Source organism: Sus scrofa, chromosome 1 (genome assembly GCF_054392235.1).
Source record: "Sus scrofa isolate SSC_HxYL_T2T_F1_AM1 chromosome 1, Sscrofa_HxYL_maternal_Yorkshire_Landrace_v2.0, whole genome shotgun sequence".
Taxonomy (NCBI): domain Eukaryota; kingdom Metazoa; phylum Chordata; class Mammalia; order Artiodactyla; family Suidae; genus Sus; species Sus scrofa.
This window is the reverse complement of record NC_139383.1, coordinates 117,017,170-117,305,527: the sequence shown is the minus strand read 5'-3', so window position 1 is coordinate 117,305,527 and position 288,358 is coordinate 117,017,170. Positions and strand designations below refer to the sequence as shown.

At 41.9% G+C, this 288,358-nt stretch overlaps 5 protein-coding genes and 1 long non-coding RNA gene across 26 annotated transcripts; 3 read left to right on the top strand and 3 right to left on the bottom strand.

Moving 5' to 3' along the window:
• Window positions 1-7,242: 7,242 nt before the first annotated feature.
• On the bottom strand, window positions 7,243-24,472 carry CIAO2A (cytosolic iron-sulfur assembly component 2A). Of its 3 annotated transcripts, XM_021093917.2 has the most exons (5): window positions 24,319-24,472; window positions 18,941-19,105; window positions 11,927-11,976; window positions 8,991-9,036; window positions 7,243-7,707 (listed from the first exon to the last, which is right to left on the bottom strand). In XM_021093917.2, the coding sequence occupies exons 1-5, from the start codon at window positions 24,440-24,442 to the stop codon at window positions 7,610-7,612; spliced, it is 483 nt and encodes a 160-aa protein (XP_020949576.1). In that variant the 5' UTR covers window positions 24,443-24,472; the 3' UTR covers window positions 7,243-7,609. The 3 variants fall into 3 exon arrangements, with proteins under 3 accessions (XP_020949576.1, XP_020949582.1, XP_084823899.1); XM_021093923.2 differs by lacking the exon at window positions 11,927-11,976; XM_084967773.1 differs by lacking the exon at window positions 18,941-19,105.
• Window positions 24,473-26,703: 2,231 nt separating this feature from the next.
• SNX1 (sorting nexin 1) lies at window positions 26,704-66,759 on the top strand. The gene is made up of 15 exons (XM_021093910.2): window positions 26,704-26,883; window positions 45,401-45,512; window positions 49,556-49,683; window positions 50,729-50,795; window positions 55,036-55,079; window positions 56,988-57,129; window positions 57,766-57,844; window positions 58,262-58,337; window positions 60,397-60,510; window positions 60,722-60,815; window positions 61,864-62,069; window positions 64,432-64,575; window positions 65,114-65,194; window positions 65,676-65,747; window positions 66,325-66,759. Exons 1-15 carry the CDS (start codon window positions 26,725-26,727, stop codon window positions 66,373-66,375), a joined length of 1,569 nt encoding a protein of 522 aa, XP_020949569.1. The 5' UTR covers window positions 26,704-26,724; the 3' UTR covers window positions 66,376-66,759.
• A 36-nt stretch (window positions 66,760-66,795) lies between these two features.
• Window positions 66,796-72,814, top strand: LOC146406318 (uncharacterized). The gene is made up of 2 exons (XR_014809914.1): window positions 66,796-66,863; window positions 69,925-72,814. It is a non-coding gene; the product is annotated as an uncharacterized LOC146406318 (long non-coding RNA).
• A 1,275-nt stretch (window positions 72,815-74,089) lies between these two features.
• SNX22 (sorting nexin 22) lies at window positions 74,090-84,379 on the top strand. 7 transcript variants are annotated; one of them, XM_021093895.2, is made up of 6 exons: window positions 79,036-79,126; window positions 79,499-79,582; window positions 79,988-80,092; window positions 81,143-81,237; window positions 81,900-81,967; window positions 82,399-84,379. In XM_021093895.2, exons 1-6 carry the CDS (start codon window positions 79,052-79,054, stop codon window positions 82,518-82,520), a joined length of 549 nt encoding a protein of 182 aa, XP_020949554.1. In that variant the 5' UTR covers window positions 79,036-79,051; the 3' UTR covers window positions 82,521-84,379. The 7 variants fall into 7 exon arrangements, with proteins under 7 accessions (XP_084823879.1, XP_084823890.1, XP_020949554.1 ...); XM_084967753.1 differs by lacking the exons at window positions 79,036-79,126; window positions 79,499-79,582 and adding an exon at window positions 74,090-74,240; XM_084967752.1 differs by lacking the exon at window positions 79,499-79,582.
• PPIB (peptidylprolyl isomerase B) lies at window positions 82,911-89,277 on the bottom strand. Its single transcript, XM_021093880.2, has 5 exons — window positions 89,138-89,277; window positions 88,318-88,431; window positions 86,852-86,945; window positions 83,724-83,908; window positions 82,911-83,256 (listed from the first exon to the last, which is right to left on the bottom strand). Exons 1-5 carry the CDS (start codon window positions 89,270-89,272, stop codon window positions 83,134-83,136), a joined length of 651 nt encoding a protein of 216 aa, XP_020949539.1. The 5' UTR covers window positions 89,273-89,277; the 3' UTR covers window positions 82,911-83,133.
• Window positions 89,278-92,029: 2,752 nt separating this feature from the next.
• On the bottom strand, window positions 92,030-286,025 carry CSNK1G1 (casein kinase 1 gamma 1). Of its 13 annotated transcripts, XR_014809746.1 has the most exons (15): window positions 285,902-286,025; window positions 212,223-212,623; window positions 177,792-177,832; window positions 172,555-172,624; window positions 139,353-139,504; window positions 137,343-137,577; window positions 132,387-132,472; window positions 130,491-130,575; window positions 129,811-129,959; window positions 129,073-129,177; window positions 115,854-115,995; window positions 114,896-115,006; window positions 106,677-106,783; window positions 96,781-98,192; window positions 92,030-93,177 (listed from the first exon to the last, which is right to left on the bottom strand). XR_014809746.1 is itself a non-coding variant. In XM_021093859.2 (13 exons), the coding sequence occupies exons 2-13, from the start codon at window positions 212,401-212,403 to the stop codon at window positions 98,138-98,140; spliced, it is 1,377 nt and encodes a 458-aa protein (XP_020949518.1). In that variant the 5' UTR covers window positions 212,404-212,623; window positions 285,902-286,025; the 3' UTR covers window positions 95,048-98,137. The 13 variants fall into 13 exon arrangements, 6 of the variants coding, with proteins under 6 accessions (XP_020949518.1, XP_005659563.2, XP_084823713.1 ...); XR_002344535.2 differs by lacking the exon at window positions 115,854-115,995; XR_014809745.1 differs by lacking the exon at window positions 92,030-93,177 and having other exon boundaries at window positions 95,048-98,192.
• Window positions 286,026-288,358: the final 2,333 nt, after the last annotated feature.

The following is a 288,358-nucleotide window of genomic DNA, read 5'->3' as shown; positions in this document are numbered from 1 at the left end:
CTATGCCACAGCCACACCAGATCCTTAACCCACTGAGTGAGGCCAGGGATCAAACCCGCAACCTCATGGTTCCTAGTCAGATTCATTAACCACTGCACCACCAAGGGAACTCCGCAAAGATTTTTTTGAAATAACAATACCCAATATCAATTAGCACAGGACAGAGACACAAATCCCCATTCTTGGTAGGATATCAATTCGTACAATTTCTTCAAAAGGCAATACAGCAATCAATATGTGTCAAAAGCCTAAAAATTATAGTCATAACCTCTGGCAAAGTAATTCCACACCCTAGAAAGACTTCTGTGACAATCACCCCAGTGAAAACAACAGTGCAAGCTGCAATGTGCCCAGTCTGGTGCAGCTTGGTCAGAATAGTGGTGAGTATGCCCTGAGGGGGTCCCTAAGCAGGTCCCTGGCTGGTGTGGAGAATACTCAGAGCAGCTGATCTCAGGGTTCTTCAACAAGTATTGTTCGTGGAGGACAGACTAGAAACCTGGAAGCCCATGCTTTGCCGCCATCTAGTGGTTCCCAGGTACCTGCACCCAGCCCAGGAGGAAGATTGTCGCCTCCATCAAGCAGCTTAGCACCAAGGGGCCCTCTCCTCCATTTTTATTTAATAAACACTAATAAAACATTTTCTATTCCACATCATGCTTGCCACTTACAAGCATTCCCTCAATTCTTTTATTTTTGTCTTTTTAGGGCCGCACTCACGGCACATGGAGGTTCCCAGGCTAGGGATCACATCAGAACTACAGCTGCCAGCCTACACCACAGCCACAGCAATGCCAGATTTGAGCCGCGTCTTCAACCTCCACCACAGCTCACAGAACGCCGGCTCCTTACCCACTGAGCGAGGCCAAGGATCAAACCTGCGTCCTCATGGATACTAGTCAGATTCATTTCCGCTAAGCCATGACAGGAACTCCTCCCTCTCAATTCTTTTTTTTTTTTTTTTTTTTTTTTGGTCTGTCTTTTCTAGGGCCGCATCTGTGGCATAAGGAGGTCCAATCAGAGCTGTAGCTGCTGGTCTATGCCAGAGCCACAGCAACGCGGGATCTGAGCCGCGTCTTCAACCTACACCACAGCTTACGGCAACGCTGGATCCTTAACCCACTGAGCAAGGCCAGGGATTGAACTCGCACCTCATGGTTCCTAGTCGGATTTGTTAACCACTGAGTCACAATGGGAACTCCGTCCCTCTCAATTCTTATATCAGTTCTATGAAACAGGTACTTTCCCGTTTTTGGCCATAACCTTGGCATATGGAAGTTCCCGGGCCAGGGATCAAATCCAAGCCACAGCTGCAGATTCTTAACCCATTGTGTAGGGCTGAAGATCGAACTGGTACATTCACAGAGACAAACCAGATCATTAACACACCATGCCACAGCGGGAACTCTGAAATAAGTACTTTTAACATCCTCATTTTATAGATGAGGTAACTAAAGTACAGAGTGGTTAGGTAACAACAAGGGTTATGTAACCAAGGTCACACATCTAAGTGGCTAAGTTCGGGATCAGAAAAAGGTGGCATGTTAGCACCAGGGTCTGTGCTCTGTGCTCTGAACTGCCTTCTTCGTGAGGGTCACAGGTCTGTGACCCTCAGAGAACCTCAAAGCCCCAACAGCAACTGTTACCTTCCCCAGCCCCTAGCTCATCGCTCCCAAACAAGTTCAAATAGGGACTGAGTTCACTTCCGCCCTACAGTCTAACCTGAGTCGAAGACAACCACTGGCCCAGGTGAGATCCAGTAGGATTTTAAACATTTGAAAAGTATTTTATATATTTAAAAAAGACATAAAAAATAACATAACAGATACCTGCAGCTTCAAAAGCAGTGTTTCCAGTAGTGCTGTGTCACTGATGAGGTGCATCCCTCACAGTTCACTGGCCTGTGTGAGAGACACCTATGGGCTATGAATGCAGTGCCACTGTTAGAACAATTCTTCTCCTTTCTAACAAATAATCCTTCCCTAGTTACAGTTAATTGTATCCTGCTGGAGACGTCTGTGGTTTGGGTCCCATAGCAGTTGCTTCACAGTGGAGTTGAGAAAGCTTCTGATTATTTGTTATGGTCTGTAGATAGCTGCTTCCAGTCAAGGTTGTGACCTCCTGGATTCTGAAAAGTTCATGATGGAACAGGAAGCTCAAGGGCTCAGCTAGCATAATTTAGACACCAGAGTTATTGACTCTTCAGCAGATCCATGAACATTCCAGAGTCAATTTTGGAGCACCTTTTTCCTCTAAAGAGAGGGTCCATTCCATACCTTTCAAAAGATTTTTGAAGAGGTCTGACTGACCTTCCAAAAAGGTTAACAATCATCCTTACAGATCAGGAGTTGGCAAATGACCCACAGGCCAAATCTAGCCCATTGCTTGCTTTTGCGCAACCCACAAGCTAAGGATGATTTGTATATTTTTTAATAGTTGAAAAAAAAATCAAAAGAACAATATTTCATGACACATGAAAATTACAAGAAATTCACATTTGTGTCCACAAATAAAGTTTTATTGGAACACAGCCACACTCATTCATTTACATATTATCATGGCTACTGTTTTGTTACGAAAACAATAGTCACAGCAGAGATGCAATGAGTGAAAATTTACTATCTGGCCCCACTCTCAAAAACTTTGCTGACCCTGCCACAGACAGAACTAGATTAACACACCTCGTGAATACAAGTATTTCTATTTTCATTTATATGTAGATGCTCTTGTGATTGATAAAGTACAACTTCATTTAAATATAGTACTTATGTAGTGGACATTAGTCAATGGACTACATTAGTCCTCTCGATGTTTTGGGGTAATTGCTACCATGAGTCTTGCTGGGAGAGAGTCAGTCTCCTCATACAGGAGATACAGAAGTATCTCCTCTGATAGATACTTTCTCCCACCTCCCCGGGAGCCAGGGCATGGACATGGGACTTGGGATCACCCCCATCTAGGACTCTGAAGCTGGAGTGAGTTGCCCAAAGCAGCAGTAAGAGAGGAAAGGTCGTTCTGGCAATAGCGGAGACCATAGTTAGAGCTAACTTTCGACAGCTGCAGCAAGGCCAGCAGGATGGGGGCGCCAGCAGCAGTGACCCATTTCTGGTTGCACCATCCGTGGTCTCCTCACCAGACAGTCCCTAAAGGATAGTTGCATCTTTGGTTCTGGTCGCCTAGCCTCCATGTCTACCTGGCCAGGACAAGCTCAGACACTGGATGAAACAGCCCCCATCACTCACTGCCTGAAGGAGAGAGGGGCTGAAGGCAGAGACTGGGAAGTATGAAGCCTGGGGGAAGGAGGGAGGGTAGACAGTGGCTGATCCATCTTGGTATCCTCGGCACCTTAGACAGTGCCTAATACTTTATTTTAAAGTGCTCTCTACACATATTGGTAAGAGCACCAGTGAGTAAGTGTATGAGTTAGTGACAGTATACACTAGGGATCTCTGACTGTAATCGGGTCCAGCCACCTGAAACTGACAGTGAGTTTCATGCATCAGGGTCTCATGAGAAGAGAAAATAAAGACAGCCCTACTCTTTAAGCCCTAGATAAGGCCCTTGGTGTCCCAGACCACCAACGCTCCAGTTGAGAAATGGTCAGAACTTGGGGGTCAATGTGTATTTGACCTTGGTCTATGTGTCCCAGAATCCCCTCAGATGATGCTTGTCATATCTTTTAGAAGCAGCTTGTCAAAAGGCAGGTGTGTGTGCACCTGTGCACTGGGTTGGAGAAAATGGAACTCGGTGTACCAGGTACTCTTAGCTCTTGCCCTGAATTGCAGACTTCCATGAAGTAGAAACTAAGTGTTGGTTCTAAGGATCTTGCCTGGTGGATTTGCAATTTAGAAAGAAATGATTACAATGCTGACTAAAAATCAGCCACCTTTTATTTCTTCTAGATCTATTTATATGTGCTGGATGACAGATTGTTAAAGATCTACAAGAAAGGAGCCAATGAAAACTTCCATAGCAAAGGATCGACAGCAACATTTTCTACAAAGCTGGGGCTCCAATGCAGCAATGTCAGTGGAGTCTCTGACAGCAGCATTTTTAAATCATCTTAAGAGTTGGGGAACACAAGGATGAAGCTGTGCTGCAACATTCCCACAGTGCAGAGCCTTAGCAGAAGTCAAGATGTTTTGTTTTGTTTTTAGAACCGCACCCACAGCATACGGAAGTTCCTAGGCTGAAGGTCAAATCAGAGCTGCAGCTGCCAGCCACAGCCACAGCAACTCAGGATCCAAGCCACATCTGCAACCTAAACCACAGTTCATGGCAACACCAGAGCTTTAACTCACTGAGTGAGGCCAGGGATTGAATGTGCATTCTCATGGATACTAGTCTGGTTTGTAACCCTCTGAGCCCCAACAGGAACTCCCTACAGTCAGATTCTTAACCCAAAGTGCCACAGCAGGAACTCTGAAGCCAAGATGTTTTGTCTTTTTTTTTTTTTTTTTTTTGGTCTTTTTTTGTCTTTTCAGGGCCACAACTGTGGCATATGGAGGTTCCCAGGCTGGGGGTCTAATCGGAGTGTAGACACCGGCCTATGCCACAGCCACAGCAACACAGGATCCAAACAGCGTCTGCAGCCTACACCACAGCTCACACAACGCCGGATCCTTAACCCATTGAGCAAGGCTAGGGACCCAACCCGCAACCTCATGGTTCCTAGTCGGATTCAATTCCCATGCACCATCATGGGAACTCCTGAAGCCAAATGGTTTTAACAAGACTTCTATAACCTGTATGTTGTTATAAGAATTAGTTTTATTTATTTTGTTGTTGTTGTTGTTGTTGTTGCTATTAGAATTAGTTTTATTTTTATCCCCCACTATCCTTTGAAACTTTGTTAAGAAGGCATGATCTTTCTTTGCCTATGGATGAAGATTTGGGCAGACACATGATTTTCTGACAGATTAAGTCTTCCTGTCACTTTTAATCATAGAATCCCAGAGCACTGAAGTATCCAGTCACACCTACTATTCAAAACTACAACCTTTGTATCAACTCTTTGCAAACCTGAGCTTTCTTCAGGCTTGAAACCTCCAGAGGAGCCATGGGATGGATTCTCTGCTCTTTCTTCCCCCTCAACTCCCCCACTACAGGAGCTGAGGGAGGGAGGAGCAGCAGAGATGGGATAGTTCTTACTGAGCTGGCTGGCTTTGTGCCCTCTGGCCTGCCTGATGATTAGAGCTGGCTCTTTAGACTGGCACTTGTGTAAGCTTACCAGACATTCCTGCTGCCCCCTTTGACCCTGGCGGATGCACCTTCATACTGTCTGCTCATTTGTTGTCCTCCCTCCTCAGGCCCTGGACACCAGGCAATACAGGTCCTGACCCTTTCTGCGAGGTTTCCTTGGCCCTGCTGATGACCTGTTGGACAATGTCAAACATGACTCCAGAGCATGGTCCATGAGAAACATTCATGCATCCCTTGCCCCCAGGGCTGTCATCAAAGTGGACAGCATTGGCTTTTTCTCACCTTTTAGATTTCCTGGGCAGGATCAGGCCCAAGCCTTCAGCCCACTTTACTTGCTTTCTCAGGCCTGAGTTGGGTCCTACTTTCCTAGGTCTCGCCACTGCAGAGGATCCATTTCCAAATTCTCTTGAGTTGTCCCCTTGAAATTCCCCTCAGCAGATGGAGGTAGGTGTCACATCCTCATCCTTCCACCAAAACGGGGGTTGAACTCAGCATAGCAACAGATTTATTCAAAGCAATCTCTTCATCAATCTTCTGAATCCTCTCTGCTCTCTAAATTTATATTCTTGAAGTAGATAAAGGGTTTCAAGAGCCATGGCTCAAGTTCTCATGTTTTTACCTTAGCATCCTCAATTAAATTTGAGGTAGAAAAATTCCATTCTGGGAGTTCCCATTGTGGTGCAGTGGAAGTGAACCTGACTAGTATCCATGAGAATGCAGATTCAATCCCTGGCCTCGCTCAGTGAGTTGAGGATCTGGCATTGCAATGAGCCATAGTATAGGCCGAAGACACAGCGTAGATCCAACATTGCTGTGGCTGTGGTGTAGGCCAGCAGCTGCAGCTCCAATGGGACCCCTAGTCTGGGAACTTCCATATGCTATGGGTGTGGGCCTAAAAAGAAAAAAAAAAAAAAAAAAGAGTTCCATTCTAATAACTTGTGTATTAGTTACTTATTGCTGCATAGCAAATTACACTAAAACACAGGGGTGTAAACAATAAACACGTATAACTCACAGCTTCTCTGGGTCAGGAATTCAGGAATGGCTTGGCTAGATAGTTCCAGCTGAGGGTCTAGTGAGGTTCCAGTCAAGAGGTCAGCCTGACTAAGGCTGGAAGATGGCTTCCAACATGGTTCCCTCACATGGTTTGCAAGTTGGTGCTTGTCTTTGGTGGCAAGCCCCAATACCTCACCGTGTGGAGAGGCTGCTTAAGTGTTCTCATAACATGGCAGCTGGATTCCTGCAGAATGAGCAACACAAGTGACCAAGGTGAAAGCAGCAACATCTTTTACAATTTAGCCTTAGAAGCCACGCACCATCACCTCTGATTCTTTATTAGTCGTAGCAGTCAGCTCTGGTTCAATATGAAACTATGCAAGGGCGTGAATTATCAGGAATCAAGGATGACTGGGGGGCCTCTTGGAGCCTCCCTGTGACACTCTGTTATACATCAAATGCCCATTAGCCTCTAAAACAAACTGAACAAAGTACAAGTAAAGACAAGACCATAAATTTAGATTGGCTTAATCAAAATTTCTTTGGGAACTTCTTCATCTTCTAAATTACATCCTCTGGTGCTTTCACATTTGTTCCTTATCTATAAATGGGTTCCAGGGCTTTTCTTGAAGGAAGGTAGAGCCTAGGCCTGATCTTAAGGGTTCTTTTTGTTCTCTCTCTTTTTTTTTTTTTTTTTTGCCTTTTCTAGGGCCACACCTGCAGCATGTGGAGGTTCCCAGGCTAAGAGTCTAATCAGAGCTGTAGCCACAGCCTACGCCAGAGCCACAGCAATGCCAGATCCAAGCCGTGTCTTTGACCTACACCATGGCTCACGGCAATGCCGGATCCTTAATCCACTGAGCAAGGCCAGGGATCCAACCTACCACCTCATGGTCGCTAGTCAGATTAGTTAACCACTGAGCCACAACGGGGAACTCCTGTTCTCCTATCTCCGATTCTACATAGTAATCAGAAAATAAAGCTTTGGAGATTTTTTACTGTTGATATTTACAATGAAATTTACAATTCAATAGAAATATTCTAAGATATGTACAAGAATCATCTTTATTTATTTTACAGAGTAATGATTTAAATCGAATACATATGGGCAGTAAATATTTGACATGAAAAGCAGTTGTATCAGAATGGGCATCAGAAAAATAGCAACTTATCTTACACATAATTAACTAGAAAATATTTTCTGTCTGATCATTTAAGTGTTACAAATCCTGAGAATGTTAGACACTGAACAAACTAGGTACTACCTTATAATTAAGTCCTGCTTGGAAATCATCCTTTTAAAAAATACTGAGGTACAAATCACCTATGTAATAAACATGAGACTTTTACATTTTACAAAGAGTTTAAACAAATATATCAAATGACTGCAGTTCAATGGCTCTTAAGACACCTATTAGTCAGGTTCAAGGACACACTGTTCCACGATTTCCCTTAAGTTGGGGTTCTCCATTGCAGCTGCCACTCGCTCTTTGTCATTTATCTGCTTGTTGACTGCAAAACAGACAGGCAAAAGTTAGCAGAACTTTTTTTCATAGAATATATAGCAACAGACACTATTTTTATTAGCCTGTCAACACAATTTAACTCCTTCAGAACTTAAAACTGGTATTGACTAATTACTCAAAAATTCTGAAAGGATGACTTAAAGAGAAAAAAAAACCCTATAATCCCACTTTTGCTTTCTTGAACTCCACTTCTGTTATTTTTAAGTGGTTGCCACTTTATTTCTCTCTGTAGGCCAGATATTCTTTATTTAAAAAAAAAAAAAAGGCTCCTTACTCTCATTTAATTTTTTTTTTTTTGTCTTTTTTTGTTGTTGTTGTTGTTGTTATTGTTGTTGCTATTTCTTGGGCCGCTCCCACAGCATATGGAGGTTCCCAGGCTAGGGGTCGAATCGGAGCTGTAGCCACGGGCCTACGCCAGAGCCACAGCAACGCGGGATCCGAGCCGTGTCTGCAACCTACACCACAGCTCACGGCAACGCCGGATCGTTAACCCAGTGAGCAAGGGCAGGGACCGAACCCGCAACCTCATGGTTCCTAGTCGGATTCGTTAACCACTGCGCCACGACGGGAACTCCCCTACTCTCATTTAAATGCATTAACCCAGAAAGACAGCACCTCTCCCAAGGTTCCTTAAAGCTTTACTTGCTACAACTTTGATTTCAGTTTCAAGTACACAATTCTCTCTCCTGCCACCTAAGAGAAGAATCAAGCTTCCTTTAGAGCTTGTAAGTCAGGAGTTCCCGTCGTGGCGCAGTGGTTAACGAATCAGACTAGGAACCATGAGGTTGCGGGTTCCATCCCTGGCCTTGCTCAGTGGGTTAACGATCCGGCGTTGCCGTGAGCTGTGGTGTAGGTTGCAGACTCGTCTCGGATCCTGCGTTGCTGTGGCTCTGGCGTAGGCTGGCAGCTACAGCTCCAATTAGACCCCTAGCCTGGGAACCTCCATATGCTGTGGGAGCGGCCCAAGAAATGGCAAAAAAAAAAAAAAAAAAAAAGAGAGCTTGTAAGTCAAGGTTCCTAGAGCTGGACATCCTTATACATGTGTAGCCAGTGGCCTAAACCAGTTAATATCCACTTTGCCCAGAGTCCCACTGGAAAAATTACTTCCCAGATATGCCTGAGTTTCTCCACCTCAAAGAAGAGCTAATAACTGATTTTGTACTTTCCTGCGAATGACCCCAGTAGAGACTTGGCTGGGACAATAATCTGATAACCAAGACCAAGTACTGTCTGAAGTTGTTTTCTAATAATGGTTCAAAATTCACTTACTGTCTTCCTCTGTTGAGTGGGTTCCCTCAGATATGTAGATTTCCAACTAGGAAAAAATACATTAAAAGTAAAACATTTAGAGCATTCTAAGATGAGTGAGAAGGAATGTGCAACGGACTCAAGAGTCTAGGGATGAAATCCCAAATTCTGTTTCCAGTATCAAAGACTTAGGGACAAATCTTCACATTCTTCTCTAAAACAATGAAGACGGTTGTTTTAAATCCTCTACACATTCTCTAAAACATTCTCTAAAATAATGAAATTAGGATTTTTTATTTTGATCTTCTGGGGGGTATTTCCATCAATTTTTTTTTTATGAATACAATCATACAATTTTACACAAACTCATTAAAACATCTCATGTGTGTTTTACTCCTGGATATCTCTTCCCTGCACCCTGCCTCTCCTCCCCAAACAGTTATCTAAACTTCCTCCCTGTCCCACCACAAGAAAGCCACATTAATAATCTAGTATAGTTTTGTTTCTCCTATAATTTCCTCTATACCCACATAATCTAACAGATTTCTCTCTCTCTCTCTCTCTCTCTCTCACACACACACACACACCCCCACACCCAAGGTTGGAAGTTTCTTTTTATTGCTTACTTCACAAAAATGGGATCACAATATATACTTTTCACTATCCTCCTTTTCCTTCTACTATTATCTTGATGATTTTTTTTTTTTTTTAGCCACAACCACAACATGTGGAAATTCTGGGGCCCAGGATGGAACCCATGCCCCAGCAATGACAATACCAGATCCTTAATCTGCTGCACCACCAGGGAACTTCCTATCTTGATAAACTTATTATCAAGCACAATACTGGTTAAGCTATCCCTCCTGGTCCTGCCACACTCACTCCCTCCAATTAGCCAACCTACCTCCAAGAACCAGAGCTTTTGAGACAAACCCACAAAATTTATTGCCAATCTTAAGGTAAATAAATCATGCTATCATGATAAAGACATGTCTACTCTCCAGAGAACACTGGAGCATGTAATCTAATTCTCATTTACTTACTTCCTTCTGAGATAAATGTTTTTATGAGGGAAAACAATCAGCCTATCATAGCTAAATGATACCTTAAAGATCATCTAGTCCTGTTTTCTTTAAAAGACAAAACACCATGTAAATTCCCTAATGGCGTAACACTAACTCTTATTCTAAACAACAAAATAATAGGTATAAAATCATTCCATACTCATTCACTTTGGTTTAAAATTACACATGACTCGCTATGCTGGAAAATGGTAAATAAAGGAGAGTTAAGCATTTCCCCTGCTATTTCTATGCAAAATATACCTCAAGGTAACCAAATAGTTGGTTTGGTGCATTGAAGACTCTAAATTTAAGAGGCTTCCTATGGCCCTTTTTAAGTGGCTCTTACCTGCTTTTAAGTTTTGCCTGGAAAAACATTAAACATTATTAGCCATCAGGGAAAAGCAAATCAAAACAGTGGAATATCACTTCACACATCCTACTGATAGCTATAATACAATATAAGACAAAATCTTAGTAAGTAGAAAGGATGTGGAAAAATCAGAACCCTCACAGAATGCTAGCAGAAATGTAAAATGGTAGAATGGCCAAAAAAACAACCTGGCAGTTCTTCAAAAGGTTAAATATAGAGTCATCACAGGATCCAGCAAACCCACTCCTAGGCGGAAGAGAAATTAAAACATATGCCCCCACAAACGCTTGCTCACAAATGTTTACAGCAACATTATTCATTATTCATTTTTCTATTCAAAAAACAGAAACAATCCAAATGTTCACCAGCTAATAAAACAAACAAATAAAATGTGATACATTCACACAGTGGAACAGTAAAAAGCAAAAAAAAAAGAATGAACTACTGGGAGTTCCTGTTGTGGCTCAGCGGAAACCAACCCCACCAGTATCCATGAGGATGCAGGCTCAATCTCTGGCCTCGCTCAATGGGTTAAGGATCTGAGGTTGCTGTGAGCTGTGGTGTAGGTGAAAGACATGGCTCAGATCCTAGGTTGCTGTGACTGTGGCATAGGCTGGCAGCTGCAGCTCTGATTCAACCCTTAGCTTGGGAACTTCCACATGCTGCAGGTGCAGCCCTAAAAAGACAAAAAGACACACACATACACACACAATGAACTACTGATACATGTTACAACATGGAGTCTGAAAATACTATGTAAGTAAAATAAGCCAGTCTTAAAAGACCACAAATTGTATAATTCCTTTTTTTTTTTTTTTTTTTTTTTTTTTGTCATTTTAGGGCTGTACCTGCAGCATATGGAGGTTCCCAGGCTAGGGGTCCAATTGGAGCTACAGCTGCCGGCCTACATCACAGCCACAGCCACGCCAGATCCAAGCCACAACTGTGACCTACACCAGAGCTAATGGCAACACCAGATCCTTAAGCCACTGAATGAGGCCAGGGATCAAACCTGCATCCTCATGGATGCTAGTCAGATTCGTTTCCACTGAGCCATGACAGGAACTCTTCCCTCCTGCTTTTTTTTAAAATGTATGATTCCATTTAAATGAAACATCCAGAATAGGCAAATCTATAGAAACAAAAGTACATCGGTGGTTGCCTAGAAATGGGAGAGGGTTGGGAGAAATAGTGTGTGACTCCCAGGATTTTTACTGGGATGATGAAAATGCTCCAAAATTAATAGTAGTAATGACTGCACAATTCTGTGAAATATACTGAGAACCATTCAATTCCATACTTTAAATTGGTGATTGCAGGAGTTCCCTTATAACTCAGCAGGTTGAGGATCCGGTGTTGTCACTGCTGTGGCTTGGGGTCACTGCTGTGGTGCGGGCTTAATCCTTTGCCCAGGAACTTCCACATTCCATATGTATAGCCAAATAAATAAATAGATGACTGTATGATATATTAATCAAAACTCAACAAAGCTGTTATAAAACAACAAAAATAGTCTTCCTTACCTTATGTTTAAATGGTAAACACCGCTGAAGTTTTACCCTTAAACACAGCCCTGTGGAGGGATAAAAAAAAAATGCCCCAATAAGAATAAGCCTCTTCTTACTGGTTCTTAAAAAGCATACAGTTCTATCTAGGTGTCTCATACAAAACAGAGGCTGAAAACAGCTCAGGCTCAATACAATGTACACCTCCACTGAGACTAGCACTTTTAATACATAGGTACAATCTTAACAAATTCTTAGTAATAATCCAGTGAGCCAGGTACTGCCAACCCCATTCTACAAATTATGAAACCCAAAGTCACAATGTAACTTGTCCGAGATCAATGACCTAGTTAAGTGACAGAGTAGGGACTGGTATCCCAAACCACTGCAAAATCCAAATCCTTTCTGCTACATCAATTTGCCTTCCATCCAAGGTCAATTCACTCAATAAAATGTGTTGAATGTCTACAAGAGGCCAGGCCATGGAAAAACTTTAAGCAAGAGCCACTTAAAAAGGACCACAAGCAATCTTTCAAATTTGGAATCCTCTATACCTACGAGGCACAAATAGAGTTGTTTCCCTAAAACAAGCTCCTCTGAAGTTCAGTTTACCACCCCAATGCCAAGTCATAGTTCAATAATATTTTTTTTTCCAGTTGAAACTCCCATGAAAAATTAAGTCAGCTTGGAACAGAGCCTTAGTACCAATTTTCTACTTTTCCCACACAACAAAATAAGGAATACAATTTCAACTAAACCTACACTCAGACGCAGAAGAGAAATCAAATTTCTCTTATTATGAAAAGACTATTTCAGCAAGAAGTTTTTGAAAAACATAATCAAAATGAATCTCTAGTTCCCTGACTTTGCAGCCTTTTATTTGGAGCAATTAACTTCCTTTCCCAAGTAATAAATAAGGGCTTGTCATACTACAGCACACTGTTATGCTACAGAACATTTTCTTAGTATTTTGTTTAATTAAAAATAAACAATAGGAGTTCCCATCGTGGTGCAGTGAAAACAAATCTGACTAGGAACCATGAGGTTGTGGGTTTGGTCCCTGGCCTTGCTCAGTGGGTTAAGGAACCTGCATTGCTGTGGCTATGGCATAGGCCTGCAGCTGCAGCTCTGATTCGACCCCTAACCTGGGAACTTCCATATGTCCCAGATGCAGACCTTAAAAACAAAGCCGTGAACTGTGGTGTGGGTCGCAGACTCGGCCCAGATCTGACGTGGTTGTGGCTGTGGCGTAGGCAGGCAGCTGTAGCTCCGAATTGACCCCTAGCCTGGGAACTTCCATATGCCATGTGTGCACCCCTGAAAAGACAAAAGACAATAACAACAAAAAAACAATAATTAAAAATAAAATTTAAATAAAGCAATAACAGGAGTTCCCGTCGTGGCTCAGTGGTTAATGAATCCGACTAGGAACCATGAGGTTGCGGTTCGGTCCCTGCCCTTGCTCAGTGGGTTAAGGATCCGGCATTGCCGTGAGCTGTGGTGTAGGTCACAGATGCGGCTTGGATCCTGCGTTGCTGTGGCTCTGGCGTAGGCTGGCAGCTACAGCTCCAATTAGACCCCTAGCCTGGGAACCTCCAGATGCAGCGGGAGTGGCCCAAGAAACGGCAAAAAGACAAAAAATAAATAAATCAAAAAATAATAAATCTCCAAATCATCTCAACACAGCAAAACATAATTACTAGACTACCTATCTCTAGGGAAGTTATGAAATTCATTTGCTTTGGTTTTCTAAGTACCATTACCATTAGGTTTTTTAACAGAATCACTTGAAAAATTTCAGAAAAGGAGAAAGGAATAGATAAGTTACAATGAGACAGGACCTATCTTAAAGTCTAGAACACAGTAATTCCATAAAAAAAATTAGAGAACTCTAAAGAAAATATATAATCTACCTTAAAGCTTATCTGGACTGTTTTCCTTCTCTGCTCCCATATTGTCTCCCTAATTTGTTACCTGTGTTCCACCTGAGCATGCTGATTTGTTCTAGTCACTTTTGGTAGGTATTTTACCCATAAAGTAAATAATAACTGTTCTGCAGTTCACAAAGTGTTTCCTTGAGTATCAGCATCCTCAAGATAGGCAGTATAGCATAACTGAGTCAGATATTTGGGTTCAAAAGTGGCTCCAGGAGTTCCCGTCGTGGCGCAGTGGTTAACGAATCCGACTAGGAACCATAAGGTTGCGGGTTCGGTCCCTGACCCTGCTCAGTGGGTTAAGGATCTGGCGTTGCTGTGAGCTGTGGAGTAGGTTGCAGATGCAGCTCGGATCCCACGTTGCTGTGGCTCTGGCATAGGCCGGTGGCTACAGCTCCGATTCGACCCCTAGCCTGGGAACCTCCATATGCCACAGGAGCTGCCCAAGAAATAGCAAAAAAGACAAAAGGAAAAAAAAAAAAAAAAGTGGCTCCACTACATAGTAGCTGTGTGACCTTGGGCAAGTTACTTAATCTCTCAGAGTTTCAGTTACCTCATCTGTAAAACACATTATAATAGTACACTATACATAAAAGTTGTTATAAGGAGTCAATGAATTGTTATATAGAATGCTTAAAACAGTAGTTAACACATAATAAGTACCCAATACATGTTAACTACTACTATTTTATCATTTTTTTTTTTCAGCCAGGAACCAAGATAAGTGATTTGTTCAACGTCATAAAGCTGATCACATCACATGGCAGAACTGGAAGCTAAATTTATGGCCTTTACAAGGACCACATTTGCCTTCAGCCAGTCTTGCCTAAGTCAGCACAAAAGATTATCAACTGGTAATCACCCACCCCGTTTGAGTCTTTTTAGTCTTTGTAATGAGTCACCAGGGTCCTTAAGAGGTGACAACCCAAGCAATCAGGGTGGACCTCCTCCTCTGGTGCTTTCCCCTGCTTAGTACTACCTACTCAAAGGACATGCCTCCTAATACATCAGCCAAAAGAGGTCTCTATTCATTGAGCTTTTCCAGTCAGGCTGATTAAACACCATTACTATGATACACTACTATACTACCTTCTAAAAAGCCAAGTCTTAACTGAGACCCATATCAAAACGGCCAAGAAAGGTGACAAAACTATTCAAGTATACAAATCTGAAATGTCAACCATAATCTAATCTTGACACCTTTGGATACAGTTCATTTTACTCCATGTGCTCTCTCAAGCTTTGTTCACATAGTTTTTTATAATTGCAATCATAATACAAATTCAACTTATCATTCAAGCCTTGCCATACATTTCTCACAGATATATCACAAATGTTTCTCTCAAATGTATCATAAATGCTTTGTGCATGCTATTATTTTCTTCTAGGGAATTATTTCCTTAATTCCTAGGTCAAAGAACATAAACTTTATTTTATTTTTATTATAGTTGATTTACAGTGTTGGTCAATTTCTGTTGTACAGCATAGTGACCCAGTCATACATATGTATACATTCTTTTTCTCATACTATCTTCCATCATGCTCTATCCCAAGAGACTGGATATAGTTCCCTGTGCTATACAGTAGGACCTCACTGCTTATCAATTCTAAATGTCATAGTTTGCATCTACTAAAGTCAAACTTCCCATCCATCCCACTTCCTCCCCCTTCCCCCTTAGACTTTTTAATAAGGATTCACTAACACACATCCAGAGACTTAAAAATATTTATACCATATGACACAATAATTCCACTTACAGGAATTTATCCTGAAGCAACAACTAGAGATAAACAAAAATATTTATGTATAAAGTTGTTCAGCATATTATTTACAACTGTGGAAGGCTAGAAGCAGTCTAAATGGTTATAAAAATGATGACGTATCAATATGATTAGCACATAACCTGTATGTCCATACAATTAAAGAATAATATTTAAGGAGAAATTTAAAAATATACCTCACTTATTTCATGCTTTCTATTACTTAACTCTTATAACTCAGTACTTACCCTTGTTATCACTATTTTACAGATAAGGAAACAGGCTCAGAAATGTTAAGTAATTTGCCCAAGGCCACAAAGTGACAGAGCTAAAAGAGCTAGACTTTTAACCTGCAACACACATTCCTAAGGCAACTTTAAAAATTTTTCTTCTTCATACTTTAGAGGAGTTTCAAAATTATTGCCAACCAACATGTTACTTTTATAATTTAAAAAACTAAATCCATTTCTTGAAAAATCAATTTGCTTTAGATTCTTTGAGTAGGGTAATGGTTTATTCAAGGAATTACGCACAAAAATATTTTAAAACATCAGAATAGCAGCGGTACATTGAGTATCTGTTGATTTAGAAATTGTCCAAAGACCAAAAATAAACATGCATTCAAAAATACATATAGGGAGTTCCTGTCGTGGCGGGTTAACGAATCCGACTAGGAACCATGAGGTTGCGGGTTCGGTCCCTGCCCTTGCTCAGTGGTTCAAGGTTCCGGTGTTGCCTGAGCTGTGGTGTAGGTCGAAGACGCGGCTCAGATCCTGTGTTGCTGTGGCTCTGGCGTAGGCTGGCAGCTACAGCTCCAATTTGACCCCTAGCCCGGGAACCTCCATATGCCGCAGGAGCGGCCCAAGAAATGGCAAAAAGACAAAACAAAAACAAAAACAAAAAAACATATATATGTATAAAGTACCCCTCTCACTCCATCCCCCACCTGACCAGTTCCCACCATCAGTAATGCCCACACACTTTCACAGCTATTCATTTCTTATATTTTCTTTATGCATATGCAATAAAATATAAATGAACATTTTTGCTTTTTACACAAATGTAGCAATATTATACTTGCTTTTATTTTCTAACAGTATCTTAGTGATCTTTCCATATTAGTAGAGAACTTCTTCATTCTTTTTATAGCTTCATAGTATTCCACTGTTAATATACATCACCACTGAATTATTTAATTGATTCCCTATTGATGAACATTTGGTTTGAAATAAACTTCCTTTACTTTCTTTTTAGTAAAGTATATGTTCAAAAATACCTATTGTGGAGTTCCTGTTGTGGTGTAGGAGAAAAATGTCCTGATAAAAAGGTAGAAAGGAGAGACTCCAGCCATGATGACTAAGCAAAGTCCAGACAACTGCCCCTAACCACCCCTCCCCCATGCATCTGCCTCTGTAAACTTGCTTCCACATCTACTACCTTGCCTGACCTCACTCCAGTCCACCAAGCACAGACCTGGAAGAGCTAGCCCATAAAAGCCTTGTGAAACCCTTCTTCGGGGCTCAGAATCCGGAGAGCGATCTCTGAGCCTGCCAGCATGATAAACCTGAGTTTTCCAACTCTCACTGAGTGCTCGCTTCATTTCTCACCAGGTAAAAGAGCTGATAAACTGCAGCCACAGAGCTGCTGGAGCTAGTACACTACAACCACAGAGCTGTTGCTAGAGCTGATATGCTGCGGCACAGGGCTGCTGGGCAGCTTCCCTAACAGTGGCTCGGCAGAAACAAATCTGATTAGTATGCATGAGGATGCAGGTTTATCCCTGGCCTCACTCAGTGGGTTGAGGATCTGGCATTGCCGTAGCTGTGGTGTAGGTCGAAGATGCGGCTCAAATCTGGCATTGCCATGGCTGTGGCATAGGCCCACAGCTACAGCTCCCATTCAACCCCTATTCTAGGAACATTCACATGCCTGTGGTGCAGCCCTAGAAAAATAAAAAATTAAAAAAAAAATCTCCCGTATATCTTACTGATAACTAATCCAAAATATTGGGAATGCAGCCTCTCAAAAAGAAAACAAGCTAAAAAAATACCCTCCCACTGACAGGGATGACGTAGGCACAGGTTGTTTTAGAGATCCCAATAAAGGACCACAGATAATGAGGGAAACTTAGGGGGACATTGGGAGATAACTGTAAGTTAATAAACTGCTCAAAAAATCCATCAGCATAAGCCAGCTCTGCTTCATTAGTGGAGCCTTGAGAATTGCCCCAGAACTTTGGGTGGGGGATGGGATGAGGCCCGCATTCAAATTCAGACCAAGGGCAGGAGTTTGAGGACTACCTTTCTGCGGATTTGAATACACACCTTAGCGGATACCAAGGAGACAGTACTCCCAGAAAGGAAGAGGCAGTCTTTTCTAACCCCCACTCCCCCTGGATGATAAAAACTGTAGCCCATCGGCTCCTCAGGGCAGAGCTTCCGTGCCTGCCTGCTTGCATCTCCCACAAGTGTCCTATCTTAATAAATCTATTTCTTGCCTATCACTTTGTCTCTTGCTTAATTCCTTCTCCGTGGAAACATGAAGAACCTGAACCTCAGTGCGTCCAGACACAGGGTGATTGATTCTAATTTAAAACCGTGGGTTCAGGTCTCAATTTGGGTTTAGGCCGGGTTCGAGTCCCGGCACGTGGGTTCAAGTCCCAATCTGTGTTCTGGCTAGGTTCAGGCCATTAATTCTGTCAGTTTCACCACCAGGATTTCTGCCCATACTACATAGAAGCCAACAGAACAGCTAAAAGGAAAAGTTGGAGGAGCTCTCCTGGGGAGAGAGGGTTAAGGATCTGGCACTGGCACTACAGTGGCTTGGGTCACTGCTCTGGCGTGGGTTTGATCCCTGGCCTGGGAATGTCCACATGCTGGGGGAGGGGGCCCTCCGATTTTTTAAAAAATAATTAAAAGGAGAAGATAGAAAGGGCAGCAGTGTTAGTCTGACAACACCCATTCCAAGCTCTAGAACTAAGGAGAGAAGCTGGCCCACACGCAGCCTCCACTAATTGCAGACACAGCTCCATTAATTGTGTACATCTTAGAGAAGCAACATGGTGTAACTAAAGGAGAACACACTTCAAGTCAGGGCACCAAAGTTTGAGCCTCAGTTTCATCATTTCCTGGTATAAGAATCACTTAAAGTCTCTGAGCCTCAGGTTTGTCATCCATAAAATAAAGATAATACTAACTCTTTCATATGCTTATGTGAGAACTACAGAAAATATTCTGTAAACCATAAAGTGTGACACATGATGCTAACTGTTACTATGGGACAATATCAACTAGAATAATTCAGAATTTTATAACATATATATAAAAAGAACCCTTACCAATAAGAGTCGCCAAAGAGCAATGAGGTACTGTTGGCGTGAACCTGATGATAACCAGATAGTCTTCTTCATTTATCTCCTGAACCTCCACACAACTTTCTGATACCACTTCCAGTTCTTCTAAAGTATTGGGCTTCTCTGGGTCCCGGATAGTTCGAATCAAATCTAAAGAATCATTAAAGACAAGGTTTTATTCTAAAACATGGATAGTTTTGTTTTTTGGGTTTTTTTTTTTAGGTCTGCACCTGCAGCAAATGAAGTTCCCCAGCTAGGGGTCAAATGGGAGCTTCAGCTACCGGCCTACACCACAGCCACACAGCAATGCCAGATCCTTAACCCACTAAGCAAGGCCAGGGATCGAACTCACATCCTCATGGATATAAGTTGGGTTCATTACCACTGAGCTACAACAGGAACTCCCCAAATATGGATATTTTTTTAAATACAAATAATTTTGCCAGTCCTAATCCAAATACTGACTTCTTTTTGTTTGAGCAAATACTACACCCACTCCCCAATTTCTGACAGACCACTGACTACTGGTGTCTTTCTGAGAAAACCATTTTCTTAGATTATTATTAGCTCATGTCCAGTTCTTTGGACCCAACCTTGCAGAGAGATTATGAGACCAGGGAAAGTGCCATAGAATCTCAAGAGAAAGAAATTATTTTTTATTTTGGGATAAGAAGGTAGTATTGGGATTTTTGGAGGTGGAACCTCAAGACCGTAAAAATGAGTAACATTCCAATATTTGATTTTTTTTTTTTTTTTTTATCTTTTGTCTTTTTAGGACCGCACCCACGGCATATGTTGGTTCCCAGGCTAGGGGTCGAATTGGAGCTACAGCTGCCAGCCTACACCACAGCCACGGCAACGCTGGATCTGAGCCGCATCTGTGAACTACACCACACCTCATGGCAACGCCAGATCCTTAACCCACTGAGCAAGGCCAGGGATTGAACCTGCAACCTCATGGTTCCTAGTCAGATTCATTTCTGCTGCACCACAACAAGAACTAAGAATATTTGACTTTTAAGGTGAAGGAAAGTAAAGAACAAGTTTAGTTTGCTTGGAACTCAGCATAAGTGACGAAGTTATAAGAGTTTGGGCCTTTTAGAGTCAGCTTCAAGCAAAAGGACATCCTCAAGAGGTTTTGAACAAGGGAGTGACATGGACACATTACACTGTCAGCTGGAAACTCATCCACCAGCTGGGAGACTCAGAACTAAAAAGCAGAGCTAGGGATACCAGCTAAAAAACCTGGGTCTAAAACAGGGACATGACCACAGTAATACAGAGGAGGGGGACAGATGGAGTAGTCACTTCAGAGCCACAATCAACAGAAACTGAGAACTGTTTGGAAGGAGAAATCAAGGAAAGGGAGAAAAGGTTATTAAGTCTAAGTGACTGGGAGGACAAAGAATAGAAAAAAAAAAAAGGAACAGAGATACAGGAAGAAATCTGGGTGAGGGCTGAGGCAAATGGATTAAATTTTATATGTTATAATTCTGTGATGCTTAAGCGCCAAACCATTGGCACATTCCAGCAAACACTGAACTGTGACATAAGGTTTAAGAGAACCAAGGCTACAGTGGCTGTTGAATCCATGGGATTCACAAAGAACAAAGAGTAGAACGGGAGTTTTCATCTTTGGCTGAACAATGGAATCACTAGGAATGCTTCCAAACAACATCAAAAGCTGGTGTTTGAGTCCTACCCCAGGGATTCTGATTTAATTGATTCAAAGCATGACCTGGGCAGTGAGACTTTAAAAAAAAAAAAATCCTCAGGCTATTCTTATGTGCAGCTCAGGTAGAGAATGACTAATGTAAAAAGAAAGAAATCCAAGGACAGACCCATGGGAAGCACCTAATTTAGGGAATAGAAGGAGGAAGAAAAGCAAAAAGAAGCAGAAAAGGGAAGAGGGGATGGTTAACATCAAGTGATGCAGAAAATTCAGGTTAAGGTAAGATAAAGGAGGTCTCTGATTTGTTACTCGGGAGGTCACCTGTAAGAAAGCACTTTTATTTATTTATTTATTTGTTGGTCCTTTTGCCCTTTTTGGGGCCGCTCCTGAGGTATATGGAGGTTCCCAGGCTAGGGGTCTAATTGGACCTGTAGCCGCCGGCCTGGGCCACAGCCATAGCAACGCAGGATCCTAGGGGTGTCTGCGACCTACACCACACCTCACGGCAACAGCAGATCCTTAACCCACTGAGCAAGGCCAGGGATGGAACCCGCAACCTCATGCTTCCTAGTGGGATTCGTTAACCACTGAGGCACGACGGGAAAGCACTTTAGTAGAGAGGTGAAAGCAGAAGCCAGTTTACAAAAGGGGAGAGGAAAAGGAACTGAAAATGTACTCCTAGGGGTGAGGCAGGGCAGGAGGGAAGGGCAAACAAAGGACAGTGGGTTTAGAAAAAGCCAGAACAATGATAAGGATAAGGGAAACTCGAGTATGTTTTATAGCCCAAAGGAAAGGATTGAATAAAGAGACTGAAAATTTAAGGAGGAAAGGGGAGGAAGCTGGTGAAATAAGCAGAAAGGAATGAGACCAAAGATGTGAGAGCCTGGGTCAGCCTTAGAGAGGAAAAGATTTCCTTCTTACTCTGAGGTTGTAGAAAAAGATGGAAAAGAAGAAAGGCAAAGAGAAATGGTGAGACAAAAAAAAAAAAAAAAAAAGCAGAGGGAGTTCATATAGGAGGGACTTGATGTTCTCAGGCCTAAGGTTTTGTTCTATTATTTACAGCACCCCTGTAATCAGAAATCCAGTTGGGAAAAACAAATGAATCAAACTCTTAACCTTCTCCCCAGCAACTCCTGGGCTTATCACTTGACTAGAAACAGAATTTGAAATTTAGGCAGAAAAAGAGGCTTCACAGCCAAGGCTGTGAAACGTGGGCTCAGGGAAACCATTTTCTGAAAGGGAATTTGCTCCCCCTTATCTTAGGCGTTTTTTCTGTAAGGCTCGTGCATACAAGCTGAACTATATTGTTTATATGCTACGTAATCCTGAAATTAAATTTCACCCCTTTAAAATTCTCTACTTTTCTATTGATCTGGATTTATTTCTTTAGAAAGAAAGCAATGTTGCTCTCCTAATATTACTTACTCCTTTTTGACTAAAATTCTTCTATGGCTTTGAACTAATATTAAATTCTTCAGGGAGTTTCCGTCCTAGCTCAGGGGTAACAAACCTGACTAGGATCCTTGAGGATGTGGTTCGATCCCTGGCCTGGTTCGGTGGGTTAGGGATCTGGCATTGCTGTGAGCTGTGGTGTAGGTCGCAGACACCGCTAGGATCCTGTGTTGCTATGGCTGTGGTGTAGGCCAGCAGCTGTAGCTCCAGTGAAACCCCTAGCCTTGGAATTTCCATATGCCTCGGGTGTGGCCCCCAAAAAAGCCAAAAAAAAAAAAAAAAAAATTTTAGTTTATATTTAAACTTTCAGCACCCAATTCCAATCTGCTATGCATAAGTTTTGACCAGACCTTGACTTTTAACCACAAACCCTGCCTGTCATTCGCTAAACAAGTTATTGTCTCACTTCCATAATTTTGCTCCAGTTTCCTCTGCTTAGCATGGCCTCCACTTTTTCTTCTCTCTTTTTTTTTGGGGGGCCGCACCCACGGCATATGGAGGTTCCTACACAGCCACAGCAATGTTGGATCCGAGCCACGTCTGCAACCTACACCACATCTCACAGCAACATCGAATGCTTCACCCACTATGCACGGCCAGGGATTGAACCCACAACCTCCCGGTTCCTAATGGGATTCATTTCCCCTCTGCCATGACAGGAACTCCATATACTCTTTATATGTCCAGATCCTACCAATCCTTCAAGGCCCAATTCAAGTGACTCCTTTTTTTTTTTTTTTTTTTTTGTCTTTTTTTTTTTTTTTTTTTAGGGCTGCACCCTCGGCATATGGAGGTTCCCAGGCTAGGGGTCAAATCGGAGCTGTAGCCACTGGTCTACGCCACAGCCACAGCAAGGCCAGATCCGAACCTCGTCTGTGACCTACACCACAGCTCGACAATCCTGGATCTTTAACCCACTGAGCAACGCCAGGGCTGGAACCTGCATCCTCATGAATAGTAGTCAGGTTCTTTTCCACTGTGCCACAACTGAAACTACCAAGTGTCTCCTTAAAGTCTCTCCTTCCTCTGAATTTCTGTATCTCTCGTACAGTCTTTGGCCTTCTTTTGCATATGATTTTTAAGTTACATTTTTGCATTTATAAAGGCTCCCCTCAACAAAAGTGTGAGGACAAAAACTCTCTTTCAAAGTTGTATCACCAGTGCCCTGTTGTCCCTAGATGCTGGAGATAGAGATCTGACAGGACAGGAATGTGTCCATCTGCCTTGTGGAGATCATTCCATTCATAATTATCTCCTCATTGGGGTTAAGTCCTGCCTCTAGCAATAGGTAAACTAGATTAGCTCCAAATGTCTTTAACATCCCTGGCTTCTTTCTACTGGTCTATAATCCTTACCTGCATATTTGCATTCTTGCAGTTTTACCCTGGTTACCAGGAATTGCCGAAAGTTAGACCAGTCTTTTTAGTTTTCAAACACAATACTAGAAAATCCCCAAAAAAGGTAAGTCATAAAGCAAAAGTGCACTAAGTTTGGAATCAGAAGATTCCAAACTTAGTGATTGGTTTTTGGTGTTTCCTTAACCAAAACTTTGGTTTTGGTGTTTCCATGGAGTCAATGTGGCCTCCAAGTAGTTGCTTAACCACTCTAAACCTTTGTTTCCTCATCTGTACAGTGAAGACGGTTCCAGGGTTTGAAAAGAGTCTACCTGCATCTACATCTAAAACTCTGTGTGTGGTTTGCTTTTTTGTTCTTCTTTTGTTTTTGCATTCCAGGCTTAGCTGTGTGGAAAAAAAACAAAAACAACAACAACAAAACTTAAAGTTCAAGGCTAGGCTCTCAGGAACCTCTGGCTATTGCCTATGCAGAAAAGAGTAGCTGTGACCTTGAGCTAGTCCTCAACTCCACCCAGCAATGCCCTCGGCGGTGGCAGGATTGTGTGTCCAGGGGCTGGAGATAGGAAGCTCAAGTCATGCAATCAGGCCAGCTTTGCTTCCTAACCAAGCATCCTAGACTCCTGCTCTGCCCAGATGTCTTGAGATGGCCACTAGAACGTGAGGCAGACAAGAAAATTGAAGCATTTGAGACTCAGGGTTCGACTTGCCCTAGGTTTAGGAAGAACCTTATAAAGACCACATGCCCGAAAAACTTGGGACCCGGGAGAAAAAGCTTTCCATGCTCCCAGAAATCCGGCAAAAACCACTCCCACTCTCAGGTGAGGCCCAAGTTACCCCCGCCTCCATATATACCGCCAAACACTGCCCTCGGTAAAATTATTTACCATAAACCTCTAGCGCTTTCTCTTCCATGATCCGGGGCTGCCGGGCAGCTCCGCGCTCAAAGAGGCCGGAGAGCCACAGGACTCTGTTCAGCGTCCTGGAAAGCAGCCCGGACACCCGCTCCATTCTCACGCTCCGCCATCCCTGGCGACTGTCCCACCCGAGCCACCGTCTTTCAACAGCGAGCTTCACAATTTATCAACTTCCTGATCTTCAAAGGGGCCAAGACAAGCCTAAAAGGTCCTGGGCAGCAGAGACTAGGCGGGACTGGACGGAGTAGCGCGAAGGATCTAGGGAAAAAGGCTGCACGGACTACAAACCCCAGCATACTTTGCTCGGCTTTGGCGGACAGGAGGGGCGGGCGGGGGGGGGGGGAAATCCCTAGAGGCACGTGAAGCGCGTTGTGTGCTGGGACGTATGGGCGTTTTCTTCGGAAGACGGAGAGCTGCATTATGGGAACTGTAGTTTCCCACGGTGGGGGGGTCGGGAGGGAGGTAACGTTTTGTTACCCATTACAAAATGCCTCACTCAGCGCTTGGATAAGCTAAGGATGAATACTGAAGAGGTAGGGAAAAGGAAATCTTGATTTCTAGTGCTGGAGGACGTCTACACGGAGACTCCCTACCGTTATTTCTCCGAGAGAGTGTCGCTTCCAGCCAAAGTTTTCTTAACGACTAGTCAGGCCGGAAGTGAGTTTCCGTTGCAGTGAAAGGACGTGTACTTGGATGGTTAGGCGTGGAGGGGGTTCCTTTTTGGTTTTGTCTCATAGGAACTCAGGCCAGCACAACTCCCAATACCCCCTGAATATTTCTGCCAGTTTCCCTCGAAGACAACTTAGAACGAGAGAGCTTTCCCCTGTGTCCGGTGTGTCTCACAGTGACATTAGAGATCGCAATCCTAAAAAGAACGTTCTAAGCCCTTTGGTATTGGTGGCTGTGATGATGCCAGTAACAAGGTTGATGGTATTAATTTTATCCATCCATCCTTCCAATCAAGTCTCAAACGTTTATTAGATACTTAATTTGCCAGACTTAGTCTATAGACGCGGAGGATACAAGATGGGACAGGACTCCCGCCCTTAAGCAGCTCACAGACCTGTGAGGGAGCCAACACCTGATGCTGAGAGATTTGCAGTTACAAACAAACTAAACCTTTTGTCAAAGTTGATGCCAAGTTTAGTATCATCTCTATTGAGAGGAAGGTCAGGATTTCTTGCTGAGTTATCCCATGATAACATATCCTATTTATCTTTAAAGATAAAATCTTATATAGCTGATTTAGACTTTAAGCCCACCAGATAATAGTGAATAGTTTAGGCCGCAGGAAAATTTGGTTCAGAGTTTAATAATTCCCCTGTCATCTGTTCCACTCCACTTACTCCACAGCAGTTGTGAGGATAATCCTAACTTCCTTGCGACCAAACTTAGCCCACTGAAGTCTCACCTCTTTGAGGCGTCCTGACTTCTCCAGGCAGAATTGATGATCTCTTACTATGCTCCCACAGCACATTATAGCACTGATCGTATTGAATTGTTAATTTACATGCCCGTCTCCCTCAAGCGCCTGGTGGGCAGAAGGAGCTTTATTTTTATATGTGAAACGCATAGCAGGGTGCGAGGCACAGAGTAGATGCTCAATATTTATTTCTTGAATGAACTAACTAAATGTCAAGAGAATAAATGGCGAAAATTGACTGCATATGTTGAGACCTCAACCAAAAATACTTATTAAATGTCTTTGAAGCCGCTGCGCTTGGCATGAGTTGGTGGCTGGTAGAGGTTTTCAGACTTTTTTCATCTCCTTAAGAAGTCTATTAGAGGAGTTCCCGTCGTGGCGCAGTGGTTAACGAATCCGACTAGGAACCATGAGGTTGCGGGTTCGGTCCCTGCCCTTGCTCAGTGGGTTAACGATCCGGCGTTGCCGTGAGCTGTGGTGTAGGTTGCAGACGCGGCTCGGATCCTGCGTTGCTGTGGCTCTGGCGTAGGCCGGTGGCTACAGCTCCGATTCGACCCCTAGCCTGGGAACCTCCATATGCCGCGGAAGCGGCCCAAGAAATGGCAAAAAGACAAAAAAAAAAAAAAAAAAAAAAAAAAAAAAAAAAAGAAGTCTATTAGATAAAGCACAAAGAGCCACAGGAACCTGAGCGGCCCCTAGCTCCTCCTCTCTTGCTCCTCTGCTCCCTAGGTTAAGAGTGCGGGGTCGCGATCCAGGGCTTGGATTGGCTGGACAGGAGCTGCGAGCCGGCCCCCACCCCGCCCCGAGCGAGTACGCCCCGCCCCTTTTCCCCGCCCTGTGTGTCCCGCAGGGCTGGTGGCTGCCATCCCGCCTCCGCTCTGCTGGAACGCTTTGCTCGCGGCACTATCTCTCCATAAAGTTGTTGTTGCGGCTTCCGCCGCGGGTGGAGGAAGATGGCGTCGGGTGGTGGTGGCTGTAGCGCTTCGGAAAGACTCCCTCCCCCCTTCCCCAGCCTGGAACCGGAGTTCGAGGGGGCGACAGGGGGGTCGGAACCCGAGGCGGGGGACAGTGACACCGAGGGGGAGGATATTTTCACCGGCGCCGCGGCGGCCGTAAGTTCGCCCCCTTCGGGGCAGGCGGGCGGGCGCCCCAAAAGGAAAGGCTAAGCGAGTGCCGGGAAGGCTGGGCAGAGTGGGCCCGGCGAGACCTTGTGTTGGTGACAGTAGTCATGGCTTGGGTCCGGATGAGCGCAGAGACGTGAGCCCTGGCTTCCTGGACGCTGGGTGGACGGTGAGGAATGAGGGGTGTGGTGGCTTCTCTGCCGAGGTCCCTGACAGCGAAGAGCTGCCAAGGCAGGCATTTGGCCTTGCTTTGTGGTGACCCCACGAACCCCCGGGGCTGTTTTGCTGGTGGTTTCCTTCCGTGCTGATTTAATAGGTCAAGATAAAGAAAAGGGGTGCAGACTTTCCTTTTCCTTGCCTTACTGTTCCAGGGATGAATAATGTTATCTAGAATGGCCCAGGATAGTGGCCCGCCCACAGATCCTTTCCTTAGCTCAGTACTTCACCGGTAATTACTAAAGGCCCTTTCTGGATCTTAGTTTATGAGAGTTAGGCCGACTCCTTTGATGTCTAGGAAAATCTTGCCAGAGGTCGGTTGAAAAAAAAGGCCCTGCCGGTTTAATCACTACATAGACAGAAAGCTTTGTCCCTTTTAAAGGAATATGTTAAAATGCCTAAAGCCTTAGTGGGAGCGAATCTGTAAATTCAAGATGAAAATGGGGTTTCTCATAGTAATATCCGGGTTTCTAGAAAAAGTTAAGATATTGGGAAAAACTAATCTTTCTATGTGGAATATGGATATAAGTAGTCAGTTCTGGAACCAGTAGAGATGTTTTGGGCTGTTTTATAAGAACATTGATTCATAAGAACACTTGATCCAGTTAGTTGCAGGTTGAAAATTTCTTCAGTGTTAGGTCTGGATTTATGTATCTTTCCATCTTGGGTAATGCTTATCTTCATAGTAGCTACTTAATATAGGAGTGACTAAAAGAGCTTTATGTTCTTTATGCAAGTATGTGTCTGAAAAAGTTTGTCTCATTTATGTCAGAAAAGGTTAAGTTTCCGAGTTCCCTGGTGGCACAGTGGGTTTAGGATCAGGCATTGTCAATGCAGCAACTCGGGTCCCTACTGTGGCTCATGTTCTATCCCTGGACTTCCGCATGCTGTGTTGTGGCCAAATAAAAAGAAGAAGAAAAAGATTAAGTTTCTTGGCAGTATCTTTTGTGACAATCATTAGAATTTTCCCTGTACTGCATTTAGGAATTAAGTCCCTAGCTGCAGCTTAAAAAGTATTTGGTAGTATAACAGCTCAAACTGTCTAATGAAGTCTCTGTTACTCTGAGAAATAACTCTTGCTAATTTAGTCTTTCTGTATCCCCTATAAAACAAATCTTTAGTCTTTTCCTTCAGTAATAACTCTCATAAGCAGTGGAGAACTGCTAGTGTTGATAGCTGCTGAGATGGAGATAGACTGAACATCTGAAAATAGAGCCTCTGACTCTGAAAGTGATTGGTCACATAGGCAAATTATTGTTTATTTTTCAAAAACAACCCTGGAAGAATGAGGAGTTATTTTCTGGAGTTCTCTTAATAAGTTTAAGAGATTGTGATTTGATGGATGTCACCATATTACTTCCCAGGGACATGAATACTTTCTCTCCCTCTCCCTACCTCCTTCCCTCTCCCTGTCTCAGTCTCTCTCCTGTGAAAATACTTAGCCTAATTTCCAGGTAGGAGGAGAAGAGGGTAAGAACTTGTTCTACCACAGAAAGCTAACTTTTTTTTTTCTTTCTTTCTGTTTAGGGCTGCACCCACAGTGTATGGAGGTTCCCAGAGTAGGGGTCGAATCGGAGCTACAGCTGCCGGCCTACACCACAGCCACAGCAACCCGGGATCCGAGCCATGTCTGCGACCTACACCACAGCTCAAGGCAACGCCAGATCCTTAACCTACTGAGCAAGGCCAGGGATCCAATCCGCAACCTCATGGTTCCTAGTCAGATTCGTTTCCATTGCTCCACAGAGGGAACTCCGAAGGCCAAATTATTTTTATTGAGATTTTTATTTATTTATTTATTTATTTTTTTAGCATCCTGTCCTGATACAAATCTCCAGGAAGCCAAGGCTCAAGATGCCTCACTAGTTGGGCTGTAAATGCCTTGTTAAGTAGCCATTAGTACAAATGATACTCTAATAATTGCTTTAGTTGTGAGCCAGTGTGAGAGGATAAGTGATTGTAGTTGCTTCTGTATATTAAGGAACAACACTGAAGAACAAAGTAATTAAGAAAGTGAGCTTTGTTTTGAAGGCTGATTTAAATCCAGGCCGTTACTTGCTGGCTTAACCTTGGGCAAAGTACTTAATTACACATTAGAGTTTCCTCACTTGTTAAATGTGAGTAATAATAATAATAACCTCCATCATCATTGTGGGATAAAATTAGCATACCTGTAAAACACTTATAACAGTTGAGCATTTTGTAAACTAGAACTACTCTTAGAATCAAAAACCCCACAAAATCTAATAATGGATTAGAAAAGTTAAATTAACCCTAAAAATGGTTACTAAAGTTTATCAAAATCAATCTAGTAATCAGATTGATTTGATTAGTTCAAAACCATCAGAGTAGACACTTAATGAACTCAGTAGCATCTTTCTGATTTAAGTTTATCTTTATACTGTTTTGTTGCATGTTGGAGGCAAAGAGGGGGCATTAAAGAATTGAGAAGCTGAGACATGTAAAATTTAAAACCTATTTATGGTATACATGTAATTTCCTGGACATTGATGTAACAGCTGCTGCCGTTAATCATCCCATCTGCTCTCTTTTAGAGCCCACAGGCTTTGTTAATACAGTAATAAAAATATGATTTGATTTGTCATTGAAAGAGCAGCCCATGATATGTATCTTAGAATATACAAAGCAGTTATTTGAGTGGGGTAGACCAGAGTTAAAAGAATTATTAGGAGTTCCTGTCATGGCTCAGTGGTTAACAAATCCGACTAGGAACCATGAGGTTGCAGGTTTGATCCCTGGCCTTGCTCAGTGGGTTAAGGATCTGGCATTGCCGTGAGCTGCGCTGTAGGTCGCAGACGTGGCTCGGATCCAGTGTTGCTGTGGCTCTGGCATAGGCCGGTGGCTACAGCTCCGATTCGACCCCTAGCCTGGGAACCTCCATATGCCACGGGAAGAGGCCCTAGAAAAGACAAAAAACAAAAAAACAAAAAACATTTGGTTGGAGTTCCCGTCATGGCTCAGTGGTTAACGAATCCGACTAGGAACCATGACGTTGCGGGTTCGGTCCCTGCCCTTGCTCAGTGGGTTAACGACCGGCATTGCCGTGAGCTGTGGTGTAGGTTGCAGACGCGGCTCGGATCCTGCGTTGCTGTGGCTCTGGCGTAGGCCAGTTGCTACAGCTCCGATTAGACCCCTAGCCTGGGAACCTCCATATGCCGTGGGAGCGGCCCAAAGAAATAGCAAAAAGACAAAAAAAAGAATTATTACAACAAGTCTGAGGAGTTCCCGTGTGGCACAGTGGAAACAATCCAACTAGGAACCATGAGGTTGTGGGTTAGATCCCTGGCCTTGCTCAGTGGGTTAAGGATCCAGCGTTGCCATGAGCTGTGGTATAGGTTGCAGACGATGCTCTGATCTGGTGTTACTGTGGCTCTGGCGTAGGCCAGCAGCAACAGTTCCAGTTAGACCCCTAGACTGGGAACCTCCATATGCCAAGGGTGCGGCCCTAAAAGGACAAAATACAAAAAAAAAAAAAAATCTGAAATCATTGTCTTAAGACTAAAAACCAACCTGTGGAAGGTCTGATTCTTGAGGATGCTTAAGACTTTATCTCCTTTCTGCCTCTTATTTTGTAAGCCTATGAATAAAAAGGTCTGAAATTCTAAATATTACCTGAATCTTTGATTGGACCTGAATCCAGATAAGTTATCTTTTTAGCTAATCTCATTTGACCTTCCTGATCTTATTTGCATACTTTGAAACCTGAATGATGGAATTGAAGCAAGTTTTTTTGTGTTTTTGCTTTTCTTTTTTGGCTGCCCCACAGCATACGGAGTTCCCAGGCCAGGATTCAGATCTGAGTGCAGTTGTGACCTAGCTGAAGCTGCCGCAAGCCAGGTCCTTAACCCACGGTGCAGGACCAGGGATCAAACCTGCGTCCCAGCACTCCAGAGACACTACCAATCCCCTTGTGCCACAGAGGGAACTCCTGAAGCAGGTTCTTTATGTGTCTTCCCAGGAGTTTTTGTATGCCCATCTCTTTTTAGAAGCATTAGATTTGCTCACTGAATAAAAGAACTGTAGTGGCCTTTCTCATGCTGAGAAGAAGGAGGAAAACATAGATAAATGATATCCTCAGTTCATATTCTGGCAAAAAAAAAGTTTTTTGATGATGCATTACACCAAGTAGATTTTTTTCTCATTCCTCTCTTACTTGAATTGAAACCATCATAATTAGAAAAATGGGCAGAAGAAAGAACTAGGATAAAGATGGAATGAATAGCAGGGGATTGAAAAGTCATACATAGAAAAAATTATCTTTGGGTAATCAAGACTTTTTAAGACTAAAGACTACTTTATTAGTAGTCAAGAGTCAAAGAAATCCAGCCCTACATCTTATGATCAATATAACATATGTCCTGAGGGGAAAACAAATCAGCTTTTTTAAAAATTGTGGTATAAAACAACACAATTTACCATCATAACCATTTTAAGTTGTACAGTTCAGTAACGTTCAGTACACTCACATTTGTGTGAAACTCTATACCCATCAAGTAACAAGTCTCCTTATCCCCTTCCCTCAGCTCCTGGTAACCATCATTCTACTTTGAGTTTCTGTGAATTTGACTGCTTTAGATAACTTCCGTATAAGTGGAATCATAGTATTTGTCTTTTCATGACTAGTTTATTTCACTTAGCACAGTACAAGTTTTTTTTGTGTGTGTGTCTTTTTAGGGCCACACCCGAGGTGTATGGCGGTCCCAGGCTAGGGGTCGAATTGGATCTGTAGCCACTGGCCCACGCCACAACCACAGCCACACCATCACATCCGAGTCGCATCTGTGACCTACACCACAGCTCATGGCAACGCCAGATCCTTAACCCACTGAGCAAGGCCAGGGATCAAACCCACAACCTCATGGTTCCTAGTTGGATTCGTTTCCACTGCACTACAACGGGAACTCCCAGGAAAAAGCATTATTATTCTAAAGAATACTTAATAACTTACCTTTCAAAATTTACATAAATTCTATAAATTTTGTAAGTATGCTTAATATAGGCTTAATATTAAGGTAGTTAGTAGTCAACAGTTTCAGGCTAGTTCCATTTCACAGTCTTAGCTCTTTTTAAGACCAGTTTATTTCCTTTTGAGTGCTTACAGATAACTTCTTTAGATCTTTACAGAATTTGGTAATTTCGTTAAAAGCCCTAAGGAGTTTAGCTGATTTTTTTTTAGTATTAGTAGTAACGTATAGCTGATTTATGGAGTCCCCTGTTGTGATGTAGTGAAAATGGATCTAACTAGGAACCATAAGGTTTTGGGTTCGATCCCTGGCCTTGCTCAGTGGGTTAAGGATCTGGCATTGCCGTGAGCTGTGGTGTGGGTCGCAGACACAGCTCAGATCCTGCGTTGCTATGGCTGTGGCATAGGCCAGCAGCTGTAACTCCAATTGGACCCCTAGCCAGGGAACCCCCATATGCCATGGGTGCAGCCCTAAAAAGACCAAAAAAAAAAAAAAAAAAAGTTGATTTACAATGTTTGGAAAAGTTCTGTTGTACAACAAAGTGACCCAATCCCACACATTTCCCTGTGCCGTGCAGTAGGATCCCATTGCCCATCCATTCCAAACAGTCTGCATCCCAAAATGCCCATCCATCCCACTCCCTTTCCTTCCCCCCTCCCTAGGAACCCCAGGTCTGCTCTTCTTGGCCATGATGTTTCTGTTTTGTTTGTTTGTTATTTTTAGATAGGGTCATCTGTTCCATATTTTAGATTCCACAAATAAGAGATATCATGTGGTATTTGTGTTTTTCTTTCTGGCTTACTTCACTTAGTTTGAGAGTCTCTAGATCCATCCATGTTGCTGCAAATGGCATTGGTTTGTCTTTTTTATGGCTGAGTAATATTCCATTATATGTATGTAACATTTCTTAATCCATTCATCTGTTGATAGCCATTTAGGTTGTTTCCATTCTTGGCTATTGTGAATAGTGCTGTTATGAATTTAGGGGTGCATGTATCTTTTTCAATGAAAGTTTTGTCCAGTTATATGCCCAGCAGTGGAATTGCTGGATCACATGGTAGCTCTATATTTAGTTTCCTGAGGTACCTCTGTACTGTTTTCCGTAGTGGTTGTACCAGTTTACATTCCACAACAGTGGAGGAGGATGCCTTTTTCTCCACAACCTCTCCAGCATTTATTATTTGTTGACTTGTTAATGATGGCCATTCTGACTGGTGTGAGGTGGTACCTCATTGTAGTTTTCATTTGCATTTCTCTAATAATTAGTGATACTGAGCATTTCTTCATGTGTCCATTGGCCATATGTATGTCTTCTTTGGAGAAATGTCTATTTAGGTCTTCTGCCCATTTTTCAAGTGGGTTGTTTGTTTTTTTGTTGTTGAGTTGCATGAGTTGTTTGTATATTTTGGAGATTAGGCCTTTGTCTGTTGCATCTTTAGCAAAGATTTTCTCGCATTCTGTGGGTTGTATTTTCGGGGTTTTTTGTTTGTTTGTTTGTTTTTAATGGTTTCCTTTGCTGTGTAAAAGCTTTTGAGTTTGATTAGGTCCCATTGGTTTACTTGTGTCTTTATTGTCATTATTCTAGGAGGTGGATCAAACATGATATTGCTATGATTTATGTCAAAGAGCATTCTGCCTATGTTTTCCTCTAGGAGTTTTATGGTGTCTAGCCTTATATTTAGGTCTTTAATCCATTATGAGTTTATTTTCATATGTGGTGTTTCATTCTTTTACTTGTAGCTTTCCAGTTTTCCAGAACCATTTATTGAAGAGGCTATCTTTCTTCTGCTGTATGTTCTGTCCTCCTTTGTCATAGGTTAGTTGCCCATGGTTACTTGGGTTTATATCTGGGCTGTCTATCCTGTTTCATTGGTCTATATTTCTGTTTTTGTGCCTGTACCATGTTGTTTTGATAATTGTAGCTTTGGAGTATTGTCTAATGTCAGGTAGCTTGATTCATAGGTTTTTGTTGTGTTTCCATACAAATTTTTTTTTTTTGTCTTTTTGTCTTTTTTTTGTTGTTGTTGTTGTTGTTGCTATTTCTTGGGCCGCTTCCGCGGCATATGGAGGTTCCCAGGCTAGGGGTTGAATCGGAGCTGTAGCCACCGGCCTACGCCAGAGCCACAGCAACGCGGGATCCGAGCCGCGTCTGCAACCTACACCACAGCTCACGGCAACGCCGGATCGTTAACCCACTGAGCAAGGGCAGGGACCGAACCTGCAACCTCATGGTTCCTAGTCGGATTCGTTAACCACTGCACCACGATGGGAACTCCCCATACAAATTTTAAAATATTCTTTTGTAGTTCTGTGAAGAATGTCTTTGGTAATTTGATAGGGATTGCATTGAATGTGTAGATTGCTTTAGGTAATGTAGTCATTTTGATGTAGTCATTTTGTATTGATTCTTCCAATCCAAGAACATGATATATTGTTCCCTCTGTGTCATCTTTAATTTCTTTCATCAACATTTTATAGTTTTCAGAGTACAGGTCTTTTGTCTCTTTAGGTAGGTTTATTCCTAGGTATTTTATTCATTTTGGTGCAATTATAAATGGGATGGTTTCTCTGATTTCTCTTTCTGATCTTTCATTATAGTATAAAGAAATGAGAATGATTTGTGTATTAATTTTGCAGCCTTCAACTTTGCCAAATTTATTGATGAGTTCTAACAGTTTTCTGGTGCTGTCTTTAGGGTTTTCTAAGTATAGTATCATATCATCTGCAGACAGTGATAGTTTTACTTCTTCTTTTCCAATTTGGATTCCTTTTATTTCTTTTTCTTCTCTGATTGCTGTGGCTAGAACTTCCAAAACTATGTTGAATAATAGTGGTGAAAGTGGACATCCTTGTCTTGTTCCTGATCTTAGTTGGAATGTTTTCAATTTTTCACCATTGAGAATGATGTTAGCTGTGGGTTTTTCATATATGTTTTTTATTATGTTGAGGTAGGTTCCCTCTATCCCCACTCTCTGGAGAGTTTTTTTATCAGAAATGGATGTTGAATTTTGTCAAAAGCCTTTTCTGCATCTATTGAGATGATCGTTTGGTTTTTAGTCTTCAGTTTGTTGATGTGGTATATCACATTGATAGGTTTGTGGATATTGAAGAATCCTTGCATCCCTGGGATAAGTCCATCATGGTGTATGATCCTTTTAATATATACTTGGATGCGAGCTGGCTAATATTTTAATTCTTCATTCTGCAAAATGGATGGTGGCTGTTCCCAAAGGTATAACATGTCCTTAGTAAGTTTATTATTATTATCTTCTCTCTGTTCCTAATCAGACTTCTGAAAGCTGATCTACACAACACTAGTTTAAAACAAAGGTTTATTGCTTAGTTTCTTTAGGTAATGGTATCGTCACTTACAATTAATGTTATTAAATAGTCAAGGGTGTCTCTCTAGAGTGTAATATTTTCTATAGGCATACTGTCTCAAACACTTTTTTTTGGAGCTAACCTCACATCAGGTGGTCAGATCTGGTCAAAAGATCAGCAGTTGAAATTCCACATTTTTCACACAGATCTGATGCAAATGTTCTTGAAAAAGTCAGCAACTTGTATTATGTCTAAAGATTGATTTTAATGCTCATCTCAAATTGTAAATAAGTCTTATTTCTAGGAAGTTTAAATTTTCCTAAAGTACATAGATTTTTTTGGTTTCTTGATCGTACTAACTACCAGTTAATCTGGCTTTCAAGATTATGGAGGAAAAGTTAATGAAAATAGTTACAAAGCATTTTGGAGGGAAGGGGCAATGAGAGAAGATTTTTTTTTTTTGGCCGTTCCCGTGGCGTGAAGAAATTCTCAGGCCAGGGATTGAACCAGAGCCACAGCAGTGACGCCAAATTCTTAACTGCTAGGCCACCTGGGAACACAAAGAAGGCTTTTAAAGATGACTAATAAGAACCCAACTTAAAATTTATTTAAAATTAGAGTTCAGTGTGTATGAGAAGAGTTAAGGTTGCAGTCTGACTTCTAGTTTCTGTAGGGAGTTGCTGCCCCTTTGCTTACTTGGGTGTTGAGGTAGCTCTGATGATTTGGCCCCTCGCATTTTGTTTGGTTGGGAGGTGAGAGAGAAAAAAAGAACACTGTAATTTCTCTCCCTTGATCCTCAAAGCTTCTCAGCACACTTGAGTAACTGCTGGCGTAAATAAATCATGAGTAGTTGATAGTTACCAGAGCAAGTAGCCATAAGTATCTCGTCTCCAGGAAAAGCCTGTTGCTCAGTTTTTTCTGGCTTATTCTTTTGCTTAGTCACATGGGCAGCTGGGGCTCCATTCTGCTTTCAGAGCAAATTTGAACTGGGTTTGTTTTGCTTTTTCAGTTTAGAAGTTAATTCACCATTAGTACTCTGATCCTTCTGCCGTTCTGGGCCCTTCTAAGTTATATTAGTTTGAGGCCCCAAAAATTTAGTATGGAGATTATACCAGAGAATTCAGTAGAATGTCTGTGGCTAAATTTTGGTGGACTGTGGATGGTCTTTCCTTTTTTTTTTTTTCCTCTCTTTTTTTTTAAATGGAGTACTTGGGCAGGGATCAGGCCCAAGCCACACTTGTGACCACGCCGAAGCTGTGGCAGTGCCAGATCCTTTAACCCACTGTGCTTGGCCGGGGGTCAAACCTGTGTCCTAATGCTGCAGACGCACTGCCCATCCCATTGCTCCACAGTGGGAACTCCTCACTTTAATGTCTCTAGTGAGCTTGCTCATGATTTTCCTTGACTAGTTGAGTGGTCAGCTTCAGGCTCATTTTCCCTACCCTTCCAGCTCCCCCTTTTCCATTTTCATTAGTTCTAGAGGAACTAGCACAGAGGTTCTCTACCTTTTTGGTGTCATGGCCCCATTAGCAATCCAGTGAAACCTGTGGACTCATTCTGAATAATGGTTTTAAATGTATAAAATACATAAGACTGCAAAGGAAACCAGTTATACTGAAATAGTTATTAGAACATTTAAACAACCTTATATTAATAACATGTGCTTTTTGAAAAACGCTTTAAATAATATCTAGGGATAGGTCCAATAACTACCATAATTTAAATCAAGATGAGGAGTTCCTGTCGTGGTACAGTGGAAACGAATCCAACTAGGAACCATGAGGTTTCGAGTTCGATCCCTGGCCTCACTCAGTGGGTTAAGGATCTGGCATTGCCGTGAGCTGTGGTGTAGGCCATCAGCTGTAGCTCCCATTAGACCCCTAGCCTGGAAACTCCCATAGGCTGCTAGTGTGGCCCTAAAAAAAGGCAAAAAAAAAGAATCCCTATCTTAACTCCCTAAGTTGTGAGAGCAGCTAATATTATGAAATCATTTGGGTTAGTCAGATAATTCACCCAGTTTTTAGAGTAAGATGCACCACCCTATTCACAAATCCAGTGGACACTGAATGTCCATTCTCATAAGCACAGATGCTTTTTATCTGTGCCGTTTTTGAAACATGGTGTGGGAGGAGTCATGGCCTGCGGTAGACAGAATAATTACCCCCTGCCCCCAGCATGTCTACCTCCTAATCCCAGAACCCGTGAATGTATTATGTTACAAAGCAAAGAGTAAGGTTGAGGATGGAATTAAAGTTATTACTTAGCTGACCTTAAAATAGGGAAATCATCCTGGATTATCTGAGTGGGCCCAAAGTAACCAAAGGGATCCATTAAAAATGGAAGAGACAGAGAATGACTGCCTTTAGAAGAAAAGCACAGAGAGATGTAACATTGTTGGCTTTGAAGATGGAGGAACAGGCCATGAGCCAAGAAATGTAGACAGCTTCTAGAAGCTAGAAAGAGCAAGGAAACAGATTCTTCCCTAGAACCTCCAGAAAGGAATGCAGCCTAATAATGCTTCAAATTTTGCCCAGTGAGACCTGATTGACTTGTTCAGAATAATAAATTAATAAATTTGCATTGTTTAATCTTTTAAATTTGTGATAATTTGTTGTAGCCATGATAGAAAACTAAGAAGCTGCACCACTTCACTCATTTCTTCCCAAAAGTAAAGGTGGCAAAAGGAGCATTATTTCATGCCAAGGTCTTCCAGGGTAATTTTTTAAGACTTCATGACTGTCCTCTTATCATTAGGGTATAGCTTCTGCAAAGTTTCTGCCTGGAACAGAGCAATTGAGGAACGAGAGGAAGAATCACAGCTGGTTAGCCTAAACGGAAGGTATCACAGCAGTGCTTTTCAGTGCTGAATGGCCATGTCAGCTCTAGGGAATGGCAAGCCCACATCTGTCTTTCCCTGAGCTAAGAAAATTATATTAGTAGCCTGAGCCACATGGTTTGAAAGTGGCCACTGGCGAGAAATACCTGTTTGTGCTTAACACAAGTGCTCTCTTGCTGGCAAACCTTTCTAGGGCCTCCCTGAAAATTAGGATTAGTCTGTCTGTATGCTCTTGTAATTATAAACAAGTGCGTGAAGTTTTAAAAAGGCTTATCAGTAGAATAACCTGCTAGAATTAACAACCAAAGTAAGCTAGAAGTAACAACCAGAGTAAGCATTGGATATCCTAGCCTAGGATTCTATCATTTGAAAGAAAGAATGCTTTTTTTGGGAGTTCCCATTGTGGCTCAGCAGAAAGGGAGCCGACTAAGATCCATGAGGATGAGGGTTTGATCCCTGGCCTGCCTCAGTGGGTTGAGGATCTGGCATTGCCGTGAGCTGTGGTATAGGTCCAAGACACAGCTTGGATCCATGTTGCCAAGGCGTACACTGTGGCATAGGCCGACGGCTATAGCTCCAATTCAACTCCTAGACTGGGAATGTCCACGTGCTTTGGGTGCAGCCCTAAAAAGAAAAAAGAAAAGAAGAAAAAAAACCCTGGAAGCTGTCTAAATGTCCATCATTGGGGCAGTGATTCCTATGATAGTTAAGTCATTAAATGTGGGATTTTTGATGTGAAGAACTGCTCAGATGGTAGAGGGGGCAAAAAAAAAATACAAGGTTTTACATACATATGCAATCAGTTTTATAAAAGAACCACAAAGAAAGAATGGGTTAGTAAATACAGTAATCAATCTATCTTCATCCTTGAGTAGTTTTTGGAATAGAGTCCCAGCGTATATCTGAGGGGCAATTTTCTATTCTCACAGGTTGTGTAGTTTACTTGGGGAACACAAGTCTTTTTTTCATTACACTTCTAGTCAAGCAATGTCTGGTTTTGGCTTAAAGGGAGTCTGATGGAGGAAGAAAGATGGGTAGTCATGCTCCTGTTGTTATTGCAGTATTCCATCCATCAGAATCTGTCTCTTCTGATTGGTACAGGGAAAAACATACTGCTTTGCTTTTTTTTTTTTTTTTTTTTTTTTTTTTTTTGCCACACCCAAAGCATGCAGAAATTCCCTAGCCAGGCATCAGACCAAGCCACATCAGTGACACTGATGTGCCACCAAAGAATTCTTTTTTTTGGTCTCTTTAGGGCCACACCCAAGGCATATGGAAATGCCCAGGCTAGGGGTCGAATTGGAGCTACAGCTTCAGGCCACAGCCACAGTAACATAGGATCTGAGCCTTGTCTGTGACCTACACCACAGCTCACGGCAATGCCGGATCCTTAACCCCCTGAGCGAGGACGGGGATCGAACCCGAGTCCTCATGGATGCTAGGCGGATTCATTAGCTTTGAGCCACAACAGGTACTCTCACACCAAAGAATTCTTGGTTCAGTTTTTTATATATATTCTTTTTCATATTCTTTTCCGTTATGGTTTATCATAAGATTTTGGCTATAGTTTCCTGTGCTATGTAAGTAGGACTTGGTTATTTATCCATTTATATATAGTAGTTTGTATCTGCTAATACCAAACTCCTAACTTATCCCCACCCCTACCCCCTTTCTCCCTTTGTAACCATAAGATTGTTTTCTATGTCTTTGAGTCTGTTTGTTTTGTGAATAAGTTCATTTGTATTTAGATTCCACGTAGGAGTTCCCCTTGTGGTGCAGCAGAAACGAATCCGACTAGGAACCATGAGGTTGCAGGTTTGATCCCTGGCCTTGCTCAGTGGGTTAAGGATCCAGCATTGCTGTGAGCAGTGACGTAGGTCGCAGACACGGCTTGGATCTGACATTGTTGTGGCTGTGGTGTAGGCCGGCAGCTGTAGCTCCAATTAGACCCCTAGCCTGGGAACCTTCATATGCCATGGTGCAGCCCTAAAAAGACAGAAAGACAACAACAACAACAACAAAAAATAGATTCCACATATAAGTGATATCATATGGTGTTTGTTTTCATCTGACTGACCTCATCTAGTTATAATCTCTTAAGTCCTTCCATTATGGCTGAGTAATATTCCATTGTGTGTGTGTGTGTATGCATGCCACCTCTTCTTTATTCATCTATTGATGGACATTTAGGTTGCTTCTATGTCTTGGCTATTGTAAATAGTGCTGCTATATAAACTTTGGAGTATAGGTATCTTTTCAAATTAAGATTTTCTCTGGATATATGCCCAGGAGTAGGATTGCTGGATCATATGGCAACTTTCTTTTTAGTTTTTTCCGTACTTTTTTCCATAGTGGCTATACCAAACTTATATTCCCACCAACAATGTTAGAGGGTTCCCTTTTCTCCACACCCTCTCCAGCTTTTGCTATTTGTAGAGTTTTTAATGACAGCCATTTGGAGTGGTACAAGGTGGTACTTCCTTATGGTTTTGATTTGCATTTTCCTAATAATTAGCAATATAGAGCATCTTTTCATTGGCCATCTGTATGTCTTCTTTGAAGAAATATCTCTTTAGGGCTTCTGCCCATTTTTTGATTTAGTTGTTTATTTTTTTTGTTATTAAGTTGTATGAGTTGTCTGTTTTGGAAATTAAGCTCTTGTTGGTTGCATCATTTGCAAATATTTTCTCCCAGACAGATTGCTATTTTAGCACTGCTCCAGAAAATATTCTTTTTTTTTTTTTTTTGGTCTTTTGTCTTTTCAGGGCCTCACCCGTGGCTTATGGAGGTTCCCAGGCTAGGGATCGAATTGGAGCTGTAGCTGCTGGGCTACACCACACCCACAGCAACACGGGATCCAAGCCATGTCTGCAACCTACACCACAGCTCATGGCAATGCCAGATCCTTAACCCACTGGGCAAGGCCAGGGATCAAACCCACATCTTCATGAATACTAGTTGGGTTCATTAATCACTGAGCCACAACGGGAACCCTCAGAAAATATTCTTAATCTTTAAACTTCCAAGGTTAGATGATAAATCAGAAATGGAAAGCTGGGAGTTCCTGGTGGCCTAGTGATTCAGGATTCAATATTGTCACTGTGGTGGCATAGGTTCAATCCCTGGTCTGGGAACTGCCCTGGCAGGGCAGAAAAAGGAAAGAAATGTAAAGCTCACTTTATTCATCTCCATATCACAAGAATGGATTCTTCTAGATTTAAAAATGGCTAAATTCTAACCTGTGCCTTTCCTTTCCTATTGCTTAAGTCTCCCTGATGAGCTAGCTACTCTTAAACTACGTCTATAGGGAGTTCCCATCATGGCTCAGCAGTTAGTGAACCCAACTAGCATCCATGAGGACGAGGGTTCAATTCCTGGCCCTGCTCAGTGGGTTAAGAATCTGGCGTTGCTGTGAGCTGTGGTTTAGGTCACAGACACAGCTCAGATCCTGCGTTGCTGTGCCTCTTGGCGTAGGCCGGCGCCTACAGCTCCTGTTTGACCCCTAGCCTGAGAACCTCCATATGACACAAGTGTGGCCCTCAAAAGACAAAAGGCAAAAAAGAAAGAAAAAAAAATTACATTTATGTTCATATATTCTTTTTTTTTCTTTGCTTTTTTTTGGGGGGGCCACACCCACAGCATATGAAAGTTCCCACACGGGGTCAAATCAGAACTACAGCTGCTGGCCTACACCACAACCACAGCAACACAGGATCCGATCTGTACCATAGTTCATAGCGAGGCCAGGGATCAAATCGGCATCCTCATGGATACTATGGATACCTCATGGATTCTGCCTCGCCACAACAGGAACTCCTATACCTATGTATTCTTTTTATTTTTTATCTCTGTGTTTTTTTGGGTTTTTTTGTCTTTTTAGCGCCTTACCCACGGCACATGGAGGTTCCCAGGCTAGGGATCGAATCGGAGCTGTAGCCGCCAGCCTATGCCTAGACCACAACACCAGATCTGAGCCAAGTCTGCAAACTATACCACAGCTCAAGGCAACCCCGAATCCTTAACCTACTGAGCGAGGCCAGGGATCAAGTTTGCAACCTTATGGTTTCTTTTTTTTTTTTGCTATTTCTTGGGCCGCTCCCGCGGCATATGGAGGTTCCCAGGCTAGGGGTCGAATCGGAGCTGTAGTCTCCGGCCTACGCCAGAGCCACAGCAACGCGGGATCCGAGCCACATCTGCGACCTACACCACAGCTCACGGCAACACCGGATCGTTAACCCACTGAGCAAGCGCAGGGACCGAACCCGCAACGTCATGGTTCCTAGTCGGATTCGTTAACCACTGCGCCACGACGGGAACTCCCCCTTATGGTTTCTAATTGGATTTGTGTCCACTGCGCCACAATGGGAACTCCATTAATTTTATTACATTTATAGTTGTACAACGTTATATGGCATTTCCATCCCCAAATTCCCCCAGCCCATCCCCCTATCTCCTTTGGAAACCATAAGTTTTTCAAAGTCTATGAGTCAGTATCTGTTCTGCAAAGAAGTTCATTGTATTCCTTTCTTAGATTCCACATATATCATAGTATATGATGTTGGTGTCTCACTGTCTGACTAACTTCACTTAGCATAATTTCTGGGTCCATCCATGTTGCTGCAAATGCCATTATTTCTTTCCTTTTTATGGCTGAGTAGTATTCCACTGTGTATGTGTACCACATCTTCTTTATCCACTCCTCTGTTGGTGGACATTTAGGTTGCTTCCATGTCTTGGCTCTTGTATCTAGTGCTGCAATGAACGTTGGAGTACACGTATCTTTTTGAATCTTGGTTTTCTCTGGATAGATGTCCAGGAGTGGGATTGCTAGATCCACTGGATCAAATATACATATATTCTTAATGTATCTTGAGTTTTAATTTCTCCTAGATCTCCATCTAGAGGCAGCTGTTTTCAGTGGGAACTGAATTAAGAGAAATCAGGCTTTTTAATGAGATTCCCTATACAAGAGCATGTATGGGAATGAAGTGTATATGTAGAAAAGTGATTGGCAATTTAAGAGGCAGAACGGAGGTGTGGGTTTTGGTTTTGCCCTATTGTTGTCTGTGTCTCAGAGGTGATTTTTTGTTTGTTTTTTGTTTTTGTTTTTGCTTTTTAGGGTGCACTGGAGGCACATGAAAATTCCCAGGCTAGGGGTCGAATCAGAGCTACAGCTGCCAGCCTACACCACAGCCACAGCAACTCCAGATCCAGACTGCATCTGCTCATAGCAATGCTGGATCCTTAACCCACTGAGTGAGGCCAGGGATTGAAACCCACATCGTGATGGATCCTAGTCAGGTTCATTGACCCCTGAGCCATGACGGGAACTCCCTCTTTTTTTTTTTTTTTTTTTTTTTATGTTTTAAGATTTTTGGAATCAACTAGAAGACTGTCTCTGACAGAACTGGTAATATTTAGGACTTCCTGTCATGTTTCAGCAGGTAACGAATCTGACTAGCATCCATGAGGATGCAGGTTTGATCCCTGGCCTTGCTTAGTGCGTTAAGGATCCGGTGTTGCTGCGAGCTGTGGTGTAGGTCGCAGACATGGCTCAGATCCTGCATTGCTGTGGCTGTGGCATAGGCCAGCAGGTACAGCTCTGCTTAGACCCTCCATATGCCACGGGTGCGGCCCTTAAAAAAAAAAAAAAGAAAGAAAGAAAGAATTGGTAATATTTAAGCATATACATCTATAAGCTTATTAAATTTTATTTAGCATGAAAATTAAATTAGAAATATTGTTTGCTAGTATATATCTACATATTGGTATCAGTTTCTTTTTCTGAGGGTGGCACCAGTACCCGGATGAAGCTATTTGCATGGCAAATCTGGAGTGCCCAATAGATGTCATTTATTTCTCTTTGTTGTGTTGGGTCAGAAAAGGCCTGTTTCCAAGGAACAATATCCTTCAGATTTGTTAAGGAAATGCTGCATAAAAGTCACATCTTTTAACTGATTTGGCCTTGGGGTCTGACTTCAAAACCCTTTAGTGAGACACCATGGCTTTTGAAGCCAGATTCCCAGCTTTCTGTTCATTTACTACACAATCCAGCTTTGTTCACTCTGGTACCGGTCTGGGGCCTCACCCCACCCTTGTTTGTGACTGATCACTGGGCTTTTGATAAAGACCATGGACTGACTGTATTTTCACCATGTGCCCATTAGCTAAGCATGACTGATTTTTCTTTTGCTAGCCTGACTTGAGTCTCATTAAAAATTGTGTCTCAGAGTTCCCACCATGGTGCAGTGGGCTTAAAAATCTGACTGCAGCAGCTTGGGTTGCTACAGGGGTACAGGTTGGATCCCCAGCCTAGTACAGTGGGTTAAAGGATCCAGTATTGCCACAGCTGCAGTGTAGGTTGCAGCTGTAGCTCAGATTCAGTCCCTGGCCCAGGAACTTCCATATGCCACCAGTGCAGCCATAAAATTTGAAAAAAGAATTGTGTGTATGTGTGTGTAGTGTTTGTAGGAGATCCCTTGTGGTGCATCAGGTTAAAGATTCAGTGTTGTCGCTGCAGCACTTGGTTCAGTCCCTGGCCTAGAAACTTCCACATGCCAAGGCCACCGCCAAAAAGAAAAAGAAAATTGTGTCTAAGCTAAGGATGAAGAGATAAGTTATATTTACAAACAGCATTAGATGTAAAGTGTTATACCTTCCTTTGCCTGTCAGGAGAGTCAGTAATATCCACACAATTGGGCTTCAGTGAGTGATTTGGCCAAGGCCACAAAGAGCTTGATCAGAGCTTGAATTCTGGACTCTAGTGTGGTATCCTGTTCACTAGAATGTGCTGTGTCAACATTTGAAATAATAAAGGTCATCAGCTGAGGAGAAATGCATTTGGACAGATTCTTTTGAGAATTATCTGTGTCTACACGTACCCACATTGGCTTCATGTGCTTTGGGGTAGGGCATTTAAGCAGAGTTACGGTTGTTAGAAATGAACTCTAAAATGTATGAGTATTTTACCTCTGTGATCATTTGGGCAGCACTTAACATCGCTAATAATGATTTGCTGCTTACTGAAGTGGCTATGATCACTGTCTTCTGCAAAACACTTGGGGGAACAACTAAAGGATGTATTGGAGGTCACTTTCTAGGTTTGTTTTTAACAGCACTGTTTTATTCAGAATTATCTCTTTGTTTTCAGAGTAAGCCCCAGTCTCCAAAGAGAATTGCTTCCCTTCTTCCCATCAACAATGGCTCCAAAGAAAACGGTATCCATGAGGAACAAGACCAAGAGCCACAGGATCTCTTTGCAGGCAAGTATGGACTCAGAACTTAAGCTACGAATCTTTTAAGCAGCTGAGTTAAAGTAGAAAAGCAACAAAGTGTGTGTGTGTATGAGAGAGAGAGAGAAACATCTCGGTAAGATACTATTGTGGAGAATTCCAAAACATGTAAAAGGCAGTCCCAACCATCAAATTCTTACAAGTTTAGGGGGTAAGACATAAATATACAGTTATTTAAGAGTGCAAGCTAAACAAATTGTTAAACAGTCATACAAATGTGACCAAAAGACTGACCTGAAGTCATGGGAGCTCAGAGGGGCCTGTGGTGAGACTAAAGCAGTGGCTTTAGATTTTTATGACCAAGATTCATAATAAGAAATACATTTTGTGTCATAATCCAAAATATATATGCATTTCTATATAAAACTAAAAATAAAAATTTTATTAAGTGATTTGCCCTTACTACTTTCTGAAATTTTCTGTTGTTTCTCTTTTTTGAAATATCATCTACAACCGGAGTTCCTTTCGTGGCACAGTGGTTAACGAATCCGACTAGGAACCATGAGGTTACGGGTTCAATCCTCGCCCTCCCTTGCTCAGTGGGTTAACGATCCTGCGTTGCCGTGAGCTGTGGTGTAGTTTGCAGATGCGGCTCAGACCCCGCGTTGCTGTGGCTCTGGCATAGGCTGGCATCTGCAGCTTCGATTAGACCCCTAGCCTGGGAACCTCCATATGCCGTGGGAGCGGCCCAAGAAATGGCAAAAAAAGACAAAATAAATAAATAAATAAATATCATCTACAACCAGTTGAATCACTGTCACAATTTCCCAGTGAATGAAAACCTGAAGTTTAAAAAACACTACTATAGACAGGGTTTCTTAGTCTTGACACTATTAGCATTTTGGGCTCAGTAAATTTTTTTTTTTTTTTCCCTTTACTATATCTGTGGCATGTGGAAATTCCTGAGCCAGGAATCACACCCTCATTGCAGCTGCAGCAACACCAGATCCTTAACTCATGGCACCACAGAGCAACTTCCATGGGCTCAATACATTTTTTGTTGAGAGAGATTGCCCAGTTCTTAACTGGGGATGATTTGCACTCCACCCCGCAGGATTTTGGCAGTGGTTGGAGACATTTGGGGTTGTCATACCTGACTGCTGGTATCTACTAGGTAAAGGCTATGGATGCTGGTAAACACCTTACAGTTCACAGAACAGCCCCTCCCCAAAAGAATTATCCAGGAGTTCCCTGGTGGCCTAGCAGTTGAAGATTTGGTGTTGTCTCTGATATGACCTGGGACATTGCTATGATGTGGGTTCAGTCCCTGGCCTAAGAACTTCTGCAGGCCATAGTATGGCCAAAAGAGAGAATTTTCCAGCCCAAAATGTTGGTAGAACCCTCATTGATAAACTCTGGTCTGATAAACTCTGGTCTGATTTTGTGAGACTTTTTGGAGGAAGCAGGATTTATGTAGAAAAAAGGAAAAAGAATGAAAATGATTGAGCAAGAAGTACAAAGTGCATTTGAGGGAGTCAATAAACTTGGTGAGCCAAAGCAAGGGCTTCTCAAAGACACCATGGAAGATAAAGCTGGAAATGTTTAGGAGGATTTTAGACATCAATAATAATTAGAATTTGGAGTTCCCATCGTGGCTTAGCAGTTAACAAACCCAACTAGCATCCATGAGGACGTGGGTTCAATCCCTGGCCTCGTTCAGTGGCTTAAGGATCCTGCCTTGCCATGAGCTGTGTTGTAGGTTGCAGATGCGGCTCAGATCCTGCGTGGCTGTGGCGTAGGCCAGTGGCTACAGCTCCCATTAAACCCCTAGCCTGGGAACCTCCATATGCTGCGGGAGCGGCTCAAGAAAAGGCAAAAAAGATCCAAAAAAAAGAAAGAAAGAAAATAGTACCATTTTGAGAACTACATTCTACAGAAGAGTCTAGCTTTGAAATGGAGGGGTTGGGGATGAGGTAATGAGTTTGGGTTTTAGATATTTTAACAAAGGGAAGTGCCCTGAAGATATTTTAAACTATTGTACTTTACGAGGAGAAAGGGGAAAGAGCTGGAGAGAGGGGGAATCACCTTCCTCCAGGTGGTCATTGAAACTGCCATGTGAATGAGACCCTCAAAGGCGAGAATAATAAGGAAAGAGGGCGATGAGAGGGCAGAGGGTAAGGCCTTTGAGCTCTGGTTGGAAAATTAGAAGACATGAAAGGGAAGAGGTTAAAAGAAAGAAATAAAAATTTCCAAGATCTTCCCGTTCCTTTACTCTCTGAAATGTAAATGCCCACTATTCATCTTGATGATGCTTATATTTTAGATAAAGTTTCTGGAGAAGAAATGCAAATATTGAAGAATCTAGTTATATGACAGATTGAAAAGAAGGTTTTTCTGCCTCCAGGAGTTTAACATTTATGTGATCTGCCCTTTAAGAAGACCTGAAATCTTAGTGGGACTGAGTTACCTCCATGGTTAGGTTTTATGTACATGAACATGTAGAAGATCTTTATCAGGAACATATTTATTACTAATGAGAACTCTGATTTACTTCATTCCCCGACTGTTTTCATAAACAGATGATACCTGCCTCACTACCAGGGAAGGAACATAAGATATCTATAGAAAGGAGTGCCTACAGTGAGGTATTTAGAAGTAGTTTCTCAGGTGTTTTAGATATTGACTGTGAAAATTTAAATATTCTGGTATTTCCTACATGATTAGTTTTGTGATAATCGGAATCTCTGTGATGGAGTCCAACGGCTTTTCCATTACTCTTATCAAGGGTACAGAGGAAAAAAATCACTTTTGATGTAAGTTTTGGCATTTGACTTTCTATAAAAAACACACTGCTTTTCAAATAGCTTTTAGTAGCACTCTCATAAGCCAGAGGTTGTAAATGTTTAAGTTCCTGTTTCATTTTCAGTCACTTTTATTGGATTGGATAATTTAATTATTTATGAGGGCCTACATGATGTGAATGTCTTGAACATACTTTAGTTGGTTGCTTGCTTCAAAGAATCCTACCACCCTAACATGTTCATTATGCATACATTTTGTGTGATTTGTACTCCTACAGTAGGGTCAGATTATATGACAACTTCTCTTTTCCTAATAAGGAAAAGAGTCCTGATGGGATTCCAACAGCCTTGTTTATAGGCATGGTTCACTTTAAATGATTATAACATTGATCTAGGACTTGATTATGCCTTATAGACCCCTCTCTCTGATTTCATTTTAGCTCCAAATGAAAGTCTAGAAAAGAGGAGTTCCTGTCATGGTGCAGCAGAAACGAATCCCACTAGGAACCATGAGGTTGTGGGTTTGATCCCTGGCCTTGCTCAGTGGGTCAAGGATCCGGCGTTATTGTGGCTGTGCTTTAGGCAGGCAGCTACAGCTCCGATTAGACCCTAGCCTGGGAGCCTCCATATGCTGAGGGTGTGGCCATAAAGAGACAAAAAAAAAAAAAAAGTCTAGAAAAGAGAAAAAAACTAACAAAAAAACAGCTTTCTTTACATTCCATTAGGTTAAAACTGAATACCAAGTTTGGCCAAGTCAAAATAGATATTTAGGTTTTTTCCCTATTAAAAAGAAAAAAATCTGAGCTGTTTTGGTTTTGAACTTATAGCTCCATTGCTGCAAGCTGAAAGCGCATCCTATTATTTGCCCAAGAAATATTAATGCCTAAAAATGGTACATAATGCTCTTTTAAAAGTCCCCTCTCTGGAACACTTAGGGAATGAGTTGTTCTATTCAACTGAGATTTTTCCCAGATAGACAAAGGCAACACTTAAGCACATTTTTTAAAAACTATTTTGATTAGAAGACTTTTCAGATACTACACATGTCTTTTTATCCCCGTTGGACAGCATATATTAAACATAACTTAATCTTTGCCAGATGATCTAAAGCTAGAATTGTGAACAATTCTTAAACTGTCATAAAGCAACAGTGTCATCCTCAGATGTGGCAAACAATGCCTTTCCCCAAGTGTTACTATGTTGATCTATTAGGTCCATTTTTTTCTAGTTTTTATGACTCTTCCTTCATTATAAAATATCAACTATTTTTAGATGCCACAGTGGAGCTATCCTTGGACAGCACACAAAATAATCAGAAGAAGCTGCCAGCCAAAACGCTCATTTCTCTTCCTCCACAGGAAGCCACAAATTCTTCTAAGCTCCAGCCAAGCTATGAGGAGGTGAGAATGTGTGCCATTGGTCTTCTTTTGGATGTTTAGGGCTGTGCCACCAGTCTGAAGTTCAGTTGAGTTTGAACCTTGAGATAATATTTATGACTCTTGAAGAAGACCTTTATGCTTAATGGAGAGCCAGAATCCAATAGATACTTTTTCCTGGGGAGAGTATCTATTACCAGGAGGATAGCACAGAGGCTTTCAATGGCCAGTAATATTTAGTGTCTGAATCTCCCATATTCAAGAGTAATAGCCATGGAGTTCCTGTCATGGTGCAGCAGAAACGAATCCAACTAGGAACCGTAAGGTAGCAGGTTCAATCCCTGGCCTTGCTCAGCGGGTTAAGAATCTGGTGTTGCTGTGAGCTGTGGTGTAGGCCAGTAGCTGAAGCTCCAATTAGACCCCTAGCCTGGGAACTTCCATATGCTGTGGGTTCGACCTTAAAAAGCAAAAAAAAAGAATATAGTCACTCTCTTCTCCTTCCCTCCTAGCCTAAGGCAAATCTTTCCAAACCTAGTAATTAGTCATTATGATCAAAGTAAGGTTTTAAGAGAATAGATGTAACAAAGACCTTTGAGCAGATACCAATTTAAAATTGTGGAAGTTACCTCATTGGGATCATTAGTAATAGACAAACACTGATGTGTAAAAGGATATATCTTAGTTCCCGTCGTGGCGCAGTGGTTAACGAATCCGGCTAGGAACCATGAGGTTGCGGGTTCGGTCCCTGCCCTTGCTCAGTGGGTTAACGATCCGGCGTTGCTGTGAGCTGTGGTGTAGATTGCAGACGCAGCTCGGATCCAGCGTTGCTGTGGCTCTGGCGTAGGCTGGTGGCTACAGCTCCGATTCGATCCCTCGCCTGGGAACCTCCATATGCCGCGGGAGGGGCCCAAAGAAATAGCAAAACGACAAAAAAAATAAATAAATAAAAAATAAAAAAATAAAAGGATATATCTTGATGATAGTATATTGTTACAATGGTAATAACAAGAGTAAAACTAATAGCCTTTTTGGCGGTGTTAACTCTCATGATTTGTCTTCTCTTTAAAAGCTAGAGGAAGAAGAACAGGAAGACCAGTTTGATTTGACAGTCGGCATAACTGATCCTGAGAAAATAGGTGAGTGTACCTGGGACTCCTCGTGATGTTAGGATGTGGCTGTGGAAGACATGCTTAGCTCGTCTCTAAATGGTTACCTCCAGAGCTGAACCTAGCTAGCGTGAAGTACTTCATTATTAGCTTTCCTGTGAAACTATGCCCCCTGCTAGTCTTCCAAGGCCAGAAACAGCAGTTACTAGTGCTTCTTTAGGCTTTCTTGGCTTTAGGAAGAAAAATTAGAAAATCAAGTAGGAGGAGAATCCCTTTTTATTTTCCTTAATTTTTTTTGACCACTCCCATAGGATGCAAAAGTTCCCAGGCCAGGGATCAAATCCACGCCACAGTAGTGACAGTGCCAAATCCTTAACCCACTAGGCCACCGGGGAACTCCTTTAAAAACTCAAACATTGCCTTCTCCCACAGAGTTGTTGAAACCATTTTACTCCCTAAAAACAATGTTCTAAAATTTGGCATGCTGGCTTTATTTTTCCCTCAAGAAATTTGTACTTCTTGTATATAATTTATCATGTATCCTTAATAGTCTTAATAAAATGGATAAGTCTGCATCTCTCTTTCATAGGTAAAGATTAAAGGACCCAAGCTGAATTTTAATCATGTTGAAATTAGATTTTCAAAAAGCACAGTACTTAACTTTGGCCGGAATGTGGATTTTCAGGACAGCCTTCCTTGTCCCAAGCTTGTGAGACCTTTAAGAGAGCAGAGAGCAACAGGCCTGGACTTTGCATGTTCCAGATTTAGTCCCTGGCAGAAGAGGCTGCACGGAGCTTTTTCCTCCTGTTAAATAGGGGCGATGTTTATATGATTAAGAGGAAAAGTGTGATTTCCAATTCCATCTGTTGTGAAATAGGAACAAGTTTTAGAAAATCTAATGAGACTGTATGCCAAAATGGTTTGCTATTAAACTGTGGAGTTTTACCTTTCCTAGGATGTTTATGAACATCTTATACAATTCGCTTATCCAACCAGTGATAGAGGAAATTGAGAACCAATAAATGAAATGTAGCTCTCCTGACAAGTCAGAACACATGGTCCGTGGTAGAGCTTGGACCAGAACTTTGGATTACATGTTTAGGGGTCTCTCTTGCCTGTCTAATATTTATGAATATTCTACAAGCACATTGATTTTAGGCTACTTATTAGCTGCCTTAAATCTTGGGTAGACTAAAATAAATTATAAGTAAATAGTACTAATTGTTTTAACATTTAAAAATCCTGATGTTTGTACCAGGAGAGGAAGGAACTGTGTTAGTTTCCTAGGACTTCTGTGACAAAGTACCATAAATGGAGCAGCTTAAAACAGCAGAAGTTTATTCTCTCCTGGAGGCTGAAAGTCTGAAATCACGGTATTGGCGAGGCCATGCTCCCTCAAAAGGCACCAGCAAAGGACTGTTCCCTGCCTCTCTTGTAGCTCAGGCATTCCTTGGCTCACAGATGCATCACTCTGATCTCTGCCTTCATTGGCACATCATTTTCCCTTTATGTGTGTCTGTCTCTGTCCAAATTTCTCTTCTTTATATGAACATCAGTCATCCTGAATTATGGCCCACCCTACTGACCTCATTTTCTCTTGATTACTTCTGTAGAGACCCCATTTTCAAATAACATCACATTCTAAAGTTAGGACTTTCAGCATATCTTTTTTAAGGAGACATAATTTGACCCATAACAGTAATTTAAACATCCGTGGATCAGATTTATTTAAACACAAATCACTTTGGGGCTTAAGCCTTTGTCCCCTTGTGCCATGGCTATACTGTGAGTCATGTTGATGCCAAGAAACCAGCTACTTAAAGCATTTTCATATTCAAGGCCTGATCCTTATAACAGCACCTTCTGTTTGTGTAGACTGTTTATTCAACATGCGCTTCTCATTCCCACACATATCTAAATAAATTAGAATCTCACTTCTACCAGGATATTGCTTTTGAGAGCCTTGGTAATTGGCATAGGTCATTTCCTGCTTTCTGAAATTATTAAGGAAATTAACATAAATTTAAAACTACTGCATTTCTAGAACATTTTCCGTAATTTATAAGCTCTGGACATGCAAGTATGTCCCTTTTCTCACACATTGCCTCAGTAAAAGCAGTGGTAAGCAAGGAAAATGTCCGAAGATCCTACATCACTACTGTGTTTTATGTATGTTTGCACTTAAGTCATCCCTTGAGGCACTAAATTATGGGATTGACCTTCTAGACATTTGACCATGACTGTCCACCTGTGAATGAAATTTTAAATACTTTTTCTATAAAGTAAATGCAGATTTTTTTTTCTTTTACCAATGGTAAGATCCTTAGTAGTAGTAGGCAATGTAGTATAAGTGGTTTAAAAGAGAACTAATGGTAGTTATCAATATAAAGTAATTTCTAAAGCTTAGCTTGTGATTTCTGTTTTATATATTGCTTTTCTGGTAGGGCTTGGAGAGCTAGAGAAAGCAAGCCCTCTCCCTGTACGCTCTCCAGCTTCCCTGTGTACTTTATAAAAGCAGTTATTCTTGGAGTTCCTCCTGTGGCACAGTGGGATCAGTGGCATTTCTGCAGCCTTGGGATGCAGGTTCTATCCCTGGCCCGGCACAGTGGGTTAGGGGTCTGGTGTTGCCACAGCTGTGGGCGTAGGTCATGACTGCGGTTCAGATCTGATCCCTGGCCCAGGAACTTCCATGTGTCGCAGGGTGCCCCCCCCCCAAAAAAAAATGCAGTTATTCTCAGCTGTCTCGGTGAAACCAGGTTCTAATATATGACCTTGCAGATCTAGAACTGCACCTTCCCCTGAGCCCTCACCCCAGGACCAGTTGAGAGGCTTACACAGCTAGTTAATTGTTGACCTAGGTTTTTCTGATTGCTGTGGGGAAGAATCAAGGCATGGGAAGGAAGGGGACAAAAGCAACCCAAAGCACCAGAACCCAGCACTGGAGCTGTGTCTGTCCTGAGTCCAATGTGTGTCTTTTCACTGCTCAGTGAGTCAATAGTGCCTTTATGTCCCTAAGTGGTCAAGGTCAGGACACTACCAAAGAGAAAAACAATTTCTTGAATCCCAAATTATTTCAGTCAAAGGCTTTTTCAGGAAAATAATTCCTTCAGGAAAGAGAGATTTGTGTGACATCAGGCAGCTTAAGTGTCTTCTTGCCAGGCCCTTTGCTCTGCCTGAACATGCTAGATGAGAGGGGTCAGTGTCCCCCCAGCACCAATGGAGGGGCAGGGACAGTATTTCTAAAAGAGCAAACCAAGCCCAGAGCTAGCTTAGGGTAGAACTACTTGTTTCCTTTTACATCATTTGCTTCCTTCTCCTCCTCCTGCTGTATACAGGAAGAGAATTGTTTGGATTTAGACAGATGTGTATAACCAGCCCAAATATTGGCACTTGAACAACCAATGGATTGTCACTATCCAGTGCTGCTTTGTGGAGGGTATAAATGGAGCCTAGCTTTGGAACACAGGGGACTGACTCTCTTGTCTAACTCAAATTGGGGCCCAGCCAGCATCCATGGGGGCATGAAATGTGCCACAGAAGCCCTGAGGCACAGTAGGAACTGGATTATAGGATCGTGTACATGGCTTGGAGATGAAACAAGTATCCCTTCTTATACATGGCTCCTGTGGCTGGCTTATGATTCCTGGTTAAACGTTAGCAAGATTAGGAGTTCCCGTTGTGGCACAGCGGAAACAAATCCAACTAGGAATTATGAGGTTGAGGGTTCAATCCCTGACTTTGCTCAGTGGGTTAAGGATCCGGTGTTGCCGTGGGCTGTGGTATGGGTCATAGACGTGGCTCAGGTCTGGCGTTGCTATGGCTATAGCTGGCAGCTGTGCCTCTAATTGGACCCCTAGCCTGGGAAACTCCTTATGCTGTGGGTGCAGCCCTAAAAAAAAAAGGAGTTCCCGTCGTGGCGCAGTGGTTAACGAATCCGACTAGGAACCATGAGGTTGCAGGTTCGGTCCCTGCCCTTGCTCAGTGGGTTAACGATCCGGTGTTGCCGTGAGCTGTGGTGTAGGTTGCAGACGCGGCGGCTCGGATCCCGTGTTGCTGTGGCTCTGGCGTAGGCTGGTGGCTGTAGCTCCGATTCGACCCCTAGCCTGGGAACCTCCATATGCCTCGGGAGTGGCCCAAGAAATAGCAACAACAACAACAACAACAAAAAAGACAAAAAAAAAAAAAAAAAAGCAAAAAAAAAAAAGGTTAGCAAGATTAGCCCTGCTTTGATTGTAGAATAATCCTTTCCTGCTTTCTTGTTCTCTCATAGGGGATGGTATGAATGCCTATGTGGCCTACAAAGTTACAACACAGGTGAGTCCAGGTGACCCTGCTGATGGCCACCTTAATAGACTTGGGTGCTTATACCAAGAAGATCATCACTCAGATTATTTCTGGGTATTTCTTTAGTTTCTTTGCCAACATCTTCCTTCAAGTTTACTCAAGATGGAACACGTCTGCATTCCCTTGGTAATTTCATCTGAGCCTTTCCACTTTCCTCCCAGAGAGCTAACACTTCAGTGTGAAACTTTGTAAGTTTTATTAAGATATGTGGTGTATCTGATATAGTCCCATCCCTCTTAGGAGCTATGTGGCTTAGAGCTAGTTTGGCGGATCTCCCCAAACTATATCACCTGTTTAAAAAACATCATTTCTTCTCCAATTTCCTGTGTGGAGCTTCTTTTAATGCTTTCCCTACCCTTTTGCCCCTCGGGTCTGGTCTTCCTTTTTTATATATTAATGCATACAAAACTTAGGTAATGTTGTATGCAGGTTATGAAGCATAAAAAAATGAAGCCCCAAACCTATCACCAGTCTTAAGACGAGTACCATAGAATCCACCTACATGTTTCTCCATGTTCTAAACCCTGCCTCACACCTTAGAGGTGAATACGCTCCTGAGATGTCTCTCATTTCCCTTATAAAAAGTCCTCACATAAGTATCTCTAAACAGTATGCTGTTTTGCTTTTTTTTTTTTTTTTTGAGTTTCATAAAAATGGTATCATGCTAAAAATAGTGCTTTCTGTACTAGCGTTGTTCCTCAGAACCATCCATGTTTGTGTGTAGCTGTGGTTAGCCCAGTATGTGATTACAGCGTATTATCTATCTACCTTCCTGTTGTGAATATTTGGCATGTTTCCAGCTTTTGTAATTAAGAGCTATGAACATTCTTGGACACATCTCCTGATGGGCACGTAGAAGAGTTTTCTTTAGTGTATATAACCAAGAGTAGTTCCCCTGGGTCACAGGTGGTGCAAATATTGAAGAAAAGGAATTACAAACTATTTTGTAAAGTCTTTGTACTTTTTGTAAAAGTTCCCATTGACACACTTCTTTGCTAACAATTGGCAAGGCTAACAATTTTGCCTCTCTGGTGAGTAAATGATCTCTCAATATGATGTAGGCCTAGTCTTTTTTACTAGAAGTTTCCTTTATATTATCTACTTGTTGGCCTGCCTCCTGTGTGCTGGATCTTATGATACTGCACAGGTTAAAGCGTCTACAGTGTAGACATTTCATCTGATCCTCCCCCTTAGGAGTGCTGTATAGTCTTTTCTTTAGTTTGGTTACTTTAATTCCAGCACCTATAATAAGTCACTGCACAATGGATGGGTTATAGATGGCCATAGATTTCCAGCTTTAAACTAGATGGCAACATCTCTTTCCTTAGAGCAAGGGCTCTTAACTGTGCATGAAACTGAATTTTATGCATTTAAAATCATTATTCCAAGAAGGGCTTCTTAGACTCCCAGACAGTTAGAGGGGATTATAGCTGAAAAAAAAAATTTTTTTTTAAATCTCAGCCTTGGGGTTCCTGTCGTGGCTCAGTGGTTAACAAATCCGACCAGGAACCATGAGGTTGCAGGTTTGATCCCTGGCCTTGCTCAGTGGGTGAAGGCTCTGGCATTGCCTTGAGCTATGGTGTAAATCGCAGACACAGCTCAGATCCTTCATTGCTGTGGCTCTGGCGCAGGCTGGTGGCTACAGCTCCGATTAGACTCCTAGCCTGGGAGCCTCCATACGTTGCGGGTGCAGCACTAGAAAAGACAAAAAAAAAAAAAAAAAAAAAAAGGAATCTCAGCCTTGGAGAAAGTTATTTACCAAGTGGCTAAAGGACAGGGAATTGGGAAAAGATTCCCTCAATGTCAGCCATGACTTTCAAGATACTCATTCACCCCCTATTTGAAATGAAAGTGCCTTCTGTTTTTTCTTTCCCCAAGACGAGCTTACCAATGTTCAGAAGTAAACAGTTTTCAGTGAAAAGAAGATTTAGTGACTTTCTGGGTCTTTACGAGAAGCTTTCAGAGAAACACTCCCAGAATGGCTTTATTGTCCCTCCTCCACCAGAGAAAAGCCTAATAGGTAAGTCTGTAGTCTTTAATTGGGCCTGGATTTTTTCCCTTTCCTTCTTTCTACAATATACTTTTTATTTAGTATATGAGACTACTTCTAATAACAGTGTACAATCCTGCAATTAGAAAAGAAGTATTTCCATCATTTTCCTATAAATCACGTAAGGGCTAGAGAAATGGCATGTTTTGACATGATCCCTTTCCTTGGGTGCAGTGGGAGATTCTGGTTTTAGCTTCCACAGGGGTGTGTGTGTATTTATGTTGGTATCCAGGAGTCTTAAATGATTGCTGTTCCCTCCAGATTGAAATGTACTAATTGGATGGGGAGAAGTGATGGGGATGAAGAACCCCCGCCATTCCCATTAGTTGATGTCTACTAATTTATATTCAGTCCTGTGGCCCTCTTTTAGAAAACATATGCTCTGCAAGTCCCAGAGTTTAGAACTTTCAACACTTTGTGACTCATTTGAAAATATGATTGTCATGTAAAGAACCTTTTGTTCATGCCTGCTCATGACATAGGAGGGGCCTTTGGTTGCATTTTATAGTGCTGTCCTCATTGCCTTTCCTCCTATGGACTTTTTTATAATTTATCCTTTTCATGATGATTTATGGGGGGTTTTTTGCTTTTTAAATTCCATTCCAGGAATGACGAAAGTAAAAGTTGGGAAGGAAGATTCTTCTTCTGCAGAGTTTCTTGAAAAACGGAGGGCTGCCCTAGAAAGGTAAGTACTATACAGGTATTTTCTAGAATGCCTTGAAGACAAGTGAGAAGCTAAAACTGAGTCTTCTTTGTAAGACCTTTGCTGGAGTTAGTAGTGTTGACACTTGAGTGAGTAAAGAGTCCCAGCTCCTGACCTTTCCTAAGTTTCTTTTCTTTCCCTGTCCTGAGTGAACAGAAATCACATTCTCCTTCTTCACCAGTCGAATACAAATGGTCTCTTCCTGAGCCGTTATTTTTCTTCCCTTTTTGGAAATGTGAAGGGCATGAACTTGTATGTTCTTACAAACAGAGTCATACTTAAGTGCCTTATCTGTGGACTTTTTAAAGTAATGAAAGACATTATACCCCTGCCAGCACTGTATGACTCCCAAACCTTGTGAGTCCAGGTCGACTAACCAGATAATTACTTCCCCTGTAGGTACCTTCAGAGGATTGTGAATCATCCTACCATGGTACAGGACCCTGATGTCAGGGAGTTCTTGGAAAAAGAGGAGGTTAGTATTGTACAAACTGAAATTCATAATTCACATTTGCCCCTGTGAATTGAAACTAGTTCATTCAACAAATAGCTGAGCACACACGTGTAGCCTCGGCTTGGACTAAACCCTAGTTTGTAAGCCCCCAAAACATGGCAGATATCTCTCAGCCTTTGAAATAAAAGAAGCTCTGCTTGCAGTCAAAAGTAACTGGTTGTGGAAGTCACACTACAACCTAGTTTGTTTTACTGCATCAGCAGTGATCTGTTTGAAAAGTCCTTGGTATGTCTTTCATAGGTTACTACTTGGCTCAGTTTGTATGCTTATTTTGTGCCAGGAGCTGAGGGGTGTTGGTTCAAAACCAGTTACCACAGACCACAGAAATGCCATGTAGCAGAAGCATTGATTCAAGCAGAAGATGTTTTCAACAAGCTAAGCATAGGCTATTCATGATTGTTAAAAAACTAGAGACAGCTCATTTGCTAAGAAGAATTAAGAAAAATATATCAATACAACAAATTCTTAATTTTCATCATAAACAGAAAGTATACAGAAATTCATTGGAAGCAGGTATTAAACGAATTACAAAAAGTAAAACATGAAATAGCATAGAAATACAGCTGTAGAAATACCTTAATCATTAAGGATCAAGAGAAATGCTGGAATAAAAAATGTATCTCATAGGAAAGAAAACTAGAAGGAAATAAGTGATAGGGTAGGACTGTCATTTGGTATTTATTTATTTATTTTTATTTATTTATCTTTTTTAGGGCCACACCTGAAGCATATGGAGATTTCCAGGCTAGGGGTCGAATTGGAGCTACAGCTGCCGGCCTAGGCTACAGCCACAGCAACGCCAGATCTGAGCCGCGTCTTTAACTTAAACCACAGCTCACGGCAACGCCAGATCTTTAACCCACTGAGCAAGGCCAGGGGTCGAACCCACAACCGCGAGGTTCCTAGTCGTATTTGTTTCTGCTGTGCCACACGGGAACTTCTCATTTTGTTTTTATTTTTAACTTTGTTTTCAATTTACGTATCGTGTTACACTAATGAAGAAAATATGTGGGTTCCTCTCCCCCCAACCTCCTCCATGAACTTTTTTAATTAAAAATTCCCTGTTTAATGCTTCAAATCTTTTCATTTCTCCTCTGGGATTTCTAAATCCATTCTTCCCTTTCATGCCCTCATCCTCACTTGGTACCCCTAGAACAGGGTTTGTCTATAGTGGCACTGTTGACACTCTGTTGGGGGGCTGTCCTGTGCATTGTAGGCTTAACAGCATCCCTGGCCTCTACCCCCTAGATGCCAATAGACATCTGCCCCACCCCCACCACTACCCCTAGTTTAAGAACCAAAATTTATCTGCAGGCATGGCCAAATGTTCCCTAGAGGGCAAATGGCCCTCAGTTGAGAACCACTGTCCCAAGAGTTCTGGGTACTAAAATCTAATTGTTCCGCATGGTCTACTATATATGCTATGGAGTCTTCAGCACCCCTTTTATGCCTTAGGAAAGAAGTGGGAAGACTAAACCAGTCAAATCGTTCCTGAATATTTGGCGTGCTCGACTTAACTAGATTGTCCCTAAAAGTAGCTTCAGTCTGAATAAATTATGCTCCTGTCCGTGGACCTTTGTTCACTGAGGAAAATCTGAATAGAATTTCAAACACTTCAAAGTGTCTCATGATGTTAAGGCCAGCTGTGTGCAGAGTATGCTAATCCAAAAGAACTTTTTCCTTTTAACAAAGCATGTTTGATATTTAAGCAGTTCATGCCTGGATGGGCACACAATCTCAATGAGGTCACCTGGACACATAATACACTCTGCTTTCTTTCCACACACAATATCAAAAGCTGAAAATGTTGCTGATTCTATTTAACCTTGTCCTTTGATTTTTTTTTTTTTCCCCTCTGTACATGCTAGTTATAGTTTTGTCTGCCTTTGAAAATAAAAAACTACAGTTCAAATAATTTGTTTGGCAAGTTTTGGGCATGCCATCTGATGGATACTAATTCTTCTGAACCTAAAATAGGGGCAGCAGATAACTTGCCACCCCCGCCTTCTTGGTCTTGTAGCTGCCACGCGCCGTGGGTACCCAGACGTTGAGTGGCGCTGGTCTCCTCAAGATGTTCAACAAAGCCACAGATGCGGTCAGCAAAATGACCATCAAGATGAATGAATCAGACATTGTGAGTAGCCCTGCGCCTCTCAGCTTCCCCTACCTCCTCAGGCTAATGGGTCAGAAGCTTTGGGGAGTCCTGAAATTTCTGAGATTAGAGACTTTGTTTTAAAAATCAGTCCGTTTCTTAGAAAAAGAAAAAGAAAAAACCGCTGAGGAAAGACTGTGCTCTACACCTGTATGAGTAGCCTCCTTTAAAGCTCTGGGCTTGTGTGTTTCAGTGGTTTGAGGAGAAGCTCCAGGAGGTAGAATGTGAGGAGCAGCGCTTACGCAAACTGCATGCCGTTGTAGAAACTCTAGTCAACCACAGAAAAGGTAACAACCTCTGAAATGCACTTGGAGCTGGGGAACCTGGTGTCTCCAGTAAGCTGGAGCTGGGAGGGCATGCTGTTCCCAAGCCTCTCAGCCATTCAAGTTGAAATTCTCAGCCCATCTGGCCCTTGATGTTCTGATCAAAACGGTACGCCCTGCCTCTCCTGGCAGGAAACAAGACTCCACCACTGAGGCGTTGTTCTCCTTATCTGGAAGGGGTGCAGGGAAGCCATCCCAGTTACGGGCTTCTGTTGGGATGATTTGAGTTGGTAGCTTTTATCCAAAATGATATAGCTTTAGCTACATGGTCCAACAGGCAATATGTAAATGCAGGGAAACCACCTATGTCTCCTAACCCTTCTTCACCTTTCATTGATGGGATTTGCTTAACAACCAGTAAAATTTGCTGAGTTTGAATGCTTTTCTTCTCTGACTTGAACATGCTGGCAACTGGAAATTTAAACAGGCAGAAAGTCATTTGAATGAGGCCAGCAAAATAAGACCCAGCCCATGGGCCTGACTTGGCTCTGGGCCTGTTGCTGAGAGCTAGGAATGATTTTCATATTTTTAAAGAGATTGGGGATTGAGGGGCAGGGGAGGAAGCGAGACCATATGTGGCCTGCAAAGCTTAAAATACCTGGCTCTTCAGAAAAAAATCCTGTTCTAGTAGTGCATGCAAGCCTGTGGTGTGCACATATACTTAGTCTCTTGTGTAGACAGGCCTCTTAACATGAGCTGTAATGTAAAATCAGAATCATTCCTTTGGTCGGTTTATTGTGACTGGCCCCTGGTTCTCCAGGAATATTGGAGCTGCTTCCGAGTAGGCCTAACCTAGGGGAACAGGACAGCACATGCCGCTCCCCACTCACATGACCAGCTGCATTCCCTCACTTTCTGAATACAGTTGGCTGTGGGGTGAGTGACTAGGTTGCAGAACCCACGTTTGCCAGACAGGGGGCCAGCATGGCTCAGACAGACATCCATGCAATGCCAGCCGACTTGTCCTTTTTCCTCGGGCGATCAGAGGCCTCTGCCATCTTCCTCCTTCCAGAGCTAGCGCTGAACACAGCCCAGTTTGCAAAGAGTCTTGCCATGCTCGGGAGCTCTGAGGACAACACAGCCTTGTCACGGGCACTCTCCCAGCTGGCTGAGGTGGAAGAGAAGATTGAGCAGCTCCACCAGGAACAGGCCAACAACGACTTCTTCCTCCTTGCCGAGCTCCTAAGTGACTACATTCGCCTCCTGGCCATAGTCCGCGTAAGCCTCTCTTTCCTTTCCTCTTTCTCCTCCACTCGACTTAATTTGTCTTCTCCTTTGCCCATCCCCTTCCCAAGACGTTTTCATCCATTATAGCTTGAAATAGGTATAATTTTTCTACTCTCAAAAGAGAAGGTATCCTGTGCCCCCAAAAGTCCATTAAACTCTTAGTTATCACTGAGTCATTTTTAGGTCCACAGCTAGTTTTTAAAAGAATTTGGACAAAAGACCACTCTCAAATTTCCACGTAGCCCCCCTCTTTGTTGTTGAAGCTGGACAGCACCCTCTATGCTCCTTTCTTCAAGCAAGGTTTATTAGAGACCTGCTCTCTTGACCCCATGGAGCAGTGACTTCCTCAGTCCTTTGGTCTTTGCCTCCTTAACAGTAAGCGGATGCTTTGCCCTGGTAAGAGCTCTTGCTGGCTTCCACTTGTCCCTCCAGTGTGGGCAGTCAGGTAACTACATGGAACCGGCTTGGCGTTGCATGGAGGAGTGTGGCCAGGGAGCTGAGAGCTTGTCACCAGAGCCCTCTGTGTGCTGTGCTGACCACACTGGTACCAACACTGCAACCTGCAACTCAGGTTGAGCACCACCTTCTCTTTTGGTGACCAGGGCCCTCTGGCTTCCCCTGACCTCTCAGAGTGGCCATGGAAGCTTCACTGGGCAGTGATGCTAGCTTTGGCACATCCTCCCTGAGACAGAGGAAAGAGCCAAGAGGGAACCTGGCGCCTGCCCTAAAAGGACCTGAGTCTGCCCGATCTGGGTCGGGACCAGGGTGTACGAGCCTCTCCCACTCCCCATCCCCAACTGTTTCCCCGCAGAGAGCTCCTGTATTGTCAAGAGCTGAGCTGCTCCCAGGGCTCTCATTTCCTCCGTGGTAGGATTGCTTAATATAGCCTGTGAGATTGCTCATTGTCCTCTCCCTTTGCTGTTTGGTTTGCTGCTAACTCCATAGTGATAAGAGGCTGAAAAATAACCTGCTTTGGAATTCTTAGAACTGGTCAGACTACTTAGACTCAGGAGCCATCCCAGGAAAGGGTTCTCTCTGGGGAAGCTTTCAGAGAGCAGTATTGTCTGGGGTCTCAGGAGGGCTCAGACTAGGATATGACCCTTAGGCCAGGTGGGCCCATGTGGACAGGGGGGAGGGAGGCCCAGCTGGGGCAACACACATTAGAGCACAGAACCGCGAGCTGGTCTTTTCTCAGAGACCCCACACCTGCGCGTCTCGTGATCGTGTGCTGGCAGTGGAATTGGACAGATGAGCAAGTGTTTCTTTTCTGCTCTTCCCTGAACCTGCAGCTGTACCACAGTGAGCCCAGGGGGTTAGGCTTGGACATGAGGTCACCTTTTACCTTATCTTTTGACATCGAGCTGTTGAGAAATTGCAGATGAGCAGCAGTGACAATGCAGGGAAAGGTACACTTGGCATCATTTCCCACCCTAAGGTTCAAGTCTTGCCAAAGGCCTGCGCTAGGAGGCCTAGAGAACATCCAGCAACTCCTGTAGGGAAGGGGAGCAAGAGAACAAGCTAGGGGGCTACCCCTTGAAGCCTACAAAGCCAGTGGGGGTGCAAGATGGTTTGGTTATGCCATGCAGCTGTCCTCTGGAAATGCTGATTGTGATCCCTGAACTGGAAACAGGGAACACCAGCAAGTGGCCTTTGGAGAGCAGCTTGGGGACCTTGGTAGCCTAGAGCAGTTGAGTGTACGGAGGAGATGAAGGTAGTGTGTCCTCTTGGTGCCTCAAATAAGTGTTTATTTGAAGATCTGTTAAGCTAACCCTGATTGCTTCCTTAGGTTGGCCTTCCCTGATACATCTCCCAGGCTAAGCTAGGTCCCCAGTGTTTTTCCAGTACCCTGTGCCCTGCTTGATTTCTCTGTACTCTGCATACCTAGAATTACTTGTTGGCAATAATATATCCTGTTAACCCTTCCTGTTAGATTATAAGCTCCATGAAAGCAGGCCTGAGTGTTTCTTTCCTCGTTGTATTCTGAGACACAGTAAGCACTCGGGGCAAGTATGTAGACTCTCGAACTGACTGAGGGAGTCTCCAGAGGGAGACAGTTCAGAAGCCATAATACCGGGCACTGGCATCAGGCCACCTGCTGGGCCCCCAGCCATCCAGCCTTGGGAGTAGCATGAAGCAGCATGGCGCTGGCTCACTGGACCCTTAGAGAGAAATCTTATCCAAGCTTGTGCTTTTTGGTGTTAAACTTCCAGCTGGGCACTAACACGTGGCTGCAGAACCTGCCCTTGCTCTGTCCTTCCCTAGCTGGGAAGAGCTGCTGGGAGAGCCCCCGAGGCACAGCCAGCAGAGCTCCTGAAGGGCTGGTTGTGCTCTTCCCCAACCTCCACCCCCACAGGCCGCCTTTGACCAGCGCATGAAGACGTGGCAGCGTTGGCAGGACGCTCAAGCCACACTGCAGAAGAAGCGGGAGGCCGAGGCTCGGCTGCTGTGGGCCAACAAGCCTGACAAGCTGCAGCAGGCCAAGGACGAGATCATAGAGGTGAGGTCCCCACCGCAGCACAGCAAGGGTGTTCTGCTGGCTTCTGGAAGATGCTGAGAACCCCATGGCAGGCAGGAGAGTCTAAGGGATGGGAAGCCTCTGAGAATGAGTCCAGGCTGGCCTTGAGACCTGGGCCCTCCTTCTGCTTTCCAGTACCACCCAGACTTGCCCAATCAGAATCTCTGCAGGAGCGGTCCTGGCTGGGTCATTGATATGCCTCCCTGGTGAGAACTAAAGTCACTTCTCTGGGGCTCCCAGCCTTGCTGACAAGTACCTAAATCAGAGCCTCTGGGATGCTGGAGCTTTTCTTAGGAGCCAGGCTTGGCCTGGGGCACATGGCATTTCTTTCCCAGCCAGCCCAAAGGTGGCCTTCTGCTGGGCTCTGGCTCCCATACTGAGTCTCTGTGTATCTGATCTTAACCCAGAGGGATAGACAGACAAATGACCAATCGAGGTCTCAGAGAATTGCTTTTCAGAGGTAAAGACTTAGTAGTAATATGTAATATATTGTGATCCTTTCTTTCCTCTTTCTTCCCAGTGGGAGTCTCGGGTGACCCAGTATGAAAGGGACTTTGAAAGGATTTCAACTGTGGTCCGAAAAGAAGTGATACGGTTTGAGGTGAGATAGCAGATCCTAGTTCTCGCCAGGGTACAGTACCTTGTTTAGTAGTGTTGTTGGTTTTGTCCAAGTCTCTACTGAGTAGGGAGACAGATGGCAGTGCTAGTGACTTGGCAGTTTGTGAACAGGTGTGCCCTATGTGTTTGTGTGGGTGAGTGTTTGTTCATTTGTTCCTGAGGCAAAGTGACTGTCTTACACTTGTTGCTGGACCAGGGCAATTAGACACATCGAAAAGCTTGCTGCTGTCATAAATCCTCTAGTCCCCTGTCCTTTGTCCTCCCCTTCCTCACCCCGCCACCATTCAAGAAAGCCTTGCAAGGCCTTGGCAGAAGCTCTGTGGCCGAAAATTATAGCTACTCCAGTGGCTGCCTCTGCTTTCCGAGGCTGTGTTCAGCCTTGGTCAGCAAAATACATCACCGTCCTATCAAGAGGCAAAGGAACAACTGTCTGGATGGTCAGTGTAGAATCCTGTCTCCTTTAGAAAGAGAAATCCAAGGACTTCAAAAACCACGTGATCAAGTACCTTGAAACACTCCTGTATTCACAGCAGCAGGTATGTAGCTTATGCGTGGCTTTTATCCTTTCCTGCCTGCTCCGAAGGCCAGCTGTCTGCTTGTGGCTTTGGTGACAGGATGGTCTGGCCCTGCTACAGAGGGGTTGGGCCCTGCTTAATCAGTAACTGAAAGTAGGTCCTGTTGCTCTAACATGGAGCATCCAATAGGGTCTTGCCCTAATCCTGCCGTGTGTTAGTTTTTAGGGACAAACCCCAACTCTCCCCTTCCTCTAACCCCGAGATACCATCTCACCCTTTTGAGGCTGAGGCCCCAGTCAGGACGTGAAACAGTGGCCCCCACTGTGAGCTAACTGAATGGAGCCCAGCTGTGACCCCCACAGGGGTACTTCCTGGACTGTCCTTAGATACTGCCCTTGTACTTGATGCTTTCCTGAATCCAGAGCAGAAGGGGCAGTGTGGCCAGCTGGCCAGGCTGTCCCAAGGTGCACTCTCAGCCCAGCCACTCCTGAGCTTGGCCTCGGCTCAGGCCTCCCTTTGGGTGGCTGAGACACTGGGGCAGTGCCGTGGCTCTGCCACTAGACAGGGGCACCTGCTTACTGTCCCCACTTCTTTGCAGCTGGCAAAGTACTGGGAAGCCTTCCTTCCTGAGGCAAAGGCCATCTCCTAACGGACTGAGGACACCAGAGCCCACCTGCCTGACGCTGCCTTTTTATACACTGTCCTCCTCCACCTCTGCTGGACCCCAGTGTGCATCCTGCCTAGCCTGGACCTCACCCCTTCCTCCCTGCCCCATGACCAAACTGTCCCCAGCCACTCTAACATCACTTCAGTTAGCTTCCATATATATTTTCTTACCTGAGAGAATAGTTTCTTGCTTTAAGCAAAAGACCTATAATAGGTGGTGGAATTATGGGATGGGGTGGAGTATTGATATAAATATATAAATACAAATGTATATTTTTCAGGATGTGGTTAGTGAACTGGGAATAACGTTTTCTGTTACTCCTGACGGTGCCATGAAAAGATTATGTAATAAAATACTTTAAAATCAGGTCACATGACTCAGAATGGTGGTGCTTTTTGCTTTAGGCTGGGGAGCAGTTGGGAAGCAGGTCTGGAATACTCCTAACCAAGAAGTTGCCAGGGTGTTGCCAGGTATAGTAAGTTCCTCTCCACAGGAGATCACAAAGAAGCTTTGGCTGCTGCTTCTCTGTGGAACTGGAGTTTCTTTTTCTCTACCTCAGCTACCTGTTCTGAGGGTCTCTTGATCTGGTTAACTCTTATTCCTACTTCTTGAGGGAAGGAGTTTTAAAGACATTTCTTACAATAAGAGCAGCAAAACCAATTCTCCTGCAAAGGAGGCCGACTCTTTTATTCCTGCCTTGTTTCCCTTAGCTGCCCAGGCCTCTCAGAGTCTTGCCTTCTGATAGCAAAGCCTTGTGTTCCGAACTTCTTTTTGCTGCCCATCCAAACACGTCCTCGGTAGACTGGTTTGTGGTAAAAGGGTAAGGGACTGATAAAGACTTAAAGCTTTATCCCCATAGACAGCAGAACCAGGCACTCAGCCCCTAGATTAAGTCACCCAAGAGTTCCTAAACCTTCTGAGTTCCAGGAAGCTTTATTATCCATGCCCAGGAGCACATGCCAGCAAAAGGCCCAAGTGTCATCAGCGCATGCTGAGAGCACTCAAAGGGGTCTCTGTGCAGCCTGGCCAGGGCGGCCCAGTCTCAGATGTGCCATTGCTGGGCTTCCCCTCAGCTGCGTCCCCAGCTGCCTAGGCTCGCTGGTTGGAGCACACTATGGAGCTGCTCTGTGGGGCTGGGCTGGCAAACTGCCTGCCCCGGGAACCTCGCCACCCCTAGCCCACCACCCCCAGAGATGCCCTGCTGAGGCACTGCAGGCCTTCTCTGTCATTTCTCTCTGGTTGGGGCTTAAGGTTGGGGAGGGACAGCCTGAGGCAAGAGGAGATGGTAAACAGCCCTGGTTTCCAGTATACCAGTCTGATGGCAAGTGCCTGACATGCCTGTGCTGGCAAGTGTTTTTTTCAACATGTTGGTTTTTTGTTTTGTTTTGTTTTTGGAAAAAGCCACTGAACTCCCTCTAATATCCTAATATCCTTATTACCACCTTTGATTTTATCCTTCCAGTCTTATATGCTTGCTTTGCAGAGTTGTAATAATATACATATAGAATACTTGGTATCCTGCTTTTATAATTCAACACTGTATAAGTTATAAGCATTTTTTTTCTATTTTGTTATGTATTCTCACAGACTATATTTATAAGGCTGGGTAATTTTAAGGCTTTCAGAGAGTGACTGTACCATAATTCTGACTCATCCCTTGTTGTTGGATTCCTGGTTTGTTTGGTAACTTTTAAAATTTTACTACAATTTTAAATTTACAGAAATATCATAGAGAATTCTCATATATCTTTTACCCACATTTACCGAGTGTTTCATTTTATCCCATTTACTTTACATTTACTTTATGACTTATGATTTGCTATGTCTATATCTACATGTTGTATTTTCTAAATCATTTGAGAGTAAGTTGCAGACATTATGCCCTTTAGTCCCAAAAGTTCAGTATGCATTCCTTAAGAATAGGGACATTTTGGAGTTTGAGTCATGGCTCAGTGGTAAGGAACATGACTAGTGTCCATGAGGACATGGGTTCAATCTCTGGCCTTGTTCAGGTTAAGGATCCAGTTAAGGATCCAGCATTGCCATGAGTGAGCTGTGGGGTAGGTCACAGACGCAGCTCAGATCTGGCCTTGCTGTGGCTGTGGTGTAGGCTGGTGGCTATAGCTCCAGTTAGACCCCTAGCCTAGAAACCTCCATATGCCGCTGGTGCGGCCCTAAAAAGCAAAAACAAACAAACAAAAAACTGGACCTTTTCTCATAACTTAAAACCATAAGCATACTTATCAAAATCAGGAAGTGTAACCCTGCTCTAATATTTTGTAGATTGTCCCAGTAACTTTATAGTGATACCCCTTTCCTGGTGCAGAATCATGTGTTACATTTCATTGTGATGCCTGATTACGTATGTCTCTTTTAATCCAGAAGAGTTTCTAAACCTTTCCCTGCCTTCCATCACTTTGGCATTTTTGAAGAGTACACCAGGTGTTTTGTAGAATGTACCTTAATTTGGATTGGTCTCATGGTTCCACAAGGCTTGCTTAGGGTTTTGCACGTGGGCAGGAACATCACAGAAGTGATGCGTCCTCAGTGCATACTAAGTCAGCATGTAATGTTAGTTGGTCCCATTAATGCTGATGTTAACTCTGATCACTTAGTTAAATTGATGTCTGCCAGATACTCTGATATCATGTAAGTATTTTGTTCCTCATCCATTGTGATTTTCTAACTCTGTGTTTCCTTCTACATTTACTGATTGGCATTCTACTTCTAAAGAGAAGCATCCCTCCTCCCTATTTACTAATCTACTTGTTTATCAATATGGACAAATGGATTCCTATTTTACTCAAGGCCACAAGCTATTGCTTTGATTTGTTTTGATTCTTAAACCATTCCAGATTTCTAGCAGGCTCCTATGTATGTTTAACATTTCCCCTTCTTTTTTTTTTTTTTTTTTTTAAACACTTTGTTACTCTCTGGAGGTTCCCAGGCTAGGGGTCCAATCAGAGCTACAGCTGCCAGCCTACACCACAGCCACAGCAATGCCAGATCTGAGCCGTGTCTGTGACCCACACCACAGCTCACGGCAACACCAGATCCTTAATCCACTGAGCGAGGCCAGAAATCGAACCTGCAACCTCATGGTTCCTAGTCAGATTCATTTCCACTGTGCCACAATGGGAACTCCTTTCTAGGGAATCTTGATTCCTTTGAATGGAGAAGGATATTTAGAAACCAAGATCTGGGTGCTGAGTGTGCCCATTGCTGCTGGAGTATTATTGCTTCTAGGCTCTTGGCAGACAGAGCAAGGAAATAGATATTGCTAAAGATATATATATATGGAAATGTCAAGAGAGATGGAGATAGATGTTATAAGAAGGAATCAGATATTAAAAATCATGAATTCACACTGGTATTTCCAGTCTAGCCCCATAGGGTTTATTCTCTTCTTCTCCCTTTTCCGTGTTTGTTAACCCTCTTCTCCAAAAAAAAATTAATTTTAAAACTTTCTCCTTGTTTTGTTATGTTCCATCCAGTGATCATCTTGATGTAAGACTGTTGTTATTTCCTTAGGATGCACTCTACTTTCAGAACTTCCTCCTCAGCCTCCTGTATCCCGAGGCTAACAGGGACAGCTGTCTTCAGGGCTTGTGCATTTCTGTGCAGAGCTTGCAGACCTGGAAGTTAGGAAGGCCAGTAGCAGGTTCAGCAAGCGTACTGAGCCAGAGGCCCATCCGGGGGAATAGCGCCACAAAAGAGGAGTCATTCCACCTGGGGACTCGCGAGGAAGAAATTGCAGAAAGGGATGCTTGAACTGTGTCTTAAAGGTGAGGAGGGGTTTGCTTTTTCCTCTGGGACCACTCTGCCTCCCTATGTGGTGGCAGTGGGTGACCCATGGGGAGTGATGAGCAGGAGCTGGGTCACGCAGAGCCTGTGACCTGGGGAACACTTTGAACACTACCCTGCAAGTGTGGGGAGCTCCAGAAGAGACTCGAGCAGGAAAGAAAACGTGGTCATATCTGTGATGTCGACGTATCAGAAGGTATGAGGCTGGCGGCAAGGAGAGCCAGCCAGAGTGTGGAGGAGGGCAGTAGTGATGGGAATGGAGCTCAGGGAGACAGGGAGGAGGGAAGCAGAGCCACCGGGGTCTGGTGGCTGATGAGAGGCCGAAGAGGCAGAGGGAGAGGGCCATAGCTGGCATGACCCACAAGCTTCTGAGTAGACTGGATTTCAGAGTAGACGGTGAAGCCCTTCATGACGTAGGTAGTACAGGAGGCCAAGTAGGTGTGGAACAGTTGGGCAGAGAAGCAGTAGGGACAGCAAGTGCTGACTGTCACAGAAGAGGCTTCCCTGAATGGGAAGGGGGGACTGTGCTGAGAGGTGAGGGAGATAGAGTGAAAGCAGGCTGTGTTTTATGTAAAAGGTGGGTCAGAGCTAGCATGTTAAAATTCACAGGCAAGAAGGGGAGCAGATGCAAGCGCACTGAGTGGGGAGCCTCACTGCTGGGTTAGGAGGAAAGATAGGGGTGGGGGCGGAGAGTAAAGGTCCCCTGCTTGGTAAGAAAAGAGGTGTGGAGATGAGCCTGCATCTCCCCTCCTTCCCCTCGGGTTATTTCCTTGATGAATCTCTGGGCTCCAGCATCCTGAAGATGAGGGCTTAGAACTGAAGGGACCCCAACATTCAGGATGAGTATTCAGTGTCAGAACAAATGAGAAAAGTAGCAATGATAAGACATGTCACTTACACATGGATGTTTGTAACACCGAGCTCTTTCCAGACAATTTTCATCTGAATGCACCTGTAACTGGAGAACCCCAAAGAAAATAAAGAATTCCTGTGCACCTCAAATTTTTTAAGAAGTGAGAAGCTAGTGGGATCTAAAGATGGGGCCAGGAACTGGCCCTGAGGTGGTGGGGGTTTTTTTCCCATCACTTCCTAGGAGCCTGGGTTGTAGGTGGGGGGTGTGGGGAGAGAAGGGGAAAAGGAGGAGATCCCTCCTGGAACAAGGAAGGACGCAGCTTTGCCACAGCTGGCACCTGCCTGAACTGGGCTCTGTCTGCAGAGTCCCTGGCTGAGGTTCTCGGCTCCACACTGGGGAAGTCAGGCCTGAGCTCAGGAGTTCCAGTGGACTAGAACTCAGCCCTGTCTTCTGGCCCCAGGGCTGATGCGACATTGTCTGCCAATGTCTTGTGACACCAGTTGTGTGGTTTAATGTGGGTTTTCTCTGCCAAAAGTTAAAAATCCTGTAATAGCTGGCCTGGGCCTTAGAGTATCAATAAGAGCTCAACTGCTACAAGGAACAGGAGGAGAGGAAGCAGGGACAAAGCACAAAAAGCAATTTCAGGCATTAAAAAAATTTAAGACTGTCAACTCCAAAGTAGAACACCTTTATAACCCTGTGGCCCCTGAAACGATCTGGGCTTAAAATAGGTGCCAAGTAGATAGCTGTGGAACAATCCGCAGGTGTGGGCCCTGGAGCCTTTTTGGTCCGTGAGAGGACCCATCTGCCTCTCCCTGCTTCTCTTTCCTCCACAACAGCACACTCACCTCAGAGAAATTGGCTCCACACGTGTCCTTCCTTCCTCCCTGCTGTGTGGCCTCAGAAGCCTTAATGGTGGGCTTTGTACCTGAGACACCCTAGCTCAGCCCTCATCCCTCTCCTCACTTGTACAATCACCCCTTTCTGGAACAGGCAGGCTTCACTGTTGTGGAGGAGAGTGGAAGTAAAGAGATGGTTGGCATTGGTTGATGTGTCAGAACATCCACCGGAGAGCCCCATAGACCCTTCTAGAACCAAGTCCATGAACATGACTTTGCAAAGAGGCCCATCAGAGCATTGTTTATAATTATAAAATTCGAAACCAATCTAAATGGACAGCAGGGGCGTTTCCATCATGGCGCAGTGGAAACAAACCTGACTAGCATCCATGAGGATGCAGGTTTGATCCCTGGCGTCGCTCAGTGGGTTAAGGATCCAGTGTTGCCATGAGCTGTGGTGTAGGTCACAGACGTGGCTCAGATCCTGCGTTGCAGTGGCTCTGGCGTAGGCCGGTGGCTACAGCTCTGATTCAACCCCTAGCCTAGGAACCTTCATATACCATGGGTGCAGCCCTAAAAAGACAAAAAATAAATAAATAAAAGGACAGCAGGAAGGGATTAAATGAATTATGGTACATAACACAATTAGATGTTATGCAGTCTTTAAACATGATATATAGCTATATATTCATTGACAAAAAAACATTGAGTGAAAATAGGTTATAGAATTACTTGCACAGAATGGTCTACATTTTTATAAAATTGTATATGAGGATGTTGATCAAATTGTTAACTGGTTGCCTCTAGGGATGGAATTTTGCATTATTTAACATTTTTATACCACTTTATGTTGCTTGGAATTTCTATGTATTATTTTTATAATCATAAATGTGAAATAAAACTATTTTTCATTATGGGAAAACAATCCACTGCATCCTTTGAGGCCTACTTTCTATGTACCTTCTCTGGGAAGCTTTCTTTAATCTACTCTCCACCCGCCCCAGCTCCAGGCTGGAGTGGGAGCCCGCCTCCTTTCTTAGCTATCCTTGTCATCCTCTCAAACCTCTGGCCTTCCTCACCTGTGTTTGTGATGTTATCTACCTGGCCCTGAACTTGGACCCTGCAGACTATGTTCCTACTCATCTTGGTGCCCTCCTCCACTTCCAAAGGCAGCCTCCTGGCGCAGTGACTGCCCTTCAGCTGTGGTGAGTATTGTTTCAGGAGCCTCTGGGCCCAGATCTTGGCTTTTTTCAAGAGAAACAGAAATCAGGAAATCCTGTGAAATCAGATTGTTATGATCATTATACAACTTACAGATGTGATAAATTCATTTGAGTAATAAAAAAAAAAAAATAAACATATCTAAAAAAAGAGAAACAGAAATCAGGACTGGTTTGGGGTTCAGTAAGCTAGGTTTGGGGTTTGTGGTTGGCAGGGTCAGTGCTCAGGGTCCCAGGTGGGGCCTGCAGGCTGGGAGGCGAGGGCCCCTCGGCTTGACCCAGACAAGCCTCCTCCCCTCTGTCTATTGTGGAAATGCCCCTCTGGCTCTGATGACCAGACCTCAGGGGCAGAAATCCCCCCACCCAACCCCCTGCCAAAGCTGCTCAGAGGAAGCCAGCTGCTCAGCCTCCACACGACTCTTATCTGGGTCCAGAAAAATCCCCAAAGAAAAACCCTGTCCAATCTGAGATAGGACTTTTCCCTTAAGGGATGTGCTGATTGTTTCCAAATGACACCCCCTCCTAGGTTCAGAGTCTCAGCTTCCTCTTCCACTATGAGTGACAGCAGTGATGAGCACAGGAGCACAGTAGCAGATCTCCCCTTGGGAACATCAGCAGCCTCACACACACACACACACAAATGATGAGGCGCCTGGCAGCTGGGAACATGTGCAGGGCAGTGACCAGACTGCCCCGTAGAACCTGCCCACCCAGGGCCTAATAACAAGAGCTGCCCTGCCAGTGTGCTTGGGGCTTTGAAATCCCTCCAGCGCCATGGCCCTCCTCCCAGGTGGGTGTCATTATCTACATTCAAAGACTGAGCCTTAGAGACTTTAAGCAGCTGACCCAAGGTCACACCCCAGAGCCAAGACTTGAACTCAATCTGCTTGACTCAGCTTATCTGCTCCCAACTGACACACCCCACCCGGTCGGGCCTGGACAAGGAGGACCTAGATACTAACCCATGAATGTGTTTTCTTAAAGGCCTGGTGGGCCTGTTAAGGACAGGTTACCCACCTATACCTTGTAGGCATTTGAGCTTCTCTGACACTATCAGCTACTCTCCCCAGACGTGCTCAGTGTGTGGGCCAGTCGGGCAGCAGGAGCAGAAGCTGGATGACAAGCACCTGGGTGAGTAGCTGGGGCCCATTAATGGCACAGACTAAAAAGTACTTGCTGAGGGGAAGCCCCAGCCAGCACCCAGGGCAGGGATGCCCCTTCCAGACCTCGGGCTGGGGCTGTGCCCACTCTGGCCTCTGGCCCACTTTCCTGTTGTCCCCAGGTCTCAGTCCCATGGCTCTCTTCACAGCACCTGGGTACCTGAACATGTCTTTGTTCCTTGAACCCGGTGTCCCCACATCTGAGGGGCGATTGGTTACTGACATCGTGCTGCAGAGTGTTGAGAGTCATGGCACCAGAAAATCCCCACAGGAAGCCGTTGCTTCAGATAGCAGGCAGCTGGGGTGGTCTCTGCAGCCGCCCCTGCTCCAGCCCTGCGTCCTGTTGCCTGAGGCACTGAGCTGCCTGTGACTTCTGGACAAGGAGCAGGTGCCTCCTAGGAGGAACACTGCTCGCCAGAGCCTTCCTGTCCCCTGAGAAGCAGGGCACCAGCCTACTGACCCCTGAGCCAGGCGTTGCTTTCAGGGCTCAGGCAGGACATGCTCGTCAGAGGTGCCTTCCTATCACAGCAGCCCTTTCCACGGCCCACGTTTCCTTTCTCACACCTTAGGCTCCTCATCTGTAAATGAAGTTTAGACTGGCTCAAGAATTTAGAATGTTTTAGCAGTAGAACGAATGATTTTTACACCAAAGTCCAATATTCACAACATAAAATTGTTACTTTATTATTTCAAATGTGTAAGATGTACTTATTCCTAAGGCAGTAAGGACTCTGAGGCTGTTAACAGGATAGTTGCTGATTTACATCAACTTCTGCTTCCAATTCATTCTCTCACCCTTTTTTAGTTGCACAATAATTGAGAAAATCAGGAAAAGCCTGATCACAGAGTTAGTAGTTGGAATAATGAATAGGTTTTGTTGTTGTTTTGTTGTTTTTGTTTTTTTAAGCTAAACTTGCAACCGCAGGCTACTAAAAGAGGAATAGAAGAGTTTGTTTTTGCTGTTTCAAAGATGAATCACTAACATTACATGGGCTGAACCATATGTAGTTGCCAATACCCCACAGCTTTGGCCTACAAAAGCAGAAAATTCAGGTAATAGGAATATTGAAATAAGAATAGCTAACATTTGGAGTTCCTGGTGTGGTTCAGGAGTAAGGAACCCGACTAGCATCCATGAGGACGAGGGTTCATTCCCTGGCCCCGCTCAGAGGGTTAAGGATCTGGCGTTGCCGTGAGCTGTGGTGTGGTTGCAGACTCAGCTCGGGTCCCACAAGGCTGTGGCTGTGGCTTATTGGAAGCATGACACCATTTACTCCATGCAGAGCTCTCTGTGGTACAGAAAAGGACCCTGAGGCATGGACTTTGTCCAAGGCTTCCCAGGTGACCAGAGCCCCTGGAGGAGCAGACCAGGACCAGCTCTGCACAACCCCTGCCCCAGGTTGCTGGGCCCCTAGGCTCGCCCTCGGAGGGAGGCCAGAGAGAATTCAGCCTCTGTGCCCAGTGGCTCCCCCACCAGCCCACAGCCCAGGAGCTGTTTGTTTTCTTAATGGGGTTAACCAAACCTCAGGAGCAGCGAGGGCCGCCCAGCAGAAGCCGAGCCAGTGAAAGGGGTTTTGTGTGCATGAACCAATGTCGAGCCAGTGTGGGAGCCGCAGTCTAGCCCACCTGCTCACCCATGACCAGGAACCCAGGAGGTGAGGTGGCGGGGGGGACACCTCTGCCCCCTGCTCTGGCCTTGATCCTCATCTGCAGAGTGAGACCAGAGAGGCCTGGCTCCCTGGTGGGGCTGGTGTGGGCCTTTAAGAGACAGCTGTTTACATGACCCCCAAGCCAGGAGCATCAACGTCACCAGCAACCTCGTGCAACAGGCACAATATGAGCCTCCAAGCTAGGCCAGTGCATTCGGGAAACCCGAGTCAGGGCCCTGTAATCTGAGCCTGGAATTTGGCTCAGTGTTCATATACTGAGCAGGCCAAATGCTTGAAGTATACAGAAAACAAACTATTCCTTTGTAATAACCGCTTTGGGGTGTACACCATGTCATGCATTCCTCTTTATAGGAAAATGTTCTCCCTAAATTGTTTTATCCCCCTGAAGAGATAAATGTCTCCAGGTCAAGAATCTTATTTTTTTTCATTTGCATCTTCACTCACATAGGAATGAAATGCTGTGAAATAGGGAGCTGCAGATGTTTCACAAGTCAAGTGCATCAAATCTCCCTCTGTAACTGGGGATGAAAATCCACTGACTTGAGACTTCTTAAGAACACCTGAAAATTAAATAAACAAGGTGGGATGACAGTCTGCAGAGAGAGCGAGTTGTCTAACTCTGGGGGTGGGAAGAGGGTCCTGTTGTTACCCTCAGCTGGCCTTCCTATACAGCTTCAGCAACCCTTGCTCCCTTCCTACCTCTTTCCCAGGCTTTTCCTTCTCTTCCAAGCCTTTGCCCAACACCTCCTCCGCCATTCATTCATATAGTCTTTCATTCAACACGTGTTTGAGTGTCTACTATATATTTGGCACCCTGGTGGCGACCACTGACAAGAGACCACATCCCTGGTCAGATGGTACTGAGTCTGGGGCTGACTTGGGGAAACCAGGGAGACATACGATAAACAAAAGAAACTCCATATTGGGATTAAGTGCAGAGAGAGCGGGCTTTGAGAGGGTGGGCAGGAAGGAAGGCATCCTTAAGGAGGTGAGTTTTAGGCTGAGAATTGGAAGTTTTAGGCAAAGCCTATCAGGTGAACTGTCAGGAAAGAGTATAAATGTCCTGAGGTAGGAGTTCCCGTCATAGCTCAGTGGTTAACGAATCCATCTAGGAACCATGATGTTGCAGGTTCCATCCCTGGCCTTGCTCAGTGGGTTAAGGATCCAGCATTGCCATGAGCTGTGGTGTAGGTTGCAGACACGGCTCGGATCTGGTGTTGCTGTGGCTGTGGCTCCGATTTGACCCCTAGCCTGGGAACCTCCATATGCCGCGAATGCGGCCCTAGAAAAGATTAAAAGACAAAAAAATAAATAAATAAATAAAAATAAACTAAATGTCCTGAGGTAGAAAGAGCTCATTAGGTTTGAAGAACTGGAGGAAGGTCCCTGCTACTGGAGCCCCATTGCACAAGACTGGAGGAGAGAAAATGAAATGAGAGATGGTGGCTGGGCCAGGTCGTTTAGAGCTCGAGATAGTGTGGGGAGGGTGGCTTTCGTTCTCAGCACAATATGAAGCCTTTGCAAGTTTTAAGCAGGTGCCTGGACAGTTTGTGCTCTAGTGGAGAGGGAGTAAGGCAAGGAAAAGCAGCAAGATCCCTTAGGAAACTGGCAGTTTTCTGGGTGGTGGGGATAGAGACGGAGGGCAGACCTTCAGTAGGCTGGGTGATCGAGAAGTTTAGAGGTCTGAGGGCCCAGGAGAGGACTTCCCAGACAGCAGACAAGGAAAGCAGGGCCCCTGTGGGGCTCTATAGACGTCAAGGGAGGAAATGAAAGCTCAGCACTTCTCCTCATGGGGGGTCATTTCCCTTCCAGGAAGTTTCAGCTTCCTGATTCTGGAGCCCTTGTGAGATGGAATTTGGGGGGAAAAGTGGGGGGGACATAGTACTGGCGAGACCTGCCTGCCTCCTTTCGGGTCATCCTCTCAGCCTCTCTGTGGGGGCAGAGCTGGGAATGGAGAGTTTCTGCTCCAGCTCAGAAGCACCTCTGCACTAGCAGGGGAGGGACTGACTTGGTATCCCCCAACCCCAACTTCTCAGGTGCTCTGCTTCTTCCTTCCCACCATAGAGGAGTCAGTGGAGTGGAGGCCTATGCTGGATGAAACAGCTCCCTTATGGCCATAGCCAGGGCAGGGGTAGCTGTGGCTGAGGGATGGGGGCAGAGGCCCCTCTCAGGAGGTGAGAGTTCTGGATTAAATCCTGCCGCATATTCACAACAGCTCTGTCAGAAGAGTGGGCAACATCAGCCCGGCGCCACCTCCCACAGTCCCTCTCCCTACCAGGTTGTCCTGTACACCAACACCACCCAACAATGTCTCCAGGACAGGCCCACAAACTGCGATTTTTCTCAGCATCTGCTTTGCTGAGGGCTTAGCAGGAATCATCTCAATTTTCATGCCCTCTCCTGAGGGAAGCATATTATCCAGATTTTGCAATGCGCACAGGCCTACTGTGCTTTCCACAATTGGGGAAATGCAAGGTGTCTGAATTTCCTTGAATTTGGTCCCTAAACTGCCTCTCCCCGACCTGATGCAGCTTGGGCTAAAAGACGAATGAATGGAGGAACGGATTTTTAAAATGAAAGAATGGAGTGGGCCTATGAGTGCTGGGGCGGGGAACATCAAAGCCAGAGTGCGACCAACTTTACCCCAGCACGCTCCCGGGGTATAGGCTGAAGTTGGAGTAAAGTGGATTGGAAGGGGGGCAGCCTGACCCCGGGGAAGGATGTGAGGAACGCCAAGAAATGTCCCTGGTTGGTCTGTGCCCTGGCTCCCTCCTTGTCCAGCCGTCCACGGGCCCTAGCCCTTCCTGCGGCTCAAGAGCAGGTGAAATTTTGGCTTGCCCCCATTCCTGGTCATCAGTGGGCGCTCAGCGAGTGTGGACATAGTACTAAACGGATGACTCTGTCGAAGAGTCCCCACGCCCTGCGGCCCAACTAGGCTCAGGGAGCGGCTCTAGCCTCCCGTCGCCCCCACCCCGGACCTGGTCTAATCAGCCCCCGGCAGGACCCGGAGGCAGGAGGGAACGCCCGGGGCGGGGCTAACGTGGGGGCGGGGCCAGCCACACTGGGGTCTCCAGTCCGCCCCGAGAGAGTTCCGGCGGCAATCAGCGCGCGGATGCTGCAGGTTCACATCCCTTCTGTGGGACCCGAGGCCGAGGGGACCCGGCAGAGCCCCGATAGAGGGCACATGGTGAGCGGGAGCACTGGATGGGAAGGGGTACAGGGACCCGCCAGATTTCCCTGCGCCGAACGCAAGGGGACCCCGCTCCTGGGGCTCGGGCGTCCGAACGCAGCGGGCCAGGCTGTCGAGGGCAGCTTCGTAAGGGTCTCCGGGCCGCTCGGATTTGCCAGCCCCGCGGACAGTGGTCCTGGCCCTTGAGGGGCTCACCGCATGGAGCCGAGTCCCCGAGTGTGTGCGAGCGTGGGAGGGTCCCTGAAGAGCGGAGCGCTCCCGCCGCTTTGTGCCTTTGAGGGCGGAGGGTGGGCGAGTGGCCGGGCAAGGGTCCAGCGGCGCCCTCCCGTCGGCCTCATGCGCACCCGGCTGCCTGCCCGCGCCCGCCAGGTGTTCCGAGTGGAGGTGCTGTGCCGCGGGCGCAGACATACCGTGCAGAGGCGCTACAGCGAGTTCCACGCGCTGCACAAGCGGGTGAGGCAGCAACCAACCGACCGACCCCGCCCAGCTCCTGCCCACCCTCTGGGAGGCGGGCAGACGAGCTGGCAGGCCCCAGTCTCTGCCATCCCCATTATCGCCCCAGGCCCTGAAGACCCCTGCGGGCTGCGGGATGGGCGCAAAGGGGCAGGTCCCAGCCTCTGTTGTCCGTGCCCTGGCGCAGCCAGCCCGCTGTCGGGCGTTTTGGGGGTGAAGGGTCAGGTTGGGGCGCCTCTCGCCCTTGTCCCATCCACCATTCACCACGCGGGTATGTCTCAGGATAGAGCCTGAAGTTTGGGAGTGCAGGCATGGCGGGGAGGACTGGAAAGGGGTCTTGGCTAGGATGAAATGAGCATGAGGGCTGGGTCGGGATGCTGTGATCGCACCTCGGTAACCTGGCAGATCAAGAAACTATACAGAGTTCCCGACTTCCCCTCGAAACGCCTGCCCAACTGGAGGACCAGAGGATTGGAGCAGCGGCGGCAGGGCTTGGAAGCCTATATCCAGGTGTGCGTGCGTCTCTCTCTGTTGCCCCCCAGCCTGCTGCATGCAGAGGTGCGGGGCATGGGGTGAAGGATCCCACATTTGGGGCATTTTGTTTGTTTGTTTTTGTGTGTTGGGCACACCTGTGGCATATGGAAGTTCCGAGCCACAGCTGCAGCAATGCTGAATACTTAACCCACTGTGCCAGACTGGGATCAAAGCTGCGCATCAGCAGCCTCCAGAGCCACTGTAGAGATAATGCTGGATTATTAACCTAATTGGGCCACAGTGGGAACTCTTGGGGCCTGCTATTTACTACTTCAAATTTCCAAACAGTAATGGGTCCAAACATACCTCTGAATTGGTAGGACTGAGTGAGGTAATCAGGAGGCAGGTGGTCCCAGTTAAAAGAAAGCTAGTTCTCATCTCCAGGGTGAGATCCTGTGCTGCCCTCCTGATATAGGGTGGAGATCCTCCCTCTCCTTTCCCACATGGTTATGCGACATTACAGGCCAGGCTGGCTTCATGAGCCAAGCTGTGTAGTCATCCAGGGCCAGTGTTTGGGAGGGCCCCAAGCTTGGTTTAATGCTCTACTCTCACTGTCCAGAAATACTTTTTAAAATGTTTTTCCGGAGTTCCCGTCGTGGCGCAGTGGTTAATGAATCCGACTAGGAACCATGAGGTTGCGGGTTCCATCCCTGCCCTTGCTCAGTGGGTTAAGGATCCGGCTTTGCCGTGAGCTGTGGTGTGGGTCACAGACGTGGCTCGGATCTCGCGTTGCTGTGGCTCTGGCGTAGGCTGGTAGCTACAGCTCCGATTAGACCCCTAGCCTGGGAACCTCCATATGCCGCGGGAGCGGCCCAAGAAATGGCAAAAAAGACGAAAAAAACAAACAAAAAAAAGCAACTTTGCCTCTATTAACCCCAAATTCCCAGTCCATCCCACTCCCTCCCCCTCGGCAACCACAGAAATTCTTTATCATTTTGGAAGGCCCCCCACGTTTTCATTTTGCACCAGGCTGCACACATGACACGGCAGAGTCTGATTACGGGTTTTCTCTGTTCTCTTCTCCAGGGCATCCTATACTTGAACCAGGATGTGCCCAAGGAACTACTGGAATTCCTGAGTCTTCGGCACTTCCCCACAGACCCCAAGGCCAGCAGCTGGGGGTGAGCACCTCTAGGGACCATGGCTTGGCATGAGAGGAGCCTCAGAGTTGGGGGGACAGGGGTCTCTGCAGCCAGCGGGTGAGGAAAGGCTCTAGAGGCCGAGCCCTTTTCCCTCTCACATCTGCCAGGCCTGGTTTTTCCTCTTTGAGACATGACCTCCCTTGTTGGCTTTCATGACCCTGGTGGAGGGGCTGTTTTCTGGAGAGTGTTGGTTACACCAGCTGCCTCCGGAACTGAGCTTGTTACAAATGGCAGTGGTCCCCTGGGAGGTGAGGTTCTGGGCTTCCGCCGGTTCACCCTGCCTTCCTCCCTCAGGCAGCTCACAGCCTCTCTCCTTTTCAGCACCCTGGGGCAGCTCCTGCCTGACAACAGCAGGCAAGTCAAACACCCTGTTGGCACTGGGCTTCTGCTGCCCTCTCGTGGCCATGTGCTAGGGGATGTCCTACTTCCCATTTTCCTTTTTTTTTTTGAGACCTATCACTGCTGTGTCTGGCTGTGAACTCTTGCTACTGCAGAGACAATACTGGCTCCTTAACCCGATGTGCCACATCGGGAACTCCCACTTGCCACTTTTCCTTGGTGGGTCCTTGGTGATCTCAGTCCTTACTCTGAGGCTTTGTTCCACCTACCCCTGCACTGCTCATGACCTCTTTTCCTTTTAGCTCACAGCTGTGCCACAGGCCAGTCATCAGCTTCTGCGTGGACCCTTACATTTGCATCCCCCCCCCAGGTGAGGCAGTGCCTCTGACCTGTAATCCACATTCTGGACTGAGGCTCGAGGGTGGGAGTGAGGGGGGAGCATTTCTCAGTTCCCAGGACCCCCAGGCAGCATCTCCCTCCTGGACACCTTTGGGGCCACACTGCCCTGCTTCCTGCTTTATATTCTCATCCAGGGAGCAAACTTGGTGAAATAAGGTTGGCTCCCCTGGTTTCCATTCCTCACCAGCTTGGCTTTATTTTATCAAGATGTGACCAGAATGTGAACTGGGAATGCCAAGGCCTTGTTTTGGGTGGCCAGCTGCTAACCGCTGCCTTGGCGGGGCACTCCTGTTCTGAGGGAGGCTGAGCCTATGGGCAGCTCAGGGAGCTGCAGGCCTGAGGCCAGGCCCACCCCACACCTCCTCTTGCCCTAAAGCCCCTACCCTCTTCCTCCTGTCCCAGGGCCTCTGCCTGACATGGTGGTGAATGGCGTGCTCCAGGGCCTCTACGGCTTCAGCACCAGCACAGCTAAAACCGAGCCAGAGGATGCCTGTCACCCTGCTCCAGTGCCACTGACGCCCTGACCAGCCCAGAGGCCCTTAGGCCACCTGCCAGGACAGTCATGTGCCTCAGTCCTGTGAAAGGGACATAGGCTGCGTTGCCCTTGGCTTGGATCCAGAACTCACCACCCCTCCAGGCTCAGCACTGAGCTGCACGGGTAGCTGGGGCGTAGAACTCCTGCATCTTAGAACCCAGGGGCCAGGGCGGGGACAATAGAGGAAAGGGAGAAGGTTACAGGTGTATTTCTTCACCTCTATCGGGAGGAGGGGAGGGGACATGCAAGGTTGAGGCACAGGAGCTGGCAAAGTTTTAGAAGCAAAGCTCCTGCTTGATGTTTTGTGTGTAGCACCTGGGGAGAGGTGCTGGGTTTAGACTTGGGGGGGGGTGGGGCCAGAACCCAGCCCATACGCAGGTTATAAAAAACCACCTTTTTTTAATTGGTCAGTGTTGACAGGAGTTTGTTACAAAACCGGGCCCTCCGGCCGTGGAATGTGAGGGGAGGGGTCCGCTCCGACGGATGCTGGCACTCGGGCCAGAGCGGCATGGAGCCCTGTGGCGCCCAGCACTGTCTTCACCTCCAGGAGGGCAACAGGGCTGCACAGACAGTCGCTCAAAGGGAAGAGGTGCCCGGGGGTCCTACTCCTTGGCGATGGCAAAGGGCTTCTCCACCTCGATCTTGCCACAGTCTGCGATTGTCACATCCTTCAGGGGCTTGTCCCGACCATCTGTCTTGGTGCTCTCCACCTTGCGAACTACCTCCTGGGGAGGAAGGCAGAGTGTCAAGGGGTCTGCCGCGCAGCGGAGACGGGCCCCAGTGTACGGTAGGGGAGGGCTGAGGGCCACCTGGGGTACCACCCAGGTTGGACTAAGGGTGAGGAGGAGGAAGAGGGTGGCTGGGGAGTGGGTACCAAGTGGCTTGGCAGGGACAGCGTGCTTGGCTGTGCCCTGTACACTTAAGGTGGTGCCAGGACATGACTGAGTTCCGTAATTGTGCCACCTCGCTGAGCCTCCTGGCCACCTCTGCCTGGGACCTGGAAGGATTCGGAACTTGGGGGCATAGAGAAGTAGGCTGCTTTCCATCACCCCCAGGTTTGTGGAAATAAACACGGGGCTGCATCTGTGGTTCTCTAATGGGAAAGAGCTAAAAATATATGCATCCCCTGCCCTGGGGTCTGTCGGGTCCCTGGTGAGCATGGCCCAGCCTTAGCCCCTGTCTCCAAACTCACCATGCCCTCGAGAACTTTGCCGAACACCACATGCTTGCCATCTAACCAGGCTGTCTTGACCGTTGTGATGAAGAACTGGGAGCCATTGGTGTCTTTGCCCGCGTTGGCCATGCTCACCCAGCCGGGCCCATAGTGTTTCAGCTTGAAGTTCTCGTCGGGAAAGCGTTCACCATAGATGCTCTTACCTGCGAAGATAGACTAGGTCAGGGGAGCTGGGGCAGCCCAAACAAAGCAGTTCCCTGGGGGTGAGGATTCCAGAGGCTTTGACTTGTCCTCCGTGGCCAACCAGGCCCACATGAGTACAAGGACAGGCAAGAGTTCCCTTCCCACCCGCTGGCTTGGAGCCAAGCCATGCTGACAGCCCACCAGGGGAAAGACCGGGGGGAGGGGGGCAGTGGGAGAGGGATTTAGTCCACAGCTCACATGCCGATTACTGTGGGAATGTTTTATAGCTTTCAAATACGGCAGATTTTAACTATCTGCAGTGGGGGCCTGAGAGGCCTGCTGATCAGCTTTTCTCCCTAAGAGCACAAAAGATACAGAGGAAGCTCCAAAGCAGAGAGAGGGTACATGGGGAGGGGCCACCCTTGAATTTTGGAAAGTCAAGAGCCTCTGATCAAAGAAGGAACCAAAAATAAAAGGTGATTTTGAGTGTGTGGACCGTGTCTGCTGTGGAGGGTCTGGGGCCCGGGTAGGTGACAGAGGGAGCCGGGAGCAGACCGATCCAGTCTCAGATCCCAACCTAAGGTCCCAAAGCCGGTGCCAGGAGAAATGCTGCACCCTTCATAGTTCCCGTCCTCTCCTAGAGAGTCACGTTGTGCACCAGAGGCCCCGAGGAGCCCAGCAACAAAGAAGTTAATTTTCATTTTGTTCTACCGGACACCTTTCAAGCTTATTTGCAAACTTCCCTCCTCAACACACGAATTTTCACCTTGTGCTTCCCATTAGATGGAACTCGGTTGGGAAGCTGTCCTAGACTATCTCCAGGGAGATAGTTCTGATCGTGCAGGAAGGGGGAAGACGGAAAACCAAGAATCGTTTGACATTCACGCCCATACCAGGGATCAACCGGGTTCTCCCACTGCAGGGCAAGGACTCCTGGCTGGGGTGCTGTCCAGAAGCCTCCCCAGTGGGCATGAGAATCCTCTTTGTAAATATCTCAAATGACTGCTGGTATCCACAAAACCCCCCAATCCACACCCTTAGCTCCAGTCACTTTCCCAAGATACAGGCTAGCTCTTTGTTTTAAACTCTCAACATACTTTGGGAGTTCCCATCACGGCCCAAGTGGAAAGGAATCTGACTAATATCCATGAGGGTGCAGGTTTGATCCCTGACCCCGCTCAGTGGGTTAAGGGTCTGGCGTGGCTGTGGCGTAGGCCAGCAGCTGTAGCTCCAATTCAACCCCTAGTCTGGGAACCTCCATATGCCGCAGGTGCAGCCCTAAAACCAACCAATCGCAAGGTACTCCGTCATCTTTCCCCCCCATACTTCAGTTGACATTTTTCCTCTGCATGCTGTTAGCTGTCCTCACCTTCATTTTTTTCCCATTCATCCTTTTTTCCCCTCACTGCATTAATGACTAACGCTGAAGTGTGAACAGTGAGCCAGAGGAGTGGTCCAAGCATGTGCCACACAGAAAAAGCCACCCTAGGAGGCAGGAGCTGAGACCCATTTCAAAGCTGAAGAAACCGAGGTACAGAGGCTAAAGGCACCTGATCTAGAATTCAAACGAAGGTGGGCTCTGGTATCCTTCCCCAGAGTTCAGGCCGGGGTTGCCCTCCCCAGGGACAGCTGCACCAACGCCCTGCCAGTCTGCTGCCACTGCCTCCACCTCCTGAATCTGCCACGTTATGTTCCCTCAAAGGGCACTGCACTCGGGTCTTCAGCAGATCCTCACAGAGCCCTGGGTCCCTGGCCTGGCCACGAGCTGCCACCCTGGGCTCTTGGTGTGAGCTCGACTCCCATCTTCCTGAGCCCACCTTTGGTCAAACTCCTGCCACAGAGCTGAGCTCACACCTTAATCCTACCTCTTCCTTGCCCATTCAAATTCTCCCCCGCCAGGACCCCATCCAATCTGCCGTCACATTCATAAGGCCATTTCCTGATCACCTGTGCCTGTCAGCACCTCGAGGATGGCTGCCCTTAGTGACCACACGCTGGACACCACACGCTCAACACTGCACCTCGCCCTCCCAGCACCCACAACTCTCACCACTCTTACTTTACAGAAGAGGAAACAGCTTCAGAGGACGCATTTGCTTGAGGTCACAAAGCAACAAGGTGGCAGACAGTGATCACACCCAGGTCCGATGCCATGAACACAGTGCTATGGATTGTGTAGGCTTTGTCCTCCCCGCCCAGCTGGCTGTGATTTGCATCTGCTATTATGCAGCTTTCAGAGTGTTTTCTCCTAATTCTTCCCACCCAGATAATAAACAACTTGAGGACAGGGCCTGATCTCTGAAATCTGTGTTACAGCCCATTTGTGACTTGCCAGGTGCTGGAATTGAACGGGATTTGTCTGTCCCGCTGATTTTTATCCCCTCAGCACCTACCAACGTTCAGTCAACGTTCACGGATGGGGTGAGCTAAAGCTGTGGCCTAAGGGAAGGGCAGGCTGTGCGCCAGTGTGGGGAAATGTGTGGGTGAGCCATGGTGTCTGTCCATCCTACTGAACAAGTAACACAGAGGTGGGACTGCCAACCCTTGCCAAGCGGTCCCTGGTAAGAGACCGCCTGCCCAGGGAAGCAACTTCTCCCACCCTCGCTGGGGCTTTCAAGTTCATCCACACAGGCTTCGCGTGCCTGACCTGGAATCACCTACATAGATGTTTCACTTTGCTCCCCTCCCCCCAGGAGGTGCTTTGAGAAAAGCCACAGAGGCAATAGGCCTCAATCAGCAGGTCTGCCAGCTGAGCGAGCCCCTCTTTTGTTTACCTGACCCCATTCCTCCCTCTTCTTTGTACTCAGTTCCCTATACAAAGAAGGGTGCAGATGTCTCTGTGCAGGTGACAGATCTACCTCTGGAGCTGGGGAAGGAAGAGAGGCCTTGTCTACCCAACACAGCTGGCCCTTGCACCTTGGGCGCTGCACCGACAGACCCCTCTGCCCAGGACCTGGGGTTACCTCCAGTGCCATCTCCCCGGGTGAAGTCTCCACCCTGGATCATGAAGTCCTTGATGACACGATGGAATTTGCTGTTCTTGTAGCCAAACCCTTTCTAGAAAAAGGGATGAGGAAGTTAGGAGGAGGCACGAGGTATACCAAGCAGACATTAAACAGGCCCTGCAGGAACGCAGCCAACAACTCCTGCTCACAGAAGAGAAACCCCTGCTGGCAGACTCAACATGCTAGTGGGTGAGCAGTTACCACAGGCCAGGTGTGGCATACACAGATCCAGGAAAGGCTGAGACCACACAGTCCTCTGCCTTTAGACAAATTCCCAGACTTTATACACAATTCTACTTCACAGAATGCCTCCACATTTTCCCACATCTAATCATAGGAACAGATGATGCAAGAAAACTGACAAAAAAAAAGTTACCGGAGTTCCCGTCGCGGCTCAGTGGTTAACAAATCCGACCAGGAACCATGAAGTCGCGGGTTTGACCCCTGGCCTTGCTCAGTGGGTTAAGGATCTGGTGTTGCCATGAACTGTGGTGTAGGTTGCAGACTCGGCTCGGATCCCACGTTGCTGTGGCTCTGGCGTAGGCTGGCAGCTACAGCTCTGATTAGACCTCTAGCCTGGGAACCTCCATATGCTGCGGGAGCGGCCCTAGAAAAGGCAAAAAAAAGACCAAAAAAAGAGAAAAAACCCAGTTACCTACTAACCAATGGAAAGTTGAAATACAAGCTCTTTTTTATTTTTTGGGCCATGCCAGCGGCATGCCAAAGTTCCCAGGTTAGGGATGGAACCTGCACCACACCTGTGACGACTCCGGATCCTTAACCTGCTGAGCCACCAGGAACTCCAAAACAGAAACTTTCTTATATAGGAAGGACATTCATTTCATTAAAACCTGGAAAGCTCTGAGCCCCTTACTCTGGTGCAGAAGCTACAAACTAGTTTCCATAGATGTTTTCTTTGGTTACCATGATGTCTCAAAGATGAAAACTTTTCTTAAAAAAAAAGAAAATAATAATCCTAATTCTGGATTCAGTTTAAAAAATTCAGTAGAGGAGTTACCATTGTGGGTCAGCATGTTATGAACTGGACTAGTATCCATGAGGATGTGGATTCAATCCCTAGCCTTGCTCAGTGGGTTAAGGATTTGGCGTTGCTGCAAGCTGCAGCACAGGTCACATATGAGGATCGGTTTGGCATTGCTGTGGTTGTGGTATAGGCCAGCAGCTGTAGCTCCAACTAGACCCCTAGCCCCGGAACTTCCATTTGCCGCAGGTGCAGCCCTAATAAGTAAAAAATAAATAAATTAATTAAAAAACCCAATAGATATAGTAATAGTGGGTTCCCTGTGCCAGAGGGCACAGCTGGTACTCTGTCACTGTTATGGATGGGGAAGTCAGTTTGCTGCCAGCCCTATATGCCAATTTCACTTCTTTTGAGCTTGGCTACCTCCACTCTAGCCACTTACCTCTCCTGTAGCCAAGGCCACAAAATTATCCACCGTTTTTGGAACTGTCTTTCCAAAGAGACCGATGACCACCCGGCCTATATCTTCATCTCCAATTCGCAGGTCAAAGTAAACCTGAAGAAAAAATACCATTTTGAACTTGGCCTCTTTGAAGGGGCCTTGCTAGGGAAGGGGGACCCAAGAAGCTACCCAGAGGATGGGAGAGAAAACAGCCATATTTTAGGAGCAGTGTTTCTAAATATGACTTTGGTAGCAACAAAAATCCCATGAAAATTTACGTTTAGTTTGTTGACAATCTCCTTAGACTACAGATTAACAACCTTTGCTCTAAATAAATAATGGGCCCAGATGATAAAATTTAACATCAAAAACCCTAAGGAGGGGAGCCTAAGCACACCCCTCAGGTTTAAAACTACACAAATGTGCCTTGTAATTGGAAGTGGCTACAACTGGACCTGAGTAGATAAAGGACTGGCAATTTGGCAGACGTAATCTTTCACCATTTCTCCAGCAGTGCATAAACGGCTCTGAGTCTTCAGTGCCAGCCCAGCTGGGCATCATGGGTGGCAAAGCCTGGGCCAGGGCCAGGCTAACGGGGAGGGTTCAGGTCAATCTCTGGTCTGAATAAGCGAGGACCGCTCAGGCGCCAAGAAGCACAGCAGAGAGACTAGAGAGGGGGCAGAGCCAAAGCCAAGGACGCCCAGGCCTGAGCTCCGGGGCCGTAAACGCCTCGGACACATGTGACTAGCGGCGCCAAGGCCGGAACCCAGGCGGCGAAGGGCGGGCCTCGGCAGGCAGGTCTGGAGAGGGGAGGGCGGACCTTGACAGTGACTTTGGGTCCCTTCTTCTTCTCATCTGCCGTGGAAGGTCCAGGCAACAGCAGGAAGAGGACCGAGCCCACGACTACGGCGGCGACGAAGAGCACCTTCATGTTCCGCTCCAAGAAGCGCAGCATCCACCGGGAAAAGCGAGCGCTACAGGGCTGCTGAGGCCGGAAGGGGCGGGGCGGAGCGGCGTGGGCCCCGGCGCCGCCACCCAGAGCAGCCGGGGGGAGACAGGGGTTCCTACCGGCCTCCAAGCGGAGGAGGGCCCCATTTCCCCCCTCTGAGTCGGCGCCAGATGGTAGGTCCCCCTGGGGGGCGGAGCTCGGCTCGCCGACTGGGCTAGCAGGGACGCGGGCTCGTGGGTGGCTGCCACGTTACTGCGGCCTCATTGGCTCCCCAGCTCGCCAACGCCGACCAACAGGAAGAGGGTCAGCGGAAGGCGGCGCCGGGAGAAGACACTATAGTTTCTAGTAGGCAGAGCCTGCACCCTCTCGCCCTGCCTTTGCGGGATTGCAAGTCCACTGGCAGGAGGTGACCGATACTTTACGTGAGGAAGGGCATCGATGGGGCAGAAGACACTTAGCGTTGTCCGTATTGGGACAGTCAAGGATTAGTCACCACCACATTGGATATAAATGTGATAGCCTCAAAGACTAGCGGCACGTTTCTGCCTACTCGTAGTATAACCATATACAGCGACCAGAATTCTACTCCTGTGCAAAACTTGCTTCACTTTTTTTTCTTTTTTTGGTAATAACCCATTGGAAGAAGGATCTGAAAAAGAGTGAATGTATCTATATGTAAAACTGAATCACTTTGCTGTACACCTGAAATTAACACTTTGTAACTGTTCATTTATTTATTTATTTATTGCTTTTTAGGGCCACCCCCGTGGCATATGGAGGTTCCCAGGCTAGGGGTCTAATCGGAGCTACAGCTGCCGACATACACCACAGCCACAGCACCATCAGAGGCGCCTCTGCGACCTACACCACAGCTCACCACAACGCAGGATCCTTAACCCATTGAGTGAGACCAGGTATCCTCATGGTTCCTCATCCTCATGGTTCCAGGTTGGATTTGTTTCCGCTGCACCAAGTTGGGAACTGCAACTCCAATTTTTAAAAGTCCTACTTTTTTTTTTTTTATTACTAATCTCTATCACAGTACTACGTTTTTTCCCTCTCCCTTCTCTAATTGTACTGCTGTGTTTGTCAATGCACACTTTAGTGTGTACTCTGGTTCTTTTTTTTTTTTTTTTTTTTTTTTTTTAATGGCTGCTCCCACAGCATATGGAGGCTAGTGGTCGAATCAGAGCTGTAGCTGCCAGCCTATGCACAGCCACAGCAATGCCAGATCCAAGCCGCATCTGCAACCTAGACATCACAGCTCATGGCAACGCTGGATCCTTTTTTTTTTTTTTGTCTTTTTGCTATTTCTTTGGGCCACTCCCGCGGCATGTGGAGGTTCCCAGGCTAGGGATCGAATCGGAGCTGTAGCCACTGGCCTACGCCAGAGCCACAGCAACGTGAGATCCGTGCCGCGTCTGCAAACTACACCACAGCTCACAGCAACGCCAGATCCTTAACCCACTGAGCAAGGGCAGGGACGGAACCCGCAACCTCATGGTTCCTAGTCGGATTCGTTAACCACTGCGCCACGACGGGAACTCCGCAACGCCGGATCCTTAACCCACTGAGCAAGGCCAGGGATCAAACCCAAAATCTCATGGTTCCTAGTTGGATTTCTTTCTGCTGCGCCACAACAGGAACTCCTGTACTCTGGTTCTTAACTTCCTTTCTTTACCTGTTTTCCAAGTAACTACATTTTTTGTGTGAGGAATGGACTGTGTTGCCCTTACTTAGTATACAGCTCTCCTAACTGCTGCAGGGCTAAGTGCACAACAAATATTGATTGGAACAGCATCACTGTTAGAAATGAGATGGGAAACAATACCTGCAACAATCTTAAGTTTAGTCTCCCTTCTCTAGAAACCTCCAGGAAAGTCAGGGATAGTAGTCAGATGTCCCCAAGCAGTATCTCAGGTCTCCAAACAGACTTGTTGTTCCCAACAGTCGACAACACATATACTTAAGAACTGGGAGTCTTACATCCTCCGGCCAAAAAAACCCCCGCACACTGACATCTTTCTGAAACTGGGAACCATAGCATTAAGTAACTGATTTTCAAATACTAACTTCATAGCAATTCCTGGTCTTCACAGCCCTGATCTTAGGTAGACATGGCTCCTTTTCCATTGTTCACCTCAGCAATTTGGTCTTTATATAAGGTGCCAACCTGATTCTGAAGTTATGCATGGCCCCTGACATTACCTTGTCCTTTCTTACACTGAGGTCACTGCAGGTGGTCTTCAGAGCTTCAACACAGTTTTCTCAAACACAAATGACATTTGCTGGGTTTTTTTTTTTCGTCTTTTTTTTTTTTTTTTTTTTTTTAGGGCCACACCCACGACACATGGAGGTTCCCAGGCTAGGGGTCGAATCGGAGCTATAGCTGCCGGCCTAAGCCAGAGCCACAGCAACGCCAGATCCAAGCCCCACCTGTGACCTACACCACAGCTCACAGCAACGCCAGATCCTTAACCCACTGAGCAAGGCCAGGGATGGAACCGGCAACTTCATGGTTTCTAGTCAGATTCGTTTCCCTGCGACAAGAGGGGAACTCCAGCAATGTTTATTTTTAGAGTAACCCATAGGAGAGGGCAATGTTCAACCCAGAAGAATGGAGCAAGAATGCCAAAGTATCAGGCATTATTTTCACTCACTGGAGCCTTGAATCATATCAAAGTTAGTCCTAGCTGGATTCTTAGTTACAAATGAACCAGGAGACAGTAAAACCAGGCAAACCAACCAACCAAACAAGCAAAATTAGCCAAGAAAGGTAAGACATTTTATTTTACATACAAAAAGGGTGCAAACTGAGTCCTTTCCTCCCCAGACTGGAGAAGAGGTATTCGTAAAGATCACATTTATGTTTTCCATGGTGCCCTAGGAAACGGGCTACTCTGAGACAATTAGCAAGGCCCATCTCCATTTTCTACAAAGAAGGCTACTTCCTCTGCAGAGGAGTTTTTACTAAATGGTGTATAAATCTCTCTCCTGGAGGAACCATTTCAAATACACTTGAAATTGACATTCATGTTTAAAAATACTACAAGTTTCATTTTCACAGCTGAGCTTTGCAGACCAGTGCCAGGGTTTATGAAACAATTAGATATTACATATCTAAAATAAAAGGTTAAAAAAGGCATTTAACAATAATCAAACACATCCACGCATCAATTAAAACTGATTTCCACAGCTAATTTATACATTATCTCGGCTTTCAGAATTGCAATCAGTATCCCAACATGTTTAAAAGTACAACGGGCAAAGATTAAAGAAATAGGCAAAATAATAAACATAATAAATTAGAGCACATAATACATCCAATGGGAATTGATGAATCAACATTATTTTCCATTGGGGGGCTTATAATATTTTTGGTTTCATCTCTATCTTTCTGTTTACTCTTCTGCTTAATAAATGGGGCTCATTCCCAGAGCCAGCTTGCTGCCACATTAGTTTGAGAAACTCACTTGTTACTTATTTCCCGGAATATTTAGGAACACACAGTCCCAGCAGCCTGGGCTGTGAGTCTATGGAAGTGAAATGCACAGATGAGTGAGCACGTGCGCACACACACCCACACACATACAAATTCAACCAGACACACCCATCTGTAAATATATTCCCCCCTCCCCAAAGAAATGGCTCACCTTCCTGAGACATTCCTGAAAGACTGACAGGCCTCTTTAAAAAGCTTTCGGTTTAAGGGCTGGCCTGGGATTTGGTCTGGAGCTCAGAAGAGGAACACTGACCATGTCTCATGTGCCCTGAGAGAGGGGACTTGTGAGGAAAGGGCAGTCAGGACAGCTGTCCTCTCATGTGTGTTACCGGGATGACTGCACGGCATCCCCGTTTATAACCATGGATAACCATCTGCTCTGAAGGTGGCGATGGCACTGGAGAGATGACTGTGAGGAGTAAAAGAAGAAAAACGACAAAATCAATTCTGTCCACAGAACTGAGGTTCTTTTCTAACATTAAGTTTGGTAATCAAACTAGAAATATATGGAGTATATGTTCACTTTTTCCTTTGTAATACAAGCTGAGCTACAAATACTGGAGTGGACTTCCTAGTTGCTTTTTGAGAAAATATGTCAACTACTACTGTCTATATCCAGGGAACCTACTTACTATTTTGAATACAATGGAGAAAGCTACTCTTTTGCACTCAGTCACCTGCAAAAGGAATTAGGAAAAACATACTTTTAAGACGGCTTAATTGATCAAAGACTTCGAAGATTCCTTATTTGTGGCTAAAACACTGCTAAAAACTCTGCAAACCCTCAGAGGGGCCATAGTTTCTTCTCTTATTCAGAAACAAAATCACTCCCCTCCCCCACCAAAAAACAACCAACCACCCAAGAAAACAAAACCAACCCATCGTGGGGAAGACTGGGCTATCAACCTCTCTATGGGACTTTCCTGGGGCCCTGGAGTCAGCAGAAGCAAGAACCCCAGAGACAAGTACCTGTTGCTCAGGCCAATCCAAATGGGGTGCCTAGTCATCCTGGCTCACTAAGAGTTTTTAGAATTCATCTGCCCACCTCAGGGCAATGGTAGGGATGGTGGCAGTGGCCTGGCAACAGCAATGTCGCCTGTATGGCACCGTGAGCTCCTGATCTGATAAATTCTAGCGCTAACATGGCCCTGACACTAGAGACAACATTGTCAGGGTGATTCACTGGAATGAAAACTGGTTTAACTATGAAGATGGAAGAGGTGACTGGGACATGGGAGATGTATGAGGAAAAAGATGAAGTTCCTTAGAGGAGATTCTTTCTAGGCTGCCATGGAAGTACTTATTTTTGAAAAAATGCAGGCCATGCTGCTCACTGGGAGGGGGAACAGGTTATATCTTTTGCATAAAAAAAGTTAAGGCTATGATCTTCAGTAACCACTCTGACACAATGTTACCATCACTCATTTCTGAGGACAGAAGTGGTTACTAACACTGAGAACCAACACTGAATATGTACTCCCAATGTACATTTCCAGTGAACTGAGTTGAAAGGTACTGGACAACTCTTCTGGCTAATGGCAGGGGCTGTTACCATGAACTTGGAGTTCACTGAGAATGAACAGGCCAGCACTTCTACTGGAAACCTCAGGATCCTGCTTTCTTCCATTGCCCTGCATTCTGAAGTAAAATGGGGCTCTAACTGAAGGCCAACCTAGCCACCTGGCTTTGTACCTTCCTAGACCTTGTTTCCTCCTAGACAGACCCCAAGTGGCAGGAGGATGTTAATTAAGACAGTCCTGAAAGCATGCTGCTGCTGGCACACCAGGGCCATCCCTGTGGAGCAGCCTGGAGTGAGATCACTGGGAAACGTCAAGGGGTGCATAGCAAGTGATTGACCTGTACCTGCTTAGACTGCACAGTCACACACTGGTCATAAAGGACGGACCCTTTATGTCATGGTGGATTCCTGGCCTGCTTGCCTCAATCTGCTCAGGAAGCAATGCCTGAGGACTGCAGGGCTTGGGAGAACTCCTAATATTGTCACAGCATAATGCTAACTCAGAAACGATGGCATCAATCCCAAAGGAAAAGACCCCTGGGCATCATGGCTGTGAAGTGGAGGAAGCTCAAAACCTATAGAGCAAGTGGGTGGGGGTGGGCGGTGGGTGGAGGGGAATGCCCAATCCCAAGGGCTTGGTTGAGGAATAGTTAAGCAACTGTAGCAACGGGGCTGAGGGAGCCCCTATGGGATCTGCTGACTGGGAGGGAGCCCTGATGGGATCTGCTGACTGAGATGCAACTGATGGCCAAATTATTCATTTTATTTATTTTTTTGGTCTTTTTTTTTTTTTTTTTTTTTTGCCTTTTCTAGGGCCGCTTCCCGCGGCATATGGAGGTTCCCAGGCGAGTGGTTAAATAGGAGCTGTAGTCGCCGGCCTACACCAGAGCCACAGCAATGCGGGATCCGAGCCACATCTGCGACCTACACCACAGCTCACGGCAACGCCGGATCCTTAACCTACTGAGCGAGGCCAGGGATTGAACCCACAACCTCATGGTTCCTAGTCGGATTCGTTAACCACTGCGCCACAACGAGAATCCTTTTTTTAATTTTAAGGAAGATCACAACAGGATCTCTAAAAGGTGTGGGACCACCTTGGAGTGCCCATGGCCATGGAAGGATCACCATTACCATGCATGCCAGAAGGACTTGGGCTCTTCACCTTTATTATGAGAAATCAAACATCTAATAAGAGTTTTGGTGGGGGGGGACAGCGAGTGAGAATAGTGCATTAGAAAGGAAACCGCCCCCCCCACAACTGCTCAGGTTCAATCCCTCAAGAGCTAGCCTCTTAAAAAAAATTCAAGATGCCCCAAAAGGTCACAAAGCGAGCTATAAGAGGGCTTGCCCTGCAGCCAAGCTGGTAACTGCCTTTGCTTTTTTGAGGAAGTGGGAGCAGGCAGGCGCTTAGTGGGATACGCAGTGCCAGGGATGCTCCAGGCGTCATCACCAGTTCCCTTTGTCCTTCCTTGAGAGGCACGACATTTTCTATACAGGGATGTGGAAGTTAAGATTCTATATAAGAAGTCAGAGTTACCCAAATGCCAAATGAAAAACTATATAAGTTTTCAGTGATAGTGCCTTAATAGCTAATGACAAGGGGGCAAACCCCAATATTTTAAATCCTTGTGAGGAAGGGATGTGACACTGCGTCTCCCAGCCATTCCATTTTGCTTATAGGAAATTTTCTTCTAAATAAATGAAAGATTACAATCCTTGCATGAGCGAGGCAGGTTTGGAGTGATACTGCCTAGCCAAGGCCCAATGGAGCACAGTTGAAGCACAGTAGCTCTGATCCACACTACTGCTGCTATTTCTGCTCCACATAAGATACATCAAGGGACTTGGTAGGCAACAACAACTGCCAGAAAGTATGCCCACATCCTCCAGTCCAAAAGACAGCCCTACACCTTGAGCCAGAAGCAGTGATTTCTGCGTTCCCCAAACCCCCAGACTAAGTCACCAGCCATTGTCCTCCATGGCTAGCTCTCTCTACTCCCAGATCCAAGACTTCATTCCCTGATGTAATTAATCCTTTCTCCACTATCACATCTGGAATAAAAGGTCACTGTGTGGATAAGCCACTCAACTCAAATGCAAGTCAAGCATGAGAAGACTAACTCCATACATCAGTGACTTTTCAAGCAGTGGACGAGGAACCAAGACTCTTCATGGCAGCATGTCGTGTGACCACACCGTGGGAGGCAGAGAGTGCACTAGGAGAACAAGCTCTGGTTGTGTGGCCGTCTTATCTGGCAGGAGCCTATGTTCAAGTGAGAAGGCAATTTCAGACCTTTCATTTCAGCCTCGTTTCCCCTGGAATTTTCCAGCATAAACCAATCTTACCCTCCTGTTTACTACAGCCCCATGTGCTGAGTCCTAAGCCTGCTGCTAGGGACCTGCTGGGAGGAAATCTGCAGGTGCTTGGTTTCTGATGAGACAGACCAGCCCAAATGCGGTAACTCAGCTATTGGGGCAAAAAGTACACACCAATTTTATTTCCCGGCCCTGTGATGAGCCAAATCCTGAGGTTCCTCTGGCAGCTGGAAGGCAGGATCACTTTCCTTCTTGTCCACTAGTGGCAATATGGTGGTACTGCTTCAATTTTGTCCCCCAAGTCATTAAGGAAGTCACATGGCTATCTAGTTGGAAATCCCTGGCAGTGGATGAAAGAGACATTTCAGATTTTTGAGTCAAGCATCTCCGTCTCTGGGATGAACTGTCTCCTGGTCACAGTCTGGCTTGGCTGGCTCATCCCACGTGCTGGAGAGCTGGACTGTCCAAACTGCAGGTTGATGAGGTCAAGAGGCTCTGGTAGGGACATTCTACAACAGCTGAGAAGATGAATGAAAATTCAAGTATGTTTCCTTGCCAACCCGAGTGTTCACTCAGAATGACAGAGAGTTTGGCTTCTCTTCTGGGTGCTGCGGACCCAACTCTTTCCATTGAGAATGTCCTCTGGACCCATATTCTTTCTGAATGGCTTGGCTGGCCCCATCCCCCTCAAAACAGAAAAAAAAGTAAAACTCCGAAGATAACCAGACACAATATGCATCTGCCATGTTTTTTGTTTAAAAAAAAAAAAAAAAACCAAAAGTGCAATAAAGTCAGTTTTTCCTTTGCTCAGAACAATTCGCAACGTTCTACGACTGGAGAACAGAGTTTGCTTGTCAAGAAAGCTAAGAACGTTAACACACAGGGACAGTAGACTGCAGATTTCTCACAGCTTGTGTCCTACAGTGTAACTTCACAAAAGGGAAGGAGGGAGTAACCTGCAGCCCCCGGGCCAGCTGGGGATGGAGGCTGCACAGGTGCCCAGGAAGAGAGAGCCACACTGCCAGATGCAGCCGGTAGGTGGGAATGGGCCCTCTCCAGCCCAGGCCTGCATCTTCCCCCTACCTTCTTGGCCACACCCCCAGCCTCTTAAGCTCCTTCAGCGGACAAAGCCTTCAACTCATTAGCTTTTCCGCTGGAGAGGGCTGAGGGTGGGGCAAGAACCAGGAGTAAACTAAGGGGAGGGAAGAGAATAGTAGTCCTTGAGTTTTTGTGAATGACACCTTCACTGTAAACAATAGGAGGGAGAGTCAACCAGGCAGCCCCAAGGGCAAGTGGTGGAGGGCCCACGGCTCTGGGACCTGCTCAGAGCCTTAGGCAGGTAGGGACAGCCTCCCATCCACTGGGCCCTGGCTGCCCACACTGGCTCCTTCTGGGGGCATCTGTTTTCTTCTTTTTGGTTTGGATCTCCACCCTCCCCCACAGAGGAGTCCCTTCCAATGAGAAATGGCAGGAGCTGCGGGTGCAATCGGGTCAGAGTCCCCAGGGCCTGAGGACTCCTGGGAGGCACTGGTCACTTGTGGCGCTGAGCAGTCTTCTTCCTTTTCCTCTTAAAGAAGCAGCAGCACCTGGAGCACAAGGAACAGCACAAGTCAGTGAGGGAGGCCTGCAGCTTCCGACGGATTTCTGTCTGCCTCAGTTTATGGCAGGGGTGGAATTTTCCCCTGACACCCACCCACAGGGCCTCCCACCCTCTACAGCATACACACTGGAGGCAGTGGGAAGTCTTCTGGGAAAGCCAACGGAAAGAGCTGCTTTTTTCCAAACCTAATTACCAAAGCACTGCAGGCCAGGCAGGGCTGAAAGAGATGATTTTGGAAGAAGGATAAAGAAGGCTTATTTCCTAGTCTAACACCCCAATCTGGATGTCAGATTTTTGTCTTGAACCAAGGCTGGCGGTCCTCAGGGCTGCCTAAGAATAGCCAGCATTGTCTGCCCCTTGATACAGAAGGCAAAATTATTTAAGGTAACTTCAGTGGTCCGTGGGTATGGAGGCTAAGCTACGGCAAACAAACGCCACAAAAAATATGATGTTTGGAACTCTAGGAAGCTCTCACAATGCTACCAGCGAAGGATTAAGGATTCTCTCTGCCCTTCATCCCCGCCCCCCGCCAGCTACCTGGAGGAGGCAGGAGAAGCCCTGACTCTGCTAACTGTGTAAGTCCAGGTCTCTTGACTTAAAATCAGCACGGCCCACTCTTCCTTCGGAGAGGATCAATGCCACAGCTGATCACCAGGAAGCATCTGGTTGCAGAGTCCTCCTCCACTTAGCTTCCTGAGACTGCTACTGATGTGCCCGACTAGGTGCAAGGACTGGCCCTGTTTAGGGGGGTGGTCGGGGCCCGATCCCTTCATAAGCCCTCTAAGTGCTGCCTGTTGGGTCATAGCCACAGCTCTGCCACATCCTTAGCCTGAGTACCCCCTCTGTACTGCTGTCTTTGGAATAGAAAGCGTCTCTTGCTTATTAGGCAGCAACTATTCCAGAAGGGGGTGACTGAGGGCTGTGGCATGGCTGGTGCAAAAGATAGGTCCTTTCTAGGAAGCTGACACATAGGCAGTGAGAACGTGAGGGGTAGAAGGTGGTGGATGAATCAGCGATGCCATATGATGGAGGAAGTAACACTGGAAACATATAACTCAGACTTGCTGGACCCTTGAAAGAAAAGCTTTTCTCAGAAAACTATCTTTGGGTCTTCTGCCTAATCCTGAATTTAATGCCCAAAATAGCCATACAGAAAGAAAGAGCTGTTGCTTATTTCCTCCGCTGTAGCTAGGATTCCCTCCTTTTTAAGTCAGACCCCATGGTATTTCCACACCCAGTGGATTAGTTACTAAACCTGTGGAGAAAGTTTCTTAGAATGCAGAAATAAATGCTTTCACTGACAAAATGATGGAATTTAACCATATCTGAATGAAGTAAGCATGGAGATTTTAGAAACAGGAGCTTCAGAGGGTCTGAATAAACAATTTCTAAGAGAATCAATGACATGTTATTTACTATTAATGGGTATCAATACAGTCACTAAACAAAGTGTCCTGAGTATTTAGTGACTGAATAAATTCTTTTAAATAAAAACTACCAACACTTTTGATTGTTTAAAACAGTCCTCAATGGAATCTCTGGGGATGGATTTTTTTTTTTTTTTTTTTTTGCCTTTTTGCCTTTTCTAGGGCCACTCCCATGACATATGGAGGTTCCCAAGTCTAGGGGTCTAATCGGAGCTGTAGCCGCCAGCCTACGCCAGAGCCACAGCAATGCGAGATCCGAGCCACGTCTGCGACCTACACCACAGCTCACGGCAATGCCGGATCCTTAACCCACTGAGCAAGGGCAGGGACCGAACCTGCAACCTCATGGTTCCTAGTCAGATTCATTAACCACTGCGCCACGACGGGAACTCCTAGATTTTTTTTTAAAAGGTCTTTTTTTGTACTTATGCTTTACAAAAAAGACATTTTTCAAGTTGAATGTCCAGAAATTATTAAAGAAGGCAAATTACATCTCACGGGAGCATCGATATTTCAATAGAGTTACCTGTTCTCAGTTAACCATGATTTTCACAGAGATCACTAACATTTAAGTCAATATCTAAGTCTTTTTGGAGGATGCTAAAATGATGATTTTGTGTTTTTAAGTAAGAACAATAATTTAAAAGTTGGAAATACTGTTTTGGTTCATTTCAAATGATGATACAATTCTTTTTTACCTCCTCCAAGGCAACTCATAAGAATTAATGTCTGGAGTTCCCATCGTGGCTCAGTGGTTAACGAATCCAACTAGGAACCATGAGGTTGAGGGTTCGATACCTGGTCTTGCTCAGTGGGTTAAGGATCCGGCGTTGCCGTGGTATAGGTCGCAGACATGGCTCAGATCCTGTGTTGCTGTGGCTGTGGTATAGGCCAGCGGCTACAGCTCCAATTGGACCCCTAGCCTGGGAACCTTCATATGCCACAGGAGTGACCTAAGAAATGGCAAAAAGACTAAAAAAAAAAAAAAAAAGAATTAATGTCTGTTTATAAGCATACCATATCCTGATGTGCAATGCTAAATTCAGCTGATTGGAGGAGAATGTAAGCTGTGCTTTAGAGCCCTAGATTAATTTTTGCTAGTTACTGCGGTTAAAGCTTCAGCAATCGCAGAAACTTTCAACAACTCTACCCATGAGGAAACAGGCTCCACAGTCTATTCTTCAGCTCTTTGGTTTCTGTGACGACTACCAGCAGTAGGACCTGGTAACTTGGTCCAACCTCAGACAGAGCCCACTGACTGACTGTACGGATGTCTTACTCTCAGAAGAGAATGATGGCAAATGATGATGAGCCCTTCTTGGGTCCTGGGTTTTCTTCCAGCTGATTCTTTGAATGGCTCTCCCTCAGCTTTTCCTTGTCTGTGCTTCTCTCCTTTGCTGTACCTGTACTCTCTTCCCTTGCTCTAATATCTGGTTCAAGCCCCACAGTATCCATAAAGTCTTCCTTGACTGTCCCTGTCAACAGTCACCTCTGAAGGGACAGTAACATAAGGGGTCTTTCAGGTGTGTATGTCTTACCTCTCCAAGTAGACTGTACCTAAACTCTCTGGGGAAGGCCTGGGGACCCCCTAGAGTTCCAAGCACAGAGTGGATGAGTACACAGTAGGCCCTCTATTTGCAGTTAGGATCATGTGAGTGACAGCTCATAGGAAAAAACAGACCACAACAATGCCAGATTACACAGACAGATGTTTGCTAAATAAATAGGCCAAATGTACTCTTTGATACTATACTATTACAAATTCTATCTCCATAAAACCTAATTGTTATCTTCAATACATCCCTGTCCCTGGGGAAACCCCGTACGCAACTTGGCTTACACAGTCAGGGTACAGAAACTGGTTCCCAACCCAGACAGTGCAGACAAAAAGAAACAAGGTATTCATCACATCCAGCAGACTGTTATCACCACACAGAAGATACCCATGCCTGCAGACGATGTGGGAGAGTTACGATTCCAGCCCACGAAAGGCCAACTAGCTCAGGAGCACCTGGGCAGTCACAGGCAGTGTCCAGGAAGAGAGGCGGGGAGGGGGCTCTGTCTCAGAGCAAAAATGTGCCTCACCCAACAAGGAGTCTTTAGGGCTTCCCCATCAATATACCTCATGCTGTTCCCAAGAATGCATTCCAGGAACCTTTCCCAGGAGTGGAAAAGACAGGATCCAATAACTCATTAGCCAAGTCAGCCCCTGGCCCACTATACCCTCTTATAAGGAGGGGAAAGGAAAGGACAGGAGAAGGGTGGGGGGAGAGGGGAGGAGAGGAGAAGAGAGGAAAAACAAACAAAAACCTCAAAACAACAACGTCTTTCTCTCCCCCAAGAAGCAGCTCTCTTATTTGGAGAGACTCGTATTCTACAGACAGAAGAACTACCTGAACCAAAAAGAAAAGTCAGAGAATTTTTCTGAAAGTTGTGAATTTTCAAGGCTAGAGACTAAATTATAGAATGTGAGATTATCTGGCAACAACTGTCCTTGGGAATTGTGTGATAGTTAAATTCTGCTTATATAACTGATATATAACCTAGTCATCCTATCTCTGTCCCTCTCTGTCTGATAACATCTGGCTATATTATTTACTTTTTTGTTTTTCATTTTTGGCTGCTCTGCGCATATAGAGTTCCCAGGCCAGGCATCAGATCCATGCCGCAGCTGTGAACCTCATCGGATCCTTTAACCCAGTGTGCCAGCCTGGGGATCAAACCTGTGTCCTGGTGCTGCAGGGACACTGCTGATCCCATTGTGCCACAGCAGGAATACCTCTGGCTGCATTAATTTGAGAAAAACTTCACTCAGCTAATAATGAAGATACTTCAGGCTATTATTTTGACAGGAGGAGGTAGCAATGAGGTGGGTTAGAAAGGAAAGAAAGAACAGATTAATTCCTGGGTATGGGCCTGCCCCATCCCCACCCTGTGGATCTAATTCCCTAGTCTGGGTAGGTATGGCACAAGGTGGCACTTGGAAGCCAGTGAGCGTTCCTAAGGCATTTTGTTTGGCTTTGCCAATCCCAGCCTAGCCTGGTCCGCTCCCCTAGCATGTGGACTGGAGAGAAGGACTCACCACAGGTTGAGCATTTTCAGGCAGCTACAGAGTGTGTAAAGAGAAAAACACAGAAAGGAAGAGAGAAAGAGAGATATTAGTCCACAGAGATGAGATGGAAGGACTCCCTGTGAGCCATGCAAACATGCAGTATGTGTCTGTGTTTAGTTTCGTCCTCTGTCAAGGTAGGGTGAGTAGGCCCAGGCCACTTGGTCCCCACACTAAAGTGGAGGGGGCAGGCATGTGACAGAAGCATCAGGTGGCAGCTGGAACTCTGTGGGGGTAAAGGCGAAACAGGAAGAGCTGGGGGGAGCCCCAGGGGTGGCCTTTCCTGGGCAACTTCCAGGAAGGTAGCAGGAGAAAGAGCATACGATTCTGCCTGGAAGAATTCGATCAAACCAAGGCCAGGCCATTTTGGTTCCCATGGAAGACCTACTGTGTTAAGCTAACCTCCCGAATGCTCTGAGGGAAAAAGAAGCCCCTGGCCTTTCTATACATTCGACATGTCTGACAAAGACAGTCAGGAGTTAGCTTTTCCTCTAGAGGAGAAAACAGACGTAAGAGACACTTTTTCTTATTAGGAGATGACTGAGAGTGAGGAGGACCACAGCTGTGGATAAAGGTTTAACTGCCAGAAAAGGGCCAAAATCCCATCCTTGTTAATTCTGAGGGGAAATGAGGTCCACATTTGTTAAGTTGTAACTAAAGCCAGTGGATTATTAAAAATTCCTGTGTTCTTACCATAACAAAAATCAACCAAAAAGCTACCTTGCCTTACTATCCTTCAATCACACTTAAACCAAGTTCATGTGTCCTAATAACTAGAGAAAAGGTAAGTTAGATGTTTATTTTGTTTATAGAACAAAAAACATTTCTCTCCTCCTTTACACAAAACAAGCTGGGTAAGGAGCCCAAAGTCAAAAGCCTGGAAGGGAAGGTTTCACACTACCTCCCTAGTACCCTAGTTGGATCTTTTTTTGCGGGGGTGGGGGGTGGGGTCCCACACTTGAGGCATGTGGAAGTTCCCAGGCTAGGAATCAAATCAGAGCTACAGCTGCCAGCCTCAGCAACACGGGATCTGAGCTTCGTCTGTGACCTACACCACAGCTTATGGCAATGCTGGATCCTTAACCCACTCACTGAGCGAGGCCAGGGATCGAACTCTCATCCTCATGGTTCTAGTTGGGTTTGTCAACCACATGAAGGGAACTCCCTAGTTGAATCTTAATATAGGCAAGAGCCCCCCTTTGTCCACAAGCAGGCTGCGTGGACAAATGGCATCATAGCTATGTGCAGCGAGGAGCTATTTGGGATGCCTTGTGCTTCTGTAGCTGTGACTTCTTCCCATGAAAATGATTAAGCAGATGGACACACGGCTCCTCCCACCCCCCCACCTCCCCCATACATAGAAGGCCAAGAAGAAAAACACATGGCTGTGTCCTGACAGTTCCCTGGGCAAGATGGATTGGTAGCTCATGAAATCACTGGTGAATCAGCACACAAAATGTCCTAAGCTATGAGCTTTTGGGTGGCATCTGGTTGAATACAATTGCTCCCCTCTTGTTTCCACATTGTTCAGAAGGTTCAAAGCAAAGAGGCACAGTGGTCTTTTTTGCTACATGGGGGGATTTTAAACACTCTTTACATCCTAGAATTTAGATTATACCAAAACAGAATACACCAGATTGAAATCTCTTTGTGTGAATGGCTCCCTATCTTATACAAAGGACACAAACACCACACTCACATATACAATTAGAGTACACACTTACCAAAATGAAATGAGATAAATGGATTCAAAGAGAAATCTGTATAGGGCATATTATAGGACCAAAGCCCATTGAATCCTGGTATTCAAGGTAAACTATTAACTCCAGAGCACAGCTTCTAGCCTTCCACGTAGTAGTCACAACACTGAACTGGGAGTGAGGTCGGGTGGGAATGGGTGCAGCCATCATTCAAGCCCTGGCAGTGTTTGGATCAGACCACACTAGTACAGTGGTTCCTAACCTCAGCTACATATCTGAATCACCTGAACTTAAAAAATTCCAGATGGTCAGGCCGCGTCCCTGATAAATTAAATTAGACTCTCTCCGGCCAGGATTCAGGCATTTGCATTTTGTTTTTGGCCACGACCATGGCATGCAGAAGTTCCTGGACCAGGGATCGAACCCAAGGCATAGCGGTGACCATGCCAAATCCTTAACTGCTGGGCCACCAGGGAACTCCAGGCATTTGTATTTTCTAATATGCCCAAGGAGATTCCAAAGTGCAGCCAAGGTTGAAAACTCAGAGGGTGGGAGTACCACACTGTTCATTTGGGAGAATAAAGTTTTATCACAGAAACTGACAAGCTGTCAGTACCATTAAAATCCCCAAAGTCCCTGAGAGGGAGCACATTTTCTCACTAAACATGGTCTCCTCCTGACATTAAAAACTCCCCCTACCCTCCTTATGTATTAGGGCCTTATATTAACCAGGAGAGGAGTATGTAAAGCTGCCCATGGTCAGCAAGGACTCAACTAGAGAGTCCAAGTCATTCCCCACTGCTTTTTATCCTGGGTAGGAATCCTCAAGTCTTGGATTTCGAAGGAAAGGAACTCTTGAAAGCAACATGAGCTCATCTTGTAGGTGGGCAGCAGAGCAGAGCAGTAGGCAGGGGACAACCATGCAAAGTGAACCGCAAGGAAGAACACAGGTCTGGATTAGCCTCTTACCACCTTTTACTGAGGCATAAACATGTCCTAGCTTGTACTTAGGCTATGTGGGGTCTCAAGAGATCACTTAGGACACAATATCACTATAAAGATATAGTCTGCTTCTGAGAACAAGATACGGGGATAGCCTGAATGTACTTAAAGAGTTTATACGAAAAGTCACCTATGGAAGACTTGGCAGTAGTTACTGACTTGCAAAGGACTTCTCTCTCCCTACTTCATGCTGTCCTAAAGTTTAAATGTGGATCTGAAGTTAGGATGGGCACAAAAAGGGAAAGAAGTGACAGAAATGCTGCTTTTGCAGCAGAATCAGCAGCTATTTCACCTTCTACCCCATTTTTTAAGAGTTTAAACACAGACCATGCAGAGCAACAGGGGGCTGGTGGTATGGGCAGGGCAAGACATTCACATGCAAGAGAAGCAGAAAAGGGAATGGGTAACCTCCTTACTCTCTTGGGATTAGTGTGATTGCCTCTTCTTCTCAACACTTTCATTCACAAGACTATTTTTCTTTCTTCTTTTTTTTGTCTTTTTGCCTTTCCTAGGGCCGCTCCCGTGGCATATGGGGGGTTCCCAGGCTAGGGGTCAAATTGGAGCTGTAGCCACCAGCCTATGCCAGAGCCACAGCAACGTGGGATCCGAGCCGCATCTGCAACCTACATCACAGCTCACAGCAACGCCGGATCCTTAACCCACTGAGCAAGGCTAGGGATGGAACCCGCAACCTCATGGTTCCTAGTCGGATTTGTTAACCACTGAGCCACGACAGGAACTCCCACACAAGACTATTTTTCTTGACTGAAGTATCTGAGTATCTCTGAATTCACAATCATTTAAGTGAGAACAAAATGGCTCGGAAACCCTTGTCAAGGACTATAGACACAGAGTGGTTAGCCAAGAACCAGAAATTGAATGTGTTCAGCATGGCCCATGGTTTAGATAAGTGGATTTTTCTCTGTGTACCTTAGGGAGAAAGAGGCTACAGGGCCCTGAGGGGCTCATGACTACAAGCTCTTATAACATGATGCTTCTAGTTCATGTCTTTTGCCCCACGGGGACTAGGAAGAGTGACTGTCTTCCCAGAAATCACAGCTAAAGAAGCAGCAGCTTTAAGGTACCATGCAAAAAATAAAATGGTCAAAGGAAGAAAGCTGTGGATACAAGTATGAAGAATCCATTCTGAAATGAGCAGCACACGAGAGGAAGAGACGGAGAAAAGACTTTTCGATCTATAACTCAAGAGCCCCCTTGAAAGATGAACGTACTTAGCTTCTTCCACTACCTCCACCTCGGCATGAGCTGTGATTGGTGCGTTGGAGTGGGCTCCTGTGGGATCATCGACATTCAGCTCTCCATTGGTTGAGCTAACCACCTGAAACAAAAAGACAGAGTATGACAGATGCCATGGCAATAGGGCGCCTCCTGCCAGTGCCAGAGAGGGTCACTAAGGGAGATCTGATCTCTAGCTTAGGTAACAGCCAGGCAGTGTTTGGAATGTTTATTTTCCTGGGTTAGGGGGCCAATTGTCCTAATTTTAGGGAATGTTCCCAGGCTCATACCATGTGAGAACACAAAATGCAATGATTTAATCATGTAATGATAATAACTTTCATACTGAATGCCTACTCTGTGTCAGGCACTCTGCTACCGTGTGTGTGTGTGTGTGTGTGTGTGTGTGTGTGTGTAAACTGAATCCTCAAAAAATCCTATAAAATAGGTCATATTACTGTCATTAATTCTACTCCTCTCAGTTTATTATACTATAATTATATATACACTCAGTAATGATGTTAAAAAAACTCTAAAAAGGAAATCAATAATGAGCATCAGAAACTATAAGCAATCACACTTTCCTTCAGAAATTTCTTCATGGCTTTGGACCATCGGTTTGAAGTTACTCAAATAAGACTGCCACAACCTCTCTGGTAAAAGGGCAGACGGTAAGGAAACACTTTCCCTTGGAAGACCAGTCTTATTTCAACAACATTTATTTCAGGTTCAATGTCATCCCATTTCTCACTGCTGTCCCCGAACTGTAACTGAAGGCTCTCACTCCTGTCATCTGGTTAATGTGGAACCGATCAGGATTCTCTTGTTTGTTGTGCAGCTGCTTCTGCCACCTGGTTTCATTTCCAGCACATGATTCCTGTTTATGTGGGTGCTGGGAAGTGGGAAAAGGGACCCCGCTGGATAAACCACTCTGCTGTTAAAGACCTTGGCTGAAACATGGAGAGAACCACAAAATAGGATAAATGGTTCAGATATCATATGCCCTCGGGCAAGTAACTTTTCATCTATTTAAGACTGCTTCTTACAGGTTGATGTGAGAATTATACAGGAAAAGGAACGAGACTGTGTCTGGTACAAGACCTGGTGCACAGTAACGGAGGCAGCATAGCATAGTAAACAAAAAATGGCCTCTAGACTTACTCAGCCCTGGATTTGAACCCTAGCTCCACCACTTACTCGGTGTGGGTCCTTGGACAAGATCCTCACTCTTTCGGTGCCTGAGCTTCCTAATCTGTAAAGTGGGGAAACGATGCTGCTTACCCAACTGGGTTACTGTGCAGACAATCCACAGAAAGTGCTTCATTAGCCCAGTGCCAGGGTACAGGTAATGGCTCAAAAATGTTCGTGTAACTGTTACTCTCTCTCTACAAATGCTTACTCTTATCTCCCTCTAGATCTGGGTCCCCATCAGTTCATTTGTAAAAAATTTCCTGCATAGTTATAAAGAGGAATGTGGAAGGAAATGGGTTTTTTTTTGTTTGTTTGTTTTTTGTCTTTTTGCCATTTCTTGGGCTGCTCCCGCGGCATATGGGAGGTTCCCAGGCTAGGGGTCAAATCGGAGCTATAACCACCAGCCTATGTCAGAGCCACAGCAACTCGGGATCCGAGTGACGTCTGCGACCTACACCACAGCTCACGGCAACGCCGGATCGTTAACCCACTGAGCAAGGGCAGGGACCGAACCCGCAACCTCATGGTTCCTAGTCGGATTCGTTAACCACTGCGCCACGACAGGAACTCCCAGGAAATGTTTAGTATAAGGTGTCTTTGAGGTATTTATTCAAAAAGAGAGGAAATGGCAGACAAGATGAAAACTAGCTACCAGCAGTCTACGCCTACCATTGTTTCTAAACCGTATTTATTGTTTTTATTAATTATACAAGCTTTAAAAAAATAAAAACAATGGTACACAGTTAATAAAAGAAACAAACATTAAATCTGGACTTACCCATTAGAGACCCAAATTTCTGCTAGTGATCAAATTTAGCATCTGATTAATGGAACCACCTGACCTTATTTATCTCCTGACATGATACAATGAATATTATATAACAGCAGCTACGTAGCATGCTTGCCAAAAAAAAGTTTTATCTGAATCTAAGTATGATGGGAAACAAATCTAAAATGCAGGACATTGTATAAGACAACAAGCCTAGATTCTTAAAAAAAGACATGTCTCAGCCCCCACACCCCTCCTTTTTAAATTTTTTATTTATTTTTAGGTTTTATTTTGACGTTTTTGCTTTTTAGGGCTGCACCACAGCATATGGAAGTTCCCAGGCTAGGGGGCAAATCAGAGCTACAGCTGCCGGCCTAACACCACAGCCACAGCAATGCAGGATCCGAGCTATGTTTGCAACCTACACCACAGCTCATGGCAACGCTGGATCCCCGACCCACATGAGCAAGGCCAGGGATCGAACTCGCATCCTCATGGATACTAGACGTATTCGCTTCTGCTGCACCACAATGGGAACTCCCTGCTCCCCCTTTTTGAACAAAGGGGCTACTGTTACAGATTAAAAGACTAAGAGATTGAGAAATACTGAAGAGGAGTTCCCTCGCAGTTCAGCAGGTTAAGTATACAGCACTGTCACTGCTGTGACTCTGGTTATTATTGTGGCACAGGTTTGATCCCTGGCCTGGTCATAATAATCAAATGCAATATACAAACCCTGAACACTGTAAAATTAATTTTGGAAATGACTGGGGGAAATGTGATATGACTGTACATTAGCCATTATGTCATATTATTAATTTTTAAAGATATGACAACAGTGTTGGTTACATGAGAGAATGGCTTCATTCTTAGGAGATGCAGGCTGAGGTATCTGGGGACAAAATGCACTTACAAATACTTCAGAAAACACTCCAGTTAAAACAAATATGGCAAAAGTCTTAATAATTTTTTCACCTAGGTTAAGGACACACACGGCCTCACTGAATCCCCCCCCCACCACTTTTCCATACTTTTGAAAATTTCAAAATGAAAAGTTGGGGAGGGAATTCCCATCATGGCTCAGCAGTTAACGAACCTGACTAGCATCCACGAGGACGCAGGTTCAGTCCCTGGCCTTGCTCAATGGGTTAAGGATCCAGCGTTGCTGTGAGCTGTGATGTAGGTCCTAGAAGTGGCTTGGACCCTGCATTGCTGTGGCTCTGATATAGGCCAGCAGCTACAGCTCTGATTCATCCCCTAGCCTGGGAACCTCCATATGCCATGGATGTGGTCCTAAAAAGCAAAAAACAAAACAAACAAACAAACAAAGCTGAGGGGAAAAAACAGCAAAAATGAAAAGTTGAGGAGAGAAGGTTAAAAGACTGGAGGACCACAGCCCGTCATGCTAAAGCTGTCCTGTTAACGTCCTCAGGCCCCATGGGCTTCTTGGCACATCCTGGCCGCACACTAGTGTTAATGCTGAAAACGTTCTGTGAGCACAAGGGTTAAATAAGAAATCACAGTTTCTTAAAAAAGAATTCAAGACTTTGCTTACAGCATATTATTACAGGTCTTGAACTCTCTCATTTCTCCTCACTATGCTGTCAACTGGCCCACAAGCAATGTCCTTGGGTAATCTAAGAAGGGATTATTCCCATTTGACAGACTAGACATCTCATCTGTATCCATGAGTATACACGAATCAGGTACAAGTGGGAACCTTACCACCAGTTGTCTAACCGTATAACTGCACCTAAAATACACATGGGAATCAATGGCAACTAATCTGGGCCCCTAGGGCATTCACTTAATTATTTCAGGTTGGAGATACAGTTTGTCAAACCATCGAACAGTTACCTGGATGTACGGTGTGACAAACACTAGTGTAGGTGACCAAAGAGTTGGATTCCAGGCTTAGCTCTACCAGCAACATTCTCTGTGAGCCCTGCTTTCTAATTCTGTAAGACCAGGCCAGTAACCTTGGTCCTATTTACCTCATAATTACTATGGCAATTAAATATAATGATATCTAGGAAAGGAATTTGAAAAATTGCAAAGACTCTCAGGAGTGTAACAAATTATTAGTATTTGAAACTATCATTTTTATACTCTTCCAATGACTATTTTAGAATAACTTAATTAAGAAGCAAGCATTATGTGTTTACCTGGAATACTATTATTCTGCTGTAATCACTATAAATCTCATTTCCTCTGGTTATATCATATAAGACTAAAGTAATTAATACAGGATTATTCATAAAACAGACTAAGGTAAGGTACTATTTTGAACTTTAGTCCTTAATACTGCTAACATCCCTTTTAAGAGTCTCAGAAATTGGAGGAGTTCCCATTGTGGCTCCGTGAGTTAAGAATGTGACTAGTATCCATGAGGATGCAGGTTCAATCCCTGGCCTCACTCAGTGGGTTTAGGATCCAGCACTGCCACAATCTGTGGCATAGGTCACAGATGCGGCTCAGTTTTGACGTTGCTGTGGCTGTGGTATAGCTGCAGTTTTTTATTTTTTTATTTTTATTTATTTTTTGTCTTCTTGCTATTTCTTGGGCCACTCCCGCGGCATATGGAAGTTCCCAGGCTAGGGGTCGAATCGGAGCTGTAGCCGCTGGCCTACGCCATAGCCGCTGGCTTACACCACAGCCACAGCGACGCAGGATCCGAGCTGTATCTGTGACCTACACCACAGCTCACAGCAATGCTGGATCCTCAACCCACTGAGCAAGCCAGGGATCGAACCTGCAACCTCATAGTTCCTAGTCAGATTTATTAACCACTGAGCCACGACGGGAACTCTGCAGCTGCAGTTCTGATTCGGCCTTTAGCCTGGAAATTTCCATATGCCACAGGTGCAACTGTAAAAAGAAAAACAAAAAAATCTAATATTTTTAATCGTGACTGCATGTGTAACTATTTTAGAAATATTGGTTTAAATATATTATTAAAGTTAGTTTCACTTGTTTCTTTTTATTTTTTAATGTGACTACCAGACAATTTAAAATTACAAATGAGACTCATTTCTTTTAACAGTATTTTTCTAGAATCTGTGCATTTTTGAGGGCTATTTATCTGAAACTGGATTCGCTGGGTCAAAAAGTATGGCTATTTAAGGTATTAACAGGTACGGAGTTCCCGTTGTGGCGCAGCGGAAATGAATGTGACTAGGAACCATGAGGTGGCGGGTTCGATCCCTGGCCTTGCTCAGTGGGTTGAGGATCCAGTGTTGCCGTGAGCTGTGGTGTAGGTCAAAGACGTGGCTCGAATCTGGTGTTGCTATGGCTGTGGTGCAGGCTGGCAGCTGTAGCTCCCTTTTGACCTCTAGCCTGGGAACCTCCATATGCCTCGGGTATGGCCCTAAAAAGACAAAAAAAAAAAAAAAGATATTAACAAGTAATGCCAAATTACCCTCCCCAAACACTTATAATTCACATTTCAATAATAATACATGAATAGCCTATTTTTAAACTTACAAATTTTTGTGAATGAGAAACTGATATGTGTGTGTGCATATATATATATATATATATATATATATATATATATATATATATATATGTTTTAATTGTTAGGTTTTATTTTTATCAGCTATATAAGCATACTGTACAAAGAATCAAATATTTTCACAAGGATTCTTAGGAAAAACAATAATCTCTTTCCCCCAGCTCATCATTTCCCCTTTCTTTATCACTGATTCCTTTGATTTTACCTCTATTCTCTGAATAACGTGCACCTTGATTTGTCATTTTTAGGCAGTATATTCACCTTTTCCATTCTCCCATATAGTTTATACTGTAATTCTGACTACAGCAATCCTTAGTGTTCATATTATAACTACTAAAATCTATTTAGAGCTCTGCCATGGAGTATACCATAGTTATCTTTCTTTCCCTGTATTTCTTGTTTTCCATGGACTTAATCATCTTTTAAAATTTACTTTTATTTAGACTTTTATACATTTTTTACTAATCACTAATTACAACAAACTCTGTCATCTATCTACTTACAAGACATTCTGACACATCAGTATCCTAGTCCTTTTGGTAAAAATGCTCTCAAGGCCTCCTGACCACCTCTGTTTGGGACAGGCTGTCCTCTTCCCCTGGTGTACAGCTGTCATTACAGGATCTCCAAACTTTACTATTATATGCCTTCTTTCCTGGGATGGATTTCTTGTTTCCTGGGTCCCATATTTACTCTTTCTTGGTTTATCCACTCATTTTCATAGCGTACATACTCTTATTACATCTTCATAAAGTGCATGATAAGTAAAATTTTGGGAACCACAGATTTCTGAAAACGTCTTTATTCTATATTCCAACTAGATGTACATTTTGGAAATAACTTCCCCTCAGAGTTTTGAAGGCATTGGTCATTGCATTCTAGTTTCCAGTACTGCTGTTCAGAAATTTGAAACTATACTAAGACCTGATCCTTTACCTGCATGTGACTGTTTTCTCTGTCTAGAAGCTTGAGCTTCGCTTTTGTTCTCAAAGAATCTTGAGCTTCTCTTTGTTCTCAGTATTATGAAAAAAATTTTTTATTTTGTTTTGTTTTTCCTAGGGCCGTACCTGTGGCATATGGAGGTTCCCAGGCTAGGGGTCTAATCAGAACTGTAGCTGCCAGCCTACGCCAGAGACGCAACAATGCAGGATCCAAGCCATGTCTGCGACCTACACCACAGCTCACGGCAATGCCACATCCTTAACCCACTGAGCAAGGCCAGGGATCGAACCTGCAACCTCATGGTTCCTAGTCGGATTCATTAACCACTGAGCCATGACAGGAACTCCCACAAGGCCAATTTCTGAGCCTTTTGATGATTCCTCAGTGTGAATAGGCTCTCAGCTTTCCCCTACATGGGCTCCGAATTCAGTCTTCTTAGGATTCCTAAGTTAATTAATCATTGCCCATCTGCTTTCCAGCTTCTGACATCTGATTGCTGTTGCCTCCTTTTCCGTTTTCTCCATCCTTATATGGATTTATGCCTAAAAAAAAAATCTCTTTGTCATTCTCCTAGTGTTGTTTCAGGAGGGGATGAGAGTAGATTTATATGTTCAATCCATCATTTTTACCTAGATGTTCCTATGAGAACAGCCTTGGTTTACAAGACAAGGCTATCTCCTAACTTCCTGTAGAAAACGTAGTCTTCAGCGAGTCATTCCATGTAAAGGCATATCCTAAACAAGCAAGCCTATCAAGATGCTTTTATATGTGCAAAAGGCTTGCCCACGGCTTTCTAAGAATTTATACTTAGTAGCATTTTTTTTTTTTTTTTTTGGTCTTTTTGCCTTTTCTAGGGCCGCTCCCACAGCATATGGAGGTTCCCAGGCTAGGGGTCTAATTGGGGCTGTAGCCACCAGCCTATGCTAGAGCCACAGCAACATGGGATCCGAGCCATGTCTGCGACCTACACCACAGCTCACGGCAATGCTGGATCCTTAACCCACTGAGCAAGGACAGGGATCGAACCCGCAACCTCATGGTTCCTAGTCGGATTCGTTAACCACTGCGCCACGACGGGAACTCCCTATATTTGGTAGCTCTTGGTTCACCTGTGTGTCCCAGCTAGTGATGTCACTTACCAGGATGTTAAAAATATTCAGGTTAAGATTATTAAAATAGTGACATATATATTAAAAGACACAAGATGTTCTTGAATACAAGAGAGAATAGAGAGTCAAAACAGTCCAAGTGAAATCAGAAATAATTCCCTAAGACCACACACTTATTCCAGCAAGAAAAAAGAAATAGCCAGACTTCTTGGGTATTCATTCATAAATGGTTTAGTTGGACCAATGAACAATCTCACCTTATGTGCTAAGGCATATATTATCATGGAATGAGTTACATATTCAGTCCTCTAACAAAAAACAAAACAAAACAAAAATGCTTATTTTAAATATTTCAGGTCTTCACAATCCCCAGCCTTGACACTACCACACTTCTCTACCTTGACATTATTTTATGGTCTATCAAAAGTAGATCAAGTTTGTAGGACCAGTTTAACCAGAAATCATACAGATATGCCTTGGTCAATGACAACAACCAGCAAACATCTCAACAAGTGATTCTTACAAGTCCACCTAGGCAACAAATCAGCACACAGATATTCAGCTAACTATAAAAGCACCTGAACCTTGCTATAAGTTTCCATTCTAAAGAAACCTGAGTTTCAGAAGCAAGCCAACATTCTACCAGCCAAGCTGGGAGGGCCAGGAAAAGGCAATAAAGGCAGTAAGTACCTGCACTGATCCCCCATGGCGGTCTGCAGCCAAGTGAGACGTCAGGTATGAGGTATTGGTCTGCCGGCTGGGCTGGATTTCCCACTCTCCTCGGCGCTCTGACGATGCAGTCTGCTCAGGGATTAGGAAGCATGAGAGCAAGATATGGAAGGAAAGGTGAAGCAACAGCAAGCAATAACAAAATCAAGTACATTAGTGTCCCTAGGGGTTTTGCTTTTGTTTTGGATTTTGAACTAACAACTGCTGCAAAGCACTGAGATAAAGACAGCTTGGCTACATTCTTTTCAGCCTAATGAGCCAACACATGACAGTCTCTAGCATACATCCTCACCTAGACACAGAAAAACAATAATCGCCAAAAGAGGAGGTTTGAAAAAAAAATATCAAAAGCTGGAATCACCTTTTAGCTTCCATATTAGTAAAACTTAAGTAGCCAATAAGCAGACCAAATTCAGAATGTTAGGACTGTTGAACAAAGGAATAATCATACTCACAAATCATTTCACTGACTAAAGATCTATCTAAATAGACAGCAGTCAATACAGAAAAATTCCTAGCATTAGGAATCAAGATAATATGCCTTTTCCATGAACAAGGAGCCCACTACTCTTAATATAAATTCCAGAAGACTTTCAACTAAGATAAAATAGGCAGTAGCTTAATATGCTTTTTTATCCAGAAGAATGAACAAAAGCCTCTCTTCAGAAGTAGGTTCACAGGTCAAGAATATGAAATGATGGGGGAGGGAAATAAGGCTATGACATTTTTCAGATTCCTCTAGCTAACATCCTCTAGTCTGAAATTAGAAAAAGTTTAGATATGACTACTACAAATTATTTTCTTCTAGAAAGCAAGAGGCAGATCTTTTCCCAGCAAAAGGAAGGCTTTCAAATCAAACCCTTGTTGGGTTCTGCTTTCACCTTTGCTATCATTCAGGCTCTCTTCATTTCTTCTTTACCTGTTTTTAGATCTCACACTATTCTGATCTTGCTCATATGTGATATTTGTTCAGAAGATTCTGTTTAGGTGCCTCTTCCCCTGTGCCAGATGGCTGAGGAGGTGTTAACATCATGATGTTCAGCTGTAACAGTCCTAAGGCTCTACAAAAATGAAAAATGAGGTGTTGGAGAGGCAGCAGTGAGGGATTAGTAAACCAAATTTTAATTGCTGCTGATATAAACAGCAGCAGGGGCTGGGTTGTAATATTGCTGCTCTGCATGAAAACCAGTAAGGATGCTATAAATATCAGAAATGTTCACAGCCATAAATGTTTATTTTATAAAAAAGAAGAGTGAAGTAGTAGTAGTTTGAAGTTACATTTCACTCAACCTCTTTTGTAACTCATTGACAAGACTTGTTAAAGCTCATCTATAAATCACCAAAAGGACTTTTCCCATTAAAAAAAAAAAAAAAAAAGCATTGTACACCAGCTACAACTTACTCATCTTCTTTATTAATGGGATATGAAGTCATGTAGGTAACAGAACTATAAAAGATCCTGGCCATGGGAGTTCCTGTCATGGCGCAGTGGAAACAAATCAGACTAGGAATCATGAGGTTTCGGGTCTGATCCCTGGCATCGCTCAGTGGGTTAAGGATCTGGCGTTGCCGTGAGCTGTGGTGTAGGTTGCAGACATGGCTCAGATCTGGCATTGCTATGGCTGTGGTGTAGGCTGGCAGCTATAGCTCCGATTAGACCGCTAGCCTGGGAACCTCCATGTGCCAAGGGTGCAGTCCTAAAAAACAAAAACAAAAAGAAAACAAAACAAGCAAACAATCAAACAAAAAAGATCCTGGCCATGTTTTCTGATTTTCTTCAGGGAATGAGCATATTTGGTAAGAAGGCAACTGTATTAACTTGCTTGCTATGTAGACTCTTACAAAAAAAGTTTAGTTGTATACTGCTAGCCACATTTGAGAGAATCAAAGCTACCTAAATATTCCCTACTCCAATTAATTCTGCCAACAAGAGGTTCAGGTTTTAATTTTCCCAAAATGACTGTGGTTTATAACATAATCATAACTGTTTCATAAACCAAAATCCACAGAGCACGTCATTTCATTAATTCTCACTACCGGAGATTTGAGAATATATCTCTAGTATCTTTTAGTGACAGCCTCTTCAGTTCTCTCTAGGACTTTATAAGCTTTCTGTAACATTTAAGTAGATTATTTAAGCTCTGAAACTATTCTACAGAATTGTCAGTTCTCAAAAAATTTAAATGCTCAAAAAATATCCAGACCTTTATAAACCATTTAGTGCTATTTTGAATTCTATGATATATATTCAATGTAATTGCTTCTTTCATGAACATCTGTTTTGCATTTGTTTTTAAGGCAGATAAAATGTACATAAAACACACATGTGCTTTTAAGCTTAAAAAATTCTGGACACCTGGATCAATTATTATGTCTATTTTTACTGAAATACGTGTAAGAAGTCTGGTTTGATGCTACTGTCTGATTCATAAAGCTATGTACTTGTTCACACTCACTCTAGCTAAACAGGTAATTTGTTGAAATAATTAAAGATTTTTGCCTAAACGAAAAGAGCGAGACATTTTTTTCAAAGGCCTAAAAGTCACAGTCCATCTCCATCCTCAAAGCAATGTACTATTTATCTTTCGAAGAGAGAAGGACGCTAGCATTCCAGATTGCTTCATAAATGCTTCCACTGTGACAAGTGAAGAACATATGACAGGACTTTCTGCTGCTCCCCAATACCCCCTATATTCACGGAACCAACAAAACCAAGTGACAGAGTTGAACCTGGGGTGCTGGTTTATTACTTGGGGAATTTCTTCTTCTTTTTTCTTTTTTCCTTTTAGCGCTGTGCCCGTGCCATATGGAAGTTCCCAGGCCAGGCTAGGGGCTGAATCAGAGCTGCACCTGCCAGCCTATGCCGCAGCCACAGCAACACCAGATCTGTGCCACATCTATAACCTACACCACAGTCACAGCAATACCAGATCCTTAACCCACTGAGCAAGGCCAGGGATCGAACCCGAGTCCTCATGGATAACTAGCCAGGTTCATTATCACTGAGCCACAAAGGGAACTCCAACTTTGGGAATTACTTCTCACCATAATGCTAAACTTTATGACTATTCTTTTCTGGAATTTAAGAGCTTGGACTGGTACCTAGAAGTTGATGTAGTAGGAGTCATTTGCCAGTTTTAGAAAGCAACTGAGTGCCTAGGAGCTAAATGAAACCAAGGAATGTCAACAACTACAGTACTCAGCTAGTCGACCTTCCCTTAAAAAGTATTCTAGGCAATGCTATGTACACAGGGGTTATTATTAGGAATAATCAACACAGGGGCCAGTTACACCAAGCAAACCGGTAGAGGAGATCAGCATGTAAACCTTCATTCTTAAAACTCATCCATGCAAGGTGTCTGTCTAAAAAGCAATCAGGAGCATTCATGGGTAGAAGAGTCATTCAGCAAAATCAATCTCTCTGCATTACTTGAAAGGCAAAGGTCCACATGGAGCATGTAAATCCCCAAAGGCAGGAACGGGAATCTCAAGTAGTGGGAATTCCTTGGGGTAACGCTTTAAAATCTTCAGTTGTGATTGCATTACCTGCATGGAAATGCTTGGTTTACAATCCAGGAGGTGAATGTAGAAACAAAGCAGCAGCAATCCAGCAGAGCATGAATCAAAGGCAAAGCTACAAAAAGTAGTAAAGGGAAAACATAGAAGCCTAGTGTAAAAGTCAAAACCGCATGTGCCTAGGGCAGAGGAAGCGTCTCCTGGAAGGGATTCAAGGACAGAGAGTAGGGAGAATGACACCAACAAGAAGGCAAGGAAACAGTGTGAAAATGCCCCAGATAATCACCTCCATTTATGGCTTGAGAATTATCTCAAATTTTTACCGGAGATAAAGCTACTTTTCTGAAGCAGAAGGTAGGCAAATATCTTCCCCATGTTGTAGCAATCAAATTCCCAAATCCTATTCTTTATTTTCAAATATTAATGTCAATTATATCTATAAAGAACTTTAACCATTTTACTTTTTTTTTTTTTTTTTTTTTTTGCCTTTTCTAGGGCCGTTCCTTTGGCATATGGAGGTTCCCAGGCTAGGGGTCTAATTGGAGCTGTAGCTGCCAGCCTATGCCACAGCCACAGCAAAGTGGGATCCGAGCTGCGTCTGCGACCTACACTACAGCTAACGGCAACGCCGGATCGTTAACCCACTGAGCAAGGCCAGGGATCGAACCTGCAACCTCATGGTTCCTAGTCAGATTAGTTAACCACTGAGCCACGATGGGAACTCCCTATCCATTTTACTTTACGGCTTCTACAATACTTCAAAAGTTGCCATCTATACAGAACATGTTGGCCTCCCACGTCAGTCCTCTAGACTTCACTATAATTATAGTCTTCAATTATAATTAGCAAGAATAGAGAATGAATAGTACCAAAAGGTTAACAATGAATACACTAGATTACATTTTGTCTTAGGACACTTCCAAGATTAAACAAAATTTTAACAGTGTATTAAAAATATTGTATTATAATAAGTATGAAATTTTGAAAAAGCTGGTAATGTTATTACAGTGTATACTTTAACAAAAGCAAAAACTTCCTTCTATTAAGCTCATGAAACAACCAAATTTCCTAAGCCAGACATGATTATTATATGCAATCTGTCAGCTGTGCAAACAGTGACTTCTCATACTCTACAAACTTGATCAAATATCAGAGATATTTGAAAATCACTGATAACAAACTGGAAAGGCTTATTTCTTTTTCTTTTTTGGCCACATCCATGGCACATGGAAGTTCCTGGGCCAGGAATCAAACCCATGCAACAGCAGCGACCTGAGCCACACCAGTGACAACACTGGATCCTTAAACTGCCGAGTCACCAAGGAACTCCTGGAAAAGATTATTTCTAAGCCCAATACTATCTAGGCCCACAGAGACAGTAGCATCAATTCTGTGAAGCTGTGAGAAAAAAAAAAATCACAGGAGCCATCCTAGAGGTTTGAAACTCTACTCAAATCCTGCCTGTTCCTACTCAAAATGGCATAAGACACCTCCCCTACAGAATGATGATTTATCTAGGATAGGAATCACTTTCCCATGAGGAGGTGCCTCAGAACACAGGCTATGTGCTGACATACAAAATACTGACCAGCACATACAGACAGAACAAAACGTGTAATATGAAAACAGAAGAAAATGTGTAATATGGAAAAATGAATTAAGGGCAGAGGTGAGCAGCAGAGACCAGGTGACGGACGAGAGAAACTAGGAAAAGGACTGAATTTCATTTTTGCACTTGCTTGTTTCAATATCCCCTTGGAATTAAGGTTCCAGAAATGAGAAGGGACAGTCCTTTCTGCAAGGAGCTCTACGCAGGAGGATAGCAGAGCAATCCCTGCACCTGAGCTCCTGTAGATAGCAGGCAGCAAGTTAGGAAATTACACACAGGTTCAGCAGAGGCAAATGACCTCTGAGCAAACTCATCTGACCTCTAAATCAGCAAACTCTGAATCTCACTGAAAATAAAGCAGTACTCTGTAAAAGGAAGGGAATGGTGAATTCATAGATCTTTTTAAAAAGCTATGAGACTTTAAAAAATAACAATGAAGGTATTCATTTTATGAAGATTTCTGACCATCTACTTAGCAATCTGGCCAAATCTCCCCTCTGGAAAAGCTATGCTTAAAAGAAGCTTCATTTAGTAAGTGCCAGAGTGCTAAACCATAACATATTTTCTGAGGCTATATACTCTTTAAACCTAATCCCTTGGAAACTATACACAAACAGAACAGAACAAATCTGAACCACTCTTAATGGGGCATATCTTCTTTAGAACTTGATATGATTTCACCCTTTTAAATTTTGTTGTTTATATTTCTTGTGTTTATAAAGTACTGAGCTTATTTATTTATTTTTGCTTTTTAGGGCCACACCTGTGGCATATGGAGGTTCCCAGGCTAGGGGTCAAATTGGAGTTATAACCACCAGGCTACGCCACAGCCTCAGCAACACGGGATCTGGGCCTCATCTGCAACCTACACCACAGCTCATGGCAACGCTGGATCCTTAACCCAGTGAGTGAGGACAGGGATTGAATCCACATCCTCATGGATACTAGTTGGATTTGTTTCTGCTGTGCCACAGAAAGAACCCTTGAGTTAGTTTAAATATGGTCCTTCTGGAAGGATGATGGATCAGCTTTACTGATCTCTGACGATATTTTCGTGTCTAGTCAAACTGGAGAATCTGTAAGTGAACAGTTCATCTAGTAGAAAATTACAAAGGATAAACTCTTTCCTTTAAACATATGCTGTTCCTATAAAAACAAATATGTAATATATGAGGATTCAATATTATCACAGGTGGGACACCATTTCTAGTAGAATTGAATAATTCTTAGTGGCCATTATAACTCTTCCCAACCTCAAAATAGATCTGTTCTCCCTTACCTTTCAGACCAAGTATACCTTCTTCAAATGCCCACAGAAAACCCATCAGATAAAAGGGGTCAATGGGAGAAAAAAGGAAACTATTAAAACCGAATGAAGTTCCCATCGTGGCTCAGTGTAAACGAATCCGACTAGTAACCATGAGGTTGTAGTTTCAATCCCTGGCCTCATTCAGTGGGTTAAGGATCTGGCATTGCTGTGAGCTGTGGTGTAGGTTGCAGACACAGCTCCGATCCTGCGTTGCTGGGGTTGTAGTGCAGGCTGGTGGCTACAGCTCCAGTTCGACCCCTAGCCTGGGAACCTGCACATGCTGCAGGTGCAGCCAAAAAAAGCAATAAAATAAAATAAAATAAAAAAATAAAATAAATTGAACCAGGGTAGTACATATTTGTGTAGCATATACCTGAATAAGGATTGTCACAAGCTTAGATTTAAAGTTCTGAAAGGAAGTGTCTTGCTGCATGCACATCCCAGTCAGTGTAACATTCTATATTTAGTGTACCTGCATAAAACCGCTGACAGTGACATATACTGCACCTTAATATGAGCTATCTGGATTCTGGCAGGACTTACTTCCTGATTGAATTTGACCAGAGAATGCAGGGGAAGCTCTGCCAGGTAGAAACAGGCAGATCTATTAAGTTTTCGTTGCCTTCCTGATGGATATTGATGCAGAGTTCTTTAAGAGGAACCTGAGTCATGGCAACACTGATTATCTCTGGAACTGGGAAAGGACAAAAAACAAGGGTAAAATTACAGAAAAGACCAACCTGTTGGGATTTTTTTGAGTGGATCTAGCTGTAGGAATAGCTGCTCTACCCAAAGTCACAACTTAATTATGGTTCTCTAGCTGGGCAAATTAATGTTCAAAGAAATTATTCTTAAGTGTCTGGTATTAAAATAGTTTCAAAAGACACATCCAATATAGGTGAGTTTAAATGCAGTTCTTTGCAGAAAAAATTATTGGAAAAAGGGAGTTCCCTGGTGGCTCCATGGGTTAAGGATCCAGTGCTGGCCTGTCACTGCTTGGCTCAGGTTGCTGCTGTGGCAAAGGTTTGATCCCTAGCCAGGGAACTTCCGCAAGCCATAGGCACGGATGAAAAAATAAGATAAAATAGAAACTAAACGCAGTACGTGTGGGATCTATTACTGCATCTAGGGACCAAATAACACTCAACGCAATATAACTACATTCAAGATCAGCAAAGCAAAATTTTCCCGAAAACTTCGTGATGGAGAAGAACTAATACAATCTCCTGAACTTGCTTTGCAGCAAAGCCTGCTGTATTTTTTTACATCCTTCCCCTTAAGCAGACAATCTAGCCCTACTATGGCTGTCAAACAAAGCAGAATGGCTTTATAGAAAGAGAAAAAAACAAGAAGGAAAAAAAGTTTAAAATTTATTTTCCATGAAAGATTAAATAAAAATCTGTACTTTAAACAAACATCTGATTTCATCTACTCTCCTCCTCTGACAGATAGATTCCTTCGTCATTCAAACAATTATTTATCAAGTACCTACTATTCCAGACATTCTGTCAGGTGTTAGGGATGTAGCAGGGACCAAATAATAAAGATCCTGCCTTACAAGGCTTCCTCTTGTAGAAGCTGAGGCCCCCAAAAGCTTAAATGTTCTATTGCCTGTTTTTTAAAAATTTTATTTTATTGGAGTATAATTGATTTACAATGTTAGTTTCATGTGTACAGCAATGTTAATCAGTCATTGATATAAATATATACATTTGTTCCCCATATAGGTTATTACAAACCATTGAGTAGATTTTCCTGTGCTGTACAGTAGGTTCTCATTAATCATCTATTTTACGCAGTAGTTTGTATAAGCTATTCCCACCCTCTCAATTCTCCCCTCCTTCCAATGGTTTCACCTATAGCAACCATAAGATTCATTCTGAAATCTGTTTTCTAAATAAGTTCTTTTGTATCATTTTTATTATATTCCACATATAAGTGATATCATATGATATGTGTCTTTCCCTGTCTGACTTACTTCACTGAGCATAATAATCTCTAGGTCCATCCATGTTGCTGCAATGGTATAATCTCATTCTTTTTATGGCTGAACAAAATTCCATTGTGTCCACAAGCCACATCTTCTTTATCCATTCCTCTGTTGATGGACACTTAGGTTGCTTCTATGTCTTGCTATTGTGAATAGTGCTGCTATGAACATTGGGGTACATGTTATTTTTTTGAATCAGAGTTTGGCTTAAGTCTTTTTTTTTTGTTTGTTTTTTTGCCATTTCTTGGGCTGCTCCCGAGGCATATGGAGATTCCCAGGCTAGGGGTCTAATCGGAGCTGTAGCTGCCAGCCTACACCAGAGCCACAGCAACGCCAGATCTGAGCCGCATCTTCGACCTACACCACAGCTCAGGGCAAAGCCGGATCCTTAACCCACTAAGCGAGGCCAGGGATCGAACCCAAAACGTCATGGCTCCTAGTTGGATTCGTTAACCACTGCGCCACGACGGGAACTCCAAGTCTTTTTTTTGGTGTGTGTGTGGCTATACCTGTGGCATATGGAAATTCCCGGGCTAGGGGTCGAATGAGAGCTGCAACTGCAGGCAGGCCTATGCCACAGCAACGGCAACACCAAATTCGAGCCGCATCTGATAGCAATACTGCAGCTGAAGGCAATGCCAGATCCTTAACCCACTAATCAAGACCAGGGATCGACCTTGGATCCTCATGGACACTATGTTGGGTTCTTAACCTGCTGACCCACAACAGGAACTCCCATAGAGCCTTTTTCTTTTTATTCCTTTTTTTTTTTTTTCCCGTTTTTGGCCACCCTGTGGCATACTGAGTTCCCAGGCTAGAGATCAGATTCAAGCTGCAGTTGTGACCTATTCCGAAGCTGCACTGCTGGATCCTTAACCCACTGTACCGGGTCAGGGACTGAACCTATGTTCCAGCATGAACCCTGTCCTAAAGTCTTGAGATAAGCTAAAGCCAAGTTCTGAGCTCCTCCTCCTTCTGTTCCTGCTCTAAATATGGGACTATTAATCCCAGGCTTACTCCTCTACCACACAGTTGATGGGCAGATTTATCCAGAATAAGGAGGCTTTTCAGGCATTATTATCAATGTCATTTCCAAATGACGGGTTTTGACAGCCATCTTCAGCTGGAATGCACAGCAACAGCTTTGACTCATTCTTCTCCCTCAACCCTGCCATTCTTGTGAGCTGCCAATTCTGATATATTATATCCCTCTACCATTTTTCCTTTTTCACCACTACAGCCCACCTAGACCCTCTTTACCTCTCAAGAGAACTCACTGTCTTATTGGTCACTGTGGTGGCTGCCAGGCTTTTTCCACCTTCTATGTCAAAAGATTTCAAAAGCAAGGGGTTTTTTTTTGTACGTTTGTTTGTTTTGGCTGCCTTGCGGCATATGGAGTTCTCAGGCCAGGGATCAGATCTGAACTGCAGTTTCAACCTAAGCTGCAGTTGCAGAAACACCAGATCCACTGTGCTAGGCCGGAGATGAAACCTGCATCTTTGTGCTCTCAAGACGCTGCCAATCCTGTTGTGCCACAAGGGGAACTCCCTAAAGCAAAGTTTCGATCTTACCATCTCCGTTAAAAAAACCTATTCCCTACTGAAATTAAGTACTAATTTTCCAGCAGCCCAGCGTTTTGGGAGCCTTACTGAATGGCTCCAACCTATTTTCCTAGCCATGTCTTCTTTATTCACAGCATCTATTTTAGTAAAATGGAACTAGGTAATTTGTTGTTCCTCCTATATCCTTTTTGCTTGGAATGCCTCTGACATTTTCACCCAGTTCTTCCAAGAGAATTTTTTTTTTTTGGTCCTTTTGCCTTTTCTAGGGCCGCACCCAAGGCATATGGAGGTTCCCAGGCTAGGGGTCAAATCGGAGCTGTAGCCGCCAGCCTACACCAGAGCCGCAGAACGCAGGATCCAAGCCACATCCGCAACCTACACCACAGCTCACAGCAACGCCGGATCCTCAACCCACTGAGCAAGGCCAGGGATCGAACCTGCAACGTCATGGTTCTTAGTCGAATTCGTTAACTACTGAGCCATGAAGGGAACTCCCCAAGAGCATTTAAAATGCAGCTTTTATGAAATTTTTTGTCATGCTCAGACTGGATGCAAAGTCTCCTTCCAAATCCCTGAAGATAAATCATTTGTAACTTGGGCTGCTGATCTGCTCTGCCTTGTGTTATAAGTTATCTGGCTACTTGGCTTATCTGCTTGTCAGTTCTTTTAGGACAAGGACTCCCTATTTATCTTCGTATTGTGAGGATATACATTCACATAGCAAGTCCTTAGCTAGATTTACTGAGTCAAAATTGCTGAAAAGGTGAGCTGTCCCTAAAGTAAATATCTTTCAATCTTTCTCAAGGAGAGATTTTTCTTTCTTCTTTTGCTGACTTCAAAACTTGAAAAGAATGGCTCTAAAAAAAAAAAAAAAAAAAAAAAAAAAAAGCAAGCAAACAAACAAAAAACCCTTAAAGGAAGCAACCCTAATGCTGGAACACAAGCAATGAGACCAAAGACTAAGATACAGTGTAAAGGCTGAACTAAAAATCCATTTACCCGCAGTGCACTGTGCAGAAAGAATTCTACCCAGCAAGAATTCAGAATCCTGCTAGAAAGGAGGTGTAAAATTTGCACTAATGTGGGGAATTTTGATCCCTTAGCAGCAATGGGATACTAAAAGCCCTACAACAACAACAAAAAAAGACAAATCGACTCTTCAAAAAGTTCACTGCCCTGCAGACGAGATTTCCTAATTACACATCCTGGTTTAATGACCTTTCACGTAAAATTACACTGAATTTCACTGTACTTCTATTCAGACACTAGGTATGACTTCCTTTTCACCCCAATCTGGCTTTTCAATCATCCTTTTTCCCTATAAAATTCACTCAGAACAGCAGCATTGATTATGAATTCAATGAAGCAAAAAAGACAAGGGAAATGAAAGGAAACACATATTTTAGTTTTCAAATATTTTGAAAACCTGAGCCAGCAGTTATGACTTTGCTGACTACTTAAATTATTTTTTTTCTTTTCCATGCCTTTACTACTTAAATGTAGTTTTCCTTATAAGGTAACATAACTTCATTATTGAATAGTCTGGAAAATATTACCCACAACACTACAACTTTCACTACTTCTGTAACTATTTTGGCATTATCTCCTCCCATTGATTTTCTCATTTTCCCTCCCCTTAAAGGGAATCATGAGGTATTTTTAATTTGGTATTATGATTTCTTCACTATATAAACATTTTCAGGTTGCTAGGTTTTCCTAAATATTATTTTAAGCAGCTATATAATATTCCACCAAATAAAAGCATTACAATTCATTTTACTATAACCCAATTTATTTGATAAAGTATTTAAGCAGATCTATAACCTCTCTTGAATATGAGTAGGTTTATTATTTCTAAAACTTTGCTAGAAATGGCATTGTGTGAGTTCCTTTTGTGGCTCAGTGGTTAATGAACCCAACTAGGATCCATGAAGGTGCAGGTTCGATCCCTGGCCTCGATCAGTGGGTTAAGGATCCGGCATTGCTGTGAGCTGTGGTGTAGGTTGCAGACGTGGCTCAGATCCTGCATTGCTGTGGCTGTGATTTAGGCCAGCAGCTGTAGCTCAAATTCGACCCCTAGCCTGGGAACTTCCATATGCCTGATGTGTGGCCCTAAAACAGCAAAAAAAAAAATTTTTTTTTAAATAAATGGCGCTGTGACAGGTTAATGCACAGAACTTAATTTTATCTTGGGTTGTTTTATTATGACTGATTCCAAGAGGTAAATGTATTCTATCAGAGAAAAGTAACTTTATCAAATTATTTTCTAGAGAATTTATTTATTTATTTATTTATTTGTCTTTTTGCCTTTTCTGGGGCCGCTCCCTTGGCATATGGAGGTTCCCAGGCTAGGGGTCTAATCAGAGATGTAGCTGCCAGCCTATGCCGGAGCCACAGCAATGCAGGATCCGAGCCGCACCTGCAACCTACACCACAGCTCACGGCAACTCTGGATCCTCAACCCACTGAGCAAGGCTAGGGATCGAACCTGAAATGTCATGGTTCCTAGTTGGATTCATTAACCACTGCGCCATGACAGGAACTCCTCTAGAAAATTTCTAACTTGCAAAGTCAAGAGCAATGCATGAGTGTGTCAGCTGAACTGTGCACTCCACAGTTTTTAAAAGGGGTATGGGAGAACAAGTGCAGAAGTCTAAGTACTCTGCTGTCAAGCCAGTCAAAAGAAAATCCTTAGTCAACTGCTTTGATTAAAGTATGTAACTCTGGACTCGATTAGTGGACACAAGTTTGCTAAGTCCCACTTTTTTGCCTGTATACTCTCTTTTATGTACTCTCTAATGTATAGATTTCCTTCACAAATGTTTTTCTTACCCAACATGCCACACATTTTGCCAAAAGTATACACCTACTGATGAGTCTATCTTTATATGTATAGGTATGTGTGTGTATATACTTTTACACTTTTTTTTTTTTGCTTGTTTTTTTGCTTTGGAGGGGGCACCTGGATTCTATATAGTTTTTTTGTTTGTGTTTTAAGGCTGCACTCGTGGCATATGAAAAGTTCCTGTGCTAGGGGTTGAATCGGAGCTGCAGTTGCCAGTCTGCACCACAGCCATAGCAACACCAGATTCGAGCTGCAACTGTAACTTACACAGCAGCTCATGGCAATGCCGGATCCTTAACCCACTGAGTGAGACCAGGGATTGATCCACATCCTCATGGACACTAGTTGGGCTCTTAACCCACAGAGCCACGAAAGGAACTCCTCTATATGGTATTTTTAATCCATGTACTTTCACATGTACACCTGTGAGATAAGTGTTTTTGCATTTTATTGTAAAAATGTCTGTGAATATAAAACAGTGAGATCAGGAATGAGGGGGAACAAGCTAATTTGATAATGATTATGTGTATATGTATCTATTTATTATTATTTGCTGCTGTAACTACTGAGGTACTCATTTTTTTCTTAGCAATATACATGACATAAGGATTAACATCATTAATGTTTACTTCCCAATCAGTTACCCTTTTAAAAAGATGTTGTCGAATTTGTTGATTTTTTTTGCGGGGGGGGGGGTTGCCTCTTCTCTCTTTAGGGTGAGAGAAGCTGCTCATCCAAACCACTAGTTTCCCAAACCATGAGCACTGAAAGATGGATGGCATGGCCTTCTCTGGAATGGCCTAAAACAAAGCTGAGTCTTCACTACCGGTTCAGAACTTGACTAGCTCTAGAGTTAACCTGGATACAGGGACATAGATGGGGTGGAGGTTCACGCCAGTTCATGCACAGGTCAAATGGAAGTCCAAATTACACACCCTTCTTGATCAGCAAGGAAAAACTAACACCGGTGAGAACTCTACACTGGACTGCAGATGATACCCAAAGCAGGCTGCCCTGTCCCACCAATATGTCTGTGGGCCTGTGGTATACTGCCCCTTTCGGCCAGCAGATTCTGATAGGCCCAGCTTCTCTGGAGTGGATGCTTCATACAAGACACTTGGCCACACCTCAGTGCCATTACACAAGACTGGGGGGTACTGGAATGCCACATCACAACAGTGAGTGATGGTAAGCCCTTTGTTTTTAATTTCAGTATATATATTTAGGCAGAGAATCTGAGTAATCTGGGATTTCGTATTAGCCACGAAGAAGGGGAATTTCTGAAACAATGTAGGTCCAACACATACCTGATTTCGTATAGGCTGTTGTGAGGGCCGATCCCTGTGTGTGTGGCTTTCTCGAGTTATTGCAGATGCACCAGAGTCAACATGAACTGACCCTACTGGAGTAGGCTAGAAAAATGTAACAAAACGTCAAATGGGGAAAATAGGTTCAACTTAATGCCTTTACAAATGAGAGCATCATACTAATTTTCACAGAATAGTAGTAATTATTATTTTCAGCCACCGAGGGCAGTTTCAAGTTTTCTTGCCTTCTCAGTTTGCTTATCTGCAAAAGGGAGACAGTTTGGTCCTCAATAGTTCATTGGAGAGTAGTTTACCTTCGCAAAGAAAAAAATGTTCTACAGTGATGACTGTTACCATGCTCTCCAGGCTCTGTGGACCCCAGGCCAGAAGAGTAAATGCAAAAGTTTCCTATGGTATTAGGTTCCACACCTCAGAAGTACCTTAACGGTTTATGTAGGACCAGCTCCTGGATTGCTCAAATAAAACTTCTTAAAAGCTAACTTAAATTCTGGTATCTTAGAGGATATTGGTCATATCTTAAAAACACAGGAAGGAAGAGTAACTCCCTTATTACTCTAGTGAAAACAACTCAGGGCATCATCCTGAAAAGATTGGCAAATGTCAAGTCTATAGTCCAAGGAGTGCATTTTTTCCCCATACATTTAAGCAGAAAGTCTGGCAAGTAAACAGGGGACACAGCACTGGTCTGAGGTGAGGAGGTAAAAAGAGGATACTTACAATAGGCCTCCCGACCCAGTCATAGGCGTAGTCAAAGGCGTAGCCTTTCCTTTCAAAGAGGTCTGTGAAGAGTGTCCGTAAATACTCATAGTCAGGTTTTTCAAAGAAGTCTAACCGCCTGACATATCGCAGGTAGGTTGCCATCTCCTCTGTTAGGAAAGAGTTAAAGGCCATACTCATTAGCTGAAAGCTTCTCATGGGGAGAAACTCTGGGCCAAGCCAAGCAAAGTGTATCTGTATAGACTATTTGACACTGATGTTTTGCAAAGTGATAAAACCTATCTTTTTCTTTTTCTTATCTTTTGTCTTTTGAGGGCTGCACCCATGGCATATGGAGGTTTCTAGGCTAGGGGTCTAATTGGAGCTGTTGCCAATGGCCTACACCAGAACCAGAGCAACGCTAGATCCGAGCCGCGTCTGCAACCTACACCACAGCTCACGGCAATGCCGGATCCTTAACCCACTGAGCAAGGCCAGAGACTGAACCTGCAACCTCAAGGTTCCTAGTTGGATTCGTTTCTGCTGCGCCACGACAGGAACTCCTAAAACCTATCTTAAGTAATAATAAAAGGAAATATAAATCTTCTGGAGGGCACCCTTATCTAGAGTTACTGAGACATAGTCTCCACCTCCTTCAAAGCTTCAGTCACACTGGCTGAAGTGTCCTTTCAGCATCCTACCTGGAAAGTTTTCACAGAGAGCTTCAATAGGAGTATTCCTTTTGGTGTCACCAATTTTTTGATATCTCTCTTTCAACGTATCAGCCTGTAGAGAATAGAGAAAAAAAGCTATTTGCAAAGAAGTGCTAAGAATGGGAGGCCCAATATGTCTGGGGACACAATGATTGTTTCACTCAAACTGGCAGGGTTTGTTTGACAGTCTCATTTTTTTTTTTTTCTAATACTAACAAATAAGAAATGTAGTAGAGATGATATATTTAGATTTGTACAAAACATCTGTTTTACTTGCAAATACATTTAGTAGTCCCAGGAAGACAACAAAAATGTAATGAGACAAGTAGCCAGGGTAAGAAAACAATTAAAATTATAACAGCCTAGTAATGTCCTGTAGCCACTAGGGTTCAAAAGTGATTCAGCCTTCTTCTTCTTAGACCAGCTCTTGGTAAGATTAAAAATACTGCTAATCCAAGTAGGGGCAAATAGATAGATGGCTCCATAGCACAACGACTGTGAAGTTGAACAGAAAAAAAGAATACAATGTAGAAAAACTGCCTTTCCACAATGTGCTTCCAGAGGGAAAAATGTTAGTTATGACAGGTGTGACTAACAGACAGAGTTGCTATATGTCAGTAGCTCAAAGCAGCCAAGTCTGGTTTGCTCAAGACGGTAGAGAGAGGGCTCCTAGAGCTTGGCCCAACAATGTGGTCTCAATGGATTCTCAGCGAGGCTCTACCTGGCCTTCTGCACCCAGCTTTTTTAAGTAATTATGCTCTGAAGTATGCTGAAGAAGTTTTAGATCTACAACTACTGTTAAAATGATTCACGGATCATGTGAATGTTTCAAGAAATTAATAACACATGAATGCCCTGTTTGGCTGTGTGATGGGCAAATAGAATGTGAAACTCTATTTGACAGCTGTCGATATCAATGACAAGGTATGTGTAACTAGGAGAAGACCATGGAGATGTTAGGAGGGAAATTTAAAGGGAAAGAAATAAAATCTTCCCAAAGGGAAGGGATAAAAGCCTTACTTTTCAGGACAATGTCCAAGAAAGCACAGCAAAATGAATCATTCTGTCCTTAAGGAGGGAGGGAGAGGGTGTGGTGGTATCCAAGGCTACTGATTTTCTTTCTAGGCTCACATGTTGAAATAAATTACAACTCAAAAATGTCTTGCAGTTAACTATCTAATGGGACTTGCTCACTATTGCCTAGACTAAGAGCCAGAGGCAGAGTAATCATTACAATGGTTATAACTATAATTAATGCTAACTTTGACACAAATGCAATGGACTGACACCTACTTAAGGACATTTATTTAAGCTACACATTTCCAAAGGAACAGCTATCATGAGCTTGGGCATTTACTCAATAAAACACTTGAATAGTAATGTTAAACCTGGATTTTCATTTTAGTTGAGGTGGGTCTTTAGCCTATATAGGACTAACAGCTATTTCCCAGTTCCCCTTAGGGGCATGCCAAGCCCTACTGGCTTTGCCGGTAAAATGTGTAGCAGCTGCTGCCATCAATTTGTTCCAGAAATTCCCCAACATACTGGGAACACTCTTCCTGCTACATAAGGGTAGTGGAGGAGGAACAGTGACACAGAGAGAATAGCAGCACTGCCAAGGCTGGGAGGGAATGAGGGAAGAGATTACAGAAAACCCCAAAATAAGAAAGAAGGATTCAGAAAGGGATGAAGACACACGTGGGCAAATAAGAGCTTCCAAAGCGCAGTCGAACATTTACATTATAGACTAATGGAACTAGCTGCTGCTTCTCATCCCTGTAGCCAATCTTCCCCTCTGTGCTTCTTACAGACATCAAGTCAGCAGCCCCCTCATTACCAACTGAGTATTTATACAAAGCTCTCCATAAGCACTTCCAAGGATACCTTGAGTCCTTGCCAGGGTAGGCTGCCTCGAAGGAAATACATGAACATATGGCCTAGGGCTTCCAAATCATCCCGCCGGCTTTGCTCTAAAAGGCAAGACAGATCACACATTATGTTTGCAGTTATTAAAGCAGAAAGGGGTTCAGAACCAAGTAATCCCTTCAGAAACCCGTCTGCTGTGTAAAGGCCCTGCTTCCTAATTCTCTGTATATCTAAACTGGGGATAGCATTTTCAATCAAAACCAAAAAAAGCAATGTTCCCTTTGCCTCGATCTGTTACTGGCATGTAAATATCAAGTGAAAAGAGCAAATCCTAAACTAAAACCAAGTCCAAATCACTGAATAGTGAGTAACTACCCCTCACTCAATGTTGTCACCTTCCTGAAAGTAAGATAATTTAAATGAAATGTTATTTCTAGTGCATGGGCTACAATTACTCTTTGGTTACCATCACGAAAAGAAGGCAACAGATTAAGTAGCTGAGGCTACCTCTGGCTCAGCCTGCAAAGACACAAGCTGCAGAATGCCTGGCATACATGCCTACTATTTTTACTCATTATAAAAATTAACATTTAATATTTAGTTTAATGTACGTGAGTGTCAATGCATAATCCTCAGCTCCTTTCCATCTGTACCATGTCCCACAGCCACCTTAGGAAAACTCTAAAATTTATTGCTAAGGTGCTCTCTATGGGCACATAAAACAGCATCCCTGCATTCTGGGAGCTTATTATGTAAAACAAGTTACTGGATTTTTCTTTCTTTTTCTTTTTTTGGCCATGCCTAGAGCATGCAGAAGTTCCCAGGCAGGGATCAAACCTGTGCCATAGCAGTGACAATACTGGATCCTTAACTGCTAGACCACCAGGAAAATCCATATTCCTTCATTTTTAATTTGTCAGTTATGGTTCATCTCAAACATTTTATGTGTTTATTTTTTAGAATCAAATTCTGGGCTTTATCAAAAGAAATTACAGATGCAAGAATAAGGGACTACCTTAAACTTGATTTTGAATTCTTTGTGCAGAAAGTAAAACCTCAAAGTCAGGAAGGCAGGGAAAGCCATTTAGGTAACTCAAAATATAAAACCACAACATGTTTGGAATTCCCATTACGGTTCAGCAGTAACAAACTCAACTTGCATCCATGGGGATGCAGTGCTATCCTTGGCCTTGTTCAGTGGGTTTAGGATCTGACGTTGCCGTGAGCTGTGGTATAACTCGCAGACACAGCTCGGATCTCGCATTGCTGTGGCTGTGGTGTAGGCCGGCAGCTGTAGCTCCGATTCGACCCCTAGCCTGGGAACTTCCATATGCCTCAGGTGCAGCCCTAAGACCACCCCACCCCCCACCCCCTGGCAAAAAAACCCAACACATTTAACTGCTGCCTCCTATTACGTGAAATCTGCATGAAAAAAAAAAAAAAAAAAAGTGAATAGTATGCTATGGGGCAGATGGAGAAATAAAAGGAAACTTTTTCTAAATTACATTTTGAAGGAGGTTTTTGGAAATGAGATCACAAATGGGAAGGGGCAACACACTGATGAGATAAATTGTAACAAAGTTGACTTGATACATATAAGGTGAAATAATATTTAAAAAGAATGAAATAAAATAGCAAGACCATCAGAAGCTTGTGATCACAAGGTTTGCCTGAAGTTTACAATAAATTTCATATATAACTGAAAACAAAAAAAAACTTGCAGACAAAATTGTATTTTTTTAACAGAACCTAAAGGTACACAAATGAAAAAAGAACAGGCAGAGTGAGTTGAGGCCTCCCACAGAGCAGGGCAGACAGAGAAACCACACATTGCAGGTTCTCACACTATATCACACCTACTCATCACCTCTCCACTTTTATATCCACTTCCTGTAAGGAGGCCCCTAGGTAAATAAAAAAAATTCACTGGACAAGTGTTCGTACTTTACATAGTTGAACACTAGAGGGCGAAACTCTCCACATTTTCATTAACTGTCAGATCTGTACAAAAAAGCCCAACATTTCCTCTCTATAGCAAAGCCCCTTACAAAATGAGAATTTTAAAAATTAAAAAAAAAGAGTAATAAACACAATTAAACTCACTGGAATAAGGTAATAAAGTAATTTTTCAAATACTGAAAACCACGAAAAATAGCTGTGGAATATGGGATAACAGGAAAAATAATGGTTCCTGAGTCAGGTCATCTAGGTCTTGGCTGTCCCTTCCATTAATTTATTAATCTATGCAAAATTAAGCATTGCCAAGTCACCTTTTGGGTCTAAATTTCCTCAAAATAAAGTGATTGATTTAGATAATCTGAAAAGTCATTTTCCAGCTCTGAAATTCTAAAATCTATAATAATTTAAACCATCAAGATCTTTCCAAAAGAAGAAAAAAGAAAAAAAAAATAGTGAAAACCAGAGCGATGCTTTATTCCCATATTTCTCTGAACACCACATTCTTTCAATTCAGTATTTCCACATGCCCTTGTTTCTTTCATGCAGGATATTTTCATTTTCAAAGAAGAAAGGTTTCAATACCAGTGAGACCAGGACACAAAATTCCTTCACACCATAAAGGCTTTCAACCAATCAGGAGGAAGACAGGCTTGGTTTACTTGCATCACATCTCTAATTTTAGGTCAAATATATTTTGTTGAAGGAAAGGGGCCAGGTGACCCAGTATCCTCACCCTAACTTAAAACATTAAGAGACACAAAATGGGCAGGTTTCATCAGTTGGGAAGGTTGCTAATCTACCGTAGTAAATGTCAGGTTTAGTAGGCTTCTTCTCTTTGTTTTCTTCTCTCATACAATTAATAGGGAATTCTCTCTAAGTCATTTGAAGATATACTTCCGCTTTTCTTCTTCTTCTTTTTTTTTTTTTAGGGCCGCACCTGTGGCCTATTGAGGTTTCCAGGGTAGGGGTCAAACGGGAACCGTAGCAACTTGCCTACGCCACTGCCACAGCAATGCCGGATCCTTAACCCACTGAGCAAGTACAGGTATCAAACCTGTGTCCTCATGGATGCTATCAGATTGGTTTCTGCTGAGCCACCAGGGGAACTCCCCCTTTTCTTCATTAAAACATAAAGGATGCTTCACAGTGGAAAACCAACAGAATTAGGGTTCCTATAGAAACCTCTCTGGTTTGAAACTGCGGCCAGAGTTCACAGGGATGAGACAACCATCTGTATGTATTTTCTGTAATATGGACATTATAGACAAATACGGTGACAAGTTGGATCTGACCTGGAACTCAGGAAGTCCACGTTTGGAGATAAACTCCAAAATTCCAGTAGAAATGGCTACACCAAGAGATAAAAGAATCCAGTGTGATGACAATAAATGCTTAAGTCATATTTTGTTGAATAAATGATAACTACCACTATAGAGCCTTCACTATTATCAGGTACTATGCTAGACAGTTTATCAGCATTATCTCATAGAACCCTATTTCAGGGCAGATGTGACAACTGATGCTGAGGGAAGAAGGTTATTGGACCACCTGGCTTTAAGCAAAAGAACCAGAACTTACATCCCTTTTACTTAACTATACACTGTACCTTATACAAACAACACAGATACCCATCCCTTTTCTGTTCTTGCCTTTCTTAACAAAAATAATAAAATCATAATACAAATGCTGAGCCCAGGAAGCAGGCATTAGAACAACACCTTGCAGAGTCTGTCAGGTAAGCCAAACAATCATGACTACTATTTACCACACAGTCTGTCTCCTTATGAAATGGAAGGAAGAAGGGACTGAGAGCTGTGCAAGAGACCTGTGTTACATATACCACTACTCGCTCAACCCTCAGAATAGCCTCATGAAATAGCACTCTCTTTTTACAGGTAAGTTTCAGGGAGATTGAGTAACTTGTCCAAAGTGACACCAATAAGTGGCAGAGGACCTTTCAGTCTTATCTCAAAGTATTACCTTTAGATAAGTGAGAATATCCATGTGTTTACCAAAGAAATCCTGACAGTATTCATTTCAACTCAGGTCATATCATACTACTTTGTAATGTCATTTTTGCTCTTTGCAAATAGTGGAATCCTCATCTGAATACCTGCACAGTCTACTCAATGAACCAGCTCTGCAGCAAGTTACATTAGTCTTTAAAATACTTATTAGTATACAACAGTTCAGTACTATTTAAACACCCTACATAATTATTTATGTCTAGGAGCCCAATATTCTGTTTATATGTCTATTCTCTAGGGTGGTGATTTTCAAATACATCTTTTTAATCACCTTGGAACCTTTCTTCAAACAGAATCTTCCAGGAAAGCCCAACACACAAAATAGATAAAAAAAGGGAAGCTTTCCTGGAGAAGCTGGCAAGGACCCAGGTAATTCCCTACTGGGCCTTCCCACTGTTTGTTAGCCTTCTCTCCCCTGGACTTGTTCCTCCAACAAGTAAGGCCTTCTACCTTGACTAGAGCTTTTAGCAATATCTGTGCAAATTGTCTACCCTAAATAAAATTCAAGACTCAAAAAAGCAAATATGTTTTCACTGAGTAAGATACAGGCTTTTCCTTGAAAAATGAGTCGTGAAATTATGCACAGAGAACAGAAGCCTACTCCGTGTTTTAGTGAATCACTCTTCCCCAAAGCAGCTATCAGCCTGATGTCCCTTTCAGAATTGTTATAGAGAGGGTTATTAGTATGTAAAGATCAAACTCATCACTAAACTTACTAAAATGATGCCACCTTGATTCAATAATTCAAGTACCCACACTGCTGAGAAACTAAGTATTTGGAAACAAAGAATAAAAAATCCTCAAGTTGTTAACAGTATACTTAGGAAAGTCACTAACTTACCATCTTAATTTCTCAAGTATAAAAATCACTTACCCTGTGAAGCAATAAGAATCACAAGTTGTAATGCATAATGGGTACAAAAGTGTTACTGGAATAAAAAGTTGTTTTAATGACCTGCCCATTTTATGGAGCTGAAAATAAACACACCTTTGCCAAGATGCGTGTTGATAGACATATATCTTGCAGTTCCAGTTAAACTTTTGTGCTCCCTATAAGGTATATGTTTTTTGGTTTCAGGGTCAATATATTCCTTGGCCAGTCCAAAGTCTATAATGTGTATAACATGCTCTTTTTTATTGCCTTGTCGGCCAATCAGGAAATTCTCTGGCTTGACATCTCGGTAAATGAGATTCTTTGAGTGCACATATTCCATTCGGGAAAGCTAAAAGAGAGAAAACAATGATGGAAATACTCTAAAGAACTTTATTGTAAAAAATAATACATCAAAATGTTTTCTTTTATCAGCCGAAAGTTTTAATTACGGAAAGTAAAATAAAACTCATTTCTTTCACCACTCAGAGTCACTTTGTTCTTAAAAGCCAGAACATATTTTCTGATACAAACACATATATGCCAAGTATCAAAATAAGAGGATTTTAAAAAAAGGACAGAAAGTTCAGCTAAAATGATTAATACACATTTTCACCTCAGAATGTAACAATTTGCAAATGATGAACAGAATTAGATGTCTTCATGTCACTTCAGAAAGTAAGCATTTCAGAGGACAGGATATCAGAATATGTTGGTGGCTTTTGAAGAAAGGAGTCACCACCACATTCACCTTCTGCCCATACCTTCCTGTACTCAAATAGGCTCCCTAACCCAGCTCTCTCTGCTGCAGAAATAAGAAAAAGTGAGGCCCAGAGAAGTTAATACTGGACCGATATCACCAAGCTAATTAACAGCACAGGTAGGAAAATGCTTTTTATAAGAAAGTGAACATAGCCCAAAATAATAATCATAAAATTATTCCAATTTCAATAAGCTCATTTCTATCTTTGAAACTTTTCTACTTGGTATAGAAAAAGGGAACCCTGGACATGTGAATTTCTGACTCAAAAGTCAAGATCTATTTTCTAACATTGCCAAGTTTTTACTGTAAAGTGGGTGAGACCATCACCATTTCATACCAATAAAGAAGCATCTATAGCCTTCTGTTGAAAGGCTGATGAATTTTTCAAAGGAAGTGTCTTAAGTGTTCCTTAAACTGACACTGGTGTGTAATCTGGTATGAGCTGAGAGAGTTGTCTCTTCAGCTATGCCAGTCTCTGTGAGAATTAGAAGCTAGAGAACTAAGGCAGATTTGTGGTCACACAACTCCAGAATCTGATTTTAGAGCAGTGAGTTTCATTTCCAATCTTTTTTTTGGGGATGTGCACAGTGTGTAGCAGCTTGATGTGGGATCTCAGTTCCCAGAAGAGGGACTGAATCCCGGCTGCAGCAGTGAAAGCACCGAATCCTAATGACTAGACCACCAGGAGCTCCCTACATCTCCAATCTTTTTCTTGGATGCAGTGGTAAGGGGAGAGGGAGGACATGACAACATTTTATAGCCATGTGTTTAAAACCTGTAAATAAACCAATGAAGAAATGACTTGCATCTGTACAATTTCACCTGATCATCCTCTTTCTCCCTATATACACTTCCACTTTAGTTAAGGGCCAAGTATTATTCCAAGGTACAAATTTTTTTTTTTGGGTCCTTTTAGGGCTGCACCTGAGGCATATGGAGGTTCCCTGGCTAGGGGTCCAATCAGAGCACAGCTTCTGGCCTATGCCACAGGCACAGCAATGCCAGATCCGAGCCGTGTCTGCGACCTACACCACAGCTCATGGCAACGCTGGATCCTTAACCCACTGAGCAAGGCCAGGGATCAAACCCGAAACCTCATGGTTCCTAGTCGGATTTGTTTCTGCTGCATCTTGATGGGGACTCCACAAGGTACAAATTCTTAAAATAGGACAACTGACAAATCCTGTGTGACTTCTCTGGGTTATAACTCTTTTTGTCCCAGCTAGCTTCCTAGAATGCCATCAAGCCAGCGAGGGTGCATTCACTGAGTGTTACTACAGCTGGTAAATCATCAACAGGGACGCAAGATATGGCAGGGGGCCCCATCCTGCCTATCCTTCTGCAGAATAGCAATGCCAACTTACCAACTGGATGGCTATCATTAATACGGTCTTCAAAGTAAAAGTTCGGTCACAGAGGTCAAACAAGTCCTCCAAGCTAGGGCCAAGAAGCTCCAGCACCATGGCATTATATTTCCCACATGGTCCAAAGTAGTACACTTGTGGGAGACCATCACCTGAAAGCAGAGGGAAACAGGATGCAGAGTGAGGGACACAAAAGCCAAAATATGAGATCACTGCATTAGCATTAAGTAGATAGAAAGGAAAAAGAATAGGTGAGATCTTCATTTTCTTTCACAGTCCTTACTGGAGAACTTAAATTGAACACAATAGCTTCAAAGGTAACTAATAATGTATGGGAAAGGCTGTCATTGCACAATATGTTCAAATAAGCAGTCATTTAAAACCAGACTGCCAAAGGCATTTCCACTGCTACCTAAGACAGAGAATGGTCCCTGATCCACTGCTGGATGAGAGTGAAACTATTCTCCCCCAAGGATGCCCAAAAAGTGCAAAAGGTTTAAAAGATGGCGGGTGAGCTCAAAGGCCAGGCTAAGAGAGTTGTTGCATTTGCACTCTCTATGCTTACTGCCAAGGCCACATGGAGGTGGAGCTGTTTGCAACTGTTGCCCTGAGGAGAACTCACACTGGGGGGGTGAGGTCACAGAGGATGCAGCCTGGTCTTCTTCTCATAGGGAGTCTCTGTAGTTTCCTGTTTTCTATCAATTGGAACAAAGTCAACAGACTGGGTTTGGTTACTGATAAGTAATTACCAAAGGCAAAGGAATAAAAACACAAGGCTGGGTTTTCCCCAGATGTGAAATTCATAGTTAGAAAGAAACCAAAATCTAGACTTTCTCACCTAAGTGGCAACCTGTGAATGAATTTCCCCTTAAAGTGTATTGTAAATATGAGGCACTCAGTAAATATATATTAAATGGCAACAATGTGAACAGTGGATATGAATGAGACTACAGAACTTTTAAAAAATATCTGGTCTCCTGGAGTAGAAACACTTTCATCTTAATACACTCATGTCCACCACAGTCTACAGTTGTACATGCTGCAAATTCCTGCTTGCTCCTGCCTATAAGTTCTCTCTTCATCTCCCCATACTCTCTTTATTAGTAAAGGTAGAATACAGCAGAGGCAATTCTATCTGCTGGGATCTGAATGTCTGTGTAACCCCAACATTTGTATGTTGAAAACCTAATGCCTAATGTGATGATTTTATGGGCGCCTCTGGGGGTGCAGGGCCTTCATCAATGGGATAAGTGCCCTTAAAAAAAGAGACCCCACAGAGCTCCCGGCCACTTCAGCCACATGAGGACACAGCAGGAATCCACAGGCTGCAGCTCAGAAGAGGGCCTCCACCAGAACCTGACTATGCTGCTAACTCGACCTGTGACTTCCAGCCTCCAGAACTGTGGAAATAAATGTCTGTGTTTATAAGCCACTTGGTCTGTAGTATTTTGTTACAGAAGCCCAAATGGACTAAGACAATACCTAATACTTAAAACTTTAACTCAGTGTGCCCATCCTTCTCTCTAGGACAAGTCTTGTCTATGTGGAATCAGTATGAGTCATTGCTATGATATGTGTTAATCTATTTCGTGTGCTGTATCAGTCTATCTCATTCCATCTAAATAGTAAATGGCTTGGTTTTTAGTGTTTTTAATAGGTTCACACCAAGCTCATACCATCTAATAGAGTATACTCTGCTCCTGCTAGCTCCATAAATAGCCAATGAATTGTCCTTGAGGTTGTTTCCATTCTCCTTATCTCCAAAAGGAAACAATTTAATTTGAAGTATCTTTTTTCCCCTGTTGTTTTGAAGAACTCATTCTCCAGTTCATTTAAACTATATAAAACCTAACAGCTGTTCCCAATAAGTCCTGCTGAGAAATCCAAAGCAGAACACTATCAGAGAGATTTATTGCTTTTATTAATCAGACACATGGTAGATTGTGGTTTGGAGATCTGTGAAATTTACATCCTATACAATAGTTTCTGATGTTATTAAATTTTGATTTTTCCTAATATAAATATTATAGTCTTCAAAACAGGTTGTGGCAGATCTGTTGGTTGCCTGCCCAATATCCATTCCCTCCTTTCTTAATAACAGAGTTCCTAATTATTGCGAATAGCAACTAGCCCAGTTACAACTTTCCTGTGTCCCTTGATAACAAGAACGCCTAGTGAGATGGAAGCAGAAATTGTTGGATAGGTTGGTTTTAGAAAAGTTCTTTTAAGAGAGTTGACTCAAGTTGAAGTTATGCCCCTTTGAGATGGCTGAAGCTCCAGAAATCACTGAGAACCACCAGATACCTTGAAGATTGAAGATGGTGCCAAGATGGATGGAACAAAATTAGAAGAACCTGTCCCTGACAGCTGTGAAGCAATCACACCAATGTTAGACTTCTCTTCCCTCTGGATGTTTCTGTTTTCTTTTTCCTCTAGACGTTTTTTAATCCAAAAGAAAAGTAAGTCTCTACCTTGACTGAACTATTGTTACTTGGATTTTTTTTTTAACAGCCAATCTAATCCTAACTAATACATACTTTTCCTTTAGTTGGTTATTAGATTGCCAATCTAGGCACAATATCTTCTTTCTGACGTACAAGCTACAAGTCAGGTCTACATGTAAATATAGCATTGGCATAATTTTCTAGATTTGCTGCCAATACTTAAGGATCAGTCTAAAAATGAGACAGATGATCATCCTGTTCTTGACAATCTTCAGTACCAAATCTAGGCGTCTCTTGTCAGAATTTTCCATGTTTACGAAGAAGTCACAGAAGCTTTCTGGATGATATCTCTAATTTCTAACTATGAGTAATGTCACTAGTAACTCCTGCCTAGTATCTTCAAAGATGTGAGGAGATCCTGCTGGCTGCATTTTTGCTCCTTTTATTAAATACTCTGAAACTTCATAATACCCCGTCAGGCTCTGGGATGCTTAAGACGATGTCTAGATTACTGAGTGGCTTTGAAGCCTTTGTCAAAGATGGATTAAGTCCAAGATGCTAGTGCTGAAAGACTTTAAATCAGTCTTGGATCTACCTATGGTTCTACTACCAATTCTGAAAATTCCTTCACCTCTCTGTTCTGTTTTCATCTTTAAAGAGGAGGGGTTCAGATTGGTTCTCTTTAAATCCCAAATTTTCATTATAGCTAGGATCTCCTAGATTCCTCTTTGTAAAGCCATAGATAGAACCAATATCAATGAAACTCTGTCTACATGCTATATAGAATATGTGTGATACAAATTCAAATATAAGCTGGTAGTGGTAAATGGTAGTGGTACGCAACTAAAAGTGTGTCTATTAGAAACATCTAAGACTACAAAACAGATACAGTGACTTCACTTCAAACCTAGCAAACCAGAATTTCTAGTAGTGAATGCATGCATAGCTCCACAGCTGATTCAGAAGTGCATCTCAGCTGGAAAACTCTGTTATCTAAAGGGTAGAAATGAAGGGCATTGCTTTCTTTTGTGGATAATATGAGGACTCAGAAAACACTGAGACTAATCTTTTTCAGTTCTTTCACGTGAGAACAAGTGGACTCCCTTTTGAAAGGAATCATTTTAAGGCCATTTGAAAGACTTGTCTGGGACTTCCCTGGTAGCCTGGCAGTTAAGGATTCGGCCTTGTCACTGCTGTGGTACAGGTTCGATCTCTGACCCAGGAACATGCTCCAGGTGCAGCCAAAAAAAGAAAAAAAGAAAAGAAAAGAAAGACTTGTCTGTTTAGAGTTTCTTAGGTATTACAGAAAATTAGCTGCTGAATATAAAAGTCTCCTTGGGAGATGTAGCCACAATTTATTAGAACTATCTGTACAGGAGTTCCCATCATGGCGCAGTGGTTAACGAATCCAACTGGGAACCATGAGGTTGAGGGTTCGATCCCTGGCCTTGCTCAGTGGGTTAGGGACCCGGCGTTGCCGTGAGCTGTGGTGTAGGTCGCACACGCGGCTCAGATCCCGAGTTGCTATGGCTCTGGTGTAGGCCAGCAGCTATAGCTCCGATTTGACCCCTAGCCTGGGAACCTCCATATGCTGCGGGAGCAGCCATAGAAAAGGCAAAAAGACCAAAAAAAAAAAAAAAAAAAAAAAAAAAAGAACTATCTGTACAGATAAAGATGCCCACACAAGTTTCATTCTATGTTCCATGTTTCACATGACTGCCCATAAACTGGCCACTGCTGGTGATAAAAGACACAGACACAGGTCCACTAAGAAAGTCTGTCTCTTTGGTCAGAGTTTACTGCATAGTAAAGATTTATCATCTGGGCTGTATTTAAATGAAGAAATTCTGGATTGTATGTTTTATTCTTCTTTTGCAGACCCATCTCTAATCCACTGTTTCAGAAAATTTTAATCAATATTACACTGTGAAATCCTTTAATAAGATTGGAGATGAGAGCAAAGCCTTAAATGCAACTCATGTGGAAAAACAAGGTACTTCCTACAAGTAATCTGAGGTAAAAGGAATGAAGTGGGAGAGGTAGGCAAGGTTGTTACGCACTAAATTCTTTGATCTGTGGTGTTCCAAAAACTAAGGTAGTATAATAATCTCTCATCTGCTCTGAAAATAAAGCATGAATAAGATCTCCCTCATGTATTAGTCAACTGCATAAAAGCCTGATAATTAAAGAAGTAGATTCCAAATATTCCTCTTCTAAAGGATTGCCAACAGATTTCATTATGTTACCTTCGGCCACAAGTTCAATCTCTTAAAAAGAAAACTGCAGGTTATACACATACTGTACATGTTATCGTGTATATTTTCACAGGGAACTATGAAACAGTTTTTCCATCCATAAATAACATATCCTTGTAAATCCTGTTGGACATATGGCCCACACACATATCAAGCTGCACAGCACAGGAAGTGAGGTGCACAACACTATAGCTAATTTTCAGTCTGTCACAGATTAAACTTGGATTAAATATAACAAATCAAGGATAATGGCTTCTTTACCATCCAAGCTGTTCCCTAAAAAGATTCCATAATGCATTATGAGCAGTAACTACTCTAAGTAGAGATATTTTTAAATGCACATCAGGCTGAGAACTGAAATAGAACCACCTTGAAGCTTTTGGTAATTTGATCACATTATTGCCTAATAATTAGCCTTTCATTCTTTTTGAAAAACTAAATTACCTAGCTATGAAGCAAATTCAGATCAGTCCCATACCTCCATTAAGATCTGGATGTTAAAAAAAAATCTATATTAATATTTCTATTAAAAAATCAGTGTATGTCTTCTAAAGTCAGGACTGGAAAGAACCTTCAAGGACATAATGACTTCAGCAATTCTCTTCTTTCGTTTTGTTCATATAGTTTCTTTTTTAATTTTTAAAGAAATAGGGTAGTTTTCCCTCCAAAGTTAAGCTGTCCTTGGTCCCATCAACGGCAGTGGCTTCTAGCACAACCACTGAATGTTCTTCAATGTTTACGAGAGACCAGGGAATTACTGATAATATGGGGAATTACCATAAGGAGTATCAATAATAAAAATATTAAACAAGTCTATTAAACAAGAAAGCAGAAAGAACAGGCAGACAAACATGATAGCAATCCATAGGAAGAAGTGATAGAGGAAAATGAAAGTACAGCCTTTGAAACTCAGAAAATAACTCTATAGGAGTTCCCGTCGTGGCTCAGTGGTTAACGAATCCGACTAGGAACCATGAGGTTGCGGTTTCTATCCCTGACCTTGCTCAGTGGGTTAAGGATCCGGCATTGCTGTGAGCTGTGATGTAGGTTGCAGACTTGGCTCGGATCCCACGTTGCTGTGGCTCTGGCATAGGCTGGCGGCTACAGCTCCAATTCGACCCCTAGCCTGGGAACCTCCATATGCCGCAGGAAGTGGCCCTAGAAAAGACAAAAAAAAAAAAAGAAAAAAACTCTATAAAAATGACATATTATTACAAAAATGAGACAATACACACGTGTTTTTCTTTCAAAAAAAAAATAAGTGTCCCTCTCATTTCTCTGACTCTGAAAAATATCTTGATACAATATGAACCAGTTCAACATATGAATCTACTCAAAATGCTGGTTTAACAACAAAAACAACTAGACTCAGAATTAAAGAATCAGGATTACTTTGTTTTACCTACAATGAAAAATGTTTGATGATCATCTTGTTCACTTGGGAAATGGAATACTGCTAGACATATGCTGCTAACATGAGATCAAATTTGTATGGTGGGAAAAGAGAAGGTGAGAAAAGGCAAGAGCAAAAGAATAATCTCAAATTTCTGAGCCACAGAAATCCAGCTTTTGCAGTTTCTCTATTATATACACAAACAATTACAAAGGCCTTGAGCCTCAAAGCAGGTTCAAAGTTTTAAGCAAAGGAGTCAGAAAAGAAAAGTCCAAGACAGGACAGGTTCCTTCGGTAGTAGATTGCATCAAAGGTTAAAAAAACAAATCAAAACAAAACAACACTTTAAAATGTACTGTGTATTGGGGGTGGGAGTGATGGGGTGGGGGATCCTTTCTCTTCCCAAAAAGACTCAGCTCAGAACTGGTAAATTTAGGAGTTCCCGTCATGGCTCAGTGGTTAACAAATCTGACTAAGGAACCATGAGGTTGCGGGTTCGATCCCTGGCCTTGCTCAGTGGGTTAAGGATCCGGCGTTGCTGTGAGCTGTGGTGTAGGTCACAGACGCGGCTCGGATCCCGTGTTCTGTGCCTCTGGCATAGGCCAGTGTCTACAGCTCCGATTCCACCCCTAGCCTGTGAAACTCCATATGCCGCAGGCGCGGCTCAAGAAATGGCAAAAAGAAAAAAAGAAAAAAAAAAAACTGGTAAATTTATGGGATTAAAAACAAAAACAAAAACCCAGGCGTCCTGTCATGGTAGAGCAGAAGCGAATCCGACTAGGAACCATAAAGTTGCGGGTTCAATCCCTGGCCTTGCTCAGTGGGTTAAGGATCCAGCACTGCCAGTAAGCTGTGGTGTAGGATGCAGACTTGGCTCGGAGTTGCTGTGGCTGTGACTAGACTGGCAGTAGAAGCTCTGATTTGACCCCTAGCCTGGGAACCTTCATATGGCTCAGGTTCAGCCCTATAAAGCAAAAAAAAAAAAAAACCTTTCAAAACCTGTTTTACTCATTATTCCCAAAGCCCCAGCACTAGGTTATCTCCTGTCACATACATGGTCACAGCATGTCTGGAGAGGTCCCCAAGCTTTTCGTACAAATTATCATTGATATTTCAAAATCAAAAGAACCCTTCCTTCCTTGTTATTTGTTCAATGCTACATTAAACAATTTTTCACTCAAAGTATACCCATATCACAAAAGTCCAGCGGCCATAAACTGCTTTACAGTTTATGAAGTATTTTTATATAGGTCCTCCCATTTAATACTAACAAGTACATATAGGAATTACTATTCTCATTTTATAGGTAAGGTAATTCACCTGAAGTAACTTGCCTAGGTCATGCATTGAGTGGAACAGTCAAGACCTAATATGCCTCCCAGTTTCAGGCTCCTTTACTCTACTACATCGTAGGTGGGGAATCAGACATGACTTGCTAGATGCCGCCAAAACTCTAATCAGACTTACAATGTAGAAGGCTGACCCCTCCGCCAACAGTGAGCTTCCTAGGAGACTAGTTAAACTTAAACAGTCAATTGTCACAGGATGTTTCTTTACAACTTTCCCCTACCCCCTACTCAAAACCATTATCCACATTCCAAAGGAGACTGCCTCCCCCTAACCTTTGAATACTGACATAGCCCAAGAACAAACCTGTAATAAAAATAGAAACTACCCCTTCTCCTATATAACTAATTGCTCCCTAAAACTGAGGGAGCCTGAGTTTTGGGCACCTATCTGTGCCCAAAAGTCCATGGACATCTACAGTGGCAGCAAGGACTTCCAGGTCACATTACTTTGATAGGAGATTAACCAATTCTATAAAGATTCAGTAAAACGTAGTCTAAGTATGGACTTAACGAACAATCACAAGATATTGATGATGTTGATAGATTATGAATTTAAGTAATAAAGAAAGAGTAATATTTTCCTTACAAAAGCACAGGTAAGATTCTATTAGGAATGCATTAGTAGCATTTTTCTCATACAACTACCAAGTAGTCAATCTTTAAATCAAGCCTAAGAAATTAAATGCATCATTTAGGAATTCAGAGGGCAACATGGTATATGTTTAGATTAATACAGAAAGTATAAAAAGCAGATAAGCATATATTTTCATTAACTTTGGACTCATTTAACAAATTGATTCCAGAAGTCTCCTTATTGAAAAAAATACAATCAAACCCACTAAGACACATAGTCTAATCACAGCATAGAAGCAGAGTGTCCCCTCTGAACTCTCTTAACATCCTTTCTTAAGCATCGAAATAGCCCTAGGAGAGTAAAGTACCAAGCGTTATGCTCATTTTCTAAATGGGAAAGTAGAGGTTAAGTGGCTTGCCACAAAACTGCTCAATGGAACAGATGCCATAGCCTGCCATTCTTTTCTCATCTGAGCTTTCACGCAAATAACTCTTCAGTTAGAACAGATGTGACCTGGTGGAACATTCATGATGACCTTATAATTCTGGTCACTGAGGAGGCCCAAAGACATCCAAGGAAGCATAGTGAACTCACTTATCTTCCTGATTTTTATTAAATCTAAGGAATAAGTGCTGCAATGTCCCTGCTTCCAGTTTCAAATTCAATTACGTTTAAAATGTCTGGCGATCAGTTTGTCCATTCATCAAACATCACAAGTTAGAACAGAGTGCCAAGAAAACAATAAAGAGGGGCTTCTAACCTTGACTGAAGGGGTTGGGGAAGGCTTCAGAGGGCAGGGACACAGACTTGAGTCTTGAAGGATGGAGTCAGGAAGCTGATTGGGCTGGAGTAGGGAGAGTGAATCTTGGTGGCTGAGGGAGCAGCAAGCATATAGGTAGCAAAAGCACAGAAACAAAAGCAGGATAACAGCTCTCTGAAATTAGAAAAACTGAGGCTATTTTGCTCTCACCTGGAGTTCCTTTTAATTCTGAATCACCTATTGGTTAAGCAAATGTTTCTGAAAATTATGGCAAAAGGTCATTAACAAAGTTGAAAGGGCAGAGATATCTTAGGAAATAAAAAGAAGATGAGGAGTTCCTATGTGGCTCAGCGGTAATGAACCCGACTAATATCAATGAGAACTTGGGTTCTATCCCTGGCCTCCCTCAGCGAGTTAGGGATCCAGCATTGCCGTGAGCTGTGGTGTATGTCATAGATGCAGCTCAGATCTGGCATTGCTGTGGCTGTGGTGCAGGCCAGCAGCTACAGCTCCAATTTGACCCCTAGCCTGGGAACTCCATATGACAAAGATGTGGTCCTAAAAGGAAAAGAGAAAAAAAAAAAAAAAAGATCAAACGAATAAAGGGAAAATAAGGATTTTATCTGAGGACTGTACGTACACCCATATTGCCTTAGGACCGCTTTAATAGTAGGACTAAGCATGTACTAGAAACACCCTAGCATTGCATTAAACAGCACTAATGGAAATAATAATGCAAGCCATGAAAGAGAACCATGAATTTAATTTAAAATTTTCTAGAAGCCACATTTTACAAGTAAAATGAAATGGGTAAAATTAAGTTTAATAACAGGTTTTAACTCATATCAAAATATCATCACCTCAGCATGATCAATTAAAAAAAATTTTTTTGTTGTTTTTTTGCTTTTTCAGGGCCGCCCTTCCCAGGCTAAGGATGTAACGGAGCTGTAGCTGCTGGCCTATATATAGCCTCAGCAATGTCAGATCTGAGCCACCTCTTCAACCTACACCACAGCTCACAGCAACCCTGGATCCTCAACAATTGAAAAATTATTGAGATATTTTACATCCTTTTTTTGGGATACTAAATCTTTGAAATTCAGTTTGTATTTTAAACTTAGAGCACATTCAGATTAGCCACATTGCAGATGCTCAGTAAGTACATGTGGCTAGTGGTTCAGCCTTGAAAGGAGTATGAAAGATATGAGAGAGACTGGCTTACATACAAAAATGGAACTGACAAGAGGTCCTGTACTTAGCAATCTCCATGACCCAGACCAAGAAGCTCTTCTTCAGCCCACAAACTCCCTCCTTCCTCTGAAACTCTCCAGAACTGCTGATTCTGCTCACCTGGAGCCAATCACAGGTTGTCTCCCTTTAAGAGTGTAAGTTAGGGGACATGCGTACTCTTAGTCACCACTGTATCCCCAGGGCTTTAGCTCAGAACAGTACTTAACCCAAGTGGGATGCTCAGCGAACATGTCTTTAATAAATGCATGAAGAGACAAATACCTGCCTCTGGGCTTTAGCTTCTTTTGTTCTTGGAAGGATTTCTTTACCCTTCTATTTGAAAATGTCCAAGTAAATCACTCTGCTTTTTGAAAATTCAGCCCCACAGCTACCACCACCTTCTTTATAAAGACTTCCCTGTTTTCCATCATTAGAAACCTTTTTGCCTTCAGAACTTCCCTAAAACGAATATGTAACTTAAATAACATTCTGCTGTCTTAATGTGGCTTATAGTTATTTACATGCCTTAGTAATAAGCTCCTTGAGAGTAGCATAACAATGTCTTACAATAAACATTTTGAAAGCTCAATAAACATTAAGTTTTCCTTCCAATGGACACAGGCCATATTACCTCTAACTTTGGCCCTAAAATTGCTCAGCATAGTGCTATGATCACAGCCGATGCTTAGTTTTTGCTAGTGAAAACTTCATCTCCTTGTATTATGACAAAAGTAATTATTAGTAAGAGACTGCTACAGGTCAGTAAGAAAAGTTAAAGCAATATAAAGTATAAAGAGGAAAGTGTAGAGAAAAGTTATGTGTCAGACTGTTAAAAGCACAGAAGAGTGCAGAGGTGTAGAGAGCTAGGTGGACTATAAATTACTTACTTAGGAGTCATTGAAAAAAGATGAAAATATTGGTCATAACCACTAAAAATTGATTTTTTTTTCTTGCTTTTTAGGGCCACACCTGCGCCATATGGAGGTTCCCAGGCCAGGGGTTGAATCAGAGCTCCAGCTGCCAGCCTACACCATAGCCACAGCAAGGCCGGATCTGAGCTGTGTCTGTGACCTACACCACAGCTCATGGCAACACCGGATCCTTAACCCACTGAGTGAGGCCAGGGATCGAACTTTCAACCTCATGGTTCCTAGTCCAGTTTGTTTCTGCTGCACCACAACGAAAACTCTTTTTTTGTTGATTTTTGTAAGCTTATAGATAAGTCACATTCTATAAATACAAAAGAGCTTATTAGCTAGCAACTGGATTATTATTTTGATAGTCGTTGTGGGGCATTATCTATCTTTCAGTAGTTATAACTAGAATTAAGGAAAATTCTATCTCACAATGACACTGAGAAACACTGGAAAGAAATTCATTAAGCTTTTGGAGTTTTTTTTTTTTTTTTTTTTTTTTTTTTTGGCTGCACCAGCACCTTAATTCCTAGGCCAGAGATCAAACCCACACCACAGCAGTGACCTGAGCCACAAGAGCAACAATGCCAGATCCTTAACCTGCTGAACCACCAAGGAACTCCAGGAATTAAGTTTTACAAAAAGCAGCAGATACATGCTTTCACCTTCTAATAACCCTCTGGGGAAATTCACTTCAGTGACTCATTCCTTTCATTCCAAAGTATTCCACAGCTTTGCGGATGCTAAATATTACCCTCCTTCTTCATGTGTGCTCCTTGACAAAACTATGAGTTAAGGAGGGGTAGTGACTGAGGGCTGTGGTCAGCCCTGTGAAGGTCACGGAGACTTCTGTCTTTGTCCTCCTTAAACAGGCATTGTCTAAGGGCAACCACTAAGCTCTTCTTAAGGTCTGAAGAATTGCCCTGAGGATATGGAAGGAAGAGAAACAAGCAGGTACACAGTAAGAAAAGTGTGAGTAAAGACCAAAACGTAAAGTATGACCCAGAATTAAAGGGAAAAAACGGCATCAGAAACTTTAGGTCTGCCAATTCATTAAGTAAGCCTCTTCTAATAGGTTTCGATGTTGACCTTTCCTAAACCTTTGTCTGCAAAAGCACTATAACAGTTTTCTGGAACTAATCACCACACTTAAGTACATATAAATTACTCAGATCTATTTTTGGAATCTTATCTTCCACTTTCATGAAGATCCATAAAAGAAGACAAAATCCAAGTAATAAATTCTGCCTTTACACCAACCAAGGATCCCTAGCAGTTCCGTGCTTTGCAAAACAAGGCACTGAAAATGTGTCAGTACTTTGTGTAACTGTGAGGTGTGTATGCAGGCCATGCAATTTCCATAATAAACTCAAAAAACTCTATTTGCAATTAAAGAACTTATTGGACTAACAAGTCTTCACCAGCAAAATGTTCAAAACATAAATGCTTTCCCCCCCCAGCAGAGAGGGACAAATTTTATATATATAATTAAAGGTAATTACTCTAGATGCCTCATGTGACTTAGAGCTATTTGAGTTTTAGGAAGCAGAGAAGGGTTACAGGGGTTTGGTACATTATTAGCTATAATATAAGAAATGTCCCAATTCTCTAAACTATGGAAAAAATACACACAACCTTAGAATTTATCCTAGTCCGGAAGTGTACTGAGTGTTGGGCTTCAGAAATATTCCCTAACGCCATACACAAAAATAAACTCAAAATGGCTTAAAGACATAAATGTAGGGGTTCCTGCCTTGGCTCAGTGGAAACGAAATCTGACTAGTATCCATGAGCACGCAGGTTCCATCCCTGGCCTTGCTGAGTGGGTTAAGGATCCAGCGTTGCTGTGAGCTGTGGCGTAGGTCACAGACACAGCTCACATCTGGCATTGCTATCTATGGCTGTGGTGTAGGCCAGCAGCTAGCAGCTCCAATTCGACACCTAGCCTGGGAACCTCCAAATGCCGTGGGTTTGGCCCTAAAAAGACCCCTCCCCCCAAAAGACATAAAGGCAGATACTATAAAACTCCTAGAGGAAAACATGCAGAATGCTCTTTGACATAAATCAGAGCAACATCTTGTTTGATCCACCTCCTAGAATAATGACAATAAAGACAAAAATAAATGAATGGGACCTAATTTAATTCAAAAGCTTTTGCACAGCAAAGCAAGCATTTAAATAAATGAAGAGACAAGCCACAGAATGGGAGAAAATCTTCACAAATGATGCAAATGACCAGGGCTCAACCTCCAAAATATACAAACTCATACAACTCAACAACAAAAAAACAACCCAATCGAGAAGTGTGCAGAAGACCTAAACAGACATTTCTCCAAAGAATACACAGATGACCAAGAGGCACATGAAAAAATACTCAACATCACTAATTATTAGAGATATTCAAATCACAACTATAATGAAGTACTACCTCACAGCAGTCAGAATGGCCATCATTAACAAATCAACAAATAATAAATGCTGGAGAGAATGTGGAGAAAAGAGAACCCTCTTCACTGTCGGTGGAAATGTAAATTGGTACAACTACTATGGAAAACAGTATGGAGATTCCTCAGAAAACTATAGAACTACCATAGATCCAAAAAACCCACTCCTGGACATACATCCAGATAGAAATTTCTTTTTTCTTTTTTTTCTTTTTTTTTGTCTTTTTCTAGGGCTGCACCCACAGCATACGGAGGTTCCCAGGCTAGGGGTCTAATTGGAGCTGTAGCCACCTGCCTACCCCAGAGCCACAGCAACTCAGGATCCAAGCCATGTCTGTGACCTACACCAGCTCACGGCAATGCCATATCCTTAACCCACTGAGAGAGGCCAGGGATCGAACCCACAACCTCATGGTTCCTAGTCCGGTTCATTAACCACTGCACCACGATGGGAACTCCTGGATGGAACTTTCATTCAAAAAGATACAAGCACCCATATGTTCAATGTAGCACTGTTCACAATAGCAAGACATGGAAATCCAAATGTCCACTAACAGAGGAATGAATTAAGAAGATGTGGTACATATATACAGTGGAGTACTACTTGGCCATAAAAAAGGGACACAATAAAGCCATTTGCAGCAACATGGATGCAACTAGATATTCTTATACTAAGTGAAGTAAGTCAGAAAGAGAAAGACAAATACCACATGAAATCATTAATACAGAGAATCTAAAATATGGCACAAATGATTCTATCTACAAAACAAAAACAGATCATGCACATAGAGCAGACTTGTGTTTGCAGCGGGGGAGGGAGAAGGAAATGGACTGGGAAGTTTGTGGTGGTTAGATGCAAACTATTACATGTAGAATGGACAAGTAACGAGGCCCTACTGTACAGCACAGGGAACTGTCCAGTCTCTTGGTTTAGAACGATGGAAGATTGTATTAAAAAAAATAATGTATATATAAGTATGGCTGGGTCACTCTGCTGTACAGCAGAAATTGAAGGAACACTGTAAATCAACTATACTTTTACAAAATTTTTAAAAAATGAAATGTTAGTTCCTTCTTATGGCTAATTAGCATAGCTAGTTAATAAAAGTTAAGGCCATGGCACCTTGTCCTTGGAAGAAGGGAAAGAAATTCATAGTACTATCACCACTAAATTAGCTCCATTAAAGACCAGCAAATTAGTATGGAGTACAACAGTTTTGCCTTCCAAGCCCAGTAAATGAAACAATCCTTTCTATTTTTTTCTTCACAAATTAACCATTTGCCACAGATAGGATTTACACTGTAACGTCAATGGAAGTTTATTTTGTGTTTTTGGGGCACACCCATGGCATGCAGAAGTTCCCAGGCCAAAGAGATGGAACACATGCCACAGTAGAGACAATAACAGATCCTTAATCCAATGATCTACCAAGCAACTCCAGAAAGCAATTAATGTCCTTTTAAAATGTTTTCTGGACATTTGGAAACATACACACATGCACACATGATCGTCAAGAGGAAAAGATGGCGAACACAACACTTTCCCTTGTCTGCAGTTTCCTCCATATACGGTAAGACAGAGATAATTTTCATATACCCATCCTGGACTCACCAACTCAAGCACACTGTCACATTTAGTTTCTGCTCCCTGAGAGGAACAAGAGTAACACTGGTGCTCCTCCTTCGGCAAAGTCTATTCAAATACACTCAGATATTTCCAAACTCAGAGAATAGGACTTCAACTTTTTTTTTTTTTTTTTTTTTTTGTCTTTTTAGGGCCGCACCGGTGGCATATGGTAGTTCCCAGGCTAGGGGTCGAATCAGAGCTGTAGCCGCTGGCCTGCACCACAGCTGCAGCAACAAGAGATCCAAGCCGAGTCTGCGACCTACACCACAGCTCATGGCAATACCGGATCCTTAACCCACTGAGTGAGGCCAGAGATTGAATCTGCGTCCTCATGGATGCTAGTCAGGTTCGTTAACCACTGAGCCACTACGGGAACTTCAACTTTTTTGTTTTTAAGAAGAGGCTTCTACTATTCCCCTAATGTCTACTTATTTCAAATATGCCACCCATGCTCAAAGGAATACTTCCTTCGAAGAGAGAAAGTTTGGCAGAAGTGGCTTCAAATTCATCATTCCAGAACTACCCTGCCACATACCCCTGCCCTAAGTATGAGAAGGTCTGTTTCTCTTAACACAGGCCCAAAGCACTTTTTTCTCCTAGGATTATTCTTTAATAAGTGTATGGCAAGCACAATAAACACAGGCACAATTAGCTATGAAAGTGGCAGTTCTCTTTTTGGGAGTACTCACTGCCCTTTGCCAGGACATCACACAGTCTTTGTTTTCAGGCTCTACTCCCCACTTATACAATCTCAAAATGTTGACAGGTCTTAAGGCAAAATGTTTTGCTTTCTAGCAAGTGCTACATGAAGAGAAAGAAAAGAATGGCCTCTGAGTTCACCCTTCTCTGGTCAAACTGTTTGCCATTTTCTCCCAGTTCTTACATCACATTCTTAGAGGACATGCTCTGTGCTGAGTGGTGGAGTCCATGTGACCCAGTGCACTCAAACCAGACATCTAGGCTAGGACCAGAAAGCTATTCCAAGCGGAGTCAGCCTGTCACTTTCCTAGGAACTTGCAAGTGAGACACAAGGCTCCAGTCAGTCTTGACTGGTGCTTAAATTGAGAAAAAGGATTGCATGAAAGGCCTTTTTTCACTAAATATAAGGAGAAGCAGAGAAGGCAGGTAATATAGAGAAAATGAAGAGGGCTGACAGAACCAAGGCAAAAGATTTTATGACCCTAAGCAGAAGAAGGGTCAAATCCAGTGTCAAGAGTCAAGAAGAGCCACACAGAAACCCAGGGACAAAGAGTAGTTTCTCTGGTTCTTAGAGTCTAAGTGTTTTGTTTTAATCCCTAGAAAGACCTGTATATTTCCTTCACTGGTTCCATGATATGTCCCTATAATTGTCCAGTAAATCCTCCTTTAACATTAAAGTTAATTGGAAGAGATTGTTTTTGTTTTTTTGGTTTTTTTTTTTTTTTTTTTTTTAGTCTCTTGTCTTTTTAGGGCCATACCCCCAGCATATGGAGGTTTCCAGGCTAGGGGGTCAAATCAGAGCTACAGCTGCTGGCCTATACCACAGCCACAGCCAGGCCAGATCCGAGCCGCATTTGCAACCTACACTACAGCTCACGGCAACACCGGATTCCCAACCCACTGAGCAAGGCCAGGGATCAAACCCATGTCCTCATGGATACTAGTCGGGTTTGGTAACCACTGAGTCATGACTGAACTCCTGACTCTCTTTTTTGTAATCAAATGGTGTTTACCAATACACACGCAAAACTGCTCATCTTCCTCTTCTTTATCATTTCCTAAACACTATGTGCAAGACAGTACACTAGATGCTTTAAGGAGGGAAGAAAAAATATTAATAGGACAAAGACTCTCTCCTTAGAGCCTGTAGGTAGAAAACAGAGATATAGACAGCTAACATAGTACTAGGTCAAGTCTTTCATAAAAATTAGCAAAAAGAATGAAGAGGGAAAAAAAAAAAAAAAAAAAAAAGAAGAAGGAAGAGAGTGATGCAGAATAGCTTAAGAGCCAAAACTACTTACTCAAATTTAATGATACATGCCTGGAAAAAAGATTTGAGAAAATTAAGAAAAAATACCACCAAGGTATTTTGCAGATGCATACCTTACTACATAAACTCCGCAGGACTGTCTATACTATACATCCACACTATTATGTAGTACATATTTACTGAGCATGATCATATACACAAATCCAGTTAGACTATATTTTATAATCCATGGGCAACTTAAGAGATATTTTGGAGTTTCTGTTGTGGTTCAATGGTAACGAACCCAACTAGCATCCATGAGGATGTGGGTTCCATCCCTGGCCTCGCTCAGTGGGTTAAGGATCCAGTGTTGCTGTGAGATGTGCTGTAGGTTGCAGCAAAGGCTAGGATCCCATACTGTTGTGGGGCTGTGGCATAGCCTGGCAGCTGCAGGTCCAATTCGACCCCTAGCCTGGGGACTTCTATATGTCACAGGTGTGGCCCTAAAAAGAAAAAAAGAAAAAAAAAAGAGAGAGAGAGAGATTTTTCAAGGCTAACTTGGATTATGTGTGATTTTCACCTATGTGCTAACTTTAGCTCCTAACCTCACATGTGACTCTACTGTATTTAACAGTTGGTTTCCTTAGAAAAACTGTCACCCTTGAAATCCTAGCATTTTAAGTAAGATACCTACAAACTAGAAAGCAGGTGTGAGGCACGATCTGCAACAGATAGAAGTAGTCTAGTTACCTGACTGATTGTTAGGTTATCCCAGTAGTCAACTGAACTGAAATATGGCATCCTGAGAATTACCTTAGGATTGTGAATATTACCTTAGGATTTTGCATTACCTCTAAACTCAAATTAGGCTACGAAGTCTCCAACGTTGACAGTGCCTCAATAATGGAAATATGACAAACTACTATATAGATGGGTCCCAGCAACTTATTTTCTAATATTTTTTTATCTGCCTAGAACTGTTTTCAATATTTTGAGTATTTCTTTTTTTTTTTTTTTTTTCCTCTGGCTGCACCCACAGCATACAAAAATTCCCAGGTCAGTGATCGAACTGCACCATAGCAGTGACATAAGCAAAAGCTGTGACAACACCAGATTCTTTAACCATTAGCCTACCAGGGAACTTCAATATTTTCAATATTTCAACTGTTTTTCAATCATAATAATCAATTAACATTTAACTTATTCTATCCCTTTAGTATCTCATCTCTCAAATCCATATTGTATAGTAAAGGTAAAAGAATTTCAGGACTGTTTGAAATTTATACCTTCCTATTTGATAAACAGACCCCCATCTTATACTTAAACCCCCAATTTTTTTTTGGGGGGGGGTCTTTTTTCCATTTCTTGGCCCGCTCTCACAGCATATGGAGGTTTCCAGGCCAGGGGTTGAATCAGAGCTGCAGCCGCAGGCCTATGCCACAGCCACAGCAACACGGGATCTGAGCCGCGTCTTCGACCTACACCACAGCTCATGGCAACACTGGATCCTTAACCCACTGAGCAAGGCCAGGGATCGAACCCTCAACCTCATGGTTCCCAGTTGGATTCGTTAACCACTGCGCCATGACGGAAACGCCTAAACCCAAAAAATTTTAATGAAATAGATACACATAAAGAGACTAAGGAAGTAACACAATGATAACAGCTGTAAGTAGAAAGATTAAATCTTTCATATATATGTGTATATATATATATGTACATACGCATGTTTTAGTATATGTGCTGTTGAAATGAGCACTCTTTTACATATTTTTCTAAAACTTCAGTGACATTGGTTTTCTCCATAACTTAAAAATAACTTTTTTTCTTTTTTAAGGCTGCACCTGCAGCATATGGAAGTTCCTGGGCTAGGGGTCAAATTGAAGCTGCAGCTGCTGGGCTACACCACAGCCGCAGCAGCAACATGATCCTTAACCCACTGAGCCACAATGGGAACTCCCAAAATAATTTTTTGTTTGTTTGTTTGTCTTTTTGCCATTACTTGGGCCGTTCCCGCGGCATATGGAGGTTCCCAGGCTAGGGGTCGAATCGGAGCTGTAGCCGCCAGCCTACTCCAGAGCCACAGCAACGCGGGATCTGAGCCGCGTCTGCAACCTACACCACAGCTCACAGCAACGCCAGATCGTTAACCCACTGAGCAAGGGCAGGGACCGAACCCGCCACCTCATGGTTCCTAGTCGGATTCGTTAACCACTGTGCCACAACGGGAACTCCCCAAAATAATTTTTAAGTGCAAAATAATTTTTCCCTTGGGCAAGCTGCACACAGATAGTTGCAAATTCTTTCTCTAAAGTTGTTCTAGGAGTTCCTGTCGTGGCTCAGTGATTAATGAATCTGACTAGGAACCATGAGGTTACAGGTTCGATCCTTGGCCTCACTCAGTGGGTTAAGGATCCAGCGTTGCCATGAGCTGTGGTGTAGGTCGCAGACATGGCTCGGATCTGGCATTGCTGTGGCTGTGGCATAGGCTGGCGGCTACAGCTCTGATTAGACCCCTAGCCTGGGAACCTCCATATGCTGAGGGTGCGGACCTAGAAAAGACAGAAAAGACAAAAAATAAAAAAATTTTTAAAAAGTTACTCTCTTTTGTAGGTAGCATAGTAAGAAAACTAGAATGCTATCTTTTCTAGACTATAATTATTAAGAATAGAGCCAAGAAAAAAGTTGATGAGTTAGGACAACTGGTTCAATGTGATCGTGCCCAAATAATTCTCTAGCTGCTGATAGGCCGTTTATGTCTGAAGATCTGCAATGGTATAGCCACTATATTGATGAGAATCATACATAATTCCTACCTTCAAAGGGCTTAAATTCTAGAACTTTTGCCATAGAGTTCTTGATGCTCTAAGTTTGCATAGTGAATATATATGTCTCTGTATGCCAAATGGGGGGACTCCATTCTAACATCCACAATTACTGATTTGTATCTCTATTCTGCTTCCTCAATACAGTTTATCAAGAATTGCTGGCAGAACCAAATACAGAAGCCAAGAGTTTGAAGAAGAGAGTGTACACATAGAAGAAAGAAGCTGCAACTTGGTGATTTCACTGCCAGTGAAAAAAGACTGCTGGAAGAGTTTCTATACTGAGGTTTCATCAATTTAACAGATATTTGTTGAGTCTCTTCTTTAGATTAAGTGATATGCAAGTAATACTATAATGAATAAAAGATGCTTCTGCCCTTAAAAGGCTTAGAGTCCAGCAGCACATTACAGTGTGCGAGTCTACAGTGAGGAACATGGCTCTCTAAGTCCTCATTACAACAACTCAGGAGTAGCATTTCCTTCCTTGAGGTAATTCCTATGTTATGCAAACTGAACTGAGTGTAAAAAAGGAATAAGGAGTTTTGGTCACTGTCATGCTAGAGCAGAGAGCAGCAAATTATGTATGGCCTTTAGGTTGAATCTGCCAGCCTACTTTTATATGATTAGAGAACTAAGAATGGTTTCTGCATTTTTCAATATCTGGAAAAAAAAATGTAAAGAAGAATATTTTGTAATATGTAAAAATTACATAAAATTTAAATTCCCGTGTCCATGAATAAATCTTTACTGGGATAGGGTTCATCTATTTATAAACTGTTTATGGCTAAGTTTGTGCTACAAGGACAATAAAAGCTGAATATAGACAACAAGAGCTGAATTGCTGCAATAGAGACAAATGGCCCTGAAAGCCCAAGATAGTATCTGTTCCTTTACACTATCTGGCTTCATAAGAAATCTTACCTTTCACAGTGAAGGCAGGACCAAGCCCAGTTATACGTGTCTTTCATTTGAGGGGATAATGATATTCACTAATATTCTCACAGACCACTGTGATAAACCTTACGTGTGATGTTTCAGTAATTCCTCACTGGTAACACCACTTCCTTTGAGAATTCAATTATGACAACGACCAAATTTTTTTTTTTTTTTTTTTTTTTGCTATTTCTTTGGGCCGCTTCCACGGCATATGGAGGTTCCCAGGCTAGGGGTCGAATCGGAGCTGTAGCCACCGGCCTACGCCAGAGCCACAGCAACGCGGGATCCGAGCCGCGTCTGCAACCTACACCACAGCTCACGGCAACACCGGATCGTTAACCCACTGAGCAAGGGCAGGGACCGAACCCGCAACCTCATGGTTCCTAGTCGGATTCGTTAACCACTGCGCCACAACGGGAACTCCCCCAACGACCAAATATTAACGAATCCCTTGGCCTAGTCCTTGCATAATAGTTTCAAAGTTCATTTTACAGAACAAAAATAAGTATGGCAATTTTATCCTTTTTTCTAGCACCCTTTTCCAGGTAGTATAAAAAACGGCTGTGGCCAAGCTGGCCCCTCCAAACTGGCATGAAAAGGCTGTGGAGTTTGGAAGTCAAAGTGTTCATTCTCACCAAGGAGGCTTAGTGAGCAAAACTATTTCAACGTGACCATTCAGCTCCTCTAAAAGAATCAGACATCTCCCTCAAGCTCACAGATGTGATGGACTTACCAAAGCAGAATTCTGCTCTATTAAGCCAGAGAAAGGACTGTGAAACATTAAGTCACTATTTCTTGAGAATCCTTCAAAAATTCTTCAAAAATGAAATGTTATCTCTTCATTCTGATATTTTTCAAAGCTATGAGAAATGTAAATAGGATATTTCCATCTCTATAGGAAAGTCAGATCTTCAGTTTCAATGTAAAACAATACTGCTTTGTGTTTACATAGCACTTTCCGTTAAGAATTCAAGGTCTTTACAGACTTGACTGAATTCAATTCCAAAAGGTTTGCAAGCTCCGTAAGAAACGAAGGTTTTCTTGCAGTACAAATAAGGAAAATGAGGCACAGAGGAGGCCCATGGTTCACAATAAGACACAGAAAAACAGTGGGAAAACCTTGCTCCCATCCTGGGCTGTCTGCACTTATTCACACTGCCTGTAGACATGGCAAGTGTCTAAATCTCTACAGTCCTCAAAATGTAATTTGAAGGCTGTCCACTTATACTAATTAAGATGTTTTCCCTGAATTTAGTGGTATACATTTCACTTTCTTTTACCAACTTCATTATTTCCTCCTTTCTTCTCTTGTTATGAAAACTTTCTGCCCAACTGGAGACCAAAAAAATTTTTTTCTCAATTCCTTAAAGCATTCCTAACTATCGAACATCTAAGTTGATGCATATTATTTGTTCATAACTACTTGTTACATGATTCACTTCTATTTTAAGTAAAATTCCCATCTTTCCAGCATGTCTTCAGGTGTTCTTATTTTTTATTTCTCTATGCACTGCTTCCTGTGTTTCCCAGCCTGTTTATAATGACTCCCAAGGAAGTTCACTACACTAAAGGAAAGTTTTGCCAATCTCATGCTTTCTTAGGATTTTCTTGGATCTATGTGTTATTCCTCTGTTGAAGCAGAACCATGTTCCTGTTAATTTAATGGCTGCCTAGATTCAAAGCTCTTTTTCTGGTACCAACCAGCACCTCCTATCTTTTTTGATGATGTATAATACCATTCCCTCCCAGAAACATCAAAAGTGCAAAGCCCAATGAGCTCTATGAATACTTTCTTTGTTCACAGCATAAAAATTTCAATAGGTGAAAATGGCTTGCGTAAGGCAGCTAGCTCCGAGCTCTTCAGTTGCACACATGGCATATGTATTCAACAAATCATTAATTTACTTCGGAAATAAATGTTTCAATCGAAGGCCATAAAAGATTTCAGAGGTAACAAAGGCATGAAATTTGGGGGCACCATATGAAACAGGAAATCCTACTCTCACTGGGGAATAGTTCTTGGCCTTTGCTTCAATTGAAGACTTTTACAACGATCTTCCATCACCCTATTACAATTAAATGGTAAAGGATAAGTAGAAGGCCCTAGGCATCTGATGGGTATATACATGAGATAAAAGTCCGTCCAAAAATATGTGACAAACACTTTCCCAGCTCAGGTCTTCCCATTGTATGACCCTGAGTAAGTAAGTTACAAAACTTCCCTGTGCTCGAAATGGGAAAAAATGAAAAAACCATATAGAGAATCTAGTTGCTATTTAAGTTCAGTTGCTTTCTATTCCCAGTGAGATTTTATCTGGGCTTTGCTACACTGTGAAATGTCAATACATATCTTGCTGACTTTTCCCCCCCCTGCTTTTTAGGGCCGTACCAGCGGTATATGAAAGTTCCTAGGCTGGGGTCAAATCGGAGCTATAGCTGCCAGCCTACACCACAGCCACAGCAACCTGGGATCCAAGCTGCATCTTTGAACTACACCATAGCTCACGGTAATGTCAGATCCTTAATCCACTGAGCGAGGCCAGGGATCGAACCCGCAGCCTCATAGATACTAGTCAGGTTCACTACCGCTGAGCCATGACAGGAACTCCTATTGTTGCCTTTTTTAATTTGAAGATTACAAGAAAGCCAAATCAGAATAGTCATTCACAGATTAGAACAGCTGCTGGAAAGCCAAGACATGGTAGCTCAGGCTTAGATCAGCGGTGATATGATATTTATTCCTAGAGCCCTTGAGAATTTTTTCCCAGGCAGGTTGCTGGAAGTGGAATTAAATGTTTAACCAGAGCAAGACGAGTTCCTACACCACCTTTACGATCTCTAAATACAATTAAGAAGGCTCCAGAAGCAAAGAGATGACTATAGTATCTGTTCATATATTACAGTTAGGCCTTTCCAAATGTCAAGTGAAGTAGTGGGAATTTACCATAACCTACTCTAGCACTTTCATTAAAAATGTCAAAGCTATTGTTCAAAACCACTGTTACTAAAAAACAGCTAACTCTGAAAACAGTAACAGAAGGCAACTCTACTGCTCTTCTGGCTAAATCAGAGGCCTCAACCAGATTGTATCACTTGCACTCTCATTTCTGCATTCAGTGCCCTATTGCCTATTCACCCCTCTCCCCACCCTCTTTCACTTGCTCCTGCCCTTGCTGACTCATTCCCTCTCCTCTCTCTCCTGCCCTATCAGCTGCACGCTTGGTTCCAGTTTATTTACCTTTTATTTAATTACAGAGCACACACTGGGCCCCTATCATGTGACTAGTCCATATCCAGCTATGCAACTTCCCGCTCATACTGTCCCTCTCTTAAGTTCAGGTCTTCTGTCTGTTTAGGCCACTCGGCTGTGGCCATCTCTGCCCCAAACTTGTCACCAGCAAGTCTTGTTCCTGGGTGTTAAGACAAAAGCACAACTGGGAGGTGTACGAATAAAAGATTTGTGGGCTGGGAAATTTTTAAATTGACAACGTATATACTCTCTTAAGTCAAAGAACACTGAGAGCATAGGGAAACCCAAAACATTCCCATAACAGGTAAATAAGTTTGGGACTTAGCCATGGTGACTATAATACAATGAGCGCAACAGTGATGGCTGAAGAAAATGATAAGACAATTAAAAAGATGGTTACAACTCACAGGGTGCTTTTATCTGCTGAATACAAGGCTTACAAGTCTTTAATTACCATGATTAAATATTGTTGCTCTTTTGTGTGAAGCTGGCACATTGTACCAAACAAATACTGAAGCTACCAGAAGGGCAAGCAAGTCCCAGGGAGTCTAGAGTCCATCTCTCAGTCCCTTACTTCTAATTTTGTGTACTCAGAACAACCCATACAAAGTTACATTTGAAGGCAAAAGCATAATTTTGTCCAATGCACAACATCCCTTTGTGCTTTGAAAAAATTAAAACAGCAATGAAACAATGAATGAAGCAAAAATAAGACAAAACTGAACATATTTGGTTTAGCCAGAGGAGAAAACGTAAAACTTTGATATTCCAACAATGAGGGAAAGAATGTAATAATTTTTCAGTCATTACACACAGTTTCAGAGTTTCACTTTTTTTTTCTTTTTTTTGTTTTTTAAGGTTGCACCCACGCAGGATCCAAGCCGAATCTGGGACCTACACCTCAGCTCACGGCAATGCTGGATCCTTAACCCACTGAGTGAGGCCGGGGATCGAACCCACAACCTCATGGTTCCTAGTTGGATTCTTTTCCATTGCACTACAACAGGAACTCTGAGAGTTTCACATTTTAAAAATACTGTTCTTGGAGTTCCCGTCATGGCTCAGCAGAAATGAATCTGACTAATATCCATGAGGATACAGGTTCAATCCCTGGCCTCACCCAGTGGGTTAAGGAACGGGCATTGCCATGAGCTGTGATGTAGGCTGCAGACGAGGCTCTGAAGGCTCTGATCCCGTGCTGCTGTGGCTGTGGCGTAGGCTGGTGGCTACAGCTCTGATTCGACCCCTAGCCTAGGAACGTCTGTATGCCAAGGGTACAGCCCTTAAAAAAAATTAAAATAAATAACAAAAAATAAAAATATTGCTCTCAGAGTTCCTGCTATGGTGCAGTAGGTAAAGAATCTGACTGCAGGAGTTCCCGTTGTGGCACAGTGGTTAATGAATCTGACTGGGAACCATGAGGTTGTGGGTTTGATCCCTGGCCTTGCTCAGTGGGTTAAGGATCTGGCATTGCCGTGAGCTGTGGTGTAGGTCGCAGACGAGGCTTGGATCTGGCGTTGCTGTGGCTGTGGTGTAGGCCGGCGGCTACAGCTCCGATTAGACCCCTAGCCTGGGAACCTCCATACACCACAGGAGTGGCTCAAGAAAAGGCAAAAAGACAAAAAAAAAAAAAAAAAAAAAAGAATCTGACTGCAGTGGCTCAGGAGGTGTGGGTTTGAACCCTAACCCAGCACAGTGGGTTAAAGGATTCCAAGTTGCCACAGCTGCAGCGTAAGTCACAGCTGTGTCTTGGATGGATCCCCGGCCTGGGAACTTCTATTTGGCACAGTGTGGCCATAAATTAAAAAAAAAAAAAAAAATTGTTCTTCTTTGTAATAAATCTGGAAATTCTCCAGCAACATCAGGCTCAATAACTGAACCATTATTTGACAATAAAAATCTACCTCCCTACCCATCCAAGTATGTGAAAACACTAGATAATGTTTCAATTCTGATTCACTGACCTCTGGTTGTTCACTTTACCAGGATTATATTTATGTAATTAACTCAGAAAAATAAATTTATATCCCACCCTCTTTTTTGGCCACCCCAGGCTTATGGAATTCATCCACCAGGGATCAGATCCAAGCCGCAATGCAACCTAAGCCACAGCTGTGGCAATGCTGGATCCTTAACCCACTGTGCTGGGCAGGGGATTAAACCTGTGTCCCAGCGTTCCCAAGATGCCACGGATCCTGTTGGGCCAAAGAAGGAACTCCTAAATTTATATCTTTTGAAACTAGGATACTAAGAACATCCGCACCAGGATGTTTCTGGTATAGTAATGTGGTCTTTAAGAGTTTTTAATACAATCTCAGTATTCAAATAGGTCTTAAAAGTTATGTATTCTAACTTTCTACCCAGTGCACAAATCTCCCTCACAACATCCAAAATGCCGAACTGTTCAGCTTCTGCCTGAATACTAACCTCCCCCTAAGAGATAGGAAATCCTATTGCATAAGACAGCCTCTTCTGGTTCACAATCTGTTTCTTCTCTTCTTACAAGAAGGTGTTTAGAAAGATAGGAAACAAGGTATTGCACCATTAACTGTTAAAGCATGGCTCTGGATAAGTGGGCACAGAACCAGGGTGATTGATGATGGAAGAGGTAGAAGAGAGACCATAAATCCACTGCTGCAGTCTTTTAAAAAATTATTATAACAATAACAATAATAATACATGATCAGGAGAAAAAATGTAAGCAATATGAAAGAATTAAAGTGAATTCCTGGTGGCTCAACGGGTTAAGGATCTGGCACTGTCACTCCCGTGGCTCAGGTCACCGATGTGGCACTGGTTTGATCCCTGGCCTGGGAACTTTTGTATGCTGTGGGCGCAGCCAAAAAAAAAAAAAGAAAAAGAAAGTATACACTTAAAGACTGCTTTCTATTTCTCATTATTCTCTTCTAAGATAATCATTAACTTTTTAATATATCCATTCAGTTATTTTCTGTGCTCATGAGAACATCTATAGCATATATGTTTTTGCTGTATTACACAAATACAATCATGTTATATTAAGTAAACTTTTTACTTAAAATATATTGGGGCATTGTTTCATATTAGTACATAGGGCTCTACTTTCTTCTTCTTCTTCTTCTTTTTTTTTGTCTTTTTGCCTTTAATAGGGCCGCTCCCATGGCATATGGAGGTTCCCAGGCTAGGGGTTGAATCGGAGCTGTAGCCACCGGCCTACGCCAGAGCCACAGCAACGCGGGATCCGAGCCACGTCTGCAACCTACACCACAGCTCATGGCAATGCCAGATCCTTAACCCACTGAGCAAGGGCAGGGATGGAACCCAAAACCTCATGGTTCCTAGTCGGATTCGTTAACCACTGAGCCATGACGGGAACTCCTACTTTCTTCTTTTTTTTTTTTTTTTTTTTTTTTTGGCTGTACCCAAAGCATTATGGAAGTTCCTGGGCCAGGGATCGAATCCAAGCCATAGCTGCAGCTACTTCAGATCCTTAATCCACTATACTGCAGAGGGAACTCCTCTCTTTCTTTATCCTCTACCTTCTCTATTTATCCAGATCCATACCAATGACATTTAGATTACTTTCACACTGTTTTAATTGTTACACAAAGCCCAAACTTAATCTTCCTGAAATTTCTGTCTATAATTTAGGTTCTGAATCCTTTGGAATAAACTTAAACAATCATTTAAAAGATCTTAAAATATTTAAAAATCACCATCATATCATAGAGGGAGTAGGTGGAAGAACATATGAAAGAAAAGTTTTGAGTTATAATGCTCAGGTATTAGGAGTTCCCACTGTGGCACAGCAGAAACAAATCCGACTAGGAAGCATGAGGTTGTGAGTTTGATCCCTGACCTTGCTCAGTGGGTTAAGGATCTGCCGTTGCCATCAGCTGTGGTGTGGGTCATTGATGCGGCTTGGATCTAGCATTGCTGCGGCTGTGGCATAGGCTGGCAGCTGTAGCTCTGATTAGACCCCTAGCCTGGGCACCTACATATGCCACATGTATGGCCCTAAAAAGCAAAAAAACAAAAACAAAAACAAAACAAAACAAAAAAACCACCAAACTCAGGTACTAGAAATCAATAGAGGAAATGATTTCTTCAAATGAAAACAAACTAAATGTCTGACAGAACAAAATGTGTGCATAAATTATGGCCCATGAAGTTGATGGGATATTATACAATAATTAAAAAATATGTATATGAGGTACATCATGACGAATGTTATATTTAGTCAAAGAAGACATGCAGTTGCATGTGAACTGAGGTAAACAATGAAATAAGTCTTCAAATGAAATGTGGCTGAGTTAGGGTGGTAAGAACATGGACCATCATTTCCTTTCAAAATATCCTTTAACATTTCATAATTTGGTTTCTACAATAGACGAAAAAAGAAAAAAATGACAGCTTTTAGGAAGACCAAAATCCTTATCTTCAGTTTTAAGACTCTCAAGGCCCTTATTGAGATATCAACCTTCAGAGTAAATAATCAGGTTTTGAAATTCTTTTTTTTTGTCTTTTTAGGGCCACACCCGTGGCATGTGGCAATTCTCGGGCTAGGGGTTGAATTGGAACTGCAGCTGTTGGCCTACACCACAGCCATAGCAATGCCAGATCCTTAGCCCACTGAGCAAGGCCAGGGATTGAATCTGCGTCCTCATGGATGCTAGTTGGGTTTGTTACTGCTGAGCCATGAAGGAACTCCAGGGCTTGAAATCCTTAATGGCAAAGCTAGAGTCAGTAAAGCCTGAAATGTTAACTGTTCGTTAGAGAAAAGAATGGTAAGGAAGAGGAAAAGCTAGAGATCAAACAAGGAAAAGAAGAGCCAATCAGGAAAAGCTCTACCTGAAACCATGTTCACCTGGCACAACATTGTAAATCAACTATACTTTAATAAAAAAATTTTTAATTTTTAAAAGAATAAAAATGTGTTTATGATTCTTAAGGAAAAAACCAATACTGCTAATAAAAACTTGTGAAAAAAACCCAAAACATGTCTGGAGTTACCCAGTGCTACCACTTCTGTTCTATCTACACAGGAGTAGAGAACTGGTATGAATCTCCAGATCGTACAGTAAGGAAAATGTGGAGATCAACAACCAAGGTAATGATTGAGACTTGGGTATCTGAGGAAGAAATGGTCTTACTCTAAAGCCAACACAAAAGTTCCTATTTTAGGAACTTAAAAGTCTCAAACTCTGGTCACAACAGCTATAGCAGTGTCCTTTAAATTCATAATCACTCACTTCTCCCTCAAAATATCATCCATTTATTTCAGAAGTACTGATTAATTCCTTGAACAAAGCTAGGTTTTTTTCCTTTTCAAGTATTTCTTGTCATGATATCCAAATATTTTGCAAATCTTTGGGTTGTGCTGAATAATATACAAAGCACGGGCGAATAAAAAAAAAACAATGACTGCATTATTTTGGTTTGAATGCTTTCCACATGAAAGGTGGCTTATCTACAGTGCCACAACATCACCTTGGTTCTGAAGAGAGTGACAAATATGCTCTAGCTGCCTAAATATGAACTACTGATGAATCACATTTGCAGCTGGGAACTTCACTCTAGAAAAATAGGAAGAGAAATGCTCATGCCAGTATATTAGGAACAAGCACTAGAGTTCATGCTCACCTTTACAGGGAGACATGGTAAAATGTTATCTACTTTGTCAACTAATCTGTTTTCAAACTAAATTTCCTTTTTTGGCCATCCCCAGGGAGTATTTTTATTTATCATTTGGCAAAAATCTAAAAATGCATGCTTATCAAATCTTCCCAACTTGTGTCACCAAAATACTTCCCAACTTCCTGTTAATGTAAAACAAGTATGTTGGGCTTTGAGATACATCTGAGACACTAGGGTGAAAAAGTCACAAGCCTTGTTCTCAAGGAGCTTATAGTCATCTTGCACAGGTGGGGTTGGGGGGTAAGGGTTATGCAATTACAATAAAAAAATACAGTCAACATATAATAGAATCAAGATTGAAAAGTGTACCAATACTTAGCAATAATGGGATTAAAAAAAAGATGACACTTAAAGAGGTTTATGTGATCAAATCAATTATATAAACAGAAAAATGCAGAAAGCCTTGGTTGATGGCAGCTTACACAAAAAAACATGGAAAGGTTTTAGCTGAGTAGAACTCCATAAAATCGTTAACAGTCAACTATGAGATAGAGCTGTTAAAACAGCTAATCTGAATTCATAGATTTAGAATTCCACATCCATAAATCCCTGGTGCATCAGTGAGCTAAGGATCCCATGTTGTCATTGATGTTGCTTGGGGTACTCCTGTGGTGTGGGTTTGCTCCCTGGTCTGGAACTTATACACACTGTGGGTGTGACCCAAAAAAAAATGCATTGTGTCCAGATCAAGGAAGATAATAACCCCAGTATCTCCAAATCCAGAATTGCTGGTGCTGTTTTATAAGGCTCACTGAAGAAGAACATCACAAAACTATGAGTGAGTGTGTGTGTGTGTGTGTGTGTGTGTGCGCACGCGCGCACACGCGTATTCATGCTTGCTAGTAGAGAAATGACACTTCAGTATCTATAAATCATATAATACAAAAAATTTTGAAGGAATTGAAGCTACATAGCTTAATAGAGGACTTGCAGGTGAGCACTGTAGGGTGTGGCATATAAGACTTTTCATAAATGCCTCTGAGCTGGTAACAGAGGGCTCAGTGTGCTCCAGGAAAATTTTAAAAAGGCAAATTTTGGCCCAATATGAAGGACTTCCAACATATCAGACTTCGCAAAACTGAATTACCCTGAAGAGTGGTAAAGTCCACACTCTGCCAAAAGTAGTCAAGGAGAAATGTACGATCATTTGTTAAGAAAACCCTAGAAGCAGTTCTTACACCGGGCAGAAATTTCTAACGGTTCTCTCTCTCTCTTTTTTTTTTTTTGTCTTTTTAGGGCCACACCTGCGACATATGGAGGTTCCCAGGCTAGGGGTCTAATCAGAACTGCAGCTGCCGGCCACAGCCACAGCCACAGCCACGCCAGATCCGAGCCTCGTCTGTGACCTACACCACAGTTCACAGCAACGCCGGGTCCTTAAACCACTGAGCGAGGCCAGGGATCAAACCTGCAACCTCATGGTTCCTAGCCGGATTCATTTCCACTGCACCCCAAGGGGAACTCCTCTAACAGTTCTGTTAAGCTCTTCCTAACCTGGAAAAGCTTGAGGCCATCTTGTTAGCTGCAGGCCAGAATATTAAGAAGATGATACTCCATCACCACTACTTTACAAACAGAGGACAATCTCAAAAAGCAGAAAAGAGGTCAGGAATCACCAATAAAATTCATGCAAGACCTAGAAGGCTTTGTGACTTCTAGATGATTGTCCTAAGAGGTATGGAGAAGGTGACCAATCATGACCAACCTACCTGACCACGAGCCAACAGCTGCCCTGACCACAAGAGAGCCCTCCTATTCCCACTGATTGCAGGAGATTTATCAGCCTCAGAGATTCCAGTTTTTCCTCACTGCCTTAAGTGAAAGGCAATTTTTAAAATCCCCTTTCCTCTAGTATTCTCCCTATTAATCCTTGTTTTCAGTGCATAAGAATGCCCAAACTTTAAGAATCTGTAATGTTCTCCTGAACTTGAGAAAAGTATGAACACAGCAGTACAGATGTTATCCCTACATAACTGGTTCATGAGATTTTGTGGCTCCACATGGAAAAGAGAGTAATGACATGTTCTGGTGGTCTGTTTTGAAGATCTTAGAGGAAATCCTGCAAACTGGTCTGCTCACTTTCCTCCAGCCCACTCAAAATGCTACACTGGGCTGGATCTAGCATGTTTTCACCTGTGCCATAGATTGTTGAGACACATACAAACATGTTTACGGTAAGTGAGCTGTGATAATTATCACCCTGAATTTTATGACACAGGAACAACATAAAAACCAACTTTAAAGTTGAGTTCTAGGAAAACAAACCTCAAATTATATATACCTGTGTCCTATGAACTCAGTTGCCAATCTTAAATCCTATGCCATGAACTCTCCATATTTAAGGATACAATCAATGAACAAATATATACTGAGAGGCTACTGTAAGAACTCATGTTAGATTCAATGAAACACAAATGTTCAATCTGACCTCCTCAGGTTATCATTATAGCTGATTACTGCCATGGTCAAAGTATAAGATAACTTGGAGTAACACCCAGAGGCTCCTATATAATTCCATATGTTTTAGGAAGTGAAACTCAAATTACTTCAATAATACCTTTAGTAATAGTACTTGAAATAGAAATCATGTTTTGGTCATTCACAAAAAAACCCTGTCACACTTTAGAAAGCATAAAGCAGAGGAATGTCTGCTAATGTTGAATAATTAACCTAGCACCAAAGGAGTTCACCTTCTGCAATAAGTAACCTATGGGCTCAACCTCCTTAGTGTTGTTAACATTTGCTTCGTCAAGATACTTTTCTGGAAGCCAGAGAAATATTTCAGAAATTAGAGCTTTTAGAGTTAAAAAAATTAAAAAATTTTTAAGGGCGGTACCCTTGCCATATGGAAGTTCCCCAGCTCAGAATCGAATCAGAGCTACAGCTGCTGGCCACAGCCACAGCCACAGCAACTCAGGATCTGAGCCAGATCTGTGACCTACACCATGGCTCATGGCAATGCCGGATTCTTAATCCACTGAGCAAGGCCAAGGATCAAACCTGTATCCTCATGGATACTGGTTGGTTTGTTTCTGTTGTGTGTGCCACAACGGGAAGTCCCAGGAATGTTTCTTAAAAATTATAAACTTAATTTTTAAAAATCCTCAACGGTCACAGGTTATCACAATCATATAGAAAAATCTTCCAAATTAATGAGAATAAAATGACAGTGTTAAAGTAATTCAGAAGATATTTTTTTAGTAGTACATCTTTAAAATGGATATATAGTTTCAATGTGGTAAAATATAGCTTGTAAATTATCAACACCTCCTCCTTTCAGTACATACAAAGGAATGAAAAGAGAATGACTAAATTACCAAAAAGCAGGTAGATGAAAGTATTCAAAGGTTGGTTTGTGGGCACAGTCATGGCATCACAGATCCCCAGCCAACTCAACTGCCTTCCGGAAGTCAGAGGGCAAGCAGCTTTTCAGTTGACTGTGTTTATTTACCTATCCAGTAGTAGGGGGAGATATATGGTCTGGTAAAAAGGGTAAAGTAGATAAGAAAATCTGCATATGTTAGGGCTTCCAGCTAAACTATATGCTAAGTAAATGGAGAAAACAGACATGACTTACCTGCACTGCCGAGCTGTTTATAAAACCTGTACTCTAAATGAAGCTGTGGAGCACGTGATTTTATTGGTTCCTGAAACCCAAGAAGAGAAATTGTGATCACATTTAGATAAATAGGATTTTTCCATTCCTAGGTTTTCAGAGTAAACCAGGGCTAAGACCACTTAATATTTTAGAGATGATATTCATATAGGATAGCATTTTCTTACCACAATTTCTCTTAGAAAGCACATCTGGGGAAGATGAAGCTGAATTACATACAATTCCTACCAAGGATATTGAAATAAAAAATTCTAGGAGTTCCCGGAGTTCCTGTCATGGCTCAGCAGTTAACCAACCCGACTAGCATCCATGAGGATGTGGGATTGATCTGCGGCCTCACTTAGTGGGTTGAGGATCCGGCATTGCTGTGAGCTGTGGTGTGGGTCAGGCATGGCTTGGATCCCGTGTTGCTGTGCTTTGGTGTAGGCCAGTGGCAATGGCTCCTATTTGACCCCTAGCCTGGGAACCTCCATGTGCCATGGGTTTGGCCCTAAAAAAAAAACAAACAGAAAGAGAGAGAGAGAAAAATTCTAGGAGTTCCCATTGTGACTCAGTGGTAACAAACGCAACTAGTATCCACGAGGACGCAGGTTCGATCCCTGGCCTCGCTCAGTGGGTTAAGGATCCAAGGTTGCTGTGAGCTGTGGTGTAGACTGCAGACGGGGCTCGGATCTGGTGTTGCTGTGGCTGTGGCATAGGCTGGCATCTGTAGCTCCAATTCACCCCCTAGTCTGGGAACTTCCATACGCTGTGGGTGCGGCCGGAAAAAAGACAAAAAAAGGAAGGAAGGGAGGAAGGGAGGGAAGAAGTAAGAAAGGAATGAAGAAAGGAAGGAAGGAGAGTAGGAAGGAAGGTAGGTAGGTATTCTGGATAAGCCATCACTCAAGGATAGCTCTCTCACCATCAAGAGTTCTCCTGAGATGTAGTCTCTAAGGAAACCAGATGCCAAATCTTTTAATTAAATAACATGTATTTCCTGTTTATTATGAAGTTTGGGTAGTAAATGGTTTTATTATTTTTTCTTTTTATGACCACACCTATGACATATGAAGTTCACAGGCCAGAGAGCGAATCAGAACTGTAGCTGCCAGCTTGTGCTACAGCCACAGCAACATGGGTCCTTAACCCACTGACCGAGGCCAGGGATCAAATCCAAATCCTCACAGAGAGGATGTCAGGTTCTTAAACCACTAAGCCACAATGGGAACTCCTGGTTTTATTACTTTTAGAAAAATAATATATGATCAGAAAAAAATTTCATATTTCAGAAAACTAGTAAAAATAATCTGAGATGTTATTATTCAAAAGAGAAGCACTATTAGCATCTTGGTGAATGTTTTTCCAAATATTTATTTATACATGTATTTTTATATAATATAGACTCAAAACTATACTCTAAATAAATGAGCATATACTATATTTGGTATTCTGTAATGTGCCTTTAAATTCAATGTGATGATATATCATTCCACGGCAATAAGTAAAACTGTATATTATTTTTTGTATGTATGTATATAGATGTACATTGTGTGTGTATACATACGCACAAACCATAACTTTTGGACATTTGAACTGTTTTCAATTTTCCATATTATGAATAATGCTGCAGGAACAGTGTTATATTTATTTGTACACTTAGGACAATTAAGGGCTGTAAATGCAACTGAGATATGTAATTGAGATATGTTCAAGTTTTTAAAAATAGAGTTTTCTAAGGAGCCAAAAAATAAAGCAGCCACACTGCAACACTTTGCTCTATACCAAACTTCAAGAATTGGCTGGCTAATCATTCTGAATTGACAGCAAGTAGTTAATAAGAAAATCAAATATTACCCTAAAAGATGTATCTGCAAAGTAATTTCAGTTTTTAAACTTTTCCTCACTGGTCGTATTTTTAGTTCTTTGATCATCTTTGAGGGCTCTTCTTGAACCCACTTGATGTTGTCTGCATTTTTCCTAAGATATAAATCCATAATCACAGAATTTGCAGCTTTCCTTGAAACTATCTCGTATGTCCCTTTGCTTCTAGGAAGGTTTTATTTAAATCAATTCAGGTAGACTGAAATACTTCAAATCCCTAAGGAGCTCTATAAAAGAACCCATAACCTTCTTTGACTGCAAAATCAACAATCATCAGAGTTGGACTTCAAGTTCTTCAAGACTCTTACAGACCAAAAAAATGTACATAAGACTAATTATATTGTAGAGTCACTTCCTAATTCATTTATTCAGATAGAGTTTCTATTTTGTTTTAGATCTTCTAATATATCACCATCAAAGCAGCAAATTATAGAATTTGTCTTTTAGCAAAAATCACTAATAATTCACAAGAAATCAAAAGAAACAGTGATGACAAAGTGAAATGGAACCAGAGGTTGATGTAAACACTAGAAAGAGGAGTGTTCTTTCTGGATAAACTGTACTGGATTCTGATAAACCACAGAAGCCAATGAATTTTTTAAAAAACACAGATCCTTTTTCAAACGTAATACTCTAAAACTTTATATTGGAAATATTAATAGTAAATATTCAATCTGATCTTTGGTCAATAAGTTAACAAATTAAAAAAAGCAAAAACTCTTTAGAGCTATAGGGCTGAATGTGGGTATACCCACCCACATATATTCAGACATGAGAAGGTTTCATCATAAATGGAAGGACTTACGTCCTGTAGCCAACCCCTTCAGTACACAGTTGTGGTCTACTTAGCCAACTGGAGCTTCAAGTGCTCCTCAGAAAGCACCATGAACAAAGGACACTGCAAACAGTCTAACCACACTGTGAAAGGAAGTAGGATTAGCAGCATGAAGAGAAAGCTTTTTTAACAACTGGTAGAAAAGCTCTGTTAAAAACAGCCCCAGAGGAGTTTCCTGGTGACCTAGTGCTTAAAGATCCGGTCTTGTCTCTGCTGTGACTCAAGTCACTGCAGTGGCACAGGTGCGACTCCTCACCCAGGAACTTCTGCATGCCCTGGGTGCCGCCAAAAAGAGAGAAAGAACCTCAAAACTGTTGGGTGATGGGGTAAAGCAGGGGTTCATTATAATCAATTGTTTACATTGTATCTAATTTTTAAGAAAATGTTCCTAGCAATCCAAGAACCCACAATGAAGATCCAAACAAAGTAGAAATGAAACACTATCAGCAGTGCTTCCTTGTATTTCTGGGCCAGATGCTGATTACTTTTCCATAGAGGGCTGGCTATTTGCCAGAATCACAGTTATTCTGAAACAGAAATGCCTGCCCGAAATCCTAAACTGAAAGCAGACCGATACCTTGTAGGACCATAACGCTTAAGGCAAATTTTGCTATTAAATGAAAAGAGCTCAATTACTGCCATTATGTCTCCCACAGAGAATACAGACCCACAGCAAGAAGACGAGGCCTGCAGACAACACCGTTATTCTCTAAAGAGCCTTTATTTAAAATTTATTTGAAAGAGAAATGAGGTACTGAGATGCACCTTATAGATGACATGAAGTCTAGTTAGCTTTAACTCTTGGCCATTCAAAGAATAAAACTTTAACAAAATATACGTGAAATGCAACCTAAGTCATGTTAACAATATGTTATGCTGGAGTTCCTGTTGTGGCTCATTGGTAATGAACCTGACTAGTATCCATGAGGACGTGGGTTCGATCCCTGGCTTTTCTCAGCGGGTTAAGGATCTGGCATTGCTAAGAGCTGTAGTGTAGGTTGCAGTTGTGACTTGGATCTGGTGTTGCTGTGGCTGTGGTGTAGGCCATCAGCTACAGTTCTGATTCAACCCCTAGCCTGGGAACTTTCATATGCTGAAAGGGCCACCCTAAAAAGCAAGAAGAAGAAGAAGAAGTTAAGCACGCTTATCTAAATAGGTCAACTAGTATAAACCTGGAAGGAGAATCTAGATAGAAAGAACTGCCCCTAACATAACAACTCAGAAGTCTTGACAAATGAAGGAACAATTACAAATATCCAGTATTGAGGCAACATTTTGAAGTGTTTAACGTGCTGATTCTTCCTACTACTAGTTTCAAAGAATCAAAATTATTCCAACTACCAATATAATAAAAACAAAAAAATTAAAATGCAGATAAACTAGAGAATACTTTTACAGAATAATTAAATTCTTACAAATAAAAATACACAGGTAATGCTTTGATATTCAATCTGGAAGAAGGTTAGTCTGCATTGTTACACCTCTCTTCCTGCTCCCATTTCTCCAGCAAGAGTTTCAAGTCAACAAACAAAAGAAAACACTTGGTTCACTAGCAGCTACCTTCTCTAAGACCTGCTCCTGGTCTACTCCTTTGTTGACAAACTAATCTGACGCCTGTCAGTTCTTCATAAAACAACTCTTAACTCCTACAGAGACAAACTTAATAGGAGGAAAAGACTGACCACAAAGCAGGTGTGGATGTAGTAGGTGCAGTTCATTAAAAAAGAACAGCAATTATCACCAGATACTTCCTTCAACTATTAACTCCTCTGCCTTCCAAGTAATAAAGCCCAAAACTACATTTACCTGGGAAATGCATTGGGATGACAACATTTATAGTTTCATAGAAACTAGTCATGTGATCCATTTCATGTGGCTAAAAAATGGTTTTGTATCAACCTTAAATATAAGATAAAGAATTGTTTCCTCCAAAGTTATTAATCCCCAAAGATAATGGAATTATTCTTTTTTTAATAGGATGTTATTCTCAATGACTAGGTTAGTTATTCATAAGATTAACACTGACAAAACCAATTGAACTCTTTCCTTCAAATCTGACTACATGATGTGTTTTTTAGTTGTAATGATTAGATACTCAGATTTAGTTCTCTACTACTAAGTACATTAATAAATACCTTACATTTTTAAATGGATCAGTCATATTCAAGAAGAAAATCATAGAAGATAATAGGGCTGTGAAAGGTACAAAGTTCACAGAAATCTCTAGTCTTTTTTCTTTCCAGCTATTTTTTTATTAACTATTTTTTGATTTATCATTGCTAACACTATACAGTATATAATCTATGGTGTTACACAGTGTACAGTGATTGATCATTTAACACTATATATATTTTAAAGGAAATGACTCTGTGGGATCATATGCGAGGGAAAAAAAAAATCAGTATTTTTTGATTTGTGAATGCTTACAATTACCTCCTGTAAAAAAATATGTGAAGGGTGAGAGCACTAAAACATAAGTACCACAAATACAGATTCTACTCACCAGTTTGATAGCTACATATTCATTGGTGTAGAGATTTTTACCTAGGGGAAAAGCAGAATGTATATGTTTTAGTGACATTTATTCTGGGAAATGAGAAGTAAAATCTTAGCTTTCAGGGTCATGAGAAAGGTCACATTCCCAATGCTGTTCACATATATGAAACATGACTTGTAAGTGAAAAGCTAAATAGAGATGAGGTCCAGCAAGACAAAAGTAAAAACATCTTGAGAATTTGGAAATTTAAGTTAGACATAAGAATCCTTTATTTTAAAGAAAACAAATCTCAACTGGGAGTTTGGGGTTAGTAGATTCAAACTACTGCATTTGGAGTGGATAAGCAGTGAAGTCCTGCTGTATAACACAGGGAACTATATCCAATCACATGTGATGGAACATGGTGGAAGATAATATGAGAAAAAGAATGTATACATACGTACAACTGGGTCACTTTGCTATACAGCAGAAATTGACAGAACACTGTAAATCAACTATGATAAAAAGTTTAAAAAAAAAATCTTTTTCTCTGTCGTACGCACTTTTTTTTGTCATCTTTTTTGGGTCTTTTTTCTAGGGCCTCACCCGTGGCATACAGAGGTTCCTAGGCTAGGGGTCTAATCGGAGCCATAGCTGCCGGCCTACACCACAGCTCACAGCAATGCCGGATCCTTAACCCACTGAGCTCGGCCAGGGATCGAACCTGCAACCTCATGGTTCCTAGTCAGATTCATTAACCACTGAGCCATGACCGGAACTCCCATACATACATTTTGTTATTTAACATTTAGCAGCTATTAAGCTATAAGGCAACCCAAGATGAAGAAATGTCAGAATTTCAAAAATAAATTTTAACTCTTGGTACAATAAACACAGACCCTCATTTTTCTAATTCATTGACAAATAAGCCTTTTATATTTTCTGTCATGGTATTCAGTTGTCAACTTTAGTTGGCATAAAAGACAATATGAAATAAAACCAATTACTGCCCTACTCTCCTTTTGGAAAACTCACTATCTGTAAGTGGACAATTTTCAAAGCTGTTTTGACTTTTCACCAGATCTCTAGCTCTATATCTTTAACTATGTGCAGAAAACAGTTCACTGGGGACAACACTTAAACATCTCAAAGTTCTCCCTAGAATTATAACTTCTCTTCCTCTCAACTTCTCTATTTAGAGAAATGGAATCAATATTCTCCTATCTTAGACATCTAGAGTAAGAACTTAGAGTGAGTATAAGAGCAACAGCCATCACTTAGTGAGCCTATGCTACCTGCTGGGCACTTAGCAACTATCACCTACCCAACTCCATTGATTTTTTTTTTTTTTTTTTAAGGGCTGCACATGTGGTATATGAAGTTCCCAGGCTAGGGGTGCAATCAGAGCTACAGCTGCCAGCCTACACCACAGCCACAGCAACACAAAATCTGAGCCCTGTCTGTGACCTACACCTCAGCTCACAGCAACACTGTATCCCTGACCCACTGAGTGAGGCCAGGGAGCAAACTCACATCCTCATGGGTATTAGTTGGGTTCATTTCCACTGCACCACAATGGGAACTTCTCCACTGATTCTTAAAGCTAATTTTAATTCCTTGTGAGTACTTAGTACATAACATATAGGTCAGCAATTGCACTGGATTTCACATTGCTTCTTATATATTTGTCCTTCTTAATCAGCTAGACTATAAATACCTTGAGAGTAGTGATTTTATTTAATGGTTCTGTCAATGCCCTATGGTGCTTAAGACCATTTTCTGCACATTTCAGACACCCAAACCTTCACTGATTAAAAGTTAAAGGTGTGTATCATATGACTAGTTTTTAAATACTACAAAGAGGTAAATGTTATATATAAATATATATACACATATATACATATGTACATAGCTAAATATAAATGGAAAACAATATAGAAAAATGTACATTAAAGCATTAAAATAATTGTTTCTGATTTTTATATAATAATAGCTTGTTTCTATTATTAAAAAAACACTGTATTTTGGGAACAAAAGACTATTTGTAATATTCAGGTTTTTTGGTGGGTTTTTTTTTTAGGGCCGTACCCATGGCATGTGGAAGTTCCCAGGCTAGGGATTTAATCAGAGCTGCAGCTGCCAGCCTATTCCACAGCCATGGCAATACAGGATCCATGCCTCGTCTGCAACCTATACCACAGCTCATGGCAATGCTGAATTCCTTACCCACTAATTAAGGTCAGGGATCAAATCCGCATCCTCATGGATACTCATCGGATTTGTTTCCACTGCACCACAAGGGGAACTCCTATAACATCTGTTATTTTTAACAAGAGATGGCCCCATGCTAACTACACCATTATGCTTTTAATACTGTTATCAGTTTACCTTTATGTAGAGAAGAGTACACTAATTTAGGAATAACATTTGTCTGCAAATAACATTAATAAAGAGGACTCACAGGTTGCCAGACTGACATCTGAGAAGCCACTGTAAGAGGAGTAACTTCTTTTTAAAGGAAAAAATGTAGAAAATAGTTAATTTTTTTTCTATATGAACTGCATTAATCTTCTAAAAGTTAATTTGTATTTCTGCCTAATGCTCCCACTAAAAACATATTTGATAAAATTGTGAAAAGGATACTAATAACTAGGAGAGGAATAGATGAGGTAGTAACAGCTAACTCCTAGGCTGATTAAAATTCTAACTTGGCCACAGACTTCTTCCATACCGGATATGACATTGCATAAAGATTTTTCAGTAAAGCCCTTCCTGGCACTGTATAAACACTGTTATTATGACCTAAAACTTTTTAAATAGGAAAACAAGCTGGCTATATTACAGAAATTGTGCATAGATTTCTTTTGAAAAACAAAATGCAAGAGTTCAAAGAAATCCCAGGAACTTATGGATCTGCTTCTCCCAGAGCTAGGTGGCCTCATCAACCAGGCGGGTAAACTTTTCCTCATTTTCCCTGTGATCAGCTAAGCAGCCCAGTTTTCACAGTTCAGTTTACTTTCAACAGTGTGACCCTTCTATCTATCTCCTGTGAAGGTGGGAAAGGGTAGCTGCCAGGTAATAATACCAGGGAAGGAGGGGATTTAGCGATGCAACTGTTTCATATAAAGACTTGCAAATAATCTTCCTATTTTTAGCTCCTTCTGAAACCCAATTTTCTGAAGTTCCTAGTGTCTCCAATTTATCTGGTGTATTTTATATTACAAAGTGGCCTACTCTTCATCATTCAGCATTCTGTGGATTGCTACATCAGTTACTATTTAACTGCTTTCCAACTTCCAAAATTCTGCTAAGTTTTCTCATCTGTTTTTATCTTTTCTCCCACTTTTTGGCTCCTGCGGCTTTTATGCCTTAAAAAAAAAAAAATCCTTTTCTAAATATACTTTATAAAACAGAGGCAGCACCCAGTTCTATAAACTTCCACATATGTTATAATTAGCTACGCATACATCTTTTTACCTCCACTATGCAGTGAATTTCTTAAGGACAAGAATGTTCAACTCATTTTTTTATCCTTAACAACATAGTAACTGATACATTGTAGGTAACAGTTGCTTGCTAAAGTAAATCAAACTGACTTGATATACAGAAAAGGTTATAGGGAGAAAGTTCTAGGGCAATTAAAACAAAAACCTAGTTTAGAATCAGATTATGGATAATCCTAAATGCAAATATGAGTTTTGACTTTATTATTCAGCATGCTGTGAAGTCACCAAAATTGTGCTAAAAGTATAAAGGTAAAAGTTTTATTTTAAAAATATTAATCTGGACCCAGTGTATAAAAAAGAGGAGAATATCTACAAAGAAAATGAATAGAAGTGTTCAGCACTTTGAGAAGTGCTAGATAAATCTAGTTTTTATAACCTCTATTATTATTGCAGATAATATAAAAATTCCTGGAAGATAACTTTAAAAAAAGGACTTAGAATCAGCATTTAGAAGAAAAAACTAACATTCTTTGCATTACATATAAATTCGAGGGAAAAAGAAAAAATAAGGACTAAAGATGATGCTCTTTTTTTTTTTTTTTTTTTGTCTTTATTTTAGGGCCGCACACACGACATATGGAGGTTCCCAGGATAGGAGTCCAATCAGAGCTGTAGCCACTGGCCTACATCACAGCCCCAGCAATGTGGGATCCAAGCAGCATCTGTGACCCACACCACAGCTCACAGCAATTCTGGATCCTTAACCCACTGAGTGAGGCCAGGGATCAAACCTCCATCTCCATGGATGCTAGTCAGATTTGTTTCCACTGAGCCACGACAGGAACTCCCAAAATGATGCTCTTAATTACAGGAAAACAGAAAGAAGATCAGGAGAATAGGCAATGATCTTTCCACTCTACCATGATGTATTCCTCCAAGTTCTCACTAAACGTAAAAGCAGAACACAAGTTAAAAAGCCTCTCAGGGAGTTCCCTTCGTGGCTCAGCGGTTAACAAACTCAACTAGGATCCATGAGGATGCAGGTTCGATCCCTGGCCTCACTCAGTGGGTTAAGGATCCAGTGTTGCTGCGAGCTGTGGTATAGGTCACAGATGCAGCTCAGATTCTGAGTTACTGTGGTTGTGGCATAGGCTGGCAGCTGTAGCTCTGATTTGACCCATAGCCTGGGAACTTCCATACGCTGTGGGTACAGCTCTAAAAGAGCCAAAAAAAACAAAAAACAAACACCTCTCAGATTCAATTTTCTTATTTATATTAAAGAAGTATAATAAACGACAACCTAAGTACACCAAATATGATGGCTAATATGTCAAAGAATGCTAGTGTTTGCTTGCTTGTGTTTGCTTACTTTCTGTTTACTTAAAAAAAATTAAATAAATAAAGTGAACACAGGTCACTCTCTTACAAAGCAATTATCCTTATTCCTAAAACCAGATAATCCTCCTGAGCTATGCATCACTCAAAAGAATTCCTTTATTATTGAAGAGGTCAACACAAAACACAGCCAGGTGGAAGGCTGGACAATCATTCAGCCACTATTCTCAGTGGTAAACAAAAATTTTGCTCTGGAAGAATTTAATTACAAAGATAAATCCTGCTCATTTAAAATGGACGCCTACTTCAGCTTAAAACAATTTATATATATATATATATATATATATATATGAATGACATATCAATAACTATGAGAAAGGCAGACAGTTTAACAAACAGAAAAATACCATTGATGAAATGGCACAATACCATGCACTTAAAGCTTTTAGTCTTTGTTGCACAAAATCTACAATGCTTCCCAAGGTCACTTCCTGGCTATGGGTTCTTTTATTGTTAATGTAAAAGAAACTGCATTACAGAGTAGTTTGGGGAGCTTTACAATCTAAACTTGACCCTTTTGAAGCAGCAGTCCTAGATGTGAAGCTACCCATAAAACCCACTACATGAAAACTTCCTGTTTCAGTAGGTTGCCTAGAGAGGCAACATTTACCATAAGCTTCATCGGACACAGCTTTATTTCAAAGAACCAGCAGGTCTCAGTTCTCAGTCACACTGATAAAGGAACGATACAAACCTCAAGTTCCCAGTTTAGTTAGATTGCCAGATGTCAGTTTCATGCCCAAAGTACCTTTATAAATTACTACGTAGAACTTGTTTAAAAAAACAAAACAAACAAACAAACAAAAAAAAGTCCAGCCAAATGAACTTGAAGCAATTAGTAGTTAAAACAAGAAAATACTTTTATGTAACACAGTTTGGTTACCATGTCTATTTAAGGCAAACAAGCTGGCCTACTGCCTCCCCCACCCAGACAGCAACTTACCCAGGCAGCATGATCAGGGATAAAAATATAATAAACATTACAACTTTAGAGAAAAAAGTCAGAGGTCTTTTTCATTTTACTAACTTAATTCTATTAGTATATCAGTATACCACGCAGAAACATTTCCCAAATGGCTAGCAGTTAACAGCAACAATAATTGCTTCTAGTGCTAAGTTTTTTTGAAGGGATTACTTAGCAATACCAGCAAGTAGTTTATTACAAAAAATGTTATTAAATCTTGTTTAACATAACTGGTAATGGTATAGAGCATGTTTACTATTTATATGCTAAGACATGTCTGTTTTAGACAATGTTAAATTAGTAGAGTATAAAATAAATTCGATAGATCCTGACCAATACATTCTTAAAGAAAAATAGTATGAAATTCAAAATACAGTATATCTCACTTAGTGAAGGACATTATTTCATGAAACTCTTGCTCAGATACACACAAATACTAAACTATGTATAAACTGGAACACGATATAATATTTATTTTTTAGTGTGCATCATGGTCAAAAAATAAAAGCCCATTAACAAAAACTTTCCGAAAAGCAGTTTGTTTATTTCATTTGAGATAAAAAGTTTAGGTCAGTGACTGAACTTGCTCTTATGACCTTGTTAAATGATTGAACATGATATTCTCTTTTATTCATGTTCTATTCTGCTCAATTTATTAGTAAGAAAAACAAGGATTTTTCTAGAAGCTTAAAGTCTGGAGTGAGGCTGAGCAGAGTGACGTAAAAGAGAATGGGCGATGTCATTGATAAGCAGGGTCAAAGAAGGACCTGTACTGCATCCATTTCAAGAGAGAGCCTATGAAGGACTTACAGAGGCTAGGCTTAACTAATTAAGCAAATGTGTAAAGCTCTCTACATTATAGTAATGAGGAAAAAAAAAAAAAAAAAACTGGAATGAATCACTCCAGAAAGCAAGATACTCTACAGCAGAAAAATAATGAAGTACTTTAATTTTTTAAATTTTATTATGCAAAATCTCAAAGTTATATAATGACTCTCCCCACGAAACCTCACCCAATTTCAATGACTAAATGACTTTGAAGCAAATCCCAGATGTTATATTATTTCATCAGTAAATATTTTATTATGCATCTCTAGTAGATTTAAAGTATTCTTTTTTTTTTTTTTGTCTTTTTTCCTTTTCTAGGGCCGCTTCCCTCGGCATATGGAGGTTCCCGGGCTAGGGGTGGAATGGAAGCTGTAGCTGCTGGCCTATATCACAGCCACAGCAACGCCAGATCTGAGCCTCCTCTGCGACCTACACCACAGCTCACAACAATGCCAGATCCTTAACCCACCGAGCGAGGCCAGGGACCGAACCTGCAACTTCATGGTTCCTAGTCGGATTCGTTACCGACTGTGCCATGATGGGAACTCCTAAAGTACTCTTTAGAACACTTGCTGTTTGAAGACTTGCAATATAAATGTGAAAAATTAACAGATCAAATGGAGACTTGTGGATATTGAGGTTATAGTAAACAGTGAGACATTTCAGCCACTCAGGAATAAGAAAGAAGTCCAAATGGTCCCTTGAAAAATAAAAGGTGTGCAGTTCCCTTGTGGTATAGTGGATTAAGGATCCAGTGTTGTCACTGCAGCGGCTTAGTTCGCTTCTTGGCATGGGTTTGATCCTTGGCCTGGGAACTTCTACATGCTATGGGCATGGCCGGGGGAAAAAAAAAAAAAAAAAAAAAAAAAAAGTGGAAAGGAATTCCTGTAGTGGCTCAGTAGGTTAAGAAACTGACTAATGTCCATGAGGATGGAGGATTGATTCTTGGCCTCATTCAGTGGGTTGAGGATCTGGCACTGCCTGAGCTAGGGTGCAGGTTTCAGATGTGGCTCAGATCTGGTATTGCTGTGGCTGTGGCATAGACAGTAGTTGCAGCTCTGACTCAACCCCTGGCCTGAGAACTTTCATATGCCACAAAAAAAGTAAAAAAAACATAATTATGAAAAAACACAATTATGAAAAGGTAAAGCAAATGATTCTAGAAGAATTAAAGCCACGGATTATCAATTACTTGAACCTGATCATTAGGCAAAAATTATCCAGGATTTTATTTTATTTTATTTTTTGTCTTTTTAGGGCCACGCCTGCGGCATATGCAGGTTCTCTAATCAAACTTGTACCACCGGCCTACGCCACAGCAATGCCAGATCCGAGCCATGTCTGCAAACTACACCACAGCTCACCAAAACACTGGATCCTTAATCCACTGAGTGAGGCCAGGGATTGAGCCCGAAACCTCATGGTTCCTAGTCGGATTCGTTTCCACTGTACCACGACAGAAACTCCTAGTATTTTATTAATATTTTCCTGCCAAGAAGAATACAGACTTCCATTCTAGATGATAATGTAAGAGAAAATACAGATATTAACAACACTGTAGAAGAGTAAAATGTAAAATTAGACACTTAACTAACATACACACTGGAGAAGTCACAGTATCTGAATTCTTCACAAATCCCAGTGATACACCTACATTAATTTCTTTCTCTCTTTTTTTTTTATTTTTTGGGCTAGACCTGCGGCATATGGAATTTCCTGGGCTAGGGGCTGAACCAGAGCTGCAGCTGGTGGACTTCATCTCAGTCACAGCAACACTAGATCTGGCCACATCTGCCACCTATGCTGCAGTTTGCAGCAATGCTAGACACTTCATCCACTGAGCGAGGCAAAGAGTTGAACCTGCATCCTCACAGACAATATGTCGGGTCCTTGACAGGCTGAGCCACAAGAGGAACTCCCTGATTTCATTCTAATTATAAGGAAGGGGAATTAATTATATTAAAAAGAGCAGTGTTAACTTACTCATTTTTTTTAAAGTGTGCTTTATTGCTAATTATTTGGACAATTTCTGAGAGTCTGGTACATAAGTTTTCAGCTTTGTTTAGAGCCAGTGATTGTGAAGCAGCTCCTTCTGAGAAACAGTGGAAAGCTGTGGGAGGGTCACTGACACATACTGCTAACATTTAAAACCAAATTTTAATCTCTGTACAAATATCCCCTCAATTTTTTTACATTTATTTTTCACTTTTATTGAGGTATAATTTATATGAAGTAAAGTGTACAAATGTTAAATAATGTACAGTTCAGTGAATTTTTACATATCAACACACATAATACCTATGTAACTATCCAGGGAGAGAATATTTTCAGCACTCCAGTAGGTAGGCTTTCTTGTGTCATTCCCAAACAATAATTTTCATCTACCACTACCCAAAGTTATCTGTTCTGACTGCAACCACAAATTAGTTTTGCATATTTTGAATATCTATCAACGGAATTATACAATAACTAGTCCTTTGTGTCTGGCTTCTTATGCTCAACATTATGTTTGAGATTCATCCATTTTGTTGCATGTTTTCATAGATGATGCTTTTCTTCTCTTTTTTAAATGAGGGGGTAGTTCTCTCTCTGTTTATTAGTCTGCACAATGATTCAGATGTTCTGTTTCAATATTCTTGAACCTATTTCTCATCTTTTTTTTTTTAGGGCCATGCTTATAGAATATGGAAGTTCCCAGCCTAGGGGTTGAATCAAAGATACAGCTGCCAGCCTACACCACAGCCACGGCCACAGCAACGTGGGATCCGAGCCATGACTGCAACCTATACCACAGCTCACGACAACGCTAGATCCCCAACCCAGTGAGCAAGGCCAGGGATTGAACCCAAATCCTCATGGATACTATTCAGATTCATTTCCACTGCACTACAACGGGAACTCCTTGAACATATTTTTTTTTTTTTGTCTTTTTGTCTTTTTTGTTGTTGTTGTTGTTGTTGTTGTTGTTGCTATTTCTTGGGCCGATCCCGCGGCATATGGAGGTTCCCAGGCTAGGGGTTGAATCGGAGCTGTAGCCACCGGCCTACGCCAGAGCCACAGCAACGCGAGATCCGAGCCGCGTCTGCAACCTACACCACAGCTCACGGCAACGCCGGATCGTTAACTCACTGAGCAAGGGCAGGGACCGAACCCGCAACCTCATGGTTCCTAGTCGGATTCGTTAACCACTGCGCCACGACAGGAACTCCTGAACATATTTCTTGACGCACTTTCTTGGGCACATACCCAGCTTGGAATTTCTGGGTCAGAGTATTCATATGTATAAATAACTAAAAAGTCCATCATCTGATGATAAACAATGTGGTATATCCATAATACAATACATGAGGAAGTGACCTGCTTCGAAAAAAGTGATCTACAATAAGAAAACACAAGTCTTCCTACATCACATGACAATGTTGTTATTAATCAAAAAATACAGGTCTCAATGTGTTCAAGTCTTCTTTTTGAGTAAGGACAATGAAGTTATCAAATCCACCTTGCATTCCATCGAATAGCATATTGAAACATAAAAAACAGTCTTCTTCAGAAAGAAGTCTTTGGTAAGTGTGAATTGAACCAATATCATAAACTACTAAGGACAACTAGGGCAAAAAAGGTAGTTACCCTATTCAGGTTTAACTTTCCTCATTGTTTCACCTTATTTCAGAATTGCTATTTCTTCTTCTACAACAAAATTCTCATCACTTGGTAAGCAATAAAAGGCTACCAATGTAATTCCCACTCATACTAGTCATATCTATATGAAAGAAGATCAGACGGATAAACAAAATGTGGCATATGCATGCAATAGAATATTATTCAGCTTAAAAAAGAAATTCTGTCATGTACTACAATGTTGGTGAACAGTAAGAATTGCTAAAGAAATAAGCCAGTCAGTCATAGAAGTTCCCTTATGGCAGAGCAAGGTAAGGATCTGAGGTTGGGGCAACTGTGGCACAAGCTGCAACTGTTGCAGGGGTTCGATCTCTGGCCTGGGAACATCTACATGCCACAGGTTCAACAACAATAACAAAAAGAAATAAGCCAATCACAAAAAGGCAAAGACTATATAATTCCACTTTTATGAGGCATCTAAAGTAGTCAAATTTATAGAGCAGAAAATAGAATGGTGGTTACTAGGCGATGTGGGGACAGGAAAAGGGGATTTTGTTTAATCGTTATAAGAGTTTCAGTTGGAGAAGATGAAAAAAAATCTAGAGATCTGTTTCATGACAATATGAACATAAGCAAACCTACTGAACCCACTTAACAATAGCCAAGGAGGAGTTCATGCTGTGATGCAATGGGATCTCTGGTATCTCTGGAGCACTGAGATGCAGGTTTGATCCCAGGCCCAGCCCAGTGGTTTAAAGATCTGGTGTTGCCAAAGTTGTGGTGCAGGTCACAACTGTGGATGAGATTTGATCCCTGACCTGGGAACTCCATATGCCACAGGGCGGCCAAAAAACAAACAAAAAAAAATAGTCAAAATGGTAAATTTTATGATGTTAAAAAAAAGAGGCATTCCCATCATGGCTCAGTGGTTAACAAATTGGACCCGGAACCATGAGGTCGAGGGTTCGATCCCTGGCCTCGCTCAGTGGGTTAAGGATCCGGCGTTTCAGTGAGCTGTGGTGTAGGTTGCAGACTTGGCTTGGATCCTGTGTTGCTGTGGCTCTGGCGTAGGCCAGCAGCTACAGCTCTGACTCGACTCCTAGCCTAGGAACCTCCATATGCCGTGGGTTCAGCCCTAGAAAGAAGAAAGACAAACACCCCAAAAAACAAAACAAAAAAACCACACCAATTTGGACATCCTTTTTAGACCAACCCAAAATTCTGAGACCTACCTTGACAGCAATGATAACTATTGTCATTTCGAGCACAGTCACCCCCAATTTGTAATGGGAGAACACAGTCTTTGGAAAAAGCATGTCACAATAAATGGGTTTGTCCTTAAGAAGAAGAAACTAACTTAATTGCAAACAAAATATAAGTAATTGAAAGCTTAAGCATTCAATGGACTTGGCTAAACTCTAATGTGTAGAATTTATTCAAGGTAGTATTTTTTAGTAAACCTTTTGCTAATTTAGGGGCTGGAACTGAAAAGTTCTTAACCTATGGCCATCAGATGGTCGAAGTAAAAAAAAATCTGTCCTTATGAGAAATAAGAATAAACACCAAAGCAGCACCATTTGTATCCACAAATCACATTTCCTTAGAAGATTACCTTAAAAATCTTACAGGAAAAAACAAATCTCTTGGTTATTAACGTGACTATGAAAACAGGAAAACAGATATGTATAATAACACAAAAACATTATTTACAAAGTATAACTTAAGACTGACCACAAATGAAATAACTGTTCTATCACTAAACAGTTCATTAAAAAAAAAATTTCAAAATGTGATGACACTTAAAACTTTCCCAAGTTTAATTCTAAATGTACTTTTGCAAGACTGGAAAAAAAAAAATCATCTTAACCTACACAAGTGATTACACTACTTAAGTCTAACATGAAGTTTCATAATCATATTAGGAAGTCTGTTTTGTTTTTGTTTTTTGTTTTTTGTTTTTTTGTCTTTTTAGGGCCATACCTGTAGCATATGGAGGTTCTCAGGCTAGGGGTCTAATCAGAGCTGTAGCCACTGCTCTACGCCACAGCCATAGCAATGCCATATCCGAGCTGCATCTTCAACCTACACCACAGCTCACAGCAACACTGGATCCTTAACCCACTGAATGAGGCCAGGGATTGAACCCACGTCCTCATGGGACCACCTGAACCACCTGGGAAATCCCAATTTATCCATTTATAGTATATAATTCACTGAGTTTTAGTATGTTCTCAGAATCATGCAATTGTCACACCAATAAACTTTAGAATATTTCCATTCCCAGTCATCTGGTCCCTCTCTCACCTTCAAACACTAGTCCTTAAGCCACCATGAATCTACTTCCTATCTCAACAGTTCCTGTGAATCAATAGATTCCTCTGATCTGGGTCTGTCTGTCTGTCTCTTTCCATCTCTCTCTCTTTCCTTCTTTCCTTCCTTTCTTTTTATTTTTTCCAGGGCTGCACCTGCACCATATGAAAGTTCCCAGGCTAGGGGTCAAACAGGAGCTACAGCTGCTGGCCTACACCACAGCCACAGCAACTTGGGATATGAGCTGCATCTGCAACTGTACCATAATTCATGGCAACACAGGATCTTCAACCCACTATGGGGCCACAGATCGAACCCACATCCCCATGGATACTAGTTAGATTTGTCTCCACTGAGCCATGATGGGAACTTCCTGATCTGGATATATCATATAAATGTAATCACATAATACCTGGTCATTTTTAACTGGATTCTCTCAGCGTAATGTTGATGGATAGCATGTATTGATAGCATGTATCTTTATTCGTTGATTCATTTCCTTCACTCAAGGCCAAATACTACATTTTGTTTACTAATCAGGTGATGGATATCTGATTTGGTTCCACCTTTTATCTATGAACAATGTTGCTATGAACACTAATGTATACATTTTTGTGTGAATATACATTTTCATTTCTCTTGGGTATGTGCCTAGGAGAATTGCTGGAACAAATGATAACTCCTATGTTTAACTTTTTTTTTTTTTTTGTCTTTTCTAGGGCCACACCCACGGCGTATGGAAGTTCCCAGGCTAGGGGTCTAATCAGAGCTGTAGCCACAGGCCTACACCACAGCCACAGCAACTCGGTATCTGAGACACGTCTGAGACCTACATCACAACTCACAGCAACACCAGATCCTTAACCCACTGAGCAAGGCCAGGGATCAAACCCATGTCCTCATGGATACTAGTAGGGTTAGCTACTGATGAGCCACGATGGTTAACTCCCTGCTGCTGTTGTTTTGATTTACTTGCTATCTGCAGCTTTGATGCAGATAGCTGGAACTGGAGCTTGTTAAGAAAAATGACACCATGTGTAGTCTTAACATGACTAAAATTAAAACAAATATTATTTATTTATTTTTATTTTTATGTTTTATTTTTTTGCTTTTTAGGGTCTCACCCACGGCAAATGGAAGTTCACAGGCTAGGGGGTCAAATAGGAGCTGCAGCTGCTGGCCTACACAATAGCCACAGCAATGTAGGATCCGAGTTGCATCTGCAACCTAAACCACAGCTCATAGTAATGCTGGATTCTTAACCCACCGAGCGTGGCCAGGGATCAAACCAGCAACCTTTTGGTTCCCAGTCAGATTCGTTTCTGCTGCACCAAGAAGGGAACTCCTCTAATTAATTTGTGATCTCTAGGTCAAGTTCTTTTTTTTATTACCTACAGAACAAAGTCCAAAATCTGTACGATGGCCCACAGCTAGTCTAGAACAGACTCTGCTCACATCTTTAGAGTCACTTTACACTGTACCTTATTTGAGTAAAAAGGGTACTATAGCAGAAATTAATACAACACTGTAAATAAAATTCAATAAAAATTTGTTGAAAAAAAGCTAAGAGTAAGAGTTCCCTTGAGGCACAGCAGGTTAAAGATCTGGGATTGTTACTGCTGCAGCTGTGCAGGTTTGATCCCTGGCCCAGGAACCTACACATGCCATGGACATGGACCCCTCCCTGCCCTGGTAGCCCCGCAAAAAAAAACTAAAATAAGGGTAAAATAAGGAAGAGTATCTATAATATACTCCACTATGATTTTACTCTAAATTTCAAAATATATGCTTTACAAAATTGAAATAAAAAATGGTTAATTAATTAGCCAATGCTTTCCTTCCTAACTAGAAAATCCCTAAAGATTAAAGTCAGTCTAACACAGAAACTAGATAGTGATATTTAAAGAAAAGATTATTGGGATGGAGGAGATTAAGATGGCGGAATAAGAATAGAAAGACTGGAGCACAACTTCTCTCCTAAAAACAACAAAATTCACAACTAAAGGGTGAGCACTCTTCGCTCAAATGGACTGGAAACCTTAAAGAAGACATCCTGCTCCAGAAGACAAGATGGAGGCCACATCAAGAAGTGGGAGAGGTGACTTCACGATATAAACAACCCCATACATGCAGGGTGGGAAGCCCCACAGACTAGAAACTAACTGGTTCACAGTGACTCACTACAGGAGTGAGAGTTCCGATCCCCAAATCAAACTCTCATGCGTGCGGTTCCACCACTGGGAAAAAGACCCCCGGAGCACCTGACATTGAAGTGGGGCGTGTGCGCAGGAGTTCCACCGGACTTAGGGAAACGGAGACCCCATTCTTAAAAGGTGCACATGGACTTTCATGTGCACTGGGTCCCAGGGCAAAACAAAGTCTCCATAGGAATCTGGGTCAAATTAACTGCAGTTCATGGAGGACAGCCTGGGAAAACAAGGGTGAACTTGGCCTAGTGAGGGAAGGACAATGAGGGCAAAGCTCTCGGGAATATTCAGCAGTGTGCCTTTCTCTGGCGGTGACCATTTTGGGAAAACCTGGCCCCACCCATCAGTCAGTGCTGAGAAGCCCCAGGGCAAACAACAATCCAGGTGGGATCACAGCCCCGCCCCTCAGTAAGCAGGCTGCCTAAAGACCCCTCACTGCACACAGCTGCCTCTAATCCCATCCAGAGATGAAGCCCCACCCATCAGAGGGATTAGAATCAGCTCCACCTACCAGGGGGCAGGCATCAGTCCCTCCCATCAGGAAGCCTACAGCAAGCCCCCATACCGACTTCAGCCACAGGGGGGTAGACACCACAAGTAAGAGAGGCTACCACTCTAATACCTGTAAAAAGGTCACCACACCAAAAACCTATAAAAATGAAAAGACAGAGAACTATAACTCAGATCAGGGAGAGGGGAAAAACCCCAGAAAATAGGCTAAGAGATCAGGAGATTCTCAGCCTCCAGGAAAAAGACTTTAGACTGTTGATGCTGAAGATGATGCAAGACATTGGAAATAAACTGGAGGCAAAGATGGTTAACTTATAGGAAACACTGACCAAAGAGATACGAGATATAAAACTTCAACAAGAAGAGATGCAAAATACAATAACTGAAATAAAAACCTCACTAGAAGCAGCTAACAGCAGAATACAAGAGTCAGAAGAACGAATAAGCGAGGTGGAGGACAGATTAGTGGAAATAAAGGATGCAGAACAGAAAAGAGAAAAAAGATGGAAAACAAATGAAGAGAGTCTCAGGGAACTCTGGGACAATGTTAAACGCACCAACATTGATATTATAGGGGTGCCAGAAGGAGAAGAGAGAGAGAAGGGGACAGAAAAAATATTCCAAAAGATAATAGCCGAAAACTTCCCTAACATGGGGAAGGAACCACTCACTCAAATCCAGGAAGCCCAACGAGTACCATATAAGATAAAGCCAAGGAGGAACACCCTAAGACATCAAACTGACCAAAATTAAAGACAAAGAGAAAATCCTGAAAGCAGCTAGAGAAAAGAAACAAATAACATTCAAAGGAACCCCGACAGGGCTATCGGCAGATTTTTCAACAAAAACTGTGCAGGCCAGAAGGGAGTGGCATGATATACTTAACATGATGAAAGGAAGAAACCTCCAACCAAGATTACTCTACCCAGCAAGGCTCTCATTCAGACTTGAAGGATAAATCAAAACCTTCACAGATAAGCAAAAGCTGAAAGAATTCAGCAACACTAAACAAGCCTTACAACAAATACTATAGGAACTTCTATAGGCAGAAAAGAACAAGAGAAGAAGGAAAGAAAAAAGAGCAACAAAAACAAATCCAAAGCAATTAATAAAATGGCAATAAGAACATACACATCAATAATTACCTTAAATGTTAATGGACTAAACGCCCCAACCAAAACACAGAGACTGGGTGAATGGATACAAAAACAAGACCCATATATGTGCTGTCTTCAAGAGACCCACTTCACTTCTAGGGACACATACAAATTGAAAGTGAGAGGAAGGAAGAAAATATTTCTTGCAAATGGGGATCAAAAGAAAGCTGGAGTAGCAATACTCATATCAGACAAAATAGACTTTAAAATGAAGAATGTTTTGGAGTTCCCGTCGTGGCGCAGTGGTTAATGAATCCGACTAGGAACCATGAGGTTAAGGGTTCGGTCCCTGCCCTTGCTCAGTGGCTCAGTGGGATCCGCCGCCGCCGTGAGCTGTGGTGTAGGTCGCAGACATGGCTCGGATCCTGCGTTGCTATGGCTCTGGCGTAGACTGGTGGCTACAGCTCCGATTGGACCCCTAGCCTGGGAACCTCCATATGCCGCGGGAGCGGCCCAAGAAAAGGCAAAAAGACAAAAAAAAAGAAAAAACAATAATAATGTTTTAAGGACAAAGAAGGTCACTACATAATGATCAAAGGATCAATCCAAGAAGAAGATACAACAATTTTAAATATCTATGCACCCAACCTAGGTCCACCACAATATATAAGGCAGCTGCTAACAACCTTAGAAGGACAAATCGACAATAACACAGTAAGAGTGGGGGATGTTAACACCCCACTACAGCAATGGACAGATCAACCAGATAGAAAATCAACAAGGAAACACAGGCCCTGAATGATGCATTAAACCAGATGGACTTAATAGAATAGATATTTATAGGACGTTTTATCCAAAAGAAACAGAAAACCCATTCTTCTCAAGTGCACATGGAACATTCTCTAAGACTGTTCACAACCCAGGCTACAAATCCAATCTCAGTAACTTTAAGAAAATTGAAATCATATCAAGCATCTGTTCCGACCACAGCGCTATACGACTGGAAATCAACAACAAGAAAAAGTCTGCAAAAAACACAAACATGTGGAGACTAAACAACATGCTACTAAAACCACCAATGGATCACTGAAGAAACCAAAGAGGAAATTGAAAAATACCTAGAAGTACATGACAACAAAGATACAACACTCCAAAACCTATGGGATGCAGCCAAAGCCATTCTAAGAGGAAAGTTTATAGCAATACGAGCCCACCTCAGGAAACAAGAAAAAGCTCAGAAAAACAACCTAACTTTACATCTAAAGCAGCTCGAGAGAGAAGGACAGACAAGACCTAAAGTTAGTAGAAGGAAAGAAATCATAAAGATCAGAGCAGAAATCAATGAAATAGAAACAAAGAAAACCACAGAAAAGATCAATCAAACGAAAAGCTGGTTCTTTGAAAAGATCGACAAAACTGAAAAAGCCTTAGCCAGACTTATCAAGCAAAAAAGAGAGAGGACTCAAATCAATATAATTAGAACTGAAAAAGGAGAAGTAGCAACAGACATCACAGAAATACAAAGGATCGTAAGAGACTACTATATGCAACTATATGCCAATAATATGGAAAACCTAGAAGAAATGGACAGATCCTTAGAAAAGTGCAATCTTCCAAGACTAAACCAAGACGAAATAGAAAAGATGAATGGACCCGTCACAAGAACTGAAATTGAAACTGTGATTAAAAAACTTCCAACAAACAAAAGCCCAGGACCCGATGGTTTCACAGGCGAATTCTATCAAACATTCGGAGAAAAGCTAACACCTCTCCTTCTGGAAATATTTCAAAAAACTGCAGAGGAAGGGATACTCCCAAACTCATCCTATGAGGCCACCATCACCCTGATACCAAAACCAGACAAAGATTCCACAAAAAAAGAAAACCGCAGGCCAATTTCACTGATGAACATTGATGCAAAAATCCTCAACAAAATACTAGCAAACCGCATCCAACAATACATTAAAAGGATTGTACATCATGATCAAGTGGGACTTATCCCAGGGATGTAAGGGTTCTTCAATATCCGCAAATCCATCAGTGTGATACACCACATTAACAAACTGAAGAATAAAAACCACATGATCCTCTCAGTAGGCGCGGAAAAAGCCTTTGACAAAATCCAACACCCATTTCTGATAAAAAACCCTTCAGAAAGTGGGCATAACGGGAACCTACGTCGACATGATAAAGGCCCTATATGACAAACCCACAGCAAACATCATTCTCAGTGGTGAAGAGCTGAAAGAATTCCTGCTGAGATCAGGAACAAGACAAGGATGTCCGCTCTCACCACTACTCTTCAACATAGCTTTGGAAGTCCCAGCCACAGCAATCAGAGAAGTAAAAGAAATAAAAGGAATCCCAACTGGAAAGGAAGAAGTAAAACTAAAACTGTCACTATTTGCAGATGACATGATACTATACCTACAGAATCCTAAAGACTCTGCCAGAAACTGTTAGAGCTCATCCGCGAATTTGGCAAAGTCGCAGGATACAAAATTGATACACAGGAATTGACGGCATTTCTGTACACTAACAATGAAAGAGCAGAAAAAGAAATTAGGGAAGCAATCCCGTTTACCACCGCATCCAAAAGAATAAAATACCGAGAAGTAAACCTACCTAAGGAAACAAAAGACCTGTACTCCGAAAACTATAAGACACTGATGAAAGAAATCAAAGATGACACAAATAGATGGAAAGTTATACCATGCTCGTGGACTGGAAGAGTTAATATGATCAAAATGACTATACTACCCAAGGCAATCTACAGACTCAATGCAATCCCTATCAAATTACCAAGGACATTTTTCACAGACCTCGAACAAAATATTTTAAAGTTTGTTTGGAAGTACAAACGACCCAGAATAGCCAAAGACATCCTCAAAAAGAAAAATGGAGCTGGAGGCATCAGGCTCCTGGACTTCAGACTATACTACAAAGCAACAGCCATCAAAACCGCATGGTACGGGCACCAAGACAGAAATACAGATCAGTGGAACAGGACAGAAAGCCCAGAATTCAACCCACGCAGCTACACCCAACTCATCTATGACAAAGGAGGCAAGGATATACAATGGAGAAAAGACAGCCTCTTCAATAAGGGGTGCTGGGAAAACTGGACAGCCACATGGAAAAGAATGAAATGAGAACACTCCCTAACACCATACACAAAAATAAACTCAAAATGGATTAAAGACCTAGATAAAAGACCAGACACTATCAAACTCTTAGAGGAAAACATAGGCCAAACACTCTCTGACATAAACCACAGCAACATCTTCTCAGATCCACTGCTTAGAGTAATGATGGCGAAAACAAAAATAAACAAATGGGGCCTAATCAAACGGAAGTTTCTGCACAGCAAAGGAAACCCTAAACAACACAAAAAGACAACCCACAGAATGGGAGAAAATCTTTGCAAGTGAATCAACTGACAAGGGATTCATCTCCAAAATTTACAAACAACTTCTGCAGCTCTATACCAAAAAGAAAAAACAACCCCATCAAGAAATGGGCAGAAGATCTAAACAGACGATTCTCCAAAGAAGACATATGGATGGCCAAAAAGCACATGAAAGGATGTTCACCATCATTCATTTTTAGAAATGCAAATCAAAACCACTCTGAGGTACCACCTTACATCAGCCAGAGTGGCCATCATCCAAAAGTCTATAAACAATAAGTGCTGGAGTGGTGTGGAGAAAAAGGAAACCTAGGACACTGTTGATGGGATTGTACATTGGTGCAACCACTGTGGAAAACAGGATGGAGATTCCTCAGAAAACTAAAAATAGAACTTCCATTTGATCCAGCAATCCTACTCCTGGGCATCTATCCAGAGAAAACCATGACTCGCAAAGACACAGGTACTCCGATGTTCATTGCAGCACTCTTTGCAATAGCCAAGACATGGAAACAACCTAAATGTCCATGGACAGAGGAGTGGATCAAGAAGATGTGGTACATATACACAATGGAATATTACTCAGCCATTCAAAGGAATGAAATACTGGCATTTTGAGCAACATGGATGGACCTAGAAACTATCATGCTAAGTGAAGTCAGCCATACAATGAGACACCAACATCAAATGCTTTCACTGACATGTGGAATATGAAAAAAGGACAGGCTGAACTTTTTTGCAGAAGAGATGCTGACTCACAGACATTGAAAAACATTTGGTTTCCTGAGGAGACAGTTTGGGAGGTGGAGGGATGTGCTTGGGCTGTGGGATGGAAATCCTGTGAAATTAGATTGTTATGATCATTATACAACTACAGATGTGATAAATTCATTTGAGTAATAAAAATAAAGAACAAACAACAAAAGAAAAAAAAGATTATTGGTTATCATTTTATACTCTATATTTCTTGTCCTGGTAATAGATAAAATTACACTGAATGTCCATGATTATTATCATCTTTCAATGAGAAATTCTCATGTCTTTTTTAACCTTTTTTTCTCCTTAGCATGTAGTATTTTAACTGCACTCTTAACCAGTACATGGTGAAACTATGTGATATAAAATGGAAATATCTATCTGGAATGTGCCAGACCTGCGCTCTATTTCCAACTCTGTGGTAAGTGAGTTTATTTTACCTTGACCAAGTCATTTAATTTCTAAATGCTTTCATTTTTAAAATGATGAAGTTTGGACTAGACAATGCCAAGACTCCCTAGAGGTCCAAAACTTAAGCAACCACTACTTCAGTTGATCTGGACTTTATATATCTATTAAATCAGTCGAAGTTACCAAGAGCTTTTGGGAGGCAAATCCCACTGTTGTGTCCTAGTAAACTCACAGCCATCGTGTTCATATTGTAAGTGTTGCTAATTAGCTGTCACACTAGAAACTGTAGAGTGGGGTTCTTGACTCATGGGGTGGTCCTTTGTTCAACTCAGTGCTTCCTCAAGGTAATGTTCAATTTTGACCCTAATAAGCAGTCACTTTAGCTGCCCCACCTCAAGCACTTGTGTTAGGTGAGGATTTCATTAACATGTCCTTATAAGATCTCCATCCAGGAGTTCCCGTCCTGGCGCAGTGGTTAACGAATCCGACTAGGAACCATGAGGTTGTGGGTTCGGTCCCTGCCCTTGCTCAGTGGGTTAACCATCCGGCGTTGCTGTGAGTTGTGGTATAGGTTGCAGACGCGATTCGGATCCTTTGTTGCTGTGGCTCTGGCATAGGCCAGTGGCTACAGCTCTGATTCAACTCCTAGCCTGGGAACCTCCATATGCCGCGGGAGTGGCCCAAAGAAACAGCAAAAAGACAAAAAGACAAAAAAAAAAAAAAAAAAAGATCTCCATCCAATTCAGTTGAACTGAATAGAATCAAAATACAAAGCTCTATTGTTCTGCATCACTGAGGGCAATGATCCAACTCTCTTTGGTGAGGTGGTTACAACAACCACAAATCTACTTAACTATCTTATCAGCCAGTTCACATTTCTATGTGTTACAAGAATATCACAAAAGTCTATCAAATAAATGCTGTGCTGAATAAAAATACAGGATACGTAGAGATATCTGGTTTAAAATGATAGATAAAATATAGGCATTTCACTCTAGTTCTTTCTGAAAGCCCAATGAAATGACAAAAGAAAGAATAAAGTGCAAATAAAAAAAGGGTGAGGAAAGAGCAGACGAGAGATGTTAACATTTTGGAAGATGAGAAGTAAGCAGCCAAAAATAGTAACTGACTTAGCAGACCTGAGAAATCTGACATATCTGTAATACAGAAAAGAATCATAAAAGCCAAGATTATCCAATTATATTGACAGAAATTTTACAATTCTGTTGGAAATAAGAGAGGAAGATTTAATAAATAGTATGTTGATAACTAAGAAAATTTTCTAAAAATCAAGTCTCAGTAATTTTTATCTTTATTTAAAAAATTTTTTTTGTCTTTTTAGGGCTGCACCTGCAGCATATGGAGGTTCCCAGGCTAGGGCATGAATCAGAGCTACAGCCACCCAGCCTATGCGACAGCCACAGCAACTCCAGATCTGAGCCGAATCTGCAACCCAAAGCACAGCTCATGGCAACACCGGATCCTTAACCCACTGAGTAAGGCCAGGGATCAAACCTGCATCCTCAATGGATAGTAGTCAGATTCGTTTCCACTGAGCCATGATGGGAACTCCAAGTATCAGTAATTTTTAATTCTAGGGAAGGAGGGATGGGGATGTACTAGGAAGGAAATTAACAATAGTGCTCTCATAGCTCAGTTATGAACAGTATGTTCACAATCATACTACTATAAATGTGGGAAAATGTTGTTTTTTTTTTTTTTTCTACTGTAAGGGTTTGTTTTTGTTGTTGTTGTTGTTGCTGCTATTTCATGGGCCGCTCCCGCGGCATATGGAGGTTCCCAGGCTAGGGGTCGAATCAGAGCTGTAGCCACCGGCCTACGCCAGAGCCACCGCAACGTAGGATCCGAGTCGCGTCTGCAACCTACACCACAGCTCACGGCAATGCCGGATCGTTAACCCACTGAGCAAGGGCAGGGATCGAACCCGCAACCTCATGGTTCCTAGTTGGATTCGTTAACCACTGCGCCACGACGGGAACTCCTAAATGTGGAAAAATGTTTTAACCAAAAAGTATGACATAAGTATATTGAGATAATGCAAGGAGTATATGTATGTGATCAGGGACGGTAAGTACAAGAAAAATCAATAAACAATATCTAATATTGGAAAAAATAGGAAGTATTGAGAATACATGGTTTCAAAAGCTGAAATGCTTACCTGCAGGAATCAGGCTTTTAAAATCACATGGTTATTTTCATTAAAATTAAATTATAAAAAAATATATATCTATAGCATTCTCTTGCCCTAGTAACTCTAACTCAGAAAAAAAATTTAATCTAGCATGATCTGCTCTTTGAGACCCCACTATGGATGACAATGTGCTCCACTTCCTTTGGGTTTTTTTTTTTTTTTGCTTTTGCTTTTTAGGAGTAAGAATTTTACATTCATTTGTGGTTTTCCAAGAAAGTTAACACATTTGGGGGGACATATTTATATTGAATCGCTCCACAACATACTGTGGAAAACAAATGATATATACTGTTTACATACCTATGAAGGGGGAACCTAAGTATTCCTGAGGGGGGGGAAATATAGTCAAACTTACAACTTACTATAATACATACACAATGTATATATGTACATTTCTCCAGAGATAAAGCACATGGGACAAAATATTTACAAGTGGTAAATCCAGGTGTTAACATTATGGATATTCATCATCCTATCCTTTTTAGTTTTTCGTAAATTTTTAAATTTTTTCTTTTTTTTTTCCTTAGGGCTGTTCCTGAGGCATATAGAAGTTCCCAGGCTAGAGGACGATCAGAACTACGGCTGCTAGCCTAGGCCACAGCCTCTGCAATGAGAGATCCAAGCTGCATCTGCAACCTATGTTGCAGTTGTGGCAACACCGAATCCTGTAACCCACTGAGCGAGGCCAAGAATTGAACCTGCATCCTTATGGATACTAGTCAGATTCTTAACCCACTAAGCCACAACAGGAACTCCAAAAATTTTCTTCATACAAGTTGCAGAAAAAATAAAATTTTAAACAATGTTTTATATTGTGTATACAAACCAAGTGCTCACTATGTATCAATCACTGTCTTAGGTGATCATATAACACTATGTGAAATTTATCTCCACAACAAATCTCTAAGACAGACATAGATAGATAGATAGATAGATAGATAGATAGATAGATAGATAGATAGATAGATAGATTTTTTGCTTTTTAGGGGCACGCCCTTGGCATATGGAGGTTCCCAGGCTAGGGGTCTAATCGGAGCTACAGCTGCCAGCCGGTCTACGTCACAGCCATAGCCACGCTGGATGTGAGCCACGTCTGCGACAGCTCATGACAATACCAGTCCTTAACCCACTGATCGAGGGGCCAGGGATCAAACCCACAACTTCATGGTTCCTAGTCGGATTCATTTCCGCTGTGCCATGACGGGAATTCCTAAGATATTATTATTATTCTCATCATATAAAGGAAAAAAAAAACGAAACTTGGGGAGTCAATCTGACTCCAGGACTCTTAACCACTAGAGGAACAGAGTAATGATATGACTTCTAAAACTTGTTTTTAGTTTGTTCCATCCACAGACCCTAAAAATTTGCAAATTTATAGGAAAACTTTAACAATGCTGTAAAAACACAATACAGTTCCCCTGTGTCTGTGCGGAACTGGTTCTAGGACCCCCATGGATACAAAAATCTGTGACTGTGGATGCTCAAGGCCCTTATATAAAAATGGTGTAGTATTTGCACATAACGTAGGCACATCCTCTGTATATCAGATTCAGGCATCTAGATTACTTATAATACCTAACACAATGTAAATCCTATGTATGCGCCAGTCGCCTGGCACAGAGAAAATTCAAGTTTTGCTTTTTGGAACTTCATGGGACTTTTTTCCCCAGAGTATTTTCCAAGCCTGGTTGCTTGAACCCACAGAAACAGAACCTACAAATATGGAGGGCCAACTGTATCAGTTTTTCTGCATTGCTGCCTGGCTTCGTTTTTGGCTGATACAGGCTGATACAGGCTTGAGTTTCATTTGTTCAAAATGCAAAGATACTCTAACAAACTAAAAATTAAAAAATAAACATTTAATTATACAGTGCTTTAACTTTCAACTAAAGAAGAAACACTTGTGGAGTTTTCACTGTGGCTAAGTGGTTAACGAATCCAACTAGGAAACATGAGGTTGTGGGGTTCGATCCCTGGCCTTGCTCACTGGGTTAAGGATCTGGCGTTGCCGTGAGCTGTGGTGTAGGTCACAGATAAGGCTCAGATCCTGCGTTGCTGTGGCTCTGGCATAGGCCGGCGGCTATGGCTCTGATTCAACCCCTAGCCTGGGAACCTCCATATGCCACAGGAGCGGCCCTAGAAAAGGCAAAAAGACAAAAAACAAAAACAAAAACAAAAACAAAACAAAACAAAAACCACTTTTAAATCTTGTATTACCTTAAGCCTATAACCCCCACCCCCTTTTTTTTTTTTGGTCTTTTTTTTTTTTGCCATTTCTTGGGCTGATCCTGTGGCATATGGAGGTTTCCAGGCTAGGGGTCGAATCGGAGCTGTAGCCACCGGCCTACACCAAACACAAGGCAATGTGGGATCCGAGCCACATCTGCAACCTACACCACAGCTCACGGCAACACTGGATCCTTAACTCGCTGAGCAAGGCCAGGGATCGAACCTGCAACCTCATGGTTCCTAGTCAGATTCATTAACCACTGAGCCACGACGGGAACTCCAAGCCTATAATCTTTTAGATGAATGCTTTTCAAAAAATTTTAACAAAATAGAGCCACATCTTTTAAACAAAATCCTACTGTAACCTCAGTACATAGGTAACAGAGTCCTGCCTGCTCACTTTTCCTTTCTCTCTCTCTTGTTTTTCTTGTTTTTTAGGGCTGAACCTGTAGCATATGGAGGTTTCCAGGCTAGGGGTCTAAACGGAGCTACAGCTGCTGGCCTACACCACAGCCACAGCAACTAGGGACCTGAGCTGTGTCTGCAACCTATACCACAGCTCTCGGCAACACTGGATCCTTAACCCACTGAACAAGGCCAGGAATTGAACCTGCATCCTCATGGATCCTAGTCCGGTTCGTTAACTGCTGAGTCATGAAGGGAACTGCAAAGAACAGCCTACATCTTTTTTTTTTTTTTTTGTCCTTTTTAGGGAGGAACCCACAGCATATGGAGGTTCCCAGGCCTCCATAGCAGTCCACAGGCCTCAATAGGGGTCAAATTGGAGCTTTAGGCGCTGGCCTACGCTGCAGTTACAGCAACGCCAGATCCTTAACCCACTAAGTGAGGCTAGGGATTGAACCTGCGTCCTTATGGATGCTAGTCAGATTCGTTTCCGCTGAGCCACAATGGGAACTCCCCTTTCCAATTTTCTTATAGCAGGAAGCAACTAAGGGCACCAAGACTTTGGGGATGCAATATGAAATAAAATGCTTTAAATAATATGTATTTGTAAACTATTAATGATCACAATTTTCAAAAACAGAACTGGTTGGTAGGAGCTGAAGTTAGAAATTCCAATTTAAGTTCACTAGCGACAATTAAGTAATCAGATGAGGAAAGAACAATTCGCAGAGAAACTAATGTTTACACCCAATTTTAATCACAGAAATAAGTGTCTTATTAGAAGCAAGGGAGGAGTGTTTCATAGGACAAGCTGATACCCTTAGCCAATTTACCTTTGTCAGAAGCATTTTTCTGATCTGCACACTTCACCAGATACCAAAGATAGGAAAGAACAAAAAGGCCAGTTCCTGGGTCTCCATTTTCTTGTTTGTCAGTAAAAACATTCTCTAACACTATCCTATTTCACAAGGACAGTATAAAGATTATTAAAATTATATGTAAGACAATCAAGTAGATTTCAACAAAAAATACATTTAGGGAAAACAACTGTATGCAAGATGTTTAGTCTAAAGGGTCTCCCATAGGAGTTCCCGTCGTGGTGCAGTGGTTAACGAATCCGACTAGGAACCATGAGGTTGTGGGTTCGATCCCTGCCCTTGCTCAGTGGGTTAAGGATCCGGCGTTGCCGTGAGCGGTGGTGTAGGTCGCAAACGCGGCTTGGATCCCGAGTTGCTGTGGCTCTGGCATAGGCCAGTGGCTACAGCTCCGATTCGACCCCTAGCCTGGGAACCTCCATGTGCCACGGGAGCGGCCCAAGAAATAGCAAAAAGACAAAAAAATTTAAAAAATAAATAAATAAATAAATAAAAATAAAGGGTCTCCCATAAACATTAGGTACATAACTAATAGGATATAAAATCACCTATCTACTTATTCTTGCAACTATGAAGGGAAAAAAAGCTTTTACTTGTAGCTTATAGATATTTTCTTATTCTGAAAGAATAGAGTCATCTGTATCTTAAAATTTACATGATTCCACGTTTAACTGAGCAAAAAACTCAAAACTTAAAAAAAGTCCTCAAAATAATCCACGTTTCACAATTAATTAAAAAACAACCTGTAGATCTGTTTCCACTCCATTGAGTCCTCCTGCCTTTTACCCACCATCATCCTTCATCAACCTTCCTTTTTTTTTTTTTTGTCTTTTTTTCCATTTCTTGGGCCACTCCCACGGCATATGGAGGTTCCCAGGCTAGGGGTCGAATCGGAGCTGTAGCCACTGGCCTACGCCAGAGCCACAGCAACTCGGGATCCAAGCCGCGTTTGCGACCTACACCACCGCTCACGGCAACGCCGGATCCTTAACCCACTGAGCAAGGGCAGGGATCGAACCCGCAACCTCATGGTTCCTAGTCGGATTCGTTAACTACTGCACCACGATGGGAACTCCAATCTTGCTTTCTTAAATCTTCAAAATTCCCCTTTCTATTGAGGCAATATACATGGATAAGACTTCACAGAAATAATCTTTCCATTGAAAAATATGCAAAGGCCACAAAGAAGCAACTCTTGAAAGAAGAAATATAAATAAATATGAAAAGATGTTTAACTTCACCCATGAAACAAGATATTCTTTCTCCCTATCAGAGAGCATATATGAAAAGATTCTCAATAATGTTCAAGGTTTTTGAAGGGGTAGAGAAACACCACACATACACACACAGGCACACATGTTCACTCAGAAAGTAAAGGGAAACCATTTTCTGGAGGGCAAATGGACAATGTGTAACAAATCACAAGTACACATACATCTTTGACTCAGAAAGCACACTTCCAGGATTTAGCCTAAGAAATAACCAAATTTGGACTACATGAATATATTACAAGTGTCTGCAAGGATGTTCAATGTAGTATTATTATAACTAAAAAAACATAATTTGTATGTATATTAAGACTGGCTAGTAAATTACTAAGTAACTACAGACATTAATAACTATTGATCTATATTTAATCTGAACTGATAGAAGTTCATGCTGTATTAAGTGATAAAAGCAGGTTTATAGCACAGTGTGACTGCATTTCTAAAATATGTCCTGATCTACATTTTTTAATTCTGGAAAATTAAATTAATTAACAAAATTAGCAATTTTTTTTGGTCTTTTTTTTTTTTTTTTTTTTTTTTTGCCATTTCTTAGGCTGTTCCCTCGGCACATGGAGATTCCCAGGCTAGGGGTCGAATTGGAGCTGTAGCTGCCGGCCTATACCAAAGCCACAGCAACGCAGGATCTGAACCTCATTTGCAACCTACACCACAGCTCACTGCAACACCAGATCCTTAACCCACTGAGCCACGAAGGGAACTCCAAAATTAGCAGTTATGTTTGAAGACACTTTTAAGTAGAATTAAAAAAAAAAAAAATTAGTGCAACAGCATGTTATTTTCTTTCTAAATACGTTCCTTTAAGATATTTTTTGTTTATTGTTTTTCCCCCCAATTACAAAACACATGTACTGACTAGAAAAAAAAAAAAAAAAAAGAACAATAAGGAAGGAAAAAAGGAAACCTCTCAGAATTGTATAAATGAAGTAAAAGACCAAAGGGTATCATCAAATAGCTTCTCCTGCTTAACCTTAGGACACAAAGCTGTACTTAACATCTCCCTCTAGAAACTCTTCTCTGACTTTACGACTTCTCCACTCTTCAGGCTCTTCCTCTTCCAGCATCCCTTAAATGCACCCGCTTTCTCCCACTCACACAGTCCCACAAGCATCATCTTGTCACCCATGATTGTAAGCTCATTAACACCTACATGGTGATCATTTCTTTTTTTTTTTTTCTTTTTTGTCTTTTAGTGTTTTCTTGAGCCGCTCCCTCGGCATATGGAGGTTCCCAGGCTAGGAGTCTAATCGGAGCTGTAGCCGCCGGCCTACGCCAGAGCCACAGCAATGCGGGATCCGAGCCGAGTCTGCAACCCACACCACAGCTCACGGCAACGCCAGATCCTTAACCCACTGAGCACCGGCAGGGACCGAACCCTCAACCTCATGGTTCCTAGTCAGATTGGTTAACCACTGCGTCACGAAGGGAACTCCCAGTGATGATTTCTTAATCTCTATCTGAGGCCTAAACTTTTCTAAATTTCAGAGTCACATTTCCGCTTATGTGCTGCACAGTCCTCAAAGTCAATATATTCACAAACTCTAACTACTTGCTTTCCCCACCACCTACTCAACTTCTGCATTTCCTGTCTCTATTAAAAGTTTTCCTCATCAACTGGGTCTTCCCAAGCTGGCAAACTCAGTCATCTTTGACCCCTTCTCCTAAAATAACTGGTGACCAAATCCTGCCTGTAGACTACCTCTGAAATTTCTCCCTAATCCATCCATTCCTGTCCATCTCACTGCTATTTTCTGAGCTAAGGCAGGCCTGGCCACTACTGACTTGGACTATGTATGTACCCATTATATGCCATACAGAGTAAAAGGAGTTAAGAATATGAAGAAATATGAGAATATGAGATTATCAATAAAGCAAACTACTACTATCAAGCATACACTGAGGTAAAGATGGAAAACCACGACACGACATGACAAATACTACAATTAGAGCAAAATCCACAAGATGTCAACCTCTTTCCTATCTGATCTAATCTTACCACTACCAGGAATTATCTTTTCAGAACACAAACAAGAGAATGTCACTCTCCTGTTGTAAAATGTTTGATGATTCTACTCCACTGCCTACAGGATAAAGTCTAAATGCTTTAATACCATGCAAACAGTTCACAATCTGGTCCCAACCTACCTAATAGCCTCATCTATTACTTTTCTTTTACTTTACATCCCATAACCCAGTCATGTATAACTAACTAGTCGCTGCCCTGACAATATGCTAAACACTTTCACAACACATAGTGTTTGTGCCTCCTGCTGATGGAGAGGGCTTCCTGGTGCTCACCAGTGAAGTCCTGTCCTATTTTCAATCAAATAATACTCCTCTGTGAAACTTTCATTAACCTTCTCTGCCAGCAGTTTTTATACAATCTATTACAATACTTAACATTTTGTGTTGTAATTTTTCTCTTTCTACTACTAGACTGTGAGGTTCTTTTTCATTGTACTTGATTTACAATATTGTGTTAGTTTCAGGTGTACATGTAGCAATGTGATTCAGTTATGCATATTTTTTCAGATTCTATTTCTTTTCAGATTATCACAAGATACTGGATATAGTTCCTTGTAAATTTACTGCTGTACAGTAAATTCTTGTTGTTTATTTTAAATACAGTAGTGTGTCTCTGTTAATCCCATACTCCTAAATTATCTCTCCCTAGACTGTGAGATTCCTAAGGACACCATGTTATTCTCTGTATCTTTCCTAAAGTCTAACGTGACAGTAAATACTCAAGAAATGCTTGTTAAATGTATGATAAGGTAGAAATAGATTTACAGAGAACCAAAATATACTAATCATTACATTACTTTTTGGTTCTCTGTCTAAAATCCAAGAGTTTATCTAAACAGTAAGGCCACTATCTACCACATTCCCCATACATCAGGAACCCAAAGGAGTCTATGTTTTTTTTCCCTCCGTCCAGTGCATCTGGCTGTCTACCCACCTGTCCCACAAATCACAACACTAAGTAATACAGATAGAATCCCTGCCTTCTAAAGGGCTTATATTCAAGTAAGGAGAGACGATTAATAGGTAAACAAATACATAAAATAATTTCAGACAGTGATCAATGCGATGAATTAAAGCAGTTTGATGGGACAGAATGTAGCTAGGGGAGAAATGTGTTGTTTTAAATGGAGGTGGGAAGAAAGTCACAGAAGGTTTCTCTGAGAAAGGAATATAAAAGCTGGAGTTCCCGTCATGGCGCAGTGGTTAACGAATCCGACTAGGAACCATGAGGTTGAGGGTTTGATTCCTGCCCTTGCTCAGTGGGTTAACGATCCGGCGTTGCCGTGAGCTGTGGTGTAGGTTGCAGACGCGGCTCGGATCCCGTGTTGCTGTGGCTCTGGTGTAGGCCGGTGGCTACAGCTCCGATTGGACCCCTAGCCTGGGAATCTCCATATGCCGTGGGAGCGGCCCAAGACCAAGAAATAGCAAAAAGACCAAAAAAAAAAAAAAAAAAAAAAAGGAATATAAAAGCTGAGGCCTGAGGGATGAGAAGCAAGCAGCTAAGCAAAATTTTGAGGAAAGAACTCTGCAGGCCAAAGGGACTATAAATATAAAAGCTCTGAAACAGAAACACACTTGAGGAGTTCCTGTTGTGGCTCAGATCCCGACTAATATCCATGAGGATGTGGGTTCCATCCCTGGCCTCACTCAGTAGGTTAAAAGATCCGGCGTTGCCATGAGCTGTGGTGTAGGTCAAAGACGTGGCTCAGATGGGGTGTTGCTGCGTCTGTGACATAGGCTGGCAGCTGCAGCTCCTACTGGACCCCTAACCTAGCCTGGGAACTTCCATATGCCATAGGTGCAGCTCTTAAAAAGAAAAAAGAAATGCACTTGACTATTTGAGGGACACAAGAGACAGAGTAGCTAAAGAAAGAAAGAAATTTGGAGAAGAAAGCACAACCCCTGTAATGGTAGCCTGGGAAAAGGCCTATCTGCACCTGCATTGAGTTTGAAATTTCCCAGTTTACACTGGGAATGGTGCTACAGAATCTTCTACTTACCTCCATCACAGCAAGAGAACAATCAAATGGGGTATACAGCACACCCCATTGTCAGAAAGATTTTAAATGAGAAGCTCCTGTCATGGCTCAGCAGTTAGCAAACTCGACTAGCATTCCTGAGGACTCGGGTTCGATCCCTGGCCCCGCTCAATGGGTTAAGGATCCGTTGTTGCCATGAGCTGTGGTTGCAGATGCGGCTCGGATCTGGTGTTGCTGTGCCTCTGGCGTAGGCCGGCGGCTACAGCTCCAATTTGACCCCTTGCCTGGGAACCTCCATATGTCACAGGTGAAGCCCTAAAAAGACAAAAATAAAAATAAATTTTAAAAAAGAAAGATGTAAAATGATTCTGAGAAGTACCTTTTCTAGTCCCTGTTGATAAAAAGAATTCCTAGATACAATACCCTAACAATAATGGTCCCAGGGTTAATGAAAATCTCATCAGAACACAAGAATAAAACCTTATGAAAAGAATGACAAGTCCTTTCAACTGACTATGAGGCAAATAAAAACGAGATCTATCGTAATTACCCTAGATTCATTAGAGGAAATAAAACACAACACTTCACCACTCCAAAAATATACATGGGCTAGAAATTTATCCTTTTACCTGAATAGATCTTTCTATTGCTTTGTAAACTTTTTGTAAACTTAAAGATCATGTAAGACAAAGCTAGACTTAAGTAATTAAACAAAATAGATTTCCAGAGTTCCCGTCATGACTCAGTGGTTAATGAATCTGACTGGGAACCATGAGGTTGCGGGTTAAATCCCTGGCCTTGCTCAGTGGGTTAAGAATCTGGCGTTGCTGTCAACTGTGGTGTAGGTTGCAGACGAAGCTTGGATCCCACGTTGTTGTGGCTCTGGTATAAGCCGGTGGCTACAGCTCCAATTAGACCCCTAGCCTGGGTACCTCTATAGGCCGCGGCAGCGGCCCAAGAAATAGCAAAAAGACTAAATAAACAAATAGATTAAATAGATTTCCAATTTTCATTGACCAAGGTTTTTCTTCACCTTTATGGAAATTAAAAATGTTGTATGATGTTTTGAGAATGCATGAATTTATAATGCATTATAAACTGCCTCTCAGCAGTAACTTTGTGGATGTTTATATCATAATATATAATATATTTAATTCAAGTACTACTGTGATGTTAGAGCAAAGTCAATCCATTACATAAAGGAATACTCACAAAACTAGCTGCTAAAGCAACTCAACGGCTGCTAGCAACTCAGGCAGTGTGAATTATTCCTATTCTCAGGAGCAACTGCGGGTTTTGCTAATCTGAACATGAACACATCACTAAATATAAAAAGCCTTTCACTATCCTAGTCAGGTCTTAAAATTCCAGGCTGCCAGCCTTCTAGTGGTAAAAACAAATTCATTCTCAGCATCCCTAAATTGAATTCTACACCCAGTGATCTTGTCTAGCACAGTGATGTTTCCCTGAATCTCTCTCCGGGGGAATCAGAGGTAAGATTTTTTTTCCACCTTTTGGAAAATAATCAGAAGTAGCAGAGGTAACCAACAATAATCATCTTACTTTCTCACGCTCCTGTTCCTTTAAAGGACAAAGTCTCTTAAACTGTATTTTCATAATAATACACAGCCTCAACAGCTATGAGAAATAAGAAAATATTTTCGCCAAAAAGTAGACCTCCTTACAATCTCCAAGCTGATGACCAATTTCATGTATTTATAAGACCTTTCATTTTCTCTTCCCCATTTAGCAAGGGAGGGCCATAAAAAGTTTATAAATATCCAATCTACCCTCTTCCCAATTTCACATCTTCAAACTGGTTGATTCTATTATTATTCATCATCTCGCTCATAAATTAATATTTGAAATTTAAAAATCCTCTCTTTAGTTGGGGAATAAAGTTGAATAATTTCTCCATGGACTTCTACCTCAGTACTTATGTTGGGACCCCCAGGAAGAAAGGCAAACATAGTATCAGTTGGAAAAACCTCCCTAAACAGGATGTATATCATTGCAGACTAATTTGGGTATTACTGGGTAAGGCTTTATTCTTCCCTTACTAGGAGTAGAGTCTGAATTAAAACAAGGCCTTAATCCTTTCTCAAAGTGTGGTTCAAAGACCAACAGCATCTGGATCAACTGGGAGTTTGTTAAAGAGACAATACAGAGCTCTATTTCTCAAACCAGCTAAATCAGAATTTTCACTTTACTGAAATCTGTATGCAGATATGCCTTCATCATAAATCTCAGAATTGGTGGAAAACTTACAATCCTATCACACACAAAGAAGGATGAACCTTGGATGACAATTATAACTGATAATGACTATAGTCCTCTTCACAATTTCGTTAGTTCCTTTAATAATGGATCCTCACTATAAGAGTTTCTCCTAAAATTACAAGCTGCTTGTCTGGAAACACACCATTACATATTACGGCTGCTGTGGCTCTTGTTGTTGTTTAGTCTAAGCCAATAATATAACCAAATTCTTACCTAATCTGAGCTCTCCGAAGTTCCCACACCCTATCTTCTTGCCAACCCTGAAGTTGGGTCCCACCATAAGAACCCCAGAGGATGTTGAGGAGCCAGATGGTCGCGAACAGTGTGCACTCCTTTGTGCCATGGGTTTAGTTGTCCGTTGTCTTTCATCCTTCTCCCTACTAGGATGGTCCATGATAATACACGACAAAGTCTCTGCACGAGTAGCCTTAATCTGTATACCTTTCTTCAATACAAAAGTATGTCCAAACAAAACCGTGGTCAGAGTAAGGAAAGGAGTTCTTTTGGCACCATATTTATGTTTCTAACTTATCTCCAGGAGATGAAAAACCAGTGATTAGTTCTTGTAGGACACGTAGTCTGTAGTTCCCAAGCATAGGAGGATATTTTGTAACCTAGGTAAAAATCAAGAAAGCATACAGTTAAAAAACTATATTTTAAAACAACTTAAAGTTATCACTAATTAGAATGGACACTATCCAAAACTGAGAAAAGTGGATAGCTTCCTGAAAGGGGTTTTGGTTTTATATACTCCAACAGTTTAACCATCTGGCCTAGTAATTCATCTGGTAACATATACTTAGTAGGCTACAGGCCAGGGAAGCTAAAGGAACATACAATCTTTAAACATAAAATGCTTTCTTCTAATGTTGTACATATGACTCAAAAGAAGACTATCTGTTAGCTTTTTAATCACTGGCTAACAAAGATATGGTGGGGTTCAGCCAAGTTAAACTAAAGGCAATAAATTTCTTCCCTTTAATTTGCACAGAATCTACCAGAAATGAAGCTACCCACTACTCACTGTCCCCCTTCCTCCATCCCCACCATTTATCAAGCACTGACAGCAATCACAAAATCCAAAACAAGCTACTGATTAAAGAAATTACTTCTATGTGGCCTTCCCAAAATCCTAGCGGTACAAAGTAGTACTAGACTAAAGCTTTGGAAAGCTCAACTTTTGGTCTACTTTTCATTGCGGACTGAGTATATAATGACAGACAGACTGCCTAAAGCAGATCCTTTGCACACCCAAAGTGAAAATAAATCTGACACAAAAAATCTTAAAATTCATCTGTACCAGAATTCTACAGTGTCTCAATTCAGGACTAAGTCCAAGAGAAAAGTTTACAATGAGATAATTTTGATGCTATTTTTGATAATCTACGTAAGTATCCTTAACAACAAGAACAACGAAATTCTGTTATCACCAATCATATACTAAGCACATAATGATGTTTCACATTCATTAAAAATTTTCTTGGGAGTTCCCGTTGTGGTTCAGTGGCTTAAGAATTCGACTAGTATCCATGAGGATGAGGGGTTCGATCCCTGGCCTCACTCAGCGGATTAAGCATCCAGTGTTGCAGCAAACTGTAGTATAGGTCACAGGTGCAGCTCGGATGTGGTATTGCTGTGGCTGTGGTGTGAGTTGTCAGCTATAGCTCTGATTGGACCTTTAGCCTAAGGAACTTCCATATGTGGTGGGTGAGGCTCTAAAAAAGACAAAAAAAAAATTTCCTTAAGATTTTAAGGAAGAGAATTAGAAATGCTTGGTTATTGTTACATTTATATAATAAAGCAAATATGTCTAGACTGTAAGCTTCTTACGGATACCTTTAACTCCCTAGTATAGGAATAGGCACAAACCTGTGGAAGAAATGAACAAATGGGTACCTGATCCAAAAATATAATCTTACTTACATCATTATACTAGTTAAACTGTTTTCATCTTTTCTGTCTGCTTTCTTTGGATTATTAAAACTGCATAATGACTTTAGGCTTCCATAAAACCAATCATCCCAGAATTCAGGAAACAATACATCTACATTCACAATGTAAATTCTGTTAAGGAAAAAAACTAGAGGGAGTTCTGTTGTGGCTCAGTGGTTAATGAACCTGACTAGCATCCATGAGGACTCAGGTTCAAGCTCTGACCTAGCTCAGCGGGTAAAGGATCCAGCATTGCTGTGAGCTGTGGCGTAGGTTGCAGATATGGCTCAGATCCCACCTTGCTGTGGCTGTGGCATAGGCTGGCAGCTGTAACTCCGATTCAACCCCTAGCCTGGGAACTTCTATATGCCACGTGTACGGCCTTAAAAAAAACAAAACGAAACAAACAAACAAAAAAAACTAGGGTAAGAATAAAGGTTAGCAATTACTAGGTTTTCTACGTGAACAACATTATGAATTTATATTTTTCCTCTCTTTCCCTTATTACAATTTTATCTATTATCATTCAGTTACCTCTGCTGTTTACCCAAAGTGCCTCAAACAATATTAGTAAAGAGAAATAAAATTTAAGCTGTTTTATTAGATAATCCTATCTTAACAAGTGGTTCTATATCTATATATTAGAAACTGTCAGGCTATACTTTCTTCCCTTAAATTACACCTTTTTTCACAGTTAAAGAGTGTCTTAGCCTATCTAGACAGTTTTGAGCTTTCAACTAACTCCCAAAGTTTCATCAGTTATCACTGGCCTTATGAATGGTCTCAATTGTGAGACTTGGAAAACTGTACTACCTTGTCTATTGTTCTTCCTATTTTTCATTTGTGTTCATGCTTTTCTAACAGGTGGAGGTTATTTTTATAATGCTTGTCATTAGCTTTCTCCATTACACTTGTAAAATTAGGGTCAGTAGACTCATATAACATCAGGTTGAGTAATCGCTCACAGCCCTCATATCCATGTATACTTGCATGTATGTATTCAGAAAACATACAATAGCACTTGCCAGGTTAGAAACCTATAGAAAGCCAAAAATTACATTCAGCTGGGAAAAGAGTGGTTTTTATATCTGCTTGTAGACTGGAACAATCACTTTACCTTCCTCAAACATGGTTAAAAAAACCTTACATTTATGATATCAGTGTCCTATTCACTCACGAGACATTAGCATGATCTAATCTATAATTACAAAAGATGAATAATATTCAGTACTACTTTATATGACATCTCTCATTAGAGAAATCAAAATAACTGAATGATACAATTTATTAAAATCCTACTTCTTTACCACCACTCACTGCTCAAAACTATTTCCTACTTCTCAATTATAAACTCTTTATCTTGTCATTTGAGGCCCTTCAATATTAAGGATTTAAAAAGCTACTACATAAACTCGAGGAGCATCTACTCTTAGCTTTTATACCCAGAATGGCCTCTTAGGTCTTCTGTCTTATTTAAGACCTGACTCATATCCTACATCCTTTGTAAAACCTGTTTTTTGTTTTTTGGCTTTTTTTGTCTTTTTGCCATTTCTTGGGCCGCTCCCACGGCATATGGAGGTTCCCAGGCTAGGGGTCGAACCAGAGCTGCAGCCACTGGCCTACGCCAGAGCCACAGCAACTCGGGATCCAAGCTGCATCTGCAACCTACACCACAGATCACAGCAACACCGGATCCTTAACCCACTGAGCGAGGCCAGGGGTTGAACCCACAACCTCATGGTTCCTAGTCGGATTCAATAACCACTGAGCCACGACAGGAACTCCTGTGAAACCTTTTATAACCAATTCATCATTATTGCTTGGAGCACCACTGTCTATATCACCATTTGCCACCTACCATATATCAGATTATACTGATATGTACTCTTAATATTCAGTTTGATTCTAAGCCTTTAAAGTTAGGGATGTTGGAGTTCCCGTCGTGGCGCAGTGGTTAACAAATCCAACTAGGAACCATGAGGTTGGGGGTTCGATCCCTGGCCTCACTCAGTGGGTTAAGGATCCGGCGTTGCCGTCAGCTGTGGTGTAGGTTACAGACGTGGCTCAGATCCTGAGTTTGCTGTGGCTCTGGTGTAGGCTGGTGGCTACAGCTCCGATTAGACCCCTAGCCTGGGAATCTCCATATGTCACAGGTGCCGCCCTAGAAAAGGCAAAAAGACAAAAAATAAATAAATAAAGTTAGGGATCTTGTCATACCTCTTTTAGTTTCTTGCATGTAATTGGTACGGAATAAATACTGAAGAATAATTATGATCTTACATAATAAAAAAGATTCCTAGTGACATAACCAAATATTTATACAAAATAATAAAAGAGAACTCTAATTAATCCTAAGACCTCTTAGAATTCATCTAGCAAGAAACTAGTAGTATTTCATGTAAATCCATTAGTGTTAAGATACAGGCTAGTTAGAATTTCCACTTCACAAGAATATTTCATGGTTTATTTACAATTACTAGCAGATAATATGTAAAAGAAGTACCTTAAGAACCAGGTCAAGTGGAATACCCAAGTTAAACATTAGGAGATAACTTTAACCTAATTTTTCAAAAATGGTTTCCCAGGTCAGCAGTAAAAGATAAACTATATGCTTATATTGTTCATCCTCTTTTTTTAACAATAGAAGGGGAAAGGAGAGAATTTATATAAATGCAATAAGCAGATGTTTATTTTAATGGTGAGTAAACTATTTGGCAATCACTTGAACTCATTTTTTTTTTTCTTTTTAGGGCCTCACCCAAGGCATACCAAAGTTCCTAGGCTAGAGGTCAAATCAGAGCTGCAGCTGCCTACACCACACTCATGGCAATGCAGGATCCGAGGGAAGTCTGCGACCTACACCACAGCTCACGGCAATGCTAGATCCCCAACCCAGTGAGCAGGCAGGGCCAGGGATAAAACCTGCATCCTCATGGATACTAGTCGGGTTTGTTACCACTGGGCCATGACGGGAACTCCTTAACTCATTTAGTAAACATGTTAATGTTACGATGCATATGTATTTGACAGCAATGTCCTTAAGAAGCCTATTTCTAGTAGTTTCTACCACTTTAGGCATGCCTGAATTAAAGAAAAGGTATTTTTAAAGTATGCCAATCCACAAGTTCTTTGCAATCAAGTATCTGAAACTGGTTTACTCTTCAGAAGTCATCACTCTATCAATAAAGCTCCACTTAATTAATGAATAAACACAGATTTATACACATAGTTTTCCTGACTGAGAAATTTTAAGAGCTCTTCAGCAGATTAAAGAATTACCGCTAATAGTAAAATCAAGAAATGCAATTCATCAAATTGCAGGTGGGGAACTGATGCCAAATCTGCTTGGTTTACAATACAGTTAAAGAATAGAGCTACCTTTAGCAGTAGTTAATGAAAAATTTTCTTCAAAGCCCTAGAAGACACATCATTCCATCATACTGAAATGAGAAAAACTTACGTTTCCAATAACTACCACCTGAACCAATGCATAAAAAAAAATAGGTCAAAATCAAGAGTTCGTTTGCCCAAAGTCACTCTCTATAAGGCAGCAATGGATGCTCTGTGGGAGAGACAGGCATGGTCTTCTACTATAAATGAAATTACTTAAAGTGAATTTATTGCTTCATGTAATAGTATTTTGGGAAGTTGCATGAAGGCTAAAAAAATTAAGTCATATTTTAAAACTGTCAAAAAAATATTTAAAGAATTACAGCTATGAGGGAGTTCCTTAGTGGTCTAGGAGTTAAAATTCTGGGCTTTCGCTGCTGTGGCCCAGGTTCAATCACTGGTCTGGGAACTGAGATCTCATATCAAGACACTGTATGCCATGGGGGGGTGGGGGGTGGGGATTTCAGCTGTGAATCTAAGTGAAAATAAATCAATGATTTACAGTTTGTTATTTCAGATTCTTATATATTGGCATTGTCAAAAATGAGGAACATAAATATTTAAATTTTAAAGTCAAAATTTTAAAGCCTTTGTTGATAGTCATGACAAGAGATTGTCAAGCTTCTAAATCTCTTATGATACAATTTATGATGAAATTGTTTATCAGTGCAGGACTGCTAGCTTGCTTGGTAAGCATATGTTTAAACAATCTCCAAAGTGACCAGACTCTCTCCTCTACTATTCCTTCATGACTACATGTTGGTTTTGGTCCTAATGCTTGTAGCCTCCTGGTCACAAGCTTCAGCTTCAGGTATCACTTCCCATACTAGTGTCCAGGACAGAAAGTAAAGGCCAAGTGTAAGACTTTCTCCTCAAGCATCTCTTTTTTGGTAGAGATGAAAATTCTTTGCAGACCCTGGAGCCAAATTCCCCTTATGTTGAACTGCCAATAAACAGTATCTGCAATAATACCTGAAATTCCCACTGTTAAGTTCCTTAAAGAATGAGATCAAAGTCTAATGTGATGTTTAGAACATAGGATAAATTTCAAGGGCAGTATCATACCCAAAGAAAGTACTCAGTAATTATTCAATAAAAATGATATCTGCACATGTGATTATACCTGCATTTGTGCTTAAAAAAAAAAAACTATCAAAAAATCAGAGGACAATTTTTAAAAGTATAATGCAATTTAAGTACAAACAAAAAGGCTCATACTCATTTTATCTTTTTTTTTTAAAGGGACACAAAAAGAACCTCACTTTAGTTAACCTAACAAATAATAAAAATCTATTTATTTTAGCCAAAATACATAATGCAAGTGCTATTGTTAAAGGGAAGAACAATGTTTACAGGTTCTGGTTTGAGGTTTTTGTTTTTCCAGAAGGAAGGATTTATTACTTGCAGCAAGTCAAACACTGGAGATCTTTCCCAAAGCACTGTCTTGGTTCTAGGGTTACTGATCTTTTTTCCACAAATTCCAGTTATTAATTTCTTCCATTCTTATTATTTTAACTCTCACTGCTCAATTTATTCTGATAATTATTTTTTCTTTCTTTCTTTCTTTCTTTTTTTTGGCTTTTTTTAGGGCCACACCCGCGGCATATGGAAGTTTCCAGGCGGCTTGGGGTCAAATCGGAACTGTAGCTGCTGGCCTACACCACAGCAACAGCAAAGCCAGATCTTAGCCATGTTTGCAACCTATACCATAGCTCACAGCAACACCGGTTCCTTAACCCACTGAGCGAGATCATGGATCAAATCCCTGTGTCCTCATGGATACCAGTCAGATTCATTTCCACTGAGCCAAAACCCGATTATTGCCCGTGGCCATTACTTTGAACTCTTTATCAGGTAAATCACTTATCTGTTTCATTAAGGTTTGTTTCTAGAGTTTTATCTTGTTCTTCTGTTTAGAAAATACTCCTGTTTCCTTGACTCTGTGTTGATTTCTGTACATTAATTAGACAAAACAGAAACCTCTCCCAATACTCATGGAGCAATCTCCTGTAGGAGATGAGCCTTATCATTCAACTAGGTACTAGCCCCTGGTTGTCTCTTAAATCTCTGTTACTGTCCAAGCTCCTTTCTTTGGACAATCTCTTGGGCTCCCACCAAGCCCTGTTAGTGTCCCAAAGAAGGGATCCCCACAGGACCTAGATGTCGGCTGACTAGAAGCTGCACCCTCAGGAGCAGCAATTTAGCTCCTCTACCCCTTTTTTGGTGACGCCCACGGCATGCAGAAGTTCCAGGGCCAGGGATCAAAACCTTGCCACAGCAGTGACAACACTAAATCCTTAACCCATTGAACCACCAGAGAACTCCAAAAGCTTTTAAAGTATGCAGATAGATCTTTCAAAGAGACTGGGAGCTGGGCTTTTGTAATTTGCTCCCTCTGAGCTAAGCTCTGGGGAGATAGTCAGAAAAAAGCTGGGTTTTTTTTTAGTTTTTATTCATATTTATTATTTTGTGGCCACACCCACAGCCAAGGATCAAACCCATTCCTGTGGCTAGGGATAAAATCCTAGCCACATTAGTGGTCTGAGCCACAGCAATGACAAGGCCAGATCCTTAACTCAATGAGCTACCAAGGAGCTCCCTAAAAGCTGTTTATTATAGGGACCAACGAATGCAAGTGATCAAGAGGTACATTCCTTAGGAGGTAGCACAAAAGCCGGGGCAGCAGATGAATATACAGCTCATTTTAGGGAGATACCAGAGAGACTGAGCAGAGTAGAGGGAGAATGCAGAAGTGACACCTGCCAGCCTCTCAGGTCTTCATGGAGGATTGTGCTCTGTTCCTAGATGTATACTAAATAAGAAATTTGACCCTTATGTAACAATTTTTAGAGCATGAGAATAGTCCTCTTTCAGAGAAAGACTGGGAGATGGGCATGTTTGCCTTCTGCTTCTGCACTGAAACCTAGGGGGAGAGTCACAGCAAGGATCTATTAAGAACTATTTTTTTGGGAGGGGAGTTCCTGCCTTGGCTCAGTGGTTAACGCATCTGACTAGCGTCCATGTGGGCTCGGGTTCGATCCCTGGCCTCACTCATTGGGTTAAGGATCCAGCTTTGCCGTTGAGCTGTGGTGTAGGTCACAGACATGGCTCAGATCCTGAGTTGCTGTGGCTGTGGTGTAGGCCAACAGCCACAGCTAGGATTCAACGCCTAGTCTGGGAACCTCCATATGCTGCAGGTGCAGCTCCAAAAAAAAACAACAACTATTTTTTTGTTTGCTATAGCCTTTAGGGTCCCACACAGATACAAGTGCCATGGCTTTCAGAGCTAGGTGTTTTGGAGGCCCATCCCTCAGGTGGAAGACTCAAATGCTGGGATGCTATACGTTAGGTCCCAACCCTTCACTCCTCAGAGAGAAGCTGGGAGTTGTAAGTTCTCTCCTGATTGTGTGTCTCTGTGCTGGGGATGGGAAGAATATGTCTCAGCCTTTCCTATCCACTTCGATATGAGTATTTTTCTCATTTGCCCAATGTGAAGGAGTTACTCAACTAGTTTCTGGATTCCTATCAGAGAGAATTCTGTGTGTGGCTGTAGATTTGGTGTGTTTGAGGGAGGAAATGAGCTTAGAAGCCTCCTGTCAACATCTTGGACTGGAATGGAACCAAGACCAAGTCCATCTGACAATTTTCAGTCCTTCAGTACTTCACATTTTTTCACATCTTGCCAAATTTTTACTACCATTTAAAAAACATACTCTCAAAAAAAGAAAAAATAAAAAAAAAAACCAAACATACTCTCAGAGTTCCCTGGTGGCCTAGCAAGCTAAGGATACAGTGTAGTCATGGCTGTGGCTTGGGTACTGTTGTGGCACAGGTTCGAGTCCTGGCCCAGGAACTTCCATGATATGGCCAAAAAGAAAAGAAAAAAAAGAAAAAAAACCCCAGCAACAACAATATACTCTCAGCCAGTTATTTTGTGAGCATCAACAAACGACTCTATTTTTTACTTTCTTTTTTTCTTTTTTTTCTTTTTTGACTGCCTGGAGGGATATGGAGTTCCAGGCCAGGGATTAAATATGAGCTGCAGGGAGTTCCTGTTGTGGTGCAGCAGAAACAAACCCAACTAGGAATCATGAGGTTGTGGGTTCGATCTCAGTGGGTGATGATCTGGCACTGCCATCAGCTGTGGTATAGGTCACAGACATGGCTCGGATCCCACTTTGCTGTGGCTGCTGTGTAGGCCAGCAGCTGTAGCTCCAATTAGACCCTTAGCCTGGGAACCTCCATATGCCGCAGGTACAGCCCAAAAAGAAAAAAAAAAAAAAATTTCTGCACTACAAACTCACTGTTTAGAAAATGAAAAGCTCTAGAGAAAGACAAGCTACAGACTGAAATATTCACAAAACACATACCTGAAAATGGGTAGTTATCCAAAATGCACAAAGAACTCTTAAAACGGAACAAAAGGGGGAGTTCCCGTCGTGGCGCAGTGGTTAACGAATCCAACTAGGAACCATGAGGTTGCGGGTTCGGTCCCTGCCCTTGCTCAGTGGGTTAATGATCTGGCGTTGCCGTGAGCTGTGGTGTAGGTTGCAGACGCGGCTCAGATCCAGTGTTGCTGTGGCTCTGGCGTAGGCCGGTGGTTACAGCTCCGATTGGACCCCTAGCCTGCGAACCTCCATATGCCACGGGAGCGGCCCACGAAATAGCAAAAAAAAAAAAAGAGAAAAACAAAACAAAAAAAAATGGAACAAAAGGAAACAACCCGATTTTAAAAATGGGCAAATCATAAACGATACCTCACCAGTGATATAAAGATCACAAATGAGCATATGAAGAAACGCTCAACATCATATACCATTAGGGAATTATAGCAAATTAAAATGAGATACAGCTACACACCTATTAGGATGATGAAAGCCACTTTAATGACTACTATGCCAAAGTCCCTGTCCTGTGTGACTCTAACTATTGGCCTTCTCTGTACCTACATCTGGGCTCTCTGATTTGTGGTAAAGAAAAATGTCACAACTTACATCACTATAAATATGTGGTTTCCTAATTCAGTAGAACCATGTACCAGGCTAAGCAGTCCTTCTGCTATTTGCCTCCTTTTTTTCGTCTTTTCTAGGGCCGCATCCAAGGCATATGGAGGTTCCCAGGCTAGGGGTCAAATCGGAGCTGTAGTCGCCAGCCTACGCCAGAGCCACAGCAACTCGGGATCCGAGCCACGTCTGCAACCTACACCACAGCTCACGGCAATGCCAGATCCTTAACCCACTGAGCAAGGGCAGGGACCGAACCCGCAACCTCATGGTTCCTAGTTGGATTCGTTAACCACTGCGCCACCAAAGGATTCCTGCCTCCTTATCTTTAGCATAAGATCTTCCACTTTACACAGGAATTAGAAGTCACATCCACTACTGGAAGAGGGACAGGTTGGTACAACAACATTACTAGAAGATAATTATACTACTTAAAAATATAGCTGCAATTCCTTTGACTTTTAAATCTCATTTGAACAATCCATAAATACGTACAGAAATCCATGAAAGTGTACTAAAATATATAAGGGAGTCACGTAATATACACATATTTATTTATTTATTTTTGTCTTTTTAGGGCCACATCTAGGGCATATGGAAGTTCCTAGGCTAGGGGTTGAATAAGAGCTGCAGTTGCCACCTACACCACAGCAACTCTGGATCCCCAGCCCACTGAGCGAGATCAGGGATCAAACCCGCACCCTCATGGATACTAGTTGGAAATGTTTCCACTGCACCAAAACAGGAACTCCACACATCATATACACATAAACTTTATGCCCTTAGCTAAATAAATTAGTAAATAAAGGAGTTCCTGTTGTGGCTCAGCAGTAACAAACCTGACCAGTATCCATGAAGATGCAGACTCAATCCCTGGCCTTGCTCAGTGGGTAAGGATTCAGCATTGCTGTGAGCTGCAGTGTAGGCCTCAGATGCAGCTGGGATCTGGCATTCCTGTGTCTGAGGCATAGTCTGTGGCTACAGCTCCAATTTGATCCCTAGCTTGGGAACTTCCATATGCCACAGGTGCAGCCCTAAAAGCAGACACAAACAAAAAAAAACAAAATAAAATAAAATAGTGAAGTCCAGCCTTACCCACCATTACGCTGAATAAAGAAAAAGCTGAGGGTACAATAAATTAGAGAAGTAAATCTTGTTTCCTCATACTACATTCATATGGGCTCTCAATGTATGCGGATCTCACAAAAAGGAATGTAACTTTATTGATTAAGGTAGGCATTTTTCATACAATATACCCAAAATGCACTAAAGCATCTAGTACTCAACTAAAGAAACACCAACTTGATCCAATGTTAGGCAGGGGTGGGGATGGGGGGGTTGACCACATTGGATTTATCTGAAGGCAATATGCATGTTTCTGAAATGTTCACCTGACTATATACATGATATAAACCTCATGTGATAACTTGAGAAGCAAACCCTGAGTATGATTTGACCCTACTATACTGATAAAGACACTGAGGGTTTTTTTTTTGTTTTTTGTTTTCCTCTTTTGGAATTTCCTGGGCCAGGGATAGAATCCAAGTTGTAGCTGTGACCTGCAGTACAACTGCAGGATCACAGGATCTTGCTTTTTTTTTAGGACCGCATCTACGGCATATGGAGGTTCCCAGGCTAGGTGTGGGACTGGAGCTGCAGCTGCCAGCCTATACCATGGCCACAGCAATGCAGGATCTGAGGCACGTCTGCAACCTACACCAGAGCTCACAGCAACACTGGATCAACATAGCCAGGGATCAAATCCACAACCTCATGATTACTAGTCAGATTCGCTTCTACTGTGCCACAATGGCAACTTCAGCATCACAGGACTGAACTCCCACCTCCTCAGAGACAATGTCAGATTCTTAACCCATTATGCCACAGTGGGAACTCCTGAGTATTATTTTTAACAGCAAGATACTAGAGTTAACTTTAATTTCCATGACTAGGAGAATGGTTAAATAATAGTATATTCATACATGGAATGCTGTAAGCTATTGAAAAGAAAAAAAAAAAAGGTACATCTATATGTGCTAGCTTTGGAAAGATAATCAAATACATTAACCTTTCTTTTTTCCTTTCTTTCTTTCGGGCCACACCAGAGGCATATGGAAGTTCCCAGGCTAGGGGTCAAATTGGAGCTACAGCTGCCGGCCTACACCACAGTCACAACATCTGCGATCTACAGCTCATGGCAATGTTGGATCCTTAATCCACTGAGTGAGGTCAGGGATTGAACCTGCATCCCCATGGATACTAGTCGGGTTCATTGCCACTGCGCCACCATAAGAACTCCCTATTTTTTTCATCCTTTTATAGCCGCACCTGAGGCATATGGAAGTTCCCGGTCTAGGGGTTGATAGGAGCTGCAGCTGCCAGCCTATGCCACAGCCATAGAAATACCAGACCCGAGCCACATCCATGATCTACACCACAGCTCACAGCAATGTCAGATCCTTAACCACGGAGCAAGGCCAGGGATTGAATCTAAATTCTCATGGATACTATGTCTGGTTCTTAACCTGCTGAACCTCAATGGGAACTCCCCAAATACATTATTTTTTTTAAAGGCCTATTTCACATTAATATATATAGTATGATTCCATTTTTTAAAAAATTAAAATCCTTTTGCAATCTCTCATGTGAATATAGTTTGTGTGTACTTAGAAAGAAATCCAATAGGATACGTAAGAATTTGAACACTCAAAAAGTAACTAAAACATAGAAACAAAAAAGAGAAACTGAATATCAGCTAATCTCTGAGGAACAGGATTAAAGGCCAAAGAATGAAACTTTAAATTTCTATTTTACACTTCTGCATTCTAAATAATTTTACATAAGCACATACTGGTTACTTTTAGTTACTAATTTTTTTTTTTTAGTCTTTTCTGTGGCTGCACCCATGGCATATGGAGGTTCCCAGGCTAGGGGTCTAATCGGAGCTTTAGAAGCTGGCCTACACCATAGCTACAGCAACAAAGGATTCAAGCCTCATCTGCAACCTACACCACAGCTCATGGCAATGCTGGATCCTTAACCTGCTGAGTGAGGCCAGGGATCGAACTGGCAACCTCATGGTTCCTAGTCGGATTCATTAACCACTGAGCCATGAGGGGAACTCTTAGTTACTAAGTTTTTTATCTTACCAGTTAATACAAACAAAAAATCCTATGATGTAAATTCCCTTGGTTTTCTCACCAAACCAGCAAAACATGCCTATAAAACTACTTGTCTTTCTTCACCTTCTTCCTGTTTCATATAGGAGAGGTGGCCCTCTTGCCAAAGGCAAATCATTTATAAACCTCACTGTATTTTACTTCCCTCCTATCTATAACTTTATCCTCCTTTTCTCTGCTGACTTCCCACAATGAGCATGAAATGAATATGTTCAAAACCTTACCATTAAAAACACAAACTCTAGGACCCATCCCTTGATCTGATTTCCTGTCTGGCAACCATTCTCTCTCTCTCCAAAGGCCCTTCACAACCAAACTGAAGAGTTGTCCTCACTCACTGTTTCTATTTCCTCATTCCTGAACACACCGCCACAGGGTTTTTAATCACATCCCTCTAAATCGTGGATATCTTTCTCCTCTCCCACGTAAACCACATCCTGGAGGCTAAATCCAAGCAACACTTTACAGTCCTTATCTTGTTCTCCTGACACTGGAAGCCTTCTGTTCTCTCTTAAAATATTCTCTCCCCTTTAGATCCGTGCCATCACTCCAGGTTTTCCTCCTCTCATGGCTCCTTCTTACTCCACCTCCTTGAACGGTTTCATTTCCTCCCAACACTGGCCAAAGCCTATCTCCCTTCTCACTCAAAACCACTCCCATGCCTTGTAGTCATACATTCATCCAACAAATATTTAACAAGGGTCCATTATGTAAGACACTGTTCCTAGGCACTCCTGTACTGTTCTAAGCACCCAACCACATGTTCATTTACAACCTGGTGAATTCTAATTTGTATTTCCAGCTAACACCTTTCTCCTGAGGTTGAAACTATATACTCATGGGTATACTCAATTTTCCTACCTCAACACAGAAAATTCAGACACCTCAATTTCAACAGTCCCAATTTCAACAGCTCTCACTTCTTCAACCACCCCTCTCTTCCCAAGAGAACCTCAAACCTACTTTTCCTGTGTTCTTATTTCAGTGAACACTACTAACAATCTACCCAGTGACCTAAGCGAGACACAGAGGAACTGTCAATTTTAGCTCTTAAATAACACTCAAATCTATAAGTGTCTCTCAATCTTCATTATTATCACTCTGGAAAAGAAACCTTTCTCCCACAGGCATGAAACAAATCTCTTGACTGATCTCATTTCCAGATTTCCCCTCTCAACTCCCTTACCTCTCTGTACCAATCTGTGAAGCACTGTAGCCAGAGGGAACTTTCTAAAATGCAAGTCTGATCATGTCATCTTCCAACTCAAAGGCCTTCAAGAGCTTCCCAATGCCTATAGATAAAAGGCTTCGAGTTCTTCCTGACCTGGCACTTGCTCACCTTCACAGCTTCATTTTAAACCCTTATGTTACATGCTACTGTACACCAAACTCACTTTATTTTCACCCAAGGGACCTCAGCGTGGATCCCCCTTGTACCTCTGCTCCTTAGTTAACTCATGCCCCTCTTTAGCTTTTACTTCAAAGTCTCTTTCTCTGGAAAACGTTTCCTTTGACTCAATTCTACATTTTGGGGCTCTCACCCACTCTTTCAGAATAACACTAACCACAGTAACCACTTGTTGACTTGTGTATTAGCTCTGTGAAGGTAGGAAGTGTTTAATTCACCATTTTATTCATAGGGCCTGGCATAGTAGGTTCTCAAATATTTATAAAGGAATATATAAATGAACAAACGAGTTCTCAATCTTGGTAATCAATCAAAGAACAGATTTAACAGGTTCAAAAACCCAAATCCAAGAGCTCATAATTCCTGCCATCATTCTGAAGAGAAAGAAAAACCTAATAATCACAAGACAATTGTGCCCTGCCTTAATTATATGTAATGTATTATTGCAGAAAAGGCACTGGTCATTAGAAAAGCATGAACCAAATTTTTACCCATCTTAGACGGTATAAGACAGAATCAGAAAATAAAAAAATAATGACCAAGACACTCGTTTTGTTTGGAATCCACGTCTAAGCATTTTCATCTGGGAGTTTCTCAGGTATTATCACTATTTGGTTCCTAAGCATATTTCTAAACTATGCAAAAACAGTCTATTAGACATAGGTACACAGTTGGTTAAGTGGAAGACCAAAGCTAGAAATCTGCATTTTTATTCTCAGTCTTGATAGCAATTTACTTCCCTCTATTTGACTCACCGCCTACAAAAAATGGGGGAGGGGGGCCTACCTGAAACTTACTGTATCTTTTACTGGAGGAAAAAAAGATTTAAATTGTTTTCTTTTAAAGAAAAAAGGAAAGAAGAGATGGTGGGGAGGTGAGGAGAGGATATACTAGGGACTTACAATTTCCAGTTTTGCATGTAATAAGTTCAGAAGTCACCACTCAGGAAGGAGTTCCTGTTGTGGTGCAGCAGAAATGAATCTGACTAGTATCCATGAGGACAAGGGTTTGACCCCCGGCCTCACTAAGTGGGTTGGGGATCCGAAGTTGCCTTGAGCTGTGATGTAGGTCGCTGACTCGGCTCAGATCCCGAGTTGCTGTGGCTGTGGTGTAGGCTGACAGTGGCAGCTCTGATTTGACCCCTAGCCTGGGAACTTCCATATGCCATGGGTGCGGCCCTGAAAAAAAAAAAAGAAAAAAAGAAGTCACCACTCAAACAAGTAAAAAAACTGAAGGAACTGAAAAATTAACACCTCTTAGGGATCAATAAGAGGGGAGAACATAGGGCAACCACTGCTGCCAAGAAAGAAGAGAGGCAGGTGAAAACAAGGAATTACTGGAATACAGACTCAAAATATGCAGCAGGAACCAGTGCCGGGTAAGAAAATCTGGATTGTAACTGACAAATTTCTGGAGGCTCAGTGTGGACAACTCTAAGCATTAAAGGCTCTAGGGAGACCCTGTCATAGGAAGGACCCCACAATTCTGTGAGATTTGCCTCCAAGTGCTGGACCAGGTTCCCATAGCAAATACCAGAGGGAAAAAAAATCCCCTTGAGCTTCCAGCAGGGGAAGGGGAAAGCGAACTCTTCTGAAATACTCCAGAGGACTCTTTTTAGAGAGGCCCGCCCTCCAGAGAAAACAGGTAATCAGAGCCTAGCCTGCTGGGAGAAGGGAACTACTTTAGCCACTTCTAGACTTTTACATGGTAGAAGGAAAATACCCAACTCCAAACCACTCCTGCCATACTGTCTCATGTAAGCAGGGAGAAAAAAACTTGTGACACTCACAGACCAGAGGAACAGGTTCACTAAAAGACTGGCACCTAGTCACAAGACTACAGAATGCTTCCCCTCTCCCTTATGTCTCACCACTCTATTACTAAAGTCCTACTTACAGCAGTTCCTTTTACCGGGTATATCACATCTGTCTATCAAAAGAAATTACAAGGCATACTAAAAGACAAAAAACACAATTTGAAGAGACAAAGCAAGTAAAGTATTAGAACCAGACATGGCAAGAATGATGCAATTATTAGACCAGGAATTTTATTTGCTAAGGGCTCTAATGTCCTTCAGCAGTTGAATCAATATATAAGAAAATGAAATAGTACAGTTATTCAACATTTAAAAGAAATGAGCTAGCAAGCTGTGAAAAGACATAAAAGAAACTTAAACGCTTATTACTAAATGAAAAAAGCCAATCTGAAAATGCTACGTGCTGTATGATTCCAACTATGTGACATTTTGGAAAAAGCAAACCAATGGACTCAGTAAAAAAGATCAGTAGTTACCAGGGGGAGGGGTGCGGGATGAATAGGTGGAGTACAGACAATTTTTAGGGCAGTGAAACCACTCTGTAAGATTCTATAACAGTGCATACATGTCATCAACATTTGTCCAAATCCATAAAGTGTACAACACCAAAACCCCTCTCATGCTTCCAGCAGTGAGTGGGAAAAATGAACTATTTTGAAATAAGGCAGAGGCTTAAACTAAAAGTTTTGGGTAATTATGATGTATAAATATAAATTCATCAATTGTAACAAAAGTTATCACTGATGGAGGATGCTGATAATGTGGAAAGGCTACGCATGTGGAGGGCAAGGAATATATGGAAAATCTCTGTACCTTCCTCTTAATTTTGCTGTGAACCTAAAACTGCTCTAAAAAAATGAAGTCAAAAAAAGACATACATATGTGGTTTTAAATATTATTTCTTTTTCTTTTTGTCTTTTTGCCTTTTCTAGGGCTGCTCCTGCAGCATATGGAGGTTCCCAGGCTAGGGGTCTAATCAGAGCTGTAGTTGCCAGCCTACACCAGAGACACAGCAACGCAGGATCCAAGCCGCATCTGCAACCTACACCACAGCTCACGGCAATGCCGGATCCTTAGCCCACTGAGCAAGGCCAGGGATCGAACCCACAACCTCATGGTTCCTAGTCGGATTTGTTAACCACTGAGCCACAATGGGAACTCCTAAATATTATTTCCAAAAAAAGAACTTAAAGGAATTACAGCAATTACTAAAAGAATCTGCACCATTTCCAAGTATCAAAAAGGGAAAGTACACGGAGGTTCCACGGTGGCTCAGTGGGTTAAGAACCTGACTAGTATCCATGAGTATGCAGGTTCGATCCCTGGCCTTGATCAGTGGATTAAGGATCTGGCATGGCTGCAAGCTGTGATGTAGGTTGTAGATGTGGCTCAGATCTGGCATTGCTGTGGGTGTGGAGTAGACTGGCAGCTGCAGCTCTGATTCAAGTCCTAGCCTAGGAACTTCCATATACCCTAAAAGGAAAAAAAAAGCGGGGGGGGGAGTACAATTACATATATTTATTCAAAGTGGAGTTCTTAATTCAATCAAATATTTAGTGAGTGACTCCTATGTGCCTAAAACCAGGATAGCCACTGGAGTTTCTGCTGTGGTACAATGGGTTAATGATCTGTCTTGTCTATGTGGAAGCACAGGTTCCATCCCTGGCCTGGCCTGGTGGGTTAAGGATCCGGCATTGTCGCAGCTATGGTGTAGGTCATGTCTCAGGCTCAGATTCGATCCCTGGCCTGGGACCTTTCACATGCCCATGGGTGTGGTCAGGAAAAAGTAAAATAAAATTAGGACAGTCACTAAGGATATAACTGTGACCTCAACATTTATATAATTCTTGTGCTAACAGTCTACAATGGGCATCACAAACAATTACATGAATAAAAGAATTACAAATTGGGGCCATGCTACTAAGAAAACAAAGGTCAGCTGAAAATAATGGGGAAGTAAAAAGTGAGTTTTAGAAAGGGTGATTAGGCCTTTAGTAGAAGCCACATTTAAATAGTGTCCTCAAGGATGAGAAGCAGCCACCACGTCAAGTGCTGGGAACAGAGCCTCCAGAAAGAGAAAATGCCTGTAGAGAAACGGTCTTGGTAAAAGAAGACCAGCAAGGCTGTGGATTATAGGTGAAGAGGTAGCAGGAGTCTATCATTCAGGATTTTATAGGTTGCTGATCCTGCAATGAGAAGCCACTGAAGCAATTCACGCAGGGGAGTGACATGTATATTTAAAGGGATTTAGATTGATAAAAGACATTTATATTTTTAAAATGATTGACTCTGGGCACTTTGTGACTTGTTCAGTGAAGTTAACCTGGACTTAATTACTCCTTGCCATAGACAAAGCACATGAAGCTCAAAGAGGTTATAGTCACTGACTGGGTGATACATTCAAACCCAGCCTGAGCTCCCTCCCATCTGCCACCCTTACAAAGCATCCTGCAGACTTCACCTTTTGATATAAAAGTACTCTGGCCTTAAAACTGTCTGAAACAACTTTAAAAAAAGTGCAGTGAATTTTTAAAAAACATATCCACAAATTTTTTGTTAGGGAGCCAGGCTAACTCTCCCTTCCTTGAATGACTTAAAATTTCATGTTTCCCACAGTGATGTTCTTCATCACTTATTACTATACTTATGCCCTTTTTGTGGCAGAATTTCTCTGTATCTCCCCATGAGATTTTTTTTTTAACAGGTTCATTGAGATATAATTCTCAAAACTGGCAGAACACTATAAATCAAGCAAAATTTTAAAAGATTTTAACAATTTGGAGTTCCCATTGTGGCTCAGCAGTTTATGAACCCAACTAGGATCCATGATGATGTGCGTTCAATCCCTGGCCTTGCTCGGTTCCTTAAGGATCCGGCGTTGCTGTGAGCTGTAGTGTAGGTTGCAGATGGGGCTGATGTGGTGTTGCTGTGGCTATGGTGTAGGCCAGCAGCTATAGCTCTCATTCAACCCCTGTTTCAATCCCTAGCCTGGGAACTTGGCTATGCCATAGGTACGGCCCTAAAAAGAAAAAAAGAAAAAAAAAATTGAAAAACCTTTAAAGATATAACTCACATATCACACAATTCACCTATTTAAAGCATATCTGTCTTATTTATTTTCTGGTTTTGGCCGAACCTGCAGTACACAGAAGTTCCCAGGCCAGGGATCAAATCTGAGCTCCATCTGTGACATATGCCACAGCTTCTGCATTGCCAGATCCTTAACCCACTGCACTGGGTCAGGGATAGAACTGGCAATGCCACAGAGACCAGATAGCCCATTAATTAGCCCACTTTGCCACAGTGAAAACTCCAAAGCATATCTGTTTTAAAAATAATTTTTGGAGTTCCTGTCGTGGCGCAGTGGTTAACAAATCCGACTGGGAACCATGAGGTTGCAGGTTCGGTCCCTGCCCTTGCTTAGTGGGTTAACGATCCGGTGTTGCCGTGAGCTGTGGTGTAGGTCGCAGACGCGGCTCGGATCCTGTGTTGCTGTGGCTCTGGCGTAGGCCAGTGGCTACAGCTCCGATTTGACCCCTAGCCTGGGAACCTCCATATGCCGAGGGAGCAGCCCTAGAAAAGGCAAAAAGACGAAAAAAAAAAAAAAATAATAATAATAATAATAATTTTTGGAGTTCCCATTGTGGCGCAGTGGTTAACGAATCTGACTAGGAACCATGAGGTTGCAGGTTCAATCCCTGCCCTTGCTCAGTGGGTTAACGATCCGGCGTTGCTGTGAGCTGTGGTGAAGGTTGCAGATGCGGCTCGGATCCTGCGTTGCTGTGACTGTGGTGTAGGCCAGCAGCTACAGCTCCAATTCGACCCCTAGCCTGGGAACCTCCATATGCCGCGGGAGTGGCCCAAGAAATGACAAAAAGACAAAAAGACAAAAAAAAAAAAAAATTTTTTATTGTGGGTTGGAAATCCTATAAAATTGAATTGTGATGATCACTGTACAACTATAAATGTAATAAATTCATTGAGTAATAAAAAAATAATAATTTTTAAACTGTGAGATAACAAAATGGTTCTATCTTTTGCCCACAATTAGTGCAACTGATTTTTCTAGAGTTTGCTTACCTGGTAAATATTTGCCAGTTTCTCTGATTGGCTCATTTATTTCGCCACCTAACAGGGATAGACAGGGAGCTAGGGCTTAAGCAACTGCCATACAGCTGAGAAAAGGATTTTATAAGACTACTTCGACTGCCTTGGCCATCAACTCTAAACCACGTTCATGTCAATTTGGTGGAGACTTCTTCATGTAGAAATAAGCCAATTGTGATATTAAAAGCTTTTATTAGAGAGGAAGGAAAAATATTTATACAAATTTTTTTTACAAATCATATGAATAAATTACATGCAGTTTCTTTTTCTTTTCCTTTTTTTAAGGGCCAAACCTGTAGCATATGGAGCTCCCGGGCTAGGGGTCAAATTGGAGCTGTAGCCACCGGTCTACACCACAGACACAGCAAGGCCAAATCCGAGCCACATCTGTGACCTATACCACAGCTCATGGCAATGCCGGATCCTTAACCCACTAAGCGAGACCAGGGATCAAACCTGAGTCCTCATGAATACTGGTTGGGTTCATTACCACTGAGTCACAGTGGGACCACCCTCTTGCTTTTGTCATGAATATTCACTCTTCCACTGTATTTACTGATAACTTTGAAGGATTGCTATTGAAAATCTGCTATGGCATTATATACAAATACTATCCTATTTTTATTTAACTTTTGTCCAGTCTCAAAGAATTATTTGTTAATCACTGGCTAAACATATAAGTAATTTCACGCTTTTGACTAGAATGTTTAAAGTTATATTTACTCCTATCTTTCCTTCAAAGGGCCTTTATCTGCTTTTTCTCTCATTTTATAGATTGCATGGTAGTGCAAAAGGAATAGATGCTACATAGTATTTGTAACACACAGCCACTCTTTCACCATGTATTTTATTATTCTCTGCATACACTTTACAGGGCTCAAAGAAAAACTCGAAATAGTTCACATCTGTCACACTGCAGATGACAACTATAACATCTAAAATTTATTGGGCTCTTATGTGCCAGACTTCTCTTCAAGTGCTTTAAATATGTATTAATTCATTAAATTCTCCCACAATCTACAAGATAGTAATACTTTTTACTATCATCTTTATTTCACCGATGAGGAAACCAAGTGAGGCGCCTAGGATCACAAAACTAAGAAACAATGGAGCAAGGTGTCTGTCAGCCTGGCTCAAGAGCCTGTGACCACTGTGCTTTTATAAATACAATACTGATTACAAAAACCTGTAAGAAGAAATGTATATGGCTGCCCTAAGACAGCATACTCTGTAGCCTGAGAATATAGATGAACCCCATCCAATTTCTTCAATGGTTAAGATCATTGCTAACTTGCAACAAATATAGATTATTGCAAGAAAATCTATTCTTTTACAAAATATGAGTACATTTCCTTGTATATGTACATCCAAGTTTTGTGAAGAGGCTGCTGCTGAATTAATGGGTAAGGCAATTTTAATTTTATACAGTCCAATGCTCTGTAGTGTGTTAGGTGGAATAGCTTCTCAACACATGAAAGTGAACCATAAGAACTTGACTAATACAAAATTTAATACAAAACTCCTTTGGCCCTTAAATTGTTGTGATATCTGTTTTTGTTTTTTTGTCTTTTTTTGTTATTTCTTGGGCCGCCCCTGCGGCATATGGAGGTTCCCAGGCTAGGGGTTGAATCGGAGCTGTAGCCACCGGCCTACGCCAGAGCCACAGCAACGCGGGATGGGATCCGAGCCGCGTCTGCAACCTACACCACAGCTCACGGCAAAGCCGGATCCTTAACCCACTGAGCAAGGGCAGGGACCGAACCCGCAACCTCATGGTTCCTAGTCAGATTCGTTAACCACTGCGCCACGACGGGAACTCCTGTTGTGATATCTGGAACAGTGGTCACTGTTTTTCCTGTAATCATTCTCTACAGCTAAACTGCAAAAAAAAAAAAAAGTATTTACTTTAAGGAAAATGGAACAACATAAATTCAAGTGCTCTTCAATAATGTTTTACCTTCATTAAAATATGTTATAGTTACCATAATATAACCCAGAAGCAGCATAACAGGCTTTTTTTTTTTTTTTAGATATTAATTGTTTCAGGAGTTCCCATTTTGGTGCAGCAGAAACGAATCCAACTAGTATCCAGGAGGATTTGGGTTCGATCCCCGGCCTCGCTCAGTGGGTTATGGATCTGGCAATTGACATGAGCTGCAGAGTAGATCAAAGCCACGGCTCAGATGCCAAGTTGCTGTGGCTGTAGTGTAGGCCAGCAGCTACAGCTCTGATTCAACCTCTAGCCTGGGAACTTCCATATGCTGTGGGTGTGACTCGAAAAAGCAAAAAAAAAGATTTTTATTTTTTCTCTTATAGTTGATTTTCAATTTCTGCTGTAACAACAGGCTTCTATTTGAGTTTCACAACTGCATATGATCAGTCTTAAACTTCATCTTTCATTATTTTCAGTAAAGAAAGATAACCAAATTCCAACAACTGGTAAAGGTAAAAGTGGGGAGTTCAAGCCTAAAAGACAATTCACATATTTTGACAGCTATTAGCAGTACATTACTCTCATATTACAATGGGTTACCTCAGACCATTAAAAAAAATAGTAACTCTAGAGTTTTGGAATAATAGAAGATTATCGAACCATTCCTATGAAAAATTTATTAAAATCAAGAAGAACTAGGTTCACAACCAATTTAAATAACACTTTCTAAAGCTTTGTAACTACCTTTAACTACCATAAATTTAGGGCTCAGTACACAGCTCTGAATTTTTACAGTAATAAGAGCATCTTTTGAGTGCGTACTGCATACCTGGTACTATTCAAGACACTTCACCTGGGTTATCTTACTTAACAACTATTCTATGGGACAGGTATTATTATTCTCACTTTACTCACAGGAAAAATAAAATTTACAGATGTTAACTAATTTCTAATACTACTATAGCTAAGAAATGGCAGAGAGAAAGACCTAAATAGACATTTCTCCAAAGACACACAGATGGCCAATGAGCACATGAAAAGATGTTCAGTATCACTAATTATTAGAGAAGTGCAATTCAAAATTACAATGAAGTATCACCTCACATCAGTCAGAATGGCCATCATCAAGAAGTCCACAAATACAGGAGTTCCAGTGTGGCTCAGTGGAAACGAATCTGACTAGCATCCATGAGGACACAGGTTCGATTCCTGGTCTTACTCAGTGGGTTAAGGATCCAGCATTGCCTTGAGCTGTAGTGTAGGTTGCAGATGCAGCTGGGATCTGGTGTGCCTGTGGTTGTGGCTTAGGCCAGCAGCTACAGCTCCAATTCGACCCCAAGCCTGGGAACCTCCATATGCCATGGGTGCAGTCCCGAAAAGACAAAAAAAAAAAAAAAGAAGTCCACAAATAATACATGCTAGAGAAGGTGTAGAGAAAAGGAAACCTCCTACACTGGTGGTGGGAATGTAAATTGGTGCAGCCACTATGGAAAACAGTATGGAGGTTCCTCAGAAAACTAAATATAAAAAAAAAAGAAAACTAAATATAGAACTACCATATGATTCAGCAATCTTACTCCCGGGCATATAACCAGAAAAGATGAAAACTCTAATTTGAAAACACATGCACCCTAAAGTTCAATGAAGCGCAACTTACAAGAACCAAGACACAGAAGCAACCTAAGTGTCCATCCACAGATGAATGGATAAAGAAGATACGGTATAAGTGTGTGTGTGTGTGTGTGTGTGTGTGTGTGCGCAAATACGCCATATCTTCTTTTTATATATACACACATACACACATACATATATACATACATGCATGTACAATAAAATATTAGTCATGACAAAGAATGAAATGATGCCATTTATATAGCAACATGGACGGACCTAGAGATTATCATACTAAGTGAAGTAAGTCAGAAAACAACAAATAGCATGTGATATCACTTATAAGTGGAATCTAAAAAACGATAAAAATGAACTAATTTACAAAGCAGAAATAGACTCACAGACATAGATAAAAGATTTATGATTACCAAAGAAAGGGAAAGGTGGGGAGGGATAAATTAGGAGTTTAGGATAACACTACTGTATATAAAATATATAAACAAGGACCTACTGTAGAGCACAGGGAATTAAATTTAATATCTTGTAATAACCTATAATGGAAAAGAATGTGAAAAGGAATATGTGTGTGTGTGTGTGTGTGTGTGTGTGTGTGTGTGTGTGTATAAAACTGAATCACTTTGCTGTACCCTTGCAACTAACACAACATTGTAAACAAGTATACTTCAATTTTTTTTAAAAAAGGAACTGGCAGAGAGAACTTAAACTCAGATTTGCCTGATTCCAAAGTGCTTACCCACATCATATCATACCTCACCTCATTTGTATGTATGAAAAAATGTGCGCCTTGGTTTTCAGTTAGTTTTACTGTGTTTTTAAGATACAGATTACAAAAAGAAAGTATTTTTATTGTCATAAAAAACATTATACTTTTACGTTTAATTTTGAAGTTAAGTAAAAATTATCAAATGGTAAACATATTGACTTCTATGCATTGAAACTAGTTCTTCCTGGAGTTTCCACTGTGGCTCAGCGGAAGCGAATCTGACTAAGACAAAAGACAAAACAAAATAAAACAAAACAAAAAGCAGTTCTTCAATCAATACAACTTATACTAATAAGCCAAAGTTTGACATCTTTTCTTTTCTTTTTTTTTTTTTTTTAGGGCCATACCCTACGGCACATGGAGGGTCCCAGGCTTGGGGTTGAATTGGAGCTATAGCTGCTGGCCTACGCCAGAGGCACAGTAATGTTACACCTGTGACCTACATCTCAGCTCACGGCCACACCAGATCCTTAACCCACTGAGCAAGACCAGGGATCGAACCTGCAACCTCATGGGTCCTAGTCAGATTCGTTTCCACTGCACCACGAAAGGAACTCCCAAAGTTTGACATTTTAATAGCTATTATAGGACCAGGAAACTCATATTTACTTTCAGAGACTACATATTCAGCTTAAATATGAGCTAAGTTACTTGGGAAAAAGGAATTAACAAATTCTAGCAAAGAGCTGGAAAGAGACACTTTTAATTTAAAACTAAGGCAATAATATCGATAAGAGCTAAACTACTGAAATCTTTAATCTACTTTAACAGAGGAAAGCACTGCATTCATCAAAAGCTCACTCAATTACCTGGTTTTCTCTAACTTAAGATAAGCCCAAACCCTCTTTGGTTTCCATAATGATACTTCCAGAAGTGATTATTGGTTTAAAGAGTTGCTTTGTTAAAGACAACCTCCAAAGAAAAAAAACATTTGTTTCAAATACTTTTACCTACTATTTTAGAACACATCCTACATGAGGAAAAATCAACCCAAGCTAACAGGAAAAATATTTTTCAGTATCTTGTAAAAGGGTTTTCTTTTTCTACCACACTAAAATTTTTTAAGCCATGTTATGCTAGAAAACAAAAACATAATTATTCTCACTGAGCAGATACCTTTTCTTCTCTATTCAAGAAATATATAAACACGTAGTTCCCACTGTGGCTTAGGGGTAACAAACGTGAAATGTACCAATGAGAATGCAGGTTTGATTCCTGGCCTCGCTCAGTGGGTTAAGGATCCCACATTGCTGTAAGCTGTGGTGTATACAGCTCAGATCTGGCATTGCTGTGGCTGTGGAGTAGGTCAGCAGTTACAGCTCCAATTTGACCCCTAGCCTGGAAACTTCCATGTGTCATGGGTGTGGCCATAAAAAGACCGAAAATAAACTTGCCTGAAAGCTCCTTAAATGTAGGAGCAAACCTTGCTTATTTGTGACTGTACTCACAATGCCAACACTGAGACTAACATATTGTAGTTGCTCAATAAATTTATGATGCATAAATGGATATTATCATTAGTTCACACATTATCTATCTACTAACTGATTGGGGCTATTTTTAAAATCTGTCTACTAACCTAGACTGCGGAACTCTATGGAACTCTATGGAGGCTGCAGAGCCAAGCACTGTGCCAAAACAAGAGTAGAGGGAAAAAAACGTTTACCTGAATTGACTGTTTCCAAATAACTGACATTTACTTAACAAGAACCCTCAATTTACGAGGTCCTATCCTTCCACTTCACTAATCTAATTACAAAAAAACTATAAAACAAAAAAAATTACAATTTACACAAATCCCATAACCCACTATGCACTTCTTTTTCTTCCCTTATTTCTTAAGGCCAGGAAGTCTACTGGAATCAGTATAAATATAACCTGTACTCAAAGTATTGAGTATGTCTATGTCACTGGATATGCTTAAGAGAATAAAAGACTTATAATAGCTACAGGTTCTATTATCATAACAATAGCCCATTCTATTCCCCCATTTTCTCAATATTAGGGATACCAGTTGTATGCTTTTAAATAATCAAGGAAAAAAGGGCAGAAGTTCCCGTCATGGTACAGCGGAAATGAATCGGACTAGGAACCATGAGGTTGTGGGTTCCACCCTTAGCCTCACTCAGTGGGGTTAGGGATCTGGTGTTGCCATGAGCTGTGGTGTAGGTCCCAGACACAGCTTGGATCTGATGTTGCTGAGGCTGTGGTGTAGGCTGGCAACTGTACCTCCGATTCAACCCCTAGCCTGGGAACCTCCATTTGCTGGGGTGCGGCCCTAAACAGCAAAAAAATGAAAAGAAAAAAAGGGCAGAGCCTCTTCAGCTGCCTGCTTGTATCCTTCACAAGTGTCCTATCTTAATAAATCTATTTCTTCCCTAAAAAAAAAAAAAAAAAAAAAATTACAAGTCTAGTTACCCCAATACAGTATAAGCTTCTTAAGAGGAAAAACATTTCTTCTTAATCATTCCCCATAGTACCTTAAGCATAGTAAATGTTCAATATAAAACAAGTATTAAAATGTTTAGAAAGTTCTTCATAATCTTAAACAAGTTAATCCTGCTGCCTAAATACATGCATTCTAGGCCTTTTTTGTTCTAATAAACTTAACTCTTAACAATCTGTTATAAGAGCTTTAAAGGAAATATGAAATAATAAATACAAGAAATTATAAGAGCTTCAGAATTTATACAACCTAGCTATTTAAACAGCTAAAACAACAATCAATCATTGGGTTAATTCCCTCCTTTCAGCCCCTTCTATCACAAGACAGGTCATCCCCATATCTTAGAAATCAAAGTGAAAATTATTAGATAATTAATTTCCCAAGGGAAAATAGCTAACAAGAAGCAAAGTTTCAGGGATATTTTGAATGTATGATTTAAGCTGCTTTCAGAAGGCACATAGAGTCTTAAGAAAATACTACTTTTTCTGACTGATGAATGGCTAATTAAAATGGTTACAGCCCTCACACGATTACTACCATATTAAATCAATTAAACAATACTCACATGTCACTGTAATAGTAACTTAAAACTTGTTACATATAAAGTTTAACACAGATGAAATTACTATTAATTACTATTTATATAAACACTGCCTTGTCTTTTCCTAAGCTGCTTCTTTAATAAAAACTCTACTTTCATAGGAAATTATATTTTGAATAATATTTATCTAGGTTCTAAGATCAGTTCAGTTCTCCTTACAGCCAGTGTCAAGTAGCATGCAGAAGCCAGTTGGGATATGCATTGTAGCCAGCACTAAGAACAAAAAGAAAAAGATGCAGTCTGCACTTGAACAAAAAGATCTGTTTAAATGTGATGGAAATCATCACATGTTCCTCATTTATTACTGTAACTTGAACTAAACTGTCATAAATACTCTCAATAGACAAAAGATATCAGACAAAAGATGAGACTAAAAACGAACTTCCTTTTTTCCTTCTTTTTTTGCCCCACCCAAGGCATGTGGAAGTGGGCCCTGGGCCAGGGATCAAACTAAGCTACAGCTGTGACCTACGCCACAGATGCAGCAAGGATGGATCTTTAACCCACTGTGCCACAGTGGGAACTCTTAGAAACAAATTTTCTTTTCATGTTTAGTTGAAAGAATTTCAGAATGGTTAATAAGTAGAACAGATAAGCAGAAACTGAACAAGAAAGACTCTCCCTTTCATTTTTGTGGATGTGCAAAAAAAAAAAAAAAAGGTGTAAACCATATTCCTACACCATCTTTGACTTAAAATATATTCCTACGCAAAATTTTACTGGATTTACCATTAGGTATTGTATATAGCATATATGCCTTAATAGATACATTTTAAGAATAATTTTTGTAAGACGAAAATAGAAAGTTAAAAATAATTGACATAGAAAACTAGAAAATGTCTGTAACCAATGGACTTTGTAGTTAAAGTACTAAACTGACCCCTGTCCTATGGAAAATCATCAAGTTGTCCAAAAAAAATTACATCTTTTTTTTTTTTTTTTTTTTTTAGGGCCGCACCCGAGATATATGGAGGTTCCTAGGCTAGGGGTCGAATTGGAGCTGTAGCCACTGGCCTACACCACAGCCACAGCAACTCGGAATCCGAGCTGTGTCTGTGACCTACACCACAGCTCACGGCAACACTGGCTACTTAACCCACTGAACGAGGCCAGGGATCGAACCTGCATCCTCATGGTTGCTAGTCAGTTTCATTTCCACTAAGTCTCGATGGGAACTCCCCCCAAAATTTTAATTGAGGAGTTCCCGCTATGGTGCAATGGGATCAGTGGCGTCTCCACAGCACCAGGGCACAGGTTTGATCCCCAGCCCAGCACAGCGGGTTAAGACTGCTGCAGCTGGGAGTTCCTGTCATGGTGCAGTGGTTAACAAATCCGACTAGGAACCATGAGGTTGCGGGTTCGGTCCCTGCTCTTGCTCAGTGAGTTAAAGATCCGTCGGTGCCATGAGTTGTGGTATAGGTCGCAGACACAGCTCGGATCCCGAGTTGCTGTGGCTCTGGCGTAGGCTGGCGGCTACAGCTCCGATTCGACCCCTAGCCTGGGAACCTCTATATGCAGCAGGAGCGGCCCTAGAAAAGGCAAAAAAAAAAAAAAAAAAAAAAAAGATTGCTGCAGCTGTAGTGTAGGTCACAGCTGCAGCTCAGATTTGACCCCTGGCCCAGGAACTCCATATGCCACGGGGCAGCCAAAAAAGAAAACAATATTTAACTGGTGAGATTATCGACAATCCTCACCACTGGGATTCACAAGACAAAATTTTCATACATACAGACAAATAGACACATCTTGCTTTTTTCTGATTATAGAAAATACATGTTTATTAGAAAAATATAATCAGAATTCACAGAAAACTATGCTACAAAAAGTAAAATCTCACCACCCAAGATTTCTGGTAAGTTTTTTTCCCAATTATGTACTAACATTTTTGTTTGCTTTTCATTGCAGTAAAACAAACATAATACCATTTTAACTATTTGTAGTAGGCACTAAATACATCCAAAATGTTGTGTTGCCATCACCACTATCTGTATCTAAAACTTTTTCATCACCCTCAATGATGACAACTCTGAATCCAATAAATAATCATTCCCTCTTTCTGCCCCACCCATCCCCTATCATCAATCCCTGGTAATCTCTACTCTACTTTCTATCTCTATGAATTTGCTTATTCTCTAGGTACCTCATCTAAGTGGCATCATAAATATTTATCCTCTGAATCTGATTTATGTCACTAAGCATAATGTTTTCAAGGACCATTCATGTTATACCTTGTGTCAGAATTTCTTTCCTTTTTCTTTTTCATTTTATGTACATACCACTTTTATTTATCCATTCATCTGTTAATGGACACTTATTTGGATTGCCTCCACCTTTTGGCTACTATGAATAATGCCGCTATAAACATTAATGTACAACTATCTGTTTGAGACACTGATTTCAATACTTCTGGAAATATACCTAGTAGTGAACTTCTGGATCACATGGTAACTCTATGCTAAACTTTTTAAGAAACCACCAAATTGTTTTCCACAGTGGCTGTACTATTTTATAGTCCCACCACCAGTACAGAAGGTTTCCAATTTCTCCACATTCTCACCAAAACTTGTTATTTTGACTTTTTTTTTTTTTTTTTTTTTTGGTCTTTTTAGGGCCACACCCATGCATACAGAGATTCCCAGGTTATGGGTTGAAACGCAGCTGCAGCTGCAAGCTTACGTCATAGCTGCAGTCACAGCCACACCAGAGCCAAGCCACCTCTCGAGACCTACACCGCAGCTCATGGCAATACTGGATCCAGGGACCGAATCTGTGCCCTCATGGATACTAGTCAGGGTCATTACCACTGAGCCAAATCCGGAAATCCTATTTTGATTTTTTTGATAACATCCATGCTAATGAGTATGAAGTATCTCACTGTGGTTTTGATTTACATTTCCCTAATGACTAACAATTCTGAGCATCTTTTGTACTTTTTTTGTATATCTTCTTGGGAGAAATGTTTAGTCAAGTTTACCCCCTTTTGTTTGTTTTTGTCTTTTTGTCCTTTTAGGGCTGCACCCGTGGCATATGGAGGTTCCAAAGCTAGGGGGTCCAACTGGAGCTACAGCAGCCGGCCTACGCCACAGCCACAGCAATGCCAGATCCAAGCCACGTCTGTGACCTACACCACAGCTCACGGCAACACCAGATCCTTAACCCACTGAGTGAGGCCAGGGATCCAACACGCAACCTCATGGTTCCTAGTAGGATTTGTTTCCACTCTGCCATGACAGGAACTCCAAGTTTACCCCCTTTTGAATTGAGGGGGGTCTTTTTTGGTTGTTATTGAGTTTTAGGGGTTACATGAGTATTCTGCATGAATACCTTATCAGATACATGACATTTTTTCCCATTTTCACTTTCTTGATAGTATCCATTGGTGCACAAAGTCCTTAATTTTGATGAAATCCAATTTTCTGTTTTTTCTTTTATTACTTATGTTATCGATGTCATATCTATAAAACTGATGCCAGAAGTTCCCATCGTGGCTCAGATCCCGTGTTGCTGTGGCGCAGGCCAGAGGCTACAGCTCCGATTAGACCCCTAGCCTGGGAACCTCCAGATGCTGCAGGAGTGGCCCTAGAAAAGTCAAAAAGACCAAAAAAAAAAAAAAAAAAAAAAAAAAACCAATGCCAAATCCAATGTCATAAAGCTTTTCCCCATGTTTTTTGTTTGTTTGTTTGTTTCTTTTTCCAGCCACACCCATGCAGCATATGGAAGTTCCCAGGCCAAGGATGAAATCTGAGCTGGAGTTGCAACCTACACAATAGTCACAGCAATGCTGCATCCTTAACCCACTGTGCCAGCCTGGGGATGGAACTTGTGCCTCAGCAGAGACAAGCCGGATCATTAACCCACCGCAACACAGCGGGAACTCCATCCCGTTTGTTCGTTTGCTTTTGTTTTTTCTTTTTAGGGCCAAACCTGCAACATATGGAAGTTCCCAGGCTAGGGGTTCAATCGGAACTGCAGCTGCTGGCCTACACCACAGTAACACCAGATCCAAGCCACATCTGCAATCTATGCTGCAGCTTGCATCAATGCTGGATCCTTAACCCACGGAGTGAAGCCAGGGATCAAACTCACATCCTCAGGAATACTAGTCAGGTTCTTAACCGGCTCAGTCACATCAGGAACTCCCCCAATGTTTTCTTCTTAGAGTTTTATAGTTTCAGCTCTCAAGTTTAGGCCTTTGATTCATTTTTAGTTAATTTGTGTATAGTGTAAAGTAAAGGTCCAACTTCATTCTTTCATATGTATCCAGTTTTTCCATCATTTGTTAAAAAGATAGTCCTTTCCCCCACTGAGTAATCCGAGCACCCTTGTAACACACCGTTTAAGGAGTTCCCATCCTGGCGCAGGGGAAACAGAATCTGACTAGGAACTATGAGGTTGCGGGTTCAATCCCTGGCCTTACTCAGTGGGTTAAGGACCCGGCATTACCATGAGCTGTGGTGGAGGTGACAGACGCGGCTTGGATCCCGCGTTGCTGTGGCTGTGGTGTAGGCCAGCAGATATAGCTCCAATTTAACCCCTAGCCTGGGAACCTCCGTATGCCATAGGTGCAGCCCTGAAAAGACAACAGACTAAATAAATAATAAAATGTACAGTTTTTAAAGTGAAATAAAAAAATGCAATAAGGAGTTCCCATTGTGGCACAGTGGTTAACGAATCTGACTAGGAACCATAAGGTTGAGGGTTCGATCTCTGGCCTCGCTCAGTGGGTTGAGGATCCGGCGCTGCCGTGAGCTGTGGTGTAGGTCGAAGACGTGGCTCAGATCCCCCGTTGCTGTGGCTGTTGTGTAGGCCGGCAGCTACAGCTCTGATTAGACCCCTAGCCTGGGAAACTCCATATGCCGCGAGTGTGGCCCTAGGGAAAAAAAAAAAAAAAGGTGGCAACACTGGAGTTCCCGGAGCAGCTCAGCAGAAACAAATCCCACTAGTATCCATGAGGATTGGAGTTTGAGCCCTGGCCTGGGTTAAAGATCCAGTGTTGCTGTGAGCTATGGTTTAGGTTGCAAACGCAGCTCATATCCCATATTGCTATGGCTGTTGTATAGGCCAGCAACTGTGGCTCTGATTTGACCCCTAGTCTGGGAATTTCCATATGCCATGGGTTGTCGCCCTAAAAAGCTAAAAAAAAAAAAAAGGATGATACTACACAAACCTAAAGTTTCAGAGCTTTGGTGTTTTTCTGTTTTTGTTTTTGGTATCTTAACGTATCTTGACTTTGTATCCTGCCAGTATATTTCTTCTTTTTCTTCTTTCATAGTGGTAGAGTATCTATGGATATTTTTAAGAATATCTCTGAATATTCTGAATATGATTACAATTCTGAATACAATTACACAGGTTACTGAAACCTAGTATCTGAAATTAAATTAGAAGTGTGAATCTGTAAACTTTTTTTATTTGCATTTTCTTTTATTACTCAAAGAATTTTATTACATTTATAGTTGTACAATGATCATCACAACCAAATTTTATACATTACCATCCCAAACCCCCAGCCTATCCCACCACCCCTCAACCTGTCTCCTTTGGAAACCATAAGTTTTTCAAAGTCTGTGAGTCAGTGTCTGTCTGCAAAGAAGTTCATTGTGTCCTTTTTTAGATCCCACATGTAAGTGAAAGCATATGATGCTGGTGTCTTGCTGTCTGACTGACATCACCAGAATCTGTAACTTCTTAACAGGCTAATCTTAATCTCCAGTTTTTATGAGTACTGCTATTAAAATCAGACCTGTTTACACATTAAGCCTACAGTGTCTTAAACTTGAAGCTCAATAAAAGCTTAAAGGTTGAAGTATCCACAGCAGATGATCAGTTTGCATCAGCAAAATCTGACATATTCTCCTAGTTTTGAAAGAAAACAGGATTGAATATGGCAAGGTTTAATTCAGACGTCTAGCTGTACTCATCTATTTTTGTTAATTAACACTGATATCATTGAAGGGGGATTAGAAGACAAAATATGGTAAGCCCCCAGATTCCATTCTCCATGAGCTGCTGCTACAACTAATATAATCTAGTTTACATCTAGAGTCAAGAGTGACTATGGCAGAGATGATACTTTGATCAAATACAGTCTTCACTAATTCATCAACCATCACTATGCAAAACAAACATGGACCAATTTCAAACCCACTTACTAGGCCCCTAACCTTTCTATCTGAATATTTTCTTTGAACCCTTTATTGATATAAAACAGTAGTTCTTAGTTGTGGCTACACAGAAGAATCACTAGTAAAATATAAAACTATACAAAACCAGGGCCCATGCCTCTTGATATCCTGATTTAATAAGATGAGGATGGGTAAAGCACTAGTATTTTTTTAAATATGCAGCTAGATTGAGAATCATTACTCTAATACAATAATTTGTTACCAACATTTTTCTAAGCATGGTCCAAAAATTCCACGCATTTGCTACTTTTTTTTTTTTTTTTTCTTTTTAGGGCCACATTTGTGGTATATGGAAGTTCCCAGGCTAAGGGTCTAATCAAAGCTACAGCTGCTGGCCTACACCAGAGCCACAGCAATGCCAGGTCCAAGCCGAGTCTGCAACCTACACCACAGTTCACAGCAACACCGGATCCCTGACCCACTGAGCAAGGCCAGGAATCAAACCTGCTTCCTCATGGATACTAGTAGGATTAGTTTCCGCTGCACCACAACAGGAACTCCTGCTATTCTTTTTAGAAACAAGTATTTCTGCCCCTATCTTCTGACCCACTTAATATAGAATCTTAGTATAAGGCTCATAGATTTGCATTTAACAAGCTCCCCAGATGATTCTTTTGCACTGAAGTTAGAAAATCACTCTGATAGAAAAATACTGAAAATTTTACTTAGTGTGTATACATACCTCTAATGTGTGTGATGCCTTTTGTAATGTGTCAACTTAGCTAGGAAAAAACGTTTTCTTAGAATTCCCTTCCTTTATGTTTCTGGTTAGGGTGAAGCACAAAAGACATTTTTGTCCAAGATCTGGTAGGTGGAAGTGAAGCAGCAGATATTTTGGCTTTTATACCCAGAAGACCAGGGTAGGTGCTTTATAGCTTTCATATGTTATCACTTACCTGCTGGCTCACTCTGTTGTTTATGGAAGCAGCCCAGGTCTGCAAGGACTTCACCTAACCTTGAATCCATTGTCAACTTCTCTTCCTTTTGGGCCAAGTACATGTTTAGCCCCTTGAGTAAGAATGCCCCAAGTCTCCTGAAGGACAACTACCTCAGCAAACTTAAAGGTAGTGGCAACTGATAAGCATTCTAGTCTGTTTTTGTTAGTTCTAGTTTGTGCTTATGGCTTCCAATTTCCTATCTTGTCTTATCAACTATTTGCCCGTGAACATCAAGCTCTAGCAACACATTTTAAGTTTTACAGACAATATGACCAGCTCCCCCAATTTTGTAGTAAAATCCCTAAATATATACAATATATCCCAGTGATTCTGCCTTCAGATTGATACAATGTATTAAGGAAGAACCACTGGCCTAACTTTTATTATTTTATCCTTATTAAAGCTATTGCAATAGTGGACTTCTCATTTCACCATCTTTATTCCTGTATCCTTATGTTGCAGCCGATGACTTGAAACAGCAGGAAGACAAAAGGAACCTTTCCAAACTCAGGTGATCTTCCCAGAGTGTATTAAACCATATATTTCTGAATAAATAGGTAGAATTTTTTAAACACTCTGTTATACAAAGTCTTAGATTAATTTCCATAATCAGGAGTTCCCTGGTGGTTCAGTGGGTTAAGGATCCATTGTTGTCACTGCTGTGGCTCAGGCTCGATCCCTGGCCCAGGAACTTCCGCATGCATTTAAGTGTGGCCAAAAGAAAAAAAAATTCCAAAATTGTTTCTTCCTACATAACACAATCAAAATGTGGATAAGAGTCCATTTATTTATTAACAAGTTTTGGTTTGTTTCGGGGTTTTTTTGGCCACACCCACAGCACATGGAAGTTCCCAGGGCCAAGGACTAAATCTGGCTGCAGCTGTGACCTACGCCACAGCACCAACAAAGGATCCTTTTTAACCTACTGCACTGGGCCAGGGGATGGAACCCATGCCTCCATAGTGACCCAAGGTGCTGCAGTCAGATTTTTTTTTTTTTGTCTTTTTGTCTTTTTGCCATTTCTTGGGCTGCTCCCATGGCATATGGAGGTTTCCAGGCTAGGGGTTTAATCGGAGCTGTAGCTGCCAGCCTACACCAGAGCCACAGCAATGCAGGATCCGAGCCACATCTGCAACCTACACCACAGCTCACAGCAACGCCGGATCGTTAACCCACTGAGCAAGGGCAGGGATCAAACCTACAACCTCATGGTTCCTAGTCGGATTCGTTAACCACTGAGCCACGACGGGAACTCCTGCAGTCAGATTCTTAACCCACTGTGCCATACAGCAGGAACTCCTATTAACAAGCATTTATTAAATGTTTTATATGCATCAAGTACTTAAAGACTGGGGATACAAATATAAAACCTAGCTTTTAATGGTTTTATGAGTATGATTAGGGCTCTTACAAATGTATAATAGATTATTTGAGAGTTTACGGAAGCACAGATAAGGGACATCTAACAATTTGGTGGGTAAAAATATTTCCAACAAGGGAAATTTAAACTGGGAGGCTGCTGAAAAAAGGCGTAAGATAAGAAAGAAAAGTAGTTGCAGAAAAAAAAAGAAAGGCAGGTACAAAGGATTGGAGTAAAGAGAACATAGTCTCTACAGTGGTTCTCCAAGCAAGGTCCCTAGGTCAGTAGCATGAACATTACTTGGCAATTTGTTAAAAATGGAAAATTTTAAGCCCCACCCCAGATGCACTGTATTAGAAATTCTAAAGGGAGGGCCCAGCAATCTGTGTTTCAACAAACCATTGAGATGACTCTAATAAACATTACATTTTTGGAACCACTTATCTAGTCTGATCAGGGAGCTGTCATTAGGACATTAAGGTTAACGAATCTGACTAGGAACCATGAGGTTGAGGGTTCGATCCCTGGCCTTGCTCAGTGGGTCAGGGATCCGGCGTTGCTATAAGCTGTAGCATAGGCAGGCAGCTGTAGTTCCGATTAGAACCCTAGCCTGGGAACATCCATATGCTGTGGGTATGGCCCCAAAAAGCAAGAAAAAAAAAGAGTCCTTACAAAAGTAGAATATAATGCTGTATACATGCAAATTATGTTACAGGAGTTTCCTAGTGGCCTAGTGGTTAAGGATCTGGCATTGTCAATGTGGTGGCTCAGGTCACTGCTGTGACATGGGTTAGATTCCTGGCCTGGGAATTTCTGTATGCCGTGGGCACAGCCAAAAAGAAAATTATGTTATAAACCAATGTTACCTGAATTATAAAAAATAAAAAACTGAGTCCTAATTTAGTTTGCATTGTCATCAGAGGTTATCTATATGACACATATTCTTTGAAATTTGTTGAGATTTTCACAGAGGCACTTTTGAAGGCTGAGTAATCTGTTGCATTATCAGAAATTTTGAATTCCACAAAGCACTATATATGCATATAATGTCAACTCTGGCACTGATTCTTTAAAGCTTGACTAAAAAGTTCTATACTTCTGGAGTTCCCGATGTGGCTCAGTGGAAATGAACCTGACTAGGTTCATCCATGAGGACGCAGGTTCGATCCCTGGCCTCACCCGGTGGGTTAAGGATCCGACATTACCAGGAGCTAATAAGGTGTAGGTCGAAGACATGGCTCGGATTTAGCACTGCTGTGGCTATAGTGTAGGCCAACAGCTACAGTTCCGATTGGACCCCTAGCCTGGGAACCTCCATATGCCGTGGGTTCAGCCCTAAAAAGACAAAAAAAAAAAAAAAAAAAAAAAAAAAACCCACAAAGTTCTATATTTCTCCAGTAGATCAAATTTGTTTATTGTGTTGTTCAAGTTTTCTGTCTCTTTATCAAATATTTGTGTGTGCATTGTTTTTTGTTTTGGTGGAGGTATACAGCAGCTTGATATGGGATCTCAATTTCCAGACCAGGGACTGAATCCAAGACATAACATTTAAAACACTGAACCCTAACCACCAGACCACAGGAAATTCTCTCTGTGTGTATTAAAAACTATTATGATTACAAACTTGTAAAGTTCTTTTTGTAGTTGTTATTTTTGGTTTATATATGCTGAATCTGTATCAATTTGATACAAATAACATTAAAATTCTAGTATCTTCCCAAACAGAAGGTTTTCTTCTGATATAGCAAGATGGCTGATGGCCTCCATTTCAGATCTCTCTTCTTTCCTTTAAGGAAAGTTCAATTTCATTCTGGGCAGCAATATGCTCCCCTAAAATACATTTCGTAACTGCCTTGTCATGAAGGGCCAAAGCGACTACAGAGCAGAATGCCCACGAACCAGTCTAAAAGATGGCCTAATACCCACACCCCCATTCTTCCTTCTACATAAAATTTGTTAAGAGTTAGTTCTCCAAACAGCCACATTGGACCATAAGGTTTAGCCACTTGCTAAAAGACGGTGATATAGAAACTACCCAGAGACCACCTGTATTCCTTAGCTCATGGCTCCTTCTGCCAAATTCAACGCCAGAAATGCAGCATCTTCAAACTTATCTCAGGCTCTACCTATCATTTTCCTTTATAACGTCTTTTGTGATTACACTGGACATTCTGGATAATCCAGGATAATCTCCCCATCTCAAAATCCTTAATTTAATCACATGTTCAGATCCCTTTGCCATGTTAATGCAACATATTCACAGGTTCTGAGGATTAGGATGTGGACATCTTTAAGGGGAGCATTATTCTGCTTACCACAGACGTCCTTCAGATCTTTTCAACCCTTCTCCTGGTCTTAATCTTACTGATATTTTCTATAGCTTTTATCTCCCTGTACAGCATCCCTAATTATTTCTTCAGATCAATCTTCCACTTCACTAATTCTCTTTTCAATCTAATATGCTGTTAAATCTGCCCTTCAATTTACAACTTTATCTTATTTTTTGTTTTAGATTCTAATTATTTTCGACAATTCCTTGTTGCTAAGTCATACTTTTTCCCATTTGTTTCTTCAGATACATTAAGCACGTACATACATCTATTTATTTATTTACTGCTTTTTGGGGCCGCACCTGCAGCATATGGAAGCTCCCAGGCTAGGGTCTGAATCAGAGCTACAGGTGCTGGCCTATGCCATAGCCACAGCAATGTGGGATCCAAGCCACACCTGCGACCTACACGCAGTTCATGGCAATGCTGAATCCTTAGCCAATGAGAGAGGACAGGGATCGAACCCAGGTCCTCATGGATACTAGTCAGGTTCGTTACTACTGTGCCACGACGGGAACTCCCAAAGCACATTTATTTTTATATTCTGTATCCAGTTAAGATAATACCTGAAGTCCTTATGGGTCTGATTTTGGTATTTTGTTTCACTCATGGTGACCAGTTCCTCATGTGTTTTGTGTGTGTGTGTGTGTTTTTTTTTTTTAATAGGAGCTCAAGCTCTGAATTAACACCGAGAGGATATTTCTCCAAAAAGGATTTGGATTCATTCTGTCTTTGCCTGGACACAATACCAAGTAAGCTAAAAATCACTCAAAATGAGTCTCAGCTCAGAGATTTTTTTTTTTAATCACACAGGTAAGTGGGGTCCTAAAACTCTATGAGGACATGTTTCTAATTATAAATATTCAGGGGAAATCTCAACCTCCCTCTATTTATAGCTAAGGCTGAGAAGGATAAACTTTCTGATTCTCTTTGCTAGGGTAATTTTTTTTTTTCTCTCTCTTTCCCAGTGGGGATACAGCCTTTTGTGGGTTCTGATTTTAGGAAAGCAGATTTCTAGCCTGACTCCCTGTATAGCTTCTATTTTTGTTTCCTGAGTCCCATGCATTCCTCTTAAAATCTGACAATACCAGTCATCAGGAACTAGAAGATGCCCTTAGGCCAAGAGTCAGTAGGTGCTTGCAAACACCCCTCTGCCTTGGGGTCTTTTTTTTAATCTTACTTCCTTGCCAATTCAGCCATGCTTTTGTTAAAATTAAAAAAAAAAAAAATAGACCCATCATTTTTAAATGTTTAATAATAGGAAGATTTTTTTCTTTTAAAGATAGTTACCCACATCACTGGAAATAAAGGAAATGTATGCACCTATTATTAACTGATGATAAATGTAAGATTATGTTACACAAGGGGTTCTAAAATTATACCTGCCTTGTACGTTTCATTTCCTTATTCTTCACCTTTTTAAAGTTCCTTCCTAAAGGGTGTCCTTTAATCAAATAACTGTAAGTATTACCTTCCAGTCTTTGCCACCCATCTCCAAGACCCCTATAATGTTCCCAATATCCCTAATTTTTAAAATATGGCTTTATAGACTATAAATATGTATTTGTGACATTCTTACTAAATAATAAAAATTAATTACTTTTATAGTCAAATACAAGGGCAAGTTAGCATGAAAATAAATTATTTCTGTTAGGATGGTGTATTTTCACTTCCTTTTCATTTTTATTTTCATTACATTTCTTATGCAACAAAATGAATACCACCATCACTGAGTGAAAAATTATTCATGCAAATATGCTACTTAACTCTATTAGCAATTCTCTCATGTAATTGTTTCAGAATGTTGGTAAATTTATAGGCAGCCAAATTTAAGAAACAGTCACTATAATGTCTGTCATGCTTCAGCTTTTATTTCAAAGGTACAGAATGACATCCCACTCTTTGTGGCTGTCAGAAATCAGCTAGAAGTGCATTTTATGATCAAAACTAATGCAGCCCCATTATTGCAATATGTCAGTGAAGGGAATCAGGCTGAAACCACTAACCAGCAAATGACTACTATTTCAATGCACCTCCTCTGTAAAGAAGGAGGTTAGAGTGGTTTCACAAACTCAAGAGTGGGGAAAACATAGGGACTCATAAAAGGTTCAGTGGTAAAGCAATGAAGAGAGAATTGAGGGAAACAGCAACCTTTAACTATGCATCAATTTCTTCACTGGTAAAATAAGACTGATCACCACAGAAAACAGCACAACTGGTCAGAGAAGTAGGGCAATCCAGAGTGCTCCCGCAAAACAGGTTCAAAGCAGGAGGAGGAGGTAAGTAAGTAGGTAAGGAAAATGAGTAAACCATAACCTCTCCCATATCCAGAGGGCCAATGAGCTTCTCCTGTTCTTCATGCACCTCCACAGAAGACAAAGAGAATCCTGAAAATAAACTTAAATTTGTTCTGGCTTGTGAGTCTATTTATTACTAATGTGAACAAACCCAAAAATTTCTCCTTTCCTTCCTATGACTCCTGATTGAATTCATAAGAATCCATTAAGACATCTGGATCTATCCGTAGGAGTTGTAGTAGAAAAACAATGTTTTTGAGAGACGTAGAGGAGGAAATAGCCTCCTATGGCCTCAAAGGAATAAAAACGCTGCTAACTCTGTATTAAATATGATTAAACTAATAAGAGACATGCATATGGGTTTCATTTTGAAATAGTAAAAGCAATGAGAAGAAGGGTGTTTCTTCTTTAAAGCCAAGAAAGGCACAATGGGAAAAGAAACAATTGGTAGGACCACCAATGAAGCAAACAAAAAGACATTCCAGAATCCATATTTTAGCACTGCTCTGTAAGGCACTATTAAAACTAACTCTCCTTTAGAAGACTGATCAGAAGACAAAGACACACCCGCCCACAGGATTCCCATGAGCCTGGACCAAATTCAATATCAAGCCAGTGTAGTGAAACACATAATAGTGTATATACAGCTTCATAAATGTTCGTGTTTAAAACAGAACTTTGTAATTCCAGAAAAATGCTGTTACTCCAAAGATAACTGGTTTCACAGGCCTTTTCCTTTTCTACCACCTGTTAATAATCATGTATTATTTTAATCAGGTATATAAAATCTTCACTCTTAAAAACTAAAGGACAGTATCTACTGTATTTACAAAATGCCTAAGGGAAAATGTGACATTAAAATATAAAATGAAAAAGTTCCTTTTAATGAATATTCCAAGGATAAAATTATGAGCATATTGATCTTCAGAATAATCATTTTCTCCTTCCCAGCTATCACTTATACATACCTAACTTTTCCACCCTTTCCCACAATTAGCCTTCATCTTGTTTCGCTTTCTAATCTACTCAGACCTCTACAAACCACAATTCTGTCTAAGCAGATACTTCCTTTTTTTTTTTTTTTTTTTGTGCCTTTCTAGGGCCGCTCCCTCAGCATATGGAGGTTCCCAGGCTAGGGGTCTAATCGGAGCTGTAGCTGCTGGCCTGCGCCAGAGCCACAGCAACACAGGATCCGAGCCATGTCTGCAACCTATACCACAGCTCGCAGCAACACCAGATCTTTAACCCACTGAGCAAGGCCTGGGATTAAACCCAAAACCTCATGGTTCCTAGTCAGATTCATTAACCACTAAGTAGATATTTCTAAAAATACACATATATAGGTACATATACCAAATTGCACCTAAGCATAGATATAAGTATCTTTAAGCATAATAGCCCCTCATTAATCTAATCTTAGGAAATTAAGTCCTGAACAGATGAACTTACTGGAGTATTGAAGTTTACCCTTTTACATTCTAAAACTAAGATTAAGACATACATACTTTACACTATAAAATAACTTAGTCAATGGTCCTAGCCAACATAATAAGAAAAAGATGTGAGATATAAAATATTGAAAAAGAAATGAATATAGGAAGAAATAGTAATTTTAGAGCACATTCTCACACATGGACTCAGGCCACATGCCAAACACAGAATTTAACCTTTCTAATGACTGAAAACAATTGCTGTATTCTTCTATGAAAAATTATGTCATCTAAGCCTAATGAAGTATGTAAAGGCCAAATGCCACTACTACACTAAATGGCCCCAGGGGGCTAGTTTTAATACTGTATCTTGTTCTCTTTCTTTTGTATCCAAAGTCCTTTCTTAGGAGTTCCCATTTGTCTCAGTGGTTAACCAACCCAAATAGTATCCATGAGGACACGGGTTCAACCCCTGGCCTTGCTCAGTGGGTTAAGGATCCAGCATTGCCGTAAACTGTGGTGTAGGTTGCAAACGCAGCTTGGATCCGGTGTTGCTGGGGCTGTGGTCCAGTCCGGCAGCTACAGCTCCAATTCTCCCCCTAGCCTGGGAATCTCCATATGCTGCAGGTACAGCCCTAAAAAAAAAAAAGACCAAAAAAAAAAAAAAAAAAAAAAAAGAAAGAAAGAAAGAAAAAAAAAAAAAATCCCTTTCTTACAGTTGTTGGTTGTTCACTTCTAGCAGTACCAACCTTCCCTGGTTTGTAATGTGCCTTCTTGAATCTGATGTCAGCTATAACCAAACCCATTAGCAAAGTCAGGTGACTGTTCCTGGAAACAGAAGTGTGCTCTTAAGAAAACTTCATGATGGAGTTCCCACTGTGATACAATGGGCTCAGCAGCATCTCTGCAGTACCAGGACTTGTGTTTGATCCCCCGGCCAGCAAGCAGGTTAAGGGAGCCTGTGTCGCCTCAGGTCAATTGTGACTAGGATCTGATCCCTGGCCAGGACTCCATGTGCCAGGGGGCAGCCAAAAAAGTAAATAAATTTTTAAAAAGTACATGACTTTTAGGACTCGAACTTTAAGAATACAGACTTTCTGGCCGACACACAAATTCTCAGCTGTGCAGGTAAATAAAAGTTTCTAGGGAAATAAAAACTACAAGAGTTTCTATGAGTATAAAACTATGGTTAGATAAAGGGCACTTTATTTCACAATTAGTCAAATGGAGAAGATCTGGGAGCAGTGGGTCAAGATGTATGATTTGTGTACTGAAAATGATCATGGTTCCTTAATTCACAAGAGATTGCCTCACATTTCATTCTTTTTTTTTTTTGGCCTCACTTATAGCTTGTGGAAGTTCCCAGGCCAGGGATTGAACCTATGCCACAGCAGCGACCCAAGCCACTGAAGTGACAACATTGGATCATTACCCTGCTTTGCCACAAGAGAACTCCCTGCCTCACATTTCAAATAGAAAGGGCAGACTGGTTTGAAGATCAGCCCAAATAATATCTTTCTTAACTTATGAATTGTAATAATTTTAAAACATTAAAGAAAAAAAAGAAATGCTATTTAATGTGTTTAAATATACATAATAAACCAAGTTAATAAAAAACACTTCTTTTTTTTTTTTTTCCATCTTTTTAGGACCACCACGGCATATGGAGGTTCCCAGGCTAGGGGTAGAATTGGAGCTGTAGCTGCCAGCCCACATCACAGTCACAGCAGTAGGGGATCCGCGCCACATCTGCGAACGGCAACACAGCTCACGCAATGCCAGATCCTTAACCCACGGAGTGATGCCAGGGATTGAACCCATGTTCTCATGGATACTAGTTGGGTTCATTAACCACTGAGCCACAGCAGGAACTCCCAAAAAACAATTTGTAATTAGAGGAGTCTTTTGGGTACATTCCTAATACAAATAAATAGAAGAACCTATAATTAATACGTCAAATACAAATGCCTTTCCAGCAATTTGCTCTTTGTTAGGTTAGACATCGGCTCTATATTTTCTCACCATATTTTCTTAGCAAACTGTATTTTCCATAAATGCTTTTCAGCCATGGGTGGAAATGATTTTTTTGTTTGTTTGTTTTAGGGCCGCACATGCAGCATACGGAAGTTCCCAAGCTAGGGGTTTAATTGGAGCTATAGCTGCCCCCCTACACCACAGCTCACAGCAACGCCAGATCCTTAACCCACTGTGCGAGGCCAGGGATTGAACCCGCAACCTCAAGGTTCCTAGTTGGATTCGTTTCCATTGCGCCATGATGGGAACTCCTGGAAATGATTCTTAGTACCTATAAAGCAACAATTTTCTTGAACTCAGAAAAACCACACCATTGAAATTCAAAGTGGACTCATCAGTAAACTCAAGTCTTCTACATATGACAATACTAACTAGAAAAAGCAGGTCCTTGGCAATTTTCACTGCTTTCCAACATTTTAGAAATGAATACAGTACTGTACTGATGTGGCTCAAACTGCACTAATTTATTTTTACATAAATTTTATTTAGTTCTACTTTTTACTCGATAGTTACAAATGTAGAGGATAATGTCAGTATTGTACCATACATATGAAATACACATTAGAGATGATATATAAAAATAACATTTTTCATAGATGAAAGAAATTGTGATACATTAGTGTCAGGCAAATCAAGAGGAATCCACTCATACCTTGCTGACCATACCACCTCTCCAAAAGACTATCTGATAAATGATCATCAAGCAAATCCTAAAGAAATAAGTTTCTGAAGGAAATAATCATAATATTTATTTCATTTGTTTGTCTTTTTAGGGCCAAAGCTGTAGCACATGGAAGTTCCCAGGCTAGGGACTGAATCAGAGCTGTAGCTGCTGGCCTATACCACAGCCACAGCAACACCAGATCCTTAACCCAATGAGTGAGGACAGGGATCGAACACTCGTCCTCCTGAATACTAATCAGGTTCATTTACCACTGAGCCATGACATTTTATTTTACTATATTTTTAAAAATTTTTTATTTCATTTTATTTTACTATATTTAAAAAAATTTTTGGCCACACCAATGGCATGTGGAAATTCCCAGGCCAGTTATCAAACCCACACGACAGCAGTGACCTGAGCTGCTTCGGTGATAATGCCAGAACCTTAACCCAATGCGCCACAAAAATATTTATCTCAGAATTTAAAGCAGCAAATATCTGAAATAATCTACAGAAGTGTAGCCAATTAATTTGTATGTTGCATAACCATTAACTATCTGATGTACAGGATTAATTTTCTCAACATTAAGTGAAGAAAGAATACTAAATGTATTATTTAAAATACATATTAGGAGTTCTCATATGACACAGCAGGTTAAGGATCCAGCATTGTCACTGCAGCCAAATTTCTTTCTTTTTTTTTTTTTTTTTTGTCTTTTTGCTATTTCTTGGGCCGCTCCCACGGCATATGGAGGTTCCCAAGCTAGGGGTCGAATCGGAGCTGTAGCCACTGGCCTACGCCAGAGCCACAGCAACTCGAGATCCGAGCCGCGTCTGCAACCTACACCACAGCTCACGGCAAGGCCAGATCGTTAACCCACTGAGCAAGGGCAGGGATCGAACCCGCAACCTCATGGTTTCTAGTCGGATTCGTTAACCACTGCGCCACGACGGGAACTCCTGCAGCCAAATTTCTAAATCATGATAAAATTACAAATACTTTCACTTGGCTAAAAATCTACAAAACATTATTACTTCTTACAATGAATATTTTACCCCTGTAAACAGCTTATGATAGAAAGTCGTGACACAACAGGATCGAAGGCATCTTGGGAGTGCTGGGATGCTGGTTCAATTCTCTGCCTGGCACAGCGGGTTAAGGATCCAGTACTGCCACAGCTGCAGCTTAGGTTGCAGCTTCGGCTTAGAACTGATCCATGGCCCTGGAACTTCATAAATTGTGGGGTGGACAAAAAAGAAAAAAAATAATAATAGAAAGTCTTCCCAACACTGTTTAAATAAGAATGATACAAGCAGAGTTTCCTGGTGGCTCAGTGGGTTAAGGATCCTGTGTTGTCACTGCTGTGGTTTCAGTTACTGCTGTAGTTCAGGTTTGAGCCCTGGCCCAGGAACTTCTGCATGCCAGGGGCATGGCCAAATAAATAAATAAAAATTAGAAAATAAAAATGAGGAGTTCCCGTAGTGGCACTGTGGTTAACGAATCCGACTAGGAACCATGACGTTGCGGGTTCGATCCCTGCCCTTGCTCAGTGGGTTAACGATCCGGCGTTGCTGTGAGCTGTGGTGTAGGTGGCAGATGCAGCTCGGATCCCGAGTTGCTGTGGCTCTGGCGTAGGCCAGTGGCTATAGCTCTGATTAGACCCCTAGCCTGGGAACCTCCATATGCCACGAGAGCGGCCCAAGAAATGGCAAAAAGACAAAAAAAAAAAAAAAAAAAAAAAAAAAAAAAAAAAAAGAAGAAAAGAAAAGAAAAATGACATTAGTGATGAAATATTAACCCAAGAGTTTAATGACACTACCACCACAGAACTAAGTACTTACTGGTTGAAAGTACACTTTATGTCAAAATCATACTTTATCTTTTACACCTTATCGTAATACTGCAATTGAATTACACTGAATGTAGAATGTTATAAAACTAACAATCATATACATGTTAAAGTTATATATACTGTAGCCCTTGAAAAGCTAAAGTTCCACAGTGACCTACTTCAATAGAGGTAACTTGATTATTTAAAAGCTCAAATTTGGAGTTCCCGTTGTGGCACAGTGGAAATGAATTAGTATCCATGAGGATGCGGGTTCAATCCCTGGCCTCATTCAGTGGGTTAGAGATCCGGTATTGGTGTGAGCTGTGATGTAGGTCACAGATGCTGCTCAGATCCTGTGTTGTTGTGGCTGTGGTGTAGGCTGGCAGCTGTAGCTCCATTTTGGTCCCTAGCCTGAGAACTTCCATATGCCACAGATGCGGCCCTAAAAAGCAAAATAAATATATATATAAATTAAAAAAATAAAATAAAATAAAAACTCAAACTTGGAGTTCTCACTGTGGCCAATGGGTTAAGAATCCGAATGCAGCAGCCCAGGTTGCTACCGAAGTGCATGTTTGCACTCGCCTATAAAATGATTAAAAAGTACAACCACTATGGAAGACAGTATGGAGGTATCTCAGAAAACTAAATATAGAACTACCATATGACCCAGCAATCCCACTCTTGGGCATACTCCAGACAAAACTTTCCTCCAAAAAGACACATGCGGGAGTTCCCGTCGTGGCGCAGTGGTTGACGAATCCGACTAGGAACCATGAGGTTGCGGATTCAGTCCCTGCCCTTGCTCAGTGGGTTAACGATCCGGCATTGCCGTGAGCTGTGGTGTAGGGTGCAGATGTGGCTCGGATCCCGCGTTGCTGTGGCTCTGGCATAGGCTGGCAGCTACAGCTCCGATTTGACCCCTAGCCTGGGAACCTCCATATGCCGCGGGAATGGCCCAAGAAATAGCAAAAAGACAAAAAAAAAAAAAAAAAAAAAAGACACATGCACCTGTATGTTCACTGCAGCACTACTCACAATAGCCAAGACATGGGAACAACCTAAATGTCCACTGACAGATGAATGGATTAAGAAGATGTGGTATATATACACAATGGAATACTACTCAGCCATAAAAAAGAACAAAATAATGCCATCTGCAGCAACATGGATTGAGCTAGAGACTCTCATACTAAGTGAAGTAAGTCAGAAAGAGAAAGACAAATACCGTATATCACTTATATCTGGAATCTATATATGGCAAAAATGAACCTTTCCACAGGAAAGAAACTCAAGGACTTGGTGAACACACTTTTGGTTGTGAAGAGGGAGGGGAAGGGCATGGGATGGCCTGGGAGTCTGGGATAAACAGATTGCATTTGGAGTGGATAAGTAATGAGACCCTGCTGTATAGCACAGGGAACTATATCCAGTCACTTGTGGTGGAATATAATGGAGGATAATGTAGGAAAAATAATATATGTTTGTGTGCCTGGGCCACTTTGCTGTACAGTAGCAACTGACGGAACACTGTAAACCAACTATAATGAAAAAAATAAAAATCATGAAATAAAAAAAGAAAGACACAAAGAAACAACATACGTCACCACCCCAAAAAAAGATTAAAAGTATACAGTTCAAGAGATAATAACTAATTACATATGTAATAAAAATATATTATCATATTAACATGTTAAATCAAATACATTTATGTTAAATACATAAATACAGTAAAAATAATGCAGATGTACATGAAATACAATCTGTATTTAATCATGCTCAAATATTTCTATAGTAAATACTTATCTCTTGCCTTAGCCCTATTAGTCCTTACTGCCTTCATTCATCATCTTGGTTATATGTCCACTTTTTATTCTCAGCATTTATATCTTCTAATATCTGAAAAAGCAGTATTACTGACGTTTCATTTACTAAGTTAAAATTAAGATGAAATTATGTTTCCAATTTTTTAAGCTAATGACATTGAATAAAGTTAATGATAAAAATGATGAAACTGGTTAAGAGGAAAATTCGGAAGTTACCATATGAAAAAAAGCTTGTAGGGGGTGGGGGTAGGCAGGCTGGGAGAAGAGAATTTTGCAAATAGAAATACGGCAGATTACTAAAACAACTTGCCTAATAAAAACTGAAAATGCTGGAGTTCCTGTTGTGGCTCAGCAGTAATGATCCTGACTAGAATCCATGAGGATGCAGGTTTGATCCCTGGCCCCACTCAGTGAGTTAAGCATCTGGTGTTGCCATGAGCTGCCTTGTAGGTCACAGACACTTCTCATATCTGGCATTGCTGTGGCTGTGGCATAGGCTGGCAGCAGCAGTTCTGATTCAACCCCTAGTCTGGGAACTTCCATACACCACAGATGCAGCCCTAAAAAGGCAAAAGGAAACAAACAAAAAAACTGCAAATGCTGAATTAAGAGCAACAACTCAGGTGTTTTTCAGCTTGAAAAGTTTTATTCAGTTCTGTCATATCTTAGATTCATTTCTCTCCTAAGAATTTTCACACTTACCTTTAAATTGTTAAACTTCTTAAAATAATTGTTTTTAAAGTCGTGGTGTACTAATTCTATCATTTCAGCATTTCTAAGTCTGTTTCTATTGACTGACTTTTCTCTTTGCTATGGATGACATCTTCCTACTTATTTCCATATCTAATTAACACAAAATTCAGGACAGTGATTCTTCCTAGGTCAGAAAAAGGAAGAGATAAATAGAGCCTTCTAAGATACCAGTGGTGTTCTATTTCTTCAATGGGATAATGGGAACACGGTGTTCACTTTTAGTCTTTAAAGTGTGATTCTACACATATGCTGTAGTTCTTGAAAAAAATACATTGTAAAAAACTAAGTTAGATACTTTGAAAAGATTCACTAAGAAGAAAAAGAAGGGTAGCAGGGGTAGAATATTACGAAAATTGACAGAGTAAGTAACTCTTGGGCTCCATACTGTGAGTGAGAGTGCGTGCGCGTGCATGTACACACACACACAGGCTGGGAAAAATGGTCAGGATCAACTTTTGCAGAACTCTGGAATCTAACAGAAATAAAAACCAAGGGAAGACTTACTAAAGAAAGAAGCTGCTATTGCAATAAGAGAGTGCTGGGTTATTTCTAATTGCCTACCTACCATACCCTACTCCCCACTTAGCAAGGGGAATGAGGATGGCAGCTACACTCCTGAGGCAGGCTGATAGTGCCAAGGGAGCAATACAAACCTTAGTCTCAAAAAATTGTGGCTGACAAAGAACTATGACCTGACTGGCAGCTTCCTCAAAAACTAGCACAAGAAAGTGCCTTTGTTTTGCCTGATTTGGAGCATTCCCAGGGCAAGCGGCCTAGAGGAGGGGATAAAAGGATAAGAAATAGAACTAAATGACTGGGAAGGAAGAGACTGAGAAAGGAGATATGTAGGGAGAAATGGGCATTGTAAATTCTCACATATAACAAAGAATCTACAAGGTCACACATATGCCCAGGTCTGAACACATGCATGGGAAAAAGCCTCAAAAGACCCTAAGCTGAACACATGCACAGACAAAGGCCTAAAAAGACCCTAGAGAGCTGACCTTTAGGCTCCACACAAACAGAAGTAAAGGCTAAGGCAGGGTTGTAAACAGCTTAGCTAAGCACTGAAATACTCAAACATTGAACCAGCTAGCCAAAAGTAGGAGAGTATTTTCTCCTTTTTCTTTATTTTATACTTTTCTGGTCTCCAGGTGTTCAAGCAAACTGGGTTAAAACACTAGTTGACTACCAAGCCAATGGAACACAGACTTTAATAATCACACATGACAAAGAATACATAGTTTAGAAAAGACACTAAACAAACAATGAAACTAACAATAACAACCCACAAAAGCTGCCAAAAAAAAAAAAAAAAAAAACCTGAGGAGAGGAGAAATCTGACGTCTAGAGTCCATACTTAATATTTAAATGTACAGTTTTCAACAAAAGATTAAGGCATGCAAAGAAACAAGAAAGTATGGACCATTCAGAGAAAGAAAAAGAAATGAACAACTTGTCCCTGAAGAATCCTAGAGAAAGAAAACACAAAAAACTGAAAGGGAGTTCCCGTCGTGGTGCAGTGGTTAACGAATCCGACTAGGTTCGACCCCTAGCCTGGGAACCTCCATATGCCGCAGGGGCGGCCCAAGAAATAGCAAAAAGACAAAAAAAAAAAAAAAAAAAAAAAAAAACTGAAAGGAAACCAAGAAAATAGCATCTTACCAGATAGAGAAAATTAAGAAACAGGAATTATGAAAAGGAATCAAACTCAAATTCTGGAACTACATAGTATAGTAACTGAAATTAAAAATCAGGAGTTCAATCTCCTCAGAAAAGAAAATCATGGACTTGGAGAAAAGACTTGTGGCTGCCTGAAGGGAGAGGGAGGGAGTGGGAGGGAGTGGGAGGGATCGGGAGCTTGGGTTTACCAGATACAATTTAGAATAGATTTATAAGGAGATCCTGCTGAGTAGCATTGAGAACTTTGTCTAGATACTCAGGTTGCAACAGAACAAAGGGTGGGGAAAAAAATGTAATTGTAATGTATACATGTAAGGATAATTTGGTCCCCTTGCTGTATATTGGGAAAACAAAATAAAAAAATAAAAAAATTAGGAGTTCAGGGAGTTCCCGTCATGGCACAGCAGAAACGAATCCGACTAGGAACCATGAGGTTGCGGGTTTGATCCCTGGCCTTGCTCAGTGGGTTAAGGATCCAGCATTGCCATGAGCTGTGGTGTAGGTCACAGACGTGGCTCTGATCTGGAGTTGCTATGGCTGTGGCATAGGCCAGCAGCAATAGCTCCAATTGACCCCCAGCCTGGGAACCTCCATATGTCTCGGGTGCGGCCCTAAAAAGACAAAAATAAATAAATATTAGGAGTTCAGGAGTTCCCATTGTGGCTCAGCAGGTTATGAACCCAACTAGTATCCATGAGGATGCAGGTTCAGCACCCCCCCACCCCTAGCCTTGCTCAGTGAGTTAAGAATCCAGCATTGCCCTGAGTTATGGTGTAGGGAAAGCAATGCCAAGAAGTAAATTTATAAATGTAAATACCTGTATTAAACAACAAAAAAGACCCCAGATCAGCATCCCAAGTTTATATCAAGAACTAGAAAAAGAGTAAGCCAAATCCAAAGCTAACAGAAGGAAGGAAATAACATAGATTGGAGATAAAAAAGAATTTTTTAAAAATAGAAAGAATAAACAAAACCAAAAGCTGATTCTTTGAAAAGATGAACAAAATTGAAAAACCTTTTGCTAAACTAAGCAACAAAAAGAGACCACAATTCCAATTCAACCCCTAGCCTGGAAACCTAAGTGGGGACAATTCTACAGACGTTAAAAATAAAAAGGATTGCAAGTGACTATTATGAACAACTGCACACCAAGAAATCAGATAACCTAGATGAAACGGACATGGTCCTATAAACACACAAGGTACCAAAAGTGATTCCAGAAGAAAAGGAAAACCTCTTTTTTTGGGGGGGGGGGGTGGCTTTTGACAGCCGCACCCTCAGCATATGGACGTTCCCAGGCTAGGGGTCGAATCAGAGCTGTCGTCAGCCTACGCCAGAGCCACAGCAATGCCAGATCCAGGCCGCATCTGCGACCTACACCACAGCTCACGGCAACGCTGGATCCTTAACCAGCGAGGCCAGATATCAAACCTGCAACCTCATGGTTCCTAGTAGGATTCGTTTCTGCTGAGCCACGACAGGAACTCCTGAAAAGGAAAATCTAAATAAACCTGGAACAAGTAGAGACTGAGTCAACAGTCAAAAAACTCCCCCAAAAAGAAAAGCCCAGGACCACATGGCTTTGATAGGGATGGAATAGGCACAGGTAGTCTTAGAAGTCCCAGTAGAGGATCATAGATAGAGAGAGAAATCTGGGAGATCACTGTAAGTAAATAAATTGCTCAAAAAAGCCATGAGAACAAGGCAGGCTTGCTTGACTAGTGGAGGTGTGAGAATTGCCTCAGGTCATTGGATGGGGGATGGGATGAGGCCTGCATTCAGATTCAGACCAAGGGCAGGAGTCTGAGGACTGACCATCAGTTGATTTTAATACACACCAGATACCAAGGAGAAGCTACTACTCCCAGAAAGGAAAAGGCAGGTTTTTCCAACCCCCAAACCCCCTTGGATGGTAAAATTGCAGCCTGCCTGATCCTTAGGGCAGAGCTTCCTTGCCTGCCTGCTTGCACCTCTCACAAGCATCCTATCCTAATAAATCTACTTCTCGCCTATCATTTTGTCTCTCACTGAATTCCTTCTGCGTGGAGACATAAAGAACCTGAATCTCAGTAAGTCCAGACACAAGGTGAGTGATTCCAATTTAAAACTGTGGGTTTGGGAGTTCCCGTCCTGGCGCAGTGGTTAACGAATCCAACTAGGAACCATGAGGTTGCGGGTTCGATCCCTGCGCTTGCTCAGTGGGTTAACGATCCGGCGTTGCCGTGGGCTGTGGTGTAGGTTGCAGACGTGGCTCGGATCCCGCGTTGCTGTGGCTCTGGCGTAGGCCGGTGGCTACAGCTCCGATTCAACCCCTAGCCTGGGAACCTCCATATGCCGTGGGAGCGGCCCAAGAAATAGCAACAATAACAACAACAACAACAACAACAATAAAAATAAAAATAAAACTGTGGGTTCATGAGTTCTCATTGTGGCACAGTGGAAATGAATCCAACCAGGAGCCATGAGGTTGTGGGGTCGATTCCTGGCGTTGCTTGGTGGGTTAATGATCCAGCATTGCCATTAAGCTGCTGGTGTAGGTCGCAGACGTGGCTCGGATCTGGCCTGGCTGTGGCTGTGGCTGTGGCGTAAGCCAGCAGCTACAGCTCCGATTAGACCCCTGGCCTGGGAACCTCCATATGCCATAGGTGCAACCCTAAAAAGACAAAAGACATACATACATACATACATACATACATACATACATAATACTGTGGGTTCAAGCCCCAATCTGTGTTCTGGCTAGGTTCAGGCTGTTAATGCTGTCAGTTTCGGCTTCACTGGTAAATTCTACCAAACATTTAAAGAATAATTATCAATCTTTCTCAAACTCTCCCAAAATCCAGGAAAGGGTAGAACATTTCCTAACTCATTCTGTGACGCCAGCATTACCTCAAAAACGAAACCAAGTAAAAATATTCAAGAAAAGAAAATTATAGACCAATATTCATTACAAATATAGATGGACAAAATCCTCAACAAAATACTAGCAAATCTAATCCAACAGTTTATTAAGAGGACTACACATTGTGACAAACTGAGATTTACCCCAGGTGTATCAACTATGAAGACCAAACAATTTTTTTTTTCTTTTTGGGGCCACACCCTCGGCACATGGAGCTTCCCAAGCTAGGGGTTGAATCAAAGCTACAGCCACCGGCCTACACCACAGCTCATGGCAATGCCAGATCCTTAACCCACAGAGAAAGACCAGGGATTGAACCCACAACCTCGTGGTGCCTAGTGAGATTTGTTTCCACTGTGCCACGACAGGAACTCCCAAGACCAATCAATTTAATATACCACATTAATAGAATGAAGGAGAAAAACCATACGATCATCTGTAATGATTCAAAAAAAAAGTATCTGACAAAATCTAACAATCCATCATGATAAAAAAATATTAAAACTAGTAATAGAAAAGAAATTTTTCATCACGACAAAGGAATTTTTATTGAGAACCTACAGTTAACATACTCAATGATAAAAGACTTAAAGATTTCCCCACTGAGAACAGGATTAAGATCAAGATGCTCTTGTGTGACACTTCCACTCAACACTGTACTGGAAATTCTAGCCAGAGCAGTTAGACAAAAAAGGAGAAGGAAGGGAGGAAGGGAGGAGGGTGGGAGGGTCAGAAGGAAGGAAGGAAGGAAAGAGGAAGAGAGAGAAGCAAGTAAGCAAGCCAGTCAGCTATCCAAATTGGAAAGGGGTGAATAAAATTACCTCAGATGACACAGATTCACAGATGACATAATCTTTTATATGGAAAACCAAAAGAAGTCATACAAATTCTTAGAACTAACTTAGCACTAAAATTAATTGTATTTCTACACACAATGAAAAAGGTGAAAATGAAGAGAATTCCATTTATAATGGCATCCAAAAAAATAATATATTGAGCAATAAATTTCTCTGAGGAGGCATAAGAATTGCACATTGAACACTGGGAAAAAAAAAACCACTAAAAGAAATTAAAGACCAAAATAAATGGAAAGATATTGTGCTGTCCAAGGACTGGAAGACTTAATAATGTTAAGGTAGGAATGCAACTACTCAAAGCAATCTACAGATTCAATACAATCCCTGTTAAAATTCCAATGACCATTTTTGCAGAAAAGGAAAACCTGTTCCTAAAATTCTTACTGTTTTCTGCTCCAACATGTAAAAAACATTAGGGAGGAATAAATGAAGGTAAAATGAAACTTCTCCTTTTCCTTAATTGACATAGTAGATAACCATAGGTTCAAAATAATAACAGCAACAATGTATTAAGTGATTATAGTTTATAGATAAGTGAATGAATCTCAGAAATGTTTTCAGATACAGGAGGGAGGAATGGGAATACTATTACAAGGTACTTGCACAAACCATGAAACAGTACACTGTTATTTGGAAGTAAGCTTAGGTTAGTTATAAATGTATAAAAGAAAACCACAGAGCAAGCACCAAAAAAATTAATTCATATTAAAGTAGCCAAACTCTCCCAATCTTGGAAAACCCTGGAAAAAAAAAAATGAGCTCTCACTTGTACTCACTAGGATGGCTACACTTAAACACACATAATGACAAATTTTGGTGAAGATGTAGAGAAATTAGAACCCTCGAACATTGCTGGTGAGAATGTAATTCTCACACATCTTAATTTCAAAATTAACACAAAGCTACAGTAATCAAAATGATGTAGTAATGGAGTTCCCGCTGTGGCACAATGGGTTAAAAAGCCAACTGCACGGAGTTCCCGTCGTGGCGCAGTGGTTAACGAATCTGACTAGGAACCATGAGATTGCGGGTTTTGTCCCTGGCCTTGCTCAGTGGGTTAAGGATCCGGCATTGCCGTGAGCTGTGGCGTAGGTTGCAGATGCGGCTCGCATACCGCGTTGCTGTGGCTCTGGCGTAGGCCGGCGGCTACAGCTCCGATTCAACCCCTAGACTGGGATTCTCCATATGCCGTGGGAGTGGCCCAAAGAAAAGCCAACTGCAGTTGTTCAGGTCACTGCAGAGGCACAGGTTCAATCCCCGGCCCAGAGAAGTGGTTTAAAGTATCCCACGTTGCGGCAGCTGGTATTCAATCTCTGGCCCAGGAAATTCCATATGCAGCAGGTGCAGCTATTAATAATAATGTGGTAATGGACTAAAGAAAGACATACAGATCAATGGAATAAAACTGATAGTCCAGAAATAGACCCATTCATCTACAACCAAATGATTTTCAACAGAATGCCAAGACCATCCAGGAGGGAAAGACAACAAACAATACTGGGACAAATGAACATCCACATGTAAATGAATGAAGACGGAGGAGTTCCTGTTGTGGCTCAGGGGTTAACAAACCTGACTAGGCCGGTTCAATCCCTGGCCTCACTCACTGGGTTAAGGATCCAGCCTTGCTGTGAGCTGTGGTGTAGGTTGCAGACACAGCTCGGATCCCGAGTTGCTGTGGCTGTGGTATAGGCCAGCAGCTACAGCTGCGACTGGACCCCTAGCCTGGGGACCTCCAAGTGCCATGGGTACAGCCCTAAAAAAATACCAAAAGACAAAAAAGAAAAAGAAGATTGACCTTAACCTCACCCTGTCCACTGTCCAACTCAAAATGGATAAAAGACCTAAACCTAAGAGCTAAAACTATACAACTCCTAGAAGATATACGAATGGCCAATATGCACATGAAAAGATGCTCAATATCACCAGTGGTTAGGAAAATGTAAATCAAAACCACAAGATACCTCTTCACACCTACTAGCATGGATAGAATTAAAAAAAGAGAAATTAAGTGTTGGTGAGGATATGGAGAAACTGGAATCCTTATGCATTCCCAATGGGAATATAAAACAGCACAGGATCTGTAGGAAATACTAAGTAGATTCCTCAAAAGAGTTAAACATAGCATTACCTTATGATCCAGTAATTCCAATTCTGGGTATGGGCCCAAAGGAATGAAAGCAGAGACTCAAACAGATACTTGTACACTCATATTCAACACCATTTCAGTTGGGGAAAATGAAAGTCTAGAGATAGTGGTGATGGATGTACTTAATGTCAGAGAATTGCACTGCACACTTAAAAATGGATAAAATGAAAAAACTCATGTTACATGTTTTAGCAAAAATTTTAATAAATTTATGTTATATATATTTACCACAATTTTTCTTTGGAGTAAGTACAGGAAGCGAAGGAAGTACTATGTAAATCTGTGCAGTAATCACTTAGGAAATAGAACAGCTTGAGGTAGAGAGCTCCATTTAATGAATAACTATTTAAAATGTGAAATCTCACCAATTATAAGCAAATAAAATGGCAAGTTCCCTATGGCATAGTGGGTTAAGGAGCCAGCACTGTGAGGGCCACAATTGTAGAACAGGTTCAATCCCTGGCCTGGGAATTTCTGCATGCTGTGGGCAAGACCAAAGAGGGACATGCACAGATATTTCACTAAAAAAGGATACACAAATGGCCAACAGGCACAGGAAAATATACTTAACTTCATTAGCCACCAGGAAAATGAAAATTAAGCAGTTCCCAGTCTGGTGAAATGAGTTAAAGGATCTGGCATGCACAGCTGAGGCATACATCAGCAACTACAGCTCAGAGTCAATCCCTGGCCCAGGAACTTTCACATGCTGCAGGTGCAGCCAAAAAAATAAATATAAAAATAAATAAATAATTTTGGTGAGGAAGTAGAGAAATTAGAACCCTTGAACATTGTTTTTTGGGGTTTTTTGGGGGTTTTTTTGTCTTTTTGCCATTTCTAGGGCTGCTTCTGTGGCATATAGAGATTCCCAGGCTAGGGGTCAAAAAATCGGAGCTGTAGCTGCCGGCCTACACCACAGCCACAACACGGGATCCAAGCTGCATCTGCAACCTACACCACAGCTCAGGGCAAAGCCGGATCCTTAACCCACTGAGCAAGGCCAGGGATCAAACCCGCAATCTCATGGTTCCTAGTCAGATTCGTTAACCACTGAGCCACGACGGTAACTCCGACCATTCTTGATGAGAATGTAAAATGGTGTAATTGCTGTGGTGGTGGGTCCTCAAAAATTAAAAAGGAGAATTACCATAGGACCCAGAAATTCCATTCCAAGGTACATATCCTAAAGAATTGAAAACAGGTATTCAAACAAAAATTTGTATTACCAACATTCATAGGTGCACTACCTACAAGAACCAAAAGGTGGAAACAGCCAAAAACGTCCACCAATGACGTTACTGATGAGTGAGTAAACAAATGTGTCATATCCATACAAAAGAATATCATTCAGCCAAAAAAGAAATGAAGGAGTTCCTGCTGTAGCATAGGGGAAACAATTCCAATTAGTATCCCTGAGGATACGGGTTTGTTCCCTGGCCTTGCTCAGTGGGTCAGTGATCCAGTATTGCCATGAGCTATAGTGTAGGTCGCAGACATGGCTCAGACCCCACGTAGCTGTGGTTGTGGTATAGGCCAGCAGTTGTAGCTCTGATTTGACTCCTAGCCTGGGAACTTCTACATGCTGTAAGAACAGCCCTAAAGAAAAAAAAAGAAAAAAAGAAATTAGGTGTATACAACATGGATGGACCTATAAAATGCTATGCTAAGTGAAAGAAGCAGACACAAAATGGAATATTACATGATTCCATTTATACGAAATATCCAAAAAAGGTAAATCCATAGATAGAAAACAGACAGTGTTTACCAGGGGCTGTGTGAGAGAGGAACCCTGAGTAACTGCTCAACAGGTTCGGATTTTTCCTTTAGGATGATGAAAATGTTTTGAAACTAGATAAAGGTTATGATTGCACAACACTGTGAGTGTACCAAATGCCACCAAATTGTGCACTTTAAAATGGCTGACTCTGGAGTTCCTGTCGTGGCTCAGTTGTGACAACCCGACTAGGATCTATGAGGATGCAGGCGAGTTCGAGCCCTGGCCTCTTTCAGTGGGTTAAGGTTCCAGTATTGCAATGAGCTGTGGTGTAGGTCACAGTCGAAGCTCACATCCTGTGTTGTTGTGGCTGAGGTGTAGGCAGGCAGCGGTAGCTCTGGGAACCTCCATATGCTGTGGCTGCAGCCCTAAAAAGAAAAGAAAAGAAAAAATTAAAATGGCTGACTCTGTGTCGTGTGAATTTTATCTCAATAAACAAAATAAGAGGGTGCTAGAAGTGAACTGATAACATCTTATGAAAATAATTACTTAAATATGTTGTTATTTTACTATTTATTACCTCCTAATTAAAAGAAAATAACACTGAAAATTTTTTTTCTTTTTCTTTTTAGGATTACACCTGCAACATATGGCAGTTCCCAGGCTAGGGGTTAAATTAGAGGTGCAGCTGCAGCACCTCACCCACAGCAACACCAGATCCAAGCCACATCTCAACCTACACCACAGGCTTGTAGCAACGCCTGATCCTTAACCCACTGAGCAAGGCCAGGGAACGAACCGCACCTTCATGGATGCTAGTCGGGTTCGTTTCCACTAACCCAAAACAGGAACTCCTAAAATATTTCTTAAACTATCTTCAGATAAAATGCTTCTGACCTTTTTCTAAATCACGGTATTTCTCTAGAGAGGGAAGAGTGGCATTATAGAAAGCTTCTCAATTTACTCACAGATTTATTCACTCTAAAATCTAAAAGATATTTTTTAAAAGCTAGATGAGGTTTTAAATTTACTCAACATGAGCAAAAAGGCCAAACAAAACTTAGAAACTCAGCTATCACAAGTTACTTTGAACTTTTCCTAAAAAGCACAATACAAAGATTTCTACTGGTTAAAATTCTCACAATGACTTATTTCTTTTTTCTTTTTTTGGCTGCCTCGCAGCACATGGAGTTCCCGGGCCAAGGATCAGACCAAGCCACAATTGTGACCTATGCTGCAGTTGTGGCAACGCTGGGTCCTTAAGCCACTGTGCCAGGCCAGGGATCAAACCTGCGTCCCAAGGCTCCCAAGGTGCCACCAATCCCATTGCACCATAGCAGGAACTCCTCACAATCACTTTTGCAAGACAGTTTCAAATGTGCTAAATGATTTGCCCTGGTACCCATGATAAGCACTATTTCCCTTATGACAGTTACTTCTACTTGCCATCCATCACCTAAGAGTGAAACTTGTCTGAGTCTCTTTATCTCTTGGTCACCAATTACTATTAGCTGTCTGTTCAAAATGCTTTAGAGGCAGAGGTACTTGAGCTTGATATCCTGTGTCTCCCACTACTAACAGTGAAAGTCAAAGGTAACCTTCCCTTCTGACCTGTAGAATGGGAATAACAGCCACCTCTAAGTGGTCTGTTGTGAAAATGAGATGTGTCCAAAGCATTTAGCATACTCCCATTACATAAACATTCAACAAACTGCCATCACTATTATTACTGCTCTGCAATGTAGTATTCACTAATATTTCCCCAGAACAGGCCCTCACTGCTGCTAGATTGTATCCCCTAGATTATGTCTGTACCTCCTCAACTTATTTCCTTCATTCCTATTTTTAATAGTCCAAAGGATTTGGCACACCATAATCAAATTTACTTTGCACACATACACATAGATCCTATTACTCCCCAGGTTAAAAAAAACCTTCAGTGGGTCCCTACTTATTAGGACATCAAATCTAACATCCTCTGCCTGACTTTCATTATCCTCTTTAGGGTACATCAGAATCACCTGCAGTACTTGTTAAAACAGACTGTTGGAACCTACCCCTAGAGTTTCCAATTTATTAAGTCTGGTGTGGAGCTTCAGAATTTGCACTGTATCAAATTTCCAGGTGATGTTGGAGTTCCCGCTGCAGCACCACCAGATCAGCAGCATCCTGGCAATGCTGGGACACAGGTTCAATCTCTAGCCAGGCAATGTGAGTTAAGGACTGGTGTTGTCACAGCTGCAGCTTAGGTCGCAACTGTGGGTCAGATCTGAACCCTTGCCCAGGAACACCAAATGCCACAGGGCAGTAAAAAACGAAAAGAAAAAAATTTCAGGTGATGCTGATGCTGTTGGTTGAGGAATCGTACTTTGAAAAGTACTGTTTAAAATATGACCCCCTTCTGCCTCCTTAAATCTTATTCCTCCCTACTCCCTAACCAGGAGATAGATAGATAGATAGACAGACAGACAGACAGACAGACAGACAATCTTTCATTAGTTTCAGAGTCTGTGCCCAATTCTCCCTTCCTGCTACCCCAAAATACTTTCTTGCCTACCCAGATTATACCTATCCTTAAAGCATGTGGTTCTCAACAGTGCCCGAACATTACAATCATCTTGGGAAAACTTTTAAAAACTATGGATGCCCCGTCCCTTAGATTCTGATTCAGCTGATCCTGGGACAAGTTTCCCCAAGTGATTATAATGCCAGAGTTGAGAGCCATTACTTTCAATTTCCTTCAAATCAGAATTATAAACACTCACTGAATTTTCTCCCCTCTAAATTTCTATAGTTTTGGAGTTCCTGTCATGGTGCAGCGGAAACGAATCCGACTAGGAACCACAAGGTTGCAGGTTCGATCCCTGGCCTCGCTCTGTGGGTTAAGGATCCAGTGTTGCTGTGAGCTATGGTGTTGCTGAGGCTGTGGCGTAGGCTGGCAGCAACAGCTCCGAGTAGACCCCGAGCCTGGGAACCTCCGTACGCCAAGGGCGTGGCCCTAAAAAGACAAATAAATAAATAAATAAATTTCTATAGTTTTACCAGATTATATCATAAAGTTTGCACTCAGTTACATATGAGATTACATTACTATCTTTCAAGTTTCATTCTCAAACTTGATCAGTGATCCTCTGTAATTTCTATATTAGTACAGCACTAGTACAGTGATAACATACAGTAGGAACTCAGTGGTTATTTTCTCACTTATTCAAGTTAGAATTCAGAGCTTTAAATATTTCCATTTCAGGAAACTACATTCTCTTTTTAAAACACCATTCTGCGGAGTTCTGTCATGGAGAGACAGGTTACATACAGATCCAGTATTGTCACTGAAGCAGCTTGGGTTGCTGCTATGGTGCAGGTTCAATCCCTGGCCTGGGAACTTCCACATACAACCTCACAGCCAAAAAAACCCACAACTGTTCTACCACAAATTCATTTTGTTATTTTTGAGTCATTTAACTCCTCCCTTCCCCAAATAAATAAATTGGAAAGAAAAATACTAATGTATCAAAATGCTGTGGGAAATTAAAAAAATGATCAGTAGCTTCACTGTTGCTTTCTCGGAGCAAATGGCCTTTTCTAAATCCATTAAAGACTGTTTCAAAACATTTAAAGAGAATCAAACCACGCATATTTAAAGATGGTGAAGCTCTGAATAGTTCTATGATTTGTTTTCTCAACAGATGTGCATCCTTCAAGCCCTGAATTCACCAGATGCATATTAAATTAATCTGTACTTTCAGTTTTTACATAATACTCCACTCTAGTTTTATAAATATACCAACACGTAAGGCAGAATTCCATTGTTGCACCATGATATTAAATATTAACAGATTATCTCCACTGTGCAGAGAAAAAATACATTAAGATTCATTTTAATGCGGCCAAATGTGTTCTTGCTAAATATAGGCTATAATATCTTCATTATTTTTGAATTGGCTGATTCCTATCTACAATGTGAAAAATAACAAATTTGCTCTTAACTAAAAATCTAGTGACACCTGGTACTTAAAGAAATACACAGTAACTCAACACTTTAGAAATTAACTGGGATTTCAACTAAATATTTGAATTCTAGTACTGCAGCAGTTTAACAGTTTACTTAAATTTCCTAAAAATTTCACTTCTTATAAAATCATAATTTCTTAATTAATTAAAGAGAATGAATTAGTACAGTTTATCAGAAAAAGAAATCAGGAGATCTGGGTTGTAGTGTGACTCCTCAGCTATACAACCTTGATCAAGTCTCTCTGCACTTAAGTAGTTTCAGCTATAAATTGAGAAAGTCTAACTAGACCATTCCCATGTTTTCCTTTAGCTTTATGATTCCATAATCTATGAAACTCAAGAAACATAAGCATTAACCAGATGGATCCCATTAAAGACAAAGTGAGCTTATGTATTGATTTGGAGAGCATCTATCTCTGGAAAGCTTAAGGACTTTCACACAGATCATTCTTCGTGTCCATTTTTATTTTATTTTTTCTTTCTTATTTATTTATTTTTTCTTTTTGCCATACCTGAAGCATGTGGAAGTTCCTGGACCAAGGATCGAACCCACACCACAGGGGCAACCTGAACCACAGAAGTGATGATATTGGAGCCTCAAGCCACTGTGCCAAAAGGGAACTCTTTTTTTTTCTTTTTTTTTTTTTGCTTTTTAGAGCCACACTTACAGCATATGGAAGTTCCCAGTCTAGGGGTCAAATCAGAGCTACAGCTGCTGGCCTTGCACCACAGCCACGGCAACACAAAATCTGAGCCTTGTCTTCGACCTACACCATAGCTCATGGCAACACTGGATCGCGGACCCACTGAGCAAGGCCAGGGATGGAACCCACATCCTCATAGATACTAGTCAGGTTCATTACCATTAAGCCACAATGGGAACTCCCTCTTCATTTATTATTCAAGAAAACATCACAGAGTAATCTGAACAAACAAATCCAGCATGCCAGCTGTAGGCCAGACTAAGTGTGAAACCAAAAATAAATGCTTGAGGTTATCATTCTAAAGATGGTGATTCTTTTCACCTGCACCACGAGAGGAACTCTGTGAACTCCTAGTTTTATTTAACTAGGAGTAACAGCAAAGAAAATTCATCAATGTGAGGTTACTAAATATTTTTTGCATTACACTCTAGATGACCAGAATATTCGGATGTCACAATACCAATTAAGCTTAAAATGTTTTGGAAAATGGAAGGTGTCCTAGAAATCCAGGGCAGGACAGTTATAAAGCCAACTGTCAGAGTATTCCAACAAATAGTACTACAGTTATGTGGGCAACAGTGCCTCAGAACAGTATTTTATTACTTTAGAATAGATATTCCCACACTGAGTCTGAATTGGAAAAACAAGGCAACTCAGCAGCACCCATGGTATCTCTTCCTACTCAATCACTGCCATGTCAACTTTCTGAATGACTATAATAGGAAGAAGCAAACCCGGGAGAGGGCAGCCAAGAAATCTGTATAGCTGAAATCTGCACAACAATAAAAGTGGTAAAGGACCTTAACTTTAGCGATCCTTCAAAAATCCTAAATTTAGATCAAGCCCTTTTACTATCTGCAACTCTCGTGTGGATAGTACATTTACGGCACACTTCCTAATGCCCAATAACATATTCAAAGAATCCAAGTATCTGTCAATTAATACCTAGTGACCTAATATCAACCTTTTTGAAAGGGAAACTCAAGACTCTGAACAATGCTTCTGGTTACATCTCAGAATATTAGAAAAATCTCTCTTTTTCCTTTTTACGGCCCCATCTGCGGCATATGGAACTTCCTGGACTAGGAGTCAAATCAGAGCTGGAGCTGCAGGCCTACACGTCACCAGCTGCAGTGACACCGGATCCAAGCAGCATTTGTGACCTATGCCACAGCTTGTGGCAACGCCAGATCTTTAACTCACTGAACGAGGCCAAGATCAGACCCCCATTCTCAGACACTATGTCAGGTTCTTAACCTACTGAGCCACAAAAGAATGCCAAAAAAAATCTCTTTGATATTTTATTCATTTTGGTTTCTTTAAAAAAAAAAAAAAAATAAGGGTTGAGGTGGGAAGGATGGATAAATTGGAAGACAGGATTTTTAGGACATTGAAAATATTCTATATGACATTATAAGGGGTAAATGCTACCATACATTTTCCCAAATCCACTGTATATACAGTACAAAGAATGAACTCTAAATTTAATATGGACTTTGGGAGATTATGATGTATCAACACAGTTACATCAATTACAAAAAATGTTCCATTCTGATAGGAGATATTGATAATGGGGGAAGCTATGTGTGGGGGGGGCAAATCTATAGAGATTCTTCCTGTGAGTTTTGCTGTGTACCTAAAATTGCTCTAAAAAATAAAGTTTCTGGAGTTCCTGCCATGGCTCTGAGGAAACAAATTCGACTACTATCCATGAGGATGTGGGTTCGATCCCTGGCCTCGTCAGTGGGTCAGGGATCCAGCACTGGCGTGAGCTGTTATATAAATCACAGACGTGGCTCAGATCCCGCATTGCTGTGACTGTGGTATAGGCCTGCAGCTATAGCTCTGATTCGACCTGTAGGCTGGGAACTTCCACATGTTGCAGATGTGGCCCTAAAAACACAAAAATAAATAAATAAAATAAATTTTTAAAAATAAAAATAAAAAGTCTCTTTAAAACGATACATTAACATTTTTAGATTAGAAAGCATTTTAATAAAACATTCTTGTGCTATCTAATAGGAATATAGACACAGTTCTCAAACCTTCTACAAAAACTCAAAATGGATCTTAGAACTCAAGGCAAAATGTAAAACTATAAAAATTCTCAAAGATAACACAGGAGAAAATCCATGAGACCTTGGGTTTGGCAATGAGTTTTTAGATACAACACCAAAAGCAAGCTTGATGAAAAAAAAACTTGGGACACTGGAATAATTAAAACTAAAAACTTTCATACCATGAGAATTTATTGCTTAAAGAACAGAGACAGGTCACAGATTGGGAAAAAAATTTCGCAAAAAATACAACTGATAGAGAATTTGTAATCAAAATATACAAAGAACACTTAAAACCTAACCATAAGAAAATAGCCCAGATCTGTGCTTGAGCTGCTGTTATGGCAGAGTTTTGATCCCTGGCCTGGGAACTTCCACATGATGTGAGCACAGGGGAAAAAAAAAGAAAGAAAGGAAGGAAGGAAGGAAGGAAGGAAGGAAGGAAGGAAGGAAGGAAGGAAGAAAGTAAGAAAGAAAGAAAGAAAGAAAGAAAACAATCCAATGGAATAACAGAATAAGCGGCAAAAGATCTGAGCAGGCATCTCACCAAAGAAGATACATAGACGGCAAATAAGCATATGAAAAGGAGTTGAACACTCTTACATCATTAGAAAATTCCAAATTAAAACTATTAGAATGGCTCAAGTAGAAAAAGTTGGCCATATCAAATGCAAGCAAGGACTTGGAGCAACGGGAATACTCATTCATTGCTGACGGGAATGTATATTGGTGGTATAACCACTTGTAAAAGACAGTTTCACAGTTTCTTACAAAATTAAACATACTTTTGCCATACAATCCAGCATTCACACTTGTTATTTACAAAAGGAGTTGAAAAGTTATGTACACACAAAACTAAGCACAAGCACCTTTACAGGAGCTTTATTTGTAACAGTAAAAAAAAAAAAAAAAAAAAAAAAAGGGAGAATTTCCCTTCATGGCTCAGTGGTTAACAAACCTGACTAGGATCCATGAGGATTCAGGTTCAATCCCTGGCCTTGTTCAGTGGGTTAAGGATCCAGCATTGCTGTGAGCTGTGGTGTAGGTTGCAGACGCGGCTTAGATCTTGCGCTGCTGTGGCTGTGGCGTAGGCTGGCAGCTGTAGCTCCAATTTGACCCCTAGCCCGTGAACTTCCATATGCCAGACCTGCAGCCCTAGAAAAAAGGGGTGGGGGGGAGCATCCAAGATGTTCTTCAACAAGTAAAGGGATAAACAAACTGTGGTACAAATCTATCCAGCAATCAGAGGAAATGAGCTAAAAAGCCACAAAAAGACACAGAGGAGGAGTTCTCTATGGTGCAGCAATTTAAAAAAAAAAAGACATTGGCGTTCTGGTCATGGCTTAGTGGTCAACGAATCTGACTAGGAATCATGAGGTTGCAGGTTCGATCCCCGGCCTCGCTCAGTGGGTTAAGGATCTAGCGTTGCGATGAGCTGTGGTGTAGGTTGCAGACTCAGCTCAGATCTGGCACTGCTGTGGCTCTGGTGTAGGCTGGCAGCTACAGCTCTGACTAGACCCCTAGTCTGGGAACCTCCATATGCTGCAGGTACAGCCCTAAAAAGACCAAAAAAAAAAAAGAAAAAAAAAAAAAAAAGACATAGAGGAACCTTAAATGCATATTGCTGGGAGTTCCTGTCACGGCTCAGCGGTAATGAGCCCAACTAGTATCCAAGAGGACTCAGGTTTAATCCCTGGCCTCACTCAGTGAGCTAAATGATCTGGTGTTGCCATGAACTGTGGTATAGATCGCAGACTCAGCTTGGGATCCCGTGTTGCTGTAGCTCTGGCATAGGCCAGCAACAACAGCTCTGATTAAACCCCTAGCCTGGGAACCTCCATATGCCACATGACTAATGTGTCACATAAATGCAAAATGTTAATAAAAGGGGAAACTGGGGGGTGGGAGGTGGGTGGGAATTAAGTGGATAGATATGGAACTCTATCTATAAATCTAAAACTGTTCAATAACTCTTAATTTAAAAAAAAAAATTGGGCACCCACAATCTCAAAGATATTGCTACTTTAAAACCACAGAAATCCTAGTAAAGTGGAAGAAAAAAACTAACAAAATCAAATCCGAATAAACCTAAAACAAATTTAAAGATTAACTTTAATCTCCTTGACTTGATCATATTTCTGCTCACTAGCATGTGCATCACACCTCTAGGAAACGGAGAAGAAATCCCAGCTGGGAAAGTGCTTGAGCACAGCTATGATGACAGCAATTTAGCCTGAAGAACTAAAATCTGGTGATCATCATGGACACTCAAGCACATACACAAAAATGAACCTAAAACATCTTCATATCATTTATTAATACCAACAGACAAATTTAAATGTATTTATAAATCTATCAAGATGGAGGTAATGTATGTTACTTTCACTCAGAGGCCCAAAAGTCCTCAATGCCCCATTTTCAGAGGTTAAAGAATTAGAATGTGTCAGGAGTTCCCATTGTGGCACGGGAGAAAAGAATCCGACTAGTATCCATGAGAATTCGGGTTCGATCCCTGGCCTCACTCAGTGGGTTAGGGATTCGGCATTGCCATGAGCTGCGGTATAGGTCAGCAGTTGTAGCTCTAATTCACTCCCTAGCCTGGTAACCTCCATATGCCATGAGTGTAGCCCTAAAAAAAAAAAAAAAAAAAAAAAAAAAGATTTAGAATGTGTCAACTATAGAGATCAATTTGGTCCAGTGCTATTGTTTCTTGGAAAATTTATGTGGATTCTTGATGGAGACAATCAAACTATAGCATTTTGATAGGCTTACCCAGCACCTAGAGGTGTTGCACCAAGTTCTCTTTGATGGCAAGGGCAATGGCTATCTATTCACTCAGCTTCTCTGGCCAAAGCAAAATCCAAGAGAATATCCCTTTCCCAATATGTGCATGCCTCCATTGTGATGGGTGAGCAATTACCGAAGAACAATTCCCATCCCTGACATCCCAGGCCCTGCTATACCTACACTGCCTACTTGGAGCTTCTGTGTGAGAAACAGACTACAGTGGTATAAGGGCAGTTCATCTGTCTTCCTACATCACCAGAACATTTCTGCTGCACACAAAGCATGGTTCTCCTCTATCCAGAAGGCTCTCCCTTCAGGCCATTCCTAGTTCTACTTTATATTTTCTCAAAGATGCCTCGGTCTTTCCAGTCCATAACAGGTGTCCAACTACTGTAACCTGAAGAAGATATAGTCTTTTCCAGCTCAGTAAATCCAAAAGCCTATCCTCGGGATTCATTAAGATCTACACTGAAAAACAACATGTATATGCCCTATGAACTGTATGGTATCACTTAGACGAAAACTATAGCAAGAGGTAAGGTAAAACTCACTACTGAAAGAGTACGTTTAAGTGGACTCATCACTAAATTAAAAAATCCAGGAGTTCCTTCATGACTCAGTGGTTAACAAATCCAACTAGGAACCATGAGATTTCAGGTTCAATCCCTGGCCTCACTCAGTGGGTTAAGGATCTGGTGTTGCTGTAAGCTATGCTGTAGGTTGCAGACGCGGATTGGATCTGGCATTGCTGTGGCTCTGGCATAGGCCGGTGGCTACAGCTCTGATTAAACCCCTAGCCTGGGAATCTCCATATGCCATGGGTGCTGCCCTAGAAAAGGCAAAAAGACAAAAAAAAAAAAAAAAAAAAAAAATCCACAACAGAAGCTTCTCTTCTAGTTGCAATATCAGAATAGAAAAAAAAAAAGGTTTACTCTATATCTCTATAATAATTTTTTTTTAGCAACTTCCACCAATAAGTGGATTATTGTAAGCATTACTGACAAGAATGGTTTATTAAGCGAATGATGACAAAGATGCAAGAGGCTATCTAATGTTTAAACAGTTTGAAATAACAAATTACTTTTTTGGGGGGGCAAACCCGCATCATGCAGAAATTCTGTGGCTAGGGATTAAACCTTTGCCACAGCAGCATCCTAAGCCATAGCAGTGACAATTCCAAAACCTTCAACCCACCACAGAGGGCCAGGGATTGAACCTGCACCTCTGCAGCGGCCAGAGCCACTGCAGTTGGATTATTAACCCACAGTGTCACAGCAGGAACTTGAGGTGCTTTATTTTTGAAAAAAAATCTGATGAATTCAAAGCCACAAAATAAGCAGGGGTGAAGGAATAGGAATCTGAAACAGATGGCATCTCTCTAATTTTTTTCCCAAGTCCATCTTGAACACAATCCCAATAATGTCAAAACCCAATTTAGCTACAAAACATAAAATGGTAATTCTGAAGTAAATTCATTCTTTTTTTCCTCCCAGCTTCTCAAAGTTTCTATATTAGGCAGAAATGAGTAGAGACAAGTTAGATGTTAAATAGAGAAAAACTATCGTTCCAAAAATTCTAAAATTTTTTTCATGAAAATTTATTTCCACTTCTCTGAAGCCAATGAAGCAGTTTCTATCAAGACTGGTGATACTAAAATCTGTCTATGATAACAGCCTGGATACAATGATCATTTATCCTTATTAGAGACCAAATTATAGCTTCAAAAAGAAATATGCTCTGAAATAGAAACAAGCTCTGGAAGAATATTCATTCATTTGGTTTGAGTGAGGCACTATATGGCACTTTTTAAAAATTTATACAGTTAACTCACTCTTGATCTGGCAGCATGAATAAAGTTAACTGTACTTTGTTCATTATATATTCCAATATGATATGTAAACTTTTCCAGTCTTTCCTAAAGATTTCTGAGATCACCCAAGAGACAGGCATTAAAGGAAGGTTTAGTCATTTTTAGATTTCCGGACAAGCAAATTCCATAACTGACAACTGCAAAGATCAGTGGAATGGCCACATACTTTGCCTAAGTGGAAAAGGTCTTTGGGAAAACTATCATCTCTGACAGTTTCTACTATTACCTACATTTTAGATAGATATTTTTACAGCTGGTATCCTACCTCTCCTAACAAATGATTTATTAAAGCTTTATAAGAAGATGGGGAGGGGAAATGGGAGCTTCTGATGGCTTTGCCAAAGCAAGACAATACAGTCTCAACTTGAAGATTTGAAAGATGTTGAAAAATAATCCAGGAAAACACAATTCAACACTTATATATACTCTGAAGACTTTACAATATCAGAAAAGCCATTGAGAAAGTTGAATAATCTTACAAAAAAATCTACAACTCCAATAAAAACATATTTTCAACACTTTAAAAAATAGTATAAATATCCCATTAATAATTTTGACTATAGGAGTTCCCATCGCGGCTCAGTGGTTAATGAACCCGACTAGGATCCACAAGATCATGGGTTCAATCCCTGACCTCACTCAGTGGGTTGGATCCAGTGTTGTGGTGAGCTGTGGTGTAGGCCAGTTGCTACAGCTCAGATTCAAACCCTGGCCTGGGAACCTCCATATGCCGCAGGTGCGGCCCTAAAAAGACAAAATAATAATAATTTTTACTATATCCATCCATCTATCAATTTGACCAATATTTATTTGGTGCCTTTCATGTAGCTGCAGTGGGGGCTAAAATTTAAAATAGTATTTCTAACTTAAGGAACATACAATATAGCTGGAGAATTTTATTAAAAAAAAATAAAATTCAACACTATTTAAAATAGAGGGAAATGAAGAGGCAATATATTTGAAAATTTCTCTCAAAATTATGACACCTATGGAGTTCCCGTCGTGGCGCAGTGGTTAACGAATCCGACTAGGAACCATGAGGTTGCGGGTTCAGTCCCTGCCCTTGCTCAGTGGGTTAACGATCCGGCGTTGCCGTGAGCTGTGGTGCAGATTGCAGACGCCGCTCTGATCCCGCGTTGCTGTGGCTCTGGTGTAGGCCGGTCGGTGGCTACAGCTCCGATTGGACCCCTAGCCTGGGAATCTCCATATGCCGCGGGAGCCGCCCAAGACCAAGAAATAGCAAAAAGACCAAAAAAAAAAAAAATTATGAAACCTATAAACTTCTCTAAAAAGTGATACTGAATTAAAACTTTACACCAACTTTTTGCACAAAAATCTATTATCTTTTGAATATAAAGTACATTTAAAAATTTTAAATTACAAACTACATTACATTAAAAAGCAAACTAGCTGAAAATCTGACATTTAATAGGTTACATACAACTGTATCATTTTAAATCTACAAAACAAATGATATAAAAACTTCTGAGATAATTTCTATGTCATCACAAATACTTCAAAGGCAAAAATTCATTCCATTTTCATTTATTTCACAGAATATTATACATATAAAATTCTATAAGTTTTGCTAATAAGCTTAAATCTACTTAACATGAATCATACTACTTTTGTTGATTTTAATCGTAAAATTAAAAGTACTTTGTTTTATGCCTCAATTTTAATTCTCTATAAAGACATGTGATGTTAATTAAGATTTATATACACTGCTTTTTAAATGTTTTTCTTATCAACCCATGCCATACACATCACAAATCTGAGAAAAACCTTTGAAACATCATTGGTCGTTTCAGTTAATTCACATACTTTTTAAGAAACTCCTGATAATTTGATGCTGCTTATGATCAATTTCTAGAAGCCACAGAAAATCCTGTTGTACAAATATGTTTTGGAATATTATCCAGTTCTGTTCCTATCTCAAACCCTAATCCATAAAACTAAGCTACCTTAACCGTGTTAAGATTATTAATAATTTATCTTTCAATTGGAAGGTGCTTCCATTTAAAGTGGGCTGTTATTTAAATACATTACTCCCCCTTACAACACTGGTAAGTATTTTAACTCATATTACTTTGAAGAAATTGTATCTCTGGTAAGTTCTTGACTTGTCCAAGGTCAACAACTAGCTAGTGGCAGTCCAGGTTCAATCCCAGATTTACCTAACCTCAAAGCCAATACTTCCACTTGACCACAATTATCTCCTTAAAAGATTAGGAGACAGGCGCAAAAGCAGAGAATCTTGTCTCTCTGAATGTTCACGCCTCTATTCTGAGACATCTATAATCACACAGTACCTACAATTCGGTCACTAACTGAAGTATACGTGAAGAGAATCATTCTGCTTCATTTAAACTAGGGCAGGCTTACTGGCAGATAAGAAAGATGTTGGAAAAGGCTTGCCTCAACATGTTTCGCCTAGACCTCTATATCTATACGGTTCCCCTAGTGTATTTTTTACAAACGCGTATCTACCAAACAATGCTAAGCTAAATTAGCCCATAGTTTGGAGCTTTTCAGAACTGCATTTTCTAAAATAATTTACACCAGATTTAATATCGAGATGGGAGACTTGGCTAAATATGCCATTCTGGCACTTGCCAAACATTCTAAGTATCATTGAGGGGCAAGAGAACCAGTTCCACCCTCTCTCTTTCTTTTACGCTGTGATGCCTGCCCACTTGGGGGGCGGAGGCGGTACCTCTCCGGTAGGACACCGGGGCCAGAGAGCACTAAAGGAAGAAGTGGGGGAAGCGCACGGAAATTGGGAGGAGGGAGGTCTCCTTACCCACTCTTCTGCCCTAGCTCTGCCAAGGGCGGCTCCCCGCAGTGCCCAGCCAACTCACAACCCCCACAACACTCGAAGCCGGGCTCTGTCCCAGGGGGGTGCCCAAGGGAAGCAGTCATTTGAAGCAAGGGCTTGTCCCAGCCACCCCGCCAGGGTCAATGTTCTCCTTTTGGATGGAGAGGATGCTCCCCCTTTTAGAGCTAACCCTCCAGGTGGCAAACTCCCAGTCCGCAGCAGCTAAGTCTTCTGCTTTCAAGGGGCGCCTTCTCCGAAACCTCTACCCGGCCACTCGAAACTCTCCGCCAGCGGCGTGCCCTGGCCCTTGCATTCCGTCCTTAAAACCCTTTACAATCAAACTCGCCGGCCTGCGCCCCACCCAGGATCTCGGTGCTCCCCTCCCCGACTCGGAGAAGGGGGCCCCCACCAGCCGGCTTAGACACACACACAACACCCTCAGGCTAGAGCCTCCCGGATCCCATCGAAGCCGGAGCGAGTACCTCGTCTGGCCGTGTCCTGGGGCTCAGATGGGGTGAGCGCAGTTCCCTCCTGGAGGCGCGGAGTGCTTCTCTACCCACCAGCAGCGTTGGCTTCTCTTTCCTAGGAACTGGAGGGAGGAAAAGTGCGGGAGGGGAGGGGGGAAGGCGAGGAGCCGAGGGGCGGCAGAAGCCGAACCGGAACTACTAGCGCTGGCCCCACCCTCAGCCCGGCGCAAAGCACCCGGGCGCTCCCGATAGGACAAACTTAAAGCTGGCAGTGAGAAATGTACACCACCACTTCCGGGTCATCCTCGCTACCGCCCCTCCTTAGCAACCGCGTGGGGTTGCTAAGCGGAAGTGCCTTCAAAGACTGCCACCCCCACTTCTTCTGGGATTACTAGAACCGAGCTGCGTGCGTGTGCTCCTCTGTGGCAACATACCCTTACCTTCTACTCCTGCTCCTATCTTGGGTGGAGCACGGGCTCGCCTGCCAAACACAGAGAGCCCACTTTAGTTTTCTCCTTAGCTGTACTCGCACTATTAGCCCCAGTCATTATTTACTCCAGTTCCCTCCCGCCCCGAATCCCAAGTGGCTCCTCCTAAGGATCTCTCTGATCCCTCGTTTCAGGCGGTTTAGCAAGCGTCTCCCTCTTGTGGATATTCAGTTGTGTTTCAACTGGATTTTTTTAGGTAACCTCCAATGTTACGAAAGCTTTTTCAAGCACTTGGTTCTCCTGTGAGAGCCCCTGAAATCGAAATCGAAGGTGAGAAACTTCTGTCTTCACCTATCTTGTCTTTTGTAAAGATTGCACATGTTTAAGATATGAAAATAACCGAACTAAATGGAAGGAGAAAACAAAGATTCGCTGTAAGTAACGTGAGTAATCCTTAAGAGAAAAAACCGTGAGGAATGGCCAAAGGAAGCTGGTAGTCAAGCTTGTGGAGAAAGACATTTAATCCACCACTGAGAATAAATTCTCATTCCTATACTGTGGACAAGAAAAAAGTGTTAATAAGAGACCTGATTTATTCTTGTCATATATTCTAAACCTAATACTGACTATTAGCTTTTTCATATTAGAATGAGAAAGAACAAGGAATAATGAGGCCAGAAAATGAGAAGGAACCAGAAGAGATTATAGGATCATGGAAACAAGTCTATTAAAAAACTCTATTCAGGAAGTTCCTGTTGTGGCTTAGCAGTAACGTGCCTGACTAGTCCATGAGGATGCAGTCAGTAGATCCCTAAAAAAGTGGGTTAAGAATCTGGTGTTGCCATGCGCTGCAGTGTAGGTCACAGATGCGGCTTGGATCTGGCATTGCTGTGGCTGTGGTGTAAGCCAGCAGCTGCAGCTCTGATTCGACCCCTTGCTTGGGAACTTCCAAATGCCAAGGTGCAGCCCTAAAAAGAAAAAAAGTTAAAAAAACAAAAAAAAAAAAAGGTCTATTCAGGAGTTCCTGTATGGCTCAGTGAGATAAGGATCTGGAGTCACCGAAGCAGTGGCTCCGGTTGCCGCTGTGGGGTGGGTTTGATCCCTGGCCCAGAAAATTTTGCATACCTCATGCATAGCCAAAAACAAAAATTCTATCCAAAAAGTTATCCCCCTCCTTTCTATTTTCTTTTTAGGAGTTCCAACCATGGCTCTTTGGTAACCAGCCTCACTAGTATCCATGGGGACACAGGTTCAATCCCTGGCCTTGCTCAGTGGGTTAAGGATCAGTGTTGCCAAGAGCTGTGGTGTAGGTCATAGATACAGCTTGGATCCTCCGTTGGTGTGCTGTGGTGTAGGCTGGTTGCTGCAGCTCCAATTCAACCCCTAGCCTGGAAACTTCCATATGCCTCGGGCTTAGCCCTAAAAAGACCAAAAAAACCTCGTTAATTTCTTTTTACATTTTTAAAATTAAAGTATTATTGATTTACAATGTTGTGCCAATATCTGTTATACAAGTGACCCGGTCGTACATATATATACATTACTTTTCTTATCTTCCATCATAATCTATCCCAAGAGATTGGATACCTTGCTTATTGATATTATTAAAACCAGAAATGATAGGTGTCAGTATAAAATTTAGTTTCTGCTCCAGAATTTGAAATTCCTTTGAAATATCTCATAAGATGGATAGGATGCACTCAATAATAATTTACTCAATTACCATATGAGCAATATTGAATAATTCTTAAATTTTATGTGCATAAACATCATTTTAAATTTAAATTTTTTGTTTTAATTGCTCTTTAACCATTTATTTTCATTTAGTTTGTGACAAGTGCAAATCAATTAGAAACACAATGTACAATCCGAAACAGATATAAAATGTTCAGATATGAAGCAAAAGGGTGTGTTCATTCACACACACAGAGATCTCATGTAGTTTAAGATCTGTTGGATCTACTACGTATCCAAGAATAAGTAATTCTTGCATGTGCACTTAAAAGTCAAGAATGGGGAGTTCCCGCCATGGCTCAGTGGTTAA

What these genes read in the sequence shown, in the direction of transcription:
- PPIB (XM_021093880.2), bottom strand. Translation starts at nt 89,272, where the DNA reads ATGCTGCGCTTCTTGGAGCGGAACATGAAGGTGCTCTTCGTCGCCGCC. An exon ending in GACCCAAAGTCACTGTCAAG is followed by an intron (nt 88,432 to 89,137) that starts GTCCGCCCTCCC and finishes TTTTTTCTTCAG; the next exon opens with GTTTACTTTGACCTGCGAAT. An exon ending in GCAAAGTTCTCGAGGGCATG is followed by an intron (nt 83,257 to 83,723) that starts GTGAGTTTGGAG and finishes CTTCCTCCCCAG; the next exon opens with GAGGTAGTTCGCAAGGTGGA.
- SNX22 (XM_021093895.2), top strand. Translation starts at nt 79,052, where the DNA reads ATGCTGCAGGTTCACATCCCTTCTGTGGGACCCGAGGCCGAGGGGACC. An exon ending in TCCACGCGCTGCACAAGCGG is followed by an intron (nt 79,583 to 79,987) that starts GTGAGGCAGCAA and finishes GTAACCTGGCAG; the next exon opens with ATCAAGAAACTATACAGAGT. An exon ending in CCCAAGGCCAGCAGCTGGGG is followed by an intron (nt 81,238 to 81,899) that starts GTGAGCACCTCT and finishes TTTTCCTTTTAG; the next exon opens with CTCACAGCTGTGCCACAGGC.
- CIAO2A (XM_021093917.2), bottom strand. Translation starts at nt 24,442, where the DNA reads ATGGAGCGGGTGTCCGGGCTGCTTTCCAGGACGCTGAACAGAGTCCTG. An exon ending in GAAAGCGCTAGAGGTTTATG is followed by an intron (nt 19,106 to 24,318) that starts GTAAATAATTTT and finishes ATGATTCTTTAG; the next exon opens with ATTTGATTCGAACTATCCGG. An exon ending in CCACTCAACAGAGGAAGACA is followed by an intron (nt 7,708 to 8,990) that starts GTAAGTGAATTT and finishes TCTGTTTTGCAG; the next exon opens with TCAACAAGCAGATAAATGAC.
- CSNK1G1 (XM_021093859.2), bottom strand. Translation starts at nt 212,403, where the DNA reads ATGGACCATCCTAGTAGGGAGAAGGATGAAAGACAACGGACAACTAAA. An exon ending in TCTCTGTGAAAACTTTCCAG is followed by an intron (nt 129,960 to 130,490) that starts GTAGGATGCTGA and finishes CTTTCCTAACAG; the next exon opens with AGGAGATGGCAACCTACCTG. An exon ending in AACAGCCTATACGAAATCAG is followed by an intron (nt 115,007 to 129,072) that starts GTATGTGTTGGA and finishes ATCCCTGAGCAG; the next exon opens with ACTGCATCGTCAGAGCGCCG.
- SNX1 (XM_021093910.2), top strand. Translation starts at nt 26,725, where the DNA reads ATGGCGTCGGGTGGTGGTGGCTGTAGCGCTTCGGAAAGACTCCCTCCC. An exon ending in TCTAGTCAACCACAGAAAAG is followed by an intron (nt 60,816 to 61,863) that starts GTAACAACCTCT and finishes TCCTCCTTCCAG; the next exon opens with AGCTAGCGCTGAACACAGCC. An exon ending in GCCTCCTGGCCATAGTCCGC is followed by an intron (nt 62,070 to 64,431) that starts GTAAGCCTCTCT and finishes CCACCCCCACAG; the next exon opens with GCCGCCTTTGACCAGCGCAT.